General features: G+C 35.7%; 2 protein-coding genes and 1 pseudogene across 7 annotated transcripts; 1 reads left to right on the forward strand and 2 right to left on the reverse strand.

Moving 5' to 3' along the window:
• Nucleotides 1-8,736: 8,736 nt before the first annotated feature.
• SCLT1 (sodium channel and clathrin linker 1) lies at nucleotides 8,737-186,737 on the reverse strand. 2 transcript variants are annotated; one of them, XM_080796975.1, is made up of 21 exons: nucleotides 186,092-186,737; nucleotides 170,518-170,585; nucleotides 161,672-161,730; nucleotides 160,781-160,853; nucleotides 157,074-157,129; nucleotides 141,691-141,826; nucleotides 129,616-129,738; nucleotides 127,273-127,338; nucleotides 122,401-122,471; nucleotides 99,712-99,802; nucleotides 95,643-95,734; nucleotides 92,669-92,846; nucleotides 88,638-88,736; nucleotides 73,484-73,555; nucleotides 70,065-70,139; nucleotides 68,832-68,977; nucleotides 61,682-61,874; nucleotides 55,097-55,293; nucleotides 15,956-16,034; nucleotides 13,134-13,229; nucleotides 8,737-9,276 (listed from the first exon to the last, which is right to left on the reverse strand). In XM_080796975.1, exons 1-21 carry the CDS (start codon nucleotides 186,123-186,125, stop codon nucleotides 9,214-9,216), a joined length of 2,067 nt encoding a protein of 688 aa, XP_080653101.1. In that variant the 5' UTR covers nucleotides 186,126-186,737; the 3' UTR covers nucleotides 8,737-9,213. The 2 variants fall into 2 exon arrangements, with proteins under 2 accessions (XP_080653101.1, XP_080653102.1); XM_080796976.1 differs by lacking the exons at nucleotides 8,737-9,276; nucleotides 13,134-13,229; nucleotides 15,956-16,034 and adding an exon at nucleotides 28,592-28,669.
• LOC308339010 (proteasome subunit alpha type-2-like) lies at nucleotides 63,432-64,103 on the reverse strand (annotated as a pseudogene). Its single transcript has one exon. The product of its transcript is annotated as a proteasome subunit alpha type-2-like (transcript).
• Nucleotides 186,738-186,752: 15 nt separating the features above from the next.
• On the forward strand, nucleotides 186,753-208,713 carry LOC308338718 (UPF0462 protein C4orf33). Of its 4 annotated transcripts, XM_080796980.1 has the most exons (7): nucleotides 186,799-186,917; nucleotides 196,702-196,891; nucleotides 201,213-201,273; nucleotides 203,625-203,676; nucleotides 203,827-204,026; nucleotides 206,766-206,920; nucleotides 208,664-208,713. In XM_080796980.1, exons 2-6 carry the CDS (start codon nucleotides 196,711-196,713, stop codon nucleotides 206,869-206,871), a joined length of 600 nt encoding a protein of 199 aa, XP_080653106.1. In that variant the 5' UTR covers nucleotides 186,799-186,917; nucleotides 196,702-196,710; the 3' UTR covers nucleotides 206,872-206,920; nucleotides 208,664-208,713. The 4 variants fall into 4 exon arrangements, with proteins under 4 accessions (XP_080653105.1, XP_080653103.1, XP_080653106.1 ...); XM_080796979.1 differs by lacking the exons at nucleotides 186,799-186,917; nucleotides 208,664-208,713 and adding an exon at nucleotides 186,753-186,770 and having other exon boundaries at nucleotides 206,766-208,559; XM_080796977.1 differs by lacking the exon at nucleotides 208,664-208,713 and having other exon boundaries at nucleotides 186,796-187,127; nucleotides 206,766-208,559.
• Nucleotides 208,714-288,358: the final 79,645 nt, after the last annotated feature.

Here is a 288,358-nt window from a genome sequence, read left to right on the forward strand (position 1 = left end):
TTTTATATTACATGGCCCAATCCTGTATTTATTTCTACCCCCTTTTTGAAAGTATTTATAAAACTAGTTGAGGACAGCTGTATTTTTTTGTTGAACTATTTAGTAGAATTTGTGCCTTTTTGTCTGTATGTGAATAAATGCTGTACATTTTGCAATACATTTTTAAGTGTCTTTTGGAATCTGATTTTGCTAAGTGTTTAAAGATGTGTATGACATACCAGTCCTGAATTGGTGTATGTAAGTCAACTGGTGGACCATTTAGGAAGAAGAGCTGTAGGGGACAGAGTGAACAGCACAGATTCACTGGGCTGCTGTCTGGCCCAGCTCCGATGGTGAGACACTGGAAAATGATAACCGTTTATTTTTAGTCTTCCCTGCCTGGAGTTCTTTCCAGAATACAGTTTTTGACCTGAAAGTAACCTGACTGCAGGGTCAGGGAGACCTGGGTTTAAAGGCTAACTGAAGCTTATCAGCTATGGGACCTTTGCCAAGTCACCTACTCTGCATAAGTTTCCATCTTCCCTTCTGTGAAAAAGGATTACATCCCACTGTCTACTGGGGTGGGGTTATTGTGATTTTTCAAGCAAGTTCATAAACATCTCCTAAAGCATGCAGTAGGCACTTAGTAAATGGTAGACTATGTTAGGAACAAGGCCTTGATTTCAACAACATGTTGACCAGTGAGCCCTCTGAGGCAAGAAATGTATTATTGAATGACAGGAAGACTTTAAGATCCTTCAAAAATAATTTTTCAAAGGCTAATTTCATTAAGTGCTGTCTTTTGATCACAGAATTCTTCAACACTAGGAAAAAGAAGAGATCTCTGCACTCTACAAAGGAGGAAAGTCCAAAATTACAACAGTAAGCACTGGCAGAACCGGGCCTAGACCATAGTTCTAATTTCTGGGTTTGTTTTCCCAGCCTGAAATAGTCTTTATTTAACCACTGCAGGCAGAAATTAGCATAGAATGAAACACACTTTTCCTTTATATTGGGAACAGCAAAGCTGCTATGGGTTTATAGTCTGGATTCTCTGGTAGATTATGAGCCACAACAGGGTGGTGTTACTGTCCCTAATTTATAACTTTTGTAAAATTTTGGCCAGTTTTTTTTTAAACATGAATTATTCATACATTTGGCTAAAAACTTGTTTATTTCTCCTTGTTCCTCCTTAGTGACTATTTAGTTCCATGTTGCTTGCTCTGAGTAAGACCCCAGAGAGGAATAACAGTGGTTCTTCCTGCAAGGTCTTAAAGTTGAATAACCACAATAGTTCCCCAGGGAAATTAAGTCCCCAGGAGCCAAAGGAAGGGCCTGTCATTGGCAGTTCTGCAATATGTGATGGGAAATGTGGCACCAGGGACTCGTGTTCATTTTTTTACCCAGATCACTTAGAAAACAGATTCTACCTTTGAAACATTAGCCATCTGCAGCAAACTTTGCAATTAACTTCAAGGTTGAAATCTTCAATATGATTTCCCTTTAATGTTCAGAATTGCATCAGATGATGTGTTCTAGTCTGGCATTGAAGAGAAGATTGCCTGGTCACTGAAAATGAGTTTAAAGGCAAATCTGTTATCTACTCCCTTGACTTCAGTGATTCTCTGCTGCAGAGTCTGAGGTCTGTGCAGTCCAGCTCTTCCCGAGTTCTCATGGGCTGCTTACTGAGCATTTTCTCCTGGATGTACACAGGCGCTGGAGATCGTGGAGCTCCTTCTCTTCCTGTCCTGCCTTCAAGAATGTCATCCACGCCTGAAACCTGGGAGTCCTTTGTGAGTCTGTCCTTTAACTCCCACAGCCACATGGTGAGCCAGGTCTCTGTTTCTCACTGCAGTATTTTTCACTACTCTCAATCCCTCTACCACCTGCCATGTAATTCAAGATTTATCATTTCTTGCCTGGATTATAGCCGCAGCCTCTTATCTGTTTCCTTGACTCAAGTCTTGCTGAAATTTATACCTCCCTCTCCCTGTCCCCAGTATCTACAGCCTTGACAATGCCATCTCCATAGTGAAAACCTGCAATAAAAACGGATTCTGTCATTCTACTTAGCCTTCAGGGGACCCTTCAGACTTGTGCAGATAAAAGGGTTTATCAAATAAATGGCAGACACTGGTCTGTATTTTATGCATATTAGTTTGTTTAACCCTCACAATGTGAGGTAGGCACCACTACCTAATTTGCTGATGAGGAAATGGAGGCACAGAAATTAAGTCACTTGCTTAAAGTCAGTTGGTCAGTTGGGAATTAATCCCAACCAGGCTGAAGTTGAACTCCCTGGGCTCTATTGCCTTTCAGAATATAAAAATAGTTGACATCAAATAGTATGTTCTTGAGTATACTCAGGATTATACATGGAAGCTTTAGTTCAATGAATTTTTATAAAGTAAAACAGTGTTGGCTTAAAACATGTTCATGTACCGGTTGAATGACTGGACATAACCTAATGGATAATGAGCAACATGATCGGCTTGTGGTCAGTCCCTGCCTTCTAGGGAGAATGGTATTGATTTCATTTCCTAGACATTTATGTAACCTACACATAACACACACACACACACACACACACAAATTTACAGATAAAATATATGCATATACCATCAAAGAGGATAACAGTGCCATCAGAAACAATTCTATGTCCTGACACATGGTTCAGAAAGTTAGAGAATTATTTAAAATTACATAGTTTCTTGATGATGAATCTGGAATTAAGACTAATGTCTGCAGACTTTAAACTGATACTATGCGAAACCTTCAAATCAGTGTTTTTTGTGATATAAAGTACATTAAGTCTGGTTAGTTTTTAGAAATAAGTCATCACTTCTTGGGCTTTTGGCTAAGATCAAGTACAGAAATGAATAAATCAAGCAATGCCAAATTAAACAGCAAAGATAAAAAAAATCATGTATCATTCCTTTTTTTTTTTTTTAAACATGTATCATTCCTAATTTATCACTAGTGTATCCTGATAGTCTCACTACTGCTGGGCTTACTTATGGCTGTTTGAAATACTACATTTTAAATTATGGGTTAATTATGGTTATTTTACCCACTAATCTGGCTGATGGTTCTAATTTCAGGTTTATTACCAGTATGATACAATTTCTTTATGAAGCAAATCTTTTTCTCTGGTGTTTCCCTCCACCATGTAGCAGCCTCAAAGGGCGCTTTCCTTCTCTTGCTAATTATGGCTCTGCTCCAGCTTTCCTTTTTGAATTGTCTGAGCCTCTCTTTTTCATATTAAATCCCTGTGATCATATCTTTGCCTCAACTAGTCCCAAGTACTTAAAGTGAGTAAATATACTTTTCAAACATCATGCTTTAAAATACCATGCTTGTTTTGCCATAAGAAATTGTACAATATTTTATCAACTACTTTATAATTGCTAAACATATTTATGACTTTTTGGGACATATGACACTTTTTTTTGGTGAAATTGTTATCACTCATTCAAAAAGTCTGGAAATCTTTTTTATTTTTTTTAAAGATTTCAAACCTATTTCTTTCTTTTTTTTTTTTTTTAAGATTTTATTTATTTGGCAGAGAGAGATCACAAGTAGGCCGAGAGGCAGGCAGAGAGGCAGGCAGAGAGAGAGGAGGCAGAGAGAGAGGAGGAAGCAGGCTCCCCACTGAGCAGAGAGCCCGACTCGGGGGCTCGGGGCTCCATCCCAGGAGACCATGACCTGAGCTGAAGGCAGAGGCTTTAACCCACTGAGCCACCCAGGTGCCCCAAGTCTGGAAATCTTAAAAAGAGACTGCATTATATAGGAAACTTCTTAGGAAAAGCATCTTCCTATCAAATGGGATTTGGTAATTTTTTCAAACCTTGAAAAGAAATTGGCCATAACCTAAAAAGTGAAATAACTTTAGCAGAAAACATATATCTAAGCAAAGGAAGTTAGAATAACCTTTTTTGAAGGCTTCCAGATTTCTTTAGTGGGTGGTAACAATTTCACCAAAAACCCCCTGTATTTACCAAAAAACATAAACATGTTGTGTTTAATAACTGTAAAGTAGTTGATATCCTGTTGTATGATTTCCTGTGTCAAAAGGAACATGGTATTCAACATGATGTTTGAAAGGCATTTTTTTTTTCACTTTGAGTACTGAGGACTAGTTGAGGCAAGTTGCTTAATGATTATAGTACCTTATATGTTTGGAAAGGGAATGATAAAACTCTAACCAGCAGGTCTGTTGAATTCTATGAGGTAATAAATGCAAAATGCCAGCACGTATCTTCCATAGGACAATAACAGACATTGGTCATAAAGATCAGGATGAGTACTGTAGATCCAGGGAAGGATTCCCCAATACATTCTTCTGGTTACTTGTAGAAACATGATTATAACTTTTCCCATTCTCTTTTATCCCCTATAGTTTATATGAAAGGAGATGCTAGTCTCATATTTTTAATCTTCACAAATCTTAGTGTTAACAGATTTTCTGTGCATCACATTTTGCTCTGATTTTTTTAATTCTTTGAAAATAGGATGAAAATATTGAATGAAAATTTCCATGATGCCATATTAAAAGCTTCCAGAGTTTTAAATAAACATAAAAAAAAAAAAACCCAGTGATTACTACGCTGCTACATGGATCTACTAAAAAGAAATCTATCTGGGGGCACACGGTGGCTCAGTCAATTGAGTGGCTGACTCTTGATTTCAGCTCAGGTCATGATTTCAGGGTCCTGGGATTGAGCCCCAAATGGGGCTCTGTGCTCAGCATGGTCTGCTTTTCTCCCTTTCTAATAAATAGATAAATCCTAAAAAAAAAAAAAAAAAATCTATCTGACTACATTTTTTTCTTGGACAGGATTACCAGGTTAGGTCTGGAAAGTATGACAGTTGTGGCATAAAGGAACTTTTGCTGGACAGAATGCTGGGTCTTTCTTGATAACTTTTGTGATGGTGAAGCAGAAGCAAATGGGCTAGATTAAAAACAGGCTGCAATGACCAGGCCCCCACGGATCCTGATTAATTATCCATATGGGAGCTGGTGATTAGTGTGTTCCAAGAGAACAACTGTATTCACATCTGTCTAGTTCTCATATTTTTCATGATTATCATGAGAATATGGGTGGTTTGTTTGCCAAATCTGTAGATGGCATTGCCATAAATACAAAGTCGTATTTATAAAAGAAACATAGCACTAAAACAAAACAAAACAAAACAGAAATGGTCCCTATGCTTATAAGTAACAAACTGGAAGACAGACTTGGAGCTAAAAGGACCTCTGCAGCACCTTGTAATGACATAACAAAATTTAAAAGGGATTGATGACCAGTCTGGCTTCTGGGGCAAAGATTTGGCTCAGCAACCAAACCTCTGGAAAAGACTTTAAGATTTGAGTCAACAATATGCTCAATATCTCCCAACAGTGAAATTCAAATTCCAAAAAACCAAACATGATTTTAAGCTGCATTAATGGAACTGCACACTCTAGAATAGTAATTTTCTTTTTTCTCATCCCAAATACTAATGAGAAATTTTATATACATTTCCATGAATCACTAACTATAGTAACTCCCAAAGCATGCCTCCATAAGAGACTATGTCAGACTGCCTTGGGGTTGGGAAAGTGGAAGGGTATGTAGTTTGAACCATACCTTTGCCCTGAGGATTCTAGTATGTTGTCTTCCTTACACTTAGGTATCTACCACTTACCCTCCCCACCTCTCTGTCATGCTCTATAACAAAGGAATAGTTTTTTTACACCTTCAATATAATTTTTGGTTCTGGGCATAAGACTGATGTATCCTAAGCACATCTGGTATAAAGTAGGTGCTCAATAAATATTTATTGAATGAATGAAGGAGGATATATGGAAAATTGGAGCACTTCCAGAGGCCAGTGCCTGCCTGGCAAAAGGACTCAAAGTGGATTGTGCCATCTCCACCTCCTCCACCCCAGTGAATTTCAACAGTGGTGCCCAATAACAGCAGTAATTTATTTTCTAAAAATAGTGAACTTAAGAATGTATATTTAGAAAGAAATAAACTAGAGAAGATTCAAAGTTAGCTCCATAATGTTATTCTCACATGCTTACATTCCAGTCTACTTTTTGAGTGGAAGAAACAAGAATGATGTTAGAACTAGTACATGGGAGTGTCTACAAGAGAGTGGGGGCACATGAGCATGTTTTGTGGTGAACCCTTGGGCTACCAGACCACTTCCTTAGTGTAGACTGGTTTCCTTGGTAGCTGGGTGAGTGCCAGGGTTATAAATATTACTTTAAAGATTCTTCCCACCCACCCCATGATTTTTGTTACTTAAGTATATACATATTTATTTAGTTCCATATAAATACTAAGATGAGACAGTTCACACTGCCCCAGAGGCACACGTTTGAACAAGTCTGAAGGACTGGTAAGGGATAGATTTCATACATAACACTGAGGTAATGCCGTGTCTGCCTCCTCTCTGTGCACATATCTATATACATTTTTAAATAAACTAAAAAAAACAAATTATTTTTGATTAAAATGTTTGTAAAAAAGCCCATTACAGATTTGCTATTTTGGAAAAATTGATAAAATACATTATGGTTAAAGAACAGAATTTATACCAAAATGTTTAAAGTATTTTTTCATTCTTCCTTGATTTGTCTGAGAGTTGGCTTGGCAGACTGCGTAGCTATGAAATATTCATATTTGCTGAATAAACGAATGACTGAATTGTTGCTAATGTTCTCCCATATTTGGGGTAGTTACAGTGATCACACCAGAGGAGAAATTAGAAGATTGTTGGCTGTCCCAATTTGCATATTTGTATACAAAGGGAAGAAGAGGTAATCATATCTCTTTTCTTCCTCAGGGAGACACAAATAAAGAAACATGAATAAATAAAATGAACTGGCTGTGTTGTCCTCAATTTCAGATTTACATAATTTCTTTTCTCTCTTTCCTATTCATTTCTTCTGTCTCCTAAAATACAGTTCACAGAAAAATGATATTTACTATCTTTGTAAATGAAGGCAAGACTGACCAATATGAGAAAAGTCAAAGACTCCACTACATTTTTACTTTGGAAATCTAGCTAACAAACTTTTCTGAAAGAAAAATAGCCATGTATGTTCAATTCTGTTGGTAAACACAGCTTACCTCTGTTCAAATTCAGCAGAGGTAAGAAAGGCCTATCATCTGCCTATTAGTAGCCTGTCCTTTATTTGGAGACAATCTGAATATTCAAGGAGATCCAACTGGAGAGAGGGTTATCAATACTCAAATGTAAAGAGTAGGTGCCTATGGCCAAAGTTTAAAGAAAGTGCTTATGCTGAAAGATATACCTTGAAGAAATGAGTCTGGGAAGTTAGATTTTCCTTTTAAAAAAGAACAATAATCATACTTATATTCCATTTGTCCACAATGTTAGTTTCTGAAGTGCTTCCTCCTACAGTCTCATTTTTTTTGTATAATTCTAGCATCCTCTCTAATTAAAAAGTTTTTAAAAATAAATTTTATATTCTATAAACATGAATATGAACATAACTTATTACATGGAAATTAGCCTGTGAATGACATGGGAAGAAATGTACATTAGAGAATCAAATGAAAAATTCTGAGGAAATGAAAGTAAGCTAAGTGCCTAATTATCATTTAACTATCGTATTTGTATTATTTCATCTCATCACTGCATTTGACGCTAGCAACCATAAGATAGATACACATAAGATAGAAGTCCCTGCCTCCTTTAGTTGTCATATTCAGTTCTCCTGGCTACAGCCGTCTCCCTGCTCCTCTTCAGTCTCCTTCAAGGACTCCTCTCCCCGAACTCATTCAACAAAATGAAGACATTTTTCAAAGGTCCTGTCCTTAAAAATTCTTCTTCAGTTTTTGAAAAAAACAGTTACTGAATACCTTCTGTGCGCCAGAAACTATGTTGGGTTGCTAAGAATACAAGGAAGCAGGGCAGACATGGATCTTGTTCTCAAGGAGTCTGCAGACTGACAGCATTGGAGAAAAGATTCAAAAAGAGTTAATTACTAAGTTTCCCAAGTGCTGTGAATCAAAAATCCAGCACATGTTATGAGAACTACAAGGGGACCTGACCTGGTCTGGAGGCTGGAAGGCTCTCTGAGTCAGGGATGTCTGAGCAGTGGTGATTTGAAGAACATGCAGATGGCAAGGGAGACACGGAGATCTTGGGGGAAAGAAGGATGATGTACGGATGGAAGCAAAAGGCTACCATCAGAGCTACAGCACAAGAAATGAGGGGAAGAGGTAGTCAACCACATCACATAAAGCCTCCCGGCAAGCTCCTAGACTCCATGGCTTCGATTTTCAGTCCCATGCTAAAGACTCCCTTCCTATCCCAGTTTGCCAACACCAGTCCTTAGCTTCTCACGGCTGCTCGAATATTCACACACGAAGGTTTTCATGTCACTTCAAACTCAACTCATTATCTTTTATCTGGACTACTGCAATAGTTTCCTAACTTGTTAACCAGATGCAAACTTTCCTGCACTCATCACTGGAAAGCAGGGTGTCCCAAGTTCAAACCAGGATCAGAGAATAGCTAACTATGTGGATCTGTGAAAATCAACTAGCCTGCAATAGTTTAATGCCCATGCATTCTCAGACTTAAAGATTCCATTTGATTAGTACTGCTTTGAGTAATAGAGCAAAATAAAAAACAAAACCTCCCATTCTTAAATATCTGATAAGTACTGGAAATCATATAAATTAAAAATGAATCACTACAATTATACATTAAAATACATGACAGCATCATTTTAGAAAGTGCATAATTTATTACATTTATGAGTTTATAATCAAATGGATACTTGGGAACTTAAAAAAATGAGTTACGAGTAACAATTAGATGTGAAATTCTCAAATCATGGAACCTGAAATATTAGAATTCTAGCATTGTCTTAAAAAATCTCTTTCTCATGATTAGTATAGCTTGAAAATTATTATGCTCTTCCAAGGGAAGAAAGGGGGAATTGAAAAACAGACACGTTGATGAAGGCAATGAATTCTTCTCAGCTGGCTTTATTCTCCACTGAAGCTCAATATAAGGTTATATTTTCTTTACTTACAGGAAGCTGCCACTGTTCTGTTTTCCAATAACCCTCAAAACAGAATGGAAAATGCTTATGCAAAATGGCACAAGCCTTAACCATTCTCTGCAGGTCTTTACCATTTCAATACACTTCTAGTCCAACAGCTTTCCCAACTCTAAAGTTCTGCGAGTGAACTATGAATATTTTTAAATATTTTCCAGATTCATCATGGAGGCTGCTTTTCTTCTCTGCACTGTAATCACACTGAGCTGCAATTAAAATAGACAATCAGTAAGTAGTTACTTTTTCTAGGAAAATCTTACACTAATACAAAGTATAATGCATCACAACTTAACAATTATTGAAAATAATCTTACTGGAGGGGGTCCTGTAAGAGGTCATTTTTGGTGTTCATGTCTGTTTTACACTTGCGACTTTAAAATACCCGTATTACACTAGAGATATGCATGTCAAATATGACATTCCATAGCTAAGAGTGATATACAATACTTAGAATTCCAAAGCATATTTCACTGATGCAAATCATCTAGATAAAAAGTTAACTAGAAAAGTGAGTAAAATACAAACTAAGTGCGATCAAGCACAACACAAGGTTGGTAATAAGATGATGACAGATCATAATAAGAAAGCTCTAATAGATAAATAGTCTTCAAATATCAATTGGAGTTGATATTATATACACAAAGTAAAAAAAAAATCCAATAGTACAATAGAGTATACATTATAAAGAAGCTTTCTCACTGCTGTTCTTCATTCTATAGCCCTCTTTCCAGACACAACCACCATTTCCATTTTCTAAGTATATTTCTAGAAATACATTCTAAATGAGAATAGATACATATATTTCCTCACCTCTTTTTATTTAAAAAATGATAAAGTGCTATACATATTTTTCACCTTTTTTTTTTCCTTCCAAATGATCTACTGTACAAATGACTCCATGTGAGACCTACTTTATTCTCCTTAACAGCAGCAAACCTTCCCTGTATGGATATGCCACAATTTAACTGGTTTCCTATTAATGGGCATTTAGATGGCTTTTAATCTTTTAAAATTAAAGGCATTGCTGCAATTAGTATTTTGACATGCTTCCCTGCACAGACTTGCCCAGGTGCAAGTACACCATCTGCAGAATAAATTCTTAGAACGACTGGGTCAAAGGTGATAAACATCATAATTTTTTGAAAGATACTGCCAAACCAGGCTCCAAATAAATTGCGCCAACATACATTTACATCAGTGATGTGTGGAAGTGCTAGCATAAAGTATTATCAAACTTCATGATCGTGAAATGGTGAAAAATGGTATGTGATTATGGTTTAAGCCTGTGTTTGTCTTATGGGTGAGGATGAGCACCTTTTCAAATGTTTAAAAGCCATCTGTCTTTTCTGTAAATATTTTTTATTCTTTTGTCTATTGTACTGTTGCACTTTTTTTGTTGACTTACCCATTCTTTACATACATGTTAAGAATATTACTTTTGTCTCATGTTTTGCAGGTATTTTTCTCAGTTTGTTATTGACTCTATGACTTTAAAATGCAGATACCTGAAATTTTACACGTTCACATTTATTAATTTCTTTTCATAGTTCCTGGGTTTTGTGTTCTTGCATAGAAAGGCTTTACCACACTGATTTTAATGTCAAAAGAATACAGTATGGCTTTCAGTGGTTTAGACTAATACACTTAGAACATATAACCATACTCCAAAGATGGAGGAAGAATGTACAGAAAAAGTTGATCAGAACAGCACATTCAGAGCATGGAGGACTTGGTATAATGCAGGGCTCGTGTATGATGCTGGGCTGTACTGATATGTTTGACATGCACATTAGAGGAAATAATAATCTTCTAACTCCACTCCTTCCTTTCATTAAGTATCAGGCCCTTAGCAGGAGAGTCTTTCTAATAGCAATTTTCAGTTTTTAGAGGAAGATGGGAAAATTAGAATTCAGAGAAAGCAAAGATAAGGATTTTAAAAAACTGAATGTATGTCTAATAAAGAAAATTTATAACTTGGACTCATTTAGGATAGAAAAAAAATTAACTCCAGGGAATGATTCCTTTTTGTGGATGAGAAGAATGCTGAATGATTACTTTTCATCTTTAAACGTAAACAGGATGGAAGGAGAAAAGCTTAAGGAAAAACCAGTAAAGTGGTTACTGACACAACATTTAAAAAAAAAAAAAAAGCTCACAAAGAGAATGGTGAAATCTTTGTCAACAGAGAGTTTAAGTAACAGGAGAAAAACATCAGTGTTGGGCTGTTTGGGTTTACTCCTGTCAGGAGGGAGACTAAACGAGATGCCAAGTGGGTTATCCAATTAAGGTTCTATAACTGTATTCCTTTTACTACAGAAATCAAGGTAGTTGATTTTAAGTAGGAATTTTCTTTACCATAGTCCTTAAAAAAGGTAAACTTGAAGCTCCAAAGATTGTGATGTAGAGATTTAACTTCTCATATAACTATGTATTTACTAACAACTTAATGATTATGCTAAGTGCTTATATGTGTTAATTCCTTTGATTTTTCAGTAAGTCTATAAGGGAGGTGTTATTCTATATCAAACATGAAGACACTGAAGCTTAGAAAAGTTGAAATTGCCTCAAATCACATGGCTACTTAACGTCCCCAGGCTATGTGCCTGACACCAAAACATACACTTTTAAGATACTTCCCAGTATACCCTGGCTCATGTTAACTTATAATCTAAGTGAATGAATGCTTTCTTGAATGATAAACTACTTAATTCATGAATACATAATTTAATAAGATACGTTTATTTGATAAAGCTATAATTATTTTCAAGAGGGAGGGGAACAGAAGGGCACATTACTGGATTTTCTTTAAGCGCCACGCATTGTTTGTATCAGAGGTAGATTTCAAAGAACTCTATAAATATCACACACATAAACCAAATTCAGTATTTAGAGCTGTTGTACTATGTATGAAGTACTGTTATAGCTATGCATATTAATTTTGATTGAAACAGTAAATTTATAACCAAACGTATTTAATAAGGTAGTAACATGGTTTCTTTGCCTGCCTATCTGTATCTACCCATCTGTCTATCTAAACTGTTTCCAGACTATCTTTATAATTGCCAGACGATCTCACACTGTTCCTAATAGGAGGGAGGGACTATTGCTCCCACTTTAGAATAAATGGCCCATTGACTTTATATGATACGTGTATATTATGAGTAATTACCCCCTTAGTATTTTATTAATATTCTGCATTTTCTACTCTATTTCTCATTGGAAAACTTTTATACAGTATTTTAGATTTCTATGGTTATATACAAGTGTGCATTAAATGAACTTAACCTATAAGTCATTTTTCCCATTTAAAAACTACAATAAAAAAAGTACAATTTGAAATATTATATCCAAAGCAATGTTTTCTACTTCCAAATCTGTCATTGATCATGCCTAGACAGAACAAAATTCTAGAGCAGTGCTGTCCAAAAGAACTTTTTGTGATCATAGAGTTCTATTTATGTTGTCCAATATGAGAACCATAGTTATATATGGCTACTGAGCACCTGAATGCCAGCCAGTGTAGGGTGCCTGGGTGGCTCATTTGGTTAGGCATTTGACTCTTAATTTTGGCTCAGGTCATGATCTCAGGGTTGTGGGATCAAACCCCTCATTGGATTCTGCACAGCATGGAGTCTGCTTGAGATTCTCTCCTTCTCCCTCTGCCCCTCCCCCGACTCACACGTGCATTCTCCCTCTCTCTCAAATAAATAGATCTTAATTAAAAAAAAAAAAAAAAAAAAAAAAAAGGAAGTCCAGCCAGGGTAACGAGGATTTCAAATTTTAATTTACTTAATTTTAATAATTAAATTTGAAGTGCTGCTTATGGCTAGTGGCTATCATATTGGACAGCACAATTCTAGATTTAGGTGTCAATTTAGGAGACTCATGTTGATTTCTGTTTTTAAAGTTTACTTTTACAACCTCAGATATTAGAGAGACTAATTTTAAATAGTTTAATGAAGTAAAAATAAAACTTTGAGTTCTCTGGGAACTTTTGAGGAATGTTTCTTATCTTTGATCTACTCAGACTATTTACTCTAGGGATAATAAGGAAGCTCCCTACCTGCTGGGAAGCTGAAGCCGCTCTCTGTTCTGCCTGACTTAGACGCCTTTGAAGTCTGTTGGCTTTTTCTTGATGCTCTAGAATTAGTTTTTCATTCTGTTATGGGGAAATATAAAACAAGTTAGAAATCCATAAGTGACACAGAAAGCTTTTGTGGAATAATCAATGAAAAATCTGAATATCACTATACTCCTTATAAAATGCAAGGATAATGTATCTCCAAATTTACATTTTTTCAAATTATGAACTTCAAATTTCAAAATTGGTTTCACACTTTTTTTCACACTACATTGCTCCCCCCCAACCTATGTTACCAAAGAAAGTGAATTAAATCTAAAACCAAAGTGAATCAGAAGTTAAGACCAAGGGGCACCTAGGTGGCTCAGTGGGTTAAGTCTCTGCTTTTGGCTCAGGTCATGATCTCAGGGTCCTGGGATCAAGCCCCACATCAGGCTCTCTGCTCAGCAGTGAGCCTGCTTCTCCCTTCTCTGCCTACTTGTAATCTCTGTCAAATAAATGAATAAAATCTTAAAGAAAAAAAAAGAAGACCAAGATTTTCAATATTTGATATTAATCTTGAGATGCTAGCTCACTGCTTCAGAATCATCGGGAATATGAAAATACAGACTGCTGGGCCTCATAACCAGAGCTTCAGCAGGATGGGATCAATTTTGAGAAACGGCACTCCTACTGAGTTCTAACTTAGGTGGTGTTGATGTTTGCTAGTGATTCAGAACCACTATGTGAGAGCAAGCTTCTAGAGAAATTGTGATGTTCCCACTATTAAAGTGCAAAGAACAGAAAATATTCATTCTAGAAGTCTTGATTTTTAAAGAAATAGACTTGTCTTAAATGATTTGTATGTTAAAGGTGTTACTCCAAGGAGGAAGAACTCTGTTTTTACATGCTCCCCAATACATGGGGAGGGCATGTAGAGGGCATGAGGGCCATTAATAGAGTTATTAGGCATTGGTATGGATTGAAATATGACCCTAAAAAAGGATGTTGAAGTCTTAACCCCCAGTACTTATGAATGCATTCCTTATTTGGAAATAGGGTCTTTGCTGATAGTTAAGGTAAGATGAGGTTTTAGGGTGGATCCTAATCCATTATGCCTAGTACCTTCATAAAAAGGGGAAATTTGGACATAGAGACTGACATGGACAAAGGGAAGGCCACATGAAGATATAGGAAAAACACCATCTACAAACCAAGGGACGCATGAGGCCACCAGAAGCTGGGAGAGAGGCATGGAACAGATTCTCCCTCAGAGGGAACCAATCTTGTTGACTTCTTGATTTGGACTTCTGGCCTCCAGAATTGTCAGACAATAAATTTCTGTTGTTTAAATCACCAAGTTTGTAATACTTTGTTAGAGTAGCCTCAGGAAACTATACAGACATTATGAACATAAATCTGTCACAATATGCTGTCATGCAGACAGGTTCAAAGAAACTATCAATTATCAAATGTATTCGTCCTCTTCGTATTACTAGCCTGAAAAAAGTTTTTGTACAACTGGAATGTGGTTTTCTGGCACTTGTCTGAATTGAGAGGATAACACCAGTTTAATTAGAAATAGTAAGAAAAACACACTTTCTATGAAGAACTAGATAGTTCCCAGGTCCTAACATATAAGTGATAATAGTGAATGTCAGGCATAGTAATATAAAATACTGAAATAACAACATACTGTTAAAATGAGATTATATTTCTTATTGTACCCAAAAGCAAAATTAAATTTTATAAAGAGAGCTATATTGGCTGTTTCAATTTACCAAGATATTTAAATAAGTAGTCTTAAATTTAAAAGGCGTATCATTAACACTAGAGAAAACATGGGGGGGGGAAATCCCATCATCTATAATAATCATTTTCATAAGTACCATCAGACTACATACAATATGCATTTTTCTGTGCTACTACCATAATGGTTAAGGAACAGTCTAGGTTAGGTAAATCATAATATTTGCAACTGTTCTTTTTCAACTCATCATTCTGGTTGCTTTTGATCTTCCAATATTATTAACATTATTGTGTTGAGTATCTGCCTTTAAATTTTTTCATATTTTCAATTATTTCCTTAACTACAGATTCCTGGAAGTTTTGAAAACTACAATGAGTATTTTAATAGTTACTGTTTGCATTCTAAATAGCTCATATCAAGTTATAATGCTTTGAAAATTAAGAATAATGATTTCATTATGGCTTCTATAGATGGCCACAAAAATATAGCAGACTGTATAGCCTATTAATGACATTCCAACAAATACATATGAAGTTCGAATATCAAATGAAGAACCAGAGTTCTAGAAAGCTCTAATCATAATCTATAAATTGTTAACTTTTTTTTTAAAGATTCAAGGAGAAAAATGATGAGCTCTTGCTGCATTTAGTTCTAAGCATTAATCTGAAGGAGTATTTTAATATATTCCAGTAGACAAAAGTAATTTCTACGTATCTTAAGTGTTGAACTAAAACAAAATATGAGGAATGGGCTAAAAAATATAATCTTAGACATGCTTAGAAATGAAGGGAATCTTAATACATTTTCTGCAATACAGCATGTTATAATGGTGAGACTGAAATAAGAGCTCTACATTTTGTCTTTTATATATGATAAATGACTGACTTTCAAAGCTTTTATTCACATTATAAAATGTAGACTTTTAGGGTTATGGATGATTTCTCTACAAAGAGTACTCACCTCTGTATGGTCATCTCCAAGTTGAGAATTAATTTGGAGTTGGCTCAGGTAAAATTCTATAACATATGTATCGAGCTGCAGCAGAAAGTACTTCCCGGGAGAGTCATTATCTTACCTCAACTACCTTTTCATTTGCCATTTCCAGCTGAGAAAGCAGCTCTTGGGTATGAAGTTTCTGTCGACTCAGCTCACTCCTATTAATCAGGAGACAGTCCCCCACCCCAAGCCATTAATATCATTGTTCAAAAATCTAACAAAATAGAATCATTTTTAATGAGATATATGTTTATCTTTTAAACAAAATACCTTCTTATGTGCAAAATAAAGTCTCTTTAATAATCCATGTTTTAAAGGGCTCATTTATTTTTTTATGACATGCACATGTATTCTGGAGATTAGCTGTACAATAATGTGAATACACTGGACATAACTGAGCTATATGCTTAAAAATGATTAAGATGGTAAATCTCATGTATATTTTATCACAACTATAAAAATGTTAAAATGTTAAATTTTATGTATATTTTACCACACAAAAAAAGCAAAAAAACCACACACACATATGTTCTAAAACCACTTAAGCGTTTTCAATATTATCTTGAGGAATTATTTGGCTTAAAATGAACATTTATTCATATTAAACAGATAAAGTATTTGTTATTATAAAATCTCATAAGCTATTGTGATTCTTGGCTATAGTATGCATTTTTAAGATTCATATACTGTGCTTCTTAGAGGAACTCAATTTTTGGAAATTTAAGGTGATATTAATCACTCCAACATCACTTCAGTTGTAGTATATTCAGAACTGGCATTTATGTTTTGGTTGTATATTTGCTATATTTTATACATTCATATCCTTTATGCTTTAATAGATGAATTTATCTTATGCATACAGCTGGCTGTCTTCTTCCTCTTCTTCTTCTTTTTTTTTTTTTTTCTAACATATAAGCATTATCTTGCTTTTGACCAGAGATAATTTCAAGATTCTCAGGTTAGAAGCAGAAACAGTATAGTTTTCTTTTTTTTTCTTAAAATTTTATTCATTTATTTGTCAGAGAGAGAGCAAGAGAGAGCACAAGCAGGGGGAGTGGCAGGCAGAGGGAGCACCGGGCAGAGGGAGAAGCAGGCTCTCTGCTCAGCAAGGAGCCCAATGTGGGACTTGATTCCAGGACCCAAGGATCATGACCTGAGCCAAAGGTAGACAATTAACCAACTGAGCCACCCAGGCATCCCAGAAACAATGTATCTTAAAAATAATTTTTAAAAAGATCAAATTTCTGAGTATTAAAATACCCAGTTAATTCAGGATTGGTTTTTATCCTTTGATCTGCTTCTTAAATAAATCAGAAGATTAACACTTCTAAAGTAACTTCAGCTTTGAATTTTTTCCAGATGAGCTACACAGCCTAAAAGCTTGGTAGCCCCTTAAGTGACCTATTATGTATATGAATAATTGTTAAAATCAGCAATTTGTTATAAATATATAGGAGAGAATAAAAAAATGTCACCAACAAATCAATTCCACAAATATTTACTGAACATTATGTGCCAAGACAAGGTATATGGTGGTAAACACATAATTGTTGCCGTAATAGAACTAAGAGGGAAATGGCTTCATCCATACAAGATATGGTCTACGAGGACACTGAGTATCTACCATTGATTCCATGATAGACAAACCCATATGTTTTATCTTTGCTTTCTCTTAGTGTAATAATAATGTAGAATAAATTACTGTGCTTACTTTCAAGTACTTTGTGTAGCTTATAATTACTGCTACAATATAACATAACAAAAGGAAGAAAGGCAAAATGATTGAAGTGGCCAGTCTTCTAGGCCAAACGTAATTAAAGGTAAAGTTATGCACATTAGTGCTAATGAGAAATAACCTTTGAGTACTACTGAGATTAAGATGATACAATGATCCCATTTATAAAGTCAGCCAACATTCAGTTTATATAAGACCTTTCCAGAAAACACCTACTGCATAATTGATACCTAAACCATTCACTTACACATTTTACATGATAGTAATAATTTCTGATAAGTACTATTAGATAGTAATAATTTTTCACAAAATTTAAGACCACAAAGATTCAAATGATTATTTGAATTATTTTTAATCTGTATAAATATGTTGTTGTGTATCAAGCTCTGTAACCCCCACTGGATGGTAAGCAAGTTTGTTTTTCATCTTTGTATCCTTAGGATCTGGTACTCAATAGAGCTTGGCAAGTAATAGTGAAGATGATGATGGTGAGAATAACAGCAAACACTTTCATAGTGCTTACTATGTGACAGGCACTTCTGGGTGTTTTATTTACATTACTTAGTTTTCATGATAACCCTTTGAGATCCCCAGTTTTACATATGAGAAAATTTGAAAATAGAGAAATTTAAAAATAAAGTTAGGTGATGTAGCTAGCTAATGTGCATAATTTTATATATAGTTCATGTGCATGTGATATAAAATCCTAGTCATGCCTACAAAATATAATTTAGAAATACATTTGTAAAATGTAATTGATTTACTGCCTTCCCTGTGAGCAAAATTTTATAAAATTTAGCAACAAAGTAATATATGCTATATCTGTTAAGAAAACATTAAATGTTTAGTAAACAAATTATTAATGAAACTAATAATTTCATTAATTGAAAACTGATAAGTCATCAAATTCATCAATCTGAGATGCAAGTAGGTCGACAGTGAGAACCTAAGGCAAGGGTTTCTCATCTGTCATTCACAGATAAGCTTTAGGTATGCTCTCAAGCACACTAAATTACCTGCAAGATTTTGTGTGTACTGTCCTTTCTGGGAAGATAGTCCACAGATTTCCCGAGATTTTTAAGAGGTCTGAGGCCTAAGTAAGGATAAGGATTTTGTCTGGACTTTCCATCTAGAATATACAAAGTTTTTTTAGATCTTCATGTTTTAAAGTATGAGCAAACTGATTGGAGTGTTTTAATGTTGGATGTCTTTCTTATACAAACCACATCCATAATGTATCATCTGTAATTATTTCCACTTTTGGCTTCATTAATGTGGTTCAAGCATTTAAGGGCACTTGGCAAGCAATCCAAATACAGAGTTTTCTAGATTTTTACAGTATTCCCTCTGTTCTTTCAGGGTTGTTTGTCCAAATGTACTGCAATAGCAAATTCTCCAAAGTATCCAATTTAGTTTTGAAAGACATCATAATTTTCTCTTTCTGTAATCATATATCCCTGGTATATTTACTTATGTATTTCCCAAACAAATACAACTGGCATAACCTAGTTTGGGAGCAAACATAGTGACACTTGTAAAGCAAGTGACAGATGACAACATTAGAATGCAGTCGACTAAGGCAAGGGCATGTAGAACACTTTGGACAATTGGTGAGCATTCTTTGCACAGCGATTTACTTCACTGGTTAATGTTGTTTTATGATTATTAAGTGGACACCAGCCAAAGGAGTTTTCTACTGTACCTTGACTTTACTATCGTACCTTATTATCACTTCAAGTTTGCAAAGCAGTTATTATTCTCATCTTCTAAGTAAAGGAGGTAAAACTCAGAGAAGTTATTCAATGTTCCTAAGGTTAAGACTGAATTAAGACTCAGAGAAATTATTCAATGTTTCTAAGGTAATACAATGATTGAATGAAAAAATGGGGTTCATACCAAATCTTTAATCAAAATCTTCTCTCAATTAAAGTACACTGCCTTGGGGCACGTGGGTGGCTCAGTGGGTTAAAGCCTCTGCCTTTGGCTCCGGTCATGATCCCAGGGTCCTGGGATCGAGCCCCGGATCAGGCTCTCTGCTCGGCGGGGAGCCTGCTTCCCCCTCTCTCTCTGCTTCCCTCTCTGCCTACTTGTGATCTCTGTCTGTCAAATAAATAAATAAAATAAAAAAAAATAAAGTACACTGCCTCATAATTACAAGAGATATTAGTAAAGTATATCTGTGGCATCATATAATATTAGACCTAAAAAGCAAAATGAAGATTCTCTCTTAAAAATCCCAATAATCCTAAGTATATGGCAAAATGGTCAGTAATTGTGAAGATTGTGATCTCCATTTTGTACATGGCTTCAAAAGACCTGACTACTAAAAAAGGAAATTCATCCTAAGGTTTCAAATCTCATTCAGTTAACTAAAAATACCACAGGTTAAAGCAGACATGCCAGCTTTAGATATATTAGGGCACTCTTTGTCATTGTCCCAGGTTTTTTCCTTCCCTATCTGTACATTCTCCCTAAGTGATCTCATCTATTCCATGACTAAAGAAACACTAATGAGCACCTCAAATGTAACCTGTCCAAAATGCAAACTACTTATCTAGACCACCCCAGGTTTCCTCCTTCCCAGTACAAGTCCTCATCATCTACCCAGATGTTCAAGTCTAAGCCAAGGCTTCTCTTTGACTCCTCCCTTGACTCATTCCCTGTATTTGACATCAAATAAACTTGTCTTACTTCCCTAATAGATTTAATAACTGCCTACTTCTCTCCATTTCAGTTCTAAGCTCTAAGACACTGTCACCTATTGCCTGAAATACTGTAATTATCTAATATCTGGTCTCCTTGACTCCATTTTTGCCCCTTCCCTAAGTCCATTTTCCACACAATAGCTAAACTGATCTTTTAAGGATCTAAGGATGTTTAAAGTTCTTCAATAATTTTCCACTACTGTACACTGGTCTTTCTCTTAAATTAGTCTTACTTAAATATTTTACTTATAATAAGTAAAAATATTTCATTTAAAATGCCCTATAAGATTCTCATGATCTGATCTATGCCTAGTTCCTCAACCTTATACCTTCTCTACACTCACTATACTTTTTTTTTTTTTAATTTTATTTATTCATTTGACAGACAGAGATCACAAGTAGGCAAAGAGGCAGGCAGAGAGAGAGAGAGGAGGAAGCAGGTTCCCTGCCGAGCAGAGAGCCTGATGCGGGGCTCGATCCCAGGATCCTGAGATCATGACCTGAGCTGAAGGCAGAGGCTTAATCCACTGAACCATCCAGGTGCCCCAACACTCACTATACTTTAATTACACGGGTTTATTTCTTCGTAATACTGGAGCTTCGTACTTGCTATTCTTTCATTGGCCTGAAATATTTCCCTGGCTTTCTTGTATAGCTGATTTGTTTCTATCATTCAGGCCATGCTGAAGGGAAGAGTTTCCACTCGAAATGTGCTTCAATTCTTAGCATCACTGGCATATATAATAACTGAAAAGTATGGTTATGAGGATAAGAACAAAGTTTTCCCTACAATGCATGAGTTTCTTTGAAAATACCATGTATACTTTAAATAAAAAAAGAGAAGTTATGGTTCTTTAAGGAATGGGAGCTTGAAATTTGGGCCAACATCTTAGACATTATCGTCAATTATTGTAATTGCTCAGATAATTCTGTTATTATTGAGGCACAATTTAAGATAAGAATAAGCTATGTATATTTTGGTTGATATAGCATAGGGGAAATTTCCTCAATGCTTGAAATCCTTTAGTGATGACTAAAGATTAAATCACATAAGGCTCTATTCTATATTATACTAGAGAATTAAAAACAAAAGGTGTACTATTCGTTTCATGGAAATGATGGATCTGCCAGCTGTAGAAAGTGCTTTCTTTGAAACTCTCTTATGACAAATTAACATAGCATGTGCCAGATGTTTTTTTCTGTTGAATTATACTGTAATATGCTTCAGTTACTTTTAGTAATTATGCATTTTGTAATCTGCCAGTACCTGCAGCTGCCTCTCATTCTATTAAAAAAAAAAAAGGCAGTTATGGCAGCCAAACAGTACAGATATATAGCCAAGAATAATGTTTTAGAGACTGAAGAAAATTCCATAGGCTCAAATGCTGTGTGTTCATATTAAATATATATGTTTATATAAGTATTTATATATCAATAAAATTGTACTGAATGTACAATATGTATATGAATGGACAATATGTAATATTTTCATCAGAAAAATATTTTCTTTTGAAAATACTACATGCTGTAAATTAATTAATTAGTTAATTAATTAAATACAATTTTATTGGTCAACTATATGCCAGGCAAGATGTTAGCTCATGGTCTTATAGAAGAAATAGATATAAAACAAATAAACAAACAATAACAACAACAAAACTTGAAAAAAAAAGAATAGATGTAAATAGGAAGTTCAGTAAGTATCATAAAGAATAATGAGCAGAACGGTATGGGTGTGACATAAAAGAAAAGACTTGATTTGTCAGGGGAATTAAAAATATTTTATAAAAAAATGATACTTGAGTTGGGTCTGGAAGGAAGAAAATTTTTTTTCAGATGGGAGTTGGGAAAGGACATCTCTACAAAGAAATAGCATGTACAGACTACTTTTCCTTCATATTTCACATCCAATCCATCAGCACTTTCTATTACCTCTAAAAAAAAATTCCTAACAAATTCACCTTTCTTTTTCTTCTTAGTCTAAGCCACCATTAACTCTTAATAAGAACCTTGCAGAAGCCTTCTAAGTTTTCCCCCAGCTTTATTACTCACTCTCATTTTCCACATAATAGCCAGAGTGATCTTAAAAAAAAAACAGATCAGGTAACTGTTTTCAAAACTGACCACTGCCCTTCACTCACATTTAAAACCCTTTAACATGGCTAATAAAAACCTACAAGATCAGGTTCCTGTCTACAGCAGAGACAATGTTCACCAAACATTCTGTTTGTTCCATATACATTTCCTAGACTCTTACGCAGTTACACTGGGTCCATATGACGAGTTTGGCCAATGAAGGTAAAAGGAAATGATGTGTATCACTTCAGAGTTGAGTTAGTTAAGAGCCAGTGTTCTTCCATCCCCCTCTTTCCCTGTTTCAGTGATTTCAGGAAACCACATGGTCGAGGTGGTGGAACGTCTACCAGCAGAGCCTTTCTGCAAAACTGTCTGATATGTATAGTAAGAGCAAGAAAACCTTTGTTATGTTAAGTCTATGAGATGTCAGGGTTTGTTTGCTGTGGTGGCTGACAATACTTAATATATTTCCCAAATATGTCACTATTGCCTTTCTTTTGCATACTTTCACTTTTACTTCAAACATACCAAGTTTATTCCTGCCTTGGGGTCTTTGCACTAACTGTTCTCTTTGCTCACTAATTGATCTCTATTCTTTATCCTGATGTTTAAATGACAGGATTCTCTTTGTCATTAGATTATCTTAAGATTTATTTTCTCATAGTATTCTCCTTGTCTACCATTCTCAGGTACCCACCCATTCATCATCACATTGACTGATTTCAATTTTTTACATACTACTTATTATTTGATTTTAAGCATGCACATACACACACTTACCCACACGCAGTAATTCCACTTTCCCATCAATAATCTACTATCTTTAAACAAAACAAAACAAAACAAAACAGGGAGACCTTGGACTTTGCTATATCATCAGTACTTAAAGAACAGGCCATTCAATAAATATGTGATGAGTGAGTGGAGTGCAGACTGGGAGCTGTGAAAGGGCTGGCTGAACATGTTGGGTTGGTTTATTGAAGTGGGTGTTTGGTGTGGCTGGAACACAAGGAACATGAAGGATTGAGGTAGACAGGCAGATTTCTGGTAGGAACATGGAGAAAACACTATAAGAGACCTATAGGCAATAGTAAAGCAGAAGGCTTTAAGTAGGCAGTGCCAGAATCATAATTGCTTTTCAGGAAATTAATTCTGATAGCAGTATGAAAGATGGAATAGAGCAGATTAAAACGGCTGGCAGAGAAACCAGAGGGAAAGAGGCTGCTTTAACAGTCATGATTAAAGATGTGAAGGATCTGACAGGTGGCAAGGACAAATATATTACCACATGTTTACATATATGCAAGTATTTCTTCGGACAGATTCCTGTACCTGGAATTTCAAAAGCATCTGTACAGTTTAAGTCTGTTAGATACTGCAACATTACCTTATAAAAAGGCACTCCCACCAATAATGTACACCTTTCCTGTTTCTTTATGTATTTGCAGACATTGTATAATAATTGTCTTTTACATTTTTGTCAATTTGCTGGGTAAAATTATTGTTTAAATTTGCATTTCTTCAGCAAATAGTGTGACTGAACCTGATTTGCTAAGTTTAAAGGTGCTTTGTATTTCTGCTTTTATGAGCTGCCAGTTCACATACTTTGTCCATCTTTTTATTGGTTGTTAATCTTTTTCTTTTTTTAAAAAATCTTTTTCTTAATTATGGAATTCTTCATCAATTCTGCATATTAGTCCTTTATTTTTGTCATTTGTCTTTTATCTTTGTTTAGTACCTTTCTTCACATAAAAGTTTAATTTTTATGGTTAAATCAATTAATCAATAGTTTCCTTTTTTGTATTCTGGGTTTTGAGTTTTATTTAGAAAGACCTTTCCATTCCAAGATATAAAAATAATCCTATTTCTTCTAATACATTTTTATTTAGCTTCTTAATCCACCTATAATTTACCATATTCTAAATGATTTAAAATTTTTCCAACATCATTTTTTCACTATTGATTTGAAATGGCATATTATCGTGAACAAAATTTCTGTTCAAACTATCTATCCCTGTGTAAATACTACCACACAGCCTTACATATTTTAATGTCTGGTAGGATAACTCTCATCTCACTTTTTTCCTATAGAAGTTTCTGATTTAGGGTGCCTGGGTAGCTCAGTCAGTTAAGTGTCTGCCTTTGGCTCAGATCACAATCCCAGGGTCTTGGGATCGAGCCCCACATTGGGCTCCCTGCTCAGTGGGGAGTCTGCTTCTCCCTCTCCTTCTACCTGTAGATGCTCCTCGTTGTGCTCTCTCTGTGTCAAATAAATAAATAAATAACAAATAAAATCTTTAAAAAAATGTTTTTGATTTAATCTATAAAAATAACAGGGTCTCATTCTAGTAAGATTACTACAGATATAGGACTTATAGATGTTACACATTAATAATAACTATTAAACTTATTTCCTCTTGGAAGCTCAAAATTCCATATTACATATATTTCAAGATAAAAGAGAAACTAGGAGGGAATAATTATAGATGAATTAATAAAATTTTACAAATTAAAGCAAACTTCAAACAGAAAGAAGATACCACAGAGGAGCTCAGATTTTTTTTTTTAAGATTTTATTTATTTATTTGACAGACAGAGATCACAAGTAGGCAGAGAGGCAGGCAGAGAGAGATGAAGGGAAGCAGGATCCCTGCTAAGCAGAGAGCCCGATGTGGGGCTCGATCCCAGGACCCAGGGATCATGACCAGAGCCTAAGGCAGAGGCCTTAATCCACTGAGTCACCCAGGCACCCCGGATGGAGCTCAGATTTTTAAAAAGCTTTTATACTAGCTTTTTGAGACTAAAATGAAAAGCTTTCTTCTATGGGAAAATTATTTAATTATTTTGTGTTACATTTAATTATGGCTATACTTACTTATGGTACGATCTTAAGAAATCATAGGTACCTAGTAATTGTTTAATTGTCAGTCATCAGATGTAACAAAGGTTTCCAAAGGCAGCATGAGTAGTCCAGAGAGGACTCTAGCATCCTAAAGGTTTTGTGGCTATGCTGGCATTTGGTTTTGTCTCTAATGTTTTTCTAACTGTAGTAAATAGGTGGACACATAATAAACAAGAAAAATAGCCAACCTGTAAGAATTTAATTGTTATAAAGCAGAGAGGATAGAGGCAAACAGCCAAGTTATTTTCAAGATTTGTTGAGTACAGACTAGCACTAAGTTTTTAAGGAGCACATTTTTAGGGAGAAAGCTTTGATGGTTAATATGGCACAATAATGGCACACTGGGAAACAGGATGTCAGGACCTAACCTTCAGAGCTCATTTTTTTTTTTTTAAGATTTTATTTATTTATTTGACAGAGAGAGAAAGAGAGAGGCAGTGGGAGACGGAACACAAGCAGGGGGAGTGGAAGAGGGAGGAGCAGGTTTCCTGCTGAGCAGGGAGCCTGATTGGGGGGGGGGTTGGGGGGAGGGCCTCGATCCTAGAACCCTGGGATCATGGCCTGAGCTGAAGGCAGATACTTAACAAGTGAGCCACCCAGGCACCCCCAAAGCTCATTTTTGATAGCTAGTAATAAACACTTCTTGTTTGAATGGTAGAATACAGAAATTCACGGTATATACAGAGAAACTCTTACAGGGAGAGTCAGATGCATGAAATGAGCCACTTGCTTTTTAAGCTCTGCTCTGTAGTTTATTTTGTAATTTATTATTAGTAGTTTATTTTGTAATTTATTATTAGTGAAAGACCTAATAGGTTGAAGACTTGGATTATACCATTGAATCATTATGAAAACAGAACCATTTCTAAGGGTAGCAAATGAATCCATCCCCAAAGATACAGAAATACCATCTAGGAGTTAGCCTTGTGCACTACTGGTCCAACATAGTATACATCAAATTGCTAAAGCCCAATACGGATGCTACTGTAAATGTGTCCAGTATAGATCCTCACATTCATAACATTTTTTCATTGGAATAAGCATTTTCTACTTCAAAAATTATAAATTTATTGTGGTATCCATATAATTCTCTATTTTGACCAATAGGTGAGATATATCAATGAAAATATTTTCGTAGCTACATTTCTATTGCAGATTTTTGACTTGATTTCGTATATATTCCTCAGTGTTATTTATATCTCCAAAGATGAGAGATACAATTTATATATATAAACTTGCCTAAAATCTAGTACTTTTTAAACTAGTAATGTTTTCATAAATTAAAAATGGAATAAGCACATGAACTTCTCATATAAGTCTCATGCATTATATCATAGTTTACTTTGAATACAACAATCTCTTAGCATTTATAAAGGCTATTCCCTAAGTCCAGAGTTCACTGTTTGCTTCCTAAACATTTTACATGCAAAGCATGGAGCTAACATCTTATATTTGTTATCATATGAATAAAGTCGTACTATAACATATGGGGTTTATAGATAAGTGGAAAGGACTGGGGCTGAGTGGGATTCAAATTCAGGTTTGACTGACTTTTGAGTTAGTGCTCTTATGTCTAATGCTGTACTGCCTCCTTATGTGCTAAAAACATACTGTTTCTCACCATTATTAAATATATAATCCTTTTGTGAAAGGAAATAATCTTAATGCAAAATCTTGTGAAAATATTCCTATGTTGAAAGTTAACATTTTAGTTTTGACATGCCTGAGCATACTAGTACAATTTAAGTGACACAAAGACATGGAGAAAGTTTTTCTTAGTATATTCTAATGTAATTCTATTTCCAACTGTGGTTTAAACAATTAACATAGGAATATCAAGCAAAGGTTAACTATAACCTATGAAAGCTAGGTTTTCCTATGCAAAATCTTAAATATATGCAATGAAACCTTGTTAGAATATAATGCTTTCTCATATTTTTATAATTTTATAAAAAATTATCATATAACAAAAAATTGTTAATTTAAGCATAATTACTCCTTTTAAAAAATGTCTAAAGAAGTATGACTAATCTAAAAATTCAAAGCATGTAAAAATTGTAAACTATTTATTTTTGATAATCGATTTACTTTTGAGCAATCTTTTTCAATCTACTCAATGGACCCAAAATGCCACAGAACATGGGGCTTTTAAAATTTACTAAAAAACAGTGCTCTGTCACAAAAGCAGTAGAGATGATGGCTAGAAGAGTCTGGATATTTTTTGTCTACTTTGTTTTTTTTGCTCCTGTCTCTAATAAGAGCATTCAAAGGATTCTTTCCATATGTGTTTATTGTGAATTTATTAAAAACGGTTACACTGAATTAGAATGGCAGAAGGAAATGTAGTGATAATAACTAATATCCATTTGAACTTGAAAGGATAAGATCATGATAAAAATTGAAAGGAATGTTGAAAATCTCTCAAGGACAGTCAAGAAGTAGCAATTCAGAGACAGTAAGAAAATTAAAGAACAAAATTTGAGTATATTTCTAATTTGAATAAAAATATAGATTTGCTAGAACTTTACAGTTTATGACACACTTTGATATTTATACTTTTTCATAAATAACCTTAGCAACCTAATGTAGCTTTTATTCTTGTAAGTGATAAAATTGAAGCTTGGAAAAACTGATTTATACATAATCACACATTTGTGGGGCAGATCTTGGATTTGAATTTAGTATGTTAGCTTTTTATATACCCCAACTGATACTTACACTAAGATCTTAAGTCAGTCACTTATGTTTAGGAGAAAATTTTTTGGTCTCTAAAAATGTATTTCAGTAGCTCATTGTTTAAGGCCACTGATAAATATATGAGTGTAATTATATTTTTCAATGTCTAAAAGGCTGTTGAATTAAGAGCTATGCATAAAAGATGGAGATCACTCTGGGAAACCATACATAGTCATCTAAGATTCTATGTAAACTGGAAATAAATGAACATAATGCCTTAGTTATGTGCTGAATGGATGATTTGAAAAGTTCATATTCTGAAACATTACTGAAGAAGCTTTGAGAACAGTTTAAGTTCTTAGCAATGACACATAAACTGAGTTTGATGTAAATTCAAATTCACAGAAAAGGTAAAAGAAAGAGTTAATTCACTAAAAATAGAGACTGAGTTGCTAAAAACGTGGTAGCAGAGTAAACTTCCATTGGTATGGATCTTTATAGTTTGACTCCCCAGGTAGAATGTAGTATTTCTGATGGTAGGGCAATACTCACTTTTTTTTTTTTTTAATGATGTTAAAACTATTTTAAAAAATATTGCATAATGTAAGAAAAATAGTCTTACCCATTTTCGGTGTCAAGTGATGATATTATTCTCTTGATTTTGAAGGAAATAATTCTATTCCCTTTCTTTCCTTTTATCTAAGAGGTAAGAAAAAATCACTAAATTACTGGAAATTTGGTAGCTTTAACTTACTTAGGGTTTGGAAGGTTGTTTACCAAAACCTAGTTTTTAAGGCTGGACAGAGAAGAGGGTAAGTAAGGTTTGAAACTGAAAAAAATCCTAGTTGTATTGACTGGATTCAAGGTGCAACTGGCATCAAGATACAAACTTTCTTGACTGGGCTAGGCAGGGCTCTGTTAACCTAATGTGATCTGCAGAGCAAATCTGACCATGGTGCACTAGCACGGCGAGGGGGCGGGCAGTTGAAACAAATTTATACCCCAAGATTTCATTTAGGTAGGAATGTCCCTTAGAAGATTGGTTGGTTAGTTTTATATTTCTTATTCCATGAATTATTTCTATTTATTTCTCTCTTGAGGGTAGTTGACCACTTCATGTTGCTATATTAAAGCACTCTATTTTTTATGGAAATTATTTTCAAAACAAGATTGTTTTATTTGAGAATTCAACAGGAGGCAGTATGGCAAAATGGAGATGAAATCTATGGGACAAATGAAGAATTTGGCCTTATATTGGAGCAGGAGCAGTTTATTTTACTACAGCAGGGTATACGGGAAAAGATGCACATGGAAATATAAATGCACCTTCCTACATTGATGGTGGGAATGCAAGCTGGTGCAGCCACTCTGGAAAACAGTATGGAGGTTCCTCAAAAAATTGAAAACAGAGCTACCCTATGACCCAGCAATTGCACTTACTGGGTATTTATCCTAAAGATACAAAGGTAGTGTCCGAAGGGACATGTGCACCTGAATGTTTATAGCAGTAATGTCCACAACTGCCAAGCTATGGAAAGAGCCTAGATGTCCATCAACTGATGAATGGATAAAGAAGATGCAGCATATATACACAATGGAATATTATGTAGCCATCAAAACCCACAAAATCTTGCCATTTGCAATGACACGTGGATGGAACTAGAGGGTATTATGTTAAGCAAAATAAGTAAGTCAGAGAAAGACAATTATCATATGATCTCACTGATTTGAGGAATCTGAGAGGCAGGGCAGTGGGTTGTGGGGGAAGGGAGGGAAAAAGGAAACAAGATGGAGCCAGGGAGGGAGACAAATTGTAAGAGACTCTTAATCCCAGGAAACAAACTGAGGGTTGCTGGAGGGGAGGAGGGTGGAAGGGATGGGGTGGCTGGGTGATGGACACTGGCGAGGGTATGTGATATGGTGAGTGCTGTGAATTGTGTAAGATTGATGAATCACAGACCTGTACCCCTGAAACAAATAATACATTATATGTTAATAAAAAAATATAAATGCAGTAGTCTTCTTCTGATAGCTTCTCTTTTCTTGGTGAAAGAGGAATTGAAGTTACCAAATGGAAGTGATTGTGGGAGGAGATGTAAAAGATCTGAGGAAGGACAAGAGGGTTATGAAATAGATGCCAAGGAGAGTAGAATCTACAGACTGACTGCCTGGTGAGTATAAAGATCCTTTTTGGGATCATGAATTTAGAGTGAGACCAAAAGCATGGCTGTGTGTTTTTGTCCAGTCACTTTTAGCTGAATGGGTGAAGGTACAGGGAGGACAACAAACTGGCTGTAACCAGAGTTTATTCAACAAAAGAAAGAAGAGAAAGCATCAGGAGAGTTCAGGACAATTATCCCCGCTGACTCTTTGGAAAACTATACTCCCTTCTAAAAATATAACTACAATCTATTCCCTTTTTCTGCTTTATCTTTTTCTTTAGCACTTATTATCTACCATATTTTATATTTCTCTTGTTTACTGTCTCTATTACAATGAAAACTCCACAAGGGCAAGGATTTTTTTGTCTGTCAAGTTCACTGCTATTGTCTTTTAAAAGGTATGATTCCTCGCTGGATAATGGCAAAGCAGCTTCACACTCCCCAAAGCAGTTTCACTACCTAACAATGCCCTACGGTTTAACAAAGAGAAATGACTGGCTGGTTTATTAACTAGAAGCTATTTTGAAAGGACTGGGTGCTTTGGATATAATTTTGATCTTTTAAATTGGTAATATTAATTCCTTATTATAATAAAAGGACCTTAATTAAGATGATGGTGGTTTCTCTAAAATTTTCTTAAAAAAATTTTTTTTAGATTTATTTATTTGACAGAGACAGAGAGAGAGAGTGCATGCGCGTGCACAAGCAGGGGGAGCGGCAGGCAAAGGGAACAGCAGCAGGGAGCCCGATGTGGGGCTTGATCCCAGAACCCTAGGATCATGACTGAGTCGAACGGAGGCAGATGCTTAATGGACTGAGCCACCAGGCACTCTTCTCTAAAATTTCCTTAAGTAGAAGAGAGTAATAAAAAGTAGACAGTGATAAGAAATGTTATTGGGATACATGTAAGGGCCAGATGAGAAAATCCCTGTGGCTACCTTCTTCTTAACTAGGGGTGGGAAGGGATGGGAGAGTAAAACGAACTAACAATGTGGATAAGAGGCATCTCTGGCATACGGTGTGGAAAATGGATTAGAGGGAAGACAAATTTAGGGTTCCAGAAATCAATCAGAAAGCTGTTGCAGGAATCTAGGTAAGTGTTGAGGGTTGGCCTAAACTAAGGTACAGGTAGTGAGGATAAAGGCAAATGTCTTTGAAAAACATTAAGGAGGCAGGATTGGACAGACTCAGCAACTGACTGTGAGGGTACAGGAAAGGACAAGGAGAGAAGCCAGTGCAATCTCCACTTGTCATTCTATGGACCACATCTACATTGTTTTCAAGATTCTGACTATTGGAAACCACAGGACTACTTTAACACCTGAATTTTAGCTAAAAACACCACCAGAAGTCTATGAAAAACAATTTCCAGTGTTTAAAAGAATTAAGTCATGGTGACGGGATGACAGGTAGCATACTGAGGTTTTTTTGTTTGTTTGTTTTGACAGCAGTCTCATTCTAGGAAACTCATTTGAATCATGGAGCTCCCTACTCTGCTTCCTCATGAAGCTGGCCTTACATCCCAGAATTCAGGCTGAAGGGACTCTTCTCTGGTCCTGTACTACTGGTGGGAAAAACTCCTCTAAAAAGTTACATTTCGGGGCACCTGGGTGGCTCAGTGGGTTAAAGCCTCTGCCTTTGGCTCAGGTCATGATCCCAGGGCCCTGGAATCGAGCCCCACATCAGGCTCTCTGCTCCGCGGGGAGCCTGCTTCCTCCTCTCTCTCTCTGCCTGCTTCTCTGCCTACTTGTGATCTCTGTCTGTCAAATAAATAAATAAAATTTTTTTAAAAAATAAAAAAATAAAAAGTTACATTTCAATAATGCAACTGAATCACCTATGGACATTTTACAGAATACTTATCAAGTGCCCAATACTATGTATGGCCTTTATGTTTACATAAATTGTTATGCTCATATACACATATTCATTCAACAAATACTATGTGACAATAACTACTGATGTATTGGTGCCTATGAATATACATGCAGAGTTCACATAGATTTGTAATATATGACCAATGTGTACCTGAAATTTTAGAACAGGAGTTCAAACATGAGTTTAAACATGGATGAATAATCCTAGATACACTGTTTTGTGTAACAGTTTATCCTCTGAAAGTATGATCTTGATTATGAGCAATACTAGTTTTAAAAAACTTTTTTCACTCAATCCTGGTGCCTATGTCTTAGACTACGTATTCCTTTAACATTAATAGTTTTCATAATAATTATTAGAATGGGTAACATTTTCAAATGTTTATGAGATGAAAAAAAGTTTCACTATAAGGCAGTGGTATAATTATGAGAATTTATGTTTCTTAGTTTCTTGGATAATGGGGACACATTATACTTTATGATGTTTCACAAAGCTCAAATGCATTTCAAAAACTAAAATTATTCATAAAGGATCACAATTGGAAGGAGAATTTGTCCTAGAAAAGAAACAATAATTGAAAAAAATCAACTAGCTTTCATTCATCCATTCAATAAATTATGTTCTGAGTATCTACTAGGGTTGGACACTCTTTTATGGTTAGGGATATAGTGGGGAACACAAGAGACAAGTTACTTTATAGAGCTGATATTATTGTGAGGCAGAAAAGATAAAAAGTATAAAGAAATAAATATAAAATGCAATTACTGTTAATGATGAATGCTATAAGGAGAAACAAAAGTGGGTAATGGGATGTTGTAATTTCTTAAGAGTAGAACCTTGTCTTACTCATCTTTGTGTTTCTACAGGATCTAGCAGAATGCTTAGAAAAGAGTGGACACTCAGATATTTTTTACACAAATTAAAGCAAGTTTTTAGGTATTTGCTTTTGTTTCTGGAAGCACCTGTATAACTTTGCAAACTGAAGTATTAGACACTTTAAATTGCAATTCTGAACTTAGTTCTGAACTTAACGGAGTCAAGAGATCGCCAAGATACAAATAATCATGCTGAACACTTTTGAAGCTGTACAAAACCCCAAATCAAAGCAGAGTTGGATATTTTCATGTAAGTTTACTAATATAATACAATTTTATATGTAATATATTAATAATATAATAATTAGGATATAATTAAGTATATTAATTATGTATTAATATATATAAAATTTTAATGTGCTTATATTCTTGCAGAGTTTATATCATTTTAATAATCTACATGTAATTTTTTTTTTTTATTTGACAGACAGAGATCACAAGTAGGCAGAGAGGCAGGCAGAGAGAGAGGGAGGAAGCAGGCTCTCCACCGAGCAGAGAGCCTGGTGTGGGGCTCTATCCCAGGACCCTGGGATCATGACCTGAGCTGAAGGCGGAGGCTTTAACCCACTGAGCCACCCAAGCGCCCCTACATGTAATTTTTAATACAAAGATAATATTAAACCAAACTGACTCACTCAATATTATTTTTTTCCCCCAAGAACTATGGAAAAGTGTAAAGAGACCCACAAAGAAGGGGCATTGCCTTTTTCTTAAGCCTGATGCAAAATATCTGCCAAGTGACAAAAGCTTTCTCAGAGTAGATTTACAGTTTCTAATCATCAAAGCATACTGACTGAAGAAAAAGCTATTATGTTAGAAAATGGGATGTTAAATCTTTACAGGACATCCTCAGTATGGGAAGTCTCTCACTAAGGAAGAAGTACAGTTACGAATTGTGCCACATTTTTAAAGATGTTTTTAAGTTCTCAGCTAACATGACAGGCACTTTTTCATCTCTCATTTCAACATTGTGATATAAATAAATCAGAGTTAGGCACTTCTGTACTATTAAAATAATGTATCCTTATATCCTAGGCTTATGACTCCAAACTATTAGTTGCTTCAAGATATAATATAGTTGTTTTTAAATGTTGCCTTTTTTTAAAACAAATTTATAAATCACTATATTTTTCTATTTTTCCTAATTCCTTTGCCATTAGAGATTAAAATATTAGGATGATTTTTTTAAAATTTAATTTTTTTCAGTGTTCCAAAATTCATTGTTCATGCACCTCACCCAGTGCTCCATGCAATACGTGCCCTCCTTAATACCCACCACCATGCTCACCCATCCCCCCACCTCCTCCCCTCCAAAACCCTCAGTTTGTTTCTCAGAGTCCATAGTCTCTCATGGTTTGTCTCCTTCTCTGATTTCCCCCAACTCACTTCTCTTCTCCATCTCCCAATGTCCTCTGTGTTATTCCTTATGCTCTACAAGTGAGACTATATGATAACTGACTCTCTCTGCTTGACTTATTTCACTCAGCATAATCTCCTCCAGCCCCGTCCATGTTGACGAAAAAGTTGGGTATTCATCCTTTCTGATGGAGGCATAATGCTCCATTGTATATATGGACCATATCTTCTTTATTCATTCGTCTGTTGAAGGGCATCTTGGTTCTTTCCACATTGGGGTACAGTTGGCCCTTCTTTTCACTACATCTGTATCTTCTATTCACTACATCTGGCAAATACCCAGTAGTGCAATTGCAGCTACTACAAAGCTGTGATCACCAAGACAGCATGGTACTGGCACAAAAACAGATAGGCCAGCAGAACAGAGTAGAGAACCCAGACATGGACCCTCAACTCAAATAATCTTTGACAAAGCAGGAAAAAATTTACGGTGGAAAAAAGACGGTCTCTTCAATAAATGGTGCTGGGAAAATTGGACAGCTATGTATAGAAGAATGAAACTCGACCATTCTCTTACACCATACACAAAGATAAACTCAAAATGGATAAAGACCTCAACGTGAGGCAGGAACCTATCAAAATCCTAGAGGAGAACACAGGCAGTAACCTCTTTGACATGCGCCACAGCAACTTCTTTCAGGACATGTCCCCAAAGACATAGGAAAAAAAAGCAAAAATGAACTTTTGGGATTTCATCAAGATCAAAAGTTTCTGCACAGCAAAGGAAACAGTCAACAAAACAAAGAGGCAACCCACGGAATGGGAGAAGATATTTGCAAATGACACTACAAAGGGCTGATATCCAAGATCTATAAAGAACTCCTCAAACTCAACACACACAAAACAGATAATCACGTCAAAAAATGGAGAGAAGACATGAACAGACACTTCTCCAATGAAAACATACAAATGGCTAACAGACACATGACAAAATTTTGTCCTGACTCAGTTTTGAGGCCCTAGCTAGAGGCCCATCAGTTTCCCTTCTTGTGCAGCCAATGAAATTCACACTCCCAACTACGTTGTTGCCTATTGGGCTCTCATAATCAGGGCTACTATACAGTTGCCTTAACTGCCTCAGGGCCAGGTATCAGACAACCCGAGCCCACTGAAATCATTCAAATTAGCCATTCCTAAAACTACTTGCCCTGCCCCATTCCTTCCATGGAAATTACAAAAAAGGGACCTGCCCACTGTTAACCCTACTTCCTTTGCCTTGAGACCAACGTTGGTGCTTTCCCTGAGTGGTCTTGTGTTTCCCCAGGAACAGTGAATATAAGAAATTATAGAACTCTTTCCCATGTCTCTCTCTTGATCTATGTCTGGCCTCACTGTATCTCAAAGTAATACAGTTAAGACACAAAGGTATACAACATATTTTAGTTAAGAAATAATACTAATATCAACTGTCAATATTTGTTAATTAGAAGTAATATGTTTCATAAGTGCAACATTGGTTCTAATGACCCTGATGCTAACTAATTCCCTGTAACAGTTCCAACTGATTTATTTTGTAGCTACAGTCCATTTCCACTTCCAGGATGCTGTAATTGACCAGAGACACACGTAAACAAAAACTATCTAAAGATTTTTACCAGGTTTTCACCAAGACACATCAATCATTGTGCTAAATGAGATGGATATTTTTGAAGACTATATGCTTGGATCCAGTAAAAGCACATGAAGCCATGCAGACTAATCAATTCATGAAAAACTCTACAACACTTTAAAAGCATTAAAGAAATGAAAATATATCAAAAGATCCCAAGACAATTATTGAATGGATGTTTGTTATGAGAAAAATAAGCAGAACACAGGAACACCAAAGCTTCTTATGCCCTGGAAGGCACTTATAATACCCACATATTTAGGGTCTGGTTCTGTTACCACTCAGAGAAGGGGGTGTGGGACCACAGCCAACATTCATCTGGGACCCCAAGGGGGTACTCCTTTAGAATAAAGGTGAACCATATCTTAATCTACATCCCTCCTTGCAAAGTCATATAGAACTATAGAGAAGCTACTTTGGTCATAAGCAAAACAGGAGAAGAAAAAAAAGAAACATTTCCATGAAGTGGCCATAGACCAGCCATCTTACAGATTTACCTCAAAGAACAAATATCTATGGAAGGCCAGAAAGCCTTCCTTTCATCGTGCTTAAAACCAGAAGTGCTCTTATGGCACCCAGAAGTAGCAAAGGCAAAGCCTCTCTATGTAAACCCCATAACAAAAATTTTCCAGGGCAATTACTAGCAAGTAGCTAGAGAAACCAGACAACTTGCAAAGAACCAGCAGAAACAAACCTGTCTGGTACTGAATTTACCAGATGTAGACTTTCAAATAATGTTTACTATTTTAACAGAAAAGCAAGGCAAAATTGGAAATGTCAGCAAGAAACAGGAGGCTGTAAGAATGTAAAATGGCAGGTATGACAAAGCTAAATAGAACTTCTAGTAACAAAAAAACCTTAAGATAAAAACTCAATAGACACATACAGCAGAGTGAACACAAAAAGAGAACTTATAAAATATTAGATTTGAAGAAACTGTCAGAATACAGCACAGTGAAAAGAAAAAGATGGAAATAAAGAGAGACATAGGAATGTATATAAAAGTCTAACATACCTTTGAGCAGAGTCCCAGAAGGATGGGAGAGAGGGAATTGCACAGGGGCAATATTTGTTTTGTTTTTAAAATCAAGCTTATTGAGGTATAATTATGGAAATAAAATGTAGCCATTTTGTGTATAGAGCTTAGTAAGGTTTGACAAATGCGTATACCCACTTATCTATAATCACAGTTAATATACAGAATATGTCCCTCACCCCAAAATATTCCCTTATGACCCCATGTAGTCATTATCCCACCCCCAGCCCTAAGCATCCACCATATTGTTGTCACTAGATTAGAATTGTCTTTTTTAGGGTCTGTGAGCACTCCAGTGGCTCTTCAAATCCATTCCTTAGAGACTGGGATTAAATGGCTTTCTTTTTGTTTAAAAAAAAAAAAAAAGAATTGCCTTTTTTAGAATTTCATGTGTGATCATACAGTATGCACTCTTCTTTGGCTTTTGTTTCATCTCATTTTTGACAATCATCCATGTTGCATTTATCAGTGGTTTGTCCCTTTTATTGCTGTGTGTTTATCCACACAATACTTGATGGACATTTGGGTTGTTTCCCATTTTTGGCTATTATAAATAAAGCAGCTACAAATATTTGTACACAAGTTTTTTTTGTGTGAATCTGTTTTCATTTCTTTTGGGTGAGTATCTATGAGTACAACTGCATGGTCATATAGTAAGTACACACTTAACTTTGCAGTAAACTGACAAATTGGTGTTATCATTATTGAACTGTAAGATCTGTTTTTAATAATCTGAAACAAGTTGTTAGTTATACTATTTACAAATCTTTTTCTCACAGTCTTGTTTTCCTTTTCTTCAATGGTGATTTTTAAAGAGTACAGGTTTTAAAAACAAAAAATAAAAAAAATACAATGTAGTCTATTAATTTTTTTAATGAATCGTTCTTGTTGTGTCCTATGTAAGAAATTTTTGCTTTCCACAGATTTTCTTCATGTTTCTTCTAGAAATTTTGTCATTTTCCTTTTATGTTTAGGACTATGATTCATTTCAAGTTACTTTTGTATACTGTGTGATGTAATGGTATTGGTAGGTAAGACTCTAAAATGGCCCCCAATTTCCCTACCTCCTGGTATTCAGAACCTCACACTCAAGGGGCAGAGAGGGGGTTATACCCAATGACTTGCTTCTAATCAATGGAAAAAGGTAAAAGTGATGGGATGTCACTTTAAAATTAGGTTTAAAAAAGACCACAGCCTTTGTCTTGCTTTCCCCTCTCTCCTTACCTCCCTTTCTCTCTACCTCTTTCTCTCTCAGCTCTCACTCTGAGGGAGGCAATCTGCCACGCTGTGAGTACCCATATAAAGAGGCTCATGAGGCAAGGAACTGACATCTGCCAACAACACTTAACACCTGAGGCCTGCCACAGCTTTAGCGTGAACTCGGGAGTGAATCCTCTCCTCTGAAGCCTTGAGATGATTGCAGTTTCATGATAAATCCTGAGTCAGAGGCATTCTGGTTCAGACATGCCTGGATTCCTGACCCACAGAAACTGTGAAAGAATAAATGTTGTTCTAAGCCACTAAGTTCTGGGGTAATTTGTTATATAGTAATCAATAATTAACAGAAAGGCTTTTCATCAAATATGAAAAACTTTGGGCCATTATTTCTTAAAATACTCCTAACTCCTACCTCCACCCTTTGTTACATTGCTTGATATTGTCTCTCTGGTCACTGAGACTCTCTGCTTTTTTTTTTTTTTTCCGGCCTTTAGGTCTGTCTTCAAGTTCTCTGATCTGTTCTTCTGCAGTGTGTAATTTGTTAATCACATCCAGTAAATTAAAAACTTTCCAATATTATAATTTACATGTCCAAATTTCCATTTGGCTCCTTTTTGTATACTCCATTTCTTTTCTTATCATCTTCATGTGTTCCTTTAAATCACTGAGCATATTTATAATTGCTAAAGTTCTTGTCTATTAATTGTGCTACCTCTGTCATTTCTGAGTGTGTTTCTATGCATGCTTTTTCTTCCTGGCTATGGGTAACATTTTTATTTATCTAGTAATAAAAGTTTTGGATTTGTTCTTGCAGGCAGTTAAACTACTTGAGAACATGCTAGACTATTTTGAGGCTTGGTTTTTAAGTCTCGTCAAGGTGAATTTAGAATACCTTTCGTTCTGGGCTGGTTTAATTCTATTAATAAGGTGAAGTGACTCTGGAATCTTTACTGCATGCACTATGTATTCAACAAGAATTCTCCACTCTGGCTGGGCAGAACTCTAGTATTTCCCAGCCCTATGTGAGCTCTTGATGTTTTTCAGCTTAAAACTCCCTTGACATTATTTGCCTGGCTTCTTCAAGTTTTATTCTATGAGTGAGAAACATATTCAGAAGGACTATGAAGATTTCTGAAGCTCTTTCTCTGTGTAGTTCTATCTTCTCTGGTTCTCTGCCTTGAAAATTTCAGTTACTCAGGCATCAGACCTGGCAGTGGCTGAGATTACCTTCCCTGAACCATGGTCCTGAAAGGATCCTTAGGCAGAAATCCAAGATGATTCTACATTTTATCTTGTTTCTTGTCTTTCGTGGATCAGAAAAAAACAATTGTTTCAAACATTTTGTCCAGTTTTCTAGTTGTTTCTATTGGGAAGTTAGGTCTGGTACCAGTTTCTTCATCATAGCAGGAGGCAGGCATTCCCAGAGGCCATATCTGAAGAGTTGGTATCTAGCAATTTTCTGAACCAATACTAATCTACACTAACAAAAGGCACAAAATACAACAAATGAAATGAAACCCATACTTAGATATATCACAGTGAAATCACAAAAAAACAAAACATTTTAACAGCCACAGGAAAAGATTACTTTCAAAGGGGTGAAAAGTGAAGTGGACAGATGATTTCTATACAGAAACAACAGCAGTCAGAGATTAACAGAACGTTGTTTTTAATTTTCTTTAAGAAAATAGCTTCAACACGGAATTCTGCCAGCAAGCAAAATACTGTTCAAATATGGACATAAAATAAATATATTTTATAAACAGAAGGTGAGAATTCATCACCAGAATATCCTCTTTAAGGCAACTTCCAAAAGATATAGTTTAGATATAAGGTAAGTAGTCCTACCTGGAATGTTTGAGATGAAAGAAGAAATGCAGAACAAATAAGGTGGTAAATATATGGGCTAATAAAAATGAACTCCAATTATATAAAACAATTAGTGGGGAGAAATAAAAACCCTACAAAGCAGACTTTAAAATCTGGCAACAATAATATAAAAGTTGGACAAAGGAAATAGATGGTGTTAATATAGTCTAAAGTTCTTGTATTATCTGGCAGGAGGATAAATGCTTTGACTAGCTTTAGGTTTTCCTATGGTAAATATATATGGCATAACTTCTAGGGTAACAACCTAAAGAAAACAGAGTTATTTAATTTCCAAAGCTTAGGGGGAGAAGTAGAATGATTTTTAAAAAAACCCCCAAAACACCAAGTTAGTAAAAAAGATGAGAGAGGAAAGAAAAAGAAAGCAAAGATGACAAAAATAGAAAGTACTAAAATAAAATAAAGATAACAAATCTCAATATACTTTGGATTACACTGAATATAAATGAACTAAATGGTCTAAAACAGAACCATATACTGTTTCTAAGAGACAGATCTATGGAAAACAGAAGTAATTAACAAAAAGATAACGAAAATATCCCCACATGTTTAGAAATTTTAAAATGTACTTATAACACATGGATTGAAAGAAGAAATAATGAAAATTAGAAAATATTTTGAAGTAAATAAGAGTGAAAATACTAGATATATCAAAGCTCATATGGTAAGGCTATGCCCGAATCTGGGAAAAATCTATAACATTTAATAATCCATTCAAATTAAGAGAAAAGAAAAGGTGCAAATTTGTGAGCTATGCTTCTATTTCAAGAAGATAGAAAAGGAACAGCAACATGAAAGCAAAGAAAGCAGAAAGAGGTAATAAAGTGCAGAAATAAAATACATAACAAATATAAAATTAAGAGAAAGATTAGTTACTTATAGAGTAATGAAACATAATACTCTGGTGAGAATGATAAAGACAGAACAGACAAGGTACAGATAATACTAGCGTCAGTAATGCAAAAAGGGTTATCATAACAGATACTTCAGACGTCATATATTATGGACACACTGCACCCAAAATACTTGAAAATTCAGAAGACATGGATACATTTATAGAAAAATGTAATTTACCAAAACTGTTTCAAAGAAGAAAAAGAAAATTTGATGAGTTCTATAACTGTTCAATGGAATTAACAATCAAAGATATTACCACAGAAATCCCAAAATACCACCACCACTACTCCAGGCCAAGAGAATTTCACTGGAGAGATCTACCAAATATTCAAAGAATAAATATTTCTAAAATACAAAGTTTATGCAAAAACAGAAAGCACTGGTCTCCAATTTTTGAGGCTGGCATAACTTGATACTACAACTTAACAATGAAAGTTCAAGAATGGAAAGTTTCAGGTAGATCTCTCTAGTGAACATAGATGAAAAAAATACTAAACAAAATACTAGCAAGTCAAATCCAGCAACACATAAGAATGTATTCCAACTGTATTGGTTTTATTATAGGAATGTAAACTTGGTACACTAGCAAAAATCTATAAAATTTATCCCACTAACAGATTAAAAAGAAAAAATAAAATGGTTACCGCAAATAATACAGGACAAGCTTTTATAAAATGCAATATTTATGATAAAAACTAAGTAAAATGAGAAGGAAACTTCCTAAATCTAACAGAAGTTATTCTCCAACACATAAAACATCATACAAAAGACAAAGATTGAAATCTTTCCTTCTGAAATTGAAGAAAAGGCCAAGAATCCTTGACTATCACTCTGATTCTGCACTGTACTGGCGACCTCATCAGTGTAATAGGTGACAAAGGGAAATAAAACATATGATGACTGGAAATAAATAAAACTGTTATCTTCAGAGATGGTATAATTATATATAAACAAAACCCAACACATGCATTAATGTCTTATAGAAAGCAAAATGTTCAGGTATGAACCAAAGTTGTAATAAGACTGGATTTTAGACTAATTGTTTTTTAAAAAATGTATTAGTCTCTTAAATAAGGTAAAAAATAAAAAAGTAGAGTTATATTTTGTTTCCTATATAATGTAGGAGGCTAATGCATTTTGGGAAAAATTGTTTATGTTTTTGGACACAATGTACAAAGGCATAATTTTGTGATATCAACAACTGAAAGGAGTGGGGACAGAGCGACACAGGATCAGATTTTTGGATATTATGTGTAATCCCTATGGTAATCACAAAGAAAACAGCTATAAAATATGTACAAAGAGAAATGAGAAAGGAACTCAAAGGTTTCATTAAAGAAAATCAACTAAACATAAAAAGACAGTAATAAACAAGAAATAGACAAAAAAGCTGTGAAGTATACAGAAAACAAAAAGTAAGTGCCTCATCAGCTTTAAAAGAGGAGATTCTGTCTCACACTATAACATGAATGAGCCTTGGGGACTTTGCGTTGAGTGAAATAGGGCCGTCACAGGGGGACAAATACCATGTGGTTCCACCTACATGAGGTACTTAGAGTAGTCAAGGTCATGGAGACAGAGGTAAAGTGGTGGTTTCCAGGGGCCGGGGGAGAAGGAAGAGGACACTAGGAGAATTTAGTTTAACAGGTACGGAGTTTCCAATTTTCAAGATGAAAAGAAGTTCCAGAGAAGGATGGGTCATGATAGTAACATTACAAAGTGAATATATTTAATACCACTGAAATGTATACTTAGAAATGGCTAAGATGATAAATGTTTTATGTATATTTTACCACAGTGAAAAGAAAAAGTGGAATCAATCCAAAGGCCCATCAATTAGTGAGTGGATAAACAAAATGTGGTATATATCCATTCCACTGACTCATCAATAAAAATATACTCAATACTGATCTAAGATGCAATATGGATGAATCTCAAAAACATTATACTGAGGGAAAGAATCCAGATGCAAAAGAACACATAATGTGTGATTCCATGTATAGGAAATGTCCATAACAGGCAAATCTACAGGGTCAGCAAGTAGATTAATGATTGCCAGAAACAGGACGTTGGTAATGCCCGCAAAGAGGCATGGCGGATTTTGTGGTTTGATGGAAATGTGCTGGAACCTGATTGAAGTGATGCTTGCACACCTCTGTCAAATTACCATAAATCAGTTAATTGTATGTTTAACGGAGTGAGCTATATAGTATGCAAATTATACCACAATAAAGCTGTTGAAAAATCCAAAAGAATCTGCAGCTTTTTGTATTGAGCAAGGTTAGTGGTAAAAAAAAAATCAGTATTAAAAAGCATTTCCATTTCTTATACAAGCAAAGGTCAGAAAATAAAATCAGAGGTTTTATTTATAATGTAAAAATATTGATGACTAAAAAATACCAATTAAATCTAACAAAGACATGTAAGACTTGTACAAAGAAATTAATAAACCTTATTGAGAGGTGTTAAAAAGATGTAAACAAATGGAAAGATTCATGTCCAAAAGACTGGAATCTTTAAAATTTCAAATTATTTTAACTTGCTTCACATTTACTTAGAGAGCCAATGTAATCCCAATCAAAATCTCATCACATTTCTTTATGGAACTTAAGAACACAATTTTATGAATATGAATTTATATAAATATGGAAATGCCCATGGCTAACAACAGATATTTTTGAAAAAACCGATTAACAGGAGTGGTTCTATCAGATATCAAATCACTTTTCTAATCTTGTGTTTGTTTTCAAAAGTATCTTCAAAATCTATAAAGAACACAGCAGTATGGTAATGATATAGGATAGACTGACAAACAAGTGAAATGTAAGAAAGCTCAGAAACATACACACACATTTGGATAGAAATTATGACAAAGGGGATACTACAAAGTAGTGAGGAAATGACAATTTTGTCATTAAAGGATGCAGGGATTAATGGTTACCACTTGGAAAAAACAGACTTCTACCTTACTCTGCACACAAAATCAATTCTGGATTAAATAAGAACTTAAATGTAGAAGGTAAAACTATAAAGCTTTTGGCAGTTAAGCTGAAAGAGAATATCTTTAGAGGTCAGGATAGAAAGAGAGTTCTTAAAATAAGACACACAAAGCAGTCATCATAAAACCAAAGAGATAAATATGACTCCATTAAAATTAAGAACTATCAAAAGAGAGGAGCTGGGGAGGAGAGAAATGATAAGCCACAGAATAGGAGAAGATATTTGCAACACTTGAAAAAAAGGTAAACAACTGAATAGAGAAATGGTTAAAAGGCCTGAAGAAACACTTCACAAAATAAAAGTTCACAAGGCCAATAAACATATAAAAAGATGCTCAACTTTGGTAGAAATATGAGAGTTCCAAGTTAAAACTACAATGAGAAACCAGTAGTCGTTAGAGTAGCACAATTTAACACATCTGGTTTAATTCACTGAGTGAAGATGAGGATTATCAGAAATTCTCATATACTCTACTACTTGCAAGAATGTAAATAGCTACAATTATCTTGGGAAACACTGAGGCATTTCCTAGTAAGGTTGAAAATATGCATACCTTATGACTCAGCAATTCCAGTTTTAGGAATATGCCAGAAGAAGGAATGTCTAGGTGTATCAGGATAATATAGAGTAATAAAAATGAATTCCATTATCCAGTGTAATGTTAACGGGCATTTGCATTTCTTTCTTTTCTTTTTCTTTTTTCTTTTTTTTTTTTGGCATCCATAGTTAGGTTTTATTTTATTTTTTAAAATTTTTATTTATTTTTTAAATTTCTTTTCAGTGTTCCAGAATTCATTGTTTATGTACCACACCCAGTGCTCCATGGAATATGTGCCCTTCACAATACCCACCACCAGGCCCACCCAACCTCCCACCCCCCTCCCCTCCAAAACCCTCAGTTAGTTCCTCAGAGTCCACAGTCTCTCATGGTTTGTCTCCCCTTCCAATTTCCCCCAACTCCCTTCTCCTCTCCATTTGCATTTCCATAAGCATTCTTGCAGCAGTTATATGTACAAACTAAAAGCTATGGTTTATTTTTGCCTGGTTCCTTTCTTTATTTCCTTCCTTTCTTCCTTCCTCCCTCCTTTCCTTCCTGCCTAGTTCCCCCTAAATGAGCCACAGTGAAAGCTTTAGGAGAAAGAGATTAGTAATTCAGCAATGAAGTGGGTAATGAAACTCTTGAACAGAGATCAAGTAAAATCAACTCTGTGGAAACAGTATTCCATGACATAATTAAACAAGAACTCTCTCCTGCAGTATTTCTTTCTTAGATATCTGTAGTCATTATTTTTTAGTGTCAAGATTTATTGCATCCTAAAAAAAGTAGATATATTTCATTATATAAACACTATTATAGAATTTATAAACTAGGAATCATTAAAGATGTCATTTACTATTAATTTTGGTTACCAATCCCTTTACGTTCCAGCAGATACGTTCCTTCAAAGTTGTTACTCATTGCTGAGCTTTGGATCTTTTCTTCTGCAGTGTATTTCCCACCTTCGACTCTCACACCAGATCAATGTTTATTTCTATCACCTATTATGCTTGAAATACTGAAAACTATGTTTTAAGTAATCAAAGAAGCCTTTTGTTATCCTGAATTAGTTCACTGGGAAGAGTTTTACCTAAAGATGGATGACTTTCTGATCCAGTATCACCTTGTTAATATTATCAGTAGGTATTAAAGGAACTGAGTGATTATATGAAATAACCATAGCTACCCCTCACACCTATCAGAATGGCTAAAATCAACAACACAAGAAACAGCAGGTGTTGACAAGGATGTGGAGAATAAAGAACACTCATATACTGTTGGTGGGAAAGTAAACTAATGCAATCACCCTGGAAAACAATGTGGAGGCTCCTCAAGAAGTGAAAAATAGGACTTCTCTACAATCTAGCAATTGCACTGGGTTTTTCCCCAATGAATACAAATACACTATTTCAAAGGGACACATGCACCCCTATCTTTATAGCAGCATTATTCACAATAGCCAAGATATGGAAGCAGCCCAAGTGTTCATCAGTTGAAGAATGATAAAGAAAATGTGGTATGTATGTGTACATATACATATACACATACAATGGAATATTACTCAGCCCTAAAGAAGAATGAAATCCTGCCATTTACAATGACATGAATGGAGCTGGACTGTATAATGCTAAATGAAATAAGTTAGTCACAGAAAGACAAATACCATATGATTTCACTCATATGTGGAATTTAAGAAACAAATGAGCCAAGGGAAAAAAAAGAGACAAACCAAGAAACAGACTCTTATAGAGAACAAACTGATGGTTAAGAGAGGGGAGGAGAATGGGGCATTGGGCTATATAGCTGATGGAGATTAAGGAGTGCACTTGTGATGAGCACTGGGTACTGCATGGAATTGCTGCATCACTGTATTGTACGCCTGAAACCCATATAATACTGTATGTTAATGAACAGGAATTAAAAACTTAAAAAAATGTTAATTGATAGCTACACAACACAACACAACAACATGTTTTCAAATTTATTCTGCATATTCTCACTAAAAAAGTATTTCACTCAATTTCTTTTTATGATTATAGCCCATCTGGTTTAATGTCACCAGTGTGTTCCCACCTTCCCCTAAGGTGCTTCAAGTCTACTCTTTTTTTTCATCTTCACTCTGTTCTGATCTTTTATGTATACCACATGCAGGGACAACTCTATTTTGTGTTCTGCCTCAGTTTATGTTTTTTTTTTTAAAGATTTTATTTATTTATTTATTTGACAGACAGAGATCACAAGTAGGCAGAGAAGCAGGCAGAGAGAGAGGAGGAAGCAGGCTCCCTGCTGAGCAGAGACCCCGATGCGGGGCTCGATCCCAGGACCCTGGGATCATGACCTGAGCTGAAGGCAGAGGCTTTAACCCACTGAGCCACCCAGGCGCCCTGTCAGTTTATGTTTTGGAGGAGAAACAATTTGTGAGAATCACTGATTTGTCTATAATTGAAAACAACTATACAAATTTTCCTTCCTAGAGCACTTACTTTACAGGTTATTTTAAAAGAATGGACCAGAGCATTTAAGATGACTTCAGATGTAAAAATTCGATTTATAGGACATTTGTTGCATAAATTAAGGTGTTTATTGGTCAAAAATATTTATTCTTATATATGAAAATATAAATGTACAGAATCTAAGATCTATAAGACTTAAAGTCTAAGATATCTATAATTTTTGAAGATATTTTTTGATCTTCCTGAATAAAATATCCTACCAAAAAATATGGATGATCTTACAACTCATAGACTCCTATGTAATAATGGGACAACTCCAGGGAATCATGCAAAAATTCCTTAATAATAAAATGTGATTATTCCTGAAGTCACAAGTTGTAAAGGGCCTTAACAAGCTTTCTAGTCCGGATGAAAGCAATAGATAGGGTTGTGTTAAAACTATTTTGACAGACTCCAGGCAATTACATTTTATATTCTATGTGCTTTCTTTTGGCAAAGTACTTTGCTTGATACTTCAGAGAATACAAACTAAAATAAAAATATTCACTATCAATAACCTCCCAGGAGTAATTAGCTGATATGTACAAGTTACATATACAATATTAAGCCAAGCCTAAGACATCCAAGGAAAGTATTTTAGAGGTTTAGAGTAGGATAAAGATTACAAGAGTTAGAAATATTTCTTAGTAAAACATACGAATAGGCACTGTAAATGAAATGTTTGTATGTGTATATGGGTATGTGTGCAGACATAGATATACCTATACCATAAATAGCCGCCTGTCAGTTCAAGTCAGGTCTCGTTACTCGAACTGTAGCTGCCTAACTTAGGAAAATTCTATTGTTAGAGTTTTTTCAAATCTAAAATTGCAGACAATGGATTATGGATCTTTATAAATTTTTTAAAGCTTCGAGTTTCCTCATGTGTAAAATGGAGAGTGTGATGATTAATTTTATGTGTCAACTTGTCTGGGCCATGGTGCCCAGGTGTTTAATCAAGCACTACTCTGGATGTTTCTGTGAGAATGTTTTAGTTTTAGCTTTTTTATTTTTATTTTTTTAAACATTTAATTTATTTATTTGTCAGAGAGAGAGAGCACAAGCAGGGAGAGGAGTTGAGGGAGAGGGAGAAGCAGGCTCCCCACTGAGCAGGGAGCCTGATGTCGGACTTGATCCCAGGACTCTGGGATCATGACCTAAGGTGAAGGCAGACACTTAACCGACTGAGCCACCCAGGCGTCCCTGTGAAATGTTTTAGTTGAGATTTATATTTAAATCTTTGAGTAAAGCAGAATGCCTTCTATAATGTGGGTGGACCTCATATAATTAGTTAATGGCCTAACAGAACAAAAAGCTTACTTCACCCAAGCAAGAGGGAATTCTGCAAGAGATGACCTTTGAACTTGAACAGTAACAATGGCTCTTCAGGTCTCCAGCCTGAATGTCTTTAGACTCAAATTCCAACTCCTTCCTGAATCTCTAGCTTATCAGTTTTTTCCCTCAGAAACACTTTACATTTGCTAAACTCCACAAGCACATAAGCCAATTCCTTAAAATAACTGTTTTACACGTAAACACACATGCATCCTATTAGTTCTGTTTCTCTGGAGAACCCTAATATGGAGAATATTAGAGCATTTACTTCATAAAGTTTTTGTGATCATTACATGAGTTTGTAAAGTGTCATAATATATATTCAACAAGTTATAGCTATCATAAATGTAATCTTTAGACTGATGATCATTTAAGTCTTTTATATTATATGGTTTCCTATTTTCTTATGTAAACATTGTGAACTGCTCAACATCACTAAGTTATGATAAATACATGATGGCAGCTTTGGACTACAATTTAGCTAAGCTGGAACTACATTTCCCAGCATTTCCTTCCCTGCCTGGTTCTGGGTTGGTGTTGACCATAAAAGAAATTTGTGCAACAGGCTCTGAAGGGTGACAGGGCACCTGTCACTGTGGCAATTCATGCACATTGTTGTTGATATGTTAGGTCACTATGTTGGTGTGGAGCATTACTTGGATCCACAGAAATTCTGTCTTCTACCTCTTGGCAGATGTCTTCTTTCAGCCTCTTGAGTCATGTGCAGAAGCACAGTAAATGGTACCTGCTTTTCCTGCAGGTCACCAATGGCAGTGGTTGGAGAGGATGACAGATAAATAAAAATAGGGTTCCAGTTTGTCCTTAGAGTTGCTTTCATTCATATCCAGCTTTTCTTCACGACTTCTAGCTTAGCTGGCCCATAGTGACTTCAGGCTTAACAACAGATCCATTGCATTGACTTCTCTACCAGCTCCCACAACTGTGTCAGACCTAATTCCCAAAATAAATCCCATATTCTGTATCACTCAGAGTAGCTCTGTTTTCCTGAACAAACCCTGATACATATAGGAATTGGTTTCAATTCCAGAAGTAGTCCCAGAGGAATATAACCTCACGAATGAGTACTCTAAACTGGTTCTGTATTATCTGGAATTGGTTCTCTGCTTTAATTTAACGGCCACTGATAAAGGGATACAGTGGTAATCCATACTGTACAATGGCAAAATACTTAAATTATCACCTATATAATCAAGTGCCTATAAAGGATAAATTTTTGAGTGACCAAGTAGTTAAGGACATAAAACACTACTGAATGAAGAACATAATGGGACTCTAGGTACACTGGAGAACTTTGAGAATCACAATAAAGAGCTCAGAGTTTTAAATTCTGAGCTCATAGTCCAGGTTAGGGACCTGAAAGCTCTTATGACTACCTTAAAAGAAACCCTATCTCCTCCGGTTGCAAAGCTGAGATTTTTGATAATCAAATGCAAAGTCTAACCCTGTATGTGACTAAATTATAACACAAACTGAATTCCCAACCTTGCAGGGTCTCTCTTTCCCTGAAAATTGAGATGAGAATATGTGTTCAGACAGACTCCAGTGAAGCTGAGTCTTGAATCCCTAAATTCTAGCATGTCTCCTTTGCCAGTAGAAGCAGTCCTTCCACACTATTTGGAAAGGTAAGTATCCTCCGCCTAAGGAGTTCGTAACAGTCTCCCCTGAAGGAGCTGCTTTACAAGGAAGAGATGATTCCCTTCAGGATTCACCTCGCCATCATTCATTCTTTCATTCACTACTTCTATATCTACAGCCAGTCAAGTCTGATAGGCTTTAGGAAATGACCTTCAAAACAAGACCTGTGAGGAGGCAGAATACCCTAAAATCATTACACGATTCTGCCAATTTTATGTAGACAGAACCTGGGGAGTATGTGCGAGAATGGATCCTAAGGGTGCCGTATTACAGAGGAAGAAATAACATTAGATTAGACCAAATTTTTCAATGTGGGCTCACAAAGCAGACATTATGGATTCAGGTTAGCTCAAGTGTCTTGATTTGTTTGGTTAGCTGAACATAATTTGGGCTCAAGGGTGACCTATATTGAATGATATTGAACCGTAAGAAAATCCTTGTTATGGTGCAAAGCAAGGTTTGTCAACTTTGGCACTTCTGTTATCTTTGGCTGGAAAATCCTTTGTTGTGAGGGGCTGTTCTGTGCATTATAGGATGTTTAGCAGTATCCCTGGCATCTGTACACTAGATCCAGATCATCCCTATATGTCTTTGGATATTTTCAAGACAAATGTTCCAGGGAGGGGAGAAGGACAAAGTAATCCCCATTTGAGAATCAGTAGTGTAGAGGAAGTTACTAAAGGCTGGGGGAGACCGGAAGACTGCAGCCAGTTTTTTTTGTTTTTTTTTTAATATAAAAGCAGCTCATCCATCCTTCAACTCTGGCCCTCAGGAGGGTCCAAAGGACATTTTCTCCACAGAGACTGAGTGAAATACAGTCATGAGAGTTTGCTTCAATATCCCCGTGGAGCTCTGTAGTGTTTCCTGAATTCAATGTTGATGATAGGATTCTCAATGGCAAGGGTGATGTAGCAGCCTTAAATCTCCAAAGAAAATGTGGTCATCATTACTAGAATGGGTAGCAGAGTTAAAATAGTTACGAGGAGAGTTTGATCTGCAGAGATCTTTGGGATCTGCTAGTTTGATCACTGTGACCCTAGAACTGAAATAGATGGGTGATCTACAACTTGACTTGGAGAAGTAGAAAAGCAAACCTGACTTGAATCACTATAAGAAAGTGTTAAAGCCCTATAACCATTTCTCAGACTTGAGTCAGGTCACAGACTCAAAGCCTCTCGAATAAAGAAAGGGGTTGCAGGTTTTCTTAAAAGGAATCTGTTATACATCCATATACATAGCCTTCCCCTAAGAGATCTGTGAAGACCTAATTCCCAAAATTAGGTGACCAAGCAGTAGGGTGCAATGGGTGACCACGCAGTGGGGAAGGAGGAATCCAGACACCTTCAGGATTACTGGACACTGTTGCTGAAAAAATTCCTAGAGACCCAAATAACACTGTGGTCCACCAACCAGGACAGGTTTATGCAGACCAGGTCATCAATGAACTCTTGGCTTAAGTCTCACAACTAGTGTGTCTATAATCCTATTCTGTGTTTATTTCCCTGGTTCTGGGATGCATAATCAGAACAAACACATTGAGCTACTAACTAGCAAAATCCCTATGTTGGTTCCCTAACCAATGAAGTAAGGGCTATTATAGTAGTGAGTAAAGGAAAAGTACAATAAAAGCTTGATTTTCTCCTTTATCTTTTTTCAGAAAGAGCCAGTTCTTTAGCATCTTCTAAAGGTGACCAAAGGCTTTCTTAAATTTAGTATCATTCTGAAGTCATGGATTTTTAATATATTTGACACGTTTCAATTTACTGCAGACGTTCTTTTTGATGTTCAAATTGTTCCCACATCAGCCAGAGGGGGCCTACTTAAGTTAGCTCCTGGGTCCTTCTGACATGTGCCAAATAATCTTGATACCTTCCTCCCCTTTTGTTACATCGAAGTGTTTTCTAGGCTCATATTGTACTTTCCTATCCTAGATCTGTAATCAATCATTTCTCTAGAGAGTCCGGGTTTCTTTTAGGATATCTCATTGCAACAGAATACTGGTCACTGCCTCTTAGGTCCCTTAAGAGGACAGAGCCAGGAAATACATATTTTTATCAGTAAAACATGTAGTGAGTTCCCATGATAATATCCTCAATTTCAATGCAGAAATACAAGTTTTATTTGGGTCTCTTCCTTCTTATTATAAAAATCCTGGTTCTTAAAGGCATTTCTATAATTATTCAATTCCTTTATCTTATAAGATTCAGAGTAATAATAACATCATTTATGATGATATAACTACTAAAAACAGTTTATGGTTTTTTACATTTGCTTTTATCCTTAGGATTTATCTCAGTAGGGATATACAGTTTAATTACTGTGCTTAATGTCACCTGAAATAATTTATCTGTGTAGTTAAGCCATCAACTTTCTACACAATTAAGTTCGTTTAATTTTGATTTTTTGATTTTTAGGTTTTTAAAAAATTTTTATTTAAAAGATAATTATATGAACATTTATATAGTGTCAAACTCAAGCCTATATATCTGTAAGACAAGGTTCATTCAAAGAAGTCTAGCTTTACTCTTTTCTCTCTCCTCAGAGATAACCATTTTAATTACTGTTTTGGTCACTCATTTTTAAGAAGAGAATGTACACATATGTGTATGAATGTAGTGTATGTATAGCATGCTTGTATATATATGTACACACACACCCGTAAACTTTCCCCTCTTAAAGGGCAGAATACTATACGTACTACACAGAATTTTTTTTTTTTCACTTAATATACTTAGGATACTGCTCCATGTGCTAGGATTTTTATCTGGACTACACTGAATCTATAGATGGCTGGACGGGGGAGGCTGTTAACAAATTTACAACATTGAGTATTCTGATCAATTAACCTGATCTCTATTTACTTAGGCCTTCTTCAATCTTCCTGATATCATAGTTCCCATGTAGAAGTCTCACACATTGTTAGATTTATTTCCGAGCATCTGATGTTTTTTGATGCGTTGTAAATTTTACTGAAGTTTTGTTTTGAAATATTTGTTGCAGAGATGTAGAAATACAATTGATTTTTGTATATTTACCTATTATCTATTAATTTTGGACTTACTATATATAGTCATGTTTTATATACACTATTTATACAGTCTATATATACTCTATATATACAGTCATCTGTGTCCGTTTTCCTCCTTCCTTTCTAGCTTTCATACCTTTTCTTTCATTTTCTTGCCACAGTGCACTGATAAGGACTTTTGATACAAATATTAATAGAAGTGGTAATAATGAACTTTTTTATCTTCCCAATCTTCAAAGTAAAATTACTAACATTTTTTGGCCATTAAAAATAATGTTTGCTTTAGAATAGATAACTTTATAAAATTAAAGTAATTCTATTCCTCATTTGCAAGAGTTATTTTGAAATATAAATGGATATCAAATTTTATCAAATGATTCTTCCATATTTATTGAGAAGACCTTATGATTTTTCTTTTTAAAAAATTAATGTAATAAATTATATTAACTTATTTTCTAATGTTTTAATAATTTTGCATTCCTGGGATCAGGCCAAATTGGTAATAATTATTTGTTAGTTCTTTAATGCTCTTAGTAGATGGGTTTTATAATCCATCTAATTTTTTTTATTTGTGGTGGAGGTTCAAATTGCTTAGCTCACCATTAAACTGGAAGCAGAAATTCTCTACTTCTCTTAAATTCATTCTAAATACATTTTTATTCCACCATTCTACCAAAACTGCTCTTATCATAGTTCACAAAGACCATCAAAGGGTGCCAAACTAAAAGGTCCATTCTCTGTCTTCACTTTTCTCAACCAATCAGTAGCATTTTATAAAACAATGGTTAAGAGCATATTGTCTTTACTGGCCATTTTGTTAGCTATGTGACTTTGAACTGGTTCCTTAACCTTCCTCAGCCTCAGTTTCTCTGTAAAAATAAACAATAATGTTATCCACTTTGTAGGGTTGTTGTCAAGATTAAGCACGTGTAAGTCGTTTAGAACAGCAAACATGTTATGTGCGAATAAGTAAATATCACCTATTATTATTGCTTATACTCCTGAAAAAAATTTTTTTTAACCATTCTATCTTGATTCTTATTTCTCTAGGTATTCTTTCTCAGTCTCTTTCAATGGAATTTTCATCTCTCCAGACTTGGAACTCAGACCTCAGACAGCTTAATTTACCTAGATTTCCTTTCTACATGTTCTCATCCCATGACTTTAAAAATTACGTGTACAGTACTGACTCCCACATTTATAGCTCCTGCTGCAATCTCTTCCCTGAACTCCAAACTTACAGACTCAGCTGACCAGTTGATACCCTGATTTAAATGTTTTCTAGGCAGGTCATATTTAACATGGCTCAAACTTTTTTTTAATGATCTCCAAAACCTTTAAAACCTAATCCAAATTACATTTTATATATCAATTATACAGTACTCGCCTACTTTCTCCCTTTTACCTTTGCCCCTCTTCAGTCTATTCAAACTGTAATCCAACTGATTTGTTGAACATTTAAGCCTGATCATTTCACTTTGCTCAAAGCCTTCCAAAGCATCCCCATTGCATCAGCATAATAGCTCAAGTACTTTCTGGGCAGGGGTCAGCAAAAGTTTTCTTCAAGGGCCACAGAGCAAATACTTTAGGCTTTGCAAATCGATCAAATTCTGTTGCAACCACAAAACATTTTTATGCTATGCTTACATGCAAAGACTGTTAAGATTCTGAACTGCTGGGGCGCCTGGGTGGCTCAGTGGGTTAAAGCCTCTGCCTTCAGCTCAGATCATGATCCCAGGGTCCTGGGATCGAGTCCCACATCAGGCTCTCTGCTCAGCAGGGAGCCTGCTTCCTCCTCTCTCACTCTCTGCCTGCCTCTCAGCCTACTTGTGATCTCTATCTGTCAAATAAATAAATAAAATCTTAAAAAAAAAAGATTCTAAACTGCTATTTCCAACAAAAATTATTATATTTTGTGGAATATGTGTAAAATTTACAAAAATATACAGTATGAGTTCTGGTATATAATGCTTAATAATTTTCACAACAGTTCAATAAATATTCACTTAATAAAAATACAAGATTTTTAAAAGAACATTATGGCAAGGACATTCAATGTTAATTTATTCTATAAAATGTATCAAACAATAGGGACTTACTTTAAATTACTGATTCTAATTTCTGCACTTTCAGTAAGTTTCTTTGTTTCTTCTTTCCACCTATTGGCTGCCTTCTGTTGAGTCACTAAGAGATGCCTCAGCTCAACAGTGGAATTTCGATTACTGTCTTCCAGCTCTCTCAGTTGAACTTCAAATCCATGTTCCCTTATTGAAAATTCATGTTCCATTGTGCTGATCTAAGGAATAAAATGAACATAGTATCTTCTTTTTCTTTTCTGATATTGTAGGAGATACACCAATCAATGATAATACACAAAAGAAATCATTCATTGTGTTTTCTGTGGCACAGAAATGTTTGGATAAGAAATCTATATAAAAATTAAGTTTATAATATATCTTCATCACAAATGAAGACTTATCCTATATTATGTATTTATATGTAATTATATTTATTATGCATAAATTTATAATACAACATAAATTTAGTGAAACCAGAATTATGATGGACCATAATTTTTTTGCAACACTATCCTCAATACCTTAAAATGTCAGTAGGAAAAAAGTATACTATCTAATATAAACTGCTCTTATTATCTACTTTAACTTGTTATTAGAATCCATGGAAAATATTCATGTTGTCAGTAGCCGAGAGTTTTTTACTCAAGCCATTAAAAAAAGTTTACAGAGCTATGACCTCTCCAATTGTACCACCCTCTTGGCACCTTAATGTATTCAACAACTCAAAATCTCAAGTCACCTCATATTAATTTCAAACTGTCTTTCAAAGAGTTTTGTAAAGAAAATCATATACAAGAAGTTCTTTCCCACTTTCGTTGTGATATAAATAAATTTTTTTTCAGGAAAAAAAGCTATAATGATTATCAGAATCTCATGGAAATATCTTCCATGATTTCTAGGTAATTTATGTCATTACAGTAAAAATATGTTAACGCAGAATAAACATAAGTAGATTCTCTTTGGTTACTCCAAAGCTTTCTTGACTGGAGATCAGGGAGAGAATGAAGCCCTAATGCTCTCTGGCATTCAATGTATGTAATGAATTGCCTTCTCTTGCATGCATCTAGAATGAAACTACCTATTACCATCCTTGAGTCAGCTGAGAAAATAGTTACTACAACAACTTCTTTGGTGTACTCTAGGGCCATCTTTATCTTACTATACTAAAGAAATACTACAAAGAATATCTTGAGGTATTTTAAAGTAGTGTGCCTTAAAAATCATCACAGCTGGTATAGATTCTAATAATTTGTTAAATATGTATATATTTAATATATATAAAATATATAAACAACGTATAAATATATAATTTTCAAGATTAAAAAAGGATGAATCAGGGACTCAGCTTTCTCAACACCAAGGAAAACCCAACAACAGCAAAATCCATGGTTTATGGGGTAAACTGCAAACACGGTGTTCTTACTACTTCTGCTTAAATGCAATGTGTTTCCTAAATTGCTTAATTTTCTTTCTCAAATAGTACACAAGTGGAAATTTAAGACTTTATAAATATTGGCCCTGGGAAAACCACCTTGGATTTATTAATTCTGTATTGTATTAGAGCCTCCTGAGGCTCCTTGACCCTGCTACTTTATTAATTTTTGTATTATTGGATTCTGTAAGTTTAGATTTGAATACACTCCTTTTCCTTCTTTGCCTCAATCTCAACTTTGGAGAAACCATGGTTATGTTAGGCGGAATTGCGTATTTCTGTCTGCGTCTCTCTCACATATATATTAGAAACTGATATATGTATCTATACAGTTTTAGAAGTCAGCCTGCCTAGTTACCTCCCCATTTCCTCTTGGAACATCTATTTGTAATTTGACAAGCCTTGTTTTGAGGTCCTTCATGATAACCTGGTCTCTGCCTACTTCTACAAGCTTGTGTTGTGCCACTACTCCCTTCTCTTTCTGTTTCTGTCACAATGCCTTGTCATTCTTGGCTCATTTTGACATGTTTTTCCTTTGCCTGGAATAATCTTACCCCTGTTGCTTGTCTTAGGTATTTTATTCAACTTCTAAAACTTAGCTCAATTATTGCTTCTATCTAGACAAAATCAGTTCCCTGTTACAAGCTTATAAACACATAAGCCCTAAGTTTTTCCTAAAGTACATTTATTAGTTTGTAAATATATGTTTAAAGTTTGCCCATCTCAATGCAAAAATTATGTTTTTAAGGAGGGGCTTCAGTCAGAGGGACCATGTCTTCATCACATCGTCAGCACCTGAAACAGGAAAGTTATGAAAACACTTGTAGACAGAGTGAATGATGGCTTTTTGGTATCAAAATTTAGTCTTTAAACACACCCCAGATCCTTTAGTTGATAAAATTCCAACTGTTAAAGTGGACAGGCTGGCAGTGATGTTGGAAGACTCTGGGCTATAACCAGGTCTCCTGTAACAAAAATATGACTGATGATTAAATTCAGTATATTGGTAGAGGAAGAAAGTACTTATGGTCTCCCTCCCTTTTTCTCACACACTCTCACTCACACAGATTGGAATGCTAAAACTATCCATCTCCTAATTTTATGAACTTATGAGGAGCATTTAGACACAAAGAAATGGAGAGCCTTGGCAGAAAGGACAGAGACGTAAGACGTAAGAAAAGGGGAAAGCTAGGGCTGAAAGGAATGCAGTGGCCTTAAGATCAAATGAGTTTCATATAATAAGTTGTAAGGTTCTCAGCCAACTGACCTCTCAATATCCAACTGTCTTGATCTGTTTAGCTCCTTTCAGTTTGTCTGAAACTGAAAAACTTCCTTTTTCAAGAGGAAGAAAAGCAGTGAAGTGTGGCACTAGGTTCCTATGTTGGCAAAGATGGAATCAGCTAAAAAGCAGCAGTTATCTGACAGTGATCCTCCTTTATAAAATAAAATTTATAGCTATCTAGTTAGTTAAGAGGTTCTGTCCCTTATTTACCAATAATTCTTAAGCTAGATGCAGACTTGGCAAAAAGGTTGCAGTTTTGGTGGGATTCGTGGGATAGATAAGCTTTTGGTCATTCTTTTGTTCTCTAAAACATTAATTACTATCCTGAACTATTAAAGATAGACAAACAAAATGTAGTACCAGGTAGGGGAAAGTCACTGACTCCTCTCTTCCCCATTATAAAAACCAAAACCCCAAAGCAGATGTAGATTGTAAAATAATGGAAAATTAAAAAATTAAAAACAAATATAAGGTCTTTGTAATCTACAACTCAGAATAACTACCTCTCCTTCTACATTATTGTTTTTATTTATGTATTTTTAGAATTTAGTGTATATAGATTTGCAATATATATATATTTTCAAGTGTTTTTCTTATTATTTTTAGACTTAGAACATAGCAATATAAAAGTATTATAAATTATTTGGAAATAATTTTTAATGATGACTCAATAAAGTATTTTGCAGATATGTACCATTTCATTGTTCCTTTATTTCTAGATAGGTTGTTTCTAATTTGTTATTATGAATAATGTTGCAATTAATTTTTAAAATTATGAAATATTCTAATTATTTTCTTATGAACAAATTTTAGACTCTGTACCATTTTAAACTCTCAGCTGCACACTCACTGACACTATCCAGCTAATCAACAGTGAATTTAAACTTTTAAAAAGTTGTTTATTAGCAATTTATTTCCTTAGTTTGTGAATTCTGTTCATGTCTTATACATGTTTTTATTATAGGTTACAAATATTCACCTTTAATATTTTCCAAAGCTCCTTACATATAAATGGTTTTTGTCTTCTGTCATATTTATTAAAATTATTTCCCCCAGTTATTTCTCTTCTAAACACTTAAAAAGTGGTTCTAAATATTTAAAAACTTTATATACTTAAGTCTATTAATATATTCATTTGCAATTTCTTCCTTTTTTTGGGTCTCCCTTGTTAGAAAAGTTCTTTTCTATCTATCAGTTATACATTTGCTTACATTTCCTACTGTTTTATAGTGTCACTAGTAGCTTTTAGTTATTAATCCATATGAAATTTATAATATGAAACTTAAAATATAAGAGGAAGATATAACATTTTTTCACCAAAGTACTCGGACTTATTTTATTATGGAAATGTTTTAGTATGAGAACTTTCAAGCATATTACACAAAATAGACTATTACAATGAATCCCTATATGCATATCACCCAGCTTCCATAAGCATCAAACTCAAAACTATTCTTGTTTTATCTACAATCCTACTGACCTTCCTTTGCCAAGATTTATCTTTTGCTTATAATGAACTACATAAGTCTTAGGGATACAGTTCAAGTTTTACACATTTACTGACATACCAGAGTTACCACCCTGATTTAGATACTCCCAGAGGCTCCCTCATATGCCCTTCTAATCATTACTCACCCTTTGAAAATGTAACTGCTATTCTGATCTCATCCTCATGGGTAATTATGCCTATTTTTCACTTTCATATAATGAAATTCATGGACTGTGAGCTTTTTTTATATCTGGCTTTTTTGCTCAACATTAGGTCTATGAGACTCATCCATTATTACTTATAGACATAACTCATTCTTTTTTATTCCTGTATCTATTTCATGATATCAGTACAACACCATTTATTTATCAATCTCCTGTGGATGGACACTTGAGAGTTGTTTTCAATTTTTGACAGGATTAAAACTTCTATGAATATTCTTATATGAATGTTTTCATGAACATAAGCACTCATATCCGTGGGTATGAAGCCAGCATTATTTGGCACTGTATGTATGTATATCCAACTTTAAAAGACACCATTAACTGGTGGTTATATCAAGTTACATTCCCAAAGTATTATATGGAAGTTCCAGTTGCTTTATATCTTTGTCACACTTGATGCTCTTAGTTTTTTTTTAAATTTTAGCCTTTCTGGTAAGAATGCTGTGGTACCTCATTGTAATTTTAATTATATTTTGTTGATAATACAGTTGAACATTTTTTCATATATTCTCATTTGTGAAGTGCATATTTCAGTTTTTTGCTCATTTTTGGAAATAAGGTACCTGTTTTTCCTTATTAATTGCTATTTTATCATTATTAATAAGTAACAGCTTTTATATTCTAGATATAGTCCTTTTTTGTTTGTATTATATATATAAATGTGCATCTATATATATTATTATAGTATAAAAGTATGTGATACATGTATTATCTATATTTTATGCATTGTAAATACTTCCTATATTATAAATACTTTCTCAGTGGTATCTTTTTTTTTTTTTTTTGGACAATTTAGGTTGCGATTTTTAATAGGCAAAACTGGCAAACCAGAGCCAGCATTGTACTTAATGGTGTCTTTTGATGACCCAATAATACTAATATAACGAAATCCAATTAATCTTTATGTTATGATTATTGCTTTTTGTGTTCACATTAAGAAATTCTTTCTTACCCAAGATCATGAAGATTTTTCTCTTTGAAACTCCACTGTTTTATATGTTGCATTTAGGTCTACAAGGCAGCTCAAAATTAATTTAAATGTATGGCATGATACAGAGGTCAAGGTTTATTTTTAAAATATGGACCCAACTGATCTAGCATCATTTATTATAAAGATAATTCTTTCCATATTGAACTACAGTGATGCCTTTGTTATATATGAGGTGATTATGAAAAATGTTTGTTCCTGGACTCTCTTTTGTTCCATTGATCAACCTAATTATTATTATATTGATAGCACACTGTCTTAATTACTGTAGCTTTATATCAAGTCTTGAATCCCTAGAGACTAAAGCATAAAGTAGAAACTTCTCTATATGATATAAGGCTCTCGTTCAAAGTTCAAGCTTTTATAAATAACTACAGTGTTTGATGCTTGCAGTAGGAGGCATTCAATAAATATGTGTTGATATGAATTAGGTTGGAATGTAACTTCTTATGAGTATACAGCAACAAAAAACAAAGTGAAACATGAATATTGCCACTTCATATTCTTTCTATGAAACTGGAAGATACAGGTCTTTATCATAAAGAGTTAATGACAACTTTTATAAAAGTTGTATGGAATGAGGTAAGGCAAGCAACATGTTGAAAATGACATCTGTGCTTCTTGAAACTCCCTTAAACAGGTTATCTCGTTCCTATTTTCAAAGCATGTTAAACATTAACATGAGGAAGGAAGAGAGGAGAATGAAAATAAAGGAGAATTTTTTTCCCAGAGGAGACTTTTGTCCCTTGCCTTCCCCCTTGCATGGAAATTTCAGACTATCTATGAGAGGTTCTCAGAGCATACTGATGTAGCACCCTCTATAAAGCTAGTTTTAGACTTCAATTTTTAAGAGGCTATTATAGAAGAAGAGAGGATGGCAGTCTATAAAGTTATCTAATCTATAGTTTTGCTAGCACTGCTTAAATTGCTTTGGCAAGAATATCAGTGTATTTCATGGTTGCAAAGAATTCTATGTGTGTGTGGATAGTGAAAGCAATCATTTTCAAGTACGCTTGCCAAATTCTACAATACGAAAAAGACTGGTTAATGCTCTGCATTATGATTTAGTGCCATCTGATGAAAAGGCCAAAAAAAAAAGGACTTAAAAATGTTTTACTGGGTCTCTCTAAATATTTTTTATATTTTGACTTTCACAAGATCACACTTAACTCTAACTAGTCTTCAAAATACCTTTAATTTGGCTTTTTTTTGAGCCTCGAGAGCAATCTTTCTTAGATCTTCAGTCTCTTTCTGTAACTGTTCATTTTCTTGCTGAAGTTTCAGCCTTTGTTCACTGACAAATCCACAGTTCTCTCTCTCAGACTCCAATACGTTTTGAAGTTTCTGAATCATTTCTTGGCAACGTGATATCTCTTCCGAGGAACTGATTTAAAGAACAAAAGGAACCTTTAAACAATGATCTGTAATGAAAGTCAAGAAGTTATGTTTTATAGTACAGACTTTTGTATTCTTTGCTCTGATCCATTTCTCTTCACTGTAGACTTGAACTATGTAGTTTCACAATGTTGTATTATCCCGGGCAAATACAACCAATTTAGCAATCTCAACTAATAAACTGAACTGTTACCACTCACCTAGAAAATCTATGTGAAACCTCTTTTTCAAATTTTTGCTAACTGTGAGAATCACTGTGTAACAAAGACTTCAAGGGGATAAACTGAAACTAATGGTAAGGAAGGTGAAGTAGGTAATGATCAAAATTCTTTTATCACTTAAATCAACTCCATAGGAAGACACATTAGCTGTCCGTATTACTAAATTATAATAAGACCTATTGCATATTTTCCTGTTATATGACTTAAAAATGTTTCTTAAAAAACAAACTTCCAGTTCTGTAAACCTCTTGTTTTATCAATTTAAAGAGGTTATATTTCTTGAACTTTCTCAACAATGGATTACTGAGTCAGAAACATCAAACATGTATATGGCTTCAATATATTGCTAATTTTTATTCCTATCTTTAAAAATTTCCATCTTTTCAATCCAGCTAATCAAATACTGTGAACATTACCTGGTCAATAAGTGTCAGAGGGAATATATAAGGTCTTTTATTTCCATAATACTTTGGCTCTTTTTTCCTATTTCAACTTTGGCTGATAAAGTTCCTAATGATAGATCTAGGCTACGATCATCAAAGGATGATAAAATCAGAAAGATGGTAACATCAGAAATAATCACATACTATGTGCCTCCAAACTGAAGTCCAAAAATATATCATTTATGAAGAATTCTTACAAAAAAATGTGAAATGGATCAGGCTAAGCCTCTTGATTTGATTACTAGTTTTTAGGAATTACATAGGACAGAGAAGATAAATGGCATCACATATATGCATGCGGGCAGAGGAAACTAGAATACAAACAGCTTAGGTTTTCAACAAATTCTAAGAAAAAAATAGAGAATGGGGGGATAACTAGATCTATTTACTCTCCCTCTTCTACATCCGTTCATCTGTTGATGGACACTTAGGCTGTTTCCATATCTTGGCTACTGTAAATAATACCGCAACAAACATAGAGTGTAAATATCTTTTTTGAGATAGTGATTTTGTTTCCTCTGGATATATACCCAGAAATGGATCATATGGTAGTTTTTAAAATCTTTTGAGGAAACTCCGTGCACTGTTTTCCAAAGTGGCTATACCAATTTACATTCCCACCAACAATATACAAGGGTTTCCTTTTCTCCAAATCCTCACCAACACTGGTTATCTTCTTTTTCTTTTTTTTTAAATTTAACAGTTTATTATGATTTATGAGTGCCATTTAAAAAACATCAGTCCATTAAACCATGTAGAAATAAGTATGCAAAAAGCCTGCAAAACAAAACATACTTCAAACCTGGTTAAATAGAAGGATTATCTGAAATTCTGGATTTTCCAATCACTTTGTTATACTAATAACAGCCTATTGTTATTATACTAATAACAGTAATCCTTAACTTCAGTTGAAGTAAGCCTCCTAAATCTGACTTCACTGCAGTTCCAACTTCTATGTTCTGTCATCTGCCCTTCAAAGCTTTCCTTTATGGCCATATGAATGGAATCTTCAAGTTCCAGGTCTTTGTTATTTTTCTTGAGGAAAGCCTTCCCATTCACATAGTTCTTTCTCATTGCTGAGGCCTTCCAGGCAAAGTGAGCTCCAGATGGATCTGACGGAAATAAATACAGTTGCCCCTCATTCCAACCACAAATAGTAAAGAAACTCCAAATGGATGAATACCACCTGAATGAGTATATTCTTGCATCACAGAAACTACTTCCTATACCAGCTGAGCTGCTAGAATGGGTTCTTGCTAAACAAGATAGTATCACTGAGCTAGTTTCTGAGCTCTGTGCACAAGCACTCTGTAATCTGGGCCCCTGCCACTATACACCAAGCCTACATGCTCAATAGTTGGTTCCACTTTGTGTACACCTTGCTCATCATAAAGAATGGATTTGTTTCACCTCAGTTGCTAATATCACACTATCTGCAGCTTTAATTCCCACTGGAGGGGCTCCTCCAGCTCCAGCAGTAAAAGCATATTCAATCTGGGTAAGTTTACATTTGCTGAATGTAGTCAGCCGAAAGCTGTAACCCTGCTCTGCCATCTTTACCTGGAGTCTATCTTTTGTCTTTTTGATAACAGCCATTCCAACAGGTGTAATGTAATACCTCAGTGTAATTTTGATTCACATTTCCCTAATGATCAGTGATGATGAGCACCTTTTGTTAAACCTGTTAGCCATTTGTATGTCTTCTGAGAAAAATCTCTTCAGGTCCTTTTCCTATTTCTAAAGCAATTTATCTGTTTTGTTATTGAATTGTTCAACTTCCTTATATACTTTGGATATTAACTCCTTACCAGATGTATTGCTTGCAAATATTTCTCCTATGCTGTAGGTGGTCTTTTGATTCTCTTGTTATGCAGAAACTTCTTAGTTTGATATAATTACACTTGTCTATTTTTGCTTTTGTTATTTGTACTTTTAGGGTCAGATTCGAAAATCACTGCCAAGACCAATGTCAAGAAACTTTCCCCATTTTCTTCTAGTAGTTTTACAGTTTCAGGATTTACATTTCAGTTTTGAATCCATTTTGAGTTGTTTTTTGTATATGGTGTGAGATAAGGGTTAAATTTCATTCTTCTGCATGTGGACATCCAGTTTTCCCAACACCATTTATTGAAAAGACTATGCTTTCCCCATTGCCTGTTCTTGGCACTCCTGTCAAAGATCAGCTGACCATAAATGCATGCATTTATTACTGGGCTCTCTATTGTTCTCCTGATCTATGTATCTACTTTTTACACATGTACTATACCGTTTTGATTACTAAAGACTTGTAAATATATTTTGAAATCAGGAATTGTGATGCATTCAGTTTGTTCATCCTAAGATTGCTTTGTCCATTCAAAGTCTTCTGAGGTTCATTATGAATTTTTTAAAAAAGATTTATTTGACAGAAAGACAGCACAATAAGGGGGAGTGGCAGGAGAGGGAGAACCAGGCTTTCTGCTGAGCAAGGAGCCAAACACAGGGCTCCTTGATCCCAGGACCCCAGGATCATGACCCCAGCCAAAGGCAGATTCTTAACTAAGAAAGCCAGGTGCCCCCATTATGAATTTTAGGATTTTTATTTTTGTTAAAAATGCTATTGGAAATTTGATAGGAATTTTATCAAATCTGAAGACTGCTTTGGATAGTATGGACATTTTAGCAATATTATTTCACCCAGTTTGTGAAGATGGTATCTTTACATTTATATGTGACTTTCAATTTCTTTCACCAATGATTTTTAGTTTTAAGTGTAAAGTTTTTTTCACTTCCTTGGTTAAATTTATTCTGAGTATTTTATTCATTTTGAAACTACTGTGAATGGGATTGTTCCTTCTTTTTCAAATAGTTTGTTGTTAGTGTATAGAAATGCAACTGATTTTGGTATGTTGATTTTGCCTCCTACAGCTTTGATGAATTTATGTATTAGCTCTAATGACTTCTTTGGTGGTGTCTTCAGGGTTTTTTCAATATATAGGATCATGTTGTCTGTAAACAGAGTCAATTTCACTTCTAATTTGGATGCATTTTCTTTCTTTCTCTTATAAGTGCTCTGACTAGCGCTTCCATTACTATACTGAATAGAAGTGGCAAGAGTGGGCACCATGGTCTTGTTCCTGACCTTAAAGGAAAAGATTTTAGCTTTTCCCCATTCAGTATGATGTTAGTTGTGGGCTTGTTATATATGGCCTTTCGTGTGTTGAAGTACATTTCTTCTCTAATTTGTTGAGAATTTTTTTACCATAAATAGATGCTATATTTTGTGAAATGCTTTTTCTGTATCTATTGAGATGATCATGAGTTTTATCCTTCATTCTTTAATGTGGTATAGCCCATTTACTGATCTGCATATCTTGAACCATCCTTGCCTCCCAGGTATTAATTCCACTTGACAATTGTATGTGATCCTTTAAATGTGTTATTGAATTTTGTTTGCTAGTATGTTTTTTGGAGTATTTTTGCATCTGTGTTCATCACGGATATTAAGCCTGGAATTCTATTTTCTGATACTGTCTTTGTTTTGGTATCAGAGTAATACTGGCCTCATAAAATGAGTTTGGAAATGTTTTCTCTTCAATTTTTTGGAAGAGTTTGAGAAGGCACTCTCATTTATGTCTCCTTTAAATGTTTAGTAGAATTCACCAGTGAGGCCATCTGGTTCTGGGCTTTTCCAAAACCCAAGGAGGTTTTTAATTACTGATTCAGTCTCCTTACTAGTTTTCAGATTCAGTCTTGGAAGGAATTTATGTGTTTCTAGGAATTTATCCATTTCTTCAAGTTTATCTAATTTGCTGGCATATAATTGTTCACAGTAGTCTCTTGTGGTCCCTTGTATTTGTGTGGTATTAGTTGTAATGTCTCCTCTCTTTTACTTCTGATTTTGAGTTTTCTTTTTTCCTTATTCTAGTTAAAAGACTGTCATTTTTATCTTTTTAAAAAATTAAGTCTCAGTTTTGTTGATCTTTCCTATTGTAAAAATTCTCTATTTCTACTCTTATCTCTGCTACTTCCTTCCTTTTGGGCTTAGTATTTTTCTTTTTTTTTTTTTTTCTAGTTCTTGAGGTGAAAGGTTAGGTTGTTTATTTGAGAGATTTCTTAATATATATTTATTATTATAAACTTTGCTATAAACTTCCCTCTGAGAAGTGATTTTGTTGCATTCCATAAGTTTTGGTATATTATGCTTCCATTTTCATTTGTGTCAGGGTATTTTTTATTTCCTTTGATTTCTTTTTTGATCCACTGATCATTCAAGAGTGTGTTAATTTTTCAATTTTCCTCCCATTATTGATTTGTAGTTTCATACCATTGTGCTGGAAAAGATACTTGATATAATTTCAATCTTCTTAAACTTTCTAAGACTTGTTTTGTGGCTTATCATCTGATCTAATGGTTTCTATTTCTTTGTTAAACTTTTCATTTTGTTCATGTATCATTTTTCTGATTTCATTTAGTCGAATGTCTTCTCTCATAGTCCATTGAGTTTCTTTAAGACACATTTAAAATTTTTGTCAAGCAGTTCATGGAACTCCATTTCTGAACTGTCAAGCAGTTCATGGAACTCCAATTAGTAGAGCTTTATTAGTTTCCTTTGGTGTTAACATGTTTGCCGGATTCTTTTCTTGGTATCTATGTATTTGAAGAAACAGATTCCTCTTCAGTCTTTACAGACTGATTTTGGCACACAGACTTTCTCCCACGAAGTCCTACAACTGATGGTGCTGCTTCTGGGACTGTGGTTGAGCAAGGCTGAAACCATGTCACACGGCTATTGCCAGGTTCATAGTTGGCAAGCATGTACTCAGGAACATAGTCAGGTGTTGTGTCTCATGGGGGCTCCTAAGGGTGTTCCTGTCATGTCACTGGGCTGGTCCATGGGTGGGTAGGACTGCTTCTGGACTGTGGTAGAGTGGGACTGAAGCTGGGTCACAAGACTGACTCAGGGATTGTAGTCAGGTCTGAGGTCAGTGGGTGTGTAACTAGAAGCATCTACAGGTGTGGCTTCTGCTGGATCTTTTGAGTGGATCCCTGGCCATGAAAGACTACCTCAAACTGTGGTAGAGCAGTGCTGGATCCATATCTTGTCGTTTTTGCTAAGTCTGCTGTCGGATATGACTTCTGCTGGGGAACAATCAGTACTCCCATCAGTTCACTGGGCTGGTTCCTGGGAGGGCAGTACTGTCTCCAGACCACAGGAGAATGGAACTAGAGTTGGGTTGGAGGGACAAGAGTCAGTTCTGAGGTTGGCAGACCTGTTATCAGAAGTACCCATAGGAATGGCTTCTGCTGAGTCCCTTAGTAGAGGGGCCCAGGTGTAGGACTATGGGTAAGTAGGGCCAGAGCCAGGACCACAGGGAGATGGGGCTGCTTTATTCCATAGACAGGACCACAGTGTGCACTGCCACTGGTGCACAAGCTTCCCTCCCTGTTTTTGGGCTCCAACAGTGTTTTTTAACTTCCTACCTGGATCCCAAAGCTCTCATAAAGGCACTTCTGTCCAGGGATGCCTTTCATATATTTTCTGTGGAGGGACATGGGCCAGGTACCTCCAATTCATTCCACTGTATTGCTGACACTATTCCTCTTTATTTTTAAAATATCTATTAAACATTTCTGTAACAGATTGAGATTTCATGCAATTCAAATTAAGTTTTACTGTATTAAGTAACACTCTGGGGGAGAAAGGTAGAAAAATATTCAGAAGGGATATGCCAGACTATAAATTTACCATTTTAATAGACAATGTAATAAATAAACATGATGGATTATTTTGGATATTCAATAACAAAAGAAATGTAAGTATAAACTGAGTATAAAAACAATTATAAGGAAGCTACTATAAAAGCTGCACAGTTAGTATGAAAAACACCCAATCTTATAAGCATTCTATTTAACTGCCAGAAAGGAGAAATTTAAAATAAAATGGCATAATACTGTTAAATCTTTTCTTCCTGAGGAAATCAGTTTTTAGAAAGAAGCTTAAAGCATCTGCCTTCGGCTCAGATCATGATGGTCCTGGGATCAAGCCTGTGTACGGCTCCTTGCTCAGCTGGGGGCCTGATTATCCCTCTCCCTCCGCCTGTTGCTCCCCCTGTTTGTGCTCTCTCTCTGTAAAATAAATAAATAAAATCTTAAAAAAATAAGCTTATAAAAATTCTATTTGGTGCTGAAAAGTTTCTTTTTTCAACATATATGTAAGTTCTATTTAAAAAAAGTAAAGAATCTGTCTGAAAGTGTACGAATTCTGAAAATGTTAACAGAAAATCGAAAAGAATAACTTACTTTATTTCAAGTTGTTTTATTTTATTTTCTGCTGTCTTAAGTCTTAGTTGAAGATCATCTTTTGAACGCTCTGCAAGCAGGCATCTTTGGTGCATTTCTTCTAGTTTTCTGTAATCACTTTCATTTACTCTGCCTTCATGGTAAATCTGCAAAAGATTATATTTATATTACCTTACACAGGACACAGTGCTTTGACTTCAGCATACTTGTCTGGGACAGTGGGAGAATTAGGGAACTGTGTCTTTTCTTTACCTGTTGTCTTTAGTTTTGTTTTATATTTCCTCAAATAAGCCTGTTCCTTTCTATGTCATGTGATTTTAAAACTTCATCACAGCCATGATGTACAGTAGGTAGCAATCTAAATAGGATCTATCCCTATTCCATAACAGACAGTGACTCAGAAGGAATCAACATCACAGGAGACTGGTGACCATAAGGGTCCTACCCAGAACATGACATATATATTTTTGCTGTGTGCTGCTTTGTAAGTGACTCTTTTACTATCTGATGTCATGCTCTTTTTATGTCAGTAATACAGATACGTCACATGCTTTTTATATTTTGTAGTTCTTCTTTGAAAATTAAATTCTGATTCTACCATTTACTATTTGTTAGCATGGGTAAGTTATTTCTAGGAAAGTTCCTAATGCAGCGCTTAAAACATAATATATACTGCAACAAGTTTCGTTTCCCTTTTTTCCCAAGGCATTTTAAAAGAGTGGAATATTTACTGATGATAAAAAAGCTATTTAAGTAAGAAATAAAATTTTGAACCATAGACTTCTCACATTATTTTTTCTCAAATATTGGGATAATATTTTCCTACTTGAGAAATGAAAATCTACACTTTTAAAAGGTTAAAATCAGAGTAATGTTATAATTTTCTGGTTATATATACCTGTTTTTATAGATAGCTTAAACCCAATAAAAGTTGGCATAAAATTTAAAAACAGAAGGGAGACCAAGTAAAATTTACTATTGGGATGAAGTTTAAACAAGGAATATAGCTACTTCATAAAACTTATACCTTTAAGTAAAAAGTACAAATACTGTGGCTATTCTTACAAAGAAAGTACTCAGGCGATACCAGTATTTAAGTGCTGACTGTGAATATATTTCAAATAAAAACACTCACTTATAATGTAGGGGTTGCTACTAAATAGTGTGATGAAAGTGGAGAGTTATAGTGAGCATTTGCAGCTGAGTTTTAAGTAGGTATTTTTTCTGTTTTACCTTTTCTAGTTCTTCTTCCACGGTTTTTTTCTCCCTAATGGCTTGTTCAATTTGGCTTTGTTTTTCACCACACTCCTATAAATTCAATTCATATTGTAAATAAATATGTTTGTACAATCTTAAGAAAAAATGGATGAATAAAATGATTTGTTCATTACAAGAATACCACACTTACCCTATCAATATAGCAGGACCATATTGATTATTAAACAAAAACAAAAAACCTCTATCTTCAAAGAGTTACCTATCTCAGGAGTTCTAACTAAACATTCTAAATTGGTGACATAGGTTGAAGGATTCCAGAGAGAAAAAAAAATGAAAACCTTTTCTCATATTAATTTTATTCATATACTCTTATCACATATTTTAAAAGGGAACACAGATCTGGACAGTGACAAAACACCCTGAGGACAACCTGTGGCCTTAAAAGTCACACAGGTGTTTAAAGTCTAAAACTTTTTTGGGGGGGGGGGGCAAAAAATGGAGCCTGAGTGGCTTAGTTGGTAAGCGTCTGACTCTTGATCTTGGCTCAGGTCATGATCTCAGGATTGTGAATCAAGTCCTACATTGGGCTCTGTGCTCCGTGGGGAGTCTAATCAAGATTCTCTCTCTCCCTCTCCCTCTGCCCCTCCCCTCCTCAGCTTACATATTCTCTCAAAAAAAAAGAGCCAATGGACACAGTAAAAGTTTTATTAGCAGGATCATGAAACATTTCTGCTCAAAAGTTTTTAATCGGTAAAGCTGAGCAAGCAAGCATATCAATCAGTTGATAAAATTTAGTATTTTGCAAATGAGAGTAAAACTGAAAATAACCATTATAATGACTGGTTTCTCATAGCTATTTGTTTTTATCTATTTATTTTTGAGAATGGGTGTGATTATTTTCTACTAATTGTAAATTATGATTTGGACGAACATCCTTACTGGCAGTACACTACTGATATTCAATTATCTTTAGCATAGCTTTATTTTACATTAAAATGAGCTTCTAAATTGTGACCACAAATGAATTCTGATTATAATGAATTAACCCGATGTTACTTAACCCTATGTTACGAATCAGATGATTAATCTAAATTTATTGTCTTTCATTAGAGCAGAATTGTTAGTGTACAAGAAATGAAACTTTAGTGTTCTATATATGTTCATACAGTAAATTGCTAATCTATGGAAAGCGGTTTTATGCTGTAAAATTTGGGATTTCTCCTATGTTCATAACTCATCTTGTGTGATTAATAGACTATTTTTAGAGCAGTTTTAGGTTAACAGCAAATTGAGAAGTTATAGATTTCTGCCATACTTCTTGCTCCCATATATACAGAGCCCTCCCCCATTTTCAACATCCCTCACTGTAGTGGTACATTTACTGATACTGATGAACCTACATTGATACAACATTATCACTCAAAGCCCATAGTTTAGAGTTCACTCTTGGTGTTGTACATATGGGTCTGAACAAATTTATAATGACATGTATCCACCATTATGGTATCATACAGAGGTTACAAAACACTGTTGGAGCCCCAAAACAGGGTGGGAAGCTTGTGCACCAGTGGCAATGCACACATACAGAGTAGTTTCACTGTTCTAAAAATCCTCTGTGCTTCACCTATGCTTATTCATCTCTATCTTCTCCTAAACCCCTGATAACGTCTTTTTACTATCTCCATACTTTTGCTTTTCCCAGAATGTCAATGGGAGTCACAGTATGCAGGCTTTTCAGACTAGCTTCTTTTACTTAATAATATGCATTTTCGTTTCCTCCATGTCTTCTCATGGCTTGATAGTTCATTTCTTTTTAGTGCTGAATAATACTCCATTGTTTGGATGTACCAGTTTATTCGTCCATTTGTGTGGACATCTTGGTTGCTTCCAAGTTTTAGCAACTGTGAAGAAAGCTGCTATAAACACTCACGTTTAGGTTTTTGTGTGGATTTAAGTTTTCAGCTCATTTGGGTAACAAATCTCTCTCTCTCTCTCTGCCTGCCTCTCTGCCTACTTGTGATCTCTCTGTCAAATAAATAAATAAAATCTTTGAAAAGAAAAAAGAAAAATCCATCTTAGCAATGGATTACAATTGTTTTACTATAAATTGAAAGAAATACTTCATAATAAACTGAAAATTTTTTGCTTTGAAGTGAGTTTATGTAACTCTGGTTGTGGCTGTTAAGAGTTATTATACTTAAAATCTCTGCAGATCTTATCCAACACACATTCCTTTGGGAAATGAGAAAGAAATAGTGTTCTTGTCCCTCCAGAGTTTACAAGCCATTAAATGATGTTGGATTGGGGTAGGATCTTCTTTTTCTAAGCTGTGAATCTGTTGATAGATAAATCAGTTCGCAAAGAGGAAGCAAAACTGAAAAACAGCAAATAATTAAACATGACTAACTGGCCACACAGCATCCCATTAATTTTAGTTAATGTTCCTCCATCTTTAACACAGATGACATTAAACAAACAAAAAATAACACTATTTCTTGTTCTATTACTATCAGGATCTATACACATAGACAAAAGTCTCATCATATACATTACAGAGTTCGTAGAATGTGGAAAATATGCTCCTTCTTTCAGAGCTCTTTAAATATCAGTCAATAAATATTAAAAAAAACATGCTGTGAAAAGACTGGCTAGGCCATGGGAAAAATAAAAGGAGGCATAAGACTCTTCTACTCTGAGGTATTTACAATCTAATTGGAAAGTTAAGATTTTTATGAAGAAAGAGAAAGGGAGAGGGAAGGAGGGAGACAGGAGACAGAACATAATGTAACATATTTATTACAAGACATAATTCACTGCTAAGTTTTATAGTCAAGATTAAACACGATATAGAGATTCAGAAAATATTAGAGTCTGTGAAGTTGAAAACGTCTTCCTAATCTCTGAAAATTCTTGTACTTTTATTCCCCTGTAAGCAAAGCTATTAAATTCCATTTCATCAAATCTTGTTATTAAATTTACATATTTAATTTCACCTCTAGACATACAAGTACTCTTTCTTTTCTTTGTCTATTTATCCTTCAGTACTCATTTCTTTTGGGTAGCTTGTCTTTCTTCTTTTCCACTGTCATATATACTTTTTCTTTCCCCCTCATCTCCCAAATGAACTTGGCATATGGTAGCAGTTGCAGATGGGTGTTTCACTAGCATCCTGTGTGTTCTTTGTCAAAAAAAGTAATTGTAGTAAAATGTGGTAAATGCCATCCATCTTTCCTGCTAGACCATAAGTTCCAAGATTGCAGGTAACACATGTTTATTTTGATTTTTACTCTTCTCCAAGCATCTAGTCTAATTCCTGGCTTAATAAGTATCTTCTGAATGAACAAGAATGCCCATTACAAGATTCATTAAATGTATCCTGGCCTTTAAAATATTCAATATTCAGAAGAAAATATCAATATAGTCTTCTAACATACCATTTGAAGGGCTGAAAGTTCTTCCGTTAGTCGAGAAATCTGTATGTTATACTGTTTTCTTGCACTTGCAACCTGTAAATTAAGACATTTACAAATTGTTTAGGTTCTCAAAAAATGATTAATACCCAATAAAAATATTTAGGATAATTATTTTGATAAGAAATAAATATGTAACTTTTAGGTCATAAAAAGTAAATAAACACATGATATATTAAAGAGTCAAGACTTTACCGTGATAGTGGTGGGAGTGAGTGTCTATTAAAATATATCATACTAGAAGTGAAAATTGGGAAAATTTCAAAGTATTTACTAATAACTTAAAGATAATAACTGAGGTCATTACAGGTTAACATAAGTAACACATTTTATGAAAAATAAGTATATTTTCCAAAATTGAAAATTTTTTAGAAGAATGGTATTTTACATTTTTGCAAATTTCCTTAATGTCTGGTTCAACAGAAAACAGCTAGATTCTCGTATTTATTTCTATGTTCAATCTGCTGTGTTGCTACATATTGTCAGCCTCTGTAAAATAATACTGTATACTCATAAGAGAATGAGTATGAAAAAAGTAAACAGAAAACTGTAAGTATGAAAGTTAGATTTGACCTTGCAGACTCTCTGAATAACACCTTTTGAAAACTCCTGCCATAGAGCACTTTAAGAGAAAAACTGAGTTACACACTAAAAATATAACCAATAACTTTGAAGGCACTTTTGTTTTATAAACAGAAGAATATTTTTATATTGCACATATTTCAGTACTAAGTAAATTACTTTGTGAGGGAAACTTAGTTGCATTAACATTTAAATTACTTCAGAAACAGTATGATTTATGTATACAGAATATTTTGAAGAATTATTTACATCTCATCAGGATGGTTCCTAAAAATATATTTTTCTAATAACTACTCACACTTTTTAAAAAGACACGAAGAATACTGATACTGATGCTATGTCATCAGTAAACACGTCTGATTCAAAGATTTTTGGAAATTTTCTAGGGGCTTATAAAATATACTATTTCTAGGGGCGCCTGGGTGGCTCAGTGGGTTAAGGCCTCTGCCTTCGGCTCAGGTCATGATCCCAAGGTCCTGGGATCGAGCCCCGCGTCGGGCTCCCTGCTTCGTGGGGAGCCTGCTCTCCCCTCTCTCTCTGCCTACTTGTGATCTCTGTCTGTCAAAAAAAAAAAAAAAAAAATATATATATATATATATATATATATATATACTATTTCTAAAACATGAGGTAAGACTTTATTTATAACATTGACATATTTTATTACATTCACATATACTTAATTTGGTTAATTAATATGAGTTACTTTTCTGAAGACATGAAAAATACCTGTGGGTCCCTCTGAGCTCTATTTTAGATTTTAATTTGGTGCAAACTTTGCCTATGAATAATTATACAATGGATCAATCCATCCTATTTATGGGTCAGTGATAATCACAGTTTGCATTTACTGAGGTCTGATGTGTGAAGAACTGTTTAGAGTACTTATTTAAGTGTTATTACCTCATTAATTCTCACCAAGATTCTGATTAAGTAGTTATTATCCACATTATAGATGAGGAAGATTAAGGCACAAAGAAATTAAGCCATGGTTTTCAGGATATAAAAATTTTAGTTCCTATGAATGCAGTCATGTCTGTCTCACACCAAAAGTGTTCTTTTTAGTATCTAAAAATGATGCAGCTAGCACGAGGGTTTATGACCATAGTAGTAAATATATTTTGAAATATTTTTACAGTAATGCTGATAAATTCAGTGAATTAAACTATTCACACTTACTAAAAAGACTTTAGGATTACTGAAACTAATGGTATATCATCAGTAAAATCCTATGCTGCAAAAGTCACAGAAAATATTTTGAGATTAGTATTTGATAAAACACAATTTAAATCTTATTATGGGAACAAATACACATATCTGAGAGGCAGTTTAATGTGATTGGGGTTCAGAAGTCTGTATGGGAACTAAAGTCACCTCTCTTACCCTAACCTCACTTTCTTTATGTAAACATTTTCTTTGATAATTTATGGATAGTAAGAGTATTTATAAACCAAACAGTAAGATAATTAACATGAGACAGAAATAGAAAAGGCCAATAATGGTGCAAATATTACCTAACTGGATGAATATAATTTTGATCACAAATTTTAAGCCATGATTTAAAATCCAAAGAAAATAAAAAAATAAAATAATGTTATTTTCACACATTAAGTTTCACTTGTTTGAAAGAGATTGGAGAAAAATCTATTTCTGTATTTTAAAGAAATGATCTATTATCTCATTTTGTTCAGTTTTATAGCCAGAACATATTTCACTTTGTTAATAAAAAGATACTTCTAAAGTCATTAGACATAAGTAATCCCCAATTCAATAGATTAATTCTACATATTTGGAGAACATGTCAAATTATGATAAGTGGGGCAATTATCACCAATACAGCTTAACAATTTCAAACAAAAACATTAAAAAATATATGTAAAGGGGAGGAGCAAGATGGCAGAGGAGTAGGAGACCTAAATTTCTCTGGTCCCAGGAATTCAGCTGGATAGTTATGAAACCATTCTGAACACCTACAAACTCAACAGGAGATCAAAGAGAAGAACAGCAGCAACAGACACCAATTTCTAGAAGATAGGACGTGCGGAGAAGTGAATCTGAGGCAAAACACAGGAAGACAGACCACAGGGAAAGGGGTCAGCTCCCGGCAAGTGATAGAGCAGTGGAGCACAAAATCAGAACTTTTAGAAGTCTGCTCTGCTAAGGGACGTCATTCTAGCGGCTAAGTGGGGGTAGGGTGGGCTGAGGGGCGTGGAGCCTTCACTGGAACAGTGTGCTCTCAGGACTCGCGGGGTCACAGAAAGACCAGGGGTGCCTGAGTGCAGCAGAGCTCCTAAGTAACAAGTGGGGAAACCGGCTGCAGAGACAGAGCCAAGGAGGGGACTCTCAGCTTGGGGTTACCTTAAAGTGTGATCCAAGGCACAGTTGGGGCACTACTCTTTGAGCAGGGACCCCCCCCCCAGAAGTGACAGATCCAGAGAGAACCCCCCTTCCTCCACCAAGAGGGGTGGTGTGGGGGCATGCTGCAGGAATCTGCTGGGTTTGGAGACTCCAACTGGGGCTGTGTGCCAGAGATAGAAACTCTTGGTCAAAGGCTGGGTGAGCTCAGAGTGCGGCTGGAGACCAGGGAGACAGGACTGATTGACTGCTTTACTCTGATGGCTCAGTGAAGGGGGTGGGAGGGTGAGCTCTCGGCTCCTCCAGGGCTGGAGACTGGGAGGCTGCCATCCTAATTCTCATCCTCCAAAGCTGTACAGAAAGCTTTAAGGCAAAAAGACTACCAGAGCAAACCCAAGCAGAGTACTTAGCCTGGCCCCAGGGAAGGGCGGTACAATTCTGCCTCAGGCAAAGACATTTGAGAATCCCTGTAGTAGGCCCCTCCTCCAGAAGATCAGCAAGAGCATCCAGCCAAGACCAAGTTTACTGATCAATGAGAACTGCACAACACCAGTGCTAGGGGAATACAGCATATAGAATTCATGGCTTTTTCCCCATGATTCTGTAGTCTTTCAAAGTCAAATTTTTAAAATTTTGGTTATTTTTTTTTCTATTTTTTTTAATGTTTCCTCTTTCCTATTTTAACCTATTTTACCTATTTTGTCTTATCAATACCATTTAAATATCTTATTTAATTTTTATTTTTATAGTCATAGTCTATCCCTTCATTGCATTTAACCTCATTTTTTTGTATACATATAAGCTTTCCTTTCTTTAAAACATTGGGATACAGTTTCTTCCAATAGATATACCCTAAATCTAACATATGGTTTTGTTCTAGTCTCCAGCCTGATCACATTTTCTCATTTTTTTTTCTTTTCTCTTTTTTCAACCAACTTATCTTACTCCTTTTTAAAAACCTTTCTAAATTTTCTTTTTCTTTTATTTTTATAAAGATTTTATTTATTTATTTGACAGAGACAGACACAGCAAGAGAGGGAACACAGGCAGGGGAAGTGGGAGAGGGAGAAGAAGGCTTCCCACTAGCAGGGAGACCGATGAGGGGATCAATCCCAGGATCCTGGGATCACGACCTGAGCCAAAGGCAGATGCCTAATGACTGAGCCACCCAAGTGCCCCAAAAATGTTTTTTAATTTTCATCTTTACAGCCATATTTCATCCCTTCGTCATGTTTACCCCTATATATATATTTTTTTTTCTTTCATTCTTTAACATTTTGGGAGGCATTTTTTTCTAACAGACCAAAATACACTGAAAATCAAGTGTGTGGCTCTGTTCTATTCACCATCCTAAGCACAGATACATATTTTTTTCCTTTCTTTTCACCCCAGATTCAAGTCTCTTCTGATTTGGTTAGTGTATACTTTTCTGGGGTTGTTGTTACTCTTTTAGTAGTTTGTTCTCTCATCCATCTACCCTTTTCTGGACAAAATGTCAAGGCAGAAAAACTCACTTCAAAAAAAAGAACAAGAGGCAGTACCGACAGCTGGGACCTGATCAATATGGACATTAGTAAGATGTCAGAACTAGAGTTCAGAATGACAATTATAAAGATGCTAGCTGGGCTTGAATAAAACATAGAAGATATCAGAGAATCCCTTTCTGAAGAAATAAAAGCTAAAATCTAACTAAGATGAAATAAAAAAAGCTATTAATGAGGTGCAATCAAAAGTGGAGGCTCTTACTGCTAGGATAAATGAGGCAGACGAGAGAATTAGTGATATTGAAGACAAAATAATAGAGAATAAAGAAGCTGAGAAACAGAGAGATAAACAACTATAGATCACGAGGGGAGAATCTGAAAGATAAGTGATACCACAAGATCAAACGGTATTAAAATAATTAGGATCCCAGAAGAAGAAAAAGAGAGGGGGTTAAAAGGGATATTGGAGAAAATTATAGCAGGAACTTCCCCAATTCCAGGAAGGAAACAAGCACCAAAATGCAGGAGGTACAGAGAACCCCCTCAAAATCAATAAAAATAGGTCCACACCCCATTATCTAATAGTAAAACTTACAAGTCTCAGTGACAAAGAGAAAATCCTGAAAGTAGCTTGGGACAAGAGGCCTGTAACCTAAAATGGTAGAAATATTAGACTGGCAGCGGACCTATCCACAGAGACCTGGCAGGCCAGAAAGGACTGGCATGATATATTCAAAGCACTAAATGAGAAAAATATGCAGCCAAGAATATTATATCCAGCTGGGCTGTCACTGAAAATAGAATGAGAAATAAAAAGCTTCCAGTACAAATAAAAACTAAAAGAATTTGCAAAGACCAAACCAGCCCTACAGGAAATACTTAAAGGGGTCCTCTAAGCAAAGAGAAAGCCTAAAAGTAACAAATCAGAAAGGAGGCAGAGACAATATATAGTAACAGTCACCTTACAGACAAGACAATGGCACTAAATTTATATCTTATCCTGAATGTAAAGGGGCTAAATATTCCAATCAAAAGACATAAGGAATCAGAATGGATAAAAAAACAAGATCCATCAATATGCTGTCTGCAAGAAACTCAATTTAGACCCAAAGGCACCTCCAGATTTAAAGTGGGGGGTGGAAAACAATTTACCATGCTAATGGACATCAAAAGAAGGTTGGGGTGGCAATCCTTTTATCAGATAAATTAGATTTTGGCCAAAGACTATAATAAGAGATGAGGAAGGACACTATATCATACTTAAAGGATCTGTCCAACAAGAAGATCTAACAGTTTTAAATATCCATGCCCCTAACATGGGAGCAGCCAACTAAATAAACCAATTAATAACAAAATCAAAGAAGCACATCGACAATAATACATTAATTGTAGGGGACTTTAACACCCTCCTTACTGAAAAGGACAGCTCATCTAAGCGAAAAGATCAACAAGGAACTAAAGGCTTTAAATGACACACTGGACCAGATGGATATCACAGATATATTCAGATCATTCCATCCCAAAACAATAGAATACACATTCTTCTCTAGTGCAACATGGAAAATTCTCCAGAATAGATCACATCCTGGGTCACAAATCAGGTCTCAGCTGGTTCCAAAAGACCGGGGTCATTCCCTGCATATTTTTAGACCACAGTGCTTTGAAACTAGAACTCAACCGCAAGAGGAAAGTTGGAACTCAAATATATGGAGGCTAAAGAGCATCCTACTAAGAATGAATGGGTCAGTCAGAAAATTAAAGAGGAATTAAAACAATTCCTGGAAACATTCAAAACTGAAAACACAACTGTTCAAAATCTTTGGGACACAGCAAAAGGTGGTCCTGAGAGGAAAGTATATAGCAATACAAGCCTTTCTCAAGAAACAAGAAAGTTCTCAAATACACAACCTAACTCTACATCTAAAGGAGATGGAGAAAAAAGAGCAAATGAAACTTAAACCTGGTAGAAGAAGAGAAATAATAAAGATCAGAGCAGAAATCAATGAAATAGAAACCAAAGAAACAGCAGAACAGATCAACAAAACTAGGAGCTGTTTCTTTCAAAAAATTAGTAAGATTGACAAACCCCTGGCCAGACTTATCAAAAAGAAAAGAGAAAGGACCCAAACTAATAAAACCATGAGTGAGAGAGGAGAGATCACAGCCAACATCAAAGAAATACAATTATGGGCACCTGGGTGGCTCAGTGGGTTAAGCCTCTGCCTTCAGCTCAGGTCATGATCTCAGGGTCCTGGGATCAAGGCCCATGTCGGGCTCTCTGCTCAGCAGGGAGCCTGCTTCCCCCCCTCTCTTTGCCTGCCTCTCTGCCTACTTGTGACCTCTCTCTGTCAAATAAATAAATAAAAAATCTTAAAAAAAAAAAAAAAAGAAATACAAGTATAAGAACATATTATGAGCAACTATATGTGGGCACATTTGACAATCTGGAAGAAACAGATGCATTCCTAGAGATGTATGAACTACCAAAACTGAACCATGAAGAAACAGAAAATCTGAACAGATCTATAACCAGTAAGGAGATTGAAGCAGTCATCAAAAATCTCCAAACAAACAAGACCCCAGGGCCAGAGGGCTTCCAAGGGGAATTCTACCAAACATTTAAAGAAGAATTCATAACTACTCTGAAACTGTTCTAAAAAATAGAAATGGAAGGAAAACTTCCAAACTCATTTTATGAGGCCAGCATTACCTTGATCCCCAAACCAAAGACCCCATTGGAAAGGAGAGTTATAGACCAATATCCCTGATGAACATGGATGCAAAATTTCTTATTAAAATACTAGCCAATAGGATCCAACAGTACATTAAAAGGATTATTCACCACGAGGAAGTGGGATTTATTCCTGGGCTGCAAGGTTGGTTCAATATCTGCAAATTAATCAATGTGATACAAAACATTAGTAAAAGAAAGAACAAAAACCATCTGAACCTCTCAATAGATGCTGACAAAGCATTTGACAAAGTACAGCATCCTTTCTTGATCAAAACTCGTCACAGTGTAGGGATGGAGGGTACTCAAGACCATAAAGCCATCTATGAAAAACCCACAGTGAATATCATTCTTAACGGGGAAAAAACTAACAGCGTTCCCCCTAAGTTCAGGAACATGACAGGGCTATCTCCTATCACCACTGCTATTCAATATGCTACTAGAAGTCTTACAGCAATCAGACAACAAAAAGAAATAAAAGGTATCTGAATCACCAAAGAAGAAATCAGACTCTACTCTTTGTAGATGATATGATACTTTATGTGAAAACCCAAAAGACTCCACTCTGAAACTGCTAGAACTCATACAGTAATTCAGTAAATTGTCAGGATATAAAAATCAATGCACAGAAATCAGTTGCATTTCTATACACCAACAAGACAGAAGAAAGAGAAATTAAGAAGTCAACCCTATTTACAATTGTACCCCAAACCATAAGATACCTAGAAATAAATCTAACCAAAGAGGCAAAGAATCTGTACTCAGAAAACTATAGAGTACTCATGAAAGAAACTGAGGAAGACACAAAGAAATGGAAAAACATTCCATGCTCATGGATTGGAAGAACAAATACTGTGAAAACGTCTATGCTACCTAGAACAATCTACACATTTAATGCAATCCCTATCAAAATACCATCAACTTTTTTCAAAGAAATGGAACACATAATCCTAAAATTTATATGGAACCTGAAAAGACCCCAAATAGCCAGAGGAATGTTGACAAGAAAACCAAAGTTGGCGGAATCACATTTCCAGACTTCAAAATCTATTACAAAGCTGTAAGCATTAAGACAGTATGGTACTGGTGCAAAACAAGACACACAGATCAATGGAACAGAACAGAGAGCCCAGAAACGGACCCTCCACTCTATGGTCAACTAATCTTCCACAAAGCAGGAAAGAATATCCAATATAAAAGAGACAGTCTTGGGGCGCCTGGGTGGCTCAGTGGGTTAAAGCCTCTGCTTTCGGCTCGGGTCATGATCTCAGGGTCCTGGGATCGAGCCCCACATCGGGCTCTCTGCTCAGCAGGAAGCCTGCTTCCCCCTTCCCTCTCTGCCTGCCTCTCTGCCTACTTGTGATCTCTGTCAAATAAATAAATAAATAATCTTTAAAAAAATAAATAAATAAAAGAGACAGTCTCTTCCACAAATGGTGTTAGGAAAATTGGACAGCCACATGCAGAAGAATGAAACTGCACTATTTCCTCACACCACACACAAAAATAGACTCAAAATGGATGCAAGACCTCAATGTGGGAAAGGAATCCATCAAAATCCTTGAGGAGAACACAGGCAGCAACCTCTTCGACCTCAGTCGCTGCAAATTCTTCCTAGACACATCACCAAAGGAAAGGGAAGCAAGGGCAAAAATGAACCACTGGGACTTAATCAAGATCAAAAGCTTTCGCACAGCAAAGGAAACTTTCAACAAAACCAAAAGACAACCGACAGGAGAGAAGATATTTGCCAATGACATATCAGATAAAGGGCTAGTATCCAAAATCTATAAAGAACTTACCAAACTCAACACCCAAAGGACAAATAATCCAATCAAGAAATGGGCAGATGTCATGAACAGACATTTCAGCAAAGACATCCAAGTGGCCATCAGACACATGAAAAAGTGCTCAACATCACTCGGCATCAAGGAAATACAAATCAAAACCACAATGAGATACCACCTCACACCCGTCAGAATGGGTAAAATTCGTCAAGCAGAGAGAGTCAAGTATCATATGGTTTCACTTATTTGTGGAGCATAACAAATAATATGGAGGACAAGAGTAGATGGAGAGAAGGGAGTTGAGGGAAATTGGAAGGGGAGGTGAACCATGAGAGACTATGGACTCTGAAAAACAACCTGAGGATTTTGAAGGGGCCGGGGGTGGGAGGTTGGGGGAACCAGGTGGTGGGTATTAGGGAGGGCACGGATTGCATAGAGCACTGGTTGTGGTTAAAAAACAATGAATACTGTTACGCTGAAAAGAAATAAAAAATTAAAAAAAAAAAAAAAAAAGAATGGGTAAAATTAACCAGCCGGAAAACAGGTGTTGGCAAGGATAAGGATAAAGGGGAACCCTCCTACACTGTTGGTGGGAATGCAAGCTGGTGCAGCCATTCTGGAAAATGGTATGAAGGTTCCTCAAAAAGTTGAAAACAAAGCTAATCTACAACCCAAAAATTGGATTATAGTGTATTTAACCTAAAGGTACAAAGGTAGTGATCCGAAGGGGCACATGCACCCGAATATTTATAGCAGCAATGCCCAGAATAGCCAAACTACGTTAATAGCCTAGATGTCCATCAACCAATGAATGGATAAAGAAGATGTGGTATGTATATATACAATGGAATACTATGCAGCCATCAAAAGAAACGAAATCTTATCATTTGCCACAATGTGGATAGAATTAGAGGGTATTGTGCTATGTGAAATTAATCAGAGAAAGACAATTATCATATGATCTCACTGATATGAGGAATCTGAGAGGCAGGGCAGGGGCCTGTGGGGGAAGGGTGGGAGAAATGAGACAAGATGAAACCAGAGAGGGAGAGAAATCATAAGAGACTCTTTATCATAGGAAACAAACTAAGGGTTGTCGGAAGAGAGGGAGGTTGGAGGGATGGGGTAGCAGGGTGATGGTCATTGGAAAGGGTATGTGTTATGGGAAGAAATAATAATAATAATAAATATATATATTAAAATAATAAATGAATATAAGGAGGATATACTACATGCTCTATAAGATATTATGGTTTATTTATATATAGTTAATGAAAATAATAGCTATTCTTTGAAATTTCACACAGTGCAGAATTATATATGTAGAAAGAGAAAGTTTCCTCACTATTCTATCTTCTAGGCTTAGCACTATATGAAGGTTGACGTATATAACTCCAGAATTTTTTGTTTCATAGATAGCTACATCATTAATAATCTGTAATTAAATGAAAATTCAGAGGACAATGCTAAAAATAGTATTTTTTGCTAGTGGAATTGCAAGTGATTTTTAAGTTATTTTTTGGGTGTTGAGTTTGATATTGTTTTTTTATAGGTTTTGGTTACTCGCCCTTTATCTGATACATCATTTGCAAATATCTTCTCTCATTCCATAGGCTGCTTTTTAGTTTTGTTGATTGTTTCCTTTGCTGTGCAAAAGCTTTTTAACCTGGTGAAGTCCCAATAGTTCATTTTTGCTTTTCTTTCCCTTGCTTTTGGAGACATTTCTAGTAAGAAGTTGTTGCAGTTGAGGTCAAAGAGGTTGCTGCCTGCATTCTCCTGTAGGATTTTGATAGACTCCTGTCTCACATTTAAGTCTTTCATCCATTTTGAGTTTATTTTTTGTGTATGGTGTACAAAGTGGTCCAGTTTCATTCTTCTGCATGTGGCTGTCCAGTTTTCCCAACATCATCTGCATGTGGCTGTCCAGTTTTCCCAACACCATCCATTGAAGAAACTGTCTTTTTTCCATTGGACATTCTTTCCTGCCTTAAGATTAGTTGACCATAGATTTGAGGTACCACTTCTGGGGTCTCTATTCTGTTCCATTGATCTATGTGTCTGTTTTGTGCCAGTATCATACTGTCTTAATGATTACAGCTTTAAGTCTGGAATTGTGACACCTCCAGCTTTGGTTTTCTTTTTCAACATTGTGTTGGCTATTTGGGGTCTTGTGTAGTTCCATATAAATTTTAGGACTGTTTGTTCCAGCTCTGAAAAATGCTGATGGTATTTTTAGAAAAGATTTTATTTATTTGTCAAAGAGAGCGAGCGTGCTCAAGGAGGGGGAGTGGCGGTCAGAGGGACAAGCAGGCTTCCTGCTGAGTAAGGAGCCCGGTGTGGGAGTCAACCTCAAGACAATGGGATCACGACCTGAGTGGAAGGCAGACGCATATTAACCAACTGAGCCACCCAGATGTCTCAGTGCTGATGGTATTTTGATAGGGATTGCATTCAATGTGCACACTGCTTTGGGCAGCATACACATTTTAACAATATTTGTCCTTCCAATCTATGAGCATGGAATGTTTTTTCATTTCTTAGTGTCTTCCTCAATTTATTTCATAAGTGTTCCACAGTCTTAAGAGTAGAGGTCCTTTACCTCTTTGTTGAGATTTATTCCTAGGTATTTTATGGGTTTTGGTGCAATTTTAAATGGGACCACTTGCCTGATTTCTTTCTGCTTCATTGTTAGTGTACAGAAATGAAACTGACTTCTTTGCATTGATTTTATGTCCTGTGACTTTGCTCAATTCCTTGATCAGTTCTAGCAATTTTTTGGTAGAGTCTTTTGGGTTTTCTACATAGAGATTCAGGTAATCTGCAATGAATGAGAGTTTGACTTTCTTTGCTGATTTGGATGCTTTTTATTTTTTTTTTTTTGTTGTCTGATTACTGAGGTTAGGAACTCCAATACTATGCTGAACAACAGTGGTGAGAGCAGACTTCCCTGTCATGTTCCTAACCTTAGGAGAAAAGCTCTCAGTTTTTCCCTGTTGAGGATGGTAATTTGCTGTGTCTTTCGTACATGGCTTTTATGATATTGAGTTATGCTCCTTCTATCCTACATGGCAGAGAGTTTTTATCAAGAAAGGATGCTGTATTTTGTTAAATGCTTTTTCTGCAACTATTGAGAGAATTATATGGTTCTTCTTTCTTTTATTAATGTGGTATATCATACTGATTGATTTGTGGATGTTGAACCACCCCTGCAGCACAGGAATAAATCTCACTTGGTCGTGGTAAACAATCTTTTCATTGAACTGTTGGATCCTATTAGCTAGTATCTTGGTAAGAATTTTTGCATCCATGTTCATCAGGGATAATGGTATGTAATTCTCTTTTTTGGTGGGGTCTCTGTCTGGTTTTGGGGTCAAGGTAATGCTGGCCTCATAAAATGAGTTTGGAAGTTTTCCTTCCATTTCTATTTTTTGGAAGAGTTTTAGAAGAATAGGTATCAATTCTTCTTTAAATGTTTGGTAGAATTCCCCTTGGAAGCCCTCCGGCCCTGGGATCTTGTTCTTTGGGGGATTTTTGGTTACTGCTTCAATTTCTTCACTGGTTATGGGCCTGTTCAGTTATTCTATTTCTTCCTGTTTCAGTTTTGGTAGTTTACATGTTTCTAGGAATGCATTCATTTCTTCCACATTGCCTAATTTTTGGCATATAATTGCTCATATTCTCTTAAACTGTATTTCTTCAGTATTGGTTGTGATCTCGCCTCTTTCATTCATGATTTTATTTCTTTAGGTCTTTTCTCTTTTCTTTTTGACAAGTCTGACTATGGGCTGTCAATCTTATTAATTCCTTCAAAGAACCAGCTCCTAGTTTTGTTATCTGCTCTGTTTGCTTTTTTTTTTTTTTTTAAATTTCTTTGTCATTGATTTCTGCTCTAATCATTTTCATTTCTCTTCTTCCACTTTGCTTAGGCTTTATTTGCTGTTCTTTCCAGATCCTTCAGGCATTTCATCCTAAAGCAGCAGAACACACAGTGTTCTCAAGTGCACATGGAACGTTCTCCAAAAAAGACTGCATACTGGGCCACAAATAGATCTCAACCTGTACAAAAAGACTGAGATCAGACCATGCATATCTTCAGACCGCAATGCTAAAAAACTTGAAGTCAACCACAAGAAAAAAATTGGAAGGACCACAAATGCATGGAGGTTAAAGAACATACTGCTAAAGAATGAATGGATCAATGAGGAAATTAAAGAACAATTAAATACATGGAAAAAAATGAAACTGAAAACACAATAGTCCAAAAGCTTTGGGATGCAGGCGGTCCAGATGGGGAATATTCTGGATTTTACAAAGGATTCTTTGTCATATACAGAAGAAGGCTGAACACTGGGTTAAATTGAGGGAGACTACAGAGACAGCAGTCAAATGCAATGGTACATAAATTTTGATTGGATTCTGGATTTAAAAAAACAAAATGGTAATAAGGATATTCTAGGGAAATTTGAGTGTAGATTAAAGTGATGTTTATTTTTTTTAAAGGTATGGTAATAGTGGTGTGGTTGTGTAGTAAAATATTCTTTCTCTGGGGAAAAACATGCCAAAATATTCAGGAGTGAGGTGTCATAATGCCTGCAGTCAATGTCCAAATGTTTGGCAAAAGAGTGTGTGTATGTATAGAAAGAGATGGGATAGGTGGGGCAAGACATTAATGATTATCTGGGTAAGGGGCAAACAAGTGTTCACTGCACAGCTTTTAACTTTTTATGGGTTTGAAATTTTCTAAAAACAAAAGAATACAAAATTAAAGGGAAACAACTTTTCACAGTGATTGAGAGCTCAAGAAACAACAGACTTGTATTTACAACTAGTTCTGCTACTTCCTAAAGGTAGAACCCTAAAGCAAGTTATTTACTTTTGATCCTTAAAATGGGCTTTTCTTTTTTTTTCCTCTACAATTCACAACACATTTTCAAACTTTACCACACCACTTACAAACTGATTCATATCCATACCAAAAGAAAAGGCAAATAGATACTATGTTTTCCTTGTTTCTTTACATGAAAGCAAACTTACACTTCCCAGTTTTAATTTGCATAAGTAAATATATGAAAGAAAATATATGAAAGTAAACTTACACTTCCCAGTTTTAATTTGCATAAGTCAAACCAAGAAACAATTCATTAGGTTAACAAAAAAATATCAGATTTAGTCTTGATAAGAGAATTGAAAATAACAACACAACTCACAAATTGTACAAGTGCCAGCATGATGTGATCAAAACAATGATGGGCTCAGTAGAGCAGGAGAAGGTATGAGTCTAAATCCTGGCTTTAACTGGGAGGCTCGGTCAGTTAAGTGTCTGCCTTTGGCTTGGGTCATGATCCCTGGAGTCCTGGCATCGAACCCCACACTGAGCTCCCTGCTTAGCGGGGAGTCTGCTTCTTCCCTCTCCCTCTGTCCTTCCTCTTGCTCCTTCTCTTTCTCTCTGTCTCCCTTACTCTCTCTAATAAATAAATAACATCTTTAAAAAATAAATAAAATAAAGCCAGAATTTATTTTTTTAAAGATATTTATTTGAGAGAGAGAATCAGGGAAAGCATGAGGTGGGGAGAGTCAGAGGGAGAAGCAGATTCCCTGCTGAGCCCGGAGGCCGATACGGGACTTGATCCTGGGACTCCAGGATCATGACCTGAGGAGCCAAAGGCAGTCGCTCAACCAACTGAGCCACCCAGGTGCCCCTAAATTTTGGCTTTAATTTGTATATAACTTTGAGTGAGTCAACAACCTCTTATGGTTTCAGTTTCTTTACCAATAAAAAAAAGAGGTCAAACCAGATTTCTCCAGTCTTAAGCTGTTCTAAGATTCTACAAGCAAATGGTAGGTTTTCTTCTCTTACTTCTTATGCATTCTGAGTTTCTTTTTTGAGGCTTCCTTTTAATTTCACACTTCACATGTGTTTATCATCATGATATTCCTGGCCTAAACCCTTCTCTCCTCAACCTCAATGTCCTCTGTCCTTACCTCAGCCCCATTCTAGCTCAAATGGTAGTGGTATCCTGAGATGATTTTTATTTGAAATTCAGCACAATTGGTTCAGTTACCTAACAGTTAATTAGCTAGGTCCATTAGGCAAAAACTTAGGTAGTATTTTGTCTTGGGTTGTAAAATTCTGTAAAATTTTGAATTTTAAATAATTTTAAAGTTTAAAGACTCCTTACTTCCTTCCTGGTTCTTATGGCAGCATCTTGCACAACCCGAGAGACCGTTTCTTTCATTTTCTCTATATCTTGTTCTTTTTGCTTCTCCTCAAGTAGAGCCTTCAGAAAAATAATCATTTGATATTATAAATCACATCATTATTAATAAAGATAACATAGTAAATGATTAAAAACCTGTCCACTAATCACTTTGTTGAAAGCAAACATCTTACTCCTCACTTCTGGGACATCTCCACTTGGAATCTTTGCCTGTTATGAATGATACTTATATTTCCTAATCTCCTCACCTGAGCTTGTCCTAAAAATTTATTATTTTACTCTGGTATTTAGTTCGGCCAGGGCCATCACTCTTCCAACTTAGTAGCTAGAAATCTTAAGAGTTATTTTTCAATTTTCCTTTACTCCCTGTAAAAAATGTCATCAAGTCTAGGTATTAAAGTCTTGGAAAAAAACTCTTGGGCTTCCCTTTCTTTCCATTATTTGGTATTATTCAAATTATGTCCCTTGTCAGCTAACTCCTTGATGTTTCTATTTACCCAATCATTTTCCTTTCCCAACTAAAAAAATACTCTTATAATCCCAGTTCTGTTGTCAGTCACAACCCATTTCTCTGCTCTCTGGAGCAAAACTCTAAATCTGTGCTGGCTCATCTCCAATACTACTACACCAACTCCAATCAGGCTTTCACCATCCAGAGTCTCCATTAATAATTCATGAGTCAATTTTGAATAACTATCTTATTTGATATATCAGTAGCACTTGAGATAACTGATTACTCTCTTTCCCTTGTTTTACTTTCCTTATTTGGCTTTTAGCATGCCACAGTATTGGTTTTCTTCCTTATTCACTGATCATTCCTTTTTAGTTTACATTGCCATTTCTTCCTCTTCTGAACCTCTTTAAAAATTGCACTACCTGGGGTGCCTGGGCATCTGCCTTCAGCTCAGGTCACGATCCCAGGGTCCTAGGATTGAGCCCTGAGTTGTGTTGGGCTTCCTGCTCAGGCGGGAGTCCGCTTCTCACTCTTCCTCTCCCTCTGCGCCTCTTCCCCTGCTTGTGTTCTCTCACTCTCTCTGTCTCAAATAAAAAAAAATCTTAAAAAAAAAAATTGCACTACATATCAGAGGGGAGATGGGTGGGTGAGGGTGTAGGTGAAACAGGTGATGGGATTAAGAAGCGCCTGTGACATGAAGAGCATTGATGATGTATGGAGTTGCTGAATTAACATACTGCACACCTGAAATGAATATAATGCTGTATGTTAACTATGCGGGAATTAAAATAAAAACTGAATTAAAAAAATTAAAATTGTACTACCCAAGACTTATGTCCTTTGTCCTATATCTCCATCTGTCCCTTGATTGTCTAATACAGTCTCCTCGTTTTAAATATCATTTATATGCTGACAACTCCCAAATTTACATCTCTAGACCAAATATCTTTCTAAACTGGGTGATATACGCAACTGATAAATTACTCAACACTACATCTAAAACTAATGATGTACCATATCATATGTTGGCTAATTGAATTTAAATAAAAAATAACCAAAAAACCCTACAAATACCTTTCTGGGCCTGGAACTGCTCCAATTTTAGGCATGACTGAATCTCTCTTTTTTAATCATTACATAGTAAGTGGCCCTGTGTTCTGACCCTATTACCTTCCAAAGGTACCATACACATTCCCATCTGTTTTTTTAAATCATTTAACAAATTTCCTCCTGCTTAAACAGGTAAGCTAATGAGAATTAACTGTTTTTATTGAAATAGAATAGGGAGGTATATTAATTTCAGGTGTACAATATAATGATTCAACAGTTCTTTTTTTAGAATCATTATTTATTTAATTATTTTTAAGTAGACTCCATGCCTACTTGAAGTCATGACCTTGAGATCAAGAGTTGTGTGCTCTACCGAGCTAGCAAGGCGCCATGACTCAATGGTTCTATACATTACCCAGCGCTCATCATGATAAGTGTACTCTTAATCCCCTTTACTTATTTCTCCCCCACCTGCTCTCCTTTGACCACCAGTTTGTTCACCATATTTAAAAGTATGTTTCTTTTTGTTCATTTGTTTTGTTTCTTAAATTCCACATGAATAAAATCATATGGTATTTATTTTCCCTGACTTATTTCACTTAGTATTATATCTTCTAGGTCCATCCATGTTGTTGTTGTAAATAGCAAGATTTCATTCTTTTTATGACTGAGTAAAGTTCCATTGTATATATACACCACATCTTTATTCATTCATATATGGATGGGCACCAGGTTGCTTCCATACCCTGGCTATTGTAAATTATACAGTAATAGCTGTTTTGATGTAATAATTTTGTGGGAGAGAATAGGACAATGAGGAAATAGGAAAGCATCATAAAAGAATGATAATAGGCTGTGTTTCATGTCTAATCAGTGGAGAGAATCCTTGACTTTTTGGAAAAACTTTTTGGAAAAAGCAACTGAAGGTGGGAGTCCTATAATAATTATACAGTAGGTCAGGAGGGAGCTTAATACTGTAGCCATAAACAGCCTCTTCAAGGACCTGTTGACTTTGGACTTGAGTGAGAGGATTTAAGGGATAGGCAATGAATATCACTACTTCTCTGTCCATTGTGTTTTATACAAAATGTTCACCTTTAGTGACCTGAAATTAACAATGCTCATCTGATGAGGCTTCAGAAGGGAAAGGTAAACAATTTTGTCTTGCTCTGAACTGTTCGAGCTAACTTAAGAGTTTAGAGCAATTCCCAAGCATATTATGCTTATATATAATTTATATATAAGCATATATGCTATGCCTTTCAACCATTCTAAGAGACAGTATTCAACTCACAGATGGAATTATTAGCTTGAAAGGCATGATAAGCACCTTTGCATTCTCACAGATTTGAATATTATTTTTTATTTATTAGCTTAATAATTACTTATATAGCTTGTTATGCTTTTGACAGCCCTCTTGGAAAGCCCTCTATTAGGTAAAAAAGGAAACATAAATAAAGCAAAGTATTTCCTTTGTACTCCCCATATTTCCCAGTAATTATGCATAATATGTTAGGTATTCAATGAATGTTGGTTAAATGAAGTAATGATTTAGTGATCTCTAAATAAAGGAGGGAAGAACATTAAAAACAAATCTATCCACTTGCTGAACTCTCTGAACTATATACCATTTACATGGAAGTGATAAAAAAAATTATAATATGTGATAGCATAGGAATTAACAATTGTTAGAGGGTTAAAAAAAGAACAGTGACATGAAAGTTCCAGTTAATATATTTTTTTAAAGATTTTATTGATTTATTTGACAGAGAGATACACAGCGAGAGAGGGAACACAAGCAGTGGGAGAGGGAGAAGCAGGGAGCCTGCTGTGGGCCTTGATCCCAGGACGCTGGGATCATGATCTGAGCTGAAGGTAGACGCTAAATGACTGAGCCGCCCAGGCACCCTCCAGTTAATAAATCTTTACAGCTAAATTTAATTCCCAATTAAGCTTCTGCTATATTAGAGTAATTATGTAGGTGATGAAGGGGAAATAAAGATGAGTAAGATTAATCTGATTCAACTGAATAAAATATAGGGTATACTGCAATAAAGTGCTATAGCAGATTTTTTCAAGTATGAGATTATAGAAGATGAAGATTATTTACATAAGAATTGGAGACATAAAATCTGATATGAAAGCTTTGGGAAAGGGTTGACATTTTATCATATTCTATTTTATTTTTTATAGAGATTTCTATACCCAACATGGGGCTTTAACTCATGACCAAGAGATCAAGAGTCTCATGTTCTTCCAACTAAGCCATCCAGGTGCCCCCGTTTTATCATGTCTTATGATTAATTCTTACTATGAAAAATATGTCTGTTAATGGAGACATTATTGTGTTCAATAATGACGTTCATTAATATGTTCAATAATAATGAACATCATGTGTTCATTCTGTAATTATTGACTCCCTTATTAGGTCATATGGGTGAAAGTTCAGTATTATATTATTTGTAAACATGTTTACTAGTTTTCTTACCTGATTTTTTTGAAGGTTAGCTTCTTCTAAGAGCTGCATGCTATTTCTGGCTCTTACAATAGCTTCATATTTTTCATTTTCTAATTCACTGCACTTTGCTTGTAATTCTCTGGTCTGGTTTTCCAAATGTGCTTTTTGTGTTCTTAATTGGGTGGCTTCTTGGATTGCTATACAGAGTCTAAAAGTAAATAATTACATTGAGAAAGTTAAATTTTTTTTTAAGATTTTATTTATTTATTTGACAGAGATCACAAGTAGGCAGAGAGGCAGGCAGAGAGAGAGGAAGGGAAGCAGGCTCTCCGCTGAGCAGAGAGCCCCATGTGGGGCTCGATCCCAGGACCCTGGGACCATGACCTGAGCCAAAGGCAGAGGTTTTAACCCACTAAGCCACACAGGCGCCCCGAGAAAGTTAAATATTTTTAAAAGGAAGAAGGAAAGCAGTAGATTTACTGAGCATCTATAATAGAACAAACACTATTCTGGTTACTTTCACATGTATTTTTCTCATTTGAACTGCAAAAAGTTTTATAAGGTAAGTTTCATTATTTCCATTTTAAAGAACAACAGACCCAGAGAGGTGAAGCATTTGATTAAGGACACATGGTTAATGAGCTGTGGGGCTGAGAATGAGCCTAGATATCCTGACTCTAATTAAGTTACACTTTCTACAGTATCACAGTGTATTATATAGTTACATGATAATGATTTAAAGCAACTCCTTAAAGAATGAGTTATTCTTTATTTACATGGTCTTTTAAACATTTTCCTTTTTTGCTTGGCTCCCTTTATCCACTCTCTACCCAGGTAACTCATGTTAATTTACTAACATGTATTTTTGAATATTTTTCTCTATGTTCATAAAATCGTGTATACATATATATATATACATGTACATACACAGATATTACACATTGGTCCATAGGTTTTAAAACATAATTTGTGTTATAAAAATGAAAATCATAATATATACCCTTTTCTGCACTTTTCTGCCAATTTTTTTCTGATGGGTAATTTGCTTGTTCCTTTATACGAACTCTCTGAACACCCTCAGGGTGTTCTGTATGCTATAAATATTTTTCCCAAATATACTTTTTTGGCTGTTTTTGCCTGTTGACTCTATTTAGGAAATCTTTACTACACTAAAAATGTTCATTTTAATACAGTTAAATTTGATTTCTTAGATTTCCTCAAAGACTGCTATACCTTTATATTTTTACTGGTAAATCTTAAATGCATCTGGAGTTTACTTCTGAATGTGTTGTAAGAGAAAAGTCCAATTTAACTTTCTTCCAGATTAATGGTCAGTTGTATGAATACCATTAGTAACTGATGAATTGAAATAATCCCTTTAACATACCTAAAATATGCAAACATAATTATTTACTTATGGATTATGATGTTTCATTATCTATTTTATACCCAAATCATGTCAATATTGCTTTATAGTAGGTTCTGATACATTCTGGTAAGACAACTCTTCTCTTAGAATGCATACTCTATTTTGTTATTTTCAGGCATTTCTTTCTTCTAAGTGGTGGCAGAAGAAGCATTCTCTATCCTCTCCTCATTCCCACTCCCACACAGAAGAACTTCCCTGCTCTAGCACACCTCATACTCTCCCAGTTTTTGGAAATGAGAGGTGGCTAGCTGTATACAGTACATTAAAAAATATCCTTAGATTTTCTTACACACGCAGTGATCTCTTCTTAGAGAATTATTTGGTTAGGTTGTATTATAGCTTCATACTAAAAGCAAAAAATCCTAAAACCACAATAACAAAATCCCCAAACTCTCACACTAAAAAGACAAAGCACCGCTGAATGAAAAAAACAACTTGATTTTGACTCAGTACTATTAGAATTAAAAGGAATTAAAATTCATTATTCAAGAGTTTACTGTTTTCAGTCTTTATTTTTTAGCATTTATTTGTATAGCATAGAATAGCTACTAAGATAAAAGAAATGAAAAATCTACAACCACAGGCTTCTCTTAAGGTTAACGTAAAGACGTTCAGGAAAGCAACAGTACAATCAAAGCAATCAATAAACTGCTGAAAAGTTTAGAAAAATGAAAAGCAAAACCCAAAACCCCTAGCACTTAAAAATCACAACTCTTTTCATCAGAATCTCAAGTTAGTAGTTAAAATCAATTAGTTCTTAACTGCCATGAAAAAGAAATTATTTTTATTAATACTTTGAAGAACAGGAAACAAAAGGTCAAACACACTTTTTTTTTTTTCTTTTGGTCAACAAACAATAAATTAGCTTTGGATCTATAAGCCGAACTGAGATCTCAATTTTTAATGTGCTCAGAGCAGCAGACTATTTCTGAGTGTAAAAGATTCCAATCATACAGAGTAGATTTTTCAGCTAACAACGGTAAACTCTACCTTGTGAAATATCACACTTGATAATTTTTAAGTCTTTTAAGGGAACGTTTAACAAAGATTAGGGAACAACAAAAACAACAAAAGATTTTATAGTACACATTTACATTAAGAGACCTACTAAAGAAAACCTATAGAATATACTTAAAAAGTAATCCAGACCCTCAAAGATAACTGAAAATTACTGCTCCAGAAGACTCTAGAGAAAATACCTATAATGATTTCTTGAGTATTTTTTTCCTCTTGGGTACCTTTTTAGTAAGATAGTTTTTCTGTTTAATTTTTATCCAACTTTGTTCTTCTGCTTTAAGATGTAAAGAACATTTTTGATTTGGGGATTGACTGACTATGACTGCTTTGGGGAAAAGGTAGACAGAAATGATCTTCAAATACAAATTCAAAATATATCAATGTTTTGAACATGATTTTTTGAAATAAACAATGTCTAATAAATCATATTTAAAACCTATGATTATAGTTTGTTTAGCAGTTATAAAATACATATCCTAGAAAATATCATAAACTGAAACTCCAATATAGAAAACCTTTGAAGCTTAAAGAGAAAGCTAGATGTATTTAACAATTTACCTTGTTTCTAATTGTTTTATACTATATTGTAACTGCTGTAAACGCCTATCTGATGCTTCCTCTCTTCCTTGAGCAGACAACATATCCTCCTCCTAGAAAATAAACAAACTGGAAGCTTGAGTATGTGAAAATACAATACATCATTATACAACATAAAGAATTCACTCTATAAAGTTATTATACTTCCAGAATTTAAAATGTAAGTTTAAAGAAGGGATACCAATACAGCATTATCTAATCAAGTCCTTAAAAATAGACCTAGATGTCTGAGAGCTGTCCATGAAATGTTTCACTAAAAAAAATTCTGTAGCATAGGATTTATGGTATGACTCATTTTACATTAAACAATTTAAACATATATGCATATACATACACAGAAAAAAGGTCTTTAAGCTACAAACAATTTGTTAACAGTGATTATTTCCTAGAGATTGGACTGCGAGGTAATCTTGCATTTCTCTATTACATATTTTGTATATACATTGTGCTTTTCTTTATATTTTTCTATATTATTTGCATTTTTATGAATAGCATGCACTACCTTTATAACTAGAAAAGTAATAAGGTTGAATTTTCAAACAACTAAAAAGGAAAATAAGCAAAAACAGTTTGGAAATAAATCATGCACATACTGAAAAGGGGGAAGAGAACCTCGCTATTATTTTTGTATTAGAAAAACAATAACCTAAAGTTGTTGCATATAAATTTATACCAACATTTCAAACTATATCTGTAGTGCAAATCTAACAAAACAAAGCAGGGATTTGTATGCAGATAATCTGCCTTCAGAATATGTTCTTTTAAAACTTGGATATACAGCAACCCACTATAATCATAGAATATTTCTTCTCTGACCTAACAATGCTTTGAAATAAATAGGTTTGATTTATACCACCTTTAGAAAAAATCCCGTTTATCCTTTCTTGCCTTCTGTTGTGTTAAATATTTTTTATATACTGTTTTAATTCTATTGAATTTTAGCTATATCTCTTTGATTAAGTTTTAGTAATTGCTCTAGAGATTATAATATGTATCTTTAACTCATCCCAATTTATTTATTAGAGTTAATATTTAGTTCAGAGAAAACACTGGAATCTTGCAGCAATGTATTTATCTCCATGTACTATCCTAGTCTTGAGTACCACTGTTATATTACATCTGCATACTTTATAAATCCAACACATAGGCACAGATCACTAACTCTACCTCTGAAACTAATCATACCCAATATGTTAATTAACTGAATTTAAATTAAAAAAAAAACATCACGTACACTGCTCAATTCTGCTTTAAAGCAGTCATATCTTTTAAGGTATTAATTAAAGAAAAAAATGCACAAAAATTACTTCATATGTACATTATTGTGCTCTTAATTTCTTCCTATATCTGAGTCACCATCTGGTGTCCTTTCCTTTTAGCCTGAAGAATTTCTTTTGGCCTTCTTTGAAGAACAGCTCTGCTAGTGACAAATTTTCTGTTTCGTTTATCTGAAAATGCCTTTATTTCACCCTCATTTTTGAGGTACAGTTTTACTGGACATAGAATTCTTAGTGAGCATTTTTTCCCTTCAGCATTTCAGATGTATTATTCTAATGTTTTCTGCTTCCACGTTTTTTGTAAGAAGTCAGTCATTACTCTTATAGCTGTTCCTCCATTCATGACGTGTAGAAGTAATTTTCTTTGTGTTTATCCTACCTGTTTTCCACCAAATTTTGGAGGTTTCCAGCCATTACTTCTTTAAACATCTTTTCTGCAATTCCAATTACACTTCTGTTGGCTTGCTTTGTATTTTCCAACAGATCTCTGAGGCCTTGTTAATTTTTCTTCCATCTTTTATTTTATTTTGAAGATTTTTATTTAGTTATTTGACACATAGAGAGAAAGAGAGAGAGAAAGAGCAGAAGAAGGGGGAGTGGCAGGCAGAGGGAGAGGGAGAAGCAGGCTCCCTGCTGAGCAAGAAGCTTTATGCTAGGCTCCATTCCAGGACCCTGGGATCATGACCTCAGCTGAAATCAAGAGCCAGCTGCTTAACTGATGGAGCCACCCAATGCCCCGTATTTTTCTTTCAGTTTTTAAACTCTGTTTTTTGGATAGGAAAATTTTTGTTCATCTGTCTTAAAGTTCATTGTTTATTTCTTCTGCTTTTTCCAATCTGTTCTTGAGCCCATCTAATTAAATCTTTATTTTGATTGCTGTACTTTTAAACTCCAGAATTTCTATTTTTTAAAATTATTTTCTATTTCTCAGTTAACATGCTCTATCTGCTCCATCACTAAAGCCTTATTTTACTTTAACTTAAATACACATTTTCTTTAATTCCTTGAACATATTTAAAACCACTTATTTGAAGTCTTTGTTTGCTATATCCAAGAGCTGGGTCTGCTGAGAGTGAATTTCTACTGACTGCTTCCCCTATCCCAACCCCATCAGTCACACTTTCTGGTCTAGAAAGTTTTGGTTGAAAACTGGATAATACAGATAATGCAATGCAGTTACTTTGGATTCTGTTTTGTTCTTCAGGATTATTGGCTTATCTGTTCAAGGAGACAATTTTATCTTGCATCCATTCAAACTCTGGAATGTTTCCCCTACAGTATGCAGCAGCTGCCATCTGTAATCAGTTCTTATTTCTTTCCACGGTTGCTTTTTTAGCCAGGCTTCTTGGATATTCTCCTGTGCCTACAGACTTTAAGGATCAGTCAAGTTTGGGCAGGGGTAGGGCTCATCCTCTTCATGATTTTGTTGCTCTTGGAGATTCCCCTGTAATTTCAAGCTGCTCTGCTTGCTTTGGGCTCTGTCCTCTGGAACTTGAAACATTAAGGCTTTAGCTTCTGTTGCTTGAATAGCATACATTTCAGGAATGCAATCAATTATAAAAGCGGCAAACTCAAACATATAGTTCCATATAGATCTTTTTTTTTTTTTTAAAGATTTTATTTATTTATTTAACAGACAGAGATCACAAGTAGCCAGAGAGGCAGACTGAGAGAGAGGAAAGGAAGCAGGCTCTCTGAGAGCCGGATATGGGGCTCGATCCCAGAACCCCGGGATCATGACCTGAGCTGAAGGCAGAGGCTTTAACCCACTGAGCCACCCAGGCGCCCCATAGCTCTATCTTTTAAGAGTAGTTTTCTTTCAGGTCACTGACTACTTTTTCACTGAACCCCTCCTTCACCCCCAATATGCATACTCTGGCTGTCAGCCATGGATCTGGTCAGAGTTTATACTCAGAATTTAGGTTTCTCTCTCTGTTTTTTGTTGTTGTTCTCTTGCTGCCAATATTTCTTCTTTAAATTTTCAGCTGCTTCTCCCACCTTAAACTTTGATCTTGGCCATTTAAATCCATACAAAGCTGTTATTTTCTGAAGCCATAGGTATGGGGGTTGGCGAGAACTCTCAGGCCAGAAATTCAAAAAATTTACAATTTGTATCTCTTTCAGGGTCTTTCTGTTTTTGGGTGTGTCCCAGGATTTTAAAGAATGTATCCAAGTTTATAACTGTTATCTATGGGAAATTTTACATAAGCCTTTAAGGAATCCACCATTAGAAATCTATAATCAACTTTCACAGATTAGGAAATAAGGCTTAGAAAATTTACACAGCTAGTAAGTACCACAGCTAGAATTTTTAATAATTAGATCCACCTAAATCTAAAGCCTGACATTTCCTTGACACCTTCCTGAAATGTCCTTATTACACATAAAAACAAGAGTTTCTTATGCCAATAAGTATTTCCACAAATAACACAAAATGTAGTATTAAATGCTTCTTTTCACCTATGTATTACCAATTAATCAAACTTGATCTTGCCTCAATGTCTTTCAGTAATGATGTGTTCAGGAATGACTACAATGTTTTATTGATTCAGGAGAAAGTGAATGGAAGTAAAGTTATTTCCAAAAGTATAATTTGGCTTCCTAATTTCATATTTTATATTTAGAGAACAATAAAATGATTTTAATTTGCTTTCCAGCAACCCTCTTTAACACCTAATCCAAAATAGTTTAACAATAAAATTCAGAGAACACTAAGTTAAAGGCTTCCAGTTGTCTTAGAAATAGGAAAATACCTTCTTTTGGATTTGTCCTTGAAGATCTTCCGTCAAGATAGTTAACTCTTCCACTTTGGCTACTGCAACTGTCAGATCTAACTTGCCTTGCCTACAATAGAAAGTAAATTATAATAAACACTTTCATAGGGCATAAAGAATTAAAAAAGCTAGAAAAGAGGGGCGCCTGGGTGGCTCAGTGGGTTAAGCCTCTGCCTTCAGCTCGGGTCGTGGTCTCAGGGTCCTGCGATCGAGCCCCACATCTGGCTCTCTGCTCAGTGGGGAGCCTGCTTCCCCCTCTTTCTCTGCCTGCCTCTCTGCCTACTTGTGCTCTTTCTGTCAAATAAAATCTTTAAAAAAAAAAAAAAGCTAGAAAAGATATCTAAATTTGGTAAAATCGGCAATAACTCTTATGTACCTAAAAATGGATCTAAGGGGTAGATACTGAAAGACTCCTTTATTACTGATAAAATGCATGTGGAAGAGAGTAAAGAAGAAAAATATAGGTGAAGGGCATGGTATAAAGTGGGAGTCATTAGTACTTTATTTGGATAAATTATATTTCATAATCAAATGATTCATATTTCATGAGAAAGCACTTTATCATCTTAGTAAATTACCTAACAAAAATGGCACTGCTAAGTAGAATATAGTTATAACTTCCTGAATTTATAGAGTTAAAGAAGTAGCACTGATTGGCTTTTCTATCAAAATGAACCAAAGCTTCAATGCCTTGATCATTCCTTAAACATCAGAAGTATGTATTACATAACCACTTAACATGATGAATTCAAACATTTGTCTAGTATAATACTAGTATTATTATAATACTATAATAATACTATATATATGCTATATACTATAGTATAATACTTTTTTTTAGAAATTATAGTTGCAAAGGATAAAAATGACAAGTTTTTTGGATGTTCCATCAGTATTAAATAAGTTTCAATACTTCTTGACTCCCCATAGAAAGATTTTAAAATAATAAGACTTTCTGAAACAGAAAAAAAATATTTTTAATATCCTACCAATTAAGTATTAGGTATGAATACAAAACAAAAAAAATATGAATACAAAACACTTGGATTATGTAAAAAGCATACATTTTTAGGAACAAAGCTACTTTAGTGTAGGAACTGTCCATATTCCTTTCTTCCTTCCTTCTTTCTTTGTAAATATTTTACTTATTTGACAGAGAGAGCAAGCAAGCGAGCGAGCGAGTATGTATAAGCCAGGGGGAGGGTCAGAGGGAGAGGGAGAAACATACTTCTCACTGAGCAGGGAGCCTGACACAGGGCTTGATCCAGGAACCCTGTGATCACGACCTGAGCCAAAGGCAAATGCTTAAGACGCTTAACCGACTTAGCCACCCAAGAGCCCCTCCATACTTATTTCTTAATTATATTTTATGTAGGTATTATAAATCAACCATTTTAGTGCTGTTGGACTTAAAAAAATTGTTTGATAGGAAATTCACGATATATGTTAATTGACTTACTTTTGGCTAACAGTATCTATAAATTACATTACTGATTAGCATACAACAATAGGAAATAAAAATCTAACAGCAGCTAAAATGTATCAGATAATTATTAGGTAACAGAAACTGTCCTAAATGCTTTGCAATCATCTCACTTACTACAATCAGTTTACTCTGTGAATTAAGTACCATTAAGACTATTCCACCAAACTGAAGTCAAGAGAGTGAGGTTGACAGAGATTTACCAATTTGCCCAAGGATTCACAAGTAATGAAACTGGTATTTAAACAGAGTCCTCTATGATATACTGTCTACAAAAAATGGTTCCAATACTATAAAATTAAGCACTTTAGGAAAATGCTTTGTTTTGAATAAATCCAATTTATAAAAATCTGAATTTATCAGACATAAAATAGACTTTTTCTACTTGCAAAATAGTTTACCAAACAACAAAACTAAAACTAAAACCCACCTTATACCAATGTATTTAAAATCTCCTTCAAGGTTAAGAGAATTTCAAGATTGCAGCTACTATATGAATCCATAAATGAACCTACCATTTACAACACTCGGTATATTTTAAAAGGAAAAACTTGAGCAAGATATTTAAGTAGTAATGATAAAATTGAGTAAACTCTAAGGAAGCATAACACCCACACTGATTTGGTTTTCTTGTCTTCAGATAGGGATAACAATGTTTGTTCTACTTATCTCATGCGTTGCTGAACAAGTCAAAATATATACTGTATATTAAGGTGCACTATAAACTACAAACAAATGTAAGGCCACAACATGATTAAGAAAAAAAAAGGTTAGAGACATAATCAGAATAGGGTGCAATATGGCAAACTCCAGAGTCAGGAACCTAGTTCTGTCACTGACTAGTAATGTGGCCTAATGCAATTCACCTGACACAGTGTCTCAGCTATTTTATGTTCAAAAACAGGGAGGTGGATTGGACAATCTGCAAAGACCAAAACCCTATAATAGTTGCTCTCCTGATTTCCAATTTTCCTAATGATTCTAATTCTAAACTTTCAATTGTGTATTCCATTTCCACTTCACGGCCCAACCATTGGTCCCATCATTACTTCCCAGGACTATTCCAATGGTTTTCAAACTGAAGTCTTCACCATGGGTCTCCTCCTTAATTCAATTTCTATAATGCATCTTATCTGCAAATTAAGGTTTTCTACTGGTAAAAATTCCTGTTTAATAACACTTTCTGGATTCCCTACTTCTTTGGGCACACAATCAACATTCCTCTGCATGGCATGTAAGGCCAGCCATCATTTGGCCTCAAGGAGTCTCATCTCTTGCCAATTCCCTTCATGTTAATTATTTTTTCAAGTATAACAGAGCACTAACTCACTATTCCTTAAAACAGATCCTTGTGTATTTTTTGACATGTTTGACTGGACTAAATTTCTTCCTTGTTTTCTCATATATTCCTCAAAAATTTTCAAGACATAGCTCAAAAGACTCCTCATCTCCAGTCTTCCCTAACTTCTCCTAGGCAATAGACCTTATAATGCCAGTCTGCATAATACATAGCTTTGTACATTAACACTGACTTCCTTGTGGAATTGTGAGTTTATTAAAAAATGTATATTCCATATTTAAGAAAATATGGAATATAAGATCATTAAAGGCAAGAATCACATTTTAATAATTTTAAATCCTCAGGAGATAGCACAGTACCTGGCATATATATGGCAGACATGTAAATATGTCATAAATCAATGAAAAAGCATAAAAGGAGAGGAGATAAACAGTAACAGGTACAATTTATATCTTGATATTTTACTTTAGATCCTGCATACCCAATGTGATATTTATGTATATTTATGTATATATGTGATATAGAAATATTTATAAAACTATATATAAACCATATAAAACTATATTATATATAAATTATATATTACACATAATAAAGAAATCATTAAAATTTTATATATAATATACAAATTATATATAAATTATAAAAATATATATTATAGATAATACATAAAATATATAAAAATAATATATCATATATTATATACCTTGTTTCACAAGATAGAAATGAACTAAATACTTTTACTTCTGGCATGAAATACTAAAAAATATTCTAGAATAAAAATTGTAAGGTCTGGGGTACCTGGGCAGCTCAGTGGGTTAAGCCTCCACCTTCAGCACAGGTCATGATCTCAGGGTCCTGGGATTGAGCCCCACATCAGGCTCTCTGCTTAGCAGGGGGCCTGCTTCCCACTCTCTCTCTGCCTACCTCTCTGCTTACTTGCGACTTCTGTCAAATAAATGAGTAAAATCTTAAAAAAAAAATGTAATGTCTGTCTTCTGGACCTTACTCCATCACCACAAAAGCCATTTAATTGGGCCAATCACTTAACCTTTCTCAGTCTCAGAATTGTAGCTGTAAAATACAGATTAAGAACAATTTTCTTGCATAGCTCACAAAGTTAACATAAAGTTCAAATAAATTAATGCATATTAAAGCACTTTTATAAACTTTATTTAGTAGTTTATTTGTAGTTTATACAAATGCAAACTATTATCATAATTTTGCCTTTTTTAAGAATTTAAATTGTCAAGAACCGCGTGGTAGAGCTAGATTACAGCCGAGAAAGCTTTGGGATGCTTGAATTTTAAGCCTTAACTCTTGGCCAAAAAATGGAAAGTAGTATTTATGATGTGCTGCTTAAAAAGTATGAATCTCACCTGGTAACCCCCAAACAGGATTTGTCTCCTGATGGTTTTTCACCTAGTACTAGGTAGACAACAGGGATGGACTATGTGAGTAGAGGGAAAAAAAAGACACATCTTGGTAACTGAATCTGGAGACAAAGCATGTCTTTGTCTAAAGACCCTAGGGATGCTTGTGGCTGAATGTCACCTATAACCTGTATGCCTGTTTATGCTTTTTTTTAACTGCATGAAATTAAAAAAAAAAAAAAAAGCCTTATGTGAGTATGCTCTGCAGAAACTTGTCAGTCCTTTCAAATATTCAAGCTTGTAAAACCTTTGAAGGAATCAACAAAAATAATACTAATTTTATTTTCTGAAGGATGTTTAATAACTATATGTTTATACTATTTTATATGCAAATGTCTTAGATATATGTCTGCTTATGGATATAATTTTATAAAAGTCAAAAATAGTTTTCTTTTTGGAAAAACACATTTGCTAAAAAAGAAATAAGAATAACTAAATGCTAACAATTTTAATGTTAAAGCTACACTTTATTTATTTTTTCTCCAAAGGAATATTTTTTAAATGCATAATATTTCATTTTCAGGTATGCTTCCTTGTCAACTTAAAATTTCTGGGATTTGATTAGCAGAGAGGAACACAGCTGTGGAGTAAGAGGACCCTAGGCTTATCTTGTCCCACAAACACAACTAGCTAACTATCAAATCATCCTAAATATCCCAGAAATTGACCTGAAGATTGACAGAAGAAACTCCACAACTAACGGGAGAGAAGAGGCCACATCAAAAAAGGTAAGAAGTGCAGAGATGAGGTTTAGGGGTGCTACAGAGGGGAAGGGGCTGTGGTCAAGGAGAAGGACAGAGAAGGGGGAACTCACAGAGGAACATACAAGGAGAACATTTCCTCAAAGGCTTTGGCTTAGAAAATGATAGGGGCTGAATTTTGCAGGTTCTTGGAACCAGCTGGCCTTGAAGCACTGGAATTTTAAATTTTGGTGGGCTTGAATGGAATAGAGCCTAGAGGGCACTGTGCTGCTCTTAGAGAGAAGGCAGGCAAACAACTGGGAGCAGGCAGCACAGAAACAGTGATCTGCAGAATGTATGAGGCACAAATAGGGGAGATTATTTGCTCTTCTCATAGTGCATCTCTTATAGGCAGCATTCACAGAGACACCTTTCTGAATTGGCTGGTGCCATTTCCCTCCCCCAACCCTCAACATAAATATAGAGCCACCTGGGGGAAGCAGCACAGCATGAATATTGGCTGCCTTAATTGCTTATACCAAACCCCAACCCCTTGAGCTGTGGTGGAACTGCCCTTCTTAGTCAAGCTTGCCTCTGTTTCAGTGTGGTGGGCCCCTACTCCAGAACACCAGCACAGTCCCCTTCCCACACCACATCTCCAGATCAGAGGGTTCTACAGGGCCTCAGTTCTGGTGGAGGTGATGTCAGGTCTCATTTCACAGGCAGACCAGAGCACACCTCATTAAAACTCACTACATTCAGTCATGGACCAAATACTGTCCACAGGAGGCTAGGAGAGCCTCTGCAGATGACTGGCCTAAAGGACAGAGCAGCAAAACACAAAAGCAGAGCATACTCAGTACACACTGGAGCCACTCCCTGAAGTGCCAGATTTCTTCTTCATAAGGCCAGTACTTTCAGAAGCAGGAGACATAGCTGGCTTTTCTAACACATAGAAGAAGGCAGAGATTAGACAAAATGCTAAAATGGAGGAATTTATCCCAAATGAAAGAAAAGTATACTATGGCCGGATATCTAAGGATAACAGATACAGGTAACATGTCTGATGAAGAATTTAAAGCAACAATAATAAGGATACTTAGTAGGCTTGAGAAAAATAGAAGACATCAGTGAGACACTTACCACAGGAACTGAAGAGTTAAAAAAGAATCCATCAGAGATGAAGAATACAATAAATGAGATTGGAAAAAGGAGTGATGCAATGAACATCAGGTTGGAAGACACAGAGAAGTGAACTAGTGATCTAGAAGACAACAGAATGGAAAATAATGAAGCTGAATAAAAGAGAGGAAGAATCCTGCAACATGAGAACAGATTTAGAGAACTCAGCCACTCCATCAAATGTAATAACATTCATATTATAGGAGTCTGAGAAGAGAGGGAAAAGGTGGCAGAAAATTTATTTTAAGAAGTAACAGCAGAAAACTGCCTTAATTGAGGGAAGGAAACAGACATCCAGATAAAGGAGACACAGAGAACTCTCATCAAAATCAACAAAAGCAGGCCAACACCAAGACATACTGTAATTAAATTTGCAAAATACTGTGATATAGGAAAATATCTTAAAAGCAAAAGACAAAAGAAGTCCTTTGCTTATAAGAGAAATGCTACAAGGCTGGCTGGAGATCTCTCAACAGAAACTTGGTAAACCAGAAGGGAGTGGCATGATATATAGTCAAAGGGCTGAATGGGCAATATCTGCAGCCAAGAATATTCTATCCAGCAAGGTTACCATTCAGAATAGAAGGAGAGATAGATTTTCCCAGTCAAATAAAAACTAAAGGAATTCATTACCAATAAACCAGCCCAGCAAAAATTATCAAAGGGGGCTCTTAGGACTGCAAAGGAGAGATCAAAAGTGACAAAGCTAAGAAAGGATCAGAGGAAATCACCAGAACAGTGACAAAACAAGTGATAAAATCACAATAAATACATATTTTTCAATAATCACTTAGAATGTAAATGGACTAAATGCTCCAGTCAAAAGACAGAGGGTGGCAAATGGATAAAAAACCAACAATACCCATTTACATGTTGCCCACAAAAGACTCATTTTAGACGTAAAGATACCTGCAGATTGAAAATGAGGGGACAGAAAACCAATTATTATGCAAATGGATGTAAAAAGAAAGCTAGAATAGCAATACTTATATCGGAAAAACTAGCCTTTAAAACAAACGTAAGGGAGCTAATTGATAGTAACACAATAATAGTAGTGGACTTTAATACCCCACTTACATTAATGGATAGATCATCTAAACAGAAAATAAATAATGGCTTTGAATGACACAATGGATCAGATGGACTTAACAGATATTCAGAACATTCCATCCTAAAAGAGCAGAATACACCCCCTTCTCATGTGCACATGGAATAATCTCTCCCGAATAGATCCCATATTAGCTCACAAAACAGGCCTGAACAAATACTTGACTGAAATATTTGAAAATTATTTGAAGAACTGAAATAATACCACGTCCCTTTTCTGACCACAACACTATGAAATGAGAAAGCAAACACAAGAAAAAATCTGGAAGGACCACATACATGGAAGTTAAACAACATGCTAGTAAACAATGAATGCGCCAACCAGAAAATCACAGGAAAAATTAAAAAAAAAAAACATGGAAACAAATGAAAATGGAAATGCAATGGTCCAAAACTTTGGGACGAAGTAAATGCAGTCCTAAGAGGGAAGTATGTAGCACTATAGGCCTACCTCAAGAAACAAGAAAAATCTCAAATAAACAACCTAATCTTATACCTAAAGGAGCTAGAAAAAGAACAAATGAAGCGTAAAGTCAGCAGAAGGAAGTAATTAAGATTAAAGCAGAAATACGTGATATAGAAACTGAAAAAAAATGATAAAACAGATCAACAAACCCATGAATGGAATGAAATCATCTGAATGAAATGACATGAATGAAACCACATGAATGAAATCATATGGTATTTTTCTTTGACTTATTTCACCTAGCATAATACATTCTAGTTCCATTCACATCATTGCAAATGACAAGAGTTTCATTCTTTTTCATGGCTGAATAATATTCTAGTCTCTGTGAGAGTGTGTGTGTGTGTACCACAAGTTAACTATTCATTAGTTGATGGACTCTTTGGACTCTTTCCATAATTTGGCTACTGTTGAATATTCTAAATATTTTTTTTTTAATTTTAAACATTTTATTTATTTATTTGATAGAGAGAAAGCACAGAGGTGAGTGAGAGGGAGAAGGAGACTCCCCACTGAGCAGAGAGCTTGATGCAGGGCTTGATCCCAGGACCCCGAGATCATGACCTGAGCTGAAGGCAAAAGCTTAACTGAGTCTACCCAGGCACCCCAAATATTCTAAATTTTTAAATGTAAAAGATAAATGCACACATCAGGTACTTTAATAAGTACTTCTGTAATTATTTAGTATAAATAAACCAATCATTTGTGCTTAAAAACTTCTGAAAATCCCCAAACATAATTTTAGACAAAGTTCTGAATTTTTAAGATCATTGCTGTTTTTAGGAAACTGAAATAAGAAGCACAAGTTCTTGTATTTTATTTTTTAACTTATTATTTATTTATTTTTGGAAAAGTTTTATTTTAATTTTCTCTCCTTTCAATCTTTAGTTTGTAGTGTAATGATTAAACCTATTCAAAAGACAGAAACTTGCTGAGAAACTCTAAAAACAATGTATAATAATTCATGTACTGAGCTATTAAAATTTTAAGAGGTTCCACAGTCTAAACATAGTTCATTTGTATATAATTTTTATATAATTTAGTTCAAAATTATATATAATTTAGTTCAAAATGCTGAATTCTATGTTAGAATATAATTTTCTATCATACTAGTAGTTCTCTATATTTTCTGTGTATGAGAGTGAGCTTTTTGCAACCATATGTGCATAGTCTCTGAGTCTTATTTCAGAATATTGGGGGGAGGGGAAGGAAGGGTAGTACCCGGCATCTCTCTTTTTCAGAATCACTATAGTTGATTCTATAGCTACTGTCTTAGATTTTACACAATAACTCATAACCAACATGTTTATCTTTGCAAAAATATTGTAAACAATGATTACAAATACAGTTTTAGAGTGTTACAACTTTAAATACCACTGATAATCTGGAGAACACATTAATTTTCTGTTATTATATAGGCTTATACAATGGACATGTTCAAAAGTTTTTACCACACACCTGTCATGTATCAGACACAAAAGATGTTTTGCTAGGTAGTACAGAGCACACAAAGATAGGTGAGATACAGTTATCTTTATTTTATATTATTTTTTTAAAAGATTTTATTTATCTGAAAGAGAGAGAGACAGCGAGAGAGGGAGCATAAGCAGGCGGAGTGGGAGAGGGAGAAGCAGGCTCCCTGCCAAGTAGGGAGCCTGATGCATGGCTCCGGATCCCAGGACTCTGGGATCATGACCTGAACTGAAGGCAGCCACTTAAGGACTGAGCCACCCAGGCGCCCTATAGTTATCTTTAGAAGGGCCACAAAGCACACTTCTTCAAGCACTACCCAAGATAAAAAGAAAGTATTATGATTCAGAGTAGGTAGTATATTTGCATTTAGTTCAGAGAATATTGAAGCAGGAGGTATTTAAAATGAGAATTGGCTGAGAAATGGTGAATTTCACAAGCAGAGACAAAGAGAAGCTTCAGGAAGGAGCAAGTACTAGCATGAAGGTAGGAAAGTGAAGGACTTGCTTAGAGAAGATGGGAAATAAGGCTGGAAAGGTGATGGGAGGTTACAATGTGGGTCAATTAACAAGTTAAGTGATCTGTATTACTTTAAATGCAAGGACTTGCTCAAAAATGGGATCAGAGCTGTACTTTTGGAATTTAAATCTGGCATTTGTACGTCAAAAACTAATGATGTACTATACACTGGCTAACTGAATATAATAAAAATAAATAAATAAAGTAAATAAATCTTGCACTTATGAAAAAAGTTGGACTAGAATGATGGTTCTGTCTCCTCCTTTAACCAATAGATCATAATAAATGAGCCAGAGGCAGGAAAGATCTAGAGTGATGTCGACAATAAGTAAGCAGTTCCACTGGGTAAGATGGCATAGATTTTACCAGGATAGGATCTAAGAGATTCCATCCATTCATTCTTTGAACAAATATTTATTGAATGCTTGTAACATGCCAGACACTGTGAATACAGTCAGGACACGTTTAGCTTCAAGTGTTGGTGACTCATTCAGTTTTCTTTTTTAAACTGTATTTCTGGAGCCCTAGATTTATTTCATTAAGCACGAAATGTAAACCGTACTAAGTACTATTGTCAGCACTGGTGATGCAGTAGTAAGCAAGGGAGATAAAGCCCTTGTCCTCATTAAGTTTACATTGTGGAGGCAGAAAGACAATATATATGTAAAAAATAAATGAAGTAATTTCAGAGTGTGATAATGCTATGAAGCACATGGTATAGAACAATGAGAGAAAGACATGGATCATCAGGAAGAGCCTGTCTTAGCAAGGATATTTGAGCTAAGGCCTAAAGGACAATGGGGTCAACTTAGGGAAATCTAGGGAAAGTTGTAAGGCAGAGAGAATTAACAATAAATGCAAATAATAGAAGAAAGGTACTTCAAGAAATTACAATTAGCTAGGATGTATTACAGAAAAAAAAGTAGAAATCAGAGAGGAAGGCAGAGAGGTCCTATCATATAAGTACCTTTGGACACAGTAAGAAATTTGCGATTTGTTCCAATTGCAATGAAAATCCCCTGAGTGTTAAAACAGGTGAGCGATGTGATTTGTTTTATGTTTTGAGGAGACTACTTGGGCTGGTGTATAGTGAATGATTTACAGTGGATAAGAGTGAAAGCAGAGAGATCAGATAGAAGACATAAAAGCAAGAGATGGTGATGGCTTGGGATAGAGGTGAGAGTGGTAATGATTGGATTTGTGATAACCTGGAAATAGAGCCAAAAAGATTTGAATGGGGGGGTGGTGGTGGTAAAACAAAAGAGAAGTATCAAGCAAAATTCCTAGGTTTGATGACAGTATTAATTACAAGATAGGGAAGATTTGCACTCCTTACCTCAATCGTAGCAGTTCCACTTATATCATTTTTATATATTGGGGTTGCATGTATAAGATTTTTAAAAGGGTTCTGCTGCTAAAAAAAAAAAAAAAAGTTTGAAAATCTTTGCTCTACCAATTAAAGTACAGAGCTCCACAAAGTGATCATTGCCAGAGGCACATATCGGGGAAACGGTATTACTGAGATTAAATTTTAAGTTGGGTAGGATAAATGTGATCATATAATATAGCTAGAAATTTAAGAAATGTCTACTTTCAGGAGGTAGACTAAAGAAGTAGAAAAAGCTAAGAAAGAAAAGAAATAGCTACAAAGGTCAGAGAGGAAATCAGTGCACAAACACAAAAGATAGTAGAGAAATGTTCAAGAAGGACAGAAAAATCATCAGTCAAAAAGAATGGAAATTTTGTTTTCAGGTAAACAAGGTAAAAGGTACCAGTAAACTTGAGGAAAAGATTAGAGAGGTGGGACTAAATCTAAGTTGAAAGAAATTCCAATGAGTGACTATAGTACATACAGATTCTTCTTCCAAGCAATTTCAAAAAAGGGAAAGAAAATACAGTAATCTGAAGAAAATCAGGTGACATCTATATACTGGAGGTCTTGGGAGAACCCCACAAAAGAGAGACTAAGAGGGATTGCTTTATATATATCTTATAAAAGCCTACTTACATAGGTTGGATATCAAAGTAGAATGGAGGAGAGCATAGACAGTAAAAGTATAGTATATTGCAAAACTGCAGAGAAGCTCATTTTATTTCTATTTCAAAGATGAGGAAACGGAAATTCAATCAGTTAAGCATCCTGCCCAAGTCAATAGAAAATAAAAAAACAAGAATACAAATATAGAGCTGTTTGACTTCAAAGCCTATGCTCTTTAAACTTCACACCACTCAGAAGAATATTCTTAGTTTAGGTGTGCAAATGTGGAGTATTAGCAAAATATAAAATACCAGTAAGATACACAGTTTGAAGTAAAACAGTAATCCCCTATTAGAGGTAAAAGTTCCAAACAATTAAGTCATGAATTTGTTTCTACTCTTGACCAGTATGTTCTAGAGCTAAGTCTAATATTCTTTATGCCCTCTAAAGATGAAGAGGAAAAGAAAAACATTTTTGAGTAGGGGGTGAGTGTAAGTAACCCCCACTTTTTTTTTTTTAAAGGGGTTGGAGCATGGGCAGAAGGAGAGAGCAGGCTTAAGGAGGTATTACACCCAGTGCAGAGCCCAACTTGGGTCTTGATCTCACAACCCTGAGATCATGACCTGAGCCAAAACTGAGCTGGATGGTTAACTGACTCAGTCACCCAGGCGCCACTGTAAGTAACTTGTCCTCATAAAGTTTACACTGAAGTAGTAAATAACATTGAAATAAAACAGTATGATGGGATAGGAAAATGCCAACAAAGGCCTTTTTTTATCTTAATAGATGTTTTCTATGCTCAGAAAACTAGCTGCTAACACATAAGCAACTGTGGCAATTCTTATGACAAGCACACCTGCACAGGGTCATCTCTCATGAGGGATAGTTTCCAAGAAACACTATGAATCAAAAGTGGTGATCCATGAAATCCAGATTTCCAGAGCATTTTTATAAGAGAAGACACAATATTATTCAAATTTGGACATGGAACATCTGAGAAAAATCTGTTATCTCAGCTAAAATAAAACTATTACATGGCAAAGGTATATACGTATATTTCTAAAATAAATAAAAAATTATTGGCACATTTTTGAAGAAAAAAGTATGCATTCATAAAAAAATTAACGAACACAATGAATATACATAGTGATTTATGTAACTTAAACTTTGTTGCACTAAGCATAAGATTATACCTAAAATTACATTCCTATCACATCAGCTCTTACACTCTTCAATAAAACCATTCAGTTACAAAGCATTTTATGATCACATTTTAAAGATTTCCTGGATTTTATATCATATTTAAATAGAACATTAAACATAAAAAATACACAAATGTGTCTATCATGCATTTAAACCTAGAGATGATTAGTAATAAAAACAGATTTAAAAGTCAATATAGGTTAAAGCCTGGATCCATAATGGGAAATACTGAAAAATTTCTTAATTTATCCGCAAGGCTACTACTAGTTATATTAGAAATGTTTGTTTTTTTTTTTTCAGGTGTGCATTAGAAAAACTACTAAGCAGACATACATTACTCCACAACTGAAGAATTTAACATATAATTTTCTAAATAATTACAGTCCAAGGAGAGTTGTGCCCCAAAAGAGCAAGGGTGAAGTACACTAATGAAAAACCCACATAAATTTAGTTATGCCCCTCCAACGAGAAGCAATTTAATTATTTAACTGACTTAATGACTCAAAAAATGTTTTTTGAGCACTTGTCACATGTCTAGCACTGTGTTAGATGATGGCAAGATAAAAATGGCTAAATGAGGGGATTATAAACCAGCAAAGATCAATTTGTAAATAATTATATACACTAAAGTGTTAAAAATACTCTAACAGATGTATGAGCAGTCTACAACTGAAGCACAAAGGTAGGCATGCTTGGTTCCTATGCAAGGAGGAAGAAACCATAAAGATTTAGAAAAAGATTTCTAGAAAATGTGACACTTGAGTTGAACCTTGAAAGTTGAGACATTTATCAGCAAAGGGATTTCAGGCAGACTGACAATGTGAACAAAAGTAGGGAATTATGAAATAGCATGGCTTGTTTGGGAAACCGAAAGTAGTTCAGGAAATTAAAGTGAGGACTGACAAAATACAGAGTTAAGTTCCCAGGGGTCAAGTCACATAAGGCTTTAATGTCATTTTGAGTAATTTGAATTCAATCCTACAGGCATTTAGTAGCCATCAAAGACAGACAGACATGATTAGACTTTATTTTAGAAAGATAATTTTGAGGACTATGAAAAAAGAAGGTGGGGAGGGCTAAGTTAATTTGGAGGTTAATACAGCATTGATGGACTGAGCAAAACAGTAACAATATAGTGATAAAAAAGTAGAGGACCTGAGAGACATTTAGAGGGTAGAGGTGGAACAGCAAAGGATTTTGGATGCTTTCTGGTTTTCTGAAGCAGGAACTGGATGGTGTCATTCACAAATATAGAAAGATTCAAGAGCTATGATAAGAAGCTCAGTTCAGTATCTTTGACCTATGTGAGTGGAAATAACCAAAAGAATCTCAAGCTAGAAAAACTGAATGGGATCTCATCTTTGGAAATTGTTGAATTCACAAAAGATGTGTGAAATGAGTCCAATTACAACAATTTTTAGGCTATATCTTACAGAAACTTATTAAGGACTGTTTCTACACTCTGAGCACACATGTATATGTTTAAGTTTTCAATAAATATAAAACAAGGTGATTGACAAGTTACAGATTCTTTATATGAAGATAATATCTGTATCTGCTAATGAGATCATTCCTTAGTGGCTAAAATATTTTTTAATAAATATTCTGACGATGCCAATCTGATGAAAGGCTAATAAGGATCTCTATGCAAGTGCTTTGGTCAATCTTCACAGCTATGCCCTTTTACAAGTTATTCTTGAGGGGTGACTGGGTGGCTCACTTGGTTAAGCAGCTGGCTCTTGATTTCAGGTCAGGTCACGATCTCAGGGTCCTGGGATAGAGCCCAGCATCGGGCTCCACACTCAGTGGAAAGTCTGCTTCTCTCTTTCACCTGCTCTGCTCCCTCTGCTCTTACCCTGCTTGTGGCCTACTTGGTTGAGCCTCTGATTCTTGCTTTTGGCTCAGGTAATGATCTCAGGATTGTGAGGTCGAGCCGCACACTGGGCTCTGCCCAGATTCTTTCCACCTCCCTCTTGCCCCACCCCGCCACTACTCTTCCCACAGCTCATGCTCACTTGCTCTCTAAAATTAAAAAAAAAAAAAAAAAAAAGGCAGATGTACAATCTGATCACATGATTTGAAAAATAATCATTTCCATAAGTTAGCTAAATATACATTATAAACAAAATATATGACAAAAAAAGGACTGAAAGAGAAATAGCATAAAATCTCATCTTAAAGTGAATAAATGCTGAGTATATCCACAAGAAAAGAGTAAAAATCTGGTGTGATGAATTGAGAGAAGTCTTGGAGAAGGCAGATTTTAACCAGATTTTGAAAGTTGTAAGTTTTCTGAGAAACGGAATAATGATCAAAGGCAAAAGGAAGAAGCCAAAATTTTTCCAAGAGAAACAGTAAAATGACTACTTTGAGCAGTTAGTACATAACTGGAAGGCTGGGGGTGGGGGCAGGTGAATGAAGGTTCTTAGAAACTAGGTTGAAGAGTTTTATCTATGAGAGAGCCTCACCAGACACTACTGAGAAGGAAAAGATAAAAGCTTTGTTTATAAGTTCCTATGATTCTATTTTTTTTCACTGTAAAACCAGACAGCAAATGAAACTAATTGTTTTCAGTATAAGTACAAACTTAAACAAACCTAGCATTTAAAGAGTTTTCAATTTATTTATTCTTGGCATAGTTTTAGGGGCATCTCAAAAACCTAAGTTCTGGTAATGTCAATATGCCCCATCATTCAGAATCTGTCAAGCTTGAAAGCAACACCCTCTACTCTAAAAGAAGCATCTGCTTATCCTTATGTTTCTCCAAATCTGTGGCAGGAAAAGCAAGTATAGTTTTATGTATACAACCATGAACTGCTTAATGCTAAGCTACAGAATATTGTCAGTAAATATTATGGCAAAATTGCTCACGGACAATTAAACACTTAAAAACTTTTAGGCTTTAGAAAATCACAACTACCTTTACTGATATCTAACCTTAATTTAAAATCTTAGGCCCAAATATCCAAAAACCAAATGAAACTTCCATGCAGATGTCAAAAGTCAATGTAAGCGCTCATGATCCTTTAATAATTAACTCTCATTCTGGACTTTCTTACTTCTGTGAATACTGTCAGAAAGCCAGGTTTAGAAGCTCACCAGATTAGCAATTATAAGATAAGAATTCTAATTGCATGAATTTGTTGTGCAACCCTGGATAAGACAATTCCTGAACCTTTGGTTCAGTTTGGTTTCTTTAGTTAAACTAAGATGATCATTAAGATAGCTTTAGCAATAAAATTCTGAAATTCTTCCCCGTCCTTTAGTCCTATATTACCAAGTTCCACCCATTTTTCCTATATGGAATCTTTAACATGCATTTTAAGTTTCTATTATCATATGACTGCAAGTCTTTATGAATCAATTTCCTTACTCATCTTCCTTCCAGAATCTCCACACCCTGGTTCACCCTACGTACACCGTAAGTCACATTCTTTTTTCTTCTACTCTTTCTGAACCTTGAGCGCAGAGTGGAGCTAATCACACTACTCTTTCCATGACCCATTTCACTATTAGCTGTGAAAAACTGCTCTCATTTGTTTCTTTTATTTTTCTGTTGATTCCCAATCCCTCTCTCATTCCTTACTCTGTAGGTTCACATGAAAATGCAATATATTCTTGGACATACACATATACTGGTAAAATATATATTGTTATTTGCATGCATTTATAAAAAATATTTTATTTATTTGACAGAAAGAGCATAAGCAGGGGGGACGGCAGAGGCAGAGGGAGAAGCAGGCTCCCTGCTGGGCAGGGAACCCAATTCGGGCTCGATCCCAGGAGACACTTAACCGACTCAGCCACCCATGCTCCTACATGCATGTGTTTTTATGTTATAGATCCATATCCCTTTTTACTTTAATAAAACCTTGTTTTTTAGATCTATGTTGCCATAACTATACCTTTACATGTAAATACATGTTTCTAAATGATGCACAGTATTCCACAGGATGCAAACACTACATTTTACCTATCCATTTACTCAGTGACACACACTTAGGCTGCTGCCAATGCCCCACTTCTACAAATACAATCATTAACTTGAAGTTAGGGAAGCTCAGTCCTAGTAATTTTTAAATTTTATTCTTTTATAATATATATACACATACAACATATATACATTTTATTTTACTGTATACCGTGATATGTATATAACTAAAAAAGTATATATCCATAACCAATATACATTACTGTTAAAAGTATTTAAAATGTGTAAATTGTATCATCCTGTACTGTAATTTCCTTTGGTACCTTGTTATTACACTCCACACATTTCTGAGACTGATAATTGGTATCACAATTATCACATTCTTTCAGTAGCAGCATTTAGAAATAGTATCACATTATTTTAACTTGCATTTTCCTGATTGCTATGACTTTTGAAATGTTCATATACTTTGCCCAATTCTTGGACTTTTACTTATTATTATTGATGCCTAGTTAATGTATCCTCAACACTTATGTACTATTAATTATATGCATTGCAAATGTCTTCTCACAGACTAAGAGTTGCTTTTTCATTTGATATACTGATTTTTTAATAGAAGTTTTACATTTAACATATTTAAATATATTAATCCTTCCTTTTTGGCCTGGATTTAAATTTTGATTAAAAAACACTTCCCTAGGGGCATGTGCACCTGAATGTCTATAGCAGCAATGCCCACAATAGCCAAACTATGGAAAGAACCTAGATGTCCATCAACAGATGAATGGATAAAGAAGATGTGATATATATATATACAATGGAATACTATGCAACCATCAAAAGAAATGAAATCTTGCCATTTGCAACAATGTGGATGGAACTAGAGGGTATTATGATCTCCCTGGTATGAGGAAGTTGAGATGCAACGTGGGGGGTTTGGGGGGGTAGGAAAGGAATAAATGAAACAAGATGGGATCGAGAAGGAGACAAACAATAAGAGACTCTTAATTTCACAAAACAAACTGAGGGTTGCGGGGTGGGGGGAGGGGGGAGAGGGAGAGGGTGGTTGGTTTATGGACATTGGGGAAGGTATGCGCTATGGTGAGTGCTGTGAGTGTGTAAACCTGGAAATTCACAGACCTGTACTCCTGGGGCTAATAATACATTATATGTTAATAGAAAAATTAAAAATTAAAAAAAAACCACTTCCCTGTACCCCTGGGGCTAATAATACATTATATGTTAATAGAAAAATTAAAAATTAAAAAAAAACCACTTCCCTAGCAAAATGTTCAAGAGAGATTATTCGATATTTAAAAAAATAATCTATACAGTCTTACTCTCTACATTTAGATACTTAATCCATAAAACCATATAAATACTTAAATGTGAAAAGCAAAACCTTACAGACTTTTTTTTAATGGATAGCAACCAATCCTCATATGATTGTTTTCCTACTGATTTATAATCCCCCCTCTGTCATATACTAAATTTCTATTTACTCTTTATTCTGTTCTATTTTGTCAAACTCATGCTCTTACAAATAACAGTGCTTTTTATTCTTCTACAGGATGGTCTTGGCAAATGGCCCTTCCCTATTTAATGATGTTAGGATTAGATTACCAAGTTTCTCTCAGACACATATACACACAAAATACAGAGGTTTTAACACAAATTACATTAAGATTAATTTTAAAGATCTGGGAAGATTTATTCTCATTAGGGAATTTAATCTTCCTATTCAAAAAAGCTGGCCAATGAACAACATGGAGCACTAACCCACCCCCCATGTAGTCAACAATCCACATATAATTTTTGACACCCCCAAAACTTAACTACTAATAGCCTACTGTTTACCAGAAGCTTTAGTGATAACATTTACAGTTGATTAAACCATATTTTTTGTTATACATATTATATACTGTATTCTTAAAGTAAGTTAGGGAAAAAATATTAAGAAAATTCTAAGGAAGAAAAATACATTTACAATACTGTATGTATTTATTGATAAAAATCTGCATCTTAATGGACCCATGAAGTTCAAACCTGTGCTGTTCATGAGTCAAGTGTACTTATCTATCCCAGTCTGATGACTTTAAACACTATTCTTATGTTGATCATCAAACATCTCATATCTTAAGTCCAGATCTCCATTGAACTGCTTGCTAATAGTTATCAGCATTAGGATTTCCAGTAGTTACTGCAAACTCAATATGGCCCAACTGCTCCATCCCCATCAAATCTGGCCACCTACACATAGAGTTCTGCGTTCATTCTTCAGTTGCTTATGGAAAAAAAAAAAAAAAAACATAGGTCACCCTTGATGACTCAATCTTTCTGGTTCCTCCACCCAATCAGTAAATCCTCTTAAATCTATCATATAAAACATTAAAAAAAGATATCCAGAAAGTGACCACATCTTAACCATCTCCCACTGTCACCACCACAGTCCTACTGAAATAAGTCCATTGGAGAAAGACAACTATCATATGATCTCTTTGATATGAGGAAGTGGAGATACAACATGATTTTTTGCCTGGGTTACTGTGATAGCTTTCTCACTGGTCTACTTGCTTCCATTTTTCCCTCATTACAGTCTATTTACAATATGGCAGTCAGAATGATCAATCAAATAAAATATAAGTCAGATCATGTCAATCTTCTATTAAGATCCATTCCTAAAAAAGGAACAAAAAAACCATTCCTATTTCACCCACAGCAAAAAACCGAAGTCCTCACAATAGCCTATGAGGCCCCATATGACCTTGTCTTCCACTTTCCATAACATTTCTGACTTCATCTCTTACTGCTCTCATTTACTCTGTTTCAGTCTACCCTGTATACTAGGTAAGAGAAAGTATAAAAATTGGCCCCAAATTCTTCCCACTCTACATCTACATCTTTGTAACATGATGTGGAAAATATTCCCATCAAGAGGGTTACCTATTTCCCTATCCTTTGAATTTGGGTTGACCTGGTGACTTTCTTTGCCATAAAGTAATTAACAAATATGACTCAAGAGAGGCTTGAAATGTATTTGTACACTGAGATCTGCTCTCTTACTATCTTTGGGAATCCTGCCATGACTAAGTGAAGAAGTAAGACTTTCCTTGTTGTCCTGGTAAAGAAACTGCTGATTGTGAGAGGCTTATCATCCACTGCCAACTACTGCATTATAAGTGGACCAACCATCTGACTAGAGACACATGGGCAAGTCTAGCAGATACAGCCCAGTAAGCTCAGACCAGAAAACTGCTCTATTGTCCCTCATATCATAAGCTAAATGGGTTACTGTTTGAGTCACAAAATATTGAAATGGTTTGCTACTCAGCAATAGATCACGGAGACATCCAACTTCCTTGCTGTTCCCTAGGTATGTTTCTAACTATGCAACGGCAAATTCTGTACTTTGAATACTCTTTCCCTCAAATCTCAACTGCTCAGTGAGATTTATTCCGAATACTCTATTTAAAATTGTAAGCCCACCACTATCCCCTACCCCCCACCATAGTAGCAGTATCTTTTTTATTTACAGTAGGTCTTTGGGACCACATCTGAGTTTATGCTCAAGAAGTGACTCAAGTTAGGACCCTAAATAGTTTCAGAATGGAGCTGCGCCATACTGGAAAGAGCAACCACGTAATTAGAGAGTTGGGGCTTTGAGCCATATGATACAGGCCCAATTCCTGACCTCCAGGGAGGGGAGGGAGATTAGAGATTGAGTTAAATCAAGTGGCCAGTTCGAACAGTCATAATACTTAAATTTCAGAAGTAGAGTCCAAGTTTTTTTCTATGATGCATTTTAGAAATATCATTAAAAGTATATTTATTTACATTTAACATAAATCATATGCAAATAATAAAAATCCAATAAAATTTCTGGACACCAAAGCTTAGGTGAGCTTCCTAGTTTGTGAACACGAGATATACCAGGAGGGTGATGCTCCCTGGTTCCATGGACAGAGGACATGAAAGTTCAAATTTTGAGACCTTCCTAGATCTCACCTCATGGGTTTCTTCTTTTGGCTGGTTCTGATCCGTGACCTTTATAATAAAAGTAATCATAAGTATAGTGCTTTCCTGAGTTCCCTGAGCCATTCTAGAGAATTACTAAGCCTGGTAGGTTATTTGGAACACTGTATAGTCAATTGGTCAGATGTGTGGGTGGCCTGAGGATCCCTGAACTTGTGTCTTAGTGAGCATAGTCTTGTTGGGAATTATGCTATTAACGTGTGGAGTCTGGACTAACTATGGTTAGGGCCAGAATTGTACTGCAACTTGTTATACTCTTATACTATCTAGAGTTTTCTATAATGGACTTACATTACTTTTATAATTTAAAAATAACCACTTCCATCTTGAAAAAATGAACAAATCTTGCAATTAGATAAACCATTACTATTTTAAACTGTAAATTAATAACATTTAAAGAAACAAGGAAGACCAAATAAGAGCTCACAACTAGAAATGTCTAGAGGAAAAGAAAGTAAATTTATTTAAATTAAATTAAAAAGTTGATTAAGTCAATAAAAATATAAAAAGTGGTACATAAAATTTTATAAAATAAATTCTTTATTAAAAAAGCAAAATATTTTGTGGGGCAAAATACATGATGGTATAAAAATAAATAGCAAGGTTCATTTAACAAACAGAAATTTATATATATATTTTTTTCATTTTCAGTCTATTTATTCATTAAATAGAGGATCCTTGGGAAGGGCAAAGGAAATGATATATGTAAAAATGGCTTTTGAAAACATCTAAATTATAGAACCAGGATATTTGTATATCCTCAAAGTATCTCCCCCAAAGTATTTATTAATTACTATGGAGGCTTAACATAAGTCCACAGATGTCTTGATGCTCCTCCCTCCAGGAGGCAAAACCCAATTCCTCTGCCTTAGAGTGGGGCTGAACATTGTGACAAACCCCTGGAAAGTGAAAAAGGGTAATAGCGGAGAAGCCTGATAGATACCACCTTGCATGTGATCAAAGTTTACATCACTAGTAATAAGACCTATTGATATCATGTATCTCCTGATGTGATAAGATGAGAAAGGCACTTCACCTGTGGCATTCTTCACAAAAACCCATAATCACAGTCTAAATCCTGAGAAAACATCAAAGGAACAAAATAACTGGTGAGTACTCTTCAGAATTTTTGAAATGATGAAAGCCAAAGACTGAGGAATTGTTATAGATTGGAGGAGACTAAGATGTGACATCTAAATTCAATGTAGAAATTTATATTTTTTAATAAAATGTTAATTCATATTATACTTTAAAGATATTTCTAAATGACTCCATCATAGAGCAAAACTCTATTATGTCTATACTTGTGAATTTTAAGTATTATGAATAAGGGGGAAAAAAAGTGAAAAAGTTTTTCCTGTGAAGTCTATTAATACAATGATTATTAAACCACTGAGCCACAATAAACATGTATAGTATTAAGTCACCTGATTTTTAAAAACCCTCTATTGGCTTTGTCTTTTTCCTGGTCTTACTTCCCCACTCCTCTACTGGTGCTCACTCATATTACATCTAAATCCCTTTTCTCAGGGTCTGCTTATTGGGGAATACAAAGATATGTGCAGAAAAAATATTTCTAAGAGAACTGATTGTCTTCCATAGGCACTGGTTTTACCTTCATGGAACATCCCTTCATATATATATATACATATGTGTATATATATATGCATATATATAGGCAACTACTATATATATAGTAGTTGCCTCCTGCTAAGTGTCACAATTTCAGTCTTTTTCAGTACTAACAGATCATATATACAGAAAGCTATTGACAGAAGCTTAAAAGGGAAGAAAAGAAATGCTCATGGAAAAATTATGGCATCATCACTTATTCTTAAGAAAAATAATTATTAATAAAATCACAAAATTCATTTTTGAAAATACCTCAGTTGTTTTCGGAGTCGCTCGATTTCCACATTTTGTTCAGTTACTGCTTTCAGAAAGTGTTGGTTAGTCTGCCACAGGAAAAAAATTAGAAATATTCAGTATTAGAACATTTAAGACTACATCTTTAAAGATTAACTGTAGAGCATATAAGTAGAAAGAAACTAAGTCATGATAATGATTAGAGTTCTTGACAGTAAAATATAACCTTGGCAATCTTTCCTTGCTTTTACTTTACTATTTTAGTGGACACCTGCTTCACTTCAAACTATATACAACTGCTTTTTGATGTCTTGCGGTTTTCTTTGGCCATTTGAGCCTTCCTTGTTTACCTAAGTCACATAACAATGACTGAAGAGAACTGGGATGTAAATACACCAAACTCCTCCTGTGCCCCATGGTGGAGTAAGTCTGAGCCTGTTCTACACCCGCTTCCAGAGTCCACTAGTAGGATTAAGTTTCAGTTAACCAAGGTATTAATTTGCATGATCCTTAGAAACCCTCTGGCTGCCTTATTCTCTCTTCCCAGTCTCACTTTCCCATTCCCCTACTGGTACTCCCTGGTATTGTCTCCTAAATACATGGCATGCTTCAGAATCCTTTCTCAGGGTTAGCCTAAAAAGGAACCTAAAGGAAGATACGAAGCAGTCTTCCAAGTGTAGGAAAAATTTTTCTAAGGGAATTGATTTTCTTCTCTAAGTGATGACTTTACCATGAAGGCACAAATTCCTTATCTTTATCATCATTATCTATATGCCTTATGGGCAAACTCAACATAGAATAGTTACCTTCTAACTGACAGTCTTGATTTCAATTTTTTCCCATCCCAAGAGATCACACACACATCTCTCCAACTGCCTCTCCTGAAAGCAGTTTTCATTGTGCTTCTCTCATACTCCACCCAATCTTATTGACTTCATATTTTTATTTTTTATTTATTTATTTATTTTTTTAAAGATTTTATGTCTTTATTTGACAGACATAAATCACAAGCAGGCAGAGAGGCAGGCAGAGAGAGAGAGGGGAGGAAGCAGGCTCCCCGCTGAGCAGAGAGCCCGACGCGGGGCTCGATCCCAGGACCCTGGGATCATGACCTGAGCCGAAGGCAGAGGCTTTAACCCACTGAGCCACCCAGGCGCCCCTTGACTTCATATTTTTAATACACTATTTTATTTCCCTCTGGAATTAGAATTCCATTCTGCCATCATCCATTCACTTTAAGACAGAAATAACTGTTTTCTTTCTGCACTTTGATAAAACTTTATATGCACTTTTACAATGCACATTGCATTATATTCAAACACTGAATTTAAAGTTCATACTACAATATGAGTCACTTTTTGAAAACTACTTTCTCCTAGAATTCCCAGTGACTGGCATATGACTTAATACATTCTTAGTACTTACACCTTTAAGGAATAAATGAATGAACGCCTCCGCTGAAACATAAAACAGAGCCTGAAGACTGCATCTTTATCTTTATTTTGGAAAATAGACTACCGTAGACCAGAATTTAGTGTTCAATTCACAGACCACAACTTTTTTTAATTTTTAATTTTTTATTAACATATAATGTATTATTAGGCCCAGGAGTACAGGTCTGTGAATCTCCAGGTTTACACACTTCACAGTACTCACCATAGCGCATACCCTACCCAATGTCCATAACCTAACCACCCTCTCCCTAACCCCCTCCCCCCGGCAACCCTCAGTTTGTTTTATGACATTAAGAGTCTCTTATGCACAGACCACAATTTAAGAGACCAACTATCACATGTAAGGAAAAAAAAAAAAAAACAGAATAATGAGAGGCAGGCAAATTATACCATACCAGAATAGTTGAAAAAAAAATTGGCTGCAATATTGGGCATGAATCAGGAAAGACATAATGGTTACATGCAAACAAACTGAAGAGTTGATTTGAAGATGTGAGCTTGTTCTGTTACTCCAAAAGATAAAACCAAATATCAATGGGAGGAAATTTAACAAGATTTTAGCTTTCTTCTTCTTCTTCTCTTTTTTAAAAGATTTTATTTGAGAGAGAGAGCATGAGCGGGGTGGGCTGCAGGGTCAGGAGAAGCAGACTCCCTGCTGAACAGAGAGCCTGACGCAGGGCTATGTCCCAGGACCCTGAAATCATGACCTGAGCCAAAGGCAGACGATTAACTGACTGAGCCACCCAGGTGCCCCAGAGTTCAGCTTTCTAATAATCAGAATTCAAAAGCACAGACTCTTTGAGGAAGTGATAAATCTCTTACAAGGGAATAGTTAATGCAGAGTCTAGATGATCATCTAACTCAAAAGCATTTAATAAAAGGATGCCTATATCATTTGAGGAAACAGATGACCTTTAATATCATTTCAAATTCTCCTGTGAAACTATCTCAATGACTTCAGTCCAAACTGATTCATAACTATGAATTTTTCTATGTACGTCTGTAATGTACAGTTAACATTTTATTATATATACTGTCTTGGCACTAAAATAATTAATGCTTGTGTTGTTGTTTTTTTTTTTTATCATTTGGGAGCACCTTAAAGGTAAATGATGTAGAGTATTTAGGAGAAATATAAATTGGAATTGTGAATTTTAAAAAGCTAATGTTGGGGGCTAACTTGTTAGCAAGCCTAGCAGAGCTCAACAACTCCATCTGAATATGGTGTTCTCTGTTATTACAAAGAAAAATACATATTAATATTCTAGAATTTGGAGACTCATCAGGGAAGCATCCCTTTCAGTCATCGATCATGATTATTTCATATGTTATCCCTGTTTTACCAAGTAGGACAGGAGTTTGTAGATAGAGGCATATTTCTCTTGCAACTAGAGAATCTTTAACAATGAAAGGAAATTAATATGCAATTAGAAAATATTTTTTAGTATTTTATAGAGATGAACAAATCTCAAAAAAAGAATATGATTTCAGTAAAGAAAATCTACAGGAAATGTAAAGTCCCAAGTCATAATAAATAAACTTGTACTTTCATGTACCATTCACATCAGGGGATTCTACCTTTTCTATGTTACAAAAGTGCATTGGTTATGAAGGATATTTACTTCTTGTGTACTCATCAAATGACTATACATCTATAGGGACCTATTCATTTACTCAGCTTATTCGTGGAATCAGAAAACTTTTTAATGAGTACTTTTCTTCAAGTTTGATTTTGACTCAAACTTGTGCTCCTGTGACTATTCTCTAAATGCTCTTGAGATGCACAAGATCTTACAATTACTTAACTATGGCCCTTCTCATTTAGTAGTCTTGTTTGATACCCAGTAAGTACATTTAAAAAAATGCTTAAGTTTTAAAATTTCTCTTACCATATTCCTTTATTTTAACCACCAAGTTAGTCTCTTCTTTGTTCTTTGTAACACAACTATTTCATCCATCTTGTTATTTCTTTATCACTTTTATTGTACCCATCACTTCCTATTAGTTTTGGCTGAAATCTATGAATTCTTGTGCTGTGCAAATTTTTAACATATTTTCTATGAATACTCAAATATACATTTCCCATGACTTTCATCAGAATGATTTCGGGTTGCTTATAACAAAATAGGGATCCTGTGGTATATGATACCAAAGGACTATATAATCCCTGCAATTCTAAGAGATATACTGAAAGAACTAATAATTGTGATGTGAGGTTAAACTATTAATTTCATATAGAAATATGATTTCTTAATTATAGATATCGGTCATTTTGTTCTGGAGTACTTTAATACTATTTAAAATGTCTACAAAGTATAATATCAAAAATTTTAGGGGCGCCTGGGTGGCTCAGTGGGTTAAAGCCTCTGCCTTCGGCTCAGGTCATGATCCCAGGGTCCTGGGATTGAGCCCCGCATCAGGCTCTCTGCTCAGCAGGGAGCCTGCTTCCCTTCCTCTCTCTCTCTCTCTGCCCACCTCTCTGCCTACTTGTGATCTCTGCCTGTCAAATAAATAAATAAAATCTTTAAAAAGAAAAAAAAAGGAAAAAAAAATTTAAGTGATTAGAAGTAACAGAAGTGAAATAAGGTGAAATTTATTTAATAATTTTTTAACATGGTTAAGGAGAAAATTTTGAAAAGCTGAAAAAAATTGAGTAACTTACTTTTGATGGCACAACTACACTGTTAAACAAAGACATTTTCATTAAGTACTAATGAGAATTAGCAGAGGTGCTAAGCAAAATGAAGAAAGGAAAGAGAGGAATTAACCTGGGATGTCATAATTGTATTACTCAACAATGAGGTAAAATAAAATTCCAAAAAGCAAGGAAAAGAAAAGAAGAGAAAAAGAAAAGTGAAAGGAGAAAAAAGGTGGTGAGCAGAACAAGGAAGGCTAACTATTATATTTCTTTTAGAAAAAAAGGGAAATTTAGATTTACCAATTACATGTATTGGTGTAATTGGTACATCTAAATTTGATGTACCAATCATTTGTTAGTTGGACTGACTAACAAATGATTCTTAATGTCCTATTATTTTTAAGAAACTGGCTATTCATTTAACAGTTCCACAGTTCTTATTATATATCTACCAGCATGCTAAATGAAATACTAAGAATAAAGCATGAGTCCTACTCTTGAGAAGCTCAGAGTCTAGATTACTCTCAAGAGATCCTACCAAGGACCCTAAGATTACTATTAGATTAGGTGATATTTCAGAAAGATATTAGCTTTAGGTCTCCAGTAAGTATTGTGAACACAGTCATGTTACTGAAAGTGAAAGGAAAAGACAGATAAAGAGAAAAGAGTATTGCCTACTCATTTCCATTTCACATATGTGGGCCCTTTTGTTATTGATTTTTATTAGCATAAATAAATATTAAAGTCACAATTTCTAGTTTATATCAACAAGTACACTAAATGGATATTTTCACTTACCATTTCTATGTTCTCATTAGTTGCATGAAGCTGCTTGGTCAACTGTTGAAAATTGGTCAATTGATCCTACAGTAGGAAGGGAGAGGTGTACATGAATAACATTCTGTTTAAAGCCCATATGTAAAATTAACCTAAAATCAAGTCTAATATCATTCTGCTTAAATCTAGATGAACTTAGATATCTTGTTATTGTGTGAATTAGCAGTTGAAGAAATAAGATAATTTTTTAAATGACTACATTTTAAATAAGGTGACAATGTAGAAACAAACATGGCTATTTATGTTTTATGTAAGAGCATTATTTCTAGAAATCACTCTATTAGTAAAAAGACATGTTGGAGAGACACTGTACAATACTGAAAGACTATATTCAAACCTACTCAAAAACAATATAAACCCTGGCACAGAAATTATTGTCTCATCCCTTCTTAAAAGTTTCATGGCTTGAAAGCCCAAGTTTCCAACTGTATGATTATCTGTTATGATGGAAGGGGCTATTAATATGTTGGATGACAGGATTAAAGACTGACAGATAACTGGAGAAATAAGGATAATAAAGTATTATTTGTAAAGGCTTGTACAAAAAACCCTAACTGCATAGCTACAGTATAAGAATAAAGGTAAAAAAAAAAAATACCACAGGAGTTGATTGACCTAGATGAGGAAACAGCCCCAGAGTAATTATTTATATTAGAGATAGTTTCTAGATCTCACAGGTAAAAGCCTTTTTTTTTTGATAAAGTGCCGTGTGTGTGTATTTAAAAATAATTTTTAAAACTTGAATATAGTTGACATATAATGTTACATTAGCTTTAAGTGTACAACCAACATAGTGATTCAACTTTTCTATACATTACGCTATGATTTACTACAAGTATAGCTACCATCTGTCACCATACAATGTTATTACAATATCACTGACTATATTCCCTATATTATGCCTCTTATTCCCATGACTTATTCATTTGATATCTAGAAGACTATATCTCCTACTCACTTCCCTTCAACCATTTTGTCCATTCTCCCTCAGAGAGTCCCCTCCCTCAGAGGTAAAGGTCTTGCTCAGACTACATATGGGTTACTTTCAAATGGGCATATATAGAAAAATCATTTTGTAAACTGCAAAGCATCATGTAAGTATTATTACCACTCCTTTAAGTAGAAATTCCCAATTACAATGATAGCAATAGGAACATTCATAAACTGGAATTCGAAAAGTCCATAAATGAGAATTGGAGAAAGGAGTGATAATCAATATATTTAAACATCTGCCTTCTCGGGGCGCCTGGGTGGCTCAGTGGGTTAAGCCTCTGCCTTCGGCTCAGGTCACGATCCCAGCGTCCTGGGATCGAGCCCCACATCGGGCTCTCTGCTCAGCCGGGAGCCTGCTTCCTCCTCTCTCTCTGCCTGTCTCTCTGCCTACTTGTGATCTCTGTCTGTCAAATAAATAAATAAAATTTAAAAAAAAATTAAAAAAAAAACAAACAAAAAACAGAAAACATTTGCCTTCTCAAAACCCATAGAAAAGGGATCAAAATTGGAATACCCATAGTTCTCAATGTTTCCAGCAGAAAGAGAACCAATGGAAGGATCAAGGAGGCACATTTTTCAATGGAATGGATGGTCTTCTGAGATAGTAAGTTTTTGTCAACAGAGGTATAGAGCAAAAGCTGAGATGTCCACTTTGAAAGAATACAAAAATCATTCTAGCTGTGGATAGAAAGAATGCCTTAATAACCATTAAGATCTCTTCCTACTGTATAATTCTATTCTGATTAATTTAAGCTGAATACACTTGACATCTATTTTAGAGGTAACTGAAAGGGTGTTAACATTTTCATTTCACACAGTATTGTCATTATATTTGAGCAGGTTTCTTCACTGGCCATAGTAGTTCCTGTCATAAGCCAATATATAAGCTCTAGGGGTCCATTTATACAGAATCATCATATAGCCGCTTCTTGGAACTAATTACAGCTTTCACTGATAATCACATTATAAAACCTAATGTATACTAGGCATTGCTTTAACTGTCCAAGAACTCTCTAACCAGCAAAGATTTAACATTAATAACACAGTAGACACTTGGGCATTCCTCTTCAAAATGGAGTTTCTCAAGAATGAAGATATACATGAAAATTGATATACAGGAGAACCATGAAATCCAAGATTACCGCTTTAAAATTTATAGCCTTTTATTATTATAAAAGCAATACATATGGTAGCAAATCATATAATAAAAACAAACATACATTTAAAAAAATTAAAACATATTCCTACCAACAAGAGACAGCCATTGCCAATTTTTAGTGTAAATTCTTCCAGATCTCTCTCCGAGATTACCTTTTGTTTTTGACTTTCAACTACATGAATCTGGGCCTCAGTCATATGTTCCTGGTAAAGTATCTGAAGTCTGTCCAGCTCCCGAGAAACAGTCTGCCAGAGTTCCATAGCCTGAGTTTTTTCCTATAACACAAAAAGAATCGAGAATTAATTAAACTGTTATCAGGCTATTGCATAGTACAAATGAATCATATTCTTTTGCAGAATGAATTCTAGTATATAAAGTCACAAAAATAAAAATGGAACTTGTGTAAAGATGGTATAATATGGTTATATTTCTGATGTTATGCACTTGTATTAATAACAATTCAGAGAAGGGGAGCCCCAGTGGCTCAGTTGATTAAGCGTCTGACCTTTGATTTTGGCTCAGGCCATGATCTCAGGGTTGTGAGACAGAGCCCCGCATTGGGCTCTGCATTGAGTGTGGTGCCTGCCTAAGATTTTCTCTCACCCTCTGCCCTTTCTCCTCCTCTCCCTCTCTTAAAAAAAAAAAAAAAAAATCAAATAAACAAACAAAAATGTTTCAGAGAATAAACCTAAAGATGAAATTCCTTATGCTGAAATTTCTTCATTCAGATCTTATCCCTAAAATTTAACTCTTAAATCAGAGATATGGATTTAAAGCACTATTTTTGTCCTATAAGAAGATGTAAGCCTTAGAAATTACTAAAGAAGAAAACTGCCCCAATAAAGTGCTAGATTTTTTTCAGATCAAAAAAGTAATAAATGTTGTAGAAAGTTGGTAAAATATAGCAAACCAGAAAACAAGAATTACCTATAATTTTACCACCTGATAGTAAATATTGCTAGTGTCTGGGTATAACCATCTTTATAAATTTTGAATGTATTCATGTTTTTAAATGTGATTTTGGAAGAGAAGTTTGTATTTCTGTTCTTTTAACAAAATTGGGAATCAGACAGTATACTGTTTGTACTGTACTATTTTCACTTGGCATTTTTATAATTAGAGTTTTCTCAAGTCATTAACAATTCTTTCAATATAGCAAGTCTTAAAGTGTGATATAGGGACACCTGAAGTCAAAATTATGTTCATTTTAATACGAAGACATTATTTGCCCTTTTCACTCTCATTGTCTCATGAGTGTACACTGAAGTTTTCCAAAGTTTATATCATGGATGTCCTCTCTCTGATGGGTAGTGGAATGTGTTCTTCTGCTCCCATTTGTTTTTTAAAATGTCTCAGTTTTAATCTATAATATGATATTGATAGATATGTAAACCACAAAAAAAGAGTTCTTCGAGGTCCACAATAATTTTTCTAAAAGATTTTATTTATTTATTAGTCAGAGAGAGAGAGAGAGAGAGAGAGAGCGAGTGCACAGGCAGACAGAGTGGCAAGCAGAGGCAGAGGGTGAGCAGGCTCCCTGCCGAGCAAGGAGCCCGATGTGGGACTCAATCCCAGGACGCTGGGATCATGACCTGAGCCAAAGGCAGCTGCTTAACCGACTGAGCCACCCAGGCGCCCCACAACAATTTTTAAGCATCCTGGAGGAGGGTCCTGAAACCAAAAAGGGTAAGAAATGCTAAGCTAGTAGGCACAGCGCATTATTCTCTTTTTATTGTCTAAAAAGAGAAGTAGAACAGGTTCTGGCCATTTGCTGAGGGTTCCTCAGGAAGTTGTTGACTGAATCAGGAAGAAAACTTTACCTCTTTGTTTCTAAAGCCCAAACTTTTAAAGAATTATTTATGTATTTGAAAGAGAGAGACAGAGAGAGAGAGAGAGAGAGAGATGGAGAGAGGCAGAGGGAGAGAGTATCTTAAGCAGACACCCCACTCAGTGCAGAACCCGATGCAGGCCTCAACACTGGGCTCAATCCCACCACCCTGAGACCATGACCTAAGTCAAAACCAAGATTTAGATGCCCAACTGTGCCATCTGGTGCCCCAAAAGTCCAAACTTTTAAATCCCAGGTCAGAAATAATCCACCCTGTTTTAGTAAGAATGTAACAAGGTATAGTGAAAAGATAAGCATTTTAAGAAGATAAAGAGTATACATTTAAAATAAATAGAGGTTCATATATTTTAAGGAAACTATTACTGAAGTATAACATGCATTTAGAAAACACACATGAAAATCATGAATTTTCACAAAGTGGTTGAACCTATGTAACCAGCACACAGTTCAAGAAAGAGAATGTTATTACTAGCACCTAGAAGCCTGACAGCCCTTTCTTCAAGATACTACTATTTCCTCAAAGTAACTACTATCTTTACATCATCGATTAGTTTTGCCTAAAACTTACATAGTTTTAAAATTTGTAGACAAACAGAATCAGGAGCCATAAGACTTGAATTCAATCCCTGATTTCTGGCTGAATGATCCTGGACAATTCATTTCAATTCCTTAAGAACATTTTCTTTTCAGTAGAATGGTCAGAAAGACACATCATAACCTCAAAAGTCTGCAGTTTTACAAACCTACCTGATGGTAAGAATTATCTGGACAAATAGTTAGAAAACCAAGATTCTCTAAAGCAGTGGTTTTCATAGGACTAAACCATCAGCATTACCTCAGAAACTGTTAGAAACACAAACTATTGAGCCTAGACTTTTTGAATCAGAAACTTGGGAAAGGGGAATAATAATCTCTATTTTAAAAAGCCCTTGGGAGATTATAATGCACAAAAAAATTAAGAACCAATGTACTAATATAAATTTTTTAAATGGTATAACCCATTATTTGAAAAATCACAATGTAAGTGATTCCATATTATTAGATTTTTGAACTATTTCCAATTTTCATTATCATATATAATAGTATAACACACATATTTATTCATCAATTTTCACACACAGTTTCTTAGGATATATTCCTACAATCTAAATGATATCCTAATCTAATTAATTGGTCAAAGGATATAAATACTTCTAAGGCTCTTACTGCCAATCTGCCCTCCAGAGAGATTTTTACAAATCACACTATCAGAAAAAAATACTCCAAACTAAAAATATTAAGTTAGGTACTTAATATTTTAATAATGTTATCAGCTCCCGAGGCAATTATACTTGCTTTACCCAACAACTTTTGAACTCAATTTTAATTATCTTCCTCTTTCACAATGATGATGATAAAAATAATAGGTAAATGTATTAATTTACATGTGTGTTAGGTATTACATTAAGTGCATTATGGGAATTTCTGAATTACCATAAGAACTCCATAAGATAAGAATTACTATAATCTCTATATATAAATGAAAGTAAGGTACAAAAGACATTTCCAACATTACAGAGCTAGAAAACAGAATAGAGAACAAACTCAAGAAGTCTGGTGAGAGGTTTTTTAAAACAAAAGCCTGTTATCCATGAAAGCAAGGATCAACACTCTCTACTGTATCCTCAACGATTTGCCTATCAGTGCCTGATATTTAATAGACATCTAGTTAATACTTGTGAAATAAATGAAGATATCTGAACAGGCAAGTTCTTCATGCTTATTACTTTGATAAAACATAATATAAAAATTATTCTATTTTTGAGGGAGGAGTCAAGATGGCGGAGAAGTAGCAGGCTGAGATGACATCGGGTAGCAGGAGATCAGCTAGATAGCTTATCTAACTATTCTGAATATCTACAAATCCAACGGGAAATTGAAGAGGAGAAGAGCAACAATTCTAGAAACAGAAAATCAACCACTTTCTGAAAGGTAGGACCTGCGGAGAAGTGAATCCAAAGCGACTGGAAGAGAGACCGCGGGGGGAGGGGCCGGCTCTCGGCAAGCGGCGGAGCAATGGAGCACAAAATTGGGACTTTTAAAAGTCTGCTCCACGGAGGGATATCGCTCCAGAGGCTAAACCGGGGGGAAGCCCGTGCGGGGTCAGCGTAACCCTAGGTCCCGCGGGGTCACAGAAGGACTGGGGGTGTCTGAGTGCCACAGAGCTCGCAGGTATTAGAGCGGGGAAGCCAGCTAGAGCAACAAAGCTGAGGAGTGAGCTCTCAGCCCGGGGTTACCTTGTGCTCGTCGCAGGCTGGGTGGGCTCAGAGCACGGCCGGAGGCCACAGAGACAGAAGCAAATGGGCGCTTTTCTCCAAGCAATTGACTGCTTTACTCCAGGTGCGACCAGAGGTCATGGAGGCAGGGGCGGTTGGGCGCTTTTCTCTGGGGGTGCACTGAGGAGCGGGACCCCAAGCTCTCGGCTCCTCTGGCTGGAGATTGGGAGGCCGCCATCTTCATTCCCATCCTCCGGAACTCTACAGAAAGCGCTCAGGGAACAAAAGCTCCCCAAAGCAAACCCGACCCCTGGCAAGGCCCCTTAGCCCGGCCCCTGGCAAGGGTGGTGCAATTCCGCCTGCGGCGGCGAAGACACTTGAGAATCACCACAACAGGCCCCTCCCCCAGAAGATCAACAAGAAACCCAGCCAAGACCAACTTCACTCACCAAGAACAGCGGAATTCCAGAGGAGGAGAAAGCAAATCTTATCTGGACAAAATGACAAGGCCGAAAAACTCACCACAAAAAAAAAAAACAAGAGGCAGTACCGAAGGCTGGGGACCTAATCAATACGGACATTGGTAACATGACAGATCTAGAGTTCAGAATGACAATTCTCAAGGTTCTAGCCGGGCTCAAAAAAGGCACAGAAGATATTAGAGAAACCCTCTCCGGAGAGATAAAAGCCCTTTCTGGAGAAATAAAAGAACTAAAATCTAACCAAGTTGAAATCAAAAAAGCTATTAATGAGGTGCAATCAAAAATGGAAGCTCTCCCTGCTAGGATAAATGAGGCAGAAGAAAGAATTAGTGACACAGAAGACCAAATGACAGAGAATAAAGAAGCTGAGCAAAAGAGAGACAAACAAATACTGGACCACGAGGAGAGAATTCGAGAGATGAGCGACACCATAAGACGACACAACATTAGAATAATTGGGATTCCAGAAGAAGAAGAAAGAGAGAGGGGAGCAGAAAGTATATTGGAGACAATTATTGGAGAGAATTTCCCTAATATGGCAAAGGGAACAAACATCAAAATCCAGGAGATGCTAAGAACGCCCCTCAAAATCAATAAAAATAGGTCCACACCTCGTCACCTGATAGTAAAATTTACAAGTCTTAGCGACAAAGAGAAAATCCTGAAAGCAGCCCCGGAAAAGAAGTCTGTAACATACAAGGGTAAAAACATTAGATTGGCAGCAGACCTATCCACAGAGACCTGGCAGGCCAGAAAGAACTGGCATGATATATTCAGAGCACTAAACGAGAAAAACATGCAGCCAAGAATACTATATCCAGCTAGGCTATCATTGAAAATAGAAGGAGAGATAAAGAGCTTCCAGGACAAACAAAAGCTGAAAGAATTTGCAAACACCAAACCAGCTCTACAGGAAATATTGAAAGGGGTCCTCTAAGCAAAGAGAGACCCTAAAAGGAGTAGATCAGAAAGAAACAGAGACAATATACAGTAACAGTCACCTTACAGGCAATACAATGGCACTAAATTCACATCTTTCAATAGTTACCCAGAATGTTAATGGGCTCAATGCCCCAATCAAAAGACACAGGGTATCAGAATGGATAAAAAAACAAAACCCATCTATATGCTGCCTACAAGAAACTCATTTTAGACCCGAAGACACCTCCAGATTTAAAGTGAGGGGGGGGAAAACAATGTACCATGCTAATGGACATCAGAAGAAAGCTGGGGTGGCAATCCTTATATCAGATCAATTAGATTTTAAGCCAAAGACTATAATAGATGACGAAGGACACTATATCATACTCAAAGGGTCTGTCCAACAAGAAGACCTAACAATCTTAAATATCTATGCCCCTAACATGGGAGCAGCCAACTATATAAACCAATTAATAACAAAATCAAAGAAATACATCGACAGTAATACAATAATAGCAGGGGACTTTAACACTCCCCTCACTGAAATGGACAGATCATCTAAGCAAAAGATCAACAAGGAAATAAAGGCCTTAAATGACACACTGGACCAGATGGACATCACAGATATCTTCAGAACATTCCATCCCAAAGCAACAGAATATACATTCTTCTCTAGTGCACATGGAACATTCTCCAGGGTAGACCACATCCTGGGTCATAAATCAGGTCTCAACTGGTATCAAAAGATTGGGATCAAAAAAAAAAAAAAAAAGATTGGGATCATTCCCTGCATATTTACAGACCACAATGCTCTGAAGCTAGAACTCAATCACAAGAGGAAATTTGGAAAGAACTCAAATATACGGAGACTAAACAGCATCCTTCTAAAAATGAATGGGTCAACCAGGAAATTAAAGAAGAATTGAAAAAATTCATGGAAACAAATGATAATGAAAACATAACAGTTCAAAATCTGTGGGACACAACAAAGGCAGTCCTGAGAGGAAAATATATAGCAGTACAAGCCTTTCTCAAGAAACAAGAAAGGTCTCAAATACACAACCTAACCCTACAACTAAAGGAGCTGGAGAAAGAACAACAAAGAAAGCCTAAACCCAGCAGGAGAAGAGAAATCATAAAGATCAGAGCAGAAATTAATGAAATAGAAACTAAGAAAGCAATAGAACAAATCAACAAAACTAGGAGCTGGTTCTTTGAGAGAAATAATAAGATTGAAAAACCCCTGGCCAGACTCATCAAAAAGAAAAGAGAAAGGACGCAAATAAATGAAATCATGAATGAAAGAGGAGAGATCACAACCAACACCAAAGAAATACAAACAATTATAACAACATACTATGAACAACTCTACGCCAACAAATTCGACAATCTGGAAGAAATGGATACATTCCTAGAGACATATAAACTACCACAACTGAACCAGGAAGAAATAGAAAGCCTGAACAGACCCATAATCAGTAAGGAGATTTAAACAGTCATCAAAATTCTCCAAACAAACAAAAGTCCAGGACCAGACAGCTTCCCAGGGGAATTCTACCAAACATTTAAAGAAGAATTAATTCCTATTCTCCTGAAACTGTTCCAAAAAATAGAAATGGAAGGAAAACTTCCAAACTCATTTTATGAGGCCAGCATCACCTTGATCCCAAAACCAGACAAGGATCCCATCCAAAAAGAGAATTACAGACCCATATCCTTGATGAACACAGATGGGAAATTCTCACCAAAATACTGGCCAATAGGATCCAACAGTACATTAAAAGGATTATTCACCACGACCAAGTGGGATTTATTCCAGGGCTGCAAGGTTGGTTCAACATCCGCAAATCCATCAATGTGATACAATACATTAATAAAAGAAAGAACAAGAACCATATGATACTCTCAATAGATGCTGAAAAAGCGTTTGAGAAAGAGCAGCATCCCTTCCTGATTAAAACTCTTCAAAGTGTAGGGATAGAGGGCACATAACTCAATATTATCAAAGCCATCTATGAAAAACTCACTGCAAATATCATTCTCAATGGAGAAAAAGTGAAAGCTTTTCCACTAAGGTCAGGAACACAGCAAGGATGTCTGTTATCACCACTGCTGTTCGACATAGTGCTAGAAGTCCTAGCCTCAGCAATCAGACAACAAAAAGAAATTAAAGGCATCCAAATTGGCAAAGAAGAAGTCAAACTATCACTCTTTGCAGATGATATGATACTATATGTGGAAAACCCAAAAGGCTCCACTCCAAAACTGCTAGAACTTATACAGGAATTCAGTAAAGTGTCAGGATATAAAGTCAATGCACAGAAATCAGTGGCATTTCTTTACACCAACAACAAGAGAAATTAAGGAGTCAATCCCATTTACAATTACACCCAAAACCATAAGATACCTAGGAATAAACCTAACCAAAGAGGCTAAGAATCTATACTCAGAAAACTATAAAGTACTCATGAAAGAAATTGAGGAAGACACAAAGAAATGGAAAAATGTTCCATGCTCATGGATTGGAAGAACAAATATTGTGAAAATGTCTATGCTACCTAAAGCAATCTACATGTTTAATGCAATCCCTATCAAAATTCCATCCATTTTTTTTTCAAAGAAATGGGACAAATAATCCTAAAATTTATATGGAACCAGAAAAGACCTCGAATAGCCAGAGGAGTATTGAAAAAGAAAGCCAAAGTTGGTGGCATCACAATTCCAGACTTCAAGCTCTATTACAAAGCTGTCATCATTAAGACAGTATGGTACTGGCACAAAAACAGACACATAGATCAGTGGAACAGTATAGAGAGCCCAGAAATAGACCCTCAACTCTATGGTCAACTAATCTTCGACAAAGCAGGAAAGAATATCCAATGGAAAAAAGAGAGCCTCTTCAACAAATGGTGTTGGGAAAATTGGACAGCCACATGCAGAAAAATGAAATTGGACTATTTCCTTACACCACACACGAAAATAGACTCAAAATGGATGAAGGACCTCAATGTGAGAAAAGAATCCATCAAAATCCTTGAGGAGAATGCAGGCAGCAACCTCTTTGACCTCAACCGCAGCAACTTCTTCCTAGGAACATCGCCAAAGGCCACAGCAGCAAGGGCAAAAATGAACTACTGGGATTTCAAGATCAGAATCTTTTGCACAGCAAAGGAAACAGTTAACAAAACCAAAAGACAACTGACAGAATGGGAGAAGATATTTGCAAACGACATATCAGATAAAGGGCTAGTATCCAAAATCTATAAAGAGCTTAGCAAACTCAATACCCAAAGAACAAATAATCCAGTCAAGAAATGGGCAGAGGACATGAACAGACATTTCTGCAAAGAAGACATCCAGATGGCCAACTGACACAAGAAAAAATGCTCCACATCACTCAGCATCAGGGAAATACAAATCAAAACCACAATGAGATACCACCTCACACCAGTCAGAATGGCTAAAATTAACAAGTCAAGAAATGACAGATGCTGGCGAGGATGTGGAGAGAGGGGAACCCTCCTACACTGTTGGTGGGAATGCAAGCTGGTGCAACCACTCTGGAAAACAGTGTGGAGGTTCCTCAAAAAACTGAAAATAGAGCTACCCTATGACCCAGCGACTGCACTACTGGGTATATATCCTAAAGATACAAACGTGGTGCTCCGAAGGGGCATGTGCACCCGAATGTTTATAGCAGCAATGTCCACAATAGCCAAACTATGGAAAGAACCTAGATGTCCATCAACAGATGAATGGATAAAGAAGAAGTGGTATATATACACAATGGAATACTATGCAGCCATCAAAAGAAATGAAATCTTGCCATTTGCGACGACGTGGATGGAACTAGAGGGTATTATGCTTAGCGAAATAAGTCAATCGGAGAAAGAAAACTATCATATGATCTCTTTGATATGAGGAAGTGGAGATGCAATGTGGGGGGTGTTGGGGGGAGGTAGGAAAAGAAAAAATGAAAGAAGATGGGATTGGGAGGGAGACAAACCATAAAAGACTCAATCTCAAAAAACAGACTGAGGGTTGCTGGGGGGAGGGGGGATGGGAGAAGGTGGTGGGGATATGGACATTGGGGAGGGTATGGGCTATGATGGGTGCTGTGAAAGGTGTAAAGCTGGCGATTCACAGACATGTACCCTGGGGATAAAAATACATTATATGTTTATTAAAATAAATAAATTAATTAAAAAAATTGTTCTATTTTTTACTATAAATTGTATTTAACTTAGTTTTTGTCTCTTCAGTTTGGATTCAGCTTGTCTTCTCATATAACACAAAGGTCTTTCAATTTAGTGATACCAAAACAGTTTTATATGTTTTATCCCACCTTAAAAACAAAATACTTAGACATATATGAACCATAAGCAGAATATTTGACATCACTATTTTGATACTATTGCATTATTAACATTTTCTATTATTTATACTTCATAAGATTGCCTAAACTCTCATTCAGTTGAAATTTTATATTTATTTAAAAAGTACATTATAGATTTTGTGGGAAATTTGTTTATAACCAATCAGCTTTTTCTGTTTTGGCTGCTTAGTTGGACCTCATCAAATCTTCTGTGGAGTGATTGATCCAAAATGTAGCAAAAAAGTAGGACCATCTTCAGAGAAAAAATGTGAGGTGGAACAAAACATAGAAGGAGAAAGGCAAAGAGAGGATAAGGCAGGAGGAGAAAAAGATAAGGAATGAGAGAACAAATTTGGTTTAATAAGAAAAAAAGAAGTAATTTTAAGGTTTTAATAAAATTTCACATTGGAAATTACTGCAACAAAATTACTGCAGAGAGATCTTTTTGAGACAGGGTTCTGTTTTTGTTTTGTCTTTTGAAACTACAAATCTTATCTAGTTTTCATTTTACTTTCTCTTTAAAAAATTTTTTTTTCAGTTTTACTGAGGTATGATTGACAAATAATCATTGTACAGAGCGCCTGGGTGGCTCAGTAATTTAGCGTCTGTCTTCAGCTCAGGTCATGATCCCAGGGTCCTGGGATGGAGCCCTGCAGCAGGGAGCCTGCTTCTCCCTCTCCCACTCCCCTTGCCTGTATTCCCTCTCTTGCTCTCTCTCTCTCTGTCAAATAAAGTCTTTAAAAAAAAACCCATAATCATTGTATATATTTAAGGTATATAATCATTGTATATATTTAAGGTATATAACAGAGGGTTGTTTTACATATGGTCTATCATAATCTTTTTCTAGAGTATAAAGAATTGTATATTGTGCACTAATTTTGATAGCCTGTTAGAAAGTCTTCACACGGCTTAATTAATTTCCATTTATTTCTATATAAACATTCACAAATCCTTTCTGATATTATTATTTAGAACAGAGTTCACACTAGAGCTTGAAAGTTGGAAAAGTTTGGAAGAGTATGCTTTCTCATTATTTTTTTCTCTATTACTTTTTCAAATCCTTTCCCTTTACACATGAAAAAAAATCAGTATTTATACATGCTCCTTTAAAAAATAAAAAATACACGCTCTTTTATTATGGTAAATACAGACTGTTTAAATCCTGTTTAATCAGTCAAATATCACTTTCTTAAGTATCAGAATTCTAAAACTAAATTTGTAGGGCACAAAAAATGATTTTCCATAACTATCAAATCAAAATTGCAATGAAGAATTTGTAATCTCCATTTATAAATGAAGAAACTGAGACACACAGCTAGAAAGCAGAACAGAGATTCAAATCCATACAAGATATGAGATGCCTAGGATATAAAACTGTAAATTAAAAGAAAATTCCTGGAGCTCCTGGGTGGCTCAGTCAGTTAAGCGGCTGCCTTTGGCTCAGGTTATGATCCCAAGGTCCTGGGACTGAGCCCCATGTCAGGCTCTCTGCTCAGCGGAGAGGCTGCTTCTCCCCCTCCCTCTGCTTGCCGCTGTGACTAGTTGTGCTATTTCTGTCAAGTAAAAAAATGAAATCTTTAAAAAAAGATAGAAAAATAAAATAAAATTCCCTTATGTATGATTATACATTTTCAGTGTTGAAAACAAGGTATATATAACATAGCTTCCCAAATAATTCAATTACTATGAGGGAGGAAAAAAGGAGAAGTAATTCGAAGAAGTACAATTTTTCAGAAATATAATTCTATAATCTTTGAAAATTGAGAAAAACACCATATCAGAAGAAAACACAGAAAACTGAAAATGTAAATTTAAGTGAGTGGATAATTATTTTTTTCCTTAAAAATTTTTTTGGGCATTAAAATATATTTTTTAAAAGATTTATTTATTTATTTTAGAGAAAGAGAGTGCATGCACGCATGCATGTGAGTCAGTTGGGGGAGGGGAAGGAGAAGGAGAGAGAATCTCAAGCAGACTCTCCTTAACATGGAGCCTGATGTAGTGTTCAATGTCACGACCCTGAGATCATTACCTGAGCCAAAATTGAGTCAGATGCCCAGCCCACTGAGCCACCCAGGCACTCCCGGCATTAAGATATTTATATAAGACATAAAAATCATGTCAAAAGATTTATGATTCAATTAAAATATACATTTGGTAGCTATATTTTTAACCACCAGGGAGGGTATATATTACAAGTTTTGTTATCTGTTAACTATTCTTATAAATTGTAGAAAATCAGTAAGTACTGATTTTGCTATTCTGTTGTTATCATTCATAAATAATGATTAACACAGATTCTGTTTATTCAGAATATAGTTTAAAAAATTTACATCACTCACTTGATTGGCTAGTTGTAATTGTTCTCGTAAATTCTTGACTGTTTCATCATCTGTATACATATCATTTCCCATATCTATGCCAAAGGGAAGGGTCTCCAGTTGCTTTTCAACAGCATCTTTTAATTCGCTGTGCAACCTTCAGAAAAGAGTTAACACAGTAATAATGTAATTTCATTTTACCAACAGTTACCACTATTTGAAGGTAAACTAAATAAATATTTGGACACAAAAAACAGTCTTTAAAATAATTTATTTAAAATAATTCTTTACACAAAAATAATTTTTAAGTAGACTTCAAAAATTAAATTGTTAATCACCATTAAATACTGTGCTATGAAAATAAAAATATAACAATTTCAAATGCATTAAATTTGTCATAATTAATTCAAGCATAATTCTGTTTGTCCTAAGATTTTAGTTATTCAAGAAGGTAAAATTCAGATATCATGTCTTATTAATTTATGAAACAAGCCATTCAGAAAAAAAAACGGAACTGTAACCGTGGTTTCATGGAGTCAATTAAAAGGAAATGGGATAGAAAATATTGTTGAATTATTTATTTTCTTCATTGTGTTTCACAAAACTCAGGCAACATCTTACTTAATCCAGTTAATAAACAGAGTAGAATAAAGTTATTGCTAGTTATGCAATCAAGATGATTAGAGGCTTTACATTTCAGCATATTTTACATAAGCTTGACCACAACTCTGAAAACCTTAAATTCAATATTAATCTTAACATTAAATTACAAATATTTTATATTTTAAAACAGCTAGCAAAATAAAGCTATAGAAGTACTCATAAAAAGACTGATTAAGTGTTTTACTTTAAAATGATACAAACCTAAGGAAAAATATATTTGTAGTATCAGAAAAACTTAAAAACCTTTTTTTTAAAATTTTTTTTAAAACTTAAAAACCTTTAATGCATAAATTATAAGCAGAAAATGTCATTTATAATAAACACATCTCAAGGTAGTTTCCCAAAGAAACTGCATCCATCCATTTAAAATAAAGAGAATTACCTGCTATTAAAAATCTCCTTTGAAACTAGAAAAATTTAATCATAATTTTTAGAATATATTTATTGAAAGCAAAGTTCATCAAACACATGAAACTCACAGAATAATTAACTTTAGAAACAACAAAAAAATTAATTACTCCCTAAGGAAAGGGCAGAGGTTGCTAATTTAATCCCTAGTTAAAAATTTTATCAATAACACATTCATATTTTAAAATATTTCTAGTATTTCTTTGGTTCTTATTTTAGTTTTTAATTTAATTTCTCTTAAGATTTTATTTATTTATTTGACAGGGAGAAAGACAATGAGAGAGAGAACACAAGCAGGGGGAGTGGGAGAGGGAGAGCACACTTCCTGCCGAGCAGGGAGCCCAGGACCCTGGGATCATGACCTAAGCTGAAGGCAGACACTTAAAGACTGAGCCACCCAGGCACCCCTAAGTTTTTAATTTTAATTTCAATATAGTATTAGTTTCAGGCATACAATACAGCAATTCAACAATTCTATACATTACTTAGTGCTCATCACAAGTGCATTCCTTAATCCCCATCACCTATTTCACCCATCCGTCCCTCCCTCCTGGTAACCATCAGTTTGTTCTCTACATCTAAGGCTATGTTTCTTGGTTTGTCTCTTTTCTTCCCCCGCTTTATTCATTTGTTTTGTATCTTAAATTCCACACATGAGTGAAACTGTATGGTATTAGTCTTTCTTTGACTGACTTATTTCACTTAACATTATACTCTAACTCAATCCATGTCATCGCAAATGGCAAGATTTCATTCTTTTTTTTATGGGTGGATAATACTCCATTGCAGGTGTATACACACACACACACACACACACACACACACCCCACAACTTCTTTATCCATTCATCATGGACACTTGGGCTGCTTCCGTAATTTGGCTACTGTAAATAATGCTGCAATAAACATAGAGTTGCATATATCTTTTCAAATCAGTGTTTCAGTATTCTGTGGGTAATTATCCAGTAGTATGATTACTGGATTGTAGTGTAGTTTTATTTTTACCTTTTTGAGGACCTTCATACTGTTTTCTACAGTGAGTACACCAGTTTGGATTCCTACCAACAGCGCACAAGGGTTCTTTTTTCTCCACATCCTTGCCAACACTTGCTGTTTCTTGTGTTTCTGATTTTAGCTATTCTGACAGGTGTAAGGTAATATCTGTGGTTTTGATTTGATTTCCCTGATGAGGAATGCTGTTGAGCCTCTTTTCAGATGTTGGGCACCTATGTTTTCTTTGGAGAAATATATGTTCATGGCTTCTGCCCATTTTTAAATTGGATTATTTGTTTTTTTGGTGTTGAGTTATGTAAGTTCTTTATATATTTTGAATACTGTTTAGCAGATATGTCATTTGCAAATATCTTCTTCCAATCTGTAAGCTGCCTTTTAGTTTTGTTGATTATTTCCTTTGTTATGCATAAGCTATTTATTTTGATGAGTTCCAGTATTTTATTTTTGTTTTTGTTTCGTTGTCTCAGAAGACCTATCTAAAAAAAAATGTTGCTATACCTAATGTCAGTGACATTTCTGCCTATGCTCTCTTCCAGGATTTTTATGGTTTCAGGCCTCATATTTAAGTCTTTCATCCATTTTGGATTTATTATTGTGCCTGGTGTAAGAAAATGGTCTAGTTTCATTCTTTGGCATGTAGTTGTCCAGTTTTCCCACATCAGTTGTTGAAGAGATTGTCTTTTTCCCATTGCATATACTTCCCTTTTTTGTCAAAGATTAACTGAACATAAAATTATGGGTTTAAATATTTCTGGTATCTTAAAAAATACTTTATAACATAAAATATAGTAAGAGTTTTAAAAAAGACATCCCAAGTCCCCCAGAAAAACCGTTATAATGGTGTGATATATTTTCTAGTAGAATTTTTGCTCTCCATTAAAAATAGACAGATATACCATATTGCTAATATTTTATAACCTGGCTTTTAAACTTTATTACTGAAACATATGTATTCTTACAGATTATAAAATATTTCCCTATAAATATTTTAATGATGGCATAATATTCCATCATTTCCATTAGACAGATATTTTCATCATAAGTCAACTCAGGTAAACCTCCTAGAGTAATTTTAAATGAAATGACAAAAACAGTTAAGTTAATATTCACTTACACTAAAACCATTAGAAATATTGAGAATTAAAATGTTTTCTTTGTAAAAAAAAAAAAAAACCTATCCCTTATAATCAACAGTACAGTTATAAACAACAGTAAGACAGCCATTAGCATTTTTATAAAAATTTTTAAAGGTCACAGAAAAATCATAATTTTCTTCCATTGATTATTAAGATCACTTTCCACAGTTTCACCTTGCATGGTCATTTTTAAAGTCCTGCACTATCAAACATAGCAAGGACTGCCTATGTATAGCTTATTTTTGTTTTAGTATCTTAAGTACTTAGGGATGGGTATCCAATCTTGGAGTTTTCAACGTCTGCTGGCTCTTACCCAATGTGCCCAGATTCCCCAGGTGTTTTATAATTTTGGGTTTACTGTTAGTTTACTGTTCTTTTTCTAACCTCTTTTGCAAATTCTTAGAGATTACTGATTTTAAGACTTTCTTTTCTAATATATACAGTTAAGACTTTGGATTTTCCTCTAAGAATGGCCTTAGCTAGCTGCAACCTATAAGTCTTATTGCTTTATTTTTATTATCGACCAGTTAAAAGCATGCTCTAATTTTTCATTGTCAATCCTTTGACCTATAAGTAATATTTAGAAGTTGCTTAACTAAAGAACAGTTGGGGATTTTCCAATTATCTTTAAAAAATTTGATTTCTAGTATAACTTTCACTGTCATCAAAGAACATAAGTAGAGTAATTCTGATACTTTAAGAATCCCTGAGTTACTTTTTCAAACTGGTTAATTCTAGAAATGTATGTATTCTGAAGGTGTTGGGTATTAGTATTCAATATATGTCCCTTACAGATTTGTTAACTTCATTGTTCAAATATCACATACCCTTTTGTTGTTGTTGTTGTTGTTGTTTTTGCTTGTTTTTTCAATTACTGAGAGCGATCTGTTTGTATTTCCTACTATCACAGTTTTTCTCTGGGGCTTAGGGTGCTTTTTTATTTTAATTTTTAAAAAATTTTATTTATTTATTTGACAGAGAAAGAGGGAGAGAGCACAAACAGGAGGAGCAGCAGGCAGAGGGAGAGAGAGCAGCAGGCTCCCTGCTGAGCAAGGAACAGGACCCTGGGATCATAACCTGAACTGAAGGCAAAGAAACTGCATCCATCCATTTAAAATAAAGTTGCTTAACCAACTGAGCCATCCAGGCACCCCTGGGGTGCCTTTTTAAAAATTCTTGTTATAGGGACGCCTGAGTGGCTCAGTTAGTTAAGCTTTTGGCTCAGGTCATGATCCCAGGGTCCTGGGATCAAGTATCGCACTGAGCTCCTTGCTTGGCAGGAACTCTGCTTCTCCTTCTGCCTGCTTCTCCCTCTGTTTGTGCTTTCTCTCTCTCTAACAAATAAATCTTAAAAAAAAAATCTTGTTATATTTATATTTTGGTCATTTTTCTCTTATTAAACATTTTCTGTCAGGAAAAGTAAATATTTAAAAAATAGTAAAGCATATTTAAAAATAACCTTAACATAATCCCTTCCAGTTCCATCCATGTAGATGCAAATGGTGGGTATTCATTGTTTCTGATGGCTGAATAATACTTCATTGTATATAAGTACCACATCTTCTTTACCCATTTATCTGTTGAAAGGCATCTCGGCTTCTTCCACAGTTTGGCTATTGTGGACATTGCTGCTATGAACGTTGAGGTGAATGTGCCCCTTCTTTTCACTACATCTGTATCTTGAGGATAAACACCCAGTAGTGCAATTGCTGGGTCATAGGGTAGCTCTATTCTTAACATCTTGAGGAGCCTCCATACTGGTTTCTAGAGTAGCTGTACCAACTTGCATTCCCACCAACAGTGTAAGAGGGTTCCCCTTTCTCCACACCCTCATTAACGCTGGTTGTTGCCTGTTTTGTTGATTTTTACCATCCTAACTGGTGTTAGGTGGTATCTCATTGTGGTTTTGATTTGTATTTCCCTGATGGCTAGTGATGTTGAGCATTTTTTTTCATGTCTGTTAGCCATTTGTATGTGTTTTTGAGAAGTGTCTGTTCATGTCTTCTGCCCATTTTCTAACTGGGTTATTAGTTTTTTGAGTGTTGAGTTTGAGAAGTTCTTCATAGATCTATATTAGTCCTTTATCTATAATGTTATTGCAAATATCTTCCTCTATTCCCTGGGCTGCCTCTTAGTTTTACTGATGGTTTCCTTTGCTGTGTGGAAGCTTATCTTGATGAGGTCTCAAAAGTTCATTTTCGCTTTTGTTTCACTTGCCTTTGGAGATGTGTCTTGAAAGAAGTTATGGTGGCCGATTTCCAAGAGGTAACTGCCTATGTTCTCCTCTAGGAATCTGATGCATTTCTGTCTAACACTGAGGTCTTTCATCCATTTTGAGTTTATCTTTGTCTATGGCATAAGGGAATGGTCCAGTTTCATTCTTCTATATGTAGCTGATACACCTCTTCTTTTTGTAGCATGTAATACATTGAAATTTAATTACTGATATATTTGGATTTATATATACTACCTTAGTATTTATTTCTATATGTCTGCCTATTATGATTTTCTCTACTTTCGTGCCTTCTTTTGATTTTTTTTTAAAAATGTGTTCATTTTAGGTGACTCTTTTTAAAAAAATAAGAATTTTTGAGTAGTTTTAAGTTCACAGCAAAAGTGAGCAGAAAATAGAGATTTCCCAGTATACCTTTTGGCCCCTCCAGCATGACCTCCCCCACCAGAGTAGTACATTTTGTTGTAACTGATAAACCTACATTGACACAATTACCCAAAGTCTGTAGTTTACATTAAGATTCACTCTTAGTGTTGTACATCCTATAATGACATGTATCCATTACTAGTGTCTTACAGAATAATTTCACTGTCCTAAAAATCCTATGTGCTCTGCCTTTTCATCCTCTCTACTCCCACCCCCTCCCCCAACCCCTTGCAACCACTGATCATTTTATTGTCACCACAGGTTTTTTTTTTTTTTTTTTTTAAGATTCTTTATTTGAGAGAGTGTGTGCAAGCATGATCAGGGGAGGGGCAAGAGAGGGAGAGACAGTTTTAAGCAGACTTTGGGGTTTGATCTCACAATCCTGAGATCATGATCTGAGCAGAAATCAAGAGCTGGACGCCCAACCAACTGCACCACCCAGGTGCTCCTTTTCTCCATTGTTTTGCCTTTTTCAGAATGGCACACAGTTTGGAATCATACAATCTGTAACCTTCTCAGATTGGCTTCTTTCACTTAGTATTATCTATTTAGGGCTCCTTCATATCTTCTCCTGGCTTGATAGTTCATTTCTTTTTTATTGCTGAATAATATTCCATAGTTTGAATGTACCACAGTTTATTTATCTGTTCACCTATTGAAGGACATCTTGGTTGTTTCCAAATTTTGGCAATTGTGAATAAAGCTGCCATAAACATTCATTTGCAATTTTTTGTGTAGACATAAGTTTTCAACTCCTTTAGGTAAATATCAAGGAGTATGATTGCTAGATTGTTATGATAAGATTAAGTTTCATTTTTTAAGAGACCACCAAACTGTCTTCCTGGGTGACTGTACATTTTGCTTTCCCACCAGCAATGAGTGAGAGTTCCTATTGTTCTATATGTTTTTATTATTCTATTTTTCTACTCTATTAGCTCGGCAGTTTTAGGATTCTTTACTTCCAGTGTCTATCCTAGAGATTATAACATGCTTATAGAATTAGCAAAACTCTAAATTAGTATTCTATTTTTTTTTTTTTTGAGTAATGCTGGAAGCTGAGAATATTTTAACTCTATTTACCCTTTTCCCAAATTTATGATATTGCTGCCTTGCATTTTAATTCTCTACAGATATTTTAGAAACATTATTATCATTGCAGAATAGTTGATCTTTATTAGACTTTCTCCCATAGTTACCCTTTCCTTTCTTTTTATAGAATATCCTAAGATTTTAATTTTGCTAATGATAATTTTCTCCACTTCTTTTCATCTGAAAATGTACTTACTTGACTTCTAGAAAAATGTTTCATTAGATACATAATTTTAAGTTAATAGTTTTTCTTTCAGCTTTGAAGATATTCCACTGCCTCCTGATTTCCATCATTTCTGTTGAGAAGTTCATTTATGGCTTACTGCTGTTTCTTTTAAGATAATTTTTCTGCTTTGAACATTTTAAAAAATTGTCTTTATGTATTTGATCTTATAATAATGTATCTATAGTTTTTTGTACTATCCTGCTTATGATACATGGTGTTTCTTTAATTTGTGGATCAATGTCTTTCTGCCCTCTTTTTCTGGGACTCAAGTTATACGAATTTTAGCTCTTTGCACTATTTCTCTTATGTCTCTTACATTATTTCCTGTATTTTTTTAATCCTTTTGTCTCGCTGATATTAATTTAGAATATTTTCTTCAGACTTGGACTGGATTCCATTAATTCTCTCTTCAGTTATATCTAATTTCATTATTTTTTTTTTTCAGTTTCAGAATTTCAGTTTGGTGTGTTTTTAGCATTCCATTTTCTCTTATCAACATTCTCAAAATTGTCTTTTTTCATTGAACATATTAAGCAGAATTATTTTAAAGATCAGTCCTGTGGATTTTTTTCTATTATTTCTATTATTCTATTTCTATTATTTCTTATCATTTAAAAAAAACCTCTACTGTCTTAAAAATATGAGCCTGATATTACATGTAAAAATATTTGGAGATATTGTGAGGCCTAGCAATAATGTTATCTTCCTCTAAAACAGTCTTCTTTTTTTTTCCACAGGTGGCTGGGTGCATTATCAATTTCTGATCACCTTATATCAACAGCAGAGATTCAGATAATTCCAAGCTATGTTTTAGATCTTTTTAGGACTAGTATACTTTGGGGGTCACTCTTCTAGGGTATCCCAACCCAATGCCTGGAAACTTCCTGAGCCACTCACCCTCAAATCTAATGGCCCCTGACTTTCAAATTTAATCTCTCTAGCCCTATAAATTTGTTTCAAGCTTAGTTTTTCAACCTCTCTTCACCTCCTCCAGGATAGGGAGATGTACCTAGGGGAAGGCATCTCCAAAAGCAGGCTCATATCCCTGGATTTCATTTTTTTCCTGGTCTTGCCCTATAATTCTCCACTGAGTCCAATTCATTTAAATAGATCTATTGTCAAATTTTTGTCCCAATTTTCTAGCTTTTGTCTAGAATTTCTAGTTTTTCTCAGGAGCCTGATTACCTAGTCTTGATATCATTGTAAACAAAACTCCCTAGTTCACTTATTTTCAATTTTATTTTTTAATTGGTTTATGTTCTAAGTACTAGTCTGGCTACATTTCACTAGTTTGATATGTTGTTTATTCTAAGAAGTTTTTAATTTCAGTTTTCAATTCCTTTTCATCTCAGGAGTTAGTTGAAAATATAGTTAAATTATCTGTGCCTGTTTTTTGTTTTGTTTTGTTTTAAGATTTTATTTATTTGAGAGGGAGCACAAGCACACATGATGGGGGAAGGGTGAAGGGCAGAGGGAAAGGGAGAAGCAGACTCCTCACTGAGCAGGGAGCCTGCAGCAGGGCTCAATCCCAGGACCCCAAGACCATGACCTGAGCCTAAGGCAGACACTTAACTGGCTGAGCCAACCAGGCACTGCTGTTTTTTGCTATTTCTAATTTTACTATATATGACTATATATATATGATATTTTACTATATATGTGACTTATACTGCTTTAAATTCGTATGTGTGTATAACAGTGGGCAAGGTTTGCAATCCATGTCTATGTTTATAAATGTTTCATGGGCCTTTAAGAACAACAGTGTATTTTTCTTTGTTGATATGAGTGCATATAAACAGAAAAATACATACTCAAACTTGCTAATTATTTTTCCTATCCTCTAATCTTTATGCTTATTTTCCTTTTACATTTTTGCCCTTGTTTCCTTTGAAACATAATTGTAATAATATATTTGTAAATACTGATTAAATTTATTTTATCTAATTCTCTAAGAATATTAGCAGTATAATTGAGAAAATAAAACCATTTAATTACTGCAAAGATTCAAGGAATTAATCTTTTTCAAAGCTTTTTTTAACATACCATTAATAAATCTTGAAGATTAGACATCAGTAATTGAATCATGTTCAACAAATACTCGAAGAGGTATTACATACAAGATGGTAAGACTTCTGGTTCTAGTTGTACTTATTCAAATATATAATAATTAAGTCAAAATGTAAGAGCTTAGGGCCACCTGGGTGGCTCAGTTGGTTAAGTGTCTCTCTTCAGCTCAGTTCATGATGACAGGATCCTGGAATTGAGCCCCACATCAGGCTCCCTGCTCAGCAGAGAGCCTGCTTCTCCCTCTTCCTCTACCGATCCCTCTCTGCTGCTCCCATTTCTTTGTCAAATAAATAAAATCTTTTTTTAAAAAAAATGTAAGAGCGTTGAGAAAATAAAAAGAAGAAAGGTCCATCATTTTGCATGGCTTGAGAGTAAGAAGAGAAATCATATAAAGCTTTGTGGAGGTAGACAGTGTCATCCTTATTATTATTTTTATAAGATATTTATTTATTTGTGTGAGAGAGAGGGAGAGAGAGAGAGAGAGCACGCGCGTGAGCGAGCAGGGGGAGCGACAGGCAGAGGGAGAAGCAGGCTCTCAGCCAAGCAAGGGGCCCGGTGGGGGACTCAATCCCAGGACTCTGGGATCATGACCTGAGCCAAAGGCAGACATTCAACCGGCTGAGCCATCCAGGTGTCCCTATCTTTATTATTATTAACTAGTAGTGTTCATTTTTCCTGCTGTCACCACTGATCAGTTGATCTCTATTTTCTAGTGCAGCTTCTAGAAAAAGTCAATCTTACTGGTTTAGCTAAACTGATTTGCTAAGAGAACTGATAGGTGGGCCATAGTTAAGAAGCTAGATAATCAGGAAGCAACTACACCAACTGCTGGTTCCAAGTTCACACCTTTTCATCTGAGATCCTGGGATTAGGATGTTACTGTCTTAGAGTTACTGCCTGCAGGAACAACCTACTTTAGCTTCAATAGAAGCAGCTGCCCAGAATTATCAGCTCCAGCGCTACAGTATACTTGTTAGAGCTCAGCCACAAAAATAGATCCTCAGATACTGCTTTCCCTCCTACTTATCTCCTAATTTAGGTCTCCTACAAGTACTTATCATTAGCAGAACCTAATTCATATCCTGAGCTAGTTTTTAGTTTTCCAGCCTCTGTAATACAGGAAGGCAACTAAAAAGAGGTTGGAACAGTCAATCTACATCATAGCTGCAAGAACCTGTTATTATCACTTTAATTAAATATGACCCAAAATGGTAAAATTAAAGTATAAGAGTTTTTTCCCCCAGGAAACCTAAACTGAAAACAAAACACTCAATAGATGAGTCATTAAATAACTACTGTTGAATTAGAGGTAAGTAAAATATTTACAAAAAGTCAGAAAAATTATAAAATCACAGATCAAAAGGAGATCAAAAGGATCTCTAAATTTTACCCTTCAAAGAAACTCAAACTGGAAATTATAAAAAGTGAATTATATGGTTTTTGCATAAAAGATAAAGCACTATTCAATGGTGTTAGGTATATAGCAGTAAGAAAGAATAGATAAGGGCCTTGCTCACATGAAGAATACATTCTGGGAGATAAGACAAAAAAATAATCAAAAAGACAAAAAAAAAATTTCAAGTAGTAATAGGTGCCATAAATAAAATAAAATTGTATTATAGAAAAAAGAAAAAAGAAGAGGGTGGAAACAGCTAGATAATGTAGTCAGGGAATGCTTTCCTGAAAAAGGGCTGAAAAAAGGGTAGACAGTCCTACTAGTCTTCTAATTCTAGGCAAAAGTATTAGGTAAGGTCTTCAGGGGAACACTGGTTTGCCAGGTTTGAGAAAGCCAAATAAGAAGGCTGGCGTGATGAGAGACTAGTAATCAAAGGGAACCATGGTAAGAGTGTATGTATACGCACATAAATAAAGAACAGTAAACTGGGTTATAAACAGAGACATAGAGAAATCAGGGTAGCTCCGGTTTTATATGAGATTTGAAACAGAAATTTAACACTTTATAAAGCTTAGGATTTTGGCGGACTTTTGGGGATGTTCTTCCTCACAGACCTCAAGTAACTCAAGAACAGCAGTGTTTACTACAGACAATATATCAATGAATGAATGTGTCTGTGAGTCAATAAACTTTCATTTACAAAAAGAGATAGCAGGCCAAATCTGATCCACAGGCTGTAGTCTGTGAATCTCTGACAGATGCAGTTAAGTCTATCAGTTAGTACGTTTTGACTGTAAGTAACAAAATGCTTAACAAAAAATAAGGACAGTCATTTTTTAAAAAAGATTTATTTATTTATTGAGAGCATGTGAGAGTGAATGCACAAACTAGTGGGGGGAAGGGCAGAAGGAGAGAGGGACAAGCAGACTCCCCACTGAGGAGGGAGACCAACAACGGGCTTGATCCCAGGATCCTGAGATCATTACCTGAGCCAAAATCAAGAGTCTGATGCTTGACTGACTGAGCCACCCAGGCACCCCAAGGATGTTTGGTCATTTTTGTCTGTTTTATCACTGTATCACTGATGTATTCACTTGAATAGTGCCTGGTACTTACTTAGTACTCAATAAATACTTATAAATGAATGACTGAATGAATATTTTATTACCTCATCTAATATTAAATCAGAAGGGTAAGTGGTTCCAGATTTGTTTCAGCAGTTCAACAATATAATAAGGACCAAAGGTTTTCTCATCTTTCCCTTCTTTCAATGTTGATATCTACCCCCATGGATACAAAATGTTTTACCAACTTCATAAACCACTTTCTAAAATGACAAGCTGGAAGGAGGTAAAGCTTTCTTCTTGCCAGCCACTTTTTTTTTTTTTTTTTTTAAATCAGGGAGAAGATTCTTTACCAGAAGCTCTACAACAGACTTTCTCTTATACTTCACTGGCTAAAAGTAGGGTTCTGTGTTCATTCCTAGACCAATCCCTGGCAAAAATAAATTCAAACTAGTTAAATAAAAGACTTATCATCTAAAATTGTGGAAACAGCTCATCTCCCCCAAGCACATGGACACTGGAACAAAATCAGAGCTGAATGAAAGAATTAAAAATGGCTCATATGGAGACAACAAATGAATAGCCTGAATAATAACCTGAATAATATAATAAACAATAAAAAATTAGTATTTAGTGCCAGAAAGTGCTGTACATATAACCCTGCATTCAATTTATTTCCTCTGGTAAGTTTTGAGGAGAAAAGATGGTATTACAGAAAAAAAAAAGGACAAAACAAAATATATGTTCTCAACAGAAGCTGGATTTCAAGGAACAGATTTAAAAATGGGAGGAAGGAAAGTATTTTTTCACCTCTTCCTTAACCTGATTTAAAATGACTTCATTATTTCCTATCTGTAGTCAATTCTTACATTATATCCACCCATATAAAAATGTAATTAAAACGTTTCTAAAACCCAACAGTGTAGAATTGCATACTACTACATAATCCATGTCACTGCTAGCTTCCATTATTCAGAACTATGTACACACATTTAAGATACTTTCCTTAAAAATGATAAACTCTTGATTTTGCAGTCCTTAACTGCAACACATAATTAAAGGTAGGATGTTGCCCTAAAAACATAATAAGAATTCACTTTAAAACCTGAGAAATTTTCCAGTTACTAAAAGTGCCTTTATAATAAGCTCAGAATCCATTTGTTCCCACTTTCCTATTGTACTAGGAATAAATACATTCATGAGACATGACCACATTACTATTAAATAGGTGAAGGCAGATTTTTAAAAGACTGACTTAAAAAGAACTGGACATGAAATAAGTATGTGGAATCAAATACAGGAAATACAATGATTATCCCGACCATATAGTACCTTTTCTATTCCCATTACATTAAAATACAAGCTTAATCTACATACATTGGTGATTCAAAAATCTTAGCAATGTTCTTTATTAGGAGCAGCATAGTTTATTTAATAACTTTTTTGAGAAAGAACAGTAAATCATAAAAAGTTAAAGTTAGAAAAGCTTTTCCCTGGGGGAAAAACAAATAAGAAAAATTGAAAACCCAATTAAAGGATTTATTTACACCTCAGCCAACATTAGTAGCTTAAATATATGAAGCTTTCAGAAATTAGAGAAAAGGAGAAATAGTGAAACATATTTTTTAAAATGGAAGGGAGAAGATGACAAAATAGTCAAAACCAGACATACGAATTCCATGGGAGTTCTAGATTATTCTAAAGAACAACATGTATAATATTAAACAACAAAAAAGGAAACTGCTATATAACATAGCAAAATATATACAAAAGAATGCCAGCTTTAAAAGAGTCTGTGTTTTAAATGAATTTAAAACTAAAAAAAAATTATTTCTTTACTTTTCGGTCTAGTTGTACGAGTCAGCAACAGAAGATATATCAGCTTTCAGCCCAGCTGTATGATCTTTAAAAGTTAAAGTTAAGAAACTTGGGATAAAATAAAACTTCAAACATTTTAAGCAAAAAACAGGAGATTTTTATGATCACAGGTTAAGAGGGGATTTGTTAGAGGCACAAAGAATAACAACCATAAGAAGAAAGCTGGATTCAACTATCTTAAGATTAAAAACAAAATAGAAAATTCTTTTCATGAAACCTATCATAACCTGGGAACAGATACAGGAAACACCTATCATCTAGCACATTGTACGGTACTGCAGCAACAATATTTATTCCCATCCCATTTCATCTTCCAGCCTCTAGCACAGTGGCAGAAAGTCTAAAACTCTATTTCTCAGAGGGTCTTGTAGCTGGAGTTGTGGGTAGGATTAAAGTTTTACCAGTGAGAAGCACTTGTGGGGGATACAGAAAATAGAAGTGAGCTGAGAATATTCCTCTATTGGTATGACAGATAGCAAGCAAAACTGGATAGACATGAGGGTCTCTTACAGTCAATACCCTGTGCCTCGCTTTCCAATGGCAAGGCTCCAGCTTTATGGAAATGATAACGGAGGAGGAGCAACAGAGATGGTGGCAGCAACATAAATATCCAACCTCCAGATCACAATCCCTAAGTTATGATCCTAAAACCAGGGACCTAATAGCACTTACAGGTAAGTGACTAAATTCCTTCATCTGTGAAATTTCTACAATGGTTATCGTTTACAGTAGTATTTTTACATTGACACAGATCGACACACCAACAAATATTCAGAATACAGGGTATATAAAGTACTTTGACAATTTAATAAGGGAAAGGTAAATAGAAAATGGGAAAAAGAAATGAACAAGCATTTAATGAGAAAAGAAAATCACATGGGTAAATACACATATGAAAAATGGTCAACCATATTAGCAGTATAGGGAAATGTTAGATTCAGAGAAATGTTAAATTATAACCACAATGAAAAAGCATTTAAGACTCAAAATAACAAAAATTTAAAAACCTAGTAAGACTAAGTGCTGATAAAAACATGTAGATCAGTAAGAACTCATAAATATCACAGGTGGGAATGTAAATTGGTAGAGCCACTTTGCAAATTAAGTTGGTGTTATATTGTAAAACTGAATATTTACATAATCTATGACCCAGCAAGATTATCCCTTGAAACTCTCGTGTGGGTTTGTGTATGATACTAAGTAGAAAAAAAAGTCCCAGAAGACTGAATGATTATGACTTTTATATAGTTTAAAAAATACAAAACTGAATAATTTATTGTTAAGAATATACACACTTATTAAAAAATTTAAAAAGCAAAGGAATGATAAACACAAAATTCAAGAAAGTGCTAATATCTAGCAGAGGTCAGGAGAGGAATGAATAGGGAAGGAAAACATGGGTAGGTATACCAGTACTGTTAACCTCTTTTAGCTCTTAACTGGATGATGGGTTGACAGATTTTGTTTGATCAGTATGTTTCATAACATATGTGACTAAAATAACTATACAATTAATGATTGCTAATACTTATGAAGTGTTTATTATATATCCTATTTTCCCCTACAGACATCACTATGAAATAATTATTTTTAATTCATAGATGAGAAAACTAAAGCACAAAGAGGTTAAGTAACTGCCCAAGTAAGGTTGCACAGCTAGTAAGTAATGGACCTAGGGGTCAAACAGGAAATCAGGCTCCAGAGTCTGTACTCATAATCAGTGTACTATATGAATAAAATAGCAAATAAGAACAATAAAAGTTACCTAGGGTAACAATAAAAGAATCAACAGTTAATTGATCTACCTTTCGTTTTCCTTGATGACATTTTCAAGTTGTAGTTTCATCTCGCCCATATGTTTCTGAAAGATTAAAATATGGAATATATTTTGTAGATGGGTCTCTATTATGTAATCCATTCCTATCCAAGCAGTCAGATTCTATGGCACTAGGCTACTGATAAGAAACAATGATTCTTTACTTCTAATAAGCACTAGTAAATATGGATATTTTAATGATACACAGAATAATACATAAAGAATACATAATAAAACACTCATTTTGAAATATAAAGAAAATATTTATATGACACACTGAGAAATACTTACAAATACAGTCCCATGATTTGTAGATGTTTATAAAAAACTGATACGAGATATTCCTCAGTATGTCACTATAACAAATACCAGATGATCCCCATTCCCTGAATGTATTCTTAATTCACTTTAGTTTAGTTGAAGCCCAGATAAGAGCTTGTATTTGAGGGGCACCTGGGTGGCTCAGTGCGTTAAGCCTCTGTCTTCAGCTCAGGTCATGATCTCAGGGTCCTGGGATCGAGCCCCGCATTGGGCTCTCTGCTCGGCAGGGAGCTTCCTCCCCACCCCTCTCTGCCTACTTGTGCTCTCTCTCTCTCTCTGTCAATTAAATAAATAAAATCTAAAAAAAAAAAAAAAAGAGCTTGTATTTGAAAAAGTAAAATGTTAACAGTGAAAAAGAAAATAGAGATCTTCTTTAGCAGTAATTTGCTCAGTCTTTTTGCCACCTTTATTAACTGTCTAAACTCTCCACACCATACAACATTGGCAAACCTGTATCATCACCAACATATACTTTAATAGCAAAAATGGAGAAAGAAATCACTAATTCATATAAAAATGAGACTAAAATATATACTGTAAAGAGAATGAGTTTGGTACAATTAATTTTCTGAGGAGATGAAGGGATTGTAAAATCTCAATAGAAAAGAAAAGGCATTTCAAGAAGGTAGAAATATGTGTAAAAGCAAAGAGGCAAAAAATATTAGAACACAGGCATTGTTGTCAGCTCTCAACGAGAGTAAATGGGCTAGGGGAGAGCAGGAAGGAGGCCATGCAAAATCACACTTAAAACAAAACTGCAATCAACTCATGGTATGTCCATTAATCTTGACTGAGTAACCTATGCTAAAGGAGAGGAGCCAAGCCTGGAGTGAACCTGGCAAGGGAAGGGTGGAGGAACAGGCAATGCTCCAAGCCCTTCTGCTTCCCTTTCAACTAGAGAAGCTAGTGGAAGCTTGGGCTAGGAAATCAGTAACAGCCAACTCTAAATACAAAGCTGGCTTTAGGAAAGGTGAACCTTTCCCAGGTCCTTGCTGTGAATGAATCACAATTAAATTAAAATGAATGAATTCACTATCAGATAACTAAGAAGTAACCATACATTGAGTCATGATGCAGTGAAAGAAAATTGGAAAGGCAGGCAGCAGCTCTTGAATGCCATGGTAACTAAGAGGTTTGTATTTTATTGTAGCATTTATCCTGATTCTTGTCACTAAAAAAACAACAAAACTGATCTTAAAAGTTGCAAAATCTTGCAAGATCTTTAAAAGTTGTAAAAAGGTTGGTGTATCTTAAAAAATATTTACTCAAATTACTCAAATAGTCAGAATGTATATATAATAGCTAGGATTAAAGGTGAATCATTATGGTCACACTAAAGATTCTTTACTGTCAAATATTCCAAAATATTTAATAGTTGGAAGGAAACAAAATCTCAGCAGTACCTCTTGTATTATCAAATTTTCCCTTATTTAGATTTTTGGAAGGAAGTTTTTCATATAAAGAAATATAGTGATAGTTTTCTTGCTTTCAAGATAAACTATTCTTTTTACTGGGTCAATAAATCCTAGTTCTAGTTCTAGTACTAGTTCTAGTCAGTAATACCCATGTGAGCAACTGTTCTTAGATTTATCTGTCAGCATCTTTTCTTCCTCTGTAAAAGTAGCAACTACTCTTGTTACAGACCCTTGGACCTTCTGCTACAGTTTTCTCTCTCTTGTAATTAATTCAATAATCACTCTTAGATTGAGAATGTTAGACAGGGGAATGAAGTTAAACACCTTAGTAAAATAGCTGATTAAAGAGATATATGAATCAGATAGATTATAAAAAATTAAACATTTGAAAGTTTAATTCAAGATAAATAGTTATCCCATTTTACAACAATTGGACCACATAATATGTCATTACAGCAATTTTGAGTGAATTCAGCCCTAAAAAGAAAAGCAAAATGCCATTTGTGCAGAACAGAGCATTCTATTGTTCTTTAATTGTTAATTAGAAAGATTAAAAGACATTACTATGATAGGTTCGAACTTAAATGACCACAGGCAAAAAAAGCCCATAGTAAAGACTAGGAAATCACCTAATTAACTTATAATAAGACAGTAACTGCAATTTAAAGAAATGCTTGTTTTTGAAATTTGGGTCTACAGGATCACTCTGTAAATTTATATTAGAGGATTAATCCTGGAAATGAAAGTATAAATAATATCAAATGCAATGGAAAACCTAACTTATTTTTAGAAAATGAAAGCATTATGTGTTCTTTTAGTAAAATACTTTTAGTCAATCTAGTAATTTATAAGTAGGAGATTGTTAAGCTAGATCTAATCATCTTGTTCTAATAAGTCCTGGTTTTTAATTCATTCATCAAAAATTGAGGGCGTATTATGCACTAGACTTCAAAGCATAGGTAGGATCTCTTGCTGTCCCTGCATAAAGTGGAGAAAGATATAAATAAAGTTTTTAGTGTTTGCCACATTGACAGCCCCATATAAAAACATGTTATACTTTCATTTACATTAAATTAAGTCAACCTTGCTACCCAACTGAACTGATCCAGTGATTGGTATCTAAACCAAACACAATGCTGAGTATATTCAAACTCTAGGAAAAGAAGTTTACCACCTTCTGGTGAGCTTAGCTTGAGACATACAGCATCTCTTTAACAAATGCTTCCTTTTTATGGTTATCCAACGATCAGAAAGGTCAAAGTTTGGGAGGAAAATGTAAAAAACATTTTAAAATCAAAGAAACAGATTATAAATATTAGGTATATTCTAAAAATAGCGATTATTGAAACTCAGATTATATCTTGTACAATGTTGTGCTATTATTTTAGTTCTCCATGAGCCGGCTGTGTATCCTAATCTCAGAAATTCTATGATATAGAAGTGTCCTCAGTTTCTTCACTCTGTTCACTCCTAAAATAAACCCTCACTACTAAGAGGATTTCAGAAAAGAGATGCCATAGTTTAAGCCTATATTAGAAATTGATCAAATGCATCTATGATCTGATGGACATAATATTTGAAATTGGGTGAAAAATCCATTCTCTAAGTAATGGGAAATACAGGTAGAATGAGGGTAAAGAGAAAGGTCTAAAAGTATGAAATGGTTTTGGGTCTCCCTGGGGGAAGAATAAAGATATAAACTTATAATAATGAGTTTAAGGACTTCAAGCACCTAGGAGATCTTCTTGGGAGATATCAGGAGCAAGGAAACACTGGATTAAAAAGCAAAACTGAAGATAATCTTAAAACACACACACACACACACACTACACTTTTTCTCTTATAGACAGCCAAGAATTGATTAGTTATAGCTAAATATTTTATTCATCATCAATGTTTTTGAAAAGTATATTTTACTTAACAGAATATTATAAAAAGCTTGATAACTATGATTTCATACCTGATAATACTTCAGCTGCCCGTGTAGCTCTTCCAGATGCTTATCATACTCAATAATAAGAGGAGCTAAAAAGCTAAAGAAAAAATACATAATTTAAAAAATGGCATATTGTTTAATATAGGTGAATGTATAATACGTAATGAAATTGAATATAAACATTTTAATGATAAGTGTATCCACAGCAATCAATACTTTGTCTTTTTCCTGTTCTCAATCTTAGCTCAATTAATACTTCCAGATATTGTCAAATATCGAGGGAGGGGAGGTAATGAAGGGGTTCATCAAGAAAACAACTGCCAGTTGATCCTTGAGCTGAACCTGGGCAACTGGAGGCTACTCACCCCCCATTACCCTTGGAATATGTGTTCTGCTTACCTTCCCCACTTCCAGAAGCAGCTCCAACGATACAGCCTTAAGATAGTAATGTGATGCTGAGGCTATCTATATTGGGTATGTAAGTGAACCCAGTTAAGGCCTCCTGTATTTCTGACTGAACCAAGTTTAAGCTTCCAAGATTATGGCAAGTAGGTGAGGAAATATAGCTGTCTTGTGTTCTCCCAAGACAAGCCTCGTAAATAGGTTCTATTGCTTAATAAATTTGCCACTTACCAATATGGAGTGGTCTGCCTCTTCCTTCAGTCTCTCTTAGCCCTCCACATTTGAGGGCCAGTTTCTAGAAACTCCAGAGGTTATGAATAGGAGGGAGATAAAATTACCCCATTTGAGAGCTACTCTTATAGATTACAATGCTGGCTTTTTTTCCACTTGTATATTCAATGCTCAAATCTAATTATAGCAGACCGAAATAAACCATCCTAATACTAAAGGAATTATTTCAACAATAATAAATATACTTAAGAAAATAATATTTTTCTGGTAACTCAACCTTACCTTTGATCAACTATTGTGTTTTCTAACGTGTCATCCCCATCTCCTTTCAAGACAGCTTTCTATAACAGAGAATATTGCATCTTAAAATGTTTTCTCATATCATCCAAGCCTAAAATTTGCAGTAGTTTAAAATTAAATACAATTAAAAATTTTACAACCTTAGAAAATCTTAATGCAATTTAAAAAGAAGAGAAACAAGTAATCATCTAAACTGATGTTGAAAGTTTATTGGGGGGGGGGGCGCCTGGGTAGCTCAGTTGGTTGGGCCTCTGCCTTGGGCTCGGGTCATGGTCTCAGGGTCCTGGGCTTGAGCCCCGCATCCGGACTCTCTGCTCAGCAGGGAGCCTGCTTCCCCCTCTCCCTGCCTCTCTGCATACTTGTGATCTCTGTCAAATAAATGAATAAAATCTTAAAAAAAAAGTTTATTTGGTAAATTTTAATATCCATGCATAATAAGAACTCTTGGCAAACTTGAAATAGGAAGAATTTCTCAACTTGATAAAGAATATCTACCAGAAACCTACATCAATTACTATCTTTCATGGTAAAACACCAACAACACTGCATTAAATGCAGTATAATATAAGGCTGCTCACCATCACTGCTAACTTCACCACTGTATAGAGGTTCTAGTCAGTGGAACCAGGGTAGAGAGTTCAAAATTTAAATGTTGAAAGAGAAGATATAACACTATTATTATTTACAGACAATTTGACCATTTACCTAGAAATCTATGTATAATCTACCAATTATTAGGTCTAATAAGAGAATACACTAAGTTATCAGATAGAAGATCAATAGAACAGCTTTCCCAAATGCCAGCAATAATTTGAAAATGTAAAAGGAAATAATACTCTATTCACTACCGTAACAAAAGGTAGTACTTGAGAATAAAAAACAAAAACAAAACAAAGAATGTTGCGATAACTTTACTGCAAAATCAACTTTACTGAAGGACATAAAAGAAGATATAAATAAATAGTACTATACTATTCATGGATATTTGAATGGTCAATACTGTAAATATATTAATTCTTTAAAATTCACTGCAAGTGCAATTCCAAAACAAAATTTCAATAGAATAATTTATGAAACTTTATCTTACACAGATTTTACAGTTCCTGTGAATGAGTAAATGTGCAAGAATAGCCAAGATAACCTGGCCAAAAAAAAAAGGGGGGGGGGGAAGAGGAAAGGGCTTGCCCTACTACATATCGAAACATTGTTAATGCTAGAGTGATTAAAACACTATGGTACAGTGTGTAAGCCTGACAATTCACAAACCTGTACCCCTGGGGCAAATAATACATTATATGTTAATAAGAATAATTTAAAAAAAACTATGGTACAGACACAGTAACAAACAGAAGAACATAGGAAATCCAGAAATAGATAAAAAATTTATAGAAACATGATATCTAAAAGAAGTGAAATTATAACTGAATAGACAAAATACTTTTAAGTAACAGCGTTAGGAAACAAAATAAAATTAGATTCCAGCATGTACTATATGGAAAAATAAATTACAGATAAAGATCCAAATGTTTAAAAAATATTTAACAATTATTGAAAAAAATTGCATTTTTGACCTTGGGATAGAGAAAGCTTTCTTAAGTTCCAAAAAATGCAGAGGCTTTTGTTTGTTTTGTTCACTAATATATCAACCAGTGCCTAATACTTCCACTCAAAATACATTTTCTAGCTGGAAGACACCCGGTGTAAAATCTATGAACAGAGAGACTGAGATTTCTTTCAACACCCAAATTTAAAGCGTCTATGCAGCAGAAAGTCCCATAAGCAAAGTTAAAAGGCCAGCAACATTTTTAACATGACCAAAAACTTACTATCTAGTATAAAGTATGAATACTCAAACACAAGGAGATGTACAGGATGTTCAGTGCAGCTTTTACTGTAATGATAGATAAAATGTCCAACAATAGGCTAAAGGAAAGTAATACAATAGGATCTCATAAGTAGTTCAAAGAATTAATAAGATTTATATGTAGCACTATGGGCATAACCCAAAAGCAAATAGGCTAATTCTAGAAGTTATTCATATAGAGTAAAACCAGACATCCTTCCTATATAATACACAATAATAAATTCCAGATTAATTAAAGTCTTAAATATGTACTTATGCAAGTGAAGGACTTAAGACACAAGAGTAAAACACTGACACATTTGACTATATTAAATGTTTAAATTTTTCCACTATAAAGCATATAAACAAGATAAATGAAAACCCACAAACTGAACTTTCCACATGTGTCAGTGAACAGAGTATCAACAAGCAAAATAAAGAGGAAATCTGAGATCAGACAAATAAAAGCAAGCACAATGTCATTAATAATTAGGGAAACACAAATAAAACAATAGTGAGATGTCATTTTACACCAATCACACCGACCAAAACAAAATGTCTGACAATGCAACCAACGGCTCAGAAAGATGTTTTACAAGGAGCACTCTCATACACCATGAATGGGAATGAAAACGAGTACAACCACCTCGGACAATTTCTAGTAACCCTGAAGATGAGAAAAGTCCAATTTAGGTATACATCCTAAAAAACCTCTCAGATGTGTATATGGAGACATGTTTAACAATGTGCTTAAGGATTACTACAAAATATAAGAATTGGACAAAATCTAAATGTCCTTTAATAGGAGAATGGATAGCTTGTGGTCTAATAATACAGTGGAATGTAGTGGACAAAAGTTATATAATGCATGAACTTGTGATATATGTATCAAATTCTTAAAAATAATTTTAAGCAAAAAAAGCAAGTTTTGCAGTCAGATACTTATAGTATGATATCACTTATAAAAGATTTTAAACTTGCCAAACGATATAATAAAATTACTGCAGATATGAACATACATAGAAAACGTACTGGGAGCATGTATACCATTGGAAAACACTAAATTTAGGATTACCACTGGAAAGGGATAGAAGGGAATGCACAGGAGGTACAATCACTGAATTGTTTCTGCAGTGTCTTATTTCTTCAAAAAAAAAAAAAAAAAAGACTGGGCGCCTGGGTGGCTCAGTGGGCTAAAGCCTCTGCCTTCAGCTTAGGTCAGGATCCCAGGGTCCTGGGATTGAGCCCGTGTGTGTCGGGCTCTCTGCTCAGCAGGGAGCCTGCTTCCTCCTCTCTCTCTGCCTTCTTCTCTTCTCTGCCTACTTGTGATCTCTGTTAAATAAATAAAATCTTAAAAAAAAATACTGAAAAAAGAAAAAAAGACTGGAAGTAAACATGGCAATAAATTAAGAATGGACACAACTGGGTGGTAGCTAGCTACCAGATACCATTTTTAGTATCTGCTGCACTTCGATGTATGTTTGAAAAAAATTTAAATAAAGGAACAATATACTCAAAGTGTTTAGTATAATTCCTGACATATAGAAAGCTCTTAATAAATCTTTGCTCTTTGCTTTTTAAAATTTCTTTTTTCTTAATATGAGGGAAACTCTATTAGCTAACCAAAGTATATGTTATGAACATCCAACCAACATGGAAAGGATTTCTCAAAATATACAGCCTCAACAGACATGTTGACATGGATCTAGGACAGTAAGATGAATTATACAAAAAGGGTAACCTTCCAGAGTGACTCTGATAGATTAAAGAATAAATGCATCCAGTAGTCTATGTAATTTCAGGGTAGGATTTACTTAATCCTAGACTATTAAAAATAATTATTGTATTATTTAAATATTAATTAATGGACAAGTGATATTTTAACTTTCAATTGTTCAAAAGTTAGTTAAAAATCTTCTTGGGATAGCGAAGTAGTTCAAACTTTAAAAATATTTCTCAAATTTCTTAGGAATTTTTATAAAAATCAAATCAACTATCAGTGTTATGACTAATAGTTGGGAGATGGATGGCATTCTACAAAATAATAATTCAAGCCCTCATTAACCTCCCACCCATCAATTTTAAGTTTCTTAATTGTTATTCTTACTGAGTTTCACTCTACTTTATCATTCTTCTAAACAATATTTAGGAATCGCACAGTGTTTACTAAATTAAATCCAAACTTCTCAACTTAACCATTTAAGGCACTCTACAAAACCTACTCTTCCTAATGTTATTTTCCATTACTTCTCTTGTATATGTCAAACACAATATAAAAAATGATGTATGTTTTACTCCCTAAATACAACTCCCACTTTCTTACCTCCTTTTGCTTCTCATCATGCCAGTGGGTCCATCTACTATGCTCTCCACTACCCCTTCTTTTATCTCTCACTGAAGTTCTTTAGAAATCTTACCTACTTTTCAGTACCCATCAGACATGCTACATCCTTCAGGAAACTTTTTCTGATCTCTCTAACTATATTTTATCTCCTTTTTCTCAGATACCCTCATTTGGCTTTAAGGTTAAGATATGAATAATATGCCTTATACCTAGTTATTTAATATTTGTCTCAACTGATATTTTTATTAGTCTTTAGGTTCCTATGAAATAGTAATTTTATTATATACATTTTCATATCACTAAAGTTTCTGGCTTAGTGCTTTACATAGAGGAGGTACTCAATATATATTAGTTTAACTGAATTCTATAAAGACACTGCTCTGAAACTATTTTCCAATGATAGTTGTTACAGAAATACTAATGTAAGAGTAAATGACCAATAATCCAAATTATGAAAAATTATAAGATAAACATATTAAATCAAAATATAGGAAAAATAGTTAAAAGAATAAAAATATAGATTCAGCAATCCTTCCCCACTTACTAGTGAAACTTTTAGAATAAAAGACTGCATGACTTAATAATTCAAGATCTAGTGGAAAAAATCAAGTTGGGAGAATAAGATTGAAAACAACTATAAAAGCACTTATATAAAGGTACAGGGCTGGCTCACTCAGTAGAGTGTGTGACTCTTGATCTCGGGGTTGAGGGTTTCAAGCCCTATGTTGGGTGTAGAGACACTTAAAAAAATAAAATCTTTTTATAAAAGCCATTTATATATGTATTATACATTTACATATATTTATATTTATATAGTCCAATTGAAATATAATTGACGTATGTCATATTAGTTTCAGGTGAACAAGACTAACAATCCTATCCAATAAGCTATGATCACCAAAAAAAAAGCATTTATAAATATCCTTTTTATATCTTCTAAAACAAAATTTAAACAAACTATACTAAATAAAAGATACATATGGAACATTTTATATATCTTGAATAACAGATACTCTATAATTAATTTCTATTATTTTGATCCCAGAAGGACTTCCTGAGATGATGATGAGAGTGTATCACAGAAGAGTGTCAATAATATTGGATTATAATTGGGTAGACAAAATTTCTGGATACTTCCTCTGAGGATATTCCTCAGATATTTCCTCTGAGGAAAACACACACTAAGTATTCTAATCATAATTCTGAATGTTTGATTTTGTGCCCTTACTTTCTCTATATCACTGGCTATGAAATATATTAATCGCATCTTATCTGCCATCCTTTGGAAGAAAATATAGGCTGATTAGCATTTTGTGAAAGTGTTGTTGCACATTTTTGAGTGTTACAGCAAATCATTTATATATGGGGAGATGGATTTTCATCATTTATCAGTGAAGGTCGATATACAGAAATTGCTAAACTCTTACACTTTCTTACACTCTCTTTAAAGTGCTAAATCATTTCCCCCCCCCTTTTTTTTTGAGAGAGAGAGAGAGAGTACACTTGTGCATGCATGTGACAGGGAAGGGACAAAGAGAGAGGGAAAGAGAATCTTAAGCAAGCTCAGTGCTCAGTACAGAGCCTGACATGGGGCTGGATCTCATGCTCTTAGAGAGCAATGCCACTTGACATACTTTTTATTTATACATAAAACACAAAATAATCAAAGAAAGACAACTAAATTTCACAACAACCCTGAAGGGATCATTCAAGAAACTAGTTGTTATTTAAACCATCTTTGGAAGGTCATATACAATTATAAGAAGTTTTTTATTTTTAAAGATGAACGGGGGTGCTTGGGTGTTGTAGTAGATTAAGCTTCCAGCTTTTGATATTGGCTGAGGTCATGATCTCAGGTTGTGAGATCGAGCCCTGCATTGGGCTCCGCACTCAGCACCAAGTCTACTTAAGACTCTCTCTCTCTCTTCTTCTGCCCCTCACCTGGTGCATGCATGCACCCTGTCTCTCTCTCTAAAATTAAATGAATAAAGCTTTAAAATAAGTAAAAGATGAGTAACTTATTAAAGTATAACGAACCAAATATATTAAATATACAAGCTATTGTACACACTGGAAAACCTAACTTTCAGTTTAAATCCATACAATTTATGTATCATTATTCTAAATATATCATGTATTTTCCTAAGAAACACTACACAAAAAAACCTTAAGGCAATTCATAAAACTTCCTTTGATCCATGGGAAGCCTAAATGACTATTATATAGTGATAGCACAAATGAATTTTAACTATCACTTATAGCACAGTTTCTATAGAAAATCAAGTTTGAAATTCCAACTTAAAATATAACAAATAAATATCAAATTCTGGCAGATTTTTCTAATATTAGAAAAGTTTCATAAAGTATGTTCATTTAACACAAGTCCTGGCCATTTGCCTAGTGTGAGGAAGAAGGAAATTTCATTGTGATTTTATCCTGAAAAACAGACTAAAAAGATGAACTGTTTGTCTTTCACAAGCTGATCATGACTTTTTCATCTCAACTCTCACTGTACACGGCATATAGAGCTCAAATGATGTTGGGAAATTAGTATGCAGGAATAAAGTAAAGGAAGGATATAATTGCTTCATTCATTCAACAAATATTTATTGAGCATCTATTAACAAGAATTGACACCTGGGAAACACAGCTGAACAAAAAGGCCAAATAAAATTTATGAAGGATTTCTGTTGCTAGCAGCAATCACTAAAGTTAGTGAGAAGAGATCTCAGCCAGTGCTCCTGGGTTTCACATAACCTTTGATAATGGTTTCCTCCTACTTTTATGTCTACAAACAGAAAAAAAGTAAAAATACTATAAAAAGAAAAAAACACAAATTAAAAAATTCCTCTTGACAGTTTTTCAATTTCTTTCTTTTTTTTTTTTTTTTTTTTTTTTCAAATTTTTTCACTTTTACCAGTATTTTTTCGGAAACCAGTATAATGTTTCTGGGGTGAGGAACTGAAGAATGCACTATATATGGCCAAGGATATGGACTATAATGCTAGAAAGCAGATTAATCTCTTTCTCATATTCTCATATCACCTCCTTTCTCATTACTGCAAACTATGCAGTGGAAGGCAAGATGCAAGGAATTGGTATTTTGAGACAGCAATGTGTTCTGAAGAGACAGCAAACTTCAGAAGACTCTTAGGCAGTAACAATATATTACTACCAAAAATAAGAGCTAAGAATCAAGATTTGATTGTATGACTTTAATAGTATCTGTAAAAGAAGAACATGTACCTTTAGAGAATTCAAGGAACTGTAATTTCACAGGAGAGTACTCTATTAAATAAGAGAAGACTTGACCTTACTTGGTATGTTACCTTGAGGCTTAAATTAATTAATCACAATGTACAAGGCAAGTGCATCTAAAGGGCTACATACAATCATTGCTTTATCTGGTAAAACCATCTTTCATAAGTCAGCCATTTACAGTAGGTATGATATAAAACCGTGCCAAGAGATCTCCTCGGGCTTTAAAATCACACTTTTGTTTGAATCCTTTTAGACATATTCTATAAGACATTAAGCAGAAGAAAAAGAACCTAAGAATCTGAACAAAATTTAGAGGCTGCTGTATTACAATTCTCTATCATCTAAATGAAAACAGTTCTTAGTTCAGCATAACTAACAAAATAACGTAAGAAAAACAATAACATGATTAACAGAGTGGATGGATAATTTTAAGGCCCTCTGGACGCAACCTGGTCTTTGTAAATAAAAATAGAGCAGCAGGCTAAATGCTGAGAATACACTAAAGAAAGTATAAGTATAGTCAAATCAACAAGATAAACTATTACTTTTTAATTTCTTAGAAACAACTTCTTTCTTAATACCTTAAAAACAATTCTATTTTTAAGAGAGAGGGCACATGAGTGGGGCGGGAGTGGTAGTGGTGGAGTAGAGGGAGAGGAAGAGAGATAATCCCAAGCAGGCTCAGCACCGAGCAATGGAGGGCTCTATCTGACAACACTGAAATCGTGACCTGAGCCAAAATCAAAAGTCGGACACTTAACCAACGAGCCACCCAGGCGCCCCAAAACAATGTTCTGGTTACAAGATTCATTGATGTCAAGATCAAAATACATCCTTATTAATTCAGTAGGCTGCTATCACTAACATAGGAGCTACTGTTTTTCTTTTAATACTGTGTAACTCAGAGTCCACCAATAAACATACCTTATTGCTCAAAAAATTTTTAACAGAATATTTAAATAAGAACATGTACCCAAGGAAAGAAGTATTAAAAACAATGCTGTATATTGTTTACTGTTTTGATTTATTTTTGCTTGCCATAATTTATGAGAATTGCAAGTTAAAGCTTACTATGAAAGGTATCCTAAGAAAAGATTTCATTTCAAAACATCAATGAATTCTCATTTTAGAACTCAGATATTTTAACATCATACATAATACTTAACCTCCAATTCAGAAAAAAAGGCAATTTCTATGACCAAAGAACTACTTTTATTAAGCAAAAACAAGTGTTTCCCTATACAAATACCAGTTGTCAGCAAATTTCAAAGTTCTATAGGCAATTTCACATGAGAATAATCCTAAATAGAATTTATTTACATAAACATATTTACAACCAAATCTGAACCTAGTATTTTAGACCTTAAATAATCTGCATACCTGCACCGATGAACATTTGGAGAAATTTTCCATTTGATACCGTCTAAGAACTTCATTTAGTCGGTGATCTGAAACAAAGGAAAAAAAAATCTGTAGTTCACTGGCTAATGCTCAATATTTAAAAACTACAAACAAGATAGTTATTATCTGACATATCCAATGCAAAACTGCTAGTCTTCACTGCTTCCCAAAATGAATCATCAATTTCAACACATGTTTTTTTGAATTTAAGGGCCCTTCTATACACTAGGCCAACTACCTACTGCTAGTGGGAAGAGAATAGCTGCAAAGAACTAATTGTTCTGATTTCTTACATTTTAATTCTCAATTCTTCCTGGTTTACTCTTCAGGCTAGCAGAAGTAAAAAAGTACACCTTTTTTTTTTTTTTTTTTTTTCCAAATTCCTGCTACTAGAAGTGAAAAGAACTGAAAAGATAAGCTATAGTCATATTTTTCCAATAGCGAAAATTGGCTAAAATTCTGTTCCAGGACAAATCTCCACACAGAAGAGAAACAGGAGGCCAAAGACTCCGAATTATACAGGAGTAAGAGATAATAAAAATGAAGGACTAGAATAAAGCCAAGTGCTCTCAGTAAGCACAAGGTGCTTAATATTTCTATTCACATCAAGAAAACATAGAACACAGTGAATGTAGAAAAATTATTTCAAGATCACATGGACCGTTTAAAACTGGTAATTTGCTAGCAATAGAGTAAACCTCAACTTTCAAAAAGACTGAAAGCCAAAGAGACCATGTTACCTGATAGTAGCGCAATTAAGCTAGAATAAAAAACCAAAAAGAGAAAATTTTAAAACATTTTGAAGTTCAGAAATTACTTTTTAATAACCCATGGGTCACAGGAGGAATTACAAAATGAATTTGGATATATTTTGAATTGATTGACAGTGAAAATGTAATACCTGAAAACTTGCTAAAAAAATCTATAGCTTTAATTGCTTATACTAGAAAAGAAGGTTTATAGTCAATGAAATATAGGTCCATCCCAAAAAGTTAGAAGAAAAGCAAATTAAACCCAAAGATCATCAAGTGAAGGAAATAATAAAGTCCACCGCAAAGAAATTCAAAATAAACATACAAAAAATATCAACAGGGAGGAGTCAAGATGGCAGAGAAGTAGCAGGCTGAGATGACATCGGGTAGCAGGAGATCAGCTAGATAGCTTACCTAACCATTGTGAACACCTACAAATCCAACGGGAAATCGAAGAGAAGAAGAGCAACAATTCTAGAAACTGAAAATCGATCACTTTCTGAAAGGTAGGACCTGTGGAGAAGTGAATCCAAAGCGACGGGAAGACAGACTGTGGGGGGAGGGGCCGGCTCCCGGCGAGCGGGCCGGAGATTGGGAGGCCGCCATCTTCATTCCCATCCTCCGGAACTCTACAGAAAGCGCTCAGGGAACAAAAGCTCCTGAAAGCAAACCCGACCCCTGGCAAGGCCCCTTAGCCCGGCCCCTGGCAAGGGTGGTGCAATTCCGCCTGCGGCGAAGACACTTGAGAATCACCACAACAGGCCCCTCCCCCAGAAGATCAACAAGAAACCCAGCCAAGACCAACTTCACTCATCAAGAACAGCGGAATTCCAGAGGAGGAGAAAGCAAATCTTATCTGGACAAAATGACAAGGCCGAAAAACTCACCACAAAAAAAAAAACAAGAGGCAGTACCGAAGGCTGGGGACCTAATCAATACGGACATTGGTAACATGACAGATCTAGAGTTCAGAATGACAATTCTCAAGGTTCTAGCCGGGCTCAAAAAAGGCACAGAAGATATTAGAGAAACCCTCTCCGGAGAGATAAAAGCCCTTTCTGGAGAAATAAAAGAACTAAAATCTAACCAAGTTGAAATCAAAAAAGCTATTAATGAGGTGCAATCAAAAATGGAAGCTCTCCCTGCTAGGATAAATGAGGCAGAAGAAAGAATTAGTGACACAGAAGACCAAATGACAGAGAATAAAGAAGCTGAGCAAAAGAGAGACAAATACTGGACCACGAGGAGAGAATTCGAGAGATGAGCGACACCATAAGACGACACAACATTAGAATAATTGGGATTCCAGAAGAAGAAGAAAGAGAGAGGGGAGCAGAAAGTATATTGGAGACAATTATTGGAGAGAATTTCCCTAATATGGCAAAGGGAACAAACATCAAAATCCAGGAGATGCTAAGAACGCCCCTCAAAATCAATAAAAATAGGTCCACACCTCGTCACCTGATAGTAAAATTTACAAGTCTTAGCGACAAAGAGAAAATCCTGAAAGCAGCCCCGGAAAAGAAGTCTGTAACATACAAGGGTAAAAACATTAGATTGGCAGCAGACCTATCCACAGAGACCTGGCAGGCCAGAAAGAACTGGCATGATATATTCAGAGCACTAAACGAGAAAAACATGCAGCCAAGAATACTATATCCAGCTAGGCTATCATTGAAAATAGAAGGAGAGATAAAGAGCTTCCAGGACAAACAAAAGCTGAAAGAATTTGCAAACACCAAACCAGCTCTACAGGAAATATTGAAAGGGGTCCTCTAAGCAAAGAGAGACCCTAAAAGGAGTAGATCAGAAAGAAACAGAGACAATATACAGTAACAGTCACCTTACAGGCAATACAATGGCACTAAATTCACATCTTTCAATAGTTACCCAGAATGTTAATGGGCTCAATGCCCCAATCAAAAGACACAGGGTATCAGAATGGATAAAAAAACAAAACCCATCTATATGCTGCCTACAAGAAACTCATTTTAGACCCGAAGACACCTCCAGATTTAAAGTGAGGGGGGGGAAAACAATGTACCATGCTAATGGACATCAGAAGAAAGCTGGGGTGGCAATCCTTATATCAGATCAATTAGATTTTAAGCCAAAGACTATAATAGATGACGAAGGACACTATATCATACTCAAAGGGTCTGTCCAACAAGAAGACCTAACAATCTTAAATATCTATGCCCCTAACATGGGAGCAGCCAACTATATAAACCAATTAATAACAAAATCAAAGAAATACATCGACAGTAATACAATAATAGCAGGGGACTTTAACACTCCCCTCACTGAAATGGACAGATCATCTAAGCAAAAGATCAACAAGGAAATAAAGGCCTTAAATGACACACTGGACCAGATGGACATCACAGATATCTTCAGAACATTCCATCCCAAAGCAACAGAATATACATTCTTCTCTAGTGCACATGGAACATTCTCCAGGGTAGACCACATCCTGGGTCATAAATCAGGTCTCAACTGGTATCAAAAGATTGGGATCAAAAAAAAAAAAAAAAAGATTGGGATCATTCCCTGCATATTTACAGACCACAATGCTCTGAAGCTAGAACTCAATCACAAGAGGAAATTTGGAAAGAACTCAAATATACGGAGACTAAACAGCATCCTTCTAAAAATGAATGGGTCAACCAGGAAATTAAAGAAGAATTGAAAAAATTCATGGAAACAAATGATAATGAAAACACAACAGTTCAAAATCTGTGGGACACAACAAAGGCAGTCCTGAGAGGAAAATATATAGCAGTACAAGCCTTTCTCAAGAAACAAGAAAGGTCTCAAATACACAACCTAACCCTACAACCAAAGGAGCTGGAGAAAGAACAACAAAGAAAGCCTAAACCCAGCAGGAGAAGAGAAATCATAAAGATCAGAGCAGAAATTAATGAAATAGAAACTAAGAAAGCAATAGAACAAATCAACAAAACTAGGAGCTGGTTCTTTGAGAGAAATAATAAGATTGACAAACCCCTGGCCAGACTCATCAAAAAGAAAAGAGAAAGGACGCAAATAAATGAAATCATGAATGAAAGAGGAGAGATCACAACCAACACCAAAGAAATACAAACAATTATAACAACATACTATGAACAACTCTACGCCAACAAATTCGACAATCTGGAAGAAATGGATACATTCCTAGAGACATATAAACTACCACAACTGAACCAGGAAGAAATAGAAAGCCTGAACAGACCCATAATCAGTAAGGAGATTTAAACAGTCATCAAAATTCTCCAAACAAACAAAAGTCCAGGACCAGACAGCTTCCCAGGGGAATTCTACCAAACATTTAAAGAAGAATTAATTCCTATTCTCCTGAAACTGTTCCAAAAAATAGAAATGGAAGGAAAATTTCCAAACTCATTTTATGAGGCCAGCATCACCTTGATCCCAAAACCAGACAAGGATCCCATCCAAAAAGAGAATTACAGACCCATATCCTTGATGAACACAGATGCGAAAATTCTCACCAAAATACTGGCCAATAGGATCCAACAGTACATTAAAAGGATTATTCACCACGACCAAGTGGGATTTATTCCAGGGCTGCAAGGTTGGTTCAACATCCGCAAATCCATCAATGTGATACAATACATTAATAAAAGAAAGAACAAGAACCATATGATACTCTCAATAGATGCTGAAAAAGCATTTGACAAAGTGCAGCATCCTGTCCTGATTAAAACTGTTCAAAGTGTAGGGATAGAGGACACATAACTCAATATTATCAAAGCCATCTATGAAAAACCCAATGCAAATATCATTTTTTTTAAAGATTTTATTTATTTATTTGTCAGAGAAAGAGAGAGAGAGAGAGCGAGCACAGGCAGACAGAGTGGCAGAGGGAGAAGCAGACTCCCTGCGGAGCAAGGAGCCTGATGTGGGACTCGATCCCAGAACGCTGGGATCATGACCTGAGCCGAAGGTAGCCGCTTAACCAACTGAGCCACCCAGGCGTCCCTGCAAATATCATTCTTAATGGAGAAAAACTGAAAGCTTTTCCGCTAAGGTCAGGAACACGGCAAGGATGTCTGTTATCACCACTGCTGTTCGACATAGTACTAGAAGTCCTAGCCTCAGCAATCAGACAACAAAAAGAAATTAAAGGCATCCAAATTGGCAAAGAAGAAGTCAAACTATCACTCTTTGCAGATGATATGATACTATATGTGGAAAACCCAAAAGGCTCCACTCCAAAACTGCTAGAACTTATACAGGAATTCAGTAAAGTGTCAGGATATAAAGTCAATGCACAGAAATCAGTGGCATTTCTTTACACCAACAACAAGAGAAATTAAGGAGTCAATCCCATTTACAATTACACCCAAAACCATAAGATACCTAGGAATAAACCTAACCAAAGAGGCTAAGAATCTATACTCAGAAAACTATAAAGTACTCATGAAAGAAATTGAGGAAGACACAAAGAAATGGAAAAATGTTCCATGCTCATGGATTGGAAGAACAAATATTGTGAAAATGTCTATTCTACCTAAAGCAATCTACATGTTTAATGCAATCCCTATCAAAATTCCATCCATTTTTTTTTCAAAGAAATGGGACAAATAATCCTAAAATTTATATGGAACCAGAAAAGACCTCGAATAGCCAGAGGAGTATTGAAAAAGAAAGCCAAAGTTGGTGGCATCACAATTCCAGACTTCAAGCTCTATTACAAAGCTGTCATCATGAAGACAGTATGGTACTGGCACAAAAACAGACACATAGATCAGTGGAACAGTATAGAGAGCCCAGAAATAGACCCTCAACTCTATGGTCAACTAATCTTCGACAAAGCAGGAAAGAATATCCAATGGAAAAAAGAGAGCCTCTTCAACAAATGGTGTTGGGAAAATTGGACAGCCACATGCAGAAAAATGAAATTGGACTATTTCCTTACACCACACACGAAAATAGACTCAAAATGGATGAAGGACCTCAATGTGAAAAAAGAATCCATCAAAATCCTTGAGGAGAATGCAGGCAGCAACCTCTTTGACCTCAACCGCAGCAACTTCTTCCTAGGAACATCGCCAAAGGCCACAGCAGCAAGGGCAAAAATGAACTACTGGGATTTCATCAAGATCAGAATCTTTTGCACAGCAAAGGAAACAGTTAACAAAACCAAAAGACAACTGACAGAATGGGAGAAGATATTTGCAAACGACATATCAGATAAAGGGCTAGTATCCAAAATCTATAAAGAGCTTAGCAAACTCAATACCCAAAGAACAAATAATCCAGTCAAGAAATGGGCAGAGGACATGAACAGACATTTCTGCAAAGAAGACATCCAGATGGCCAACTGACACAAGAAAAAATGCTCCACATCACTCGGCATCAGGGAAATACAAATCAAAACCACAATGAGATACCACCTCACACCAGTCAGAAATTAACAAGTCAAGAAATGACAGATGCTGGCGAGGATGTGGAGAGAGGGGAACCCTCCTACACTGTTGGTGGGAATGCAAGCTGGTGCAACCACTCTGGAAAACAGTGTGGAGGTTCCTCAAAAAACTGAAAATAGAGCTACCCTATGACCCAGCGACTGCACTACTGGGTATATATCCTAAAGATACAAACGTGGTGCTCTGAAGGGGCACGTGCACCCAAATGTTTATAGCAGCAATGTCCACAATAGCCAAACTATGGAAAGAACCTAGATGTCCATCAACAGATGAATGGATAAAGAAGAAGTGGTATATATACACAATGGAATACTATGCAGCCATCAAAAGAAATGAAATCTTGCCATTTGCGACGACGTGGATGGAACTAGAGGGTATTATGCTTAGCGAAATAAGTCAATCGGAGAAAGAAAACTATCATATGATCTCTTTGATATGAGGAAGTGGAGATGCAATGTGGGGGTTTGGGGGGAGGTAGGAAAAGAAAAAATGAAAGAAGATGGGATTGGGAGGGAGACAAACCATAAAAGACTCAATCTCAAAAAACAGACTGAGGGTTGCTGGGGGGAGGGGGGATGGGAGAGGGTGGTGGGGATATGGACATTGGGGAGGGTATGGGCTATGATGAGTGCTGTGAAAGGTGTAAAGCTGGCGATTCACAGACCTGTACCCCTGGGGATAAAAATACATTATATGTTTATTAAAATAAATAAATTAATTTTAAAAAAAGATCAACAAATACAATCATCTCAAAAGTTACAGTAAAAGCATCTGATGAAATTTAAGATATATTCATGATCAAGCCTCAGGAATGTAAGAACAGAAGTTAATTCCCTTGATATAACAACTGATTTCTACATAAATGCACACCAGACATCATACTAAGGATGAGAACGTTGAAAACTTTCCCCAGAAAGTGGGAAGGACAAACTGGGAAGGACAAATTCTCTTGACATTTATTCACACTCTACTGGAGGTCTAAGTTTATGCAATAAGGCAAGTAAGAAATAAAAGGTATAAAGACTGAGAAGAAAAAAAAATTTCATTATCCATAGTTAGTCATGTATAGGTATAGGTAAATCCCAGAGAACACAAAGATAAATTCTTAGAATAATGACCTTCAGCATGGTTGCTGGATACAAGGCCAATATACAAAAATTAATTATATTACTATATATTTGCAACAAAGTTAAAATAAAAGATGTTACTTACAATACCATACTAAAAAACCAATGTCTAGGAATAAATCTAAAAGATTTAAACAAAAGATGTGTAAGACTGTGTACAGAAAACTATGAAACAATAAGGAGAGAAATTAAAGGCTAATTAAGTGGACATAGATACTCATGGTTTACAGGAGTTAGTATTGTGAAGATAGCAGTTCTCCCCAAGTTGATCTACAAATGGCCTAAATGCAATCTCAGTTAACATTCCAAAAGATGATATTCCAAAAATTTAAGAGGTGATTCTAAAATATAGGTGGAAACATAACAAGAAAAGCTAAGCCATTCTTGCAAAAGTAGAATGGGGGAGGACTTGCTTTACCAGATATCAAGGTTTATCACAAAGTTACAGTCACTTAGATAGTGTGATAGCTGTATAAAAATAAACAAATTTAACCAATGGAAGAGAATGAAGAATACAAAGATAAATTCACATTCATTTAGAACACCTGAATTATTCACTTAAAACAACTGAATTATGATTGAAGGGGCACTGCAAAGCAGTGTGAAGTAAAGAATAATCTTTTTATATTCCACATTATCAGGAAGATCATCTGATAATTGTCTTTCTCTGATTGATATGTGGAATTAGAGAAAGAAGGCAGAGGATCTTAGGGGAAGAGAGCAAAAAATGAAACAAGACAAAAGAGAGGGAGACAAACCATAAGAGACTCTTTATCTCAGGACACCAAACTGAGGGTTGCTGGAGTGGAGGTGGGTGGGAGGAATGGTGTGTTGGGTGATGGACACTGGGGAGGGTATGTGCTATGGTGAGCGCTGTGAATTGTGCAAGAGTGATGAATCACAGACCTGTACCCCTGAAACAAATAATATATGTTAATTTAAAAAATGAAAAAAAAAAAAAAGAATAATCTTTTTAAAACTGGTTCTGGGTCAACTGGATACCCTCATAAAAAATAAAACATTATCCATAAAAATCAATTCTAGGTGAAATGAAGATCTAACTGTGAATGCCAAAAGAAATTCTAGACCAGTATAGAATATTTTTATATATCTTAGGGTAGGGAAAGATTTTTTAATCAGAACACAAAAAGCACTAACCACAGTGAAAAAAACCCTGATAAACTGAATCACATTAAAATTAAAAACTTCTGTTCAACAAAGAGACTTAACAAGACACAAACATGGAGAATGTATTTCAACACATGTAACAGACAAAGGGCTTGTGTCTAGAATATACAAAAAACTATCAATTAAAAGGCAGACAAGCTTATAGATTGTGGTAATTAGACATGAATGGGCACCTTACATAAAGATTACCCAGGGAGCTAATAAACACAGAAAAGCTGCTCAACCTCATTAGGCATCAGGAAAATACAAATTAAAATTACAGTAAAGAGCTAAAATTATAGAACATGTTGGTGACAATGTAAAATAATGAAAACTCTCCTCAACTGCTGGTGAGAATGTAAATTAGTGCAACTTTATAATTACACATATACATAATTCCTAAAAATATTCCTTCCCCGCTCATGCTCCCTCTCTCAAATAAATAAATAAAATCTAAAAAAAAAAAAAGTCAATTGTGGATTACTGAAGGAAATACATTCAATCCTCAGCAGTTGACTTTAATAAGGAGAAAATTTTACTCTAACTTAAGTCTCCTATTTCTTTCATTCATTCATCCAAAATATTTAAATCTAAATCTTTCCTTGTCCTGAGATCATAAAGACACCCTCTTAAATTTTTTTCTGAAAGTTTATAATTTATTTCTTCAATAAACCTGCAGATGATATTTCTATATATGTGGAAAGGTATCTTTATTATTTTTCCATCCTATTTGGATAGCCAATTATCCTAGCAACATTTGCTAAATACCTTTTACCCACTGATTTGTATTGTTGTTCTTTCAAATAACAAGTTTCACGTATATGTCTTTTCCGTGTTAATTTATTCCACTGATCTATGTATATATCAATCTGACAATCTAATATTGATTTAATAATCAAATTTTTAAGTCTTAATAACCAGCCAATAAAATTTCCCACCTTGATATTCTTTAAAACTCTCTTGGCTATTCTTAGCTCTTCCACTAGATTTTATTTTTTTATTTTTGAGAGAGTGAGAGTGAACTAGTGGGGGTAAGGAGAAGGGGCAGAGGGAGAATCTTATGCAGGCTTCACACCCGGTACAGAGCCCGACGTGAGGCTTGATCTCACAATACTGAGATCATGACCTAAGCTGAAATCAAGAGTTGGATGCCTAACCAACTGAACCACCCAGGCACCCCTCTTCGACTAGATTTTAGAATCATGATGTCAAAACTAAGTTTGAGAATGACTAAGTCTAACCATTAATCAAGAACTGACATATTTAATATACTGAGTGTTCTAATCCACAAATTTGATGTTAATGGTTTCTCCATTAACCTAGGTCTTTATTGTATTCAATAATTTTTTTTTAAAAGATTTTATTTATTTGACAGAAAGAAATCACGATTAGGCAGAGAGGCAGGCAGAAAGAGGGGGAAGCAGGCTCCCCGCTGAGCAGAGAGCCTGATGCGGGACTCAATCCCTGCACTTGATCCCAGGACCCTGGGATCATGACCTGAGCCAAAGGCAGAGGCTTAACCCACTGAGCCACCCAGGTGCCCCTTTTATGTAGGATTTTTAGTTTGTATGTACATAAGTGAAACAGGCCTGTAATTTTTTTTTTTTTCTTACAAGTCTCTTTGTTGGATAGAAGTTAAGAATACAGACACTGGAACTAGACAGTCTCAGTTCAAATCTCAGCTCAGTCAGTCTTTAGTGAGTTTGTGGTGGTACTTACCCAAAGCACTGAGTTTTTTAATCTATGGCTATTGAACAGTTGGGTGTGAAAACTATTAAGGAAAATTAAACAAGTGATCAAGGGATGAAGTATTACTGAGTGTGTGCTACATAAAAAAGCAGTATAATCATATCAAGATTACTCACAAAAGAGGGGCACCCTGGTGGCTCAGTCAATTAAGCAACCGCCTTCAGCTCAGGTCATGATCCCAAGGTCCTGGGACCGAGCCCTGCATCGGGCTCTCTGCTCATTAGATCCCCTCTGTGATCTCTTTCTTCACTTTCACTCTCTCTCAAATAAATAAATAAATAAAATCTTAAAAAAAAAAAAAAGATTACTGGCAAAAGAGCAGATGAACTAATGGGCAATGGTTACAGTAAAGAAAGAGGTAAAAACAGGGGTGCCTGGGTGGCTCATTTGATTGAGTTGGTTTTGACTCAGGTAATGATCTCAGGGTTGTCCAACAGAGCCCCATGTCAGGCTCTGTGCTCAGTGGGGTTATCTGCTTGAGAATCTCTCCCTCTGCCCCTCCCCCCAATTGTGCACACACTCTCCCCCTAACCCCCCAATGAATAAATAAATCTTTTAAAAAAGAGAAAGTAGTGCAAATAAGCTGGGAAAGAATTAAGGAAATAGAGGAAAATGAAGAGTTCAAAGAATATGTCTTTTTTTAAAATTATTTTTATTAACATATAATGTATTATTTGCCCCAGGAGTACAGATCTGTGAATCATCAGGCTCACACATTTCACAGCACTCACCATAGCACATACCCTCCCCAAAGTCCATAACCCAATCAGATGAAGCCAAAGAACAGTTACAGTGGGAGCAAGAAACTTGTGTTTAAGATTTCAAAAGCAGGGTAACTTGAATAGATTTCTGCTTATGTCCAACAAGAAGTAACAAGGACCACCTTCCCATTCAATACAACCAAAAGCAAAAAAAATGAAAGAATGGTTTGCAAGATACTAGACAATAGACAGTGATAATGAGAGATGCAAAACAAATGAGGTAAACCCTATGACTGCTCCACCTTAATGACTGGAGAGTCTAGGCCATGGCACAAAGAAGGAAAATGCAGGCCTCAGAGATCAGAAGCTTTTCTGAGTTAAGGAAGGGGAGACCAAGTGAACAAGAATTGGCAAGACAAAGTATGAAAGAGAAAGTTACAGAGAGAGAGAACTCTGGATATATGAAATCTGTGGTGGGTCTCTGTATATAACAGTACACAATAACAATAATAAAACCCCAAAAAACAAAAACAACAGTACACAACGGACTGAGTAGCTCTTTATCTATTAAAGAAATTAAATTTCTAGTTTAAAATCTTCCCACAAAGAAAACTCCAAGTCCAATTGACTTTACTGGTAAATTCTACCAAACATTTAAGGAAGAAATAATGTTAATTCTACATAAACTTTCCCAGAATATTGAAGAAAACAAAATATTTTCCAACAAAATCTACGAGGCAAGCATTGCCTAATGCCAAAACCAGGCAAAGAGATTAGAAGGGGAAAAAAGGATTTATGAACAGAGAAAATGAAAATTTTAAATAAACTCTTAAGAAATCAAATCTAACAATATATAAAAAGGATAATACATGAATAAGAGAAGTTTATCCCAAAAAGAGAGGTAAGGCAGGCTTAAAATATGAAAATTAATCAATGTAAGACAACCTATTAACAAACTAAAAATGGAAAAAAAATCTGATCCTCTCAATAAATGCAAAAAAAGCATTTGGGAAAAAAATTCAACATCCATTCTGATAAACTCTCAGAAAACTAGGCATAGAAAGGAATATTCTCAAACTTTTAAAAACATCTACAAAAAATCGACAGTTAGTATCATACTTAATTTTGAAAAATAGATGTTTGTACCCTAAGATTAGGAAAAAGACAAGGATGTCAACTCCAACCACTAGTGTTCAACACTGTACTAGAAGTTCTAGTCAGTACGATAAACCAAAAAATGAAATGAAAGACATCTAAATTGGAAAGGAGGGACTAAAACTGTTAAGAGATGAAAAGATTGTCTATGCAAAAAATTTAATGAACTCTAAAAACAACCTATTAGAATAAGTGAGTTTAAAAAGGTTGCAGGGTATAATATACCAAAAAAGAGATATAGTTCTATATATTAGCAATGATAGATCCCAAAGTAAAAGAATAATACCATTTACAATAGTATCAAAAACAGAATACATAGGGATCAATTTGATAAAAGATGTGCAAAACCTATATATGAAAAACTGCAAAATACTGCTGAGAGAAATAAAAGAATAGATACATCAATAGAGAGAATATATCTTTTCATTGATAAGAGGACTCAATATCATTTGATATTAATTCTACACATATTGATCAACAGATTCAAAGCAATGCCTCTCAAAATCTCAGCAGCTAATTGAAGAAATTGACAAGCTGATTCTAAAATTCATATGGAAGTGCAAAGCACATAGGACAGTCAAAATAACTGAAAAAGAACACATTTGAAAGGCTAACATCATCTGATTCTATGACTTACTACAAAGCTGCAATAATCAAAACACTGGAATACTGGTGCTCAAACAGATAAATCAATGGAACAGAATAGAGTCCAGAAATGGATGAACACAAATAAGGACAAATGATCTTATTTAAATATTTTTATTTATTTATTTGACAGAGAGAGAGAGAGCGCGCGCACGCATGTAAGCACAAGGAGGGAGCCTGATGAGGGGCTTGATCCCAACACCCTGAGATCATGACCTGAACTGAAGGCAGACACTTAATGGACTGAGCCACCCAAGGGTCCCAAGGACAAACGATTTTTGCAAAGGTGCAATGGTAATCGATGGGAGAAAGTATAATCTTTTCAATTGCATTCATATGCAAAAAAGTGAGCTTTGACCCTTATCTTGCACCTTATACAAAATTTAAGTGGATCATAAATCTAAATGTAAAACCCCAAATTACGATATTTCTAGAATAAAACATAGAAAATCTCTGCAGCCTTTGATTAAGCAAAGATTTCTTAGATATGACATCCATAAAAGAACAAATTGAGAACTTCACCAAAATTAAAAACTTTTGGGCGCCTGGGGGGCTCAGTTGGTTAAGTGACTGCCTTCGGCTCAGGTCATGATCCCAGAGTCCCAGGATCGAGTCCGCATTGGGCTCCCTGCTCAGCAAGGAGTCTGCTTCTCCCTCTGACCTTCTCCCCTCTCATGCTCTCTGTCTCTCTGTCAAATAAATAAATAAAATCTTTAAAAAAAAAAATTAAAAACTTTTGCTCTGTGAAGAACAGAGAATGAAAAGAAAAAATAAGTTCATCTCCACTTCCCAAATCCCCACTACAAGAATGACTTTTTCATTCCTTAGCTTGATAAATAAGTATTTCTTTGAACAGGTCCCTAAGGACTATCAGATTTCCCTTCTCAGATGGAGGTGGGAGAACGGTGTCCTGAAAATGTGTTACGAGTTTACTAGAAGCATGATCAGGTTTGGAATTGCCTGTAGTTACGTGTAAAGCTAATGCTTTATCACGGGGTTGCCAGTTGAGAAACACCAAATCCAAATGGAACAAATGAAAAGAGGCAATAAAGATCACGAAGTCAGTATAGAGAAGGTTAAAATAGGTGGGACAACGTCAAGCCATCTATATTTACCGCAGCTGGTGTCAAGGTGTTTTGCCTACTAGGGTAACCCACTCAGCTGTAACTGGCACACCGGGTTCAGTTAAAAGGAAAAAATGGCTGGCTCATTCCTCCAAAACTCATAGTTTGAGTGACTCAGGTATCCTCCCCATCCCAACCAAACTCATCACCAAACTGTTGTCTCCCACCACGCAAGATGGTGGCCAGCCAGTCTTCCTTGTAGGGTGGCAGATATTACCACTTCAAACTTGAGAAATAACGCTAATATTATAGGATCATTATGATGCATCAATAATTTTAGATAACATATATAGTGTACTTAATATGTACTAGAAACCATGCTTTATTTACATCATCTCATTTAATCCTTACAACCCATGAGGATTATTGTGCTATTCTTCCCATTTTACAAATGAGAAAACTGAGGCACAGAGGAGCTAAGTAACTTGCGAAAGGTCAAAGACCTGAAAAGAGATAAAGCCAGGATACGAACCTAGACAGACTGAATCAAGAAGCTGAGTTCTTAACCACTGGTTTCTAAAGCTTCCAAAATGGTACTTAGCACTTTTTTCCCACCTTCCCTGTTGTTTAAAGCAAAAACCTCAGTTGCCCTCTACCTTATTCTCTCAAATTCCCTAATCTCCAATCTCACTGTACTACCTTAGTTCACTTCTTACCAGTATGCTAAGTCACCTAACCGTGCTCTGCTATAATGCATATTCCTCATAAGAGTCACACCAGGCTTTCCAAATCACAATTTGATCATGCTACTCTCAAGTGAATTCCTTTCAGTGATTCTGATAACCTGCACAATGGTCCAAACTCCACATAGAGCAGCAGACAAGGCCCTTGACTATCCAGCCCCATTCATCCCTTTCAGCTCCACCTGGTATTTGCCTATATAAACCACATTCCATATAAACCAACATTCTCCAAGTCTTTAACAAACATATTCGTAATCCCCTCAACGCTGAATATACTATTCTATTTGGGATATCTACACAGTTCTTTATCTAGTAAATTCATATTATTACTTCAAGTTTCAGGCCAAATGGCACCTTCCTTGACCACAGTTAATAATCCTGTAATAGTTAATATTTGTTGAGCACATTTGTTTACTGTCAGGTATTATAAATCCTTTACAGATTTTAATACTCATTTAATCATTCCAACAACCTATGAGGAAACGGAGGCAAAAGAGTTAGCACTTGCTGCCACTTCAGTGTATGGAATTTACGTATTTCCTTCCCCAAATTAAATTCCTGGAGGGTAGAATTGCTCTCCTCATCTTTGAAACAGCTCTGCCTGTAGAGAGCCTGGCACATAACTAAAAACAGGAGGAGTTCAATAAACATCTCTTTACAAATGGCCAGAACTGTGCCTCCAGGTTCTAATGGCAGACTTGGAAACTATTCCTGGCCATTAGCCCTCTAACATCTCCAGAGCATGCGAGGAGCAAAACAACCATGTTTAGTGTCTAGGAGAGTCCCATGTAAGCTTAAGGAATCTTACAAGGATTTACCAAACGGTTTTGCTTAAGTATATACACATCCTCACACATACTACCAAGCTTTTTGTAAAGCTAACTTAAGTTTTTACAAATTTCCATGCAACAAGCAAGCATTAGAAAAACATTTGCTGGTCAGCAATGACGACATTAAACCTTACATGTAAGAATTCTCAATAAAGGAATACGGAGCTTACTTTGATCTCTCAGAAAGTCGATTTCTGTGGCCATTTCGATAGAATTTAGTTTGGAGATTTCACCACCTTCACTTTCTTCAAGACAAAAATAAACAAAACCCCAACAGCACCACCATCACCAAAAAAGAAAAACCCCAGAACTCGCTGTTCGGGAAAACAAAACTAAAGCAACACTCCGGAGGTTGTCAAGCACTCGGGCGGTGTAATCAGCATCCTACTCACGCGGCTTCCCCGCCGCGCCGCCTTCTCCCGAGTCCCAGCCCAGCCCCTCGCTCAGGCAACAGACTTCAGATTTCAGCTCGGCTGGGGACCCGCCAAGTGAATTTTGTGCCACGGCCACCCGAATCCCAGTCGGGTAAAACCGGGACGCGGATGGCTACAGGCGTCCCGCAGGTCACTCGAGGTCGTGTCGGGCCATTTAGGAGACAGCTGAAGGAGCCGGCAAGTAGCCGGGTGGCGGCGTCCTTGGAGGAGCGTTTGGGGTGCGGGGTTGACTCCAGGACGGCGGGGAAACCCGAGGCCAGCAGCGGAAGTCCACTCGGCCCGCCCTGCGACTTTGAAACCGGTGCCCCGGACCGCTCCTTGGAGACGGTAACGCCGTCTGCGTCATCACGTGGACGTCCACGCTTACGCCATCGCGCTTCCTAGAGTCCTTACACGCCATTGGCTATTTGTCAAGGTAAGGACCGAGATCTGAGAACCTGGGTAACAGCGGGTTGAGCCACTAGCGAGCCAGTGGGGAAGCTCGCTGGCTTGTGTGTTCCTGTGTTGGAGCCCGGTGTTTGTGTGTGTGTTTTTAAAGAAAATCCCGAAGATGTAAACGTAGGTAGGGCATCTAATACATATTTTAAATGCTCCCAGGATCTCTGATACTTGGCACTTCTGGACTGGGAGAACCCGCTAGCCAAAGAGTGGGTGGAAAATAAGTAGATTTCTGCGGCTGGTGGCGGAACCCAGACTGGAAGGCTTCAGAGCCCACCACCAAGGCTGACCCTCCCGAGGATTTTTGATTATGGGCTTGAACTCCAGCAGCTAAGTACGATCTTGCCTCTTTGGGGTCTTTTAGAGGAAGGAAATAGCTGTTTAAATATTTAACTGTATCAATACGGCATGTAGTTAAAGGCACTCCAAAGATCCTGCAAACTCACCAGTTATTTCTTTAGAATAACTTTGCTTCCTCGAAAAGAAGAAAAAAAAGTTACTTTTTTTTTTCCAGAAAAAAATAGGCAAAACTTTATATTCGGGGGTAAATGACAATTTCCAGTATTAAAAATTGATTTTGTCTGGGTTTAAGCTTTATCTTAATTCTGGGGGAAATTTCAACACTAGCAGTGAAAATGTTAACTTGAAGCTAGCCACTAGTGTTAGTTCTTTTTAATAGATTGTGTGTTTTTATTGAAGTTTCACTAAACAGGTCAAGAGGTCGCTCCATTTGGCTTTCTCTTTAACAATTTGTTTTCTTGTCCTGTAGCAGACTCTTACATAAAGGAAGTAATGTTAGCAGAATGTATTAAGAAATTTTTAAAATGTGTCCAGCTGTGTCGGGTTAGGTATTTGAAGTCCTGAAGCTTTCTCCATACTCACTACTGAGAGAATGAGGTGGTCCCTTCCTCTAAAGACTGGCTGTTACATATGGAGATATATCTAAAAATCATTTTTTAAAAAGTTTAGTTTTGTGTCAGTGAAGATTGAACTTGATCTGGTTTTTGGTGGCCATGAAGTTAATACAAAAAATTTACTGGAAGGAGAGATTGAGTGGGCAAACTTCAACTCTTTTTCGAAGGTCAGTGTATGATTTTTTTCATGAACTCCTCACTGACTTCCCAAGGGGCTTGTGTTTAAGTTCTCCTACATTTAAATCTGTATATTGTCATATCGTAGTTTAATTTGGCACCAAACAGTTATAAACTTAATTCTATATTTACAGTATAAATTGATAAGTTACATTACTCTTGGTGAAAGCAAAGAGAACCTTCTGGATATAAATTATGAGTGGTCTTTCCATTGTGTAAAATAAATATCTGAAGTTGGAATTTTTATCTCTGTACTTGAACTATTTGGCTTATATGGTCAAGTTCAATACAAACTACAGTTTTGGGATTTGAAGTTTGGGGAGCTGGTTTACAAGATTCTGCTGATTTTTGTATTTCAGTGGAGTTTTTTTGAAAATATTTTTCATCCTTATTAAACAAAATTGTTAAGCTTCCACTCATCCTTTAAGTATTCCCTCTAGTGTTGCTTGCTTTTAAAGGTTCCTTCGTGTCCTCTACCCACTTTGCCAAAAAAGGTGTTTCCTTAATACTTCATGCTTCTTCCTTCAGTCAAAAATCGTATTGTTTTGTAGTTTGTCTCCAGGCTCCAACAGAGTGCCTGGTACTTCAATAAGCGTTCAGTAAATATCTGATGAAGGAATGAATTTAAAGAATTCAGTGGATGTGCTTGGAAAGTATCTATTAGTGTAACTAAATACAAGGAATGAGAAGTGGGAGAAAAATTACTTAGTATGGGTTTAACCATGCTCTAGCCCCAATTTCATGTTTTTATGTTAGATATATTTCTTCAATAAGAAAACTCTTGAAAATTGATAGCTTTTACTAATAATAATTTTTATAATAAATTGACATTGAGCATCCAGTACCATGTGGAAATCATCATGAAGAATATAAAGTTGGAAATTTAAGCCAGGGTCAAAACCATATGAAACATTCTCTGATGTAATTAAATGCCATAAAAAAGAGATTTTTAAAAAGCTCTTAATAATAACATAAATAAAAGTAATAAAAATAAATAAATAAAAATAAACATAAACATAATAATTATGTTTATTTTAGTGGCACCTGGGTGACTCAGTCAGTTGTGTCCAACTCTTGATTTCAGCTCAGGTCGTGATCTCCGAGTCCTGGGATCAAGCCCCACATGGGGCTCTGCATTCAGCATCGAGTCTGGTTGTCCCTCTCCCTCTGCTTTTCCATTTCTGCGCACATTCTCTCTCTCTCTCTCTCTCTCTCTCTCATAAATAAATAAATAAATAAAATAAATAATTACGTTTATTTTAACCAGCCAAGAGAAGCATGGCCTAGAAATGGGGAGCTGTCTGTTTTAAGCTTGTCTTTTTTATTATTATGATTCTTGTATAAAAATGATATGAAATCTACTCTCAGATTTTCATGTGCACAATTCAGCAGTCTTAACTATATGCACATTGTTGTACAGCACATCTCTAGAACTCTTTCATCTTGCCTGACTGAAACTCTATATCTCTTGAACAATAACTCCTTATTTCCCTCTCCCACCAAAAGTGATTTTTAGAAAACAAAAATAAAACAAAAATGAATACAAAAGCTATTTTCCCCCAAAGAGATTTTCAAAAGTGTGTTTTGAGCAAAATATATTTAGGCTGAGCCATGTGAAATTGTGATTTTCTGCAATTTCATATGGTATAGTGTAATACTTTACCTGGACAATATTTGAATAATGGCTACAAGCTAATGTAATATCTGCTCTTGCAGATCAGGAGAAAATTGTGATGACTTTACTTAAACAGATAGAATATGCATGGTATTCTCAGAGTAGCTGTGAAGTTCAGGTGTAGTGACTCCTTGCCGAATTAAACCCACAGATCCTATAGACATTTTGGGAACTTTCAGCAACCAAAATACACAGTGATTCTATTACTTGGAAATACTGTAGTTCTGTAAATTATTACCTTTTCCTGAGAAGTGTGGGAATTCACAGTGCTTGGATAGACAAAATCTGACTTGTATGTGCCTCCCTGGATGAGACTAATTGAAAAACAAAGGAGGAGTGCCTGAACACTGGGTCTCCTTTGAAGTTTCTTGGCTGAAAATGGCCAAATTCTTACTGCTGCTCAAGGTCCTCATCAAGGGAGTCAATATTTAGGTTTTGAAGAAAAACAAGCCCCTGTGGTGGTCACGTACTTCACGAACTCCTTGCCTCCTCACCCTTATCACACGCTGCTCCATATGTTATTATCCTGACCATTAAAGTTACACTTTCTTCCTTACTTTGCGCTTACACCTGATGTATTGCTAAGACCACAATAAAAGTGGAGACAAAATTTGGCACAAGGCCTTTCTCTGCTAGGGCTTCTCGTGCCCAGACCTCTCCTTTCTCCTGTTAAGGTGTATGGAGTAATCTTTTCATCCACTATCTGAGGGTTTGCTGGTCAAACCGGACAGAGAAGTTTAAAAGTTTATGTATGACTGTTTTATGAATTTACTTACCTTTAATCCTGTGTAGAAACAATAAGTTCACACTGTCTTGGGTGAAAGAGACACTAAATAAAGGAAAATAGGTTGATAAATGCTGAAGCTACTAGGATAAGTAAGACTGAACCAACCAGAACCATGTTGTACATCTCTGGAGCACTTAACCATATTTTATTATATCAAGGGTCAGTTAGACTATCCTGCCTTGTGTCTAGTTTTATATAGGAAAAGCACTTAAGAAACATGTAATTTTAGTGATTTGAGACAGAGAAATATTTCCTTTTTTTAAATTTATTTTTTTTAAGATTTTATTTATTAATTTGAGAGTGAGAGAGAACATGAGCCTGATGAGGGGCAGAAGGAGAGGCAGACTCTCTGCAGAGCAAGGAGCCCAATGTAGGACTCAATCCCAGGACCCTGAGATCATGACCTGGGCCAAAAGACAGACACTTAACTGACTTATTTAACCGACAGGCATCTGAGAAATATTTTCTTTAAGCAAACCTGTATATACTTTAATAATAACAGCTTATCTTTTCTGAGTATTTACTACATACATGCTAGGCACTATGATAAATATATATATACACATAGTGTACAGTGTGTATATAGGTATATATATATGTATCTCCACTTACAAAATCCTCTTTACAGTAACTTGTTGATGATGATCATAGATGGAAAGTGTCTGAATTGGAATTTGAATCTAGGCATTAAAATGTCACAATCCTTAACCGCTATGTATATGCCTCCCAGTAGTGTAATATCATTTACATTTAGGGTAATATTGTTTACGGCCAGTGTAATATAATTAATTTACAATTTTGCTTTTATCGCCAGTTAACCTTTAGTTACATTAAGTGAATTATTGCTGTATGTGTTCTATTGTAATCTTAATGATTTACAGTTCATTTTAAGATTGTTACACAGTGTTTATATTACTGAATTACCCTTTCTTCTCCATCTAGAAAACCACTCAAGTTTCAGTAGAATTAAGAGTTCAGATGTTTTCTGGTGGTCCTTTCACATTTTTCTTTATTTTTTTTTTAAGGCTCCTTTTTTTCTTCATAAGATTTTATTTATTTATTTGACAGAGATCACAAGTAGGCAGAGAGGCAGGCAGAGAGAGATGGGGAGAAGCAGGCTCTCTGCTGAGCAGAGAGCCTCATGTGGGGCTCTATTCCAGGAACCTGATATCATAACCTGAGCAGAGGCTTTAAGCCACTGAGCCAGCCAGGGTCGGGCAAAAACCTGGTAGAGTCAGCTTCAGTCCTCCAAGTCCTGGCCCCAGCCTGTATAGGCATCTGGAAGGAGCCCAAGGCTCTCCAGTCACCTCTGCAGAACGCAGCGAGCTGAGTGGAGCAAGGTAAAGAACTTCCTGGTCTGTGTTCTCTTCTTGTTACACGTTGTTTCTTCGGTCATTACTTGCACTTTCACCGAGTCTTGTTAGCTTTTTCTCTGCTAACTTATTTTTCAGCAGCTTCTTCTAATGGAACAGTTTACTCCTGCTTTCCAGCTCACTTCCTCATTTCTCCATTTTTCTTAGAAGGTAGGGGTGCAGGTGGAAGCAGAATGCAAACTGAAAAATAATTATTGTAGGAAACTAAAGAATATTTTGTGAATAGAGGAATTTGGAAATTTTACTTGTAAAACGTTGTGTTGAGAAAACATCTTTTCCATAACTTCCTAATTTTAACCTTTGTGGAATGTTTTTCGTCTCCCAGGCACTTAGTGCTCTGCAGTTCTTTCTCATTTCTCTTCCTTTACTTCCTTCTATAAGGCCTTTCCATAATACAGACAAGCATGAAAATAATTTAAAAATTGTGACTTTTTTTGATGAAAGAGTAATTTGGAGAGTAGAGGTTAAAATGTGGAAAAACACAAATTAGCAATAAACATTCTTTTAAGAAAGTCTGAACAACCAACATCAAAATTGTGTAATAGGCTGGTGATCACTTTGAATGAATATATTCCTTCAATAATATTCCCAGTATTCATTCTGACATTTCAGTAATGTTCAGCATATATAATATAGAGAAGAGGTATATTGCATACTCTGAGAGATCCAGCCATAAAGTGAACTTTACAAAAATATATTTAAAGTATTCACTTGTTTTTTAATAGTGTCTGTCATAGTATAAAATCCAGGTAGTTTTGTTTTTAGTACCAACAGTTGAAAGTAAGCCTCCCTTGCTCTGTTGTCTCAAGTAGATAATTCTCTCAAAATAGATAACCACTGCCATCACTGGTTTCTTGTATATGCTTCCTGGGATAGTGTATACTTTCACAAGCATAGATGCAAATAGTCTTCTTTTTTAATAAAATAAATTCATACTTTTTGCACCTTGCTGTTCTCACTTAATATACTTTAGATATATATAGAGCTGCTTCACTCTTTTTTAGCAGTTACATAGTAATTCATTCCATGATATAGCATAAATTCCTTACCTATCCTCTGCTGATGGGTATTTAAATTGCTTAAGATATTTTGTTATTGTAGACAATGTCGCAGTGAATATTTTTATACTTATGTCATTTTGAATATGTGCAGGTGTAATAACTCCTAGAACTAGAATTATTGAATCAAAGGATATTTGCATTTTTTTGTTTTGATAGATTTTAAGGGATTGCTCTTCCCAGAGGCTGTACCAGTTATGTCTCAACAATAATAATGTGATTGTTTCTCAGTCCTCATATCACAACATGTTCTCAAGCTTTCCAGTTGGTGAAAATAGTAATTTATTATTGTTTTAATTTATATTTCTATCATAAGTGAGGTTGAAAATTTTGCATTTATTTTCTGTGAACTGTTTTTTTCCCATTTTTCCACTGGGATATTGATCTTTTTCCTTATTGATTTCTAGGAGACCTTTAAACATTAAAGAAGTTACTTATTTGTCTGAAATACATGTTGCAGATATTTTTTCCCAAAACTATCTTTTGATTTTGTAACGGTGGGCTTTTCTTTTGGTGGGTATAAGCAGACTTCTGCTTTCAGTTTTGTTATTTTTATGCAGCCAAATGTATCACTCTTTTCTTTTATGTCTTGTGGGTTTGGGATTATATTTTAAAAGACTTTTCTACTATAAGATCACCTTTAAAAATTCATTTTTTAAAAAATTTGGTTTTTATTTGTAAATCTTTGACTCATTTAAAATTTAGTTTGGTATATAGATCCAACCTTATTAAATTGGACTACAAAATGAACCGATTGATAATAGACCTAGCTGGTTTAGCTACATGAGACTTGGTTGGTTAGCTACATGAGAATCATCTCTAACTCTTGGTGGGCTTATACTTAATTTCCCTAGCACCTGGTATGGTACTCAAAAGAAGTGAGTAGTCAATAAACTTTTGATAAACTAAACTGAAAGGAAGTTTCTAGATATATCACCTTAGTTATTTATAGTTGTTTTGGTTGAAAGAGAGTGATACCACAAACACAGCTGATTTTTTAGAATCATGAAATTTTGGATCCAGAGACTAAGATTTGTCACTTGACAAATAAGTAATGAGTTCCTATTACTTACAGGCATTCTAGTTGGGAATGAGGAGACAATAAACAAATATGTCATGTGGTATAATGCTGTGAATCAAAACAGAGCAATGTATAGGCAGTAGGGAATGACAGGAAGTAGAGCAGGGGGTGCACACTAACACAGGTCACAAAGGACATTGACGGTAGAATTGTCTTTACTTCATATGAGCACATGTGCAGACAAAAAAATTGAGAGGTCATGAGAATTAAGCTTCAGGAGACAGTTCTCAGTATCCCTGGGAAGTTGAAAGGAGAATCAGTTGTTTCTGTCTCGGTCCATGTTATCTTTAGATTACATTGTAAACTAGTGGGCAGGACTATACTTTTTAAGTTATATTTGTTATAAATAGTATGCACACTTGGATTAACATAATTGTTCTTTAGGCAAATTAACACATTTGCCATTCTAATAGGAAACTAAAGCCATTTTATGCAGTTAAAGCCAAAATTACATTCTACCCTTGGGCATGTCAGCCATGGCACTCCTCCATGCTGATGGAAGTCTGGTCAAAATTTTTTACAGTAATTTTAAACACTGCTCAAAAAAATCAGGGAAAAGGGCCAGTAGAAAATCTTAAGGTATCACTACCTTATACTCTCAACAAGAGTAGCTATGCTTTTTATTTAATTTCTTCTTAACTTTCAGGTAAGATTACATTTTGAATTAATTTGAAGCTATAAAATACACCTCACTCTGAACACATGTGTGCATGGAATTGACAGGCCATTTTTAGGATCTAATCACTGGATATGCTTTAATTCCATGTGGACGTAGAGATGATTGCCTCGAAGAGCCAGAAGTTGGAAATTCCCTAGTGGAAACCCTACTGATTAAGATAGGGATCCTTTTAATGTGTACAGTATTTTTGTTGATATGGTGGTTCTGTGGAGAATGAGTGAATCTGTCAAAACTTCCTAATTGCTAAATTATATTTTGCCAGGATTGTCAAGCTCCAAGTTAGGAGAATAGCGTTTTCTCTCAGCATATTGGTATAAGAATCAGATTTAATCAGCTTTTCTAACAGCTTGATTTATTCTTATTTCTTCTTGTGTGCTTCAAGATGATACTTACTAGTACCAAAATTTGGGATAGAAGTTTACCCATTTATGTATGAAGAATGTACCTTGATATTTCAACTAAAGAAGATCAGTTTATTATGGAGGTTTTTATTCCATATAAATCAGTACTAAATTCTACAAAAATCAGAATCAATTTATACAATCCTATCACTCATTGAGCTTACTTTAATAATAAAGAATATAAATTACTAAATATATCCTCTTCTCAAATACTATTAGTTGCAAATGGGTTGTAATACCAGAATTATTTTAAAATTTTTGAGGTTATCAATTAAAATTTGTTAACATGTAGTAAAAATTAGGAAGAGCTATATACTTTAGAAAAAGGTTTTCAAAGATCTTGGATTCCTGTGTGCGACAGAGCTTATATATTTGGATCTCCCAATGATTGGTACCTAGTAGTATCTATTCATTGAAATAAATTTATCCAAAACTTAACTTATTTGCAGTAAAAATAACATATGAGGCAAGGAAATGCATTCAAAGACTTCAGATAAGGGAAATTTAAGTCTGAAAATAACATTGTTACTAATCAAGATTATCTTCTGAACAAGACATAAGGACCTTGTATGATTTGGGGACTCTACCACTCTTAAAAGGAGGTTTGCATCTCCTTGAAGATTCCTGAAATGTCTTCAGCTGGGAAAACATGACTACATTGATTCAGTTTCATGATTTGCCAACCTTGTGACCTTGGACAAATCTGTTTCTTCATTTGTAATGAGGATAAAAACAGTTCCTCTGCAAGTTTGTTGTGAAATTAAGTGAGATAATGTTTATAAAATTCCTGATACATAGTGTTTCATAAAAAATGTAATTTTATTACTAGAATGCTATGGATGTCTAGTTAATCCTTAGAAAAAAATTAAAAATGCAAATACTGCTTGTATCAAATGTATTTAGTCTATTTCAAAGTTTAAATGATAAATTCCATTCCCATTTCTTAACTGGGAGATAAAGGATTAACCAAACGTGGTCATTTAACATGTGAAATTTCAACAATTGAAGTAGCTAAGAAAATCTGTACCCTGAGACCAAGGAAGACAATATTAAACTCTATTAACTTTGAAATGGTTGGAGTACCTCCTGCCCTGCAACTCCCACCCTAAAAAGAAAGGGTTTTAGCCAAAGAAACAAGTGTTAGCAGAAGTGCTTCTGATGACTTATAGAGTTATTTTTTTAATCAGATTGAATTTTATTAGAAAGATCTTGATTCCCAAGGGATCCAATAATTCAGACACCTGCACATTTTAGAATAAAAGACAAATGATGACATAGAAACTCATAATGTTTATAGTTATTAAGTGTATGGACAGTGTCATTGGTGGACTTAATTATAGTTTTTTTGTTGAAAGATTGTGAACTGAGAAACAAACTGAGGGTTTTGGAGGGGAAAAGAGTGGGCGGTTGGGTGAGCCTGGTGGTGGGTATTAAGGAGGGCACATATTACATGGAACACTGGGTGTGATGCATAAATAGTGAATCTTGGAACATTGAAAAAATAAAATAAATGATTTTGATATACTCTTTACAAGGTACCTTGAGCTGGATCTAGACTTAGTTCTAAAGCTTTTAGATCCAAAAACCTATTTTACAACAGAACTCCTGTCCATGGTTTGCCATAACACAAATGGCCTTTTGACTCTCAGAACTATGTTCTTGTCACTCTGCTGCCTTCCTGCCTGCTATTTGGCATTGAAATTTTCATTTCCAATTAAGGAAACATTTGTAAATCATTAAAGAGTTTGTTTGTTTTCCTTTAGAGTCTTCAGATGGATTTTAAAATTCAGTACACTTGGGATGGTTTTCCCGTGACGCATGAGCCAGTGTTTGTCAGGCTGAATCCAGGTGATGGAGGAGTGATGATGGAAGTTAGTGCTCCATTTTTCAATGATCCTCCAGCCCCACTTGGAGAACCAGGAAAACCTTACAATGAACTGTGGAATTATGAAGGTAAGTGGAAGTACTGTATTTTACTGCAAACATAAATCTCTTTATAATAACCTCTCCTAGAACTATTATTTTATCTTGCTGTAAGGAAGTGCGTGCTCTTATGAGCAACTGACGTGCAGTTTCTTCCATTCTCTACCAATCTCTCATTCTTTTTCACCATCACTTATGTGACTTAAGCTATGTAACTAGAACAGTGAAAAATGGCAATTACAAATCCAGATTTTTAAATTGCTGCCATATTTCTTTCATTTACTTCTGACACCTATTTTAAGGAGAGTTCAGCATTTCTGTTTTGTCTTTAAGTATCTTCGAATTGCTACTTTAACCTATAAACCTTCTCTGTGGAAGTTTGGGGATGTTTTACTTATTATAGAAATATTGTCAGCCTTAATATGAAATGTAGTTTTTATTTTATACTGGCAGTTAATCTCACATGTCAAATGAAAGCTAAAGGGCTTGCCATAAAATTACACTGTGCCAGATTTGCTCTATGATCCCCTTCTAATGTATCGTAATTAAGCTACCAAACTTATCTTTCTGAAATACTCTTTATGATTCCACTCCTCAGATCGCAAACCATAACTATCTCTGAGATAAAATTCAAACCCTTCCTTTAAGCTTTCAGAATACTCATAAATTGGGCTATCCTATTCAATCAAAAGCTCTTTTTTAATATAACAATGTGTTACATTAGTTTCAGTTTTACAACATAGTGATTTGACAAGTCTTTACATTGTGCTATGCTCACCACAAGTGTAGTTACCATCAGTCTCCATAGCACTGTTACAGTACCACTGACTATATTCCCTATGCTGTGACTTTGATCCCTGTGACTTATTCATTCCATGACTGGAAGACTGTATCTCCCACTCTCCTTCACCCATGTTGCCCATCCCCCTTCCCTCTGTACCCCTAACTCTCCCCACCCCCTGGCAGCCCTCAGTTTTTCTGTATTTATGGGTCTATTTCTACCTTTTGTTTACTCATTTGTTTTGTTTTCTAGATTCAATATGTAAGCGGAATCATATGTCAACCAAAAACTTGACTTCTGAAAGGCTAATGGTCTTATTATCCATGCATATTCTCAACCGTGTACCTTTTCTCATTCTATTCCCCATCCCCTGTCTCTTATGCACTTAGTTCAAGGTCTAATATAGGTTTCATTTCTTTAAAGAAACCTTTGATGGTTCCTGTAGTCCATACTAACATCTGTATAGCATGTATTTGTCAGTGTTAATTTTTATCATATGTAAAACATGTTATGTTTTACTGATACAGAACTTGTATATACCAGCTACCTGCTGGTGTAGACACTAATGTGACTTATCTACTAGAGGTATCACAGACACCAAACTCAAGAAGTCCTAAACTCAACTCATCCAGTTCTTTCATAAACCTGCTTCTTTCCCTAGTTGTCCAAACACTATAATACATCAGTTTACTACATAGAGAAATATGAGAGCTTTCCAAGATACCCTTTTCTCTCACTCTCCATATTTGAATTTATTTATGAGTCTTACCAGCTTCGCCTCCTTAATGTTTCTCTGATTTAGTTAGTACCTCTTCTTCATTCACACTCTCCATATCATAGGTTAGGCCTTTGTGATCTTTTACTTGGGCTAGTCAAAGCACCCTTTATAGTCTTTTTACCCTTAGATCCATCCTTCACTTAGAAGCCAGAGTGATTGATCTAAAATGAAAATTCACTCATAATTCAGGTCCTTGCAAACCTTCTCAGGCTCCCTGTCCTCTCAGGATAGTTTCACCCTTCTTATTATGATCTTTATATAAGATTTTTGATGACCTAGCCCCTTACTCTCCTTTGCAGCATTACTTCTCTATGCATTGAAATGTTTGCCTAGGAAGATCGAACTGCTTTAGTTCTTTAAGGAATGATATTTCCTAATCATGTACATTTGATTGTACTTCTCTCTCACCCTGGAATGCCCTTTCCATCATTCTTCTTCCCCCAATTCCAACTCATCTTTCCAGGTGGAGCTTAGATAGCACCCTCTCCAGGAATCCTTCCCTAAACCACTTTTTTGAGCTAAGTGTCTGTTTTTTTTGTGTGTGTGCGTGTAGCAGCAATCCATACCTCCTTCCCTCTTGGTATTTTTATTAAGAGTATCCACTTGGTGGGCACCTGGGTGGCTCAGTGGTTTAAATGTCTGCTTTTGGGTCTGGTCATGATCCCAGGGTCCTGGAATTGAGTCCTGCATTGGGCTCCCTGCTCTGCGGGGAGTCTGCTTCTCCCTCTCCCCCTGCCCCACTCCTGCTTTCTCTTGCTATCTCTCTCTCTCAAATAAATAAATAAAATCTTAAAAAAAAAAAGGAGTATCCACTTTCACATCTGATTAGATTGTAAGCTAATTAAGGTTCTTCCAGAATTTGATGCAGTGTTTAATACAGAGAAGATGCAAAAATGATTTTAAGATGATTATGCAAAATAGTAATTAGAAGATGAAACAGGGCTGAGAGAGAGAGAGGTAAAGAGAAAGAAAGAAAAAAGAGAGAGAGAGAGAGAGAGAGAGTGTGTGTGTGTGTGGTGTGTGTATAGGGAAAGAGAAAGATTTATTTTAAGGAATTGGCTTATGCAGTTTTGGAGGCTGGCAAGTACAAAATCCACAGCTAGAGCAGTAGACTTGAGACCTAAGGAGGAGCTGATACTGCAGTTTGAGTCTTATGGTCTCTGGCAGAATTCCTTCATGGTCAGGGGAGGTCTTTGTTTTTTCTGTTAAGGCTTGGATGATTAATTGGATGAAACTGATTGATTGGATGAGAGTCAGCCACATTATGGAGGGTAATCTGCTTCACTAAAAGTCTACTGATTTAAATGTTAAATCTCATCCAAAAAATACCTTCATAGAAACATCTAGAATAGTGTTTGGCCAGACATGTGGGTACCATGGTAAAGTTGACACATAAAATTAAGCATCACGGAAGCATCCTAACTTATGTAGGTAAAAGGCTTAGTTTAGGGACAAGACTCTGAACTGTTGATGGAACTGTATCTATATCTTAGACATTTTATTATAAAAATAACACATGGAAAACTGGAAACAACCTAAATATCATAAAGGATTATGTGAGTAAATTATAACATCCTATAGAAGAATACTATGCAGTAATTTAAAAGCATTAGGTTTCTATATGCTGGGAAGTTTTTTTTTTTGTGAAAAAGGAAAGTTGTAGGCAAGTATGATTCCATATTTATTTTTTAAATTCCATGCAGGTTAAATAGGTTATAGAAGGGCAGAAAAAGTTGACAGGTGTTAGAGGAAAGTGTGAAGAAAAGAACTTTGACTTTTTATTTCATGTGTGTTTGTATTGTTTTAATCATTTATAAGAAATATATATTACTTTCATAATTAAATAATCTTTAAAATATGACATGTTCAGAAAACTCCAGGAAGTTGTAAAGATAAGAAAAATCACCTACCTGTATTCCCTCCATCAGAGATAACCAGTCATTTCTTGTGTGTGTATGCATACTTTGAGACATCTAGACACGGTCACACATGCACATCCTTATTCCATGTACATTTGGTTATTTTTCTGTAGCCTGCTTATCAAATATCATGGATGTCTTCCCATATCAAAAAAAATTTGATTGTAATGACTGCATTATATTCTATTGCATGCAATATATGAATTCCACAATTTATTTAACAGCTCTTCTGTATAATAGTTTTATTTATATCATAGGAAATAACCATGTAGATCATTCCCTATTTTTGAGCAATACTTAGATGAATAGCATTATACTTACTTTTCCCAGTTCTCTGATTATTTCTTAAGATTAAATCCTAGAAGAAGATAACTGGTTCAAAGTCTGTGTAATAACATTCGTTTCTTTTTTTTTTTTTTTAAAGATTTTATTTATTTTTTTGTCAGAGAGAGAGAGAGAGAGAGCACAGGCAGACAGAGTGGCAGAGGGAGAAGCAGGCTCCCTGCGGAGCAAGGAGCCCGATGTGGGACTCGATCCCAGGACGCTGGGATCATGACCTGAGCCGAAGGCAGCTGCTTAACCAACTGAGCCACCCAGGCGTCCCATAACATTCGTTTCTTTAAGAACCTCACCCAACACTAGGCTTTATTAATATTTTAAATCTTAGGACAATCTGATATGGGAAAAATTGATGACTTATTTTCTATGTATTTCTTCTTCCAGGCAATGTGTATTTATTTGCTTTTCCCCTTTTCTTATGAGATAGAATTATAGTTAAAAATAATGAGTTAATTCATTTTATAATCTAAAAAAATAATTTATTACTGAAGTAAAATTAAATTTCTTGGTATGTCTTCTCTCTGTTTTCAAAAGTTGTGGAAGCATTTTTCTTGAATGACATAACTGAACAGTATTTAGAAGTTGAACTTTGTCCGTAAGTATAAAATTTTTTCTAACTCACAGCTACATAATTTGAATATAGTTAATTTCTAGTTATAAATTATATGGTTCATAATAAAAGCTCAACCAAAAGGAAGAATGCTAATCTGAATTATATATACTTCTTTATTCTCAAGTAAAACATATTTTGTGAATGTTTGAAAATATTACATTGATATTGTTTTCAATTCACTAATGTGGTTGGTTTTCTAATAAATTGAAAGTCTTTGTAAAATGAAAAATCATTATAAATAACAGAAACTGTCTCTCATTACTTATTATGAAATTTGCATAATTATGAATTACCTATTCAGAAATAAAGGGAGATATAAATACAATGAATTGAACTAGTTTCTTTTAGGGAATTTTTTAAATAACCAGATTAAACTTAAATTTTATGTGTTGCATAATTATATAATTATGTATTCTTTCCTTTATTCATCATTAATTTATTGAGTGTATACTACATCACTTGTCTTCAGTGCCAGGGATAAAAATTAAATGACACATAGTTGTTTTTAGACTTATTAAAAATATTAATCTTGGACTCTTTTGTTCAAATTTAACCAGTCATTTGGGAACCCTGTTTATTTTGTTTACTTTACTCTTTTCCCTGCATATGTGAAAAAGTAAATTTATGCCTACCTGTTATCTACATAACAAATTCTAAGTTAGTAAAATATTTAGTAATGAAATATTTCTTTGTATTGCCACTTTTCATTTTAAATGACCTTTAAATACCTCTCAGTATCTAATATCCGGTAGCCTCTGTCCCTTTGTAGGGTAGGCAGAGTCCCAAACAGTTGTTTTAAATATTTTAGATATCATTTTTCTTTTCCCTTAGTTTGATTTCTTGCTAATTCTAATGTGGAAAGCTTAGCTGTTCACAATTATATTTTTGAGAATAATCATATATCTTTGTCACCTTTTAACTAACATGCCAGAATCTTTTATTGAAAAATATGACTTAACTGTCTTGTGAGGTAAGAAAACTTCAACTGCTGTGTGATTATTTTCATCAAACAGGTGAAAAAGCTAAAGCAAATAGGTTTATTACTTGTCTAGAAAGCAGTTAAGAACTTGGATGTGTTAGAATTCTACTTTTATCCTTAGTTTTAATTTCATTAGATGATAATAGTTTATTTTTACAAGGTGAAAATGGATGAATAGGATAATTAGATTCTTTTTTGTTTTAAAATTATGTGATAAACATGTATAAATTAATAATTAAAAATATATTTTTAAGTTACATTATTAATAAGTTTAAAAATCTGTAATGTGGTTTCATATATTACAGGACAGTTATTAATCAATTATTATGGTTTTGCTTCTGACAATGAACTCCTGTGACAGTTAATTAACCTCTGGAAAAGCAACATGAAGAATATTGTTGTTTTGATTTGCAAGGACTTTTATCCCTCCTAGGATATTCTTAAAGTTGCATAATAATAATAATAAAAACAAGCAGAGAACTTTTAAATGAAAAATAATACTTGTCTTCTGTTAGAATAGTTTACTGAAGGGAAGTCCTCCCTGAAAAGATCACAACAGAGCATCTGAGTAGAAATGTTCAGTCTTTTCCACTGACAGTAAATTTGCTTCATATAATTACTTAAAATCCTTTGATTTTAACTGACCTGATTAAACCCAATTATGCTCTCTTAATAGAATTCCACATGAGGTTATATTTTGTTTATCTTGAAAATGTGTCATCAGTGTCATCAGTGTCTGAAACTAATGGTAAAAAGCAGGAAAATACAAGAGGCAGGCAGGTTGAGGACGGTTGTGCAAGAGAATAGATACAAATTAAAATCTTCAGCTTGTTGACTTGTGTTTGACAATCTATGTTTTTATTTTCTATCTTCCTAATGAACTTCAAGATAGTTGTTTGTTTGGTTTTTTTTCACAGAAGTAACCTTTAGTGAAGTTATTGGATTCAGACTTTGAAATTGGTGCCAGCTTTCTCTAGGGTACTTTAGTTTTCGAAATGGGCTTTATTATGAGTAACAGATACTATGGTACCCCCGACCTCTTTTTCATACTTTGTACCATCTAACCAGTTGAAGTATTTTTTTATATAAATTTTTATTTACAGAATATAAAAAGCAGTCTGGACATGTGTAGCTTTATGCATTTCACTTCAGTTGTCTGAAAAATGATAAACTCAAAGATGATACTTCTCAGTAACTGAGCACACTGGTACTCCCTATAATTATCCAGTATTCATATTGCATCTTTTAATTATTTGGAAACTGAGTTATATGTACATATTGCAGATATGAAGGAAAGTAAAGAAGGTAACATTTGTTTCTTTCAAACACTCATGACAAATTTTAATTTTGACAGTCATGGACAACATTTGGTGCTCTTACTCTCTGGAAGAAGAAATGTCTGGAAAGTAAGTAAATAAAAATATTAGAAAAAATCCTTAAATGTAATCTTTAAGATACATATGTTATATGTAAAAGATATATAAGATATATATCTTAAATAGAATGTTTAAAGTATAAATCTGAGTTTACCTTATGTGTTTCACATGTTTCTATAGCAAGAACTTGCTCTGTCATACAAAGTGTCTAGAGGAGAGACAAAATGGGAAGGCAGAGCTTATCTTCCTTGGAGTTATTTTCCACCAAATGTGACAAAATTCAATTCATTTGCAATTCATGGATCAACAGATAAAAGAAACTACGAAGCTCTTTACCCAATACCTCAATGTGAACTGCAACAAGGACAAAAACCTGATTTGTAAGTAGAAATTAAGTGAAGATAGGTTCCAACTCTGAGTTTTTTGTAAACTAATTATGGGTAGAACAGTAGTAACATTTTTCACTCCAAGAAAACTTATGTGTTCAAATACCTAATAGAGTCATGTGTTCCCTGATGGTCCTCAGTAAATACTTGACAGACTGACTTTGAACAGACATAGTTTCTCTTACTGCTGTCAGAAGAGCACTTATATTTCCATAGTGGTATGAGAAAAGTCTTACTTAGTGAGTATTGTAACAGCAAGTATCAAAATATTGTTGCAAACTCATTTATGATTCCTTTCAGAGCTAAATGGCCAGAGACATCTGTGTTCTGGTATGAGTAAAGGGTTAGTAAAGCCTATCTTGCTGTTTGAGAATGTGACCTTCAGTTAACTTTCTAGCTCATTTCCTCTGGTAACCTCATAAAGATAAAAATGTCAACTGTATTTCTAGGCAATTTTGCCTTTCATAATAATGACCCTTAATTGGTAAATTGGTTCTGATCTGAGAGGAATTATGAATAAACTCTGAATACCTGATAGGGGCAGCATGTCTTTGGGATTTCTCTTTAGAAGTCTTGTTTCCCATGGGGATGCTAGAAACTATAATAATGGAGTTGTTATCACAAGAGATACTGGCTCCTGTGGCACAGCAGACATGTAAGCTAAGGTATCTCCTACGCTTCCTCAGTTTGAGTCTTAGCTCTTTGCACCCGAAGCTGTCACTTAAGGAGAATGTAGCTCCTGGCCAGCTTTCTAAGTGCTTCATGGACTGCTGTAAACACAGTAAAGGCAAATGCTGTCCTGGGGAAAGCTGAGATTCTTGCTCTGTATCTCTCTGGGTGTGCTTGGTGGCCAGTCTGGTGAGTTTGCCTGTTCACAAGAGCCTAACAGAGATAATCCTGGTGAGCTTTGCCCCATGGTAGACTGACTTTCCTGTCTTTTTACCTTTAGAAAGTGCTATACTGTCCTTCTCCCTGTTAGCTTTCTCCTTCCTGTCATGCTCTTACTTCACTCACTTTGCCTTTATCTTTTCTAGTCTATTCCTTTATTCTGCCTGACACACATTTCCCTTTGCTTTTATCCCCAGTACTAACCCTTTTTCTTATCCTTCCCTTTTGCTTTTCTCTTCTTGCTACCTCTTATCCATCTCTGTTGTTTCCCTAACCTCTTTTATTGTTTTAATTTTTTAAAAATTGAAGTAAAGTTGATACACAATGTTATATTAGTTTCAGGTGTACAAAATAATGATTCAACAAATCTATATACTACGCTATGTTCACAACTATAACTGCCATCAGTCTCTGTACAATGAATGCTGTTTTAATACCATTGAGTATATTCCCTAGGCTGTACTTTTTTTTTTAAGTAATGAAAAATAATTTATTTTATCCTTTATAACAGAACTATTCAGGATAGTTATTTAATAGCAAGAAACATTTACCAATGAGAGGAAGTAGAAAATTCTCTTTATATTGATCTGTGATTCCTTCCTGATAGGCAGGTGCCCAAAACTTGAATGGTTATTGCCTCAGTAGATAGTGGATACCCAAATACTGAAGATATTTAGTAGACAATGGATTCCCAACTATTCTAGATATTCTTTTTCTCTCTCTCCTTTTAGAGAACATGCACATGAACTGGGAGGAAGGGTAGAGGGAGAGGGAGAGAGAGGATCTTAAAGCAGGCTCCATGCTCAGTGTGGAAGCTGATGTGGGGCTGGGTCTCATAACCCTGAGATCATGACCTGAACTGAAATTAAGAATCAGAGGCCCAACCAACTGAGCCACCCAGAAGCCCCTGGAGATATTCTCTAACATTGGAATTAAAGGATGTTTCATCTGAGGTTTAAGTATTAATATAGAATCATACAACATACACCTAGGCTGTACTTTTTATCCCTGTGATTTATTCATTTCATAACTGGAGGTTTCTTTAACTTCTTAATTCTGGATTGATAGTGTGACTCTAAAGCAGGTTCATTCTGGTTCAGCCTGGTCAGGGGAGCAGAATGGGAAAGGAATCCAGATGCAACTCACTCAGGGCCCTCAAAACAAGATGCCTTGTTTCTCTGGTTCTTCACCAGCTAATGCCTTCCTGTATTCAGGCTTCTCATTTATAAGTTATTGGAGACTTACCCTAGATGAAAGTATGAGTATACCATTGTTCAAGGTAGAGTCAGGGCAGAATGATCTCCTGCACAGCTGAGACCCACTGTAACATTTAGTTAAGCCTTTGTCTCCTCATTAAGCCACAATACTTAAATGGTTTTCCTAGAAAGAAAATAAGTAGGATTAAATCCTTTTTACATTCACCTCTCTTGCTTTGGCAAAGTAGTCTATCCTCTAAGTTACAGAGCTGAAACCTTAAAATGATTATCTATATGGCATATAAAGTATATCAAAATTTGAATGTAAAAACATCTCTAAGACTATAATATTTGTTTAAGGCTAGATAGAATGAGTCAGGTTTTGAGGGTTGATTTTTAATTCTTCCCTCAGCTGTGAGGGAGCTTTTCTAGAATTAAGAGGAGAGTGTTTTGAAATGTGGGTGAATTTCAGAGCTGAATGTTTGATAGCAAGAGTGAGAAAGTTTTACACATAGAATTCCTCTTACCTTTGGTATTTTTAAAATATAATGTTCTGTCACAAATGTGACAAATAAATAGCCCTTCAGGACAACTATTTTACAAATGCATAATTCATTTCAGTTCCCACCTTCTTTTTCTTTGTGTTTAGCCATCGTCTGGAATACTTCAAGCCTTTCAGTTTTAATACACTGCTTGGAGAAGAATGGAAACAACCAGAATCAGAGCTGTGGTTAATAGAGAAACCTGATGTATAGGAGTATAGTAGATGACCATACCAATCATTTCTTCTCTGTATCTTTTAAGGTAAACCAACAATATGTATAATCTTTTTAATCACAATACCACCAGTACACTTCAAGAACAACTATTTTCATAGAGATCAGTGAAAATAGAGTATCTTTGTAGCAAGTTGTATATGAACTAACAAGAAAATAGAAAGTTTGTAGATGACTTTATCTAGAAAGTGAAAATGTTTCTCAGAGTCATTCAGTCTAGGAGCCATCATGTTCTATTTGCTTTGTATTTCCATCACCCCAGATATCCCTGACTCTATCAACCAACACTATTATTTCTCTTCTACCTCCCTAAGCCTCAGCCAGCCTGACACTGGAACATCTTATTTGTGCATTTTTTTTTAAGTTCCATGTAATGTACAGTAATTCTTTACTTGGAATCTTCTGTGCATTCTTGAAGTAGATTGAAAACAATGACCTATTTCAGATAAGCAGGACATCCACATCTGTAAAGGCATCATTAAGATACATATGTATGTAACCAGCTGTTTTTCATGTCTTGAGACTATTTTTAGTCTGTAGAAGGAAATGGAATGAAGTAGTCTTAAATTTGGGCAGCAGGTTCTACTTTCATTTACAAACAGATGACATTTTCTTAATGCTGTTAAACCAGATGCCAAAATATCTTCACTTTATTTTATAAACATTAAACACTCCTGGTCTAGAATTTTTCAAATTTTGTGTTGTGATATAGTTCAGTGTTTAAAGCCATCTAGTATATCACCTATGAATTTCTCCACCAAACCTGGTCCTTCACTAGCATTCTTATCTCAGAGATTAGCAGTCTTTCAGGAGAACTTTTTTTTAAAGAACTTTTATTACTTGTACAGAATACCTAGTTGTCTACCCAACAATATAATTTATCCTCTTGTTTTTTACTAACAGAACTTGAATTTTTAGGGTCACTGCACAAAAACATTTTTCCAGATTCCTTTGCAGATAGAAATGATATGATAAAACAGTTCAGGTTAATGAGATGTGAGTATGCAGTGTTAGGTGGAACTTCAAGAAAAGATGTTTTAAAGATGAAAGATTCAGCTGCCATACATGTTTTACCTTTTGTCCTTTGCCCTCTCCTTTTTCCTGCATTGCCTAATTCAAACCTGAGGTAACACACTAGCTATATTGTATCAATGAGGAGACAGTCCAGGTTCTCCTTAGCAGTAAGGCAAAGGGCCTGTGTTCTAAACAGTGCAATAGAGTAATGTATCATATCTGGACTGCCTACCTATAGATTTCTTTACATAGGAGAAAATAAGCTGCCTAATTTGCTATTCCAAATTGATCTATAGGTTCAATACAATCCCAGTTAAAAATCACAGAAGGCTTTTTGGGGAGTATAAATTAACAAACTGACTCCAATTTTATATGGAAAGGCAAGTGACCTCAAAATAGCCAAAACAATTTTGAAAAAGAATAAAGTTGGAGGACTTATACAATCTGACTTCCAAACTTACTACTAAGCTTAATTAATAAAGACAGTGTAACCTTGGCATAGATTTAGACAAATACATCAATGTAACAGAATGGAGAAACCAGAAAGAGAACAATATGCAGTTCTTTTGATTTTTGACAAAGGTGCCAATGTATTTAAAAAGGAAAAGGATAATCTTTTCAACAAATGGTATTGAATAACTGTAAAAATCATGAAAACAAAAACAAAACCTTGACCCCTACTTAACAGCCTACAGAAAAATTAATGTAACTGATGAGATGAAAAAGTTCTAGGAGAAAATCTTTATAATCAGGGTAGAAAAACATTTTTTTTTTTTCAAATAGAACATGAAAGGCACTAACAAAGAGAAAAAGATTAGACTTCATCAAAATCAAAACTTTCTGGACAAGATGGCAGGGAACTAGGAGGAGGCACCGTTTCAACCTGTACCCTAAAGTGAGCTGATTACCTACCAAAGAACTCTGATCACCCATGAAATCAGCTTGAGATTAGAATTAAACATGTCTGGATCTCTACGGGGCAGAAGATGCCAGTGGGCAGGTAAAGCGGAGTGGGAACGTCAGACTGATATCGGAAGATAAACGAAAGGGGGAGGGAGCCACCAGAAGCGACCCACTGGAAAGTAATACCCCGATACGAGAGTGCCCTGCAACTGGGGACCAGCATTAACTTGGAGTCTGGTTGAAAGCACTCAAAAAGAGCAAAGGATCGTGGGGGGAAATTGTGGGAATCGGGGTGGTTAGGGACAGGGTCTTAAGTCCCCAGACCGAGGACAGCCACCCCTGGTGCTGAGCCAGAGAGTTTTTGGCAAAGAAACCAGGTCTTGGTTCCTGAGCCATGAGCGTGCCTGAGAGCCCCTGGGTGGTAGCTCCCGTGTGGGGCTGGGAGCCTCACCAGCCAGCAGAACCACAGCCTTTTTGCACTCTCCACACGTGCGCCACACTGTGCTATCAGAGTCTGAGTCGCACCCCTGAGAGAGGTGCATGCAGGCACCAGCCTGGCACTCTTGGACCCAGAAAGTCTGAGCACTCCCAGCCTGGGCCAGTGGGAAAATCTCAGTGTGCTATCACTGCATGGGACCTCTCTGGCAGTCCAGAGCTGCCCAGACAGCCGCTGCTGTTGTGGTTTTGGGTACAAGCAGGAGTTCCTGCGTCCCCTGGGACCACGACTGAGAACGTGCTCTGCCAGTGGCCAAGGGGGAATTTATGTGCTCTGGAGCACCCAGAGGGGAACAGACTGAGGCTTCTCTCTGAGAGGGAGGTCTGGGTGCAGTTTGCTTTCCCCTAAATCTCCAAAAACCATCAAAAGCTGTCAAGGCGAGAGAAAACAAATGAACAAACAAAAAAACCTCCAGAGAACAAAAGCCTGAAAAACCGGTTCCCTCCGAGCCCACTCCCTTCAGGGGGGCGGGAGGACTTAACTCAGGGAACACTGCCTAAAAACCCATATGGCAGGCCCCTCCCCCAGAAAGCCAACGGGGGGGGGGGAGAGAATGACCACCACTATTTCATAGATACAACTTTTGTTTTTAATTCTTTCCCACTATTCTGGTTCATTTTTTTTATAGATAATTTTTTAACCTATTTACCAAAACAGTGAGATGTCCAGTACATCAAATTCCATAATAACCTTTTAACCTGAACTTTTTGATACATATACCCATGTTTTTCTTTTGCTTTTTTATTTTTTTATTTTTTTAAATTTTAGTTTAGTTTAGTTTATTCTTTATTTTTATTTTTATTTTTTAATATTCATATAGAATTAAACTTCAAGGTAATCCCCTTTCCCCAATCAATGCTACCCCTATAGGTAAACCAATTTTTAATCCCCCTTTATCTTAGGAAATTTGAGTCCTTTAACAAAGATATCAAGATACATCCAGGAAGAATCAAAATAACCTTCCTCGCCCACACTGAGAATTTATAACCACTCTCCCATCTTTTTCTTCCGCCAGTGTTTCTGTGTATTTGTGTTTGTCCTGGTAGTATATAAAATCTTATACTTGGGCTTCTTTTTGACGAGGTTCTTTTTTTGTTTTGCTTTTGTGTATATATATTTTTTTCTGTTGTCATCTACTTTTATCAGTGTTTTTGTTTGTATACTTTATAAATCTTACCTTGGGGCCCATTTGGGCTGGGCCTTCTCTTTTATCTTTCTCTTTTTTCCTGTCTCTCTCTTTCTCTCTCTCTTTTTTTCCTCTTCTCTCTTTTTTCTTTCGTTTGGCTGGGGACTCTTGATTGCTCAGAAGCGTTCCAGGGTGCACCTTGACTGAACCACAGTTGATACATTCAGCTACATCCATTCAGCCATCTCTCACCAAAATGACTAGGGGGAGGAATGCCCAACAGAAGAAAAATTCAGACGCTGGGCCTTCTGCAACAGAGCTAATGGCTATTGACATAGACAATATGTTGGAAAGGGAATTCAGGCTAAAAATTATCCAGGCAATAGCTAAGTTGGAGAAAGCCATTGATGACAAAATGGAATTGATTAGGGCAGAACTGAAAGCCACCAGGGATTATGTTCACAATGTTCTCAATGAGTTCCAATCTAATCTAAATTCTCTAAAAGCTAGGGTAACTGAGACGAAGGTAGAATTCATGATCTGGAGGACAAACAGATAGAAAGGATCAGGAGGAAGCCTGGAACAAATAGCTTAGAAGCCATGAAAACAGAATTAGGGAAATAAATGATGCCATGAAACGTTCCAACGTCAGATTATTGGAATCCCTGGAGGGGAGGAGAAAGAAAGAAGTCTAGAAGATACAGGGGAACAGATTCTCCATGAAAATTTCCCAGTCTCACAAATGGAACCAGCGTTCATGTACTAGAGGCAGAACGATCTCCCCCTAAGATTATAGAATCTCAAAAGTCCTCAAGACACCTGATAGTAAGAATGAGGAATCATAATTGTAGACAGGCTCTCTTGAAAGCAGCTAGGAAGAGAAGCTCCTTACATACAGAGGAAAGCCCATCAGAATAACATCAGACCTGTCCACAGAAACCTGGCAAGCCAGAAAGGGCTGGCAAGATATATTCAGGGCACTAAATGAGAAGAACATGCAGCCAAGAATACTTTATCCAGCAAGACTGACATTCAAAATGGATGGAGAGATAAAGAGTTTCCAAGACTGGCAAGGCTTAAAAGAGTATGCGACCACCAAGCCAACACTGCAGGGAATATTAAGGGGGGTTTTACAAAAGAGGAAAAATCCTAAGAATATCATTGAACAGAAATATGGAGACAATCTACAGAAAGAAAGACTTCAAAGGTAACATGATATCAATAAAAACGTATCTATCAATAATCACTCTCAATGCGAATGGCCTAAAGCGCCCATAAAATGACACAGTGTTGCAGATTGGATAAAACGACAGGACCCATCCATATGTTGTCTACAAGAGACCCATTTCAAACCTAAGGATACAACCAGACTGAAAGTGAAGGGATGGAGAAGCATCTTTCATGCCAATGGGCCTCAAAAGAAGGCCAGGGTAGCGATTCTCATATCAGATAAATTAGATTTTAAACCAAAGACTGTAGTCAGAGATACAGAAGGACACTACATAATTCTTAAAGGGACTATCCACCACAATGATCTAATAATTGTAAATATCTATGCCCCCAATATGGTAGCCACCAATTACATAAGAAAACTATTAATGAAGATAAAGAGTCATATTGATATGAATACATTAATAGTAGGAGGTCTTAACACGCCTCTCTCAGAAATAGACAGATCATCGAAGCTGAAAATCAATAAAGAAATAAGAGCATTGAATGACACATTGGACCAGATGGACCTCATAGATATATACAGAACATTCCACCCTAAAACAACAGAATACTCATTCTTCTCAAGTGCACATGGAACCTTCTCCAGAATAGACCACATACTGGGTCACAAATCAGGGCTCAACCGATACCAAAAGACTGAGATTATTCCCTGCATATTCTCAGATCACAATGCTTTGAAACTGGAGCTCAATCACAAGGAAAAGTTTGGAAGGAACTCAAACACCTGGAAGCTAAAGACCACCTTGCTTAAGAATGCTTGGATCAACCAGGAGATCAAAGAAGAACTTAAACAATTCATGGAAACCAATGAGAATGAAGACACTTCGGCCCAAAACCTATGGGATACAGCAAAGGCGGCCCTAAGGGTGAAATACATAGCCATCCAAGCCTCCCTCAAAAAAAATGGAAAAAATCCAGAATACACCAGCTGTCTCTACACCTTAAAGAACTGGAGAATCAACAACAAATTAAGCCAACTCCACACACAAGAAGGGAAATAATCAATATTAGAGCAGAGATCAATGAGATAGAAACTAGAGATACAGTAGAACATATCAATGAAACTAGAAGCTGGCTTTTTGAAAGAACCAATAAGATCGATAAACCATTAGCCACACTAATCAAAAAAAAAAAAAAGCTCAAATTAATAAAATTATGAATGAAAAGGGAGAGATCACAACTAACACCAAGGAAATAGAAACAATCATCAGAAGTTATTATCAACAGTTATATGCCAATAAGTTAAGCAACCTAGATGAAATGGATGCATTCCTGGAAAACTATATATAAACTCCCAAAATTGAACCAGGAAGAAATTGACAACCTGAATAGACTGATAGCTAGTAATGAGATTGAAGCAGTGATAAAAAACCTCCCAAAAAACAAGAGCCCAGAACCTGACGGATTCCCTGGGGAATTCTACCAAACTTTCAAAGAAGAAATAACACCTATTCTCCTGAAGCTGTTTCAAAAAATTGAAGCAGAAGGAAAACTTCCAGACTCTTTTTATGAAGCCAGCATTACACTGATCCCCAAACCAGGAAACGACCCCACCAAAAACGAGAATTTCAGGCCACTATCACTGATGAATATGGATACTAAGATGCTCAACAAGATCCTAGCAAACAGGATCCAACAGCACATTAAAAAGATTATCCACCATGACCAGGTGGGATTCATCCCTGGGTTACAAGGATGGTTCAACATTCACAAATCAATCAATGTGATAGAACAAATCAATAAGAGAGAAGAACCACATGGTCCTCTCAATTGATGCAGAAAAAGCATTTGACAAAATCCAGCATCCGTTCCTGATTAAAATGCTTCAAAGTATAGGGATAGAGGGAACATTCCTGAACTTCATAAAATCTATCTATGAAAGATCCACAGCAAATATCATCCTCAATGGGAAAAAGCTTGCAGCCTTCCCGTTGAGATCAGGAACACGACAAGGATGCCCACTCTCACCACTCTTGTTCAACATAGTATTAGAAGTCCTAGCAACAGCAATCAGACAACAAAGAGAAATGTATCCAAATTGGCAATGAAGAAGTCAAACTCTCTCTCTTTGCAGATGACATGATACTTTATATGGAAAACCCAAAAGACTCCACCCCCAAACTACTAGAACTCATACAGCAATTCAGTAATGTGGCAGGATACAAAGTCAATGTACAGAAATGAGTTGCTTTCTTATACACTAACAATGAAAGTACAGAAAGGGAAATTAGAGAATTGATTCCATTTACTATAGCACCAAGAACCATAAGATACCTGGGAATAAACCTAACTAAAGAGGTAAAAGATCTGTACTTGAGGAACTACAGAGCACTCATGAAAGAAATTGAAGAAGACACAAAAAGATGGAAGACCATTCCATGCTCTTGGATCGGAAGAATAAACATTGTTAAAATGTCTATACTGCCTAGAGCAATCTATACTTTTAATGCCATTCCTATCAAAATTCCACCAGTATTTTTCAAAGAACTGGAGCAAATAATCCTAAAATTTGTATGGAATTAGAGGAGACCCCGAATTGCTAAGGAAATGTTGAAAAAGAAAAAACAAAACTGGGGGCATCACGTTACCTGATTTCAAGCTTTACTACAAAGCTGTGATCACCAAGACAGCATGGTACTGGCATAAAAACAGACACACAGACCAGTGGAACAGAGTAGGGAGCCCAGATATGGACCCTCAACTCTATGGTCAAATAATCTTCGACAAAGCAGGAAAAAAATATATATTGGAAAAAAGATAGTCTCTTCAATAAATGGTTCTGGGAAAATTGGACATCTATATGTAGAAGAATGAAACTCGACCATTCTCTTACACCGAACACAAAGATAAACTCAAAATGGATAAAAGACCTCAATGTGAAACAGGAATCCTTCAGAATCCTAGAGGAGAACATAGGCAGTAACCTCTTCGATATCAGCCACAGCAACTTCTTTCAAGATATGTCTCCAAAGTTAAAGGAAACAAAAGTGAAAATGAACTTTTGGGACTTCATCAAGATCAAAAGCTTCTGCACAGCAAAGGAAACAGTCAACAAAACAAAGAGGCAACCCACGGAATGGGAGAAGATATTTACAAATGACAGTACAGACAAAAGGTTGATATCCAGGATCTATAAAGAACTTCTCAAATTCAACGCACACAAAACAGATAATCATGCCAAAAAAGGGGCAGAAGACATGAACAGACACTTCTCCAATGAAGACATACAAATGGCTATCAGACACATGAAAAAATGTTCATCATCACTAGCCATCAGGGAGATTCAAATTAAAACCACATTGAGATACCACCTTACACCAGTTAGAATGGCCAAAATTAGCAAGACAGGAAACAACATGTGCTGGAGAGGATGTGGAGAAAGGGGAACCCTCTTACACTGTTGGTGGGAATGTAAGTTGGTGCAGCCACTTTGGAGAACAGTGTGGAGATTCTTTAAGAAATTAAAAATAGAGTTTCCCTGTGACCCTGCAATTGCACTACTGGGTATTTACCCCAAAGATACAGATGTAGTGAAAAGAAGGGCCATCTGTACCCCAATGTTTATAGCAGCAATGGCCACAGTCGCCAAACTGTGGAAAGAACCAAGATGCCCTTCAACGGACAATTGGATAAGGAAGATGTCCATATACACTATGGAGTATTATGCCTCCATCAGAAAGGATGAATACCCAACTTTTGTATCAACATGGATGGGACTGGAGGAAATTATGCTGAGTGAAATAATTCAAGCAGAGTCAATTATCATATGGTTTCACTTATTTGTGGAACATAACAAATAACATGGAGGACATAGGGAGATGGAGAGGAGAAGGGAGTTGAGGGAAATTGGGAGGGGAGAAGAACCATGAGAGACTATGGACTCTGAAAAACAATCTGAGTGTTTTGAAGGGGTAGGGGGTGGGAGGTTGGGGAACCAGGTGGTGGGTATTAAGGAGGGCACGTATTGCATGTAGCACTGGGTGTGGTGCATAAACAATAAGTTCTGTTATGCTGAAAAAAAAATAAATTAAAAAAAAAACTTAAAAAAAACAAAACTTTCTGTTGATCAAAAGCTTCCATTAAGAAAATGAAGAAGCAAGTCACAGATTGGAATAAAGTGTTCAAAATATCCATATCAGACAAAGAATATTTATCCAGAATATATGAAGAATATAAACCAGTAATATAAGGAGAAGCCAGTTAGGGACACTTCACAGAAAAAAAAAATATACAAAAGGCCAATAAGTATATAGAAAGTCAACATCACTTATTTTCAAGGAAATGCAAATTAAAGGCACAACAAGATGCTACTAACTGACTAAAATTTAAAAAAATATACACATTGGTTAAATGGTTAAAACTGAAAAAGATTGATAATATCAAGCAATAATGGGAATGTAGGGTACCTAGAACTTTCATACCATATGGATAGGAATGTAATATATGGTACAGCCACTTTGGAAAACTGAAAATTTCTTAAATACACACCTACTCTATGTTTCAGCAGTTTCATTCTTAGACATACACTCAAGAGAAATGAGAGTTTATGGCAGTTTTATTCATGACACAAAACTATAAACAATCAAGTTTCTATCCACAGGAGAATGGATAGACAAACTGCAATATAGTCAGACAGTGGAATACTACTTATGAAAACAAATGGACTACTGGTACATGTCATAACCTACATGAGTCTCGAAAACATCACGTTGAGCAAAATGAACCAGATACAACATTCTGTGTAATTATTTATATGAAGGCCAATTATAGGCCAAACTAGGCTGCAGTGATACATCTCAGAAGAGTGATTGCTCTGGTTGAGGGCAGGGGATTCAAACTAGCTGGAAAAAGGGACATGAGGGAGTTTGGGGGGGTGGGTGGTTGAAATATTTTGTATCTTGATCTGGCTGACAGTTACATAGCTGCATACATTTGTGAACCTTCCCCAAGCTATATATTTAAGATTTGTGTAATTATACCTTAATAAAATATTGTTATAAAATAAGCTGTAAATTAAATGGAGTTAACTTCTGTATATTGTTCCATTGAACAATGACTAGTGAGAGTTAAATGTGGCTTATTAACTAATTTTTTTCATTTATTAAGCATGTTTTCTATCTGGGAAGAGAGCTGATATAAGGTAAATACTGACTTACAAAAGGCCATAAGTGTCTTCATAACTACATATCATGGTATCAGTATTGGGCATCCTAGATAAATTCAGAAAATAATTTAAAAATTGACAATAGCAACTAACTCATATGGCAATAATATGCTGGTTTTGGATAAGAAAGTCATATTTAAAATAATCTACAGTGACTTACTAATAAAATACCTGAAGATATTTTATAAACGTATATAAAACTATCCACAAAAAGAGATATTTAGTGTGTCCTAAGTTGAGAAGTGAATCAATCATTCTGAATCACAGGTTCAGATATAAAGCAAATTGTTTATAATATGGGGAAAAGTAAAACACAAATATTGAATTTGAATGTTGTGGTTTGTAAACTTTCTAAAACCCAGTAGAGATCCTCTTTTTATCTGTTTTGGTGTCTTTAGAACCTCTCAAGTTTTTCTCATCTAGCTAAGAAATATTTTCCTTCTTCCAATACCAAGGAAGCAAAAGCACCTTATATAACTGTTTTCTTCTGAAAGGGGCATGCAGTTCAACCACAGAGTTTTGGAAAATTTTGTCCATTATTACCATATAAACAGTGCACCCTATAGAAAACTAGTATTTGGGAGTGGTGTTTGTAATCACTATTTCATATTTGCTTTTCAACTTCAGGACCATGAAAGAATAATCATTCCTTTGTTCAATATATGTATAAATGCATGTCCTTGCTGTGTTCTGAATTGTTCACTACAGTATCATGCAGATCCTCTCTTCTCACCACCTAAATAGATGACACAGTGCATGCATTTATTTAGGTGTTTTCTCATGCCTCTTCAGAGCTCCAGTAGAGTGTAAGTCACAATCCAGGGGGAAATACAGTAGTCCCCCCACCCCTTATCTGCAGTTTTGCTTTCAGAGGTTTCAGTTATATGTTGTCAACTGTGGTCCAGAAATATTAAATGGAAAGTTCCAGGAAGAAACAATTCATTAGTTTTAAATTGCACACCATTTTGAGTATCCTGATAAAATCTTGCACTGTCCTGCCTGGAAAGTTCACATTGCAGCACTTCCCAAAAGGTGGTGGAAATAATTAGTATATGTGGTGAGAAGTATTGTGCACACTGAAAGGATATAGGACCTAGAATAAGGGGAGCACATGTGTTTCTAGGAAAGTCCGTATTTGTGGCTAGAAAGGGAAAAAGTTTATTGACATGGGATGTTAAACTTGGTGCTTGACATCTTGACAAGGACACCTGAAACTTGTCTTAATATGCTGCCAAGGTTATTCTTGAAATTGGATAAAATGGTGGCTTATATAAGTACACGAAGCAGAAATGCTAAAATTGCCTTGGTGGAGTATTGAGGAAAGGTCAAAGTCTTGGAGAGCTGATAATGTTATGATGTTAGACTATAAATGTATAACATTATGTGAGACAAGTAAACCCACCATCTGACTGTGTTTACCTCAAGGAGAATAGAGATAAGGGAGACAGTAGAGAAGAACACTATCATTCTTCAGAGACTCAGTTGTGACCTGGGTAACTATAGGTAGTTCCTGTAGCCCAGGACTGAGTAGGCAGTGTTGCCATAGAACTGGGAAGTCTAGTGTTGATGGTATGATAAATTTCCAGAATATCAGATTGCTATAGAGACACTAATTAACAGAAGCCATGTGAATGTAATTACTGTAATGAGCAGCAAGGTTGGAGTGGCAGTCAGAGTGCATTAACATCAGATATCCATGACTTTAGCTAATAGTCCAAGGTGTACCTAAGAATGATATGGGTAGCTAGCCACCTTGACTTATAAACCAGAAAAAGAAAATTGAGAGCTGGTGAGCAGTAGGCTGTTTTCAGCTCTTAGATCATTTTGGTTTGTCACCCTTTTCATAGATCTAATCCGGTTTTCAAACCCAGAGCCTGTTGACTGAAAGAGAAGCTGAGTCCCTTAATAACCAGAAATGTTACCCTAAGAATATATGATAAATACTCCCCTAGCTCACACCCAAAATAACTCTAGCCTTAAGAAAAGTAACTACTGGGACGCCTGGGTGGCTCAGTTGGTTGAGCGGCTGCCTTCGGCTCAGGTCATGATCCCAGCGTCCTGGGATCGAGTCCCACATCGGGCTCCTTGCTCTGCGGGGAGCCTGCTTCTCCCTCTGCCACTCTGTCTGCCTGTGCTCACTCTCTCTCTCTCTCTGACAAATAAATAAATAAAATCTTTAAAAAAAAAAAAAAAAAAAAAAAAAAAAAAAAAAAAAAAGAAAAGTAACTACTAAGATGTTTGGGATTGCTGCATACAGTAAATTTAGTGACTGAGTTGATACTGATGATAAGGGACCTGAATTGCTATTATGGCCCTCTGTTTGAATGGGACACATGGAAACCAAGTGATCAAAGGAATTTTGGCTATGAACATCTCGTAGTAAGTCCAATAGGTCCACTCCCCTCCCTGAGATCATTCCCAGGAGCAAGAGAGGATATTGCAGTAGTTTTGGCCATGGTGCAATTGACACTGTCACCCAGTAGATCTGATAATGCTAGTTTCTGTGGTGAATAAAGATATGGGATAGAGTCTCTGGAAAGTCCCAATAGGAGAGAGATAGTACAGACTCTTTAGGTTTCTGGAGCAGGGCCATGCTTCTTCTTAGCTAAGAATAATTTCAAATATTTGAATATTTGAAAAGAAGTTTCTGCCATGTCCCTGGCTTCTAGTAAAGGATGAATACCTGACCGTGAAACATACAAGTGACTATGACCAGAGCTATCTATCATGAGGTAGGTATTATCAAATCTACCAAGTCATAAGGTCAAGAGGGCACAACAATAGTCTGTCATATGGTGGAGGTACTACTTTCAAGATCCAGTCTGACAAGGTCCAGAGGGCGCAAAATAAATTGCATGAATAGATGTCCCAAAACCCTATGTCACCTACTTCTATTGCATGGATGTCTTCCCCTCAACTTACACTCATGGCTTCATGGAAAGATTTCTACAACTAAATAACAGAAGAGGGAAAAAGACAAACCTAATGTGTTATTTTGATATGTTGGTACTAGCTGAAAGTGAAGTGTTCCCATACTACAGATTCATTCAGGGAAGGCCCCAGATGACAGTGATGAAGGAAGAGCCTTCTAGTGAGCAGTCGTGGGAGCAGTCTACTTTGTCATTTACTTGTGTTATGGAGAAATGTCCTTAAGTACATATATTTAAGGACCCCTGCAGATGGTTTGGCTAGTTGGTGAAGATAAGATTTGAAGTTGGGAGGCAAGGAAGTTTGGGAAAGTGGTATGTGGATGGATTTATGGTAATGGGCACAAGGCATGAGGATCTTTATGTTTCACATTAATTCCTACCAGAGCAGAGACACTATGGAGGAAGCCCTGAACAACCAGGTAGACACAGTGATTTATCCAGTGGATATCAGCTAGCCTCTGTCCTCAGCTACTCTAGAGTTTACATAATGCATTCATGAGTAGAAGGACCACATTGATAGGGATGGGGGCTAGGTATGGGTGCAATAGCATGTATTCCTTATCACCATGTCGAACTAGTGACTTTTTCTTTAATTCCCCAAATCTCAGCAGCCCAGACTAATACCAAGACCTTAACACAGTACCATTTCTTGAGGAGACTTGCCAGCCACTTGATAGTAAGTTGAGTATACGGGATTCCCATTTGAGAAAAAATAAATCATTTATGCTGTGATCAGCATCTACTGTAAACTTGGATCTGCTTTCTATGCCTACCACATCTTCCAGAACCACCATTCAGAGTTTACAGGATGCCTGATTTCCTGACATGGGATCCTGTATCATATCACCGAGACCAGGGAACCAATTTTATGATAGAGGAGATATGAAAATAGGAATGTTCCTATAGTAGCTATGGGTCTTACCATATACTGCATTACCTGAAAGCAGCCAAACTAATAGAATGATGAAATGGCTTATAACATGTTAACTAAGTATAAGCTTCCTGTAAAGTTGGACTGCTTTTCCCTAGGATGTAGTATTTACCCTGAACCAATGATCCAAAAAAACTGAAGTTGAAAATTGGCAGCTACTATCACCATGATGCAACTATGGGCTCTTCTGGATTGAAGGTAAAGTAGGAAGGCTTCCACAGTAGGACCCAGTAAGTGTTCCAGTGAACCTGAACCTATGAAAACTATCTAGTCATGGTTCCTTGTGGCAGGAGTTCATCAGGCAAATAAATGCATAATATTGTAAGGGGCTATGACCCTGGCTATCATGAAGAGCCGGAATTACAGCTTTAATGGAGACAGGATGAAGTACATCTTTCTTAGGCAATCCATTGGAGCATTTCTTGCTTCAATGTCGAATAATAACCTGAAATGGGCAACTGTAGCAGCAGCAGCCTGACAGGGTAAAGCAACTAAGGACACTGATCTTTGAGGATGAAAGTCTAGATCATTTATTATTCAAACAGGCTGGACTTGCTGAAGAATCTGGCCAAGTATGAGGGAAAACTAGAATTTGTGGTAGAGGAGAGAGATGATATCAATTATAGATGTGAAATCAGTTGAAGCAGTGGATACTGTAGCTTGTTCCACTAAATAATTTGCACTATGTCTTAATCGTGGCTAGCTGCTACCTTGAAGACTATGTGGTAGATTGGTTTCGATATGGAAATGTGTAGCTCCAAATGCTACAAGGAGTGGACTGTGTTGGGTAGTTTTTGTGTTTCAACTCCCATCTTTTCAGACCATCTTTTTAAAGTTCCCACCCATTGCACTCTTTCATAGAACCTTACCTCTGTTATACTGTGTATCTCTTGTTTTCTGCCTTTGTTCTTTTTCTGACACTTTAGTTACATGTGACACCTGTGGAAATCTGCTCAGCTCTTCTGATATATGTGCAGATATGCAAGTTCAGGGAGTTAACGTTCTTGTGAAATGGGGGATAGGAGTTGGTGGATAAATACTCCTGTCTTCTATCCTCTGGGCAGATGATTCTGAGATGCATTCCATGCAGTTTCTCAAGGGTATTCAGTGCCTAAGCTTCAGTTGCCTACAGTATTGATCACCTCAAAAACATAACCTTATATTGGTTTATCCAATTTAATTTTTCCAAGATCCCTCTTCTGATTCTTTAGCATTGTATTCCAAATTTAATGACTGGCACATAGCCCTTTTTTTAGTCTGCTTTTTAGGGGAACCCAGGCTAAAGTACATTGCATTGTAATTATTTATCTGTATGTTTCTGTTAATTCTGAAGGGCCTATGTCTATGCTCACAGAGCCCAGTGTGCAGTGGGCATTCAGTGAGAGTTTATTGAATTTAATAATTTAAAAAGACATTTCAAAAGTTCATGTGTAGGGAAAATCTTGGAGTATTTTCCTTTTGGATATTGGTTTTAATGAGGGAAGGAAAGGAGATGGAAACACATCCATACATTAACCCTTTTCTCCTCCTAGCTCTTCATCTTTGTCTTACCTTCTTATTCTCGTTGAAACATAGACTGGAGATGCAGGTATGGTTTGTTTTGACTGTGAAAATGAGCCCATATTTAGGAAATTGAAGAGTTCTTATTTTTCCCTAACTTAGACTTACTTGCAACAAAGATTTTTTTCCTGTTACACAGGCCACCTTTGTGTCCTACATGTAATAGATAGCAGACAAAAAAAGAAAGGAACCATGTCTTACTAATTTATTCTAGTTTCAGCCATGCTCACACTGAAATATTATTTGTATAGTACATAGCCAATAAGCATTGATTTCTAAGTAGAATTTCTTTCAGAATTTCTGTAGCCACTTCTGCTGCTGCTTCTGGTCTCTAACATGAGGGGCCTCCCACTTCCTTCTGTCTGTCCCAAGTTTCTGTCCCTCCCAGTCCTCTTTACCCACTTGTCCTTTAGTTGTCGTCACAATCAACGGTTTTACTCTGTAAGTGCTAATTTTACTAGGTATTGACTCAATGACTTAATTAGGTTAATTTATACTTAATGAATTTTTGGACTTAAGTCCAAGAGATAGCATTTACATTTTAAGATGGGTGTATCTACATAATGAATCTTCTAATTGAAGATTTATATGGGCAGCATATTTGTTGTTAAATCATCATTCCTGGGCACTATCTGATCATTTCTTACCCTAATTTTGTTCTTATAGAGCAAATTTTTAAATTGACAATCAGAAGCACTTTATTACCACCTATCATTTTTCATATAATGAATAGTAAAAAGAGTTATCACTAGAGCTGAGAGTATACATGTGTGAGGAATATAGGAAACAAGAAATTATTAATCTATGAAAAGTGAGAGGTATCTGTACAAATCTCACTTTACGTGGTACACTCACAGAGATGAATGTTCAAGCCACTTCTTATTAATAAGCTTCTTGCCAAGAGAAACACATTTTTCCATAGGCCCCTGTAGCGTATTATTTATTGCAGCAGTGTCACACCTGAAAATTTGTCATTGCAACAGGTATATTTAGGTAGTGAGCTAGTGGCTAATGTGAAGGCAGATCTCTTAGGATTTGTCATGATTAGGGAATGAATCATAGTGTAGGAGAACATTAAAGAGGCAGAAAACCAAGGCTGCTTCTATACTAAATGCTTTTACTAACATGGTTTTTGTCAAAGATCAAAAGACAAACTTTAGAAGATCTGGAAACTTTGGCACTGGAATCACACCCTTGAGGAACTTGCAATAACTATAATAGCCTTTTATCTACATACCAGAAACAGAAGTCATTTACAGTAATTTATTCTAAGTAATCTTGTAGACTACTTGTGTAGAAAACATAAAGATGGTGAATGTCTGCTTTCCTGTCCTTAATATTTTACTGTTTGCAATGGTGACAGTGTATCTTTTTCTCTTGAGGGGACCATCTGCTTTCAAAAATAAGTAATTTATATCAAAGACTTTTCAAACTGCAGGCTGCAAACCTGTTAGGGAAGGATTGTGGAATCTATATAGTGGGTTGTAACACACAGATAATTAAATAGAACTGAAATATCAGACTGCCTCACATTTATTATGTGTATACATTGTTTCAAGAGTTTTGTTCTTATGTGGATCTAGTCACAAATGTTCAAAATCCATCAATTTAGAGTATTTACAGAAACCAGTTCTAAACACTGGTTTTTCACAGTATTATCTTTTGGGTTACTAGACAATATCCAAAATATTTTCAATGATTAATGACTGGAGAAGATTTAGAGGGGAACCTCACATTTAAACATGTCTCCAGTGCTATACTAAATGCTTAAAAACTAAGGAAAGAAAGATGGCTTGCTACTTTACTCTTCAATTTGATTTTATTTATAACTTGGGAAAAAAACAGATATATGGATGGATGGATGGATAGATAGATAAATAGTAGATAGATAGAACTTGCATATATAGAGCCTCAAATTGTAAATTTATTCATTGGAAGTGGTTCATTTTCACAATATATAGCTCCCTATCTAATCTATAAATTAAGAAGCTTTGGTTTACAAGTAAAAGTAAGTTTAGCTCAAACCAGCTTAAACAGTAAAAGGTATGACAGACTCACTTTTTGCAGTTTGAGGTAGAGGTTGATAATCACACTGTGTCATCAGGTTTCTGCCCTCATTTATATTGGTGTTTTCTTGCTATGTCATCTTCTAGGCCATCTTCATCTAAAGACAGCTTATTTTTGCATATGAAATGACTGAGTGTCACAGGTCTTAAAATGACAAACCACATTTTAAGATAATTTAAAATGACAAGTCCAGTGCAAGATAAAATACTCCGGTTTTTGCCACTATTCTAGATAGTTTCCTCATATTTTACAAATTCTGCAGCCTGGGGGCATCTGGGCAGCTCATCTGCATCTGCCTTTGGCTTAGGTCCTGATCCCAGGATCCTAGGTTTGAGCCCCATACCCATCTCCCTGCTCAGTGGAGAGCCTTCTTCTCCCTCCCACTTGTGCTCTCCGCTCCCTGAAATGAGGCTGCTCCCGCGACACTGCTCCCCAGACGGGGCCGCTCCCCGGAATAATTCTCTCGCTAGGTCTCTCAACTAAATAAAATCTAAAAAAAAGAAAAAAGAAAAATTCTGCACTGTGGATTTTGATAATTGTATTCCCATGCTTTTATCTTCTTCCTATATTTTCTGTGAATTACATCTAAAAGCTTGGTTACATTCAGGTTAAATTTTTGGTAAGACTGTTTCATAGATGGTGTTGTATTCTTCTGTCAGGAGATGCACAATGACTGGTTGTCTCCATTTTGTGATATTAGGAGCCATTGATGACCATTGACTAAATTCATAAATTCATCAGGGCTCGTAAAATGTTGATAATTCCATCTTGTCATAATTACATATTTCTTAGCTGAAATATTTCTATTAAAAATGGTCTCAATTCAACTATTTGGATACCAAGAAACACTGTTTCTATAGCATAAATGCTTGATTCTTTTTATTTAGCAGTTTTATGAATAATTGGTGCTATAGCAATCTCCAACAATGACCAATGAGATTTCTAAAATTATCTCTCAGACTTCCAGGGAAGATGGTGGAGTAGGATAATCCTGGGCTCACCTGTCCCATAGATACAACTACGTAACACCCACTTCAGTGTAAATAAACCAGAAAACAATCTGAAGACTGGCAGAACAGACTCACCACAGCTAGATGTGGAGAAGAGGCCACATCAAAGATGGTAGGAAGGGCAGGGATACCGTTGCGAGCCAAACAGACCTGTAGGACTGTCCACAGGAGGGAGGGATGCCATGGGTACAGAGAGGGGAGAGGAGCAAACCCCACTCCCTTCACCCCAGGCATGGGGACCTGCACTGGGAAGATGAATCCCCATAATATTTGGTTTTGAAAACCAGAGAGGTCTGGCCTCATGAGTTTTTGTGATCAATGGGGCTTCACACTTGGAACTTTAAAAATCAGCAGATTCCTCTCTGGGAGAGCTGGAGGGCAATAAGAAACAGTTTTTTTTTTTTTTTTTTAAGATTTTATTTATCTGAAAGAGAATGAGCTCCAGTGAGGATGGTGGGGAGGCAAAGGGAGAGGGAGAAGCTGAGTCCCCACCCTTAAAGAGACAACACAACAAACAGCCCCACTGAGATACAGAAAAAAAAAAAAAGCCCCAGCAGTTTGAAAAATACCTGGGTATATGGGGAGATTTATTTAATATCTCAGAGCATGTGTCAGAAGGGCAGAGAACCTTGGGAGACTTCTCCAAGAGCAAAGGAGCTAGAGTGTGCCTTTTCTCTCCCCTGACCCCCAGACACCACATGGACACCTGCAGGAATTAGTGCACTGAAAACACCCTCCACCTACCTTGATAACAGCACATCCTGTTCTAGGTGTTTCTTCAGATCCACTCCCTTCAAACCAACCAGCCTCGACACAAGTTTTCCCAGGTACCTGCACGTACCTTCCCACAGCAGACCTATGCAAACCTTGCTGTCACCAAGTGCCTCAACCCCTCATTCTCCTACAGACACACCCTCCAACATGCCTTCAGCAAGAGCCCATCCAAAGTGGTGTCAGGAGCCTGGCAGTGTGCAAGCAGCCCCAACAGGGGCCAGTGCCACCCCAAAGTGACTCCTGCCCCAGGAAGAGGTGATGATAATCACACACGCCAGTCTGACTATGGCTTTAGCAGTGGGTTGGGGGCAGATGTATGGTCTGATTGTAGGCCCTGCCCACCAATGAGAACTTCCCAGAGGACAACACAGGAAGGGTGCCCTGCAGTTTGGTGCTGCTGCAGTTCTGGAAAATACCTGGTCTGACTCAACTCAAGCCAAAGGCAGCCCCAGACTGGCCCACTAACAGCACAGGGTCCAAACACTGCCCATAACAGGAGAGAGAGCCATTGCAGACAAGTGGACTGAAGGCAAAGATGGCTTAGTCACAATAGCAAGGTACATGCAACACACATAGGAGACATCCCTGAAGTGCCAGGTTTTGATGATGGTTTTGATGTGTCCCTTGACATGGTACTGCAGAGCACTACAGGACCTCTTCTTCATAAGGCCACTCCTTTCAAGAGCAGGAGACATAGCTGACCTTCCTAACACATAGAAACAGACACAATTAGATAAAATGAGGAGACAAAGGAATGTCCCAAATGAAAGAATAGGACAAAATCACAGCAAGATAGCTAAGCAAAACAGAGATAAGCATTATGCCTAATAGAGAATTCAAAATAATCATCATAAAGATACTCACTGGACTTGAGAGAAGAGTGAAGGACCTCAGAGAGACCCTTAACAAAGAGATAGGAAATATATATTAAAATAAAAACAATCAGAAAAGAAGGACTCAATAACTGAAATTAAAAATACACAGAAGGGAATACATAGTAGACTAAAGGAAACAAAAGAACAAGTCAGTGACCTGGAGGACAGAGTAGATAGAAGGCAATCAAGCTGAACAGGAGAGAGGAGAAAAATAGTAAAAAATAGAAATAGATTAAGGGAACTCAGCAATACATCAAGCATAATAACATTTGTATTATAGGGATGTCAGAGGGGCAGAGAGAGAAAAGGGGGGAGAAAATGTATTTGAAAAAAAAGCAAGTTTCCCAAATCTAGGGAAGGAAACAGATATCTGGATCCAGGAGGCACAAAGAGCCCCCAACAAAACCAGCCCAAGAAGGTCTGCACCAAGACACATAGCACTTAAAGTGGCAAAATGTATTGGAGAATTTTTAATTAATTAATAAATTATTAAATTAATGAAAAGAGAATTTTTAAAACAACAAGAGAAAGACAGTTCCATACAAGAGAAACCCCATAAGGCTGTCAACTGATTTTTCAGCAGATACTTAGCAGGCCAGAAAGGAGTGGCATGATATATTTGAAGTGCTGAAAGAAAAAACATGGAACCAAGAATACTTTATCCAGCAAGGCTATCATTCAGAAGAGAAGGGAGATAAAGAATTTCCCAGACAAACATAAAGGAGTTTATCACCACTAACCAGCCTTGAAAGAAATGTTATAGAGGACTCTGTAAGTAGAAAGGAAAAATCATAAGCAAGAGTAAGAAAAGTAGGAAGCTCAAAAGCGGTAAAATTAAGTGTATCTATAAAAATCAGTTAAGGGATTCACAAAATAAAAGGACATAAAGTATGACTACATATACCTAAAACATTGGGAGGAGAGGAGTAAGAATTTGGTGCTTTTCGCATGGGTTCAAACTTTACCGACCACCAACTTAATATAGACTTGTATATGCATAAGATGTTGTATGTAAACCTAATGGTAACCACGAATCAAAAACCTATAATAAACATGCAAAAAATAAAGAGAAAAGAATGCAATTATGTCAGTAAATAAAGCCAGCAAACTGTGATAGAAGAGAGCAAGAGAAGAGAGGAACAAAAAGAACTACAAAAACAACCATAAAACAACAACATGGCATTAAGTATTTACCTATCAATAATTACTTTGAGTGTAAATGGACTAAATGGTTCAAATAAAAGACATAAGTTGACTGAATAGATTGAAAAGTAGACCCATCTATATACTGTCTGCAAGACACTTATTTCAAAGCTGAAGACACATGCAGATTGAAAGTAAAGGGATGAAAAGACATTTATCATGCAAATAGAAGTGAAAGGAAAACCAGGGTAGCGATATGTATATTGCATAAAATAGACTTTAAGGGGCACTTGGAAGGGTCAGTCACTAATTGACTGCCTTCTGCTTAGGTCATGGTCCCAGGATCCTGGGATAGAGCCCTGCATCAGGCTCCATGCTCAGCGGGAAGCTTGCTTCTCCCTCTCTCATTTTCCCTGCTTGTGTTCCCTCTCTCATTGTCTCTCTGTCAAATAAATAAATAAAATCTTTAAAAAACATATAGACTTTAGGGTTTTGAAGGGGTGGGGGGTGGGAAGGTGGGTGAACCTGGTGGTGGGTAATATGGAGGGCACGTATTGCATGGAGCACTGGGTGTGGTGCATAAACAATGAATTCTGGTACACTGAAAAGAAATTTAAAAAATTAAAAATTAAAAAAACATATATATAGACTTTAAAACAAAGACTGTAACAAGAGACAAAGAAGGACACTATATAATCATAAGTGGAACAAACACTGTATAATAATAAAGGGGACAATCCAACAAGAAGATGTAACAATTGTAAAATACTTATTCATCCATTAGGGGAGCACACAGATACATAAAGGTGCTAATAAGAACCATAAAGAAGATAATTGAGAGTAATACAATAATAGTAGGGAACTTTAACACCCTGTTTACTTCAATGGCTAGATCATCCAAACAGAAAATTGACAAGGAAAGGGTGCCTTTGAATGACACACTGGACCAGAAGGACCTAGCCGAATAGTCAGAATATTTGATTGAAAACAATAGAATACATATTTTTTTCAAGTACACCTGGAACATTCTCCAGGAGAGGTCACATATTAGGCCACAAAACAAGTTTCAACAAATTCAAGAAAATCAAAATCATAGCATGCATCTGTTGCATGTCTATACACTAATAATGAATAATGAAGTAGTGCAAAAAGAAATTAAGAAAACAGTGCCATTTACAATTGTACCACAAATAATAAAATAAATAGGAATAAACTTAACCAAGGAGGTAAAAGACTTGTACTCTGTAAATTATAAAACATTGATAGAAGAAATTGAAGATACCACAAACAAATGAAAAGATACTCCACGCTCATGGATTAGGAGAACAAATAATGTTAAAATATCCATACTACCCAAAGCAATCTATAGATTTAATGCAATTCTTATCAAAATATGAACATTTTTCAGAGAACTAGAATAAATAATCCTTAAATTTGTGTGTAACCATAGATTAGCCAAAGCAATCTTGAGAAAGAAAAACAATGTTTAGGGTATCACAATCCTAGATTTCAAACTGTACTACAAAGCTATAGGAATCAAAACAATATGGTACTGACACCAAAAACAAAACAAAACAAAACAAAACCAGGAAACAAAAAACAAATAACACAGAGATCAGTAGAGCAGAAGAGAGCCCAGAATTAAATCCACACTTTATATAGTCAATGAATCTACAACCAAGGAAGCAAGAATATGCAATTGGTAAAAGTCTCTTCAACAAATAGTGTTGGCTATTTGCCAAAGAATGAAACTGGATCCACTTTCTTACACCATGCACAAAAATAAATTCAAAATGGATCAAGGACCTAAACATGAGACCTGAAATCATAAAAATCTCAGAAGAGAGCACAGGTAGTAATTTCTCTGACATCGGCCATAACAACGTTTTTCTAAAAATGCCCACTGAAGCAAGTGGAACAAAAGCAAAAATAAACAATTGGGACTATATTAAAATAAAAAGCTTCTGCATAGTAGAGCAAACAAGAAATCTGAAAGATAACCCATGGAATGAGACAAGATACTTGCAAATGACTTATCTAATAGTCTCCAAAATATGTAAAGAACTCAACACCAAGAAAACCAAATAGTCCAATTAAAAATGGGCCAATGACACGAACAGATATTTCTCCAAACACATTACAGATGGCTTAAAGATACCTGAAATGATGATCCGCATCACTCATCATCAGGGAAATGCAAATCAAAACAACAATGAGATATCACTGTATATCTGTCAGAATGACTAAAAGAAACAAGTGTTGTTGAGGACATGGAGCAAAAGGAACCTTGTGCACTGTTGGTGGGAATGGAAACTGGGTGCACCACTGTGGAAAGCAGCATAGAGTTTCCTCAAAAAATTAAGAATAGAATTACCATTATGATCCAGTGATTCCACTATTGGGTATTTACCCAAAGTATATGAAAACACTAATTCAAAAAGATATATTCATCCCTGTGTTTATTGTAGCATTATTTATAATAGTCAATTTATGGAAGCAGCCCAAGTGTCCATCCATAGATGAATAGATAAAGAAGATGTTATATATATATCATATTACTAAGCCCATGAAAAAGAATGAAATCTTGCCATTTTTAACAGCATGGATGGATCTAGAGAGTATTATGCTAAGTGACATAAGTCAGTTGGAGAAAGACAAATACCGTATGATTTCACTCATGTGGAATTTTTTTTTTCATATGTGAAATTTAAGAAACAAAACAAACGAACAAATTAAAAAAGAGAAACCCCAAAACAGACTCTTAACTATGGAGAACAAACTTGGTTACCAGAGGGGAGGTAGTGGGAGAGTGAAATGAGTAAAAGGGATTAAGAGTATGCTTATCTTGAGGAGCACTGAATAATGTATAGAATTGTTGAAACACTATATTGTACACCTGAAACTAATATAACACTGTATGTTAATTATACTGAAATTTTAAAAATCTCTCTGAACTCACGGATTTAAAAATAGTGTATCTATCCATTGCAGATTTCTCATTAATGGTCAGTGTTTTCCATCTTGGCTTTTAAATCTTGTGACAATACTTTAATTAGTGGTCTTTAATAGCTTATTTGCTTTCTGGTATGGCAAGATGCTCCAAATTCATCTTGCACATTGGCTGATATAGACATAGAGCTAGCCATTTCTCCAGTAAGTCTTGGCTTCTTTTAGTGGCAAATGATATTCACAGACCACTTATTTGGACATTAGGAGTGCCAATTGCTAATGGTTGGATATTTTCTTCTAGGCCTTTTATTTTATTTTTAAAAATATTTATTTATTTATTTATTTGAAAGAGACAGAGAGCATGGTGTGGCCTGGCGGGGGGCTGTCAGAGCGAGAAGGAGGAGCAGGCTCCCTGCTGAGCAGGGAGTCTGAAGCAGTGCTTGATCCTAGGACCCTGGCTGGGGTCCTGAGCGGAAGACAGAGACTTAGATAACTGAACCACCAAGGCATCCCTTTTCTAGTCCCCTTTATTTGTTTGTTTGTTTAATTAATTAATTAATTAATTTGTTTATTTGAGAGAGAGAGCACGAACAGTGGGGAGTTGCAGAGGAAGAGGGAATGTTGCAAGCAGACTCCTCCCTGAGCAGGAGCCCAACTTGGGGCTCAGTCACAGGACTCTGGGATCATGATCTGAGCCAAAGGCAGATGCTTAGCTGACTGAGCCACCTGGGCATCCCTCTAGGCCTTTTTATTTTTATTTTTTTAATTTTATTTATTTATTTATTTATTTATTTATTTGACAGAGAGAGAGAGAGAGAGAGAGAGGAGAGGGAGAAGCAGGCTCCCTCTGAGCAGAGAGGCTGATGTGGGGCTCAATCCCAGGACCCTGGGGTCATGAACTGAGCCAAAGGCAGGTGTGTAACTGACTGAGCCACCCAAGTGCCCTCCCTCTAGGCCTTTTAAAGAGCAAATACATCATGACTCTGTATTGATACTACCTACTTAATATTTGTTTCCCTTCTAACCCAAATAGGTTTTCAGTGATTTCAACATAATTTCTCATTTGCTCTTTCCCACAATATGCACCATAGACTCTGAATAAAGTAATACTGTCAGCAACACTATGATTACTGAAAAGAGTTTAAAGTGTGTATTATTTTTGTTTATTGCTATTGTTTTTGACCTTAGAGTATATCCCACCAAGGAAAGATAGCAAATTTCTGTCTTTAAAGTCAGTTAAAAATAGTTTCCGTCATTGTATTATGCCACCAAACTCAATACACAGGTTCATTGGTTTCACCCCCCTTTCACTTTTGGGGAATTTTAAAAGTAATTTAAAATATTTGTGAGTTTCTAAATCAAATCTACAAATTAAGATATACCCAGAAAAGTCTGGTTTCTTTTCTATTTCCCTCAACCCTATAACCTTCCTCTCTCTGTGGATTACCATTAACAAAATTTATAGTTTATACTTCCATTTTTTAATATAAGCAAATACGTGTAAACAGTCATATTCTCTTCTTCCAACTTAGATACAAATGTTAGCATACTGAAACTAACAGAAAAGATTACACTGTCAAAGTAGACTTATATAAATAGACCGTCTTATCCAAATTTACCAATATGTCAAGGATATAAATAGTCAAAAACTCTGGAAAATCAGAGAAAAATCTAGTCTATCACTTGTGGCTACCTTGACTCTTCTGCATTGGACACCTTCTCTGTCCAGTAATAGGTGAGGAATTTAAATGAGGTTTGTCAATGACCTCACATAATAAGAGAGGGGTTGTTTAAGTTATGAAACATCCATGTTGCATTTAGATTGGTAAAGGGTTTATGTGATATTTTCCCAGGAGCCATGCCTTATAAATCCATAGATTTTGGGATCAGTCTTGCTAAGAGAATTCCACAGTTAAGAGCACTCCTGCTAGCAAGTATCTTTAGCCTAAGGAAGTCAGTTATCAGCTATGTTTACAAGAAGATTAGATGGGGACATCTTTTTTTCCTTTCCCCAGAAAATGTTCCCTTGGTAATCAGAGAGGAACACATCACAGGCCACCAGCTGCTGTGTAGAGAATTCCCTCTACTAAATATCTTAATGATGACCATACAGCTTCATAGACCTTTTTTATTTCTTTTACCAATGCAGTTACTTTTTTTTCTCCCTTTATCCACCATCATTTGAACCTTTTTACAATGTGTTGATGGAAGCATTTAACTTCAGTGTGTATTTCTTCTAAGGCCAAATTCACTGCCTTCTCTGACTAATCAGTTTTCATAAGTATTACATCTTTTGGAATATTTAATTTGGCTTCCCAGAATATTTTCTCATGTTGGCAAATCATTGTTTACATATATCTTGCTTTTTATTTAATTGTATAAATAGACTTCAAATCCTTTGTTACACTGTACAGATGTAGAAATGTAGTTAAAATAATGTTTTTTATACCACAGACCAGTTAGTATTATAGGATTATTCTGTTTCTTCCTAAAGAAGCAGGTTCTCATATATTCCCCATTATATTCCCCATTATAATGGTGGTCTCTAGAATCCATTGTCAGTAAATTTTGGATTCCATTTGATTTGTTCCAGCTGTTATAGTACAGATTTTTATAGATGTCCTCTAGGGAAGACACAGGTTGCTACTGTATCTGAACATGCATACATACCAGATAGGAATTGGGTTAAAGCATCTTCCTTAGTGTTCCAATCTCCCCTCTAAGCTGGAAACTGGATGTTTTGTATTATTTTGTTTTGTGAACATCCACACGGCCCCCTTTAATTCTCTTTAATTATCACAGAGATTTACTTAGTTGAGTGCCACATAAGGGCATTCTCTATTGTCTAGTGAGGAGCTAGGACCCAGTTGCTGTCGAGTACACACCAAAGTCTGTAAATATCCAAATGGTCTCTAAGACCAGGAGACTAATTCTTCTCACACTGCTAAATTAGCAGTTCTCAACTCTGCCACATCTTCAGACTTGCCTGTTCCTTCTCTCCTCAAGTTTGTTTTTGTTTTTGTTTTTGTTTTTGTTTTCCTATCAGTAAGGCACATAGTTGGCAATTTCCAAACAGTAACATGGACTTCAAGTGAGGAATCTTATCAGTGAACCAGTCAGCTGCTTTGTCGAAGTAATGTGGGGAAGGGAAATTCCTGGAGGGCTCTCTCATTGGATGGATGAGAAGCTTGCTTATGTATTCAGTGCATTCCCCCTGAACTTCCCACCTTAGGGCACTCTACCATAATAGCATTCACTTTGGGTCACTGACATCATCCAAGACATGATTATTATTTAGCCTCAGAATTATCTAATGCCCTTCTGTGGTCCAGGGATACTGACCAAATAACCACTAACAAGCTAGCAAATGTCTTTCAAATGGAGTTTAATGAGCAACTGCTATAGTAGTTTACAAATCCAAATCCAAGAGGTCTTTGTGGAGTAGCACTATTTGATTTCTTCCAAAGGCTGCATAGCTGCAAATATCCTAGGAAGTGGATATTCTTACATAATCTGTTGGATCATGAGGTCCTAGTGGGGTCCTTGTGCAATCATCATCTGTAAATATTTTAATGATTGTTTCTTCTCAGGACCCCACTTGAAAAGAGATTTATTTTTAATGACTTTGAGATAGTGACTAACAGTATTCTTAATAGGAGCACTGTGATTTTGCAAAAACTCAGATAGCCTTCCCAATGTTGTCTTCCTTGCTTGTTGGAAGGGTCTATTAAGAGAAAACAACTTTCTCACAGTTTGAGGAATATCCTGGTTGCTCCAGGAATTTCTCAGATTGGGCCGCACTTGAATTTTAGCTGGATTTATCAGCCATCCTCTATTGTCATAAAGGTGACTATGGTTTTAACTCCTCTTGACTTTCCTTTGAGGAGTCAGTTAGCATGATGACATCTGTGTAGTGTATTTATTTGCTTTTAATGGGTAAGTCCAAATACTGACTCACTAGACTGTGGTAATATGCCAGGAAATTTACATATTGCTATGGGCAGTACAGTAAGTTTACACTGATTTCCATTACACATTTACATGAAAAGGCTTACTGTCTCTGACAGGATTCTGAACTTGGGATTGAGAATAAAGCATTGTTTTTTAGGTGCATACCAGGCCCCCTTGCTTGTTGTACTTCCTCTATAGTCTTCACCATATTAGATGTAACAGGCAATCCAAGGAACTACTTTGTTTGATCTTTGATAGTCTACTGTTTATCTTTAGGAATGTTCTGGAAACTTCTGTGGTTTGTTGTTGTTTAAGTGAGCTCTAGGCCCAACCTGGGGCTTAAACTCTTGACGGTGAGATCAAGAGTTACATGTTCTACTTACTTAGCCAACCAGGCATCCCTTGGAACTTTCTGTTTTATATGGTAGCTAGGACTGCTGAAAAAGGGAGTTAATGGGAATCAAAACTGCTTCCTCAATGATTTCCTTAATTAAAAGTGTGATCAATTGTTGTTGTCCTAGAATTTTGTATTGATTAATGTTTACTACTGAGGAGGATTTAGCCAATTCTGGAGGTGCTTAGCATGGCCAATTAAAGTTAGGTGAAGGGTGAACTTGGTCAATATTCCCTATAAAAAGGGCAAAGGCAACATGACCCATGTTTTCAGCTTTAGGACTTAACACTGAAGGAGGCTATATTTTAGCTAATAACCATCTCCATTTTATATTTGAATTATTATGCTGCTTATATGATATTTCCCAAGGATCTGTACCACATAAATCCAAGTCTAGGTTTGTTTGTTTGTTTGTTTATCATAAGCAATCCTAAGCCAACCAAATATATCCTACTAAAAGCATTCCATGGGTAAGGAATCTCTTGCTAGCACATATTTTGCCAGATTGGTCATGATTTGATTTACAAAGAGATTTGACTGGATCATCCTTTTTTTTATTTTAAAGATTTTATTTATTTATTTGAGAGAAAGAGAGCAAGAGCAGGAGCAGGGCAGGTGGGAGGGGCAGAGGGAGAGGAAGAAGCAGACTCCCATTCAAGAGGGAACCCAATGCAGGACTCTATCCCAGGACCCTGGGATCATGATTTGAGCCAAAGGCAGATGCTTAACCAACTGAGCCACCCAGGTGCCCTTAATCACCTTTTTTTCACCTAGGATATCCCCATGTGAAAGAGAAATAGATTGCTGTTCTGCAAAGACTTTTGTATTTTTGCCAATGTATCTTTGAAATAAATTCCTTGGAAAGGTGTTTTCTGAGTCTAAGGGTAAATGCCTGTACAATTTTGCTAAAAAGTACAAAATTATGCTCTACGGGGAAATTTGCATTTTAAAGTATGATAGTTTCTTTTATCCCACAGCATCTTAACCAGGGTATGTTATCGCACTTTCAAGATTTTCCTGTCCTGATAGGTGAGAAATGGTATGTTAGATAATTTGCATTAACCTTACAAGTTTGTTAGATATCATTTGTGTGTATGTCAGAATTTGTCAGTGTTGCTTCTAGATATCCCTCATTTGTCTTGGGGGATATCACTTTCTCAGTTCACCTTCTTCTAATTCATCTTGGCTAGTTCCTTCTCTTTGTAAACCTAAAAATGGAATTTGCCAACACTCAATCTTTAGAACTCTTCTTTCCAATTATTTCCTCTCTTGGTCACCTCAGTCAATATTGTGATTTAAAATGCAATCTATGTGCTGATGATTCCACCACATATATCTTCATCCTTTTAATATGTTCCTAGACATATACACTTCTTGCTATTGCCACTAGGTTGTGTGATGAGCATTTTATATTTACATGCCCCAAACTGAACTCTTTTCAGCCACTATTCTTGATACTCCTAAAGTCTATCTCATTTTAAACGGCAAGGCTCTGTAGTTCAGGACAAAAACTCTTGCTTGATCGAAATCTAGTCCATTTTTCTAGTCTCCACTTTTGAAATATATCTAGAAGCTCACAACTTCTTAACACCTTCATTACTACCACTCTGGCCCAAATCACTATTATCTTCCTTAGATTATTGCAACCTTGGATTATTGTAGTAGTCTTTGAACTGATCTACCTGCTTCTCCCCTTGCCCTGTTCCCCTGCCACCACCCAAGTCTATTCTCTACACAGAAGCCAGAATATACTTTTAAAAAGCAATATTATCTGGGTGAAATTTACATAAAATATAATGTACTCATTTATTTATTTTTAAGATTAATTTTTAAAAAGATTTTATTTATTTGAGAAAGAGGGAGAACAAGAGAGCATGAGTGAGAGAGAAAGTGCATAAGCAGGGGGAGGGGCAGAGGAAGAGGGAGAAACAGGCTCCCCTCTGAGTAGGGAGCTCCAACATCCCAGGGCTTGATCCCAGGGCCCTAGGATCATGACCTGAGCTGAAGACAGATGCTTAATGGACTAAGCCACACAGGCGCTTCTGAAGTGTACTCATTTAAATGCACAATTTGACCACTGGAAAATATCTCCTCTGCTTATCTATTGTCAATCCCTACTCCCATCCCCAAACCCAAGCAACAGCTAATCTATTTTTTTGTCCCTACAGTTTTTCCTTTCCTAGAAATTTTATATGTTTATAATTGTACACTATGATCCCATTTTTTTTTGTGTCTGGGTTGTCACTGGCATGATGCTTTTTGATATTTATCCATGTTGTTGCATGTATCAATAGTTTTTTCCTTTTTATTGCTCAGTACTAATGGATATACTACAATTTATTTATTGATTCACCTGTTGAATAAAACTGTTGATAAACAGTAGACTATCAAAGATCAAAGTAGTTCCTTGGATTGCCTGTTACATCTAATACGGTGAAGACTATAGAGGAAGTACAATAAGCCAAGGGGGCCTGGTATGCACCTAAAAAACAATGCTTTATTCTCAATCCCAAGTTCAGAATCCTGTCAGAGACAGTAAGCCTTTTCATGTAAATGTGTAATGGAAATCAGTGTAAACTTACTGTACTGCCCATAGCAACATGACATTCATGTTGTTTCCAATTTCTGTCTATTTTGTGTAATGGTGCTACCAACATTGTATACAAGTATTTTTCAAACATAAGTTTTTATTTATTTTCAGAAAATGTCTAAGAGAACTGGATTATATGGTAACAGTATATTTAGCTTCTAAAAGGATGATAAATTATTTGCAAAGTGGTTTTACCATTTTATAATAGCAACATGCATGAGGGTTCTTGTTCTACATTCCCACCAGCCTTGATATTGGTAGTTTATTTTAGACCTTCAAGTGTGGGTTTGGTATTTTCTTAATGTTTTAATTTGTATTTCTTGACTGACCAATAATTTTGTGTACCTCTTAGCCATTCATATATTTTCTTTTCTCAAGTTTGTGTTCAAATACTTTGACGATTTCTAACTTTTTATAGTTGAGCTGTTTAAAAACATATATATTCTGGATAAAAAGTCCCTAGACAAATGTATGGATTGCAAATATTTTCTCCCAGTCTATAGCTTGGCTTGCCTTTTAATTTTCTTAAATGCATTACTCAAAGAGTGGATGTTTTGTAATGTTTACTCTTTGAATTTACAATATAATTCACTACTAGAGTACATTCTTTTACTCTTCTATCCACAATACAGTATTTTTATTTTTGCATTCATTAGTTAATTATATTTTATAAAAATTTTAAAATGAGAAAAGTAAGGTCCCCCCCCCCATGTCTGCCTATATATTTACTGATTCTGGTGCTCTTCATTCCTTTGAAATCCAAGTTTTTTCTTTTCATCTGGCATCATTTTCTTCTGCCTAAAGAACTTCCCTTAACATTTACTAGAGTATAATAGGTCTGTTGTGAAGAATTCATTCAGAATTTTGTTTTCTGAAGTCTTTTTTTTAAAAAATTAATATATAATGTATTATTTGTTTCAGAGGTACAGGTCTGTGATTCATCAGTCTTACAAAATTCACAGCACTCACCATAGCACATACACTTCCCAATGTCCATCAACCAGCCATTCCATCCCCTCCACACCCCTCCAGCAACCCTCAATCTGTTTTCTGAGATAAAGAGTCTCTTATGGTTTGTCTCCGTCTTTGGTTTCATCTTGTTTCATTTTCCCCTCCCTTCCCTTATGATTCTCTGTCTTATTTCTCAAATTCCTCATATCATTGAGATCATATGATAATTGTATTTCTCTGATTGACTTATTTCGCTTAGAATAATACCCTCTAGTTCCATCCACATCGTTCCAAATGGTAAGGTTTTAGTTTTTTTGATGCCTGCATAGCTTTCCATTGTATATATATTCACTATGTCTTCTTTATCCATTCATTGATTGATGGACATGTAGGCTCTTTTCCATATTTTGGCTATTGTGGACATTGCTGCTATAAACACTTGGGTGCGCGTGCCCCTTCGGATTACTACATTTGTATCTTTAGGGTAAATACCCAGTAGAGCAATTCCTGAGTCATAGTCTCTATTTTCAACTTTTTGAGGAATCTCCATGCTGTTTTCCAGAGTGGCTGCACCAGCTTGCATTCCCACCAACAGTGTAGGAGGGGTCCCCTTTCTTCACATCCTTGCCAACACCTGTCATTTCCTGACTGGTTAATTTTAGCCATCCTGACTGGTGTAAGGTGGTATCTCGTTGTGGTTTTGATTTGTATTTCCTTGATGCCAAGTGATGTTGAGTAATTTTTCATGTGTCTATTGGCCATTTGGATGCCTTCTTTGCAGAAATGTCATTCATGTTTTCTCCCCATTTCTTAACTGGGTTATCTGTTCTTTGGTTGTTGAGTTTGGTAAGTTCTTTTTAGATTTTGGGTACTAGCCCTTTATCTGATATGTCATTTACAAATATCTTCTCCCATTCTGTTGGTTGTCTTTTGGTTTTGTTGACTATTTCCCTTGCTGTGCAAAAGCTTTTGATTTTGATGAAGTCCAACAGTTCATTTTTGCCCTTGCTTCCCTTGCCCGTGGCGATGTTTCTAGGAAGAAGTTGCTGCAGCTGAGGTCAAAGAGGTTGCTGCCTGTGTTGTCCTCAAGGATTTTGATGGATTCCTGTCTCACATTGAGGTCTTTCATCCATTTTGAGTCTTTTTTTTTTTTTTAAGATTTTATTTATTCATTTGACAGACAGATCACAAGTAGGCAGAGAGGCAGGCAGAGAGAGAGAGAGAGAGGAGGAAGCAGGTTCCCAGCTGAGCAGAGAGCCCAACACGGGGCTCAATCCCAGGACCCTGGGATCATGACCTGAGCCAAAGGCAGAGGCTTTAACCCACTGAGCCAACCAGGCACCCCGCATTTTGAGTCTCTTTTTGTGTGTGGTATGAGGAAATGGTCCAGTTTCATTCTTCTGCATGCAGCTGTCCAACGTTCCCAATACCATTTGTGGAAGAGACTGTGTTTTTTCCATGGAACATTCTTTCCTGCTTTGTCGAAGATTAGTTGACCATAGAGTTGAGGGTCCATTTCTGGGCTTTCAATTCTGTTCCATTGATCTTTGTGTCCGTTTTTTTTTTTGTTTGTTTGTTTGTTTTTTTTTTTTTTTTGCCAGTACCATACTGTCTTGATGATTATAGCTTTGTAATAGGGATGAAATCTAGAATTGTGATGCCGCCAACTTTGGCTTTCTTTTTCAACATTCCTCTGGCTATTTGGGCTCTTTTCAGGTTCCATATAAATTTTAGGATTATTTGTTTCATTTACTTGAAAAAAATTGATGGTATTTTTATGGGATTGCATTAAATGTGTAGATTGCTGTAGGTAGCATAGACATTTTCACAATATTTCTTCTTCCAATCCATGAGCATGGAATGTTTTCCATTTCCTTGCATCTTCCTCAATTTCTTTCATGAATATTCTATAGTTTTCTGAGTACAGATTCTGTGCCTCTTAGGTTAGATTTATTCCTAAGTATCTTATGGTTTTAGGTGCAATTGTAAATGCGATTGACTCCTTAATTTCTTTTTCTTCTGTCTTTCTGTCTTCTGTCCTCTGTCGGTGTACAGAAATGCAACTGATTTCTGTGCATTGATTTTATATCCAGCACTTTACTGAATTCCTATATGAGTTCTAGCAGTTTTGGATTGGAGTCTTTTGGTTTTCCACATAAAGTATATCATCTGCAAAGAGTGAGAGTTTGGCTTTTTCTTTGGTGATTCAGATGCCTTTTATTTCTTTTTGTTGTCTGATTGCTGAGGCTAAGACTTCTAGTACTATGTTGAATAGCCATGGTGATAGTGGACATCCCTGCCGTGTTCCTGACCTTAGGGGAAAAGCTCTCAGTTTTTCCCCATAGAGAATGATATTTGCTGTCGGTTTTTCATAGATGGCTTTATGATACTGAGGTATGTACTCTCTATTCCTATAATGTGAAGAGTTTTAATCAAGAAAGGATGTTGTACTTTGTCAAATGCTTTTTCAGCATCTGTTGAGAGTATCCTATGGTTTTTGTTCTTTATTTTATTAATATATTGTATCAAATTGATTTGTGGATGTTGAACCAGCCTTGTAGCCCAGGAATAAATCCCACTTGGTCATGGTGATTATTCCTTTTAAAGTACTGTTGGATCTTATTGGCTTGTATTTTGGTGAGAATTTTTGCATCCATGTTCATCAGGGATATTGGTCTGTAATTCTGCTTTTTGATGGGGTGTTTGGTTTTAAGATCAAGATAATACTTGTCTCATAAAGTGAGTTTGGAAGTTTTCCTTCCATTTCTATTTTTTGGGACAGTTTCAGAAGAATAGGTATTAAATCTTCTCTAAATGTTTGTAGAATTCCCCTGGGAAGCCGTTTGGCCCTGGGCTCTTGTTTGTTGGGAGATTTTTGATGACTGCTTCAATCTCCTTAATTGTTATGGGTCTCTTCAGGTTTTCTATTTCTTCCTGGTTCAGTTTTGATAGTTTATACATCTCTAGGAATATATCAGTTTCTTCCATATTGTCAAATTTGCTGGTGTATAGTTGCTCATATTATGTTCTTATAATTGTTTTTATTTCTTTGGTGTTGGTTGTGGTCTCTCCTCTTTCATTCATGAAATGACCCAATCATGGGTCCTTTCTCTTTTTTTTTGGATAAGTCTGGCTAGGGGTTTATCAATCTTATTAATTCTCTTAAAAAACCAGCTCCTAGTTTCATTGATGTGTTCTGTGCTTCTCTTGGCTTCTATTACATTGATTTCTGCTGTGATTTTTATTATTTCTCTTCTCCTGCTGGGTTTAGGCTTTCTTTGCTGTTCTTTCTCCAGCTCCTTTAGGTGTAGGTTTAGGTTGTGTACTTGAGACCTTTCTTGTTTCTTGAGAAAGGCTTGTATTGCTATATACTTTCCTCTCAGGACTGCCTTTGCCATGTCCCAAAGATTTCGAACAGTTGTGTTTTCATTTTCATTTGTTTCCAGAAATTTTTAAAATTCTTCTTTAATTTCCTGGTTGACCCATTCATTCTTTAGGAGGATGCTCTTTAGCTTCCATGTATTTGAGTTCTTTCCAACTTTCCTCTTGTGGTTGAGTTCTAGTTTCAAAGTATTGTGGTCTGAAATTATGCAGGGAATGGTCCCAATCTTTTGGTACTGGTTGAGACCTGATTTGTGACCCAGGATGTGATCTATTCTGGAGAGTGTTACATGTGCACTGAGAGGAATGTGTATTCTGTTGTTTTGGGATGGAATGTTCTGCATGTATCTTTGATGTCCTTCTGGTCCAGTGTGTCATTTAAAGCGTTTGTTTACTTGTTGATCTTTTGCTTAGATATCTGTCCATTTCAGTATGGGGGGTATTAATGTCCCCTAGTATTATTGTATTATTGTCGATATGTTTCTTTGATTTTATTAATTGGTTTATATAGTTAGCTGCTTCCATGTTAGGGGCATAGATATTTAAAACCATTAGATCTTCTTGTTGGACAGACCCTTTAAGTATGATATAGTATCCTTTCTTGTCTCTTATAGTCTTTGGCTTAAAATCTAATTTGTCTGATATAAGGATTGCCAACCCAGCTTGTCTTTTGATGTAAATTGTTTTCCACTCCCTCACTTTATATCTGGAGGTGACTTTGGGTCTAAAATGAGTTTCTTGCAGATAGCATATCAGTGGGTCTTTTTTTTTTTTTTAATTCATTTTGATACCCTGTCTTTTGATTGGGGCATTTAGCCCATTTACATTTAGGGTAACTATTGAAAGGTGTGAATTTAGTGCTATTGTATTGCCTATAAGTTGACTGTTACTGTATATTGTCTCTGTTTTTTCCTGGTCTGTTACTTTTAGGCTCTCTCTTTGCTTAGAGGACCCCTTTCAGTGTTTCCTATAGGGCTGTTTTGGTGTTTGTAAATTCTTTAAGTTTTTGTTTGTCCTGGAAGCTTTTTATCTCTCCTTCCATTTTCAATGACAGCCCAGCTAGATATTGTATTCTTGGCTGCATATTTTTCTCATTTAGTGCTCTGAATATATCATACCAGTCCTTTATGGCCTGACAGGTCTCTCTGGATGGGTCTGCTACAAATATAGTATTTCTACCATTGTAGGTTACAGACCTCTTGTCCTGAGCTGCTTTCAAGATTGAGACTTGTAAGTTTTACTATTAGATTGTGAGGTGTTGGCCAATTTTTGTTGATTCCGAGTGGGGTCCTCTGTGTCTCCTGCATTTTGATGCTTGTTCCCTTCACCAAATTAGGGAAATTCTCTATTATAATTTGTTCCAGTATCCCTTCTGCCCCTCTCTCTCTTTCTTCTTCTTCTGGGATCCCAATTATTCTAATATTGTTTCATCTTGTGGTATCACTTATCTCTTGAATTCTCTTCTCATGATCCAGAAGTTATCTCTCTTTTTCTCACTTCTTTATTATTCATTATTTGGTCTTCTATAACACTAATTCTCTGTTCTGCCTCATTTATCCTAGCAGTCAGAGCATCCTGTTTTGATTGCACCTCATTATTAGCTTTTTTGATTTCAATTTGGTTAGATTTTAGTTTTTATTTCTCTAGAAAGGGATTTTATTTCTCCAGAAAGGGATTCTCTAGTATCTTCTATGATTTTTTTCAAGCTCAGCTAGCATCTTTATAATCGTCACTCTGAACTTTAGTTCTGAAATCTCACTAATGTCCATATTTATTAGGTCCCTAGCAATTGGTACTGCCTCTTATTCTTTTTTTTTTTTTTTTGAGATGAGTTTTTCTGCCTTGTCATTTTGTCCAGAGAGGAATAGATGAGTGAGAGAGCAGAATGCTTTAGCATTTTTTGTTACCTTTTTAAGGGTAAGAATGACTCCAGAAAAATATACACCAACTAAATCAGAAGAGACCTGAAACCGAGGGGAGAAGAAAGGAAAAATATGTGTATATATGATTAGGCTGGTGAATAGAACAGAGACACACACTTGATTTTGGGTGTATTTTTGTCTGTTTGAAGAAACTACCTCCCAAAATTTTAAAAGAATTAAAATTTTAGAAATTTTAAAGGAAAGTATATATATATACACATTTATACATATACATATATATATGTAAACACAATGAAGGGGTAGAATATGACTGTACAGATGAAAATTGAAAAAGATTTTAAAGAAGGAATTGGTACAATAAGCAGTTGGTTGAAAAAAGAAAGAATAAAGGAGAGAATGTGATCAGGCTAGAGACTAGAACAAAGCCATACACTAGATTTAGGGTATATTTTGGTCTGTTAGAAGAAACTATATCCCAAAATTGCAAAGTAAGAAAAAATTATATGTATACAAAAAACAAGTTTAAATACAATGAAGGGATAGCATATGACTATAACAATGAAAACTTTAAAAGATTTTGTAAAAAGTTATTGATAAGATTAAATAGTGAAAATAGGAAAGATGAAACATTCAAAAAAAATAGAAAAAGAAAAAAAATAACCAAAATCAAAACAATTTAACTTTGAAAGACCAAAGAATCATGGGAAAAAGCTATGAATTCTATGTGCTTTATTTCCCTAGCAGTGGTGTTTTGTAGTTCTCATTGATCAGTAAACTTGGTCTTGCCTAAATGCTCTTGCTAATCTTCTGTGGGAGGGGCCTACTGCAGGGATTCTCAAATGTCTTTGCCTGAGGCAGAATTGCACTGCCCTTGCCAGGGGCCAGGCTTAGCAATCTGCTCAAGTTTGCTCTCAGTAGCTTTTGTTCCCTGAATGATTTCTTCACAGCTTTGGAAGAGGAGGATGAAGAATGCAGCCTCCCAATCTCCAGTCCTAGAGGAGCCAAGAGCTTGGGACCCCTCTCTTCAGTGAGCCCTCAGAGAAAAGCAGTAAACCATGCCTGTCTCCCTGGTCTCTGGCCGCACTCCGCGGTCAGCCAGCCTTTGACCGAGCATTTCTATCTCTGGCACCTGACCCTGTTTGGAGTCTCCAAACCCAGCAGATTCCTGCAGCACGCTCCTGTGCTGCTCCTTCAGTGGTGGAAGGGATTTCTCCTTGGAACTGCCACTTGTGGGATCCCTGCTCGAAAAGTAGTGGCCAGACTATGCCTTTGACCACAGTTTAAGGTGACGCCGATCTGAAAACCCATTCCTCAGCTCCATCTCTGAAGCTGGTTTTCCTGCTCCAATACTTGGGAGCTCTGCTGCACTCAGACACCCCTGGTCTTTCTGTGACCCAGTGGGTCCTGAGACCACACTGTGCCAGCAAGGGCTTCACCCCCTGCTTAGCCTTTGGAATGACATCCCTCCATGGAGCAGACTTCTAAAGTTCTCATTTTGTGCTCCACTGCTCTCTCCCTTGCTGGGAGCCAGTCCCTCCCCTCGCAGTCTACCTTCCCATATATCGCCTTGACTTCAGTTCTCCACATGTCCTGCTTTTCAGAAAGTGGTCACTTTTGTGTTCCTAGAATTGCTGCTGTTCTTCTCTTCAATCTCCTGTTGAGTTTGTAGATTTGCAGAATGGTTTGATAACTATCTAGCTGAATTCCTGGGACTAGATGAAATTTAGGTCTCCTCTGCCATTTTTTCCTCCCTCCTGCACAAAATCTTCTGATTCCCTAAACCTCTGTCTGTAGTTTACATTCAGAAAATACTTCAAACACTCTGTTCTCCTACAAGTTGACCATTTAAATGCCTCTGAACCTATTTTTATCTCCTTTACACACACACACACACACACACACACACACAAGTGCACACACATACAAATATACAAATATAATTGGAGGTGTTGGTTGAATTTCAGATTTCTGTGAACTTCTATAGGCCCTACAATGCAAGAGTGAAGAAATTCAGAAATATACCACATTGCATGGCTATATTCTGGCTAGTGGGGAAGGAAATTACAACAATTTTTTGTTTAGTTTCTTCCCACAGAGTGGACAAATCTAAGTCTGTGTCCTAGTAGAGTAATTGGCTGACACATGAATCAATGAAAGAAAGAAAGAAACAATGAATGAATGCAAATCTTTTCCTTAGAGCATGCATATATCCTATAAAATTTTCAAAGATTTTTTGTTAGTAAAATTCCTTTCCAAAAATCTCATGAAACCTTTATCTACATGCTTTTTTCTTATTGTGCCTTATTATTTTTGCATTTGTCTTATCTATTCAGTTATCTACCCAACTAAACTGAGCTACTTGGTGACATGACTTGTGCCTACTTTGCCTTTTCCTCACTACAGTGTAAGCTGAATGTTTTGTATCCTGTAAGTCCTAGAAATAATTTCAAATAAATGAAAATAATTTAGTTAATGAAGATCTATTCCCAATTTTAGTTTAGAAGACGTAAGAAATGTCATCTTAGAGGCTAAAGGCTGATTACTAATTAAAAGTTGCTAAAAATCTTTCCTCTAGACTTTTGCAATGAGTCAATAAACAGTTTTCCTCCATTAATAATATTATTATGATATTTTAAAAGAAAAACAACTTTTAAAAAAAGTAAGCATTGCTTTTAGTGACCATAAGTGTCTCTATCAGAGTTAGTCTATGTGATATTGGTCTTGCTACCTTGTTTTGACCATGTATTTGCCAAATTAATCCATCACCATTATCAATTAATAAATACAATCAAGGACAGTAAATAAACTTTCTCATAAATATGAAATCTAATGTTGTAAGCTTGGTAAGTTATATTAAGATATAAATAATGTGCAAAATGCATCTTTAAGTTATATATATATATATATAGAGAGAGAGAGAGAGAGAGAGAAAGAGACAGAGTGCACATACATGTGGGAATAGGAGCAAAGGGAAAGGGAGAGAGAGAATCTTAAGCAGGCTCCACTCCCAGTCTGAAACCCAACCAAGGGCTCAGTCTTACAACCCTGAAATCATGACCTGAGCTGAAATCAAGAGTTGGATGCTTAACCAACTGAGTGCCCTTTTTTGTTTTAGTTTTTAAAAGTGAAGGCAATCCTGATCCCAATTCTTATTGCATCATGCTGTAGAGACCCTGCATGCTGCTCTTTACCAAAGACATATTTGACTCATTTTTATAATTTTTCAATCCTGCAGGGAAGTTACTGTTTTTTTAGGGAGGGTCATAGTTCTTCTTATCTTAGGAAGAATTTTGCATCAGTGTTTTTTTCATTTTTCACCATGTGCTTAAAATAAAAGTGGTGCAGTAAAATTTCTATTAGTATAGAGAAATGAGATGTTGGTTATACTGGTAAATATTTCTAATTATTAGAGTTTTAGATAAATAAGGTTTTATTGTGAAAGTATTGCATTTAAATCATTGTCAAGTTGAGGTAAATTTTTTCAGGAACACTTGTAGAATCATCTAAAAGAATTTGATTTCAAAAAGTGGAAAAGAAAACTGTATGCCAGAGGCCCTTTTCCTAGTGAATAGTTAGCAGAACAATTTAGAACTGTTAAAGAATGTTCAGCATCAAACTTCGTGTTCCATGGGATGTACAGATTGATATGGGTAAATCAGAAAGATTTGATGTTTTGTAAAAAATTCTATATTAAAGTCCAATAGATTGAGTCAAAACTGGAGCACATCTGTATCTTCTGATTTTATTTAGAGCAATGTGTAGATTCAGAAAGAAAAAGCAAGTATGTGACATGCAAAGAAAAACCTTTCACTTAGAAGCCTAAAATATTTTAAAGTTATCTTGTATTTTTTTGTAATCTTGGGAGTCCCTCAGAAATATGTTGCATGTTAAAGATGATCAATTATTAATTACAAGTGGCTTCAGAAGAATAAACAAGAGTGAGTGACTGCAATAACTCAGATACATTTGTGTGCAAATTTTAAGTCCTTTCTTCCTCATTAATTACAAAGAATATATTTCAAATCTTGAATAGGCATTTAGTATTGAATGTATTCTATCCAAATATGATAATATGTCTATTCTCTAAATATGTTTTTACAATTTTTTTTTTACCATATTGTAGTCTCACTCCAACTCAGATTACACAAGGGCAGAAAAATTGATTGGGTGCTTTTGAATGATTTTTTCCCATTCTCTGATCTTAGGGCTTCACTGCATTGCAGCCAATCCCACTATATTTATATTTGCTTTTGGGGTTGAGGGTGTTAAGGCAGGGTTTCTTTGTTCTTGAAAATTAGGAAACAAACAAAAAGTCTTTTAATAAAAAATATGAATTTGAAATAATTATTATATTCACTAATACTTATATTTCCCCTATGTAGTCTTTTTTTTTTTTTAGATTTTATTTATTATTTGACAGACAGAGATCAAGTAGGAAGAGAGGCAGGCAGAGAGAGAGGAGGAAGCATGCTCCCTACTGAGCAGAGAGCCCGATGCGGGGCTCAATCCCAGGACCCTGGGATCATGACCTGAGCCAAAGGCAGAGGCTTTAACCCACTGAGCCACCCAAGTGCCCCATGTAGTCTTAATATATTTTTAAATGTTCACAAACTCTTACCTTATTTATTTTTGTTTTTATTTTAAGATTTTATTTTTAAGTAATCTCCACAGCCAAAGTGGGGCTCAAACCCACAACCCTAAGATCAAGAGTCGCATATTCCACGTTCAGAGCCAGCCAGGTGCCCCAACAAACTCTGTATGTATATTACCATTCTAAATTGTGAACATGTTTTGTGCCTCACTTAAATAGGGGAAGGGAAAAAGCTTGCTCTCTTGGAGAACACTTTTTTTTTTTTTAAATTTCTGTAGAGCCCACATTTAACTTCTAAAACAATAATTACATTTGCAGTGAGGCAAACAGAGTCTTAGAAGGGCAATTAAACCTCATGCATTAGGGATAAGCTGGTGGCCTTTGAGAGTGCAGAAAATGTACAATTATGCTGTTCATTACATATTATTTTTCATTAATGCCTTTGAAAGAGCTCTAACAATGCAGAATAGCTGATTGTGCCTCCTTTAAACTTTTTTACTTTCCCCACCCTGCACTTGACAGGTCGTAAAGTACTTCAGTGCCTATTATTGGAGAAGTGTTTTGACTGGAAATTCCAATGGGATAGGTTAATTTCACTGGCTCTCAATTATATTTCTTGAAGCTTATAACAGCACAGGAGCCCTGTGCCTATAGTTGAGGAATAATGGAATTCTAAATAGTTATCTAAAATTTGGTCTGGAAGTGTAACTACATACCCAAACAAATTCATCCCAATTTAGTTCAGGGTGATATAAACATTTATATCTGTACTAGAAGTTTTTGTTAAAATGTGCAAATACATATATGAATTTAAGTGACTTTGACAGTTACCCTAAGTGAACACTACCAATTTGCTAGAATTATTTTTATAGAATTTTAAATATACTTTTTATATACTTTATATACTTAAAAAAATATACTTATAACTTAAACCTTGGATGTTGGACTCTCAGTAGTTCCTGAAATGGCATTTAGAACCATTTGATCATGGTGTTTTTCTAGGACATTGTTTCTTCCTGCTTTTTGCCACTAGATGGAAGAAGTAGGTTAACAAAATGATATTTTTGATGCTTCATTCAATTCTACCCAGAAACAACCAACCCCAAGACTGCGTTTAAAAGAAGGCAGTCTCAGCATTCTTTAATTTATATATTTTTACTACAGTATTTCTTTTCATATGAATACTGGCTTCATGAATTTTTTAAATTTTTTGTATTGGTTAATTTTCTTTTTATTATTTTAAAGTATTAGAATTTTTAAAAGTAACCAAAAAAGCAAATAATCATCAGCTGGAAGAGGAGAGGTAAGAATTATGTAAAGATATTGCTAACAGATATGCCACCAAAGTAATTCTTCATATGCATTACTGTCCAAGGAAGCACATACTCACATCAAGACTCGTTCATTTAATTATTCTTTTGTGTCACAGATGCTTACTGAAAAATTGGCACATTGAAGACACTGGCTAGGTGCATAGAAATGCACAAGGGATGACTTAGGTGTAGCAATGGTTTATAAGATTTTTACATTCTAGAAGAGAGCCAATCAAGAGGTAAGCCATATTCATTTATGCATACATTTTGAATAAGGCAGAAATGGGTAGAGATTAGAAATATAGATGCAATACAGGCTGGATAGAGAGGGTGGGTTTGGATTATCACTTCAATCAGAGGAGATCAGAGATCACTTCATGAAAAACTGGAATTAAAATAGATCCTTGAAGTGGGAGAGGCATTCCAGTGAGAGTCAGAATGAGCAAAGCCACAGAGACAAGAAATAACAACTTAAAAATGTTTAAAGATGAAAGGACAGTATGTTTTAAAAAGCAATTTAAAAGCATGCCTAGGTAAGACATTGTAATTGTATTTTTTTAAGCTGATAATAGTTATAGGAAATATCTTCATTAGCTAAATTATCATGTAGGGGAGAAGAGTGAGCATTCTGGAAAAGTGAAGTTTTTCAGTTAGGAAACAGAAGATCACTGAAGATGAAATAACCTGGAACTAGGAATACTAACAACCATCTGATGCCAGAATTTTATCAAACATAGACTCCTGTGACTTTCATTCTTCACCTCTAACATATGCTAGAAAGGAGACTAATGTAAACAGTGTCATTTGACTCCCCAAAAGTTATTTCAATATTTAACTTTTAAAAACAAAATAAAGCACCACACACATTTATACCTAGTAGTCTACTGTTATGAATGATCAAAGAATTCTATTCCAGCCACTGAAGGCAATGAGCTTGAACCTTGATATTATGAGTGGCTATAAAATTATCCAGCTTTTAAATCCAACCACAGAATTTGATTTTATGACCTCCTATGGAACTGTAGCTACAGGTTAACTAAAGGTTATGAAATAATATTTCCTTTTTATAGTTCTGGATTCACTGCCTTGTAATTTCAGAGATCACCTTGTTCTACAGTGGGACATGCTTTATGTTACTATAATTTTGTATAGTTCAATGTGGGTCTTGTAACTTTTTTTCCTGAATTTATATTCTATGTTACTCATATGATATTATTTGTATCTAGTTCATCACTATTTTAGTGGCTAGAAATGTATTTAGGAGACCCTTATATAATTTTAAGCCTTATTTCCCTATTTTGTTCTATGTATTGCTTACAGATAAGGCTTAATTAAAACTTAAAATTAAATATTGTTTTATATCTTAATAGGATGAAAATGCTATTTATTAAATCCTCTTTAGATTTGATATATGTATGATAATACATAGGATTGTTAGATTACCTGAATACATTTTTTTATGCTTTTATAATTGCAAAGAATAAATTCAGATTATAAATAACTTCACCATTTTATTCTATAAGGCAACTTTGTACCAATATCACATATATGCCCATTTCCTTAATTCAAAATAGTAGTCCCAGTGATTTTAATACAAATAAATTATTAGCCATGCTTTGATCTCATTAGATAAAGCTAATAATTTTATTTTGCTGACACTTCATATATTGTGTAAAATAAGCTGATCTTTCTACAAGTGACATTAGTTTGATTTTATAATTTCTCTGCTCATCTATAATTAAAATGTTAAGAAAGTAATTGTAACTCAGTACTAGTGTTAGATATGAAAAAATACAATTTCAAATGTATTTATCAGAAAAATTTAAAAATGGCTATAGAAACCTACATAAATTCTTGGATTTCTTAAAAGGGCAGTGTCTACATAGGCTAGGTAGGGAATAGAAGTACTTATTTGAAAAAGCTGGACATAAATTGTATGCTCTATAATTGAAGAAATGATATAGCAAGGAGTTTATAGCCTAGTTACCTAGACTGTTATTTACATTGATTCTATCCACTCAACATAATTGCATAACTGTAACTCTGCCCTTGTAGATGCAAGTAGAAAAATCTAGAAATAAAATTCTCTAATTTGATATAGCTCAGCCCTAACTTTAATACAGCTTGGTTTCCAGTTATTATCACTTGAAAATTGTTGGAGATTTTCCTATAAAAACCTTTAAAAAAGAAAACTATCTGGAATACTATACAGTCATCAAAAGAAATGAAATCTTGCCATTTGTGATGACGTGGATGGAACTAGAGGGTATTATGCTTAGCGAAATAAGTCAATCAGAGAAAGACAACTATCATATGATCTCCCTGATATGAGGAAGTAGAGATGCAACATGGGAGCTTGGGGGTGTAGGAAAAGAATAAATGAAACAAGATGGAATCGGGAGGGAGACAAACCATAAGAGACTCTTAATGTCACAAAACAAACTGAGGGTGACCAGGGGGAAGGGGGGTAGGGAGAGGGTGGTGGGTTTATGGACATTGGGGAGGGTATGTGCTATGGTGAGTGCTGTGAAGTGTGTAAAGCTGGCGATTCACAGACCTGTACCCCTGGGGCTAATAATGCATTATATATTTATTAAAAAATTAAAAAATTTTAAAAAAAGAAAAAACTATTCTAAAATTAAAAAAAAAAACTATCAACAAGATGGTAACACAGGAAAATTCTGAACTCACTTCCTTCCACATACATGCCAAATCTACAACTACATATGGAACAATTCCCTCTGAAAAAGAACTGAGAACTATCTGAATAGCTCTTCCACAACAAAAGATAAAGGGGCTTCTCTGACACAATTAGGAGACACAGAGATGTGACCTTGCCTAAATCCCCACCCCTACTGCTGTGACCCACAATTGAGAGGGATCTCACAAATCCAGAGCTCCTTTCTGAGAAGTGTGGTGTGTGCCCCACACCAGGTGCCCCAAACCTTGGGACCTGCACTGAAGAGACAAGCCCCTAAAATGTCTGGCTTTGAAAACCAATAAAGCAAATGTCCAAGGGACAGGAAAGGTGCTAGGGAAGAGAGACACTCATTTTAAACGGCTTAAATGTGGATTCACTTGCCCCAGGACAGGGAATGAAAGTAGCAGTTTGAAATATACCTAGACTATATGTGAAGGAGATTCATTTGCTAATATTAAAACATCTGCCTGGGGCAGGGGACAGTTAGGATTCTCCAATGATGGAGGCACTGATTGGTGCCATTTTTGCTCTCTCTGGCTCCTTTGTTAGCACACGTGGTCACAAACAGACACAGCACCCTCCTGCTGCCTCGCTAAGGTTAGAAGATACACACAGTCCAAGCACTCTACCACTGCCTTGCTAAAGCCAGCAGGTGTGCCTCATTACCCCCAGGGCTCTTTCACTGCCTAGCTGAAGCCAGAGGGTGTGCCCCAGCCTCAACACTTTCCCACTGCCTTGCTAAAGCTAATGGTTGTATGGAGTCCACACAGAAAATGCCCCTTGGTCACCTGACCCTGATGGTTGGGAGGATTTGGGCCTGGGCCCCACAGGACTGTAGCAATAAAAAAGAAAAAGACAGTTCTCAACAGGCTACCACCCCCACAGCTCTACACAGACAGCAGAATAAAACACATCCCCAGTCTTCTATGACAAAGGCCTATTTACTTGGTCTAGAGCTTCAGTCTGAGAAATAGGCTTTAGGTTTGCCATACATCTAGAGGATATGGAGAAGCTTTCAGGGACCCTAGACAGGGAGACATCATCTTTGCATTCTCCTTTGCCTTTGCTACAGCTCACAGGTGCCTCCTAGAAAGGAGCTTATACACTTGTCTGAAGCCCAGATTTTTCAGCTGTTGGCCAGGGGACATCTCGGATCTCCTAGTCTACAGGCCAACAGGGTTCAAAATTGTGATTCTATGGGACTGTATGTATCTGCATACCTTAAACGTTGTTGCTTGAATATCTGACTTCCAATCAGCCTGAAAGTGGGTGCTGAGATTCCACCCTTTAGAAAACTGACATATCTTGGCACAACCTCAATAACTGGGATTTATCAAGAATAAATCAGATTACTTGGGTAGTCACAAAAGTTGGAGAGACAACCAAGGGCTAAGGCAAGGCTGAATGATCAGTTTCATCTCCTACGAAAGACCACTCCTTCAAGACTGGAAGAGGTAGCTGTTATACCTAAAATGTAGAAAGACATATAGTCAAGCAAAGTGAGGAAACAGAAGAATATGTTCCAAATGAAAGAAAAAGATAAAACTTCAGAAAAAGACTAATGAAATAGAGATAAGTAATCTATTTAATAAAGAGCTCAAAGTAATGGTCAAAAGATGCTCACTAAACTCAGGGGAAGAATAGAGGAACACAGTGAGAATTTCAACAGAGAGACAGAAAATATAAGAAAGTACCAAAAAGAAATCACAGAGCTGAAAAATACAATAAGTGAAGTGAAAAATACTGGTTCAATAGCAGACTGAATGCAGCAAAAGAACAGATCAGCAATCTAGAAGACAGGTTGTGGAACTCATCCAAAAGGAGTAGCAATAAGAAAAAAAGAATTTTAAAAACTGAAGATAGCTTAAGAGACTTATAGGAAAACTTTAAGCAGAATAACATTGCATTAAGGGGTCCAAGAATACAAAGAGAGAGAAAGGGACAGAAAACTTATTTGAAGAAATAATGGCTGAAACTTCCCTAACCTGGAGAAGGAAACAGACATCTGGGTTCAGGAATCACAGAGGGTTCTAAATAAGATAGATCCAAACAGATCTACACCATGAGACATTATACGTAAAATGTCAAAAATTAAAGATAAAGAGAGACTCTTAAAAACAGCAAGAGAAAAACAACTTGTTACATTCAAAAGCACCCCCATAAGATTTGTCAGCAGAAACTCTTCAAGCCAGAAGAAAGTGGCATGATATATTCAAAGTGTTGAAAGAGAAAAAATTTGAACGAAAAATACTCTACCTGGCAAGATTATCATTCAGAAATGAAGGAAGGATAAAGAATTTTTCCAGACAATCAAAAGCTAAGGAATTCTTTGCTGCTAACTTGGCTTTACACTAAATGTTAAAGTCACTTCTTTAGGCCGAAAAGAAAATGGGTTAGTTAGTAAGAAGAATGTTGGGGAAGTAAAAATCTTACTGGTAGAAGTAAATATGTAGTAAAGGTAGTGGATTAATTACTCATAAAGTTAGTATGAAGGTTAAAAAACAAAGTAGTAAAATTAACTACAACTATAACTAATTAAGAGATACAAATAAAAATACAAATAAAAAGATGTAAAATGTGACACCAAAAACATAAAACATTTACATTTAAAAGAATAAAAATTATATATATATATATATATATATGGCACACCAAGTGTTGATGGGGGAAATATAGTTTTAGAATGTGTTAAACTTAAGTTGCTATCAACTTAAAATAGACTGTAGTATGTGAATGTGACCCCCACAACAATCACAAGGCAAAAACCTGTAGTACATACACAAAAGATAATGAGAAAAAAATCATAAAACCAAACAACAAGGAAAGAAAGCAAGGAAAAAAAAACCCAAAACAGAGAGAACTATAAAAACAGCCACAAAGCAATTAACAAAATGGAAATAAGTGCATAACTATTAAAAGTTACTTTAAATGTAAATGTACTGAATTCTCTAATCAAAAGACAGTGGCTGAATGGATTAAAAAATGTAAAAAACAAGACCCATCTATATGCTGCTATAAAACACTGATCTCAGATGTGAGGACATACAAGACTGAAAGAGGGATGGAAAAAGATATCCTGTGAAAGTGGGAATGAAAGGTAAATTGTTATAGCTATGCTTATATCAGACAAAATAGACTAAACAAAGACTATAATAAAAGGCAAAGAAAGGCATTGCATCATGATAAAGGGATCAATCCAACATGAGGATTTAACATTGGGAATCTGGGAAGATAGTGGAGTAGGAGGATCCTAAGCTCTCCTCATCTCACTGGTATGTATGAAAGTAGCAGTTTGAAGAATATGTAGACTATATGTGAAGGAAATTCATTTGCTAATATTAAAACTTAGATAACAGCCACATCAGAGCAACTAACCCAGGAAACAACTTGGAGACTGACAAAACATACTCTGCACAGTTAATCTTAAAGAGGAGGCCACACTGAAAAAGATTGGAGTGTCAGAGACCCAATGAGGAACTAAATTCCTGGCAAGACTAACAACAAATTGGAGAAACACCACAAGCACAGAGAAGAGAGAGGAACAGACCCCACACATGACATGGGGAACCTGCACTGGGAAGACAAGTTCTTATAACATTTGGCTTCGAAAACCAGTGGGGCTTAAATTTTTACAATCTGTGGGACTTAACTCTGGGTACTTTAAAAATCAGTAGGTTCAGCTCTGGGTGGGCTGGAGGGCAATAGGAAACTGAGTTCCTGCCCTTAAAGAGCAGCATAACAAACAACCCCACCAAGATAAAGCATTAGAAGCAACAGTTTGAAAAGGACCTGGAGTTTATGGGAAGGAGATTTATTTACTAATCTCAAAATATACACTAGAGGGGCAGGGATCTTGAGGAGACATCTCTGGGAACAAAAAAGCCGATGGGCACTATTTCTATCATAAAATACAAGGATGTAAAGTATCACATCATTTACATAAAATGGGGGTGGAGTGGGGTGGAGAGGAGAGTATAAAAATTTAGTGCATTTAGAATGGGTTCAAATGTTAAGAGTGACCATCAACTTAATACAGACTGCTATATGCATCAGATATTATATATAGACCTAATAGTAATCACAAATCTAAAACCTATAACAGATATGCAAAAAATAGAAAAGAATCCAATCATATCATTAAAGAAAGCCATCAAATCATAAGGGAGGAGAGCAAGAGAAGAAAGGAACAGAAAAGAACTACAAAAACAACCATAAAATAAGCAACAAAATGGTAATAAGTACATACATATCATTAATTATTTTGAGTATAAATTGACTAAATGCTCTAATTAAAAGACTCAGGGTGACTGAATGGATAGAAAAGTAAGACCCATCTATATGCTGCCTCCAAGGGACTCATTTCATAAGTAAAGACACACACAGATAGGAAGTAAAAGGATGGAAAAATCTTTATCATCCAAATGAAGCAGAAAGAAAGCTGGGGTAGCAATACTTACATTGGACAAAATAGACTGTGAAACAAAGACTGTATCAGGAGACAAAGAAGGGCACTACATAATCATAAAGGGAACAAATCAACAAGAAAATATAACAATTGTAAATATTTATATACCTAACATGAAGCAACTATTTATAGAAATAAGAGAAGAAATCACTATTAATACAATGATAGTAGGAGACTCCCCACTTACATCAATGGATAAATCATCCAAACAGAAAATCAACAAAGAAACAATTGATTTAAATTAAATATTGAACCACATAGGCTTAACGGAAATGGTCAGAACACTTCATCCTAAAACAGCAGATTACACATTCTTTTTAAGTGCACATGGAACATTCTCTGGAAAGGTTAGAAAATAAGTCTCAACAAATTGAGAAATATTGAAATCATCTCATGTGTCTTTTCTGATCAAAATGGTATGAAGCTAGAAATCAATCACAAGAAAAAATATAGAAAAAACCCACAAATATGTGGAGGTTAAATGACATGCTACTAAACAATGAATGGGTCAACCAAGAAGTCAAAGAGGAAATGAAGAAAAAAAAATACATGGAGCCAAATGCAAATGAAAACACAATGGTTCAAAATCTTTGGGATGCAGCAAAAGCTGTTCTAAGAGAGATTACAGCAATAAAGGCCTACCTTAAGAAACAAGAAAAATCTTGAAGAAACAACCTAATCTTACACCTGAGGAGCTAGAAAAAAAGAAGAACAAACAAAGCCCGAAGTCAGTAGAAGGAAGGAAATAATAAAGATTAGAGCAGATATAAATAGAAACTAAAAAAACAATAGAACAGATCAATGAAACCAGGAGCACTAAATTTAATTTGGATCTGACTCCGAAAGAAAGGCAACAAAAGTAAAGTAATTAAATGGGATTACATCAAACTAAAAGGTTCTGCACAGCCAAGGAAACCAACAAAATGAACTGACAATGTGCTGAATGGGGAAAATATTTGCAAATCATATATTTGATAAAAGGTTAATATCTAAAATATATGAAGGACCCTTACAACTCAATAGCAAAAAATCAGATAGTCCAATTAAAACATGAGCAGAGAGACTAAGTAGACATTTTCTTAAAGAAGATATAAAGACAAATTTTAAAATGCTCAACTTCCCTAATTACCAGGGAAATGGAAATCAAAACCACAGTGAGATATTACCTCACATATGTTAGAATGGCTAGTATAAAAAAGACAAGAAATAACAAGTATTGATGAGGATGTGGAGAAAAGGGAGCCCTTTCATACTGTTGGTGAGAATGTAAATTGGTACAGCCACTATAGAAAACAGCATGTGCTTTCTTAAAATAACAAATAAATAAATAAAATAGAACTACCATATGATCCAGTAATTCCACTTCTAGATATTTATTGAAGAAAATGAAAAAGAAATAAATTGAAAGGTATGTGCTCCCTTATGTTCATTGCAGCATTATTTTCAATAGCCAAGATATGTAAGCAACCTAAATGTCCCTGGGTGGATGAATGGATAAAGAAACTGTGATGTATATATATATATATATATACAGTGGAATACTACTCACCTATAAGAAAGAATGCAATTTTTCCAACTGTGACAACGTGAGTGACCTTGAGGGCATTATGCTAAGGGAAATAAGTCAGAGAAAGACAAATAATGTATGATTTACTTATATGTGGAATATAAGAAAAACCAAAACAAATTAATAAAGAAAGCAAATCTTGTAGATACAGAGAACAGATTAGTGGTTGTGAGAGGGGAAAAGGATTGGAGGTGGGAGAAATGGGTAAATGGGGTCAAGAGGTACACACATCCAGATGTAAAATAAATGAGTCATTATGGAGATGTAATATGTAGCATGGTTATTATAGTCAATAATATTGTACCACATATGTGAAAGTTGCCAAGAGAACTCTTAAAAGTTCTCATCACAAAGGTAGAAAAAAAATTTTTTTTTCTTTGTGTGGTGAAGGATGATAACTAGCCAGATTGTGATGATCACTTCACATGAATAAAAATCTCAAATGATTCTGTTGTACATTTGAAACTAATGTAATATTATATGTCAATTTTACTTCAATTTTAAAAAATAAAAAAAAATCAATGAAAGGTTATATAGCTAAACAAGACATGTCTGTTAAGAGTTATCTGCTCTTTTTTGACTTTTAGAAGTTTATTTACTCCAGTTTAGAAAAATTCAGTGTTGCCTTTCAGGAATCATAGCATTTTTGGCCAAATAACATGTTCCTGTTACTAAAGATGATGTATTATTCCTCTGTGGAAATTTGATTTAAGAAACTAAAACTACAATTTCATCAGGCCAAATTCTGCTCTATGTAGTGCTGGCATCAAATGGGAATTTTGCAAGTTTAAAAGAAAGCATTCTTTAAGCAGTTGAGAATTTAGTAAACATCAGGAATTTTGGAAGGAGGTTGACATCATAATTGCATCAGCACTTGAGCACTAGGATACCCCCAAATTGCCATGTATGGTGTTGTGAGGTTTTTGTTTTGTTTTTTGCATTTAAGCTTTTCTTTATATACCAAGTTTGTTTAGTAAAATAAATACCTCATTTAAGAAGTTTCGCACCGGAGAACATTTGAATATTAAAATAAAAAATATGTGCTTTCTGTCCATGCATATTAATTTTATTTTGTTCTTTAAGTTTTCTTTTTGGCATTTGATATTTTTAAACTATATAACTAAACAACTAAAATTTCCTATATAATTAAGATTATTTGACATTTTGAATTTTTACTAAAGTTAGTGATAGTTTTACTGAAATTTGCAAGTTGCTGTAAGAATGCTTTTGAGCATTTTGGGCTATTAGAACATAATCTATTTGTAAAGAAAGGTGAAAAAAAACCTCAACATAATACATTTTAAAATTGTTTCAATGTTTTTTCTATGCAAAAGTAGCTCAGAGCTAGACATAATTTGAGAATATTTAGGAGCAAAAGAACAATACCATTGAATGTATGGAGTTTTAAACTTTTGTGCAGATAAATTTCTTTTGCTTTTATGATGGGATAGTTTTCTTAATGGCTGTTTAAACCTATAGCATTCAATGCTTATGGTAATTTATTCTTGGCTCTAAATTTTGCTTTCTTTCCTTCAGTCAGAATAACTTTGGTTAATTTTCTTTGTATAATGAGAAAGGAATAATTGAGAAGGCATGAGTGTGTCTAGCACAGGCACATTCAGGAAGTATTATTTTGCAGAGAGAGAATAAAGAGTTCCATTGTTATTGAGTTGAGTTCAATTCCTTAAGATCCTTTTTTCCTCAGACATTTCAAAAGAATCATTTGAAATAAAAACTATAACTTTGAAAATGAAAGATTACCAGTGTAGTTAGGGGAAGTTGGGATAGAAAAATAAATTTTAGATAAGACTTCAAAATTTCTTAGAGTATTTTTATTCTTCTATACATCCTCCAAAGTGATTCTTCAAAAACATAAACCTTGTCAGTAAATTCTCTGCTTAAAACCCTGCAGTGGTTCCACGTGGCTTCAGCATAAACTCTAATGTTAGCTCCTGGGAACTGCATGCACTCTACCTGCCTTACTTCTCTGCTTCTCTGACCATATCACCTCCCCCGACCACCTTCTACCATGCACAGCATGCTCTGTTTATATTTGCTCACCCATCTCTCCTCAAATTTCAACATGCTCTGTGCTTTCTGTTCATGCTATTTTTTCCCATTTATAATATACTGCTTTTATTTCCTCTTCTGTTCCTATATGTCTTTAATTATAACTTCTGTCAAGTCCTTGAGATACTCCCCACTCTTCCAGTTCCCACTGACAGAACAAGGGGCTCCTGCTCTGTGTTCCCAAACTTCTATTAAAGCCATTGAATTTGATAAGTTCTTTATAGATTTTGGATCCTAGCCCTTTATCTGATATGTCATTGGCGAATATCTTCTCCCATTCTTTCAGTTGTCTTTTGGTTTTGTTGACTGTTTCCTTTGCTGTGCAAAAGCTTTTGATCTTGATGAAGTACCAATAGTTCATTTTTGCCCTTGCTTCCCTTGCCTTTGGCCATGTTTCTAGGAAGAAGTTGTTGTGCTGAGGTCGAAAGGGTTGCTGCCTGTGTTCTCCTCAGGGATTTTGATGGATTCCTGTCCCACATTGAGGTTTTTCATCCATATTGAGTCTATTTTTGTGTGTGGTGTGAGGAAATGGTCCAGTTTCATTCTGTATGTGGCTGTCCAGTTTTCTCAACACCATTTGTTGAAGAGACTATCTTTTTTCTATTGGGCATTCTTCCCTGCTTTGTCAAAGATTAGTTGACCAGAGAGTTGAGGGTCCATTTCTGGGCTCTCTAATCTGTTCTTTTGATCTATGTGTCTGTTTTTGTGCCAGTACCATACTGTCTTGATGATGACAGCTTTGTAATAGAGCTTGCAGTCTGGAACTATGATGCCACCAACTTTGGTTTTCTGTTTCAACATTCCTCTAGCTATTTGGGGTCTTTGTAGTTCCATATAAATTTTAGGATTATTTTTTTCCATTTATTTGAAAAAAATTGATGGTATTTTGATGGGGATTGCATTAAATATGTAGATTGCTCTAGTTAGCATGAACATTTTCACAGTATTTATTCTTCCAATCCATGAGCAAGGAATGTTTTTCCATTTATTTTTTTTTAAATTTTTTTTTATTTTTTTAATTTTCAGCATAACAGTATTCATTGTTTTTTCACCACACCCAGTGCTCCATGCAATCTGTGCCCTCCCTAATACCCACCACCTGGTTCCCCCAACCTCCCACCCCCTGCCCCTTCAAAACCCCCAGGTTGTTTTTCAGAGTCTGTAGTCTCTCATGGTTCACCTCCCCCTCCAATTTCCCTCAACTCCCTTTTCCTCTCCATCTCCCCTTGTCCTCTATATTATTTGTTATGCTCCACAAATAAGTGAAACCATATGATACTTGACTCTCTCTGCTTGACTTATTTCACTCAGCATAATCTCTTCCAGTCCTGTCCATGTTGCTACAAAAGTTGGGTACTGTCCTTTCTGATGGAGGCATAATACTCCATAGTGTATATGGACCACATCTTCCTTATCCATTCATCCGTTGAAGGGCATCTTGGTTCTTTCCACAGTTTGGCGACCGTGGCCATTGCTGCTATAAACATTGGGGTACAGATGGCCCTTCTTTTCACTACATCTGTATCTTTGGGGTAAATACCCAGTAGTGCAATTGCAGGGTCATAGGGAAGCTCTATTTTTAACTTCCTGAGGAATCTCCACACTGTTCTCCAAAGTGGCTGCACCAGTTTGCATTCCCACCAACAGTGTAAGAGGGTTCCCCTTTCTCCACATCCTCTCCAACACACGTTGTTTCCTGTCTTGCTAATTTTGGCCATTCTAACTGGTGTAAGGTGGTATCTCAATGTGGTTTTGATTTGAATCTCCCTGATGGCTAGTGATGATGAACATTTTTTCATGTGTCTGGTAGCCATTTGTATGTCTTCATTGGAGAAGTGTCTGTTCATATCTTCTGCCCATTTTTTAATATGATTGTCTGTTTTGTGTGTGTTGAGTTTGAGGAGTTCTTTATAGATCCTGGATATCAACCTTTTGTCTGTACTGTCACTTGCAAATATCTTCTCCCATTCCATGGGTTGCCTCTTTGTTTTGTTGACTTTTTCTTTTGCTGTGCAGAAGCTTTTGATCTTGATGAAGTCCCAAAAGTTCATTTTCGCTTTTGTTTCCTTCACCTTTGGAGACATATCTTGAAAGAAGTTGCTGTGGCTGATATCAAAGAGGTTACTGCCTATGTTCTCCTCGAGGATTCTGATGGATTCCTGTCTCACGTTGAGGTCTTTTATCCATTTCGAGTTTATCTTTGTGTACAGTGTAAGAGAATGGTCGAGTTTCATTCTTCTACATCTGGCTGTCCAGTTTTCCCAGCACCATTTATTGAAGAAACTGTCTTTTTTCCACTGGATATTTTTTCCTGTTTTGTCGAAGATTATTTGACCATAGAGTTGAGGGTCCATATCTGGTCTCTCTACTCTGTTCCACTGGTCCATGTGTCTGTTTTTATGCCAGTACCATGCTGTCTTGGTGATCACAGCTTTGTAGTAAAGCTTGAAATCAGGTAACATGATGCCCCCAGTTTTATTTTTGTTTTTCAACATTTCCTTAGCAATTCGGGGTCTCTTCTGATTCCATACAAATTTTAGGATTATTTGCTCCAGCTCTTTGAAAAATACTGGTGGAATTTTGATTGGAATGGCATTAAAAGTATAGATTGCTCTGGGCAGTATAGACATTTTAACGATGTTTATTCTTCCGATCCAAGAGCATGGAATGGTCTTCCATCTTTTTGTGTCTTCTTCAATTTCTTTTAGGAGTGTTCTGTAGTTCCTCGAGTACAGATCTTTAACCTCTTTGGTTAGGTTTATTCCGAGGTATCTTATGGTTCTTGGTGCTATAGTAAATGGAATCGATTCTCTAATTTGCCTTTCTGTATTTTCATTATTAGTGTATAAAAAAGCCACTGATTTCTGGACATTGACTTTGTATCCTGCCACATTACTGAATTGCTGTATGAGTTCTAGTAGTTTGGGGGTGGAGTCTTTCGGGTTTTCCATATAAAGAATCATGTCATCTGCGAAGAGAGAGAGTTTGACTTCTTCCTTGCCAATTTGGATACCTTTTATTTCTCTTTGTTGTCTGATTGCTGTTGCTAGGACTTCTAATACTATGTTGAACAAGAGTGGTGAGAGTGGGCATCCTTGTCGTGTTCCTGATCTCAATGGGAAGGCTGCAAGCTTTTTCCCATTGAGGATGATATTTGCTGTGGGTCTTTCATAGATAGATTTGATGAGGTTCAGGAATGTTCCCTCTATCCCTATACTTTGAAGCATTTTAATCAGGAACGGATGCTGGATTTTGTCAAATGCTTTTTCTGCATCAATTGAGAGGATCATGTGGTTCTTCTCTCTTCTCTTATTGATTTGTTCTATCACATTGATTGATTTGCGAATGTTGCACCATCCTTGTAACCCAGGGATGAATCCCACCTGGTCATGGTGGATAATCTTTTCAATGTGCTGTTGGATCCTGTTTGCTAGGATTTTGTTGAGAATCTTGGCATCCATATTCATCAGTGATATTGGTCTGAAATTCTCCTTTTTGGTAGGGTCTTTGCCTGGTTTGGGGATCAGGGTAATGCTGGCTTCATAAAAAGAGTCTGGAAGTTTTCCTTCTCTTCAATTTTTTGAAACAGCTTCAGGAGAATAGGTGTTATTTCTTCTTTGAAAGTTTGATAGAATTCCCCAGGGAATCCATCGGGTCCTGGGCTCTTGTTTTTTGGGAGGTTTTTGATCACTGCTTCAATCTCGTTACTAGATATCAGTCTTGCCAGGCCTCTGTGGACAGGTCTGACGTTATTCTGATGGGCTTTCCTCTGTACGTAAGGAGCTTCTTTGTCCTAGCGGCTTTCAGGAGATTGTATCTACAATTATGATTCCTCAATTTTACTATGAGGTGCCTGGATTTTTTTTGGAATTTATAATCTTGGGGGAAGACCTTTCTGCTTCTAGTACATGAACACTTGTTCCATTCGTAAGATTGGGAAAATTTTCATGAAGAACTTGTTTCACTATATCTTCTAGACTTCTTTCTTTCTCCTCCCCTTCAGGGATTCCAATAATTCTGATGTTGGAACGTTTCATGGCATCATTTATTTTCCTGATTCTGTTTTCGTGGCTTCTAAGCTATTTGTTCCAGGCTTCCTCCTGATCCTTTCTCTCTATCTGTTTGTCCTCCAGATCACTAATTCTATCTTCTGTCTCAGTTACCCTAGCTTTTAGAGAATTTAGATTAGATTGGAACTCATTGAGAGCATTGTGAACCTCATCCCTGGTGGCCTTCAGCTCTGCCCTAACATTATGAACATCATCCCTGGTCGCTTTCAATTCTGCCTTAATCAATTCCATTTGGTCATCCATGGCTTTCTCCAGCCTAGCTATTGCCTGGATAATTGTTAGCCTGAATTCTCTTTCCGACATATTGTCTATGTTGATAGCCGTTAGCTCTGTTGCGGAAGGCCCATCCTCTGTATTTTTCTTCTGTTGGGGATTTCTCCTCCTAGTCATTTTGGTGAGAGATGACTGGGCAGATGTAGCTGGATGTATCGACCGTGGTGCAGTCAAGGTGCACCCTGGAACACTTCTGAGCACTCAGGATTCCCCACCCAAATGAGAGAAAAAAGAAAAGAAAAAGAAAAAAGAGAGAGAGAGAGGAAAAAAAGGGAAGATAAAAGAGAAGGTTCAGCCCAAATGGGCCCCAGGGTAAGATTTATGACGTATACAAACAAAAACAGACAAACAAAAAGACTGATAAAAGTATATGACGAGAGAAAATATATATATATAAGCAAAAAAAGTAAGAACCTCGTCAAAAAGAACCCCAAGTATAATATTTATATACTATCAGGACAAACATAAATACACATAGACACTGGCAGAAGAAAAAGATGGGAGAGTGGCTATAAATTCTCAGTGTGGGCGGGGAAGGTTATTTTGATTCTTCCTGGATGTATCTTGATATCTTTGTTAAAGGACTCAACTTTCCTAAGATTAAAAGGGGGATTAAAAATTGGTTTACCTATAGGGGTAGCATTGATTGGAGAAAGGGGGTTACCTTGAAGTTTAACTCTATATGAATATTAGAAAATAAAAATAAAAAAGGAATAAACTGGACTAAACTAAACTAAAAATTAAAAAAAAATTAAAAAAATAAAAAAGCAAAAGAAAAACACATGTATATGTATCAAAAATTCAGGTTAGAAGTTTATTATGGAATTTGATGTACTGGACATCTCACTGTGATGGTAGATAGGTAAAAAGAAATTACCTATATATAAAAAAAAAAAATGAACCAGAATAGTGGGAATGAGTTAAAAGTAAAAGTTGTATCTATGAAGTAGTGGTGGTTGTTCTCTTGTAGTCTTTTTTTTTTTTCTTTCCTGATTTGTTTTCTGGGGGAGGGGGCTGCCACGTGGGTTTTCAGTCAGTGATGTTCCCTGAATTAAGTCTTCCCGCCCTCCTCAAGGGGGTGGGCTCTGAGGAAAACAGTTTTTTCAGGCTTTTTTTTCTGGAGGTTTTTATGTTTGTTCACTTCTTTTCTCTCGCCTTGACAGCTTTTGATGGTTTTTGGAGGTTTAGAGGAAAACAAACTGCACCCCGACCTCCCTCTCAGAGAGAAGCCTCAGTCTGCTCCCCTGCAGGTGCTGCAGCCGCTGGGCCGCTGGCAGAGCAGGTTCTGAGTCGCGGTCCCTGGGGAGGCAGGATCTCCTGCTTGTATGCAAAACCACAGCAGCGGCGGCTGTCTGGGCAGCTCCAGACCGCCAGAGAGGGTCCAAGCAGCGATCGCACACTGAGATTTTCCCACTGGCCGGGGCTGGGAGTGCCTGGTCTTTCCAGGTCTAAGGGTGCAGGGCTTGCACGCACCTCTCCCAGGGGAGGTTGTGGGGTGTGGGACGGCAGGGGTCCCAGAGCACCTGGCTGGACGTTCGTGCACCTCTCTCAGGGGAGGGTGAGGTGTGCGCGCGCCTGTATCTCAGGCAGGGTGCACTTTCTGCCATCTGGCGTGGCTCTCAGCCCCTCACGGGAGCCAGACTCCACTCGTTCTCGGGCGCGCTGGCGGCTCATGGACCAAGACCGGGTTTCTCCCCCGCACTCTCTGGCTCAGCGCCAGGGGAGGCTGTCCTGGGTCTGGGGACTTAAGCCCCTGTCCCTAGCCACCCCAATTCCCACAATTTCCCCCCGCGATCCTTTGCTCTTTTGAGTGCTTTCAACCAGACTCCAAGTTAATGCTGGTCCCCAGACGCAGGGCACTCTCGTATTGGGGTATTATTTTCCAATCGGTCACCTCTGGTGGCTCCCTCCCCCTTTTGTTTATCTTCCGATATCAGTCCGACATTCCCACTCCACTTTACCTGCCCACTGGCGTCTTCTGCCCCCCGTAGAGATCCAGACGTGTATAATTCTGATCTCAGGCTGATTTCATGGGTGATCGGAGTTCTTTGGTAGGTAATCAGCTCACTTTAGGGTACAGGTTGAAAAGGCACCTCCTCCTACTTCCCCGCCATCTTGTCTCCCACATGTATAAATATTTTTACTGTTTTTCCATTTCTTTGTGTCTTCCTCAATTTCTTTCAGGAGTACTCTACAGTTTTCTGAGTACAGATTACTTGCCTGTTTGGTTAGGTTTATTCCTAGGTAGCCTATGGTTTTAGGTATAATTGTAAATGGGATCGACTCTTTAATTTCTCTTTCTTCTGTCTTGTTGTTGGTGTATAGAAATGCAACTGATTTCCATGCATTTACACTTTACTGAATTCCTGTATGAGTTGTAGCAGTTTTGGAGTGGAGTCTTTTGGGTTTTCCACATAAAGTATCATATCATCTGCAAAGAGTGACAGCTTGACTTCTTCTTTGCTGATTCAGATGCTTTTTATTTCTTTTTATTGTCTGATTGCTGAGGCTGGGACTTCTAGTACTATTTAAAATAGCAGTGGTGATAGTGGACAACGCTGCCATGTTCTTGACCTTAGGGGAAAAGTCTGTTTTTCCCTATTGAGAATGATATTCACTGTGGGTTTTTCCTAGATGGCTTTGATGATATTGAGGTATGTACCCTCTATGCCTACACTTTGAAGAGTTTTGATTAAGAAAGGATGCTTTACTTTGTCAAATACATTTTCAGCATCTATTGAGAGTATCATATGGTTCTTACTCTTTCTTTTATTAATGTATTGTATGACATTGATTGATTTGCAGATGTTGAACCAACCTTGCAATCCAGGAATAAGTCCCACTTGGTCGTGGTGAATAATCCTTTTAATGTACTGTTGGATCCTATTGGCTAGTATTCTGGTGAAAATTTTTGCATCTGTGTCCATCAAGGATATTGTTCTGTAATTCTCCTTTTTGGTGGGGTCTTTGTCTGGTTTTGAGATCAAGGTAATGCTGGCCTCATAAAATAAGTTTGGAAGTTTTCCTTCCATTTCTATTTTTTGGGACAGTTTCAGAAGAATAGGTATTAAATCTTCTCTAAATGTTTGGTAGAATTCCTTGGGAAACCATCTGGCCCTGGACTCTTGTTTTTTGGGAGATTTTTGATTGCTGTTTCAATCTCCTTACTGGTTATGGTCTCTTCAGGTTTTCTATTTCTTCCTGGCTCAGTTTTGGTAGTTTATATGACTCTAGAAATGCATGCATTTCTTCCAGATTTTCAAATTTGCTGATGTATAGTTGCTCATAATATGTTCTTATAATTGTTTTTATTTCCTTGGTGTTGGTTGTGGTCTCTCTTCTTTCATTCATGATTTTATTAATTTGGATCCATTCTCTTGTCTTTTGGATAAGTCTGGCCAGGGGTTTATCAATCTTATTAATTCTTTCAAAGAACCAGCTCCTAGTTTTGTTGATTTCTTCTGCTGTTCTTTTTTTCATTGATTTCTGCTGTGATCTTTATTATTTCTCTTCTCCTGCTGGGTTTAGGCTTTCTTTGCTGTTCTTTCTCCAGCTCCTTTAGGTGTAGGTTTAGGTTGTGTACTTGAGACCTTTCTTGTTTCTTGAGAAAGGCTTGTATTGCTATATACTTTCCTCTCAGGACTGCCTTTGCCATGTCCCAAAGATTTCGAACAGTTGTGTTTTCATTTTCATTTGTTTCCAGAAATTTTTAAAATTCTTCTTTAATTTCCTGGTTGACCCATTCATTCTTTAGGAGGATGCTCTTTAGCTTCCATGTATTTGAGTTCTTTCCAACTTTCCTCTTGTGGTTGAGTTCTAGTTTCAAAGTATTGTGGTCTGAAATTATGCAGAGAATGGTCCCAATCTTTTGGTACTGGTTGAGACCTGATTTGTGACCCAGGACGTGATCTATTCTGGAGAGTGTTCCATGTGCACTAGAGAGGAATGTGTATTCTGTTGTTTTGGGATGGAATGTTCTGCATATATCTGTGATGTCCCTCTGGTCCAGTGTGTCATTTAAAGATTTTATTTATTTTTATTTGACAGACAGAGATCACAAGCAGGCAGAGAGGAAGGCAGAGAGAGAGGAGGAAGCAGGCTCCCTGCTGAGCAGAAAGCCCGATGCGGGGTTCGATCCCAGGACCCTGGGATCATGACCCAAGCCGAAGGCAGAGGCTTTAACCCACTGAGCTACTCGGGCGCCCCCCCGCCCCCCAGTGTCTCATTTAAAGCGTTTGTTTCCTTGTTGATCTTTTGCTTAGATGATCTGTCCATTTCAGTATGGAGAATGTTAAAGTCCCCTACTATTATTGTATTATTGTTGATGTGTTTCTTTGATTTTGTTATTAATTGGTTTATATAGTTAGCTGCTTCCATGTTAGGGGCATAAATATTTAAAACTGTTAGATCATCTTGTTGGACAGAACCTTTAAGTATGGTATAGTGTCCTTCCTCATCTCTTATAGTCTTTGACTTAAAATCTAATTTATCTGATATATCTGATATAAGAATTGTCACCTCAGCTTTCTTTTGATGTCCATTAGCATGGTGAATTGTTTTCCACCCCCTTACTTTCAACCTGGAGGCCTCTTTGGGTCTAAAATAAGTTTCTTGCAGACAGCATATCAATGAGCCTTTTTTTTTTTAATCCAGTTTGATACCCTGTGTCTATTGATTGAGGCATTTAGCCCAATTACATTCAGAGTAACTATGGAAAGGTGTGAATTTAGTGCCATTTTATTGCCTATAAGGTGACTGTTACTGTATATTTTCTGTTTTTTTTTTCTTGTCTGTTATTTTTAGGCTCTCTCTTTGCTTAGAGGACCCCTTTCAGTATTTCCTGTAGGGCTGGTTTGGTGTTTGCAAATTCCTTGTTTTTTTTTTTGTCCTGGAAGCTTTTTATCTTTCCTTCTATTTTCAGTGACAACCTAGCTGGATATTGTATTCTTGGCTGCAGATTTTTCTCATTTAGTTCTCTGACTATATCATGCCCATCTTTTCTGACCTGCCAGGTCTCTGTGGATAGGTCTGCTGCCAATCTAATATTTCTACCATTGCAGGTTACAGACTTCTTGTAAGAGGTCTTTCAGGATTTTCTCTTTGTCACTGAGACTTGTAAGTTTTACTATTAGATGGTGGGGTGTGGACCTATTTTCATTGATTTTGAGGGAGGTTCTCTGCCTCCTGCATTTTGATGCGTGTACTCTTAGCCAAATTAGGGAAATTATCTGCTATAATTTGCTCCAATATCCCTTCTACCCCCTCTCTCTTTCTTCTTCTTCTTCTGGGTTCCCAATTATTTTAATATTGTTTTGTCATATGGTATCCCTTATCTCTCCAATTCTCCCTTCATGGTCCAGTAGTTGTTTGCCTCTCCTTTGCTCAGTTTCTTTATTCTCTATCATGTGGTCTTCTATATCACTAATTCTCTCTTCTGCCTCATTTATCCCAGCAGAAGAGCCTCCATTTTTTATTGCACCTCATTAATAGCTTTTTTGGTTTCAACTTGGTTAGATTTTAGTTCTTTTATTTGTCCAGAAAGGTATTTTATTTCTCCAGATAGGGATTCTCTCATATCTTCCATGCCTTTTTTGAGCCCAGCTAACACCTTGATAATCGTCATTCTGAACTCTAGTCTGAAATATTACTAATGTCCATATTGATTAGGTCCCTAGGCATAGGTACTGCTTCTTATTCTTTTTTTTTTTTTGTGGTGGGTTTTTCTGCCTTGTCATTTTATCCAAGTAAGAATAGATGAGTTAGAGAAGAAAATACTTAAAGTGTAGTGACAACCGTAGAAATATATACACTACACAAATCAGAAGAAACCCAAAACCAGGGGGAGAAAAAAAAGGGGGGGGAATACGTATGTATGTATGTGTGTGTATACACACACACACACATAGCTGCACATTTGATTTTGGGTGTATTTTAGCCTGTTAGAAGAAACTACCTCCCAAAATTTTAAAGAAAGAAAAACATATATATACAAAATTAAGTGTAAAAACAATGAAGTGATGGACTATGACTGTAAAGATGAGAATTAAAAAAAGATTCTAAAAATGGAATTGATAAGAAATTGGTTGGAAAAAAAGCAGGGGGAAGAATGATCAGGCTGGAGACTAGAACAAAGCTATGCACTAGATTTAGGGTATATTTTGATCTATTAGAGAAATTGTATCCCAAAATTTTAAAGAAAAGAAAACCTATATGTATATAAGAAAGAAGTTAAATACAGTGAAGGGATAAAATGTGACTATAACAATGAAAATTTAGAAAGATTTTTAAAAAGGTATTGATAAAATAGTTAAAAAACATTAAAATGGAAAGAGGAAACATTAAAAAATATAGAATAAGAATAAAATAAAATCTAAAAAATTTAACTTTGAAAGTCTAAAGGATCATGGGAAAAAAGCCATGAATTCCATATGTTGCTTTTGCCTAGCCTGGAGATCCTCCATTCTCATTGATCAGTGAACTTGGTCTTGGCTGGATGTTCTTGCTGATCTTCTGGGGGAGGAGCCTTTTGCAGTGATTCTGAAATGTTTTTGCCCCAGGCAGAATTGCACTGACCTTGCCAGGGGCCAGGCCAAGTAATCCGCTCAGGTTCGCTCTGGGTAGCTTTTGTTTCCTGAATGCTTTGTGGACAGCTTTGGAGGGCAGAAATGAAACAGTGGCCTCCCAATCTCTGGTCCTGGAGGAGCCAAGTGCTCAGGGCCCCACTCCTCAGTGACCCCTCAGAGAAAAGCAGTCAATCCCTCCTGTTTCCATAGTTTCCAACCACGTTCTCAGTTCACCTGATTGTGACAGAGCATTTCTGTCTCTGGTGCATGGCCCCATTTGGAGACTTCAAACCCAGTCAATTCCTGCAGCACATTCTCATGCCACTCTTCCTGGAGGAGGAAGGAGGGGCGTCTCCCTGGATCTGCCACTTGTGTGATCCCTGCTCGAAGTGCAGTGGCAAACTCTGCTGCAGATCATGGTTTAGGGTAACCCCAAGCTGAGAGCCCACTCCTTGTCTCCATTTCCATAGCCAGATTCCCTGCTCTGATACCTTGGATCTCTGTCTCACTCAGACACCCCTGGTCTTTCTGTGATTCTGTGGGTCCTGAGACCACACTATCCCTGCGAGTTCTCCACCCCCTGCTTAGCCTCTGGGCAATGTTCCTCCATGGAGCAGAGTTCTAAAGTTCTGATTTTGTGCTCCACTGCTCTCTCACTGTGCTGGGAGCTGGCCTCTCTGCCGTGGTCTATCTTCCCGTGGCTTCGGATTCACTTCTCTGCATATCCTACCTTCCCGAACGTGGTTGATTTTCTGTTCCTAGAATTGCTGCTGTTCTTCCCTTCTATCTCCTGTTTAGTTTGTAGGTGTTTAGAATGGTTTGATAACTATCTAGCTGAACTCCTTGGACCTGATGATATCTCAGTCTCCCATTCCTCTGCCATCTTGCTCCCCCAAAATCTATTTCTTAAGCTACTAGAATTTGATGAGTAGAAATTCTTTCTCTTGAATTTCTCTTGAAAATATATTTACAACTTTGCTTTAGAAATGAAAATCTGAATATATTTTTCCTTCACCCCAGATTTTCACACCTAAATCTGATAGTTGTCATACAAAATTACTTTTATTTCTGAATTTCAATTTTCTGTTACGTTATTCTCCACATTATCACTCTTGAGATCCTGTGTCATCATTTAACTTTCACCCTCCCTGGCCCAGTAGTTATCAAATCATGTTGATTCTTCTTTGGGGATGTCCCTTCATTTCCATCCTCAACATTACTTCTTGAGGACCATCTAAACTTCTATAATATGCTTTCAGATAATGTTCCTGCTGCCAGTGTCTTTCTAATCCTGCTTATTCCATACACAATGATGTGGCTGGTGGTCTTATAACACCACTTTATGATTTTCAAGAAGATTATTAGCTCCATTTTGCTTGCAAGGTCAAGCCCCAAATTGTTAGACTACTATTCAGTCTTTAATTGGCTCATCTCAAACCATGTTCAGTTCCTGTCTTCCAGAAACCTCTGTCTCAATGAAGCAGACCTGTATTTTAACTTAAATGCTTCGAATCTTTGAACACATAGAAGTTTAGTTTCTTTCTGCCTACACTAATTCTCTCTTTTCAATATGACTAAAACATCACTTCCTCTGTGGGGCCTCCTAGGATAATCCAGTTCATGGTGATCACTCTGTGTTTTGAATCCCTGTAATATATATTAACTCCACATTCATTTGGATAATAATTTGAATAATTTGTTATGCCATAGTTCTTTTATGGTTGGGATTATTTTATCACTCAAAAAAATCTTATATTAGCAATAATGTAGTCTTAACCAGAAACATTTGGAGATATCTGAATTCTCCTGGTTCTAAGTCATTCTCATCATCAGAGGATCATAGACTCATTTGGATGGGGTGGGGGAATGGAGACACCTCAGTGCACAACACGGTCCAAGCAGAATCTTTGTCCCCAGTTTGACAGCATTCTGGCAAGTAGTTCATTTACAACTTGCTTTACTTTACTTTATTTACAATTGCAAGTGCAATATTTATTATTCCCTTTAGTCCTCACAGCAGTCCTGTGAGATAGATATGGATATGATCATTATTTTACAAATAAGGAAGCAGAGGCTCAGAGATGTTCATTATCTTGCCCAAGATCACATAATACATAAGTAATGCAGCTGGCACTCAAAGCTGTGTCTGATTTTATTTTAATTTAATTTTTTAAAAGATTTTATTTATTTATTTGACACAGAGAGAGAGATATCACAAGTAGGCAGAAAGGCAGGCAGGGAGAAAGAGGGAAGCAGGGTACCTGCTGAGCAGAGAGCCCTATGTGGGCCTGGATCCCAGGACCCTGAGATCATGACCTGAGCTGAAGGCAGAAGCTTAACCCACTGAGCCACCCAGGTGCTCTGGGTCTGATTTTAGAACTAGAATTTTAAAAATTTCGTACTAAAGTGATTAAAGTAGACAGATTTGTTTGTATTATCTTTTTTTTTTTAAATTCTTTTTGAAATCCTCTTTTCACTTACTTATATCCTTCAGGTCTGTTCATTGATATTAGTTTTGAAAAATATGCTGGTGGGGGAAAGGTTCCAGTGAGATAAGTTTGGAAAGCATTGGAAACTTTATTTGTCCCTTGAAGAGTCTCTGTGAATATTAGCATATTAGTAACTCCAAAATCCTTCAAAAGACAAATCTGTTTTATATTAATAACCCAAAATATCACAAACATGTTTATCCACTGTACTTTTTTTTTACATAACAGCAATATCAATAACAATGGCAAATTCCACTTATTCACTATGTGCCTGACACTATTCTAAACACTTCATGCATTAGTCCTATGATCCAGATACCATTTTTATCTTTATTTCACAGATTAGGAAACTGAGGCATAAGGCAGTTAAGAAATTTGCCCAGGATCACATTTGTGGTAGACATAATTTGAACTCAACTACTATTCTAAGCTGTTGCCCACATTTAATACTTAACTATCTATAAAAGCTCTGTGGAATTAATGTTTCAGTGAAATCACTCTGGGAAACAACTGGAACAGACTATATGTAAAATTATATATATATATATATATATATATATACACACACACACATATGTATATATATATAAATTTGGAATCAAATATTTTGTATGGACAACAGATAAATTTCTTTAACATTAAATATTCAGAAGGTCATGAGAATGTTACATTGACTTTTCTAATAGTTTGCAGTAATATTGAATATAAAACTTTTGTTTTTTAAGGTCTAGATTTCCCTTCTTTAGAATGTAACTTTTTATAAATGTTTACTTTCTTGACTCTTTTGGATTAAATTTCTCAATACAATGATTGTTTTTTATTTGCAGTTGTTTAATCATTTTTGTTTGTTTTTTGCAAAAACCTGTATTGTTTCCATTTGGTTCCCAGCTTGGAAGAGGGCCTCAGAGTGGTTAAAAAGGTACTTAGTGTCTGCTGGGAGCGGCTCAGGCAGAAGCCCTGACAGGAGGGAGATGCAAGAGAGGCCCCTCAAGGGCCACTGGGCTTAGGAGGCTTCTAGCCTGCTTGAGGATGAGCTTTTCCAGGAGATACTGGCCCAGCCCATCATGGAGACCAGCCAGCCTGGGAGGTCAGTCAGGTGGTCACCATCTTAATGCAAGTCACCACCTCATCTAGGAAGTGGTTCTCCAGGAAGTCACAGAGATGCAGGTTTGGAGTGCTGAGCATGCAGATACAAAATAGCCTGGTTTAGGGTCTTCTCTAGACCATGGAAGCTCCTATAGCATCCTGGGTTTTACCTCACTCATCTTCGGACAGCTTCTGCGTATCCTAGAAGAGGGTACAGCTGCTGAGCCGGTTTTGCATCAAGAGACATTGGTGCCCTTGAGCTTCTCAGCCAAGTACAGCCAAGTTTCTGAGAAGCCACCCGCGTCCTCCAGAGCCACATTGTCATGGTCAAAATAGAAGCCTAGAGAGAGAAGTAGGTATAGGAGGCTCAAAGATGCTTGTTAATCAGGCAGTTGAGGGCAACATCCACCCTAGTGGAATAATTCTTATGAATGTAGTAGCTCGTAGTTGATTGGTAATAAGGAGCTATGCTCAAAATAGGGTGTTGGCTTGTTGCCAGAGGTAGAGGATGGCTGAGAAGATGGTTCCAAAGGTTGCTACTGGAAAAGAAGTTGGAGGGTGGTCTGCAGCTGAAAGAAGGGGCATTCTTGGGTTTGTTTGGTTCAAAACTGTTGAGGCAAGAGACTGGCCTACGGGACTGCTAGGTGCACTGCCTTGAAACATTGTTATGTTTTGTTTTTGTAAAGCAAGAGGGAAAAGTACCTGGAGGTAGAACTCTGCTGGTAAATTCTCTTTTAATGCATACTAAAGCTGCTTGCTGCTTTAGGGTAGTTTTTCAAGTAGATTTAAAAATTGTTAAGCTCTCAAACATTCTGTTTGGTTTGCAAAATATGGATGAGTCTCACCCATATTTATTATTGTAGGCATTGCTCAAAGTTAGAAGCATTAAAGAAATTATGCAATTCCTCTGAAATGCAAAATCACACAGGTGACAGAGATAATGATATTTGCTAAGGTTGACCCACTTCTTGATTTAAATTCATCAGGACTGGTGACTTCATGAAACTAGTCTCAAAGATCTGAACACTGTAGAGAGTTTCCAGGGAGTCATGATACTCAGTATGTTTTAGGATATTATTATTAGAATATTAATTCAACTTCACTAAGTAAGTTCTATACCTCCCCATGCTTTATAGACTTTAAATCAACAAGCAAACAAAATTTAGAAGATAATTTCCTAGTGAGATGAATTCTGAGCCCCAAAGCCTTTTGCTTTAAGCTTTAAAATTGTGAAATTTAAAGCAGTAAATTCAGTTGTGTCAAGGGCATCACTCATTTCTACACAAAGTCTGCACAAGTTTATATGGATTCTTCTGGCACTAATTTTGCTGTACAAACAATATTGATATGTGTAAAGATGTTCAGTCAAGGAGTATGGTTCAGAGATGCATTGCATGTCTATAGCCTTAAAGAAAAAAATTATTTGGTTATTTTGGATAGTTAAATATAATTTTACCATGCCAAAAAAGAAATTACCATCTTCAGTTTATTTGAATCATTTCACATTTTGCCTGTTGAAAATGCTACACTGGACTTTTATGTATGACAGCCAGTCATCTAAGGTTGTTCTTCACCTCTTTAAATTAACCTCATTCACAGATTCCTTTATATTTCAGTGAAGTTTTTCCTTAAAGTTCTTATTTATGCTGTGCTCTTCTTCCAAAGCTTGTTTTGTGATTTCTTAGGTGCAGCAAATTAGCAAATTCAGTTCAGTGTAGCTGAGTCATCAACTTATACTTCTTCTAAAAAGTTCACATATTTTGTATATTTTTCTTCTTTGAGAGTAAAAGAAAATTCTATACATTATAAAATACTTAGGATAAAAGAAAAGATATATACACAAATAAAAGTGTTCTGTAATATTACTACCCAGATAAAATCACTATTCACCTTAGGATGTGTAACCAGGCATCCCATTGGCCAAAATGGTCAGTAGATTTTTTTTTTTTTTTGAGCTTACAGTGTGTTTTTACAATTTGTAAGATTCAGAATGTTTCTCATGGTTTTAGTGCATGCCTGGTCCTCTGTATTTTTGAGCATGCAATCTCTAGAATCACAGTGCAGCAGTAAAAAAAAAAAAAAACAACCCAAAAAACACAACAACATTATCCTATTGTAGAAAATAAGCAAAACCAATCAGCATTAGATTCTTTTAAGTCTCAAGTCCCAGTCAGGTCATTTGCTTTCCACCACATTCCTCTTCTTTAGAGGAAAAGGTAAGTGGCAGAGGGAACCACCATGCTGTTCTTGGATTTGGTTCTAAAATGCTTCATCAGTTTGGATGTGTATGCTTAAACTTTTGTGCATTTATCAAGTAGTTCTGATCCTCATTTCTTTCACTGAAGCAAATTGTGAAATGATAAAATGAGCCAACATAATGAGGCCCCTTTTTTTTTTCTTTTTTCAAGGAGACATTTTAAAGCACCATGTTATTTTGGATAACAAGAGCAACAATAATGACTAATGCTAATTTAATGCTTACATTTTGTCAAATGTCATCCTAAGCACTTTCCACGTATCAAATCCTCTAGCCACATGTGAGGAAACATATCTCTTTTGGATAACTTGACCAAGCTCTCATGCCTTGAATGTGGAAGAGTCTAAACTTGAGTCTGGGCAGTCTGGCTTCAGAGTCCATGCCTTTTAATCTTTGTGCTATCCTCCCTTTGTTAATAACTTGATGATAATTATATTAACTTGAAATGCTAGTATAATTTCTTCAAAATGAATCACTTCTTCACTTTTATTGTGTGGGCATTCACATCTCAAAGAGAATAATTTCAATGAGTAAAATCCAAATGTTTTGTAGTTTTAATTCTATAAATGGATAAAACATTAAAAATATGAAACAAAAAAACAGTCCCCAAAGTTGAAAGTCTTGAATATTCATAAGACTTGAAATAGTTTGACTAATAAACTTAAACTGTATCTCTACAAATTTTATAACCAAGTAAAACTGAAAGTCTCCTATATTCATCAGAATTCTTTTATTTGTAAGTGGAGGAAGTAAAACTCAAGGAAATGTGAGTAGAAGGAGAGAATTACTGGCTCAGGAACCTACGAAGATGAGGACTAGTTGGTCTGCTTCAGTTTGCCTCTATCCAAAAATTAGAGTGATGGCATCAGGTATTTTTCTCTTCCTCTTTTCTCTTCTCACATCCCCATGTCTGACACACCCCCCCACCATTCAACCTATATCTCTTCCATATTTCTGTGTATCTACCTGAATTCTTTCCTCCTGTAGAGAGGGGTTTCTTTTATGAGGTGGTAGTGAGGGAAATGACTCAAGAAGTTGAAAGCTTGCAGTAATCCTAATGTAGCCACTATAAAAGAAACAGATTTCTTCTTCCCACTTCCGTATGTAAAGAGGCTATGATATTGTAATTGGCAGCCCTGCCTGAAGCACACAGTCAGAAGGGTAAGGAGCAGTTCTTCAAAGGTTAGAAGGCTTTTGAAAAAAAAGGGAGAAGGAAAATATGATAGAAGTGACTGTGTTCATTATATCTTCACAACTCCAGAATAGTCGTATAATTCTTAAATGCAAATCCTGGTGGGTTACTTAAATTCTTTATGTTTTCTTTCTTCTTTTCCATCTGCAACGCTGGCTTTTGGTGGATTTTCTGGAATACTGAATGGAAAAACAAATGTGCAAAAGCCATTTTGCCATACACCAAGAACTACTAAAATATGTTGTTGGGATATAAGATTAGAATTATTAATATTCTAATTTCTTCTGCTAAAAGCACTTGTCTTGTGTAGCCTGAGATTGATAAGAAAATCAAGAGTTTAACATTTTAGGTTTTTCAAGTCCTTCAGTGTTAAGACCTGAGTATCTAACAGGTATGTTTAGTTAACTCACCACATTCATTTCCAATATAAAGATTTTATTTACATCATATAGAGAAGTAGGCATTTTATTGTAAGTAGTTTTTTTATTATTATGTATTTTTATTGATTTCAAAATTTTTAAATTATTATGTTCACTTAGCCAACATATAGTACATCATCAGTTTGTATGTAGTTTTTAAAAATTATTTTAATTAGTTAACATAAAGTGTTATACTAGTTTTAAGTGTACAATATAGTGAGTGATTCAATACTTCCATACAACACCCAGTACTCACCACAAGAAGTGCATTTCTTAATTCCTGTCACCTATTTAACCCATCCCTTCACCCACTTCCTTTCTGGTGATCATCAGTTTGTTCTGTATAATTAAGAGTCTGTTTCTTGGTTTGTCTCTCTCTTTTTTTCCCCTTTGCACATTTGTTTTGTTTCTTAAATTCCACATATAAGGCATGACTGGGTGGCTCAGTTGATTGAGTGTCCAACTCTTGATTTCAGTTAAGGTCACAATGTCAGGGTCATGAGATTGAGTTCTATATCAGGCTCACATTCAGCTCAGATTCTACTTGAGGTTCTGTCTCTCCCTGTCCTTCTACCCCTCCCCCTGCTCACACTCTCTCTCCCTCTCTCTTTCTCAAATAAATAAATAAAGTCTTTAAATTCCACATATCAGTGAAATCATGGGGTATTTTGTCTTTCTGTGGCTGACTTACTTCATTTAGCATTATCCTGTCTAGTGTCATCCAAGTTGTTGCAAATGATAAGATTTCATTCTTTTTTTAGGACTGAGTAATAGTCCATTGTACACATATATACCACTTATTTATTCATTCATCAGTCAGTGAACACTTGGGTTGCTTCTATAATTTGGCTATTGTAAATAATGCTGCTATAAACATAGGGGTGCTGTATCCCTTTGAATTAGTGTTTTCATATTCTTTGGTTACATACCCCATAGTGGAATTGCTGGATCATGCAGAGTAGTTCTATTTTTAACTATTGGAGGAACCTCTGTACTATTTTCCACAGTGACTGCACCACCAACAATGTAAGACGGTTCCTTTTTCTCATTATCTTTGCCAACACCTGTTGTTTCTTGTGCTGTTGATTTTTACTTTAAGTAGTTACTACCTGTATAACAGTCCTTGTTTTTCAAAGACAGCATCTTGGAAGGAATTAGGTTATCTTGATATGATATAAGTCATGCTTTATTTAATCTCTCTTTTTTAAAGATTTATTTATTTATTTTAGAGAGAGAAATAGAGAGTGTGGGGGCGTTGTGGCAGAGGGAGAAGGAAAGGGAGAGGACCTCAGGCCAACTCCCTGCTGAGCATGGAGTCCCACACAGAGCTTGATCTCACAAACCTGAAATCAAGACCTGAGCTGAAACCAAGAGTTGGGTGCTTAACTGACTGAAACACCAAGGCATCCCTTTATTTAATCTTTTTTTTTTTTAAAGATTTTATTTATTTATTTTACAGACAGAGATCACAAGCAGGCAGAGAGGGAGGCAGAGAGAGAGGGGGGAAGCAGGCTCCCTGCTGAGCAGAGAGCCTGATGCGGGGCTGGATCCCAGAACCCTGAGATCATGACCTGAGCTGAAGGCAGAGGCTTAACCCACTGAGCCACTCAGACACCCCTTATTTAATCTTAATAGAACATTTTTCCATGTAGTTAGTTTCTAATTCTTTAAATTAATGTCTATAATAAAGAAAATGAAATCATTTTAAATATTTGTTGATTACTTATTCATTTATTTAAAACTTTTTGGTTTTTTTTTTGGTGTGCTTACTATGTTCCAGGCACTCCCTTAGGCAGTGAAGATACAGTAATGAAAAGAAAAAATGGGCAAAAATCCTTTCTTCATGGAAATTTTGTCCAATGAATTATAGTACATAGATTATAATATGAATGGTTGTATTATTGACATTATTTTATATATGCTATGTGATTGAATTATAAATAATATTTATTGAGGATTTACCATATGCCAGGAAATGTTAATCACATTGCATGTATTATCTTATTTATTTGGTTTGCTGCTGCTTCTTCTTCTTCTTCTTCTTCTTCTTCCTCTTTTTCTTTTTTTCAGAATCTTAATTGGTTTTAACCTGGGAAGAAAGCATTGTTATCTTGCCCATTTTATAGGTGAGGAAACTGCAGTATAAAAAACTGAGGTATACTAAGTGACAGAGCCAGGATTCAAACCCAGACTCCTTCCCTAGGAGCCTGCACTCTTAACCACAAGCCTGTATTATTTCCAGTGTCCAGAGCATTGGTAGGTATAGAGTACGGCCTCAATAAGCAATAACTGAATTGCTTGTACTATGTTCTTATAATTGTTTGTATTTCTTTGGTGTTGGTTGTGATCTCTCCTCTTTCATTCATGATTGTATTAATTTGGGTCCTTTCCCTTGTCTTTTGGATAAGTCTGGCCAGTGGTTTATCAATCTTATTAATTCTCTCAAAAAACCAGCTCCTACTTTCATTGATCTGTTCTACTGTTCTTTTGGTTTCTATTTCATTGATTTCTGCTGTGAACTTTATTATTTCTCTTCTCCTGGTGGGTTTAGGCTTTCTTTGCTGTTCTTTCTCCTGCTGCTTTAGGTGTAGGGTTAGGTTATGTACTTGAGACCTTTCTTGTTTCTTGAGAAAGGCATGTTATTGCTCTATAATTTCAGGGCCACCTTTGCTGTGTCCCAAAGATTTTGTTGCTTGTTTCGTTCCCCAAATTAGGGAAATTATCTGCTTTAATTTGTTCCAATATCCCTTCTGCCCCCCTCTCTCTTTCTTCTTCTCCTGGGATCCCAATTATTCTAATATTGTTTCATCTTATGGTATCCCTTATCTCTCAAATTCTCCCCTTGAGGTCCAGTAGTTGTTTGCCTCTCTTTTGCTCAGTTTCTTTATTCTCTATCATGTGGTCTTCTATATTATTAATTCTCTCTTCCACCTCATTTATTCTAGCAGTAAGAGTTCCATTTTTTATTGCACCTCATTTATAGCTTTTTTGATTTCAACTTGGTTAGATTTTAGTTCTTTTATTTCCCTAGTAAGGGATTTTATTTCTCCAGAAAGGAATTCTCTTATATCTTCCATGCTTTTTTTGAGCCCAGCTAGGACCTTGATAATCATCATTCTGAATTTAGTTCTGACATCTTACTAATGTCCATATTGATTAGGTCCCTAGCCATCAGTACTGCTGTACTGCTTCTTGTTCTTTTTTTTGGGGGGGGTGAGTTTTTCCACCTTGTCATTTTATCTGGATAAGAATAGGTGAGAGAACTAAATACTAAAAGGGTAGCAATGACCCCAGAAAAATATACACAAAACAAATCAGAAGAGACGTGAAACCAGGGGAGAAAAAAAGGAAAAAAAGAAAAGATATGTATATATAATTAGGCTGGTGAAGAGAACAGAGACACACATTTGATTTTGGGTGTATTTTGGCCTGTTAGAAGAAACTATCTCCCAAAATTTTAAAGAAAGAAAAACTTATATATACATACAAAAATAAGGGTAAAAACAATGAAGGGAAGGACTATAACTGTAAAGATGAGAATTAAAAAAAAGATTCAAAAAAAGGAATTGATAAGAAGTTGGTTGAAAAAAGAAGAAAAAGCAAAGAGGGAAGAATGTGATCGGGTTGGAGACTAGAACAAAGCTATGCACTAGATTTAGGGTATACTTTGATCTATTAGAGAAAGTGTATCCCAAAATTTTAAAGAAAAATGAAACTTATATGTGTATAAGAAATTAGGTAAAATATAACAAAGAGATAAAATATGACTATAACAATGAAAATTAAAAAAACACTTTAAAAAAGCTATTGATAAGATAAAATAGTTAAAAAGGTTAAAATAGGAAAGAGGAAAAATTAAAATAAATAGAATAAAATAAAAATCAAATTGAAAAAATTTAACTTTGAAAGACTAAAGGGTCATGGGGAAAAAGCCATGAATTCTATGTGTTACTTTCCACTGGCTCTGGAGTTTCACAGTTCTCATTGATTGGTGAACTTGGTCTTGGCTGGATGTTCTTGCTGATCTCCTGGGAGAGGGGCCTGTTGCAGTGATTCTCAAATGTCTTTGCCCAAAGTGGACTTGCAACCACTCTTGCCAGGGACTGGGCTAAGTTATCTGCTTGAGTACACTCTCAGTAGCTTTTGTTCCCTGAACACTTTCTGTACAGTTTTGGAGGATGGAAATGAAAATGGTGGCTTCCCAATCTCTGGTCTGTAGGAGCCAAGAGCTCAGGGCCCCACTCCTCAGTGCACCCTCAGAGAAAAGCAGTCAATCCCTCTTGTCTCCCTGGTCTCCAGCCACACTCTGTGATCACCCAGCCTGTGACTGAGTGTTTCTATCTCTGGTGCAGGGCCCCATTTGGAGTTTCCAAACCCAGCGGATTCCTGTAGCACACTCCTGCACCACTCCTCCTGGAGGAGGAAGGTAAGTCTCGCTGGATCTGTCACTTGTGGGGCCCCTGCCCAAAGAGCGATGGCCCAACTGTGCCTCAGATCATGGTTTAAGGTAATCCTGAGCTGAGAGCCCACTTCTCAGTTCTGTCTCTATAGCTGGTTTCCCTGCTCTGATACCTGGGAGCTCTGCCACACTCAGACATCCCTGGTCTTTTTGTGTCCCTGTGGGTCCTGAGACCACACTGTCCCCGTGAGAGCTCCACCCCTGCTGCTTAGCCTTTGGAGAGGCGTCCCTCAGTGGAGAAGACTTCTAAATTTTCCAATTTTTTGCTCTGCTACTCTATCATTTGCCAGGAGCTGGTCCCTGCTCCTGCAGTCTCTCTTCCTGTACATCACCTTGGATTCATTTCTCTGCCAGTCATACCTTCCAGAAAGTGGTTGATTTTCTGTTCCTAGAATTGCTGCTATTCTTCTCTTAGATCTTCTGTTGAGTTTGTAGGTGTTCAGAATGGTTTGATAACTATCTAGTTGAACTCCTGGGACCCAAAGTTATTTAGGTCTTCTATTCCTCTGCCATCTTGCTCCTCCCCCGGGAATCTGAATTCTTAAGAAATACTTCAAAGATGTTCATTCCTTAAGATTTTTGATGAAGCAAGTTTAGTTTCTGACCTTGTAAATATAGCATCACGCAAGCATGTATTTAATGCAAACTTTAATGCACATACGTCTCCTTTGTGAACGGCAGTAAATTGACTGGGTTGAACAGATACTGGTATATTGCCATCTCTGACTATTTTGTGAATGGAATACTTGCATGTATCATGTACAGTGTGTTGTACATTATTATTAACACAAATCCAAACAGCTGGTCCTGAAATTGATATTCTTTTATCTGGCAATTAACTTCCTCTGTTAATAGAAATAGAGCTGAAAATTTAGATGAAGTTTAGATTTATGGGCAACGCTTTGTTTTTTAATAGTAGGTTTTTTGCAAGTTGAAGATATTTACATTATCTACACAAGTGGAAAAAAGACAATCATCTTCCTTTTTTTTTTTTTTTTATTAAAATTTTTTTTTATTTTTTTTATTTTTTATTTTTTTGCATTTTTTTTTAAATTTTTTATTTATTTTCAGCGTAACAGTATTCATTGTTTTTTCACCACACCCAGTGCTCCATGCAATCTGTGCCCTCCCTAATACCCACCACCTGGTTCCCCCACCCTCCCACCCCGCCCCTTCAAAACCCTCAATCATCTTCCTTTTAATGCAAGTACTCTGTGTCTCTGTGTCTCACCACCAATTATTCATAGGTTCAATCAGTTAAGTAACCTACAGTTTTCTGAGAATGATCTACTGGAAAATCATGAATAAGATTAGACAAAAATGAAACTTAGATGCCATTTTAATTTGAAAATGCCTGAATTACTGTCCTAAGTTCAACTTTATCATTATAATTTTCTTTTTGTGCACTTAGACATGGACAGCACCTAGTCCTATTGCTTTCCAGTGGTGATGCATTTGCAATGAGTACTAGAAATTTTACTCAATCAAATCAACCTTTGTTTTAAAATGACTATTTTAAATGTAGGTTTAAATGATTTTAGAAATTTGAATATTGATATACTTGGTGTTTAACCTTTATTTCCTTCTCTGAAGTTATGGGAAAAACAGCAAAACAAGGAAGTTCAAGGGCCTGAGTAGGGCTGATATGCCCGAGGTTAATTTTTTTTTTTTTTTAATGAGTCACTTGTTTCACTAGTTTATGGGTAGGTCATTAATAAGGCTTGTTGTTTTATATGTGCCCTTGCAGATTGGATTTAATAATGATAACTGCTTTTCTGGGGATAGAATTTTTACTCTGCTCCCTAAAAGGAGCAGCAGTGTGTACTTAGTTGGAAAATCTTATATAAACTGAGGACACTTTAAACAGTAAAGAAGCATAATTTGTTTTTTTTTAAGTGAAATATTTCCAAACAACTGAAAAGTATAGAAAATAATCACACTCACCACCTAGATTTAACGTTTAGCACCTAGACTTGATAGATATTGAAAGGTGAATCATTATAGACACTCAGGGTTCATCTCTTATGCCTTTCTCTTCCCTCATTCATTTCCTCTTCTTACCTTTTCCAGTTTTTTCAATTTTTACTATTCTAAACTTGGTCTATATAATTTCCATTTTTTTTTTAAACATCTGTATGTGCCCTTAAAACTGTTACATTTTATATATTTTAAAAGTTTATGAAGTGGTATAGTCTTTTTTAAAAAATATTTTTATTTATTTGATAGAGAGATCACAAGTAGGCAGAGAGGCAGGCAGAGAGAGAGAGAGGGGGAAACAGGCTCCCCACCAAGCAGGGAGCGCAATGTGGGGCTCGATCCCAGGACCCCAAGACCACGACCTGAGCTGAAGGCAGAGACCTAACCCACTGAGCCACCCAGATGCCCCTGAAGTGTATAGTTTTTTCAGTAAATTGGGAAGAGCTATTAACTAAGATGTTTTTGTGAGTAGCACATTCCAGGGCAGATACACACACACAGGGCAAAAGCCAAATATTTTGCAATAGTTCACTCATTTGTGTGTGTGTGTGTGTGTGTTCACTCATTTTATTTTATTATTTTTAAAGATTTTATTTATTTATTCATTTATTTCTTAATTAGAGAATGAGAGTGCCCTTGGAGGGGAGGAGCAGAGGGAGATGGACAAGCAGACTTGGTGCTGAATGTTGAGCCCAATGCAGGGCTCCATCTCAAGACCCCGAGACCATGACCTGAGCCATAATCAACAGTCAGACTCTTAACTGACTGAGCCACTCAGGCACCCCTGTGTCCACTCATTTTAATTGCTGCACTTTATTCTAATATGTAAAATTCCTATGTTCGACTGGTGGACAAATTATTTCCATAGATTAAAATTTTTTTTATTATTACTTTAAAAAGCTATTAGTAAAATGTACATGGTTTAAAAGTCAACTGAGGGTCTTATAGGACTAAATACAGTATTCCTTTGTCCCACTATTCTTCACTCCAGCCTTTTCCGCACATACAACTGCTTTTAGGAGTTTTGGTTCCTTTTCTGGTTTCCATATGCAAAGTACTTGGGCTGTGTTTTGGTGGTTCTTTTTAATCATTAAGACACAACAGTATGATGTATCTCTTTTTTCTACTAATAAATGCATTAAGATGTAATCTCTCTGTTGTCAAGGCTATCTCAGTCAAAGAGTGTGTGATAAGAAGGCCAAGATTAGAGGTTTGGTGTATATGTTGCCCAGTTCTTATTTATGTGTTTTAAGACTATAGACTGCAACTTAAATTTTGTCAACTTTTCACACGTCTAGTCTGTTGGTTTCAAGCTTTTCAGAAAATAGGAAAGCAAGGAAAAAACCAGATGCCTATTATAAAGCTGCTGACAGTGGGAAAAATATAGGATTTAGGAGCTGAAATAATGACCCATCTATAAAAATCATAACAAAGTATTGGGGAGTTCTTTTCCAACTCTAGCAACAAAATTTTCAGCAAGGGACCACCAGTAGGAACATCACTGGAATTTACAAACAGTTGCATATTCTATTAGGAAGGTGTGTCTTGCTTTGTTTTGTTATTTAAGTTTTGAAACAAGGAGAAATAATGAAGAAATGACTCAAGGTCTACTGGCTATTTTGTTTAGGAAAAAGCTATGGGAGACTTTTTGAATTAAAGGACATTTGCATTATTGATATTATGTTGTAAAATATTTCCAAGACTAGTACTTCACAGTGGTAGTAAGTAGAAAAATTTATAAGGGCTATGTATGGGCAATAAAAAAAATAGGAAGAAAGATAGTAATTTTTTTTCCAGTGGTAAAAGAATAATTTATTTTCTGCCATTTGTTTCCTTCTGAACCACGCCAGATACAGCCCTATTTTTTTTTCTTTTTTTGCATTTTATTGTGGTAAGGACAAAAAGAAGAGATCTACCTTATTAAACTTTTAAGCTTACAATATATTATTGTTGATTGTAGGTACAATGTTGTACATACCTCATCTCTAGACCTAATTCATCTTCCTAAACTGAAAGTTTATGCCTGTTGGTTTGTAACTCCCTATTTTGCATTCCTCTAACCCCTGCAAACACCATACCACTCTGATTCTATGAATTTGACTGTTTCAGATACCTCATATAAGTAGAATCATACAGTATTTGTCTTTCTCAGACTGGCTTATTATTTCACTTAGCATAATGTCTTCAAGATTCATCCATTTTGTCCTATATTGCAGAATTTCCCTCCCTTTAAAAATCTGAGTAATTTTGCATTATATGCATATGCCGTATTTTCTTTATTCATTCATAGAGGGTAATAAGAGAAGTAGCAAAACATACTTAAGAATGACTCATCTACTGAAAATCATAAATCAGCACTGTCCAATAGAAATTTCTATGATGTTGGAACATGTTTTATATATGCTTTGTCCAAAACAGGAGCCACTAGCCACATGTGGCTTTTGAATATTTGAAATGTGACTATTGTAATTGGAAAATAAATTTTAACTATTATTTCATTTTAATTAATTTAAATTTAAATTCAAATTGCCAGGTATGGCTAATGGCTACAATATTGGACAGGGAAGTTCTAGTGAAAGTATCACATAGAGGCATAGCGTTTTCTTTTAAATATAGTTATGTTGTTCAATTTTTAATGTGTTTGAGAAG

This window comes from Martes martes (assembly GCF_963455335.1).
Source record: "Martes martes genome assembly, chromosome: 2".
Classification (NCBI taxonomy): Eukaryota; Metazoa; Chordata; class Mammalia; order Carnivora; family Mustelidae; genus Martes; species Martes martes.

Bases quoted from the DNA above. Each gene is read 5' to 3' on its own strand.
- SCLT1 (XM_080796975.1), bottom strand. From the start codon at position 186,125: ATGGCCACAGAAATCGACTTTCTGAGAGATCAAA. The intron at 127,339-129,615 runs GTAATCTCGGAG...TTCCTACTGTAG, and splicing joins TTGAAAGTCAAAAACAAAAG to GATCAATTGACCAATTTTCA. The intron at 13,230-15,955 runs GTAAGATAATGA...TCCCCATAACAG, and splicing joins CAAATGAAAAGGTAGTTGAG to AATGAAAAACTAATTCTAGA.
- LOC308338718 (XM_080796979.1), top strand. From the start codon at position 196,711: ATGGATTTTAAAATTCAGTACACTTGGGATGGTTTTCCCGTGACGCAT. The intron at 196,892-201,212 runs GTAAGTGGAAGT...TGTTTTCAAAAG, and splicing joins TGAACTGTGGAATTATGAAG to TTGTGGAAGCATTTTTCTTG. The intron at 204,027-206,765 runs GTAAGTAGAAAT...CTTTGTGTTTAG, and splicing joins CAAGGACAAAAACCTGATTT to CCATCGTCTGGAATACTTCA.